Below are 288,358 nucleotides of genomic sequence, written 5' to 3'. Positions count from 1 at the left end.
ACTGTTTGCTACACTGGGGGAAGCTAAACTAGCAGCTGTGTGACTAAAGTCCAATTTGCACACTAATATACACAGACAGTAGTTTACTAATCTTCTGTTAAAGCAAACACACAGCTCTACTAATGACACATATAATAGCAGCACAACTACACTGTTGCTGTGCTGCTGTCAGTGTGTGTACTTTAGCTTAATAGCAGAACCATCAGTGCAAGTTTTCAAGTGGGTTATGTATATTTAAGGTGTTTTTCTAGGCTCCAGTAGAGAAACCCCCCAGGAGCTGAGGCTTATTTGCTCAGATGACGCTACACTAACATGGCCTGGTAGTGCACACACACACACACACACACACGCTAGCAAGCTAACAGCAGCTACACTAGCTTACTCGGGTTTTGTTGTTGTGAGCAAACATCTGCTTCCATTTTCACAGACCAGTCCACATTAGGAGAAGGGAGTGAAACGACGGGCTTTACACGTCAGAGCCGAAGTGTGGCTGCTAAGCACAGAGCTCAGCGTGCGTCTTAAGGAGAAACTGGGGCAACAACTAGTTCAGGGCAGCTAACTTGTTAACTAGCGGCGTGTGTGCGTGTGCTGGCCGGCCCGGGCTCCGTGTCACAGCCCAGCTTCGTGTTAGGTTTCGACCACGTCGTGGTGAGTCAAGATCCGGGGCTCTCCAAACTTAGTTAGTGTCGGCGAGCTAGCATGCTAAGCTAAGTGCAACTTTTGCCCTGACAACAGGTTGCAGTGTGCGTCGACTCAACCCAAAGTTACACAAACTTCGACCCGGCCCCGGGCCTTCGTGTGTGGGGTCGGAACAGACCCGTGTGGTGGTTTCCTGACAGTTTGGAGACTGTTCAGCCATCGCGTCGTCCTCCCGGGGTGAACTCTCTAATCTGTGCGCTCAGCTACCTCCTGCTACTTAACGTTAGCATGCTAGCTGTGGTGCTAACAGCGGCTGCATGAGGGCTGACTGTAGTAGTGGAGGCTCCGGGCTGACCCGACCCAGGTTACGGCCCCGGCTCCGACACACGGAGCCCCCCGGCGTGTGGTCCGGGCTGGCCCGCCCCGGAGAGCGTGTTACCTGTCGGACCCGTCGTATCGTGTCTGCGAAGTCATCTTTCGTTCCGGGCTGAGCCACCGAGGCCTGTCCCTGAACCAGCTCCGCCATCATCATCATCCGCCTCGGCAGCTGAGAGCCACTCAAAAAAAAAAAAAAAAAAAAAGGGTTGCACACGTGCCAAGCCAAAGCTCCGTGTGGTATCGCGAGATGACCGAGAAGCACATGTTGGCAAAAGACCATGGTGCATGTTGGTCGAAAGCATGTTGGCTTATATCCCCCATTTATACCACTGAGTCACCTCAAAAGGCCTTATTGTGATAATGTTTTGAAAACAACAAAGTGTGTTACAACTACATGTCATCAAAGCATCAAAATACTGTTTAAAAGTGCGAGTAAAATGCAAAAAAACAAGATGAAGCAGATCAATCCTTGATGGATGCTTCGCTGGGGTATTTGCAGTGTCAGCAGCAAAGGTGATAGTGTATACCTGTTTACTCAGATAAATTAAAGCTCGAATATCTAGAGAATCTTACAACTAATTGGCTTCACACTTGAGATGTATTTTAAGGTGAACAAAGAAGTGCAGTGTCTAAATTGGTGTGATGTGAACACGCAGTACAGTTAATTTTGATGACCTTAAACCGTTGCCAAGCGCTCTGTAGCCGCAGCGGCTCGGAATCATCAACATATACAACGTTGTTGCTCACGCCAACAGCACTTTCAAAACACCTGATTCTCCAGTTCAGGGGTTCGGCATCGAGCACCAACATAATGCTGTCGACGCCGAAGTTCTAGTTTTATCTTCCTCCTCAGGGAGGTCAGATACATGTGTTTACAGCAGGAAGAGATGTCTGCACTGTCCCATCTTACTCCCCCATGTGCCCTTGTACTTTATCGCTGGTTTTATATTGACCTGTACAATCAGTATTTGTTAAACAGGAAAATAGTATTAACATATTACCCATATCTTCCAGTGCTTTCTTCAGAGCCACATTGATGTTTTAATCTGACATTTGCTCTATATAATTCATACATCTCAATCTGTCTTCTTGGAATCAAACAAAATTTAAATTTGACACAATAAAATGAAAATGGAGGAATGTCGGTTTTCTCCCCTGCTGCACATGTGGAAACATCTATTGTTGCACATCTGGGAAATGGCAGAGGAAAGAAAATTGCTTCAAATTTTCAAACTGTTTATGCAAAACAGTTCCTGCCCCATAAATCGCATCCAAACCTCATTGAACAAAGTGGAGCAGGAAGGGCAAAAAAAATGCATGTGGGGTCCAGCAAAGTTAGACAGAGCTCACAGACTACGATCGTAGCCTTACGTTTTTGAGGGTCTAATGAAGCTTTTCCTCAGAACACATGCATTTGTAAGACATTTTAATTCAATAATTTAATTGTGATATGAGAAGTTTAAATCTGTCAAATATCCCTTTAGGTTAAAAACTACGATTTAAGGAAATTAGAGTTATGTTAGCATAGGGCGTTGGGTTAGCTTCAACAAGCTCGTGCAAAACAGAAGTGATCCACCTTGAGACAAGCAGACTGTTGTTCAGAGTCGTACTCACGTCCGCTCAGATATCAACTTCCCTTCCTCGTCCGCCCCTGGGCATGTTATCACCTCCAGAAAAGACGCAGATACATTAAGTGGGAGCTGAGGGCTGTTCCCTGAGCAGCACCTCTAAATGAAGACCCCCAGTTTAGCATGACTTTAAGTGTGATCCCCGGCCCCGCCGACATATTGCTACCATGTGCCGTCCAATGTATTCAAAGCTGGAGGTGGCTGGGGAGTGATTTGAGAGCTCTGGTATCAAAGGGTGAGTCAGGTGGTGGTCGTCATATACACCCAGATAATGCATATATAAGAACACACACACATATATAGACATTTATTATGAATTCAGTCCCCATCTGGTCAAACAGCCAAGAAAGTAAAGGTAGTTAAATCAGGTGCGGGTCTCTGGAGGCCTGCCAATCAAGCAGTGGGAACCAAGTCAAAACCAAGTGTGTGTGTTTGTGTGTGTGTGTGCGTGTGGAGCAGTGGTTACCGTTGCAGGCTGATCAAGTGTCACACACACACACATACACACACACACAGCTTCCTCTCTGGCATTGTCTTGCAGAGAATAGACTCTTGTTCCCATGGTTCACTCTGATAAGACAGAAGGGCCACTCGTCAGCTGAGTGAGTGCATGTCAAGCAAAGCTTCGGCTCTCTCAAGAATACAAAGTTCAAGAAATCATCCACTTGTGCTGATAAGTTGATCCGTTGTCCTATTTGGAACATTTTTTGAAATGTATTTTTACTTCATTGCACTGCAAATGCTTCTGCGGTCAGATAAGAGGATTTCATGTCCAGCTGGAACATTTAGAAAAAGGAACATCAATATTGGCACACTTCCTCTTTAACTACTGTGCTTTTACCTCCTCCTTTCTCCTCTCTCCTCCTCAATCTCAAAAGAACAAGCCATATGAAACGGTAATTGCTTTATAATTGCCACGGTTCTGCTATGGGCGTAAATTTCTAAAGGCAGGATACAAGAAACGGATAGTGTTTCATCCAGAGACCTCTGAGGTATCCCTGCACAGCTTTCACTCAGGAACACATTGTTCATAAAGAGCGGAGCATGTGAATAAAAGCAAGAGGCTTGAACATATTATCATGCCTGGAAAAACACAATGAACAAAATATGGGTCAAAATATATTTAGCCTCTTTTTAAATCGTTCCTATATTTTAACATTGTTTTTAACCTTTTGTGATTGTCATGTATTTACTGTTTTAATCTTTTAATCAGTTGTGTCTGGTTGAAGTTTAAGCATATTGTATAATTATAATGGAATGGAATAATGGTCGAATGTCATCACCAAAAGGAAATTTACCTGACCACCTGCTGCTAGAGCTGCAGAAAGCTTCAAATAACTTTTATGCCATCATGTTCCCCAAGACCTGCAAACAAATATGAATGTGTTCCCATTGAAGCACTTTGCAATCCTCTAAAAAATGTAAGCTAAATCATGTTCACAACTACTAGTTGTTACACGTGTGGGTGGATTTGTTTTGTCAATATTCTGTTTCATAAAATTGCATTAGTCTGTTTTCCAACACATTGTTTGTGAATTGGTTCTGGACTAATTCAGCCTGGAAAAAAGATACAAAATAAAATGTATATTCACAAATTGTTCGCAATATATCTTCACCGGAATTTAATAACAGAAAGAAAGAAGAAAAATAACTGCCAACTTTTGTGTTGGTAAATAAGCAGGACAGGATGTGGCTGGATCGTGGAGAGAATAAGAGTAGCATAACAAACAAACCAAAAACATCTACGCCAGGTAAGATCCTGTCTTGAAAGAGAAGATTGACAGATGAAAAGGATAAACAGACCAGCTTTGTCCAATAATCACAGACACTCACGTCTACCTCCTTGTTTTTACCTCTCTCCCATTTTACTTTGCAGCCTCCTCCTCCTCATCCATGAGCCACTTTGCTTTGATTCAGCTCTGTATCTGTATTTTAAATGACTCAATTACACGGCATCCCGCGGTGAAAATTACGGATGTTTTCCACTATTTCTCTTCAATGGGACACGATGACCCCTCCCCAGCTCGAAGAACCCCCTCCCCATCCTTGTCTTTTTCTCCATCCGTCCTGGCCTCTCCCTCCACCTGTCCTATTTGCCTTCCTCTCCCACAGTCGGCCCTTTTTCTCGATAAACGTCGGCCGTGCTGTGTGTATCTTCGACTGAGAGGAAATAATAGCTAAATGGTCTTGTTTGTTAGCTCTCCGCACAGGGAGCTGACAAAAGAGTGTTTTTGCAGGTAATTTTTCCGCTGTCACCACACAACAAGCCGCTGAAAAAAATAGTTTCTAAAAGACGTGGCGCTGCTCAAACCCAAACGCCAGGCACGGCAGAAATAAAAGCACAACAGCAGGCAAGAGTTTAAAAGATGCACAAAATGGTTGTTTTTATTCATCCGAAGCAAAGCAGAGTTTTGATTCTCGCAGGGCCCACAGCTTATCGGGGTCTGAGGCGCTTTAAAAGTGGAATCTATCTTTCATGTACTCTGTCGGTGTTGAATCTACTTACAAAAAAAACCGTTCACCTACTGCTGTGTTCCTCATACTCACAGAGGTGCAGAGCGGCAGGTAATGCCCAAGCAACGAATGCGGCTAGACCGGCTTAAACGTGGCAGTACTTTCATGTTCACATGAGTCAAAACATGTTTTTCATCATTCCATGAATACAAAGGAGCAGAGGCAGGCTGTTCACATGGCGTGATTGATTCATTCTTATGATGTGACTTTCAGGATCCAGAACTAAACTCAGTAACATTGTCGTGTGAGGCATTAATGGTATAAGACATGTATCTGGTAAACTGACTGTACTATTTATATAGTGCTTTTCTAGGTTTTTTTTGCCTATTCACACAGTGCTTTTTTCTATCAATATTAAATTTGGGGTTCAGTATCATGCATCACTTAGGCATGTAGGCCGTAGGAGCCGGGCATTGAACCAACAACCTTCTGGATAGTGGACAGCCGACTGGTGTTCCACTCTACCTCATTTACCTGATATATAAATACCTTGTTGCCTCTAATTATTACTTGTGAATGAGGATTCTTCTTTTCATCATCAGCCCAAAAATAATTTTTTATATCTCCTGCTGTTTTCCTGCAAAAAAAAACTTTAAGTGTAGGTGATTCTTCTTTGAGTCTTGTTTTTCTTCTAAATTCTACAACTTTAACTCTGTGTGTTATTAAACACATTCATTTTTACTTTTCATTGTTGTCTCTACTCTTTTTTAAGGTTGCAGGGTGATGGATGGCCGTGAAGGTGAGGTGGTTAAAGAACATGGTAAACTAGGGGCTCACTGTTTGGTGCAGAGTCATATCATCTTGCTGCGTCTGCACATAGCGTATATTTGAAGTATCAAGTAAAAAAAATAAGAATTTGATTAAAAAACATCTAAGAAAAACTGTTCCTTTAAATGTAACTTCGCTACATATTTGCTTGGCTCAATGATGAAGGCCAGTTAAACACCCAAACACTCTGCTCACCCTGTGGTGTAATTCAGGCATCATCGGAAAACGTTACATTACCATCCATCATAACGCGCGCCATAACAACCAAATAACCAGCGCCATTAAACATTTAGTTCGTCCAAGGGATTCACTGAGAGTGGGACCGAAAAAAACTACCAGCGTACCCTGTTGAACCTGATAGGCCTGCCATCCATTCACCCCCTTGCAGAGCGACGGATCGAAGAACATAAAGAGTGTGTGCCAGCAAACAAACCCCAACAGTAGACCCCCGGGAGAGGAGGGGAAGGGGGAGGCACAGGTCCAAGTCCCCTTGCAAATGAGGGAGATAAATCTATTGATTTGAGATCAACATGCTGCATTACTGCTGCTGCACCAGGGGACCTGGGAAGTGGATGAGGAGGTTACAGTGAACGAGGGCCATTGGTTAACAGCAACTTTAATTCAAAAATAATTTTAAAACTCACTCAAGTTATATTTTTACTCGAGATTCAACATTGATTACAGATGCAGGACTTTGAGCAGGTCATACAGCTTTGGATTGGGTTGGAAAAGACATCCTGCACACTGAAAAACCACGTTCTGAAACCTTACTTTCTGTTTTCTTAGGTGGGCTTCTGTTGGGAAGCTGGTAAGTTTGTATGAAGGAGGAACAGTTCAGTGGCTCAATAGATCTCAACAGCTGGCAGCAAGCAGCAAACTGCATGGACTTGAATTACAACCAGTGACAAAATCGAAATTCACAGTCATTGCGTTTTTAGGCCGAATAATAAAAAGCTATTTCATTACCTTAGAGTCCATGCTATGTAGTGACTGCAATAAATTAAAATAAGTTTCCTTTCAGAAGAGTGTGTACAGAATACAAAAAAAATAAAATAAAAAATAAAAACCAAGAGGATAGCACCTGTAGCTGAGTCTCTCGGGTATGAGATGATGTAGAAATATATAAAACAGTTTATTGAATGTATTTGTTTTAAAATGCTGATTCAAATTCTGCATCCTTTGTTTTTTAGTAGCAACGAGGAAAATATGAAGAAATGTACTAACCTTTTGAAACTAAGTTTAGATGAGAAATTATACCACTTCATGCTTTTACTAAATATGAAGCTTGAACTAGGAATCAGCTAAACTGGCTCAGTGGCTCTGCTCACAGGTTTAAAAAAGCACTTTTCACTGCCTCTGAAACTCATGCACTGATTAACATATTATATCTCGTTTGTTTCATCTAGTCAAAAACTCAAAAGTATAAAAAGGGAAATTGTGTCAATATTTTTAAGTTAAATCATATATATGTATATAAAGTTGGATGACATGATGGAGCCCCACCTGTCTCCAATCTAAGCTAAGCTTAGATTAAACTAGCAAGCTTTTGACTGTGGTTTCACCAGGAAACACTCAAGTATTTCCCAAAATGTCTAACTTGGGAATGTCAAATGTCAAAGTGTTAGCGACCCACTCGCCAACATAGCTGTCGATTCAGCATCCAGATCAATTATAACAGAGTAATTTAACCCGGCATAGAAGAGGTTATTGATTCTTGTTAGCCCCACAGAGGCTGCAGACTTCAGTCCAGTCAGTGTTAGTGGGTGGCTGAGCTTCATTCTGCTGTAACAGGAGACAAGGAAGTCTTCACACACATTAACCCTTTTAGATGAGGAACATTGAGCAGCAGGCAAAATATTTCTATTTTTCCATCAATATTTCATCACCGACTCAGGCCAAACAAAGCCAGGGGCTTTGACCGTAATGGTCCCATCTGTCTATAGATCTTCAGGACGTCACCATATGGATGTCCTTTGACACCAGAAAATCGGCTTCGACATCAAGGAAAACACACACAGACAGGATCCACGGATGTTAGCTTGCCTGTAGGCAAACTGTATCCCGTTGTATTTTGATGGCTCCTCACAGATGGTCGTTTGATGCTGCAGCAGGAGATCACATTTCAAGAGAGTGGGTGAAGTGGACATGTCAGCTATTAGGGAAAAATCAGCGCTGTTTGGGGACATCACTGGACTTTTACACCCAATAAGTGATCTGAGACATGGTATTAATTAACAAAGGAATTCAATTAAATTCTGGATTGCTCAGCGTCCCTTTCACAACTCGATCCAACTTCTCCACCTTAAGGAAGGTTTCTTGACACAGCTTTCACCCTTGTATCTGGGAACAGAAAATAAGAGCCAGTTATTCTCTTATTACTTTTCATCCGCCTACATCTATTGACTATAAAATGTATAAATAATTATAAATAATATATTAATAGTAAGCCTGCACTATTGGCGTGATATCCAGGCCTGTGAATTACTAATTGTTTCTTAGCAGTAAGGGAGTGACCTCATCAGGTTTGCCAGGCCCATTAGCTTTCTGCACAAACCTCAGGGGACCCGTCCTTTAACCCTTACCTGCTAAAGACAGCAGAATTAAGTGAACTGTTCAGAAACAAGAAATGACAGTTTATTGAGCTGTCGCTGAGTGTTCTTAATACAAGCAGGAATACAGATGAATAAAATGCGATGGTGGATATAGTGGAATAAGAAAGTCACACAGAAATATCCAGTGATCTAAGGAGATGAGGTCAAATTTAAGTTAAAAGAGAAAAATGTTCATATCCACAGATTAAATAAAATCTCAGAATTTGGCACCTGGAGGCAGGTAAAGGAAAAGCAGGACATAGATCCCGTATGCGTCTGCCTGGGCTTGGGTTACACACAAACCACAGTGAAGGAACCACTTCGGCCTCTAATTGGTGGTAATTAACCCTCCGTGGTCATTGTTCCTGCTTCATTGTGTTTTAAGAGGGTGGGGGTCAGTGAACACGGGAGCAGGCTCCACACAGACAGGTAGATGAGGAGCACAGATTGAATGACCGGGAAATATTCTGATGGATAACAAGACAGAAAACATTCTCATGTGCTTTGTTCAGGTAATTGTCACCCACCTATCATAGCTGCCGGGTAAAATCCTCGGTATAAACTTTAATTCAATTATTGTATTAAGTGTGTTAAGTGAAATCACTGGGCTACAAGCACAAGGTCACTGGTTTGTGTATTCAGCTCCTGAAAGGTGAGACAAATACCACTATTGATCATTCTTAATAACACAGCACCTGTCCTTAAAAACCTTATGGGTGTTTTTTATCACAAACACATAGATTTTATATACTAAAGATAATTTATTTACACTAATAAGGACAAATTTGTGTCAGGTTGAAAATAATTGTACCTGCAAAAATGGGCCTTTTAAATTTAGACTTGAAAGCTTCTAACAGAGAGAAATTGATCACTAAAACTATTAGTGTGATTACCAAACATAGACAGAGCAGACACAAGCCAAAGTTGTCTAATAATAATACTAATAATACTACTTATACTACTTCTATACTACTACTGCTACTACTACTACTAATAATGATTAATAAAGCTATTATTTGCATGATTAAGCAAATATTTCTACCTTAAATCCAAACGTCTACATTTTCTTCTTCTACCAAACTTTGAATCGGCCTTTCCCATCACGACGGCCCTCTCAACGCCAGAGGCCTTCTGCACTTCAGCACAAAAGGTCATGGACCCTGGTCCTGAACAAAAGCCTCTTTTGTACGTCTGCTGTTGGGAGAGTGACAAGGACTTGAAGGTAAGTCAACCTGGACTCCCGAGGAGACATGGTCCACACAGGAGTGTCCATTAGGGCCCGGTCCTGTGACGCCGCCAACTTTCATGTCGTGCTATTGTTACAGCGCTCTCCCCTGAGAGGCAGACACAGAGTGGGTAATGAGGGGTAATTGGTCCGGGGTTAAGGATGATTAATTCCCTTGGTCAGGTGTCAGCCAGTTTTCATACCTGGCTGGCTGGGCAGACAGGTACAGGAGGGAGGGGAAGGAGCTGGGAATATGAGAGGCACAAGCTAGACGCACGCACTCTTCTTGAATCGAACTGAACCCGGAAGCAGAAACCTTTTTTTTTTTTAATCCCTAAAACAAATATACACATAGTACAACACTATCACATCAGGACAAATTTCCCAGGATCATATCTTTCTAGAAACAAAGTTGAAAGGTCACAGCGAACCTCCCCTTCCAATCGCCAAATCTAGATTGAGATTGATAGCTGTCCCCATGCCTCCTACCTCCCCTTCAGCTTGACTGACTAATCTGAATACCTCTCCATCCATCCCTTCATTCTACCCGGGCAATTTTGGACACTGATTATCTTGCAACCTGTGTGTGCACGACAGTAAATGCAGGGGCTGTCTGGTAATTGACCAGGCAAAGGCTGAGACGCCTGCCGTGTAATTGAGCGGGGGCTGACGGGCTCTCGCAAGACTGAAAGGGTCCGAGGATCCCTATTGCCCATTAGAGCTGGCGGGGGGTCTCCTGTGCCTGTGGACTGTACCGTGAGGCCCACACTGTGCCCAACACCTCAATGCAGGACTGACACCTTTTAGTGGTGTAGACTGAAACAGCTGCCGTCCTACAAACTGTGAGGCTGATATAATATAGATCTTTCCAAAATGTACAGAGGACAGACAACATCACTTAAAGACCTACCGACATACAAATCTCAAACACGGCCTCAGCTTCATATCCTGAACTCTGTAATCGTGAGTTAAACAGACTCCTCCATTTGTTTCGGGGGTCAAAAAGGTCTTTACAACATCACATGAAGGCCTCTTAAGTGTTCAGAAAAACAAGTTGTAGGATTCATCTATAAATATGTCACTTAATACTTAAGGCTCTTTCAATATAATAATTAATTAATGTGAATTTAAGGAATTTCAGTCAAATTGGGCAATTCACTTTCTTCCAGACATTCAAATAAAAGAATGGAGCTGGAGCCAGGAGTCTACTAGCTTAGCTTAGCATTAAGACTGGAAGCAGCTGGGTAAACTGTAAGGCAAACCTCCGTCAAGGCCCAATGGTCCCCTTGAATTCAAGATGCACAAAATTGCCCACACTCATACATTTTAGTCCTCTAAACCGGCCTGTTTATCCATCAAGTTTAAAAAATGATTTACTTAAGTACTCTTCACTGCTTCAAAAATAATTTCAGATCCCCAGGGACGTTATGTTATAGTATCAGGTCGTCTCTATCACACCCCGGTGGTTTTGGTTAGTATTTACGCCCCCAAATGGGATGATGCAGATTTTTTCAGGAAGATAACCACCTTATTACCAGATTTAAATACTCATCATCTAATATTTGGCGGTGATATGAACTGCGTGATGGACACAGCCATGGACCGGTCAAGTCCCAAATCTGCACCTTCATCCAAAATGTCCAGAGCTCTTTTAAGTCTTATGACGCACCTTGGCTGTATTGACCCATGGAGATTTTTGAATCCAAACAAAAAGGAATTCTCTTGTTTTTCACATGTTCATCAGTCTTATTCAAGAATAGACTATTTTTTCACTGATAGGCGTCTTCTTCCCTCAGTGAAATCTGTAGACTACTCTGCTATTGTAGAATCTGATCATGCACCCGTCATCCTTGATATTGGCTTTACACTTAATTGCCCACCAAGGCCAGCTTGGAGACTTAACACGGCATTACTTTCAGATGCAGATTTTTGTCAGTTCATGTCTAAAGCAATACATGATTTCATTTTAACCAATCAGAATGACTCCGTATCACCATCCATACTATGGGAAACATTAAAAGTCGTACTGAGGGGACAAATAATATCATTTTCGGCTTCATGTAATAAAAAAAGAAAACAAAGACAGGAGGAGCTCATTGATTCTATTCTTAAAATTGATCATCAGTACTCAACAACTCCAACGCCTGAACTATACAAAGAAAAATTAAATCTGAAAGCAAAATATGATTTATTATCTACTGGAAAGACTGAACATAACTTGTTAAGATCACGAGCATTCTTTTATGATCATGGGGAGAAGGCAGGACGCCTACTTGCTCACCAGTTAAAGGCTAAGTCGTCTGCCCAACTCATATCAACAATTAGGAAAACACCTCAAGAATTGACAATTGATCCCCAAGAAATTAATAATACCTTTAAAACATTTTATTCTGAGTTATATACCTCAGAATTCCCTCAGGACACTTCTTCTATGGTTAATTTTTTAGAAACCCTGAATACTCCAACAATTGCACAGGAACAAAGGGACAACCTGGAAAGACCTCTAAACCGACAGGAAGTAGATAACTCAATTAAGGACATGCAGAGCGGGAAGGCCCCTGGGCCGGACGGCTTCCCAGTCGAATTCTATAAAAAATTCTCCTTCAAACTGATCCCTTTGCTTCTCAATATGTTTAAGCACTCGTTTGAACAGACAGCTCTCCCAAAGAGCCTCACAGAGGCTCTCATCACAGTCTTGCTGAAGCCTGGTAAAGACCCGGTGGATTGCAGCTCTTATAGGCCTATTTCTTTACTGAACGTGGACGTTAAGATACTGTCTAAAATTCTGGCCTCTCGAATAAACACCATAATATCAGACATAATTTCAAATGATCAAACCGGTTTTGTGAGAGGCCGTCACTCATTCATTAACATTCGTAGACTCCTGAATGTGGTGCATTCTCCAGCGTCTGGGGGAGGACCAGAGGTGGTGGTCTCCCTAGACGCGGAGAAGGCATTCGACAGAGTAGAATGGGAATATCTTTTTGCTGTACTGGGTAAATTTGGGTTTGGGCCGAAATTTATGTCCTGGATTCGTCTATTATATTCATCTCCTAAAGCTGCAGTAGTCACTAATAAATTATGTTCACAGTATTTTCCTTTATCTAGGGGCACGCGTCAAGGCTGCCAACTTAGCCCATTACTGTTCATTTTAGCGATAGAGCCCCTGTCAATTAAACTTAGAACTACACCATCCATACATGGCATTAGAAGGATGGAGATGGAATATAAAGCTTCCTTGTATGCTGATGATCTCTTAATATTTTTAACGGACCCGCTATCCTGTAAATCCGAACTTTTGAAGATTCTGGTTGACTTTGGTGGTTTTTCAGGTTATAGAATTAACTATTCAAAAAGTCTGTGTTTCCCTATCAATGATAAGGCAAAGCAGATTCCAGACACAGACTTGCCATTTTGTATATCACATTCAGGTTTTAAGTATTTGGGAATAAATATCACCCCTTCTTTTTCTGAATTGTTTAAGGCCAACTTCACACCTATAATGGAGAAACTAAAATCTGACCTCCAGAGATGGAGTGCTATTTGCCTTTCTTTGGCTGGGAAAATCAACTGCGTCAAGATGAATGTGTTGCCTAGATTTTTATACTTGTTCCAGAGCATCCCAGTTTTCCTGCCAAAATCCTTCTTCCGTTCACTTGATGCCCTACTCTCAAGTTTCATATGGGGAGGTAAATCTTCAAGACTTCGTAAAACATTGCTTGAAAGACCGAGAAAAGGGGGTGGGCTTGCTCTCCCAAATTTCAGGGTTTATTATTGGGCAGCGAATCTGCAAAAAATAATGTACTGGTTTCAGGCCCCAGACACGGGTTGGTGCAGTGAGGAGGCAAAGCTCTGTAATCTGTCATCTCTTCCTGCACTGTTAACAACAAAACTTCCTCTCTCCCCATCACAGTTTTCCTCAAGCCCAGTAGTGCGCTCATCCCTAAGAATTTGGATACAATTCAGGCAAACATTTAAATTGTCTGGCCTTTCTATGCTAAGTCCCATATGTAATAACCACCTTTTTCCAGCTGCTGAACTTGATGTCACATTCATACAATGGAACACTATGGGTCTTACTACATGCAAGGACTTTTTCATAGATAATATTTTTCCTACTTTCACGGATTTGGCCAAAAAACACTCTATTTCTAAATCCAGTTTTTTCCGATATCTTCAGATACGCCACTTTATTCAAACGTACAACCCATCGTTCCCTCAATTACCGGAAAGTTCAAACTTAGATGTCATACTAAAGATTCCCTTAACTTTGAAGGGCCAAATCTCTAATTTATATAATTCAATTATGTCGTTTAGTAGTGTATCAACCGAAGACATCAAGACAAAATGGGAGGAAGAATTAGGAACAGCCATTTCAGACGAGACATGGGTTAGAGCTCTTAGCTGTGTAAATGGAACCTCTTCTTGTGTACGCCTCAATCTGATTCAATTTAAAGTTCTCCACCGTACTCACTATAGTAAGGCCAGGCTTGCAAAAATATACCCTGAACTAGATGATACGTGTGATCGCTGTAAAGCCACTAACGCAGACCTAGCTCATATGTTCTGGACGTGCTCCAAGTTGGAAGAGTTTTGGAAATCAATATTTGGGATTTTGAATGTTGCTTTTGGCCTACATCTACAACCTAGCCCTTTAATGGCTATATTTGGGGTAAGGGGTAACGACACTGCGACAGCCACTAACAAGAAAAATGTTATTGCCTTTGCCACTCTAATTGCTCGAAGGAGAATTCTCTTGGAATGGAAATCACAATTACCACCGAAGGCATCTGTGTGGCTTTCTGATATGATGATGTTTTCAAAAAAATTGAAAAAGTTAAATACTTTCTTAGAGGATCAACCGGAAAATTCAACAAAGTCTGGGACCCTTTACTGGTCTATTTTGACAAACTTGTCACTCTCCCCTCTCATTAGTATAGGGCGTTAACGTAAAGCGCAAACGCTTTCATCTTAGGAGAACTCCCCCCCCCCTCCTTTTTTTTTTTTTTTTTTTGTGGCACAGGGAATGTTAGGGTGGGATGGGGTTTATAAAAATATAAAAATGTAAATTGTTAAAATGCTACTGTTTCATTGTACATTGACACAAAAAGAAATTTAATTGAAATATTGCAACATGTGTGACAGTGTACATCTTGTCTAACAACCAATAAAAATACATGTAAAAAAAAAAAAAAAAATGATTTACTTAAAAATGTGTAAAAATGTAAAAAAAAGCCCAATCTTTCATCTTTGTGGTAACACTGACAAATGAAATTTGGAAAACATGGAACCTTGTTCAGCCGTACCACGTTTGTCTAGTTTTCAGGCAAGGTAATAATCGGTAACACAACACTGGGTCTTTTGTCTAAAAAAATACTTCTGCCTCTTCCCTCTGTTCTCAAAGCCGGGGGTCCCCATGCTGAGAGGTGAAATATACGTAGATGGCCAATTAGTTTTCTTTCCATCTGACTTGTGCCATTTGAGCTCATAAATGGCCTCATCACTTCCGCACGAGCGGCAATCATCGAGCCACCGTGTTCACTTTCACACTGAACCAGACTCCTGCTTCATCTGCATATTATAAATATGATACAGTGTCCTCGCTGCCCGGGGATCTTCAGGAGGGCAGCGACTGTGAGGCCCCAACACTTAAACAGGCAGGTATTCATAAATAAATAAAAAGGTTGTGAACCAAAGACATTACCTACTTTTTTCTGAAATGACTAAAGAAAAGAAATGAGCAAACACAATTCACTATTTTATTTCTACAACAATTCATTTGTAAATGTTTAACTTCAAGAACTGAGCTAGTGATACTAAGAACCAGACAAATTCAGGAAATAATCTACTAAATTCCTCAACCCACATTTTATTTTTTCACACTTTCCACCAAAGAAACCTGGTCAGAGCCCGACTGATAAAATTGGCTGATATGAGCCTTTGACGTATTGAAGTATGAAATTTTGTATTTTAGAGAATAAGCAATGCAGAGAAGATGTTTATTTATGTTTAATCTCCTAAATCAAATGTTCTATACTTTGTTCTATTTGTGTTTTTATTGAAGGTTATTTATAATAACGTTTATGGTTAAACTGGGAAATATCAAGTCTCAGTTATAATTTTTTGTGTCTATCATTATTTCATTTCATTTTAGGAATCATTGGAAATTTCTATTATATATATCAGCCAATATATCTGTATTTGGATTACTTTACCTAATATCAGTATCGGCATTGGCACCCCCAAAATATCAACATTGGTCGGGCTCTCCTGTTTGTGTCTGGTGTGCTAATGCTAATACAGCTAACAATAAAATTGAAGGTAAAAGTTGGACAATAGGGGCCTAAAGCTACAACTGGTTATGACACAGCGGAAAGCGAGGGCATAAAGAAAAATCCGGGCTTCAGCAGTTACTGCTTGGTGCTGGAGAAACCCTGCAAACGATGGTGCTCCCTTAACCTGCAGAGAGGATCAAGAAGAGAAAGAAAATATAAAACATGAGTGTAATTTATACAGAGACATCTTTACTCACAGGCTCATGCATTCCTGCTGTTTGGAGTTAATATTGAGGGGCAAAGGGCGCTAACCTGACAGCGTTAATCCGGATGAATCCAGAGGCGTCACATGGGTCGTAGTCACCTTGCACGTCCATGCTGGAGAGAAAAGTCAAGAGAGAGAGACAAGGGTTAACAATCATCAGATTTAAGGTTGGAGGAAACAAGTAGGACTGAGGTAAACGGTTACTCTGGCAACAACATAACTGAAATGTTTGGAGTAAACAGGAAAGTAAGAGACACGGAGCCTGATCTGCCTCTGGAATAACTGGATCATTGATAATCTGCTCTTTTGAAATGACGTCTCCCCATCGATTTTCCTTTGGATGCTCTTCTGAAGCATTGTTTGTCCTGAATAATGAATAATCAATAAAGGCAGAGTGAAAACACGCTCATGTACAAAAGCACACAAAAGGTGCACGCTACCCATTTCCAAACCATCCCATCATATCAGCTGTGAGCTAAGTGTCGAGATGATTTTGTAATCTGGCGTTTTTCTGTCTTCCAGCCTATCCAGAAGTAAATCTATAACTTGTGCCGCAGCCTGTTCCGTGTCGTGTTTAGCCGCTCGCCGCAGTCGTCTCTTCTTAGCGAGCGCGAGCGGCTCACAAAGAGTGTCCGTGTGCTGTGTAATTACAGCAGTTTCTACCTGCAGTGCTTAATACACTCCCTCCTCTCCTCCCAGCAACACCCAATGTACTGCTTGCACTATTTCTTCAAAAGCACTTAGCAAAGGAGGAAATTGCCAACGGCACCTGAACATGATTATGAGTGAGTGGCTTCAAAGAATAGAGCACTCTGAGCGTCTCTGTGTGTGTGTGAGTGTGGGGGTGAGCATGTGATATTTTGTGTATTTCTTTAAGAAACCCTGCAGTCTAATTGAGAGTGGAGCCAGCGGACAGTGAGCAGGGTGACATTTCTGTCTCAGACGGGTGCGGTGACGGGCTGTATTACCACTGTGTTAATGACGCCGTTTACTGTTGCCTGTGGAGCGACAACAGGATGCCGGCAGGGATTTTTGCCTATAGTGTGTGTGTTTGTGTGTGTGTGTGTGTGAGAGAGAGAGAGAGAGAGACAGACAGAAAGAGACGGCTGCTTCCAGGTGTATCTCTGTTAGGTAAATATTAATGTCTCGACCACTGTACAAGTTACGATCACCATAACGCTAATAAGAAATATAACATATAACACTATCCTGCTTATACCATAGGCTCTACCTATTATTACTATTCCTATTTGTGTTCTTACATATTTACTGATACACTGGTCATGTGGATATTAACTGTGAGTTTGCACCAATCAATCTTTAAAACAGATGATTTTTTTTATTAAATCTGAGCTTCAATTTGTGTTTTTTGTTCCCTTGTTCAATAGTGGACAATAGAGAACTGTCAGGAAAATAAATTACATCAGTCATTATTTTTAAATGCTTTGATTTCAGTATGATTCTTCATCTATCTACCCCAAATAAATTGTATGAAGCGCTTCTCAGAATTTCATCTCAATTCAACAAGTGAGCAACACAGTTGTTTCCTTGAATATTTAAATATGTATCATCCAAAAGAAAATTAATATTTCTTTATTGATAGGGCCCAAAAATCTTAGTCAGGCTCCGGGTATAGTTATCTTTTCCAACTTTAATTAAAAGTTGCTTTACTTCTCAAACATGGAGGAGAAATGGCTGAGTACTGTCTGCATGTGCGGGTTTTTATATAGAAAGGTGAAAGGTGAGAAACTAGATGGTCCTGTCAATCACAGCAGGGTCTTCTCCATCAGTGTGGTGCAAAGTTTGAGCTCCTTTATGGTAAGACCAACTGCGGCCATCTGTCCGTGGCCCAGAGGACTTTGTTATGTTGCAACACTACACCCCTGCCACACTCAAGTGTCGCCCGAGCCAAGACGTGTGTCTGGGAAAGGGCGAAGTTTTGCAATGAAAACAGGAGACGTCATCAGTGAGAGTTTCCAAGCAACTGAAAGATCGATGAGTCATAGTTTTTCTCGAGTGACTCAGCAGAGATTTACTGAAAACAAGAAACAGAATAAAAACAGAGAAAAATATATATACTGTAGATTGAAATGGCGAAGGCACAATCTCTTAATCTCACATCCTGAGAGGAACTCAATAGCTGACTGTGCGAGACACTTCTCTTCATTTCTCTCTTTCTGACCTGCTTAACTAGCATGAAACCCCACACACTTTTCTTCCAGAGGCCCGGTGGAATCACCTCTCTCCTCTGGCTGAAAACACCATTAGTTCTCTGACACTAGGGTACAACTGGAGTGTGTGTGACTGTGGCATATGGAGTTCTTTTTTTACATTGGTCAGTGCTGAGCCTGCCCAGAGGGCATGAGGGGTCAGCCTCCTGAACAAACCCACTGTTACAGCGGCTAAGAGGGCACGGGGGTGCAGCGGAGAGGGGCGGTTAGGGTCGGGGTGAGGTGGGCTGGTGGGGGGGGGGCTGCCCTGCAGGAACTGAGCCCGACAGTTCTCTGATGTCTTTGTGAGGCAGGGTGCGTTCAATACGTTGATGTGGAGGTCAGGAGGGACGTTGGGCCAACGACAGGCCGACTGGTGGACGTGTGGAATAGCTGCACTGTGGCCGAGAGCAGCCAAACACAGCTGCCGAGGAGGAACAAGCACACACTTTGATTCACTGACACATGGCTACTTCTCTCTTACACACACACACACACACACACACACACACACACACACACACACACACACACACACGCACACACACGCACACACACGCACACACACGCACACACACGCTACACCTTACCTGACCAACTCTTCGTTGTAAAGGGACTTGGGTGACTCTCGTCCCAGGATATAGACCTGACCCTTGAAGACGGACAGCTGCACTTTGCCCTCCACGTTCTCCTGGGACTTGGCTATGCAGTGTTGCACAAACTCGCCCTCTGGACTGAACCAGAAACCTGAGGCAGATGAGGACACAGGGACATACTACATGTCACAAAGAGCATATGAACAGTAAAGGTTTGAAAGACTTTTAGTTCATTTAAACACAAAGACAAAGCAAAACCCTGATTGCTGCAGCTGATTTGTTGCCTAATGTAAGAAAAATAGACATTAATCAGACAATGACACAATATGCAAATTCTCCATCAGATCAGGGTCTACAGGGCTCTGGGTTATTGCTCCTCACGAGATGTTTCTCTGTGGGCTTTGGTTTGATTTCGGTTCCAGGTGAACTTCACATCCCCCCTGTCTATTCTCCCGTCAGTCTCTGAGACAGATGGGCAGGGGATATGTGTGTATATGTTCAGAGGTCAGGCACGCCCCACTCAGCAGGGGTCCTCCTCTCATCACTGGTTGACCTCCACCTCATCGTCTGGCCACGTTCAAAGACACAATTCCTCCCTGCTTTTATTACCTCCGATTTAACAGTCAAAAACAGGCCCTGTTTTGGTTTAGAGTGAATTAGATTTAGTGTTTTCTTCATATTTATTCTGTTTATGTGTGAATTTCAGAGCTTCAGTTTCATTGTAAGATTTGAGATTTCACTATTATCAACTCATCATTTGGTAAAATTAATTTAAAAGAAAATGAAAAATCTATTTATCAAATAGTCAACAGCCAACTAAAATAATAAGTAATATAATATAACAATAAGTTGGGAAAATGTTACATATAACATATATAAGATAACATATTAATTTCACTTTCTTCTTGCTGCGTCAGTACAACACCAACTCAGCCTGCTGCAGCTTCTCTAATGAAAGTTAAATAACTTCAAACAAGGAAGATACATTGTTCAGCATTAATGCAAAACAGAAGCAGGGCAGGTGGACTGTTAACATAAGCCCCAACACCGGCCGCCTGTTGTCTATTTGCAGAATTATTAATGATTTAAACCTACAATGGGTTTAATCTCTGCCCTGCCTCTGAAGATAGCACCTTTGTGAGTTAGTGTGTAAGTGTGTGCGTATGTGTGTGTGTGTGTTTGCTTCCTGTCTCTGGAGGGTATAACTGAAGTGGCCTAGTAGTCGGCCTCTAATGGCGCTGATCCTATTATGTGGATGAAGGTGCAGGGGACTGGAGCCCGAGCATAAGGGAGGATTAAGACACCTGAGCCAAGAAAAGCTCATGCACACACATGCAAACATACGTAACATACAGGGACATATGTACACATGGTCACATTCACTCTTATGTAAGGTGGACAGGGACGTCTCTGGCAGAAATGATGACCAGGGACACCTTTGCAATATTGGAAAAACAGGATAAATGTGAAAAGTGAAAAGGAGAAAATATATTACACTTGCAAGTTTAAAATTATGCACAACCCTCCTTGTTGACGACATTTGTCAGCATTATATAATATGCTGGTCAGGTAATAATGCTATTTTGAGTGCTCTTACCTGTTCTACAAATAGCAATATGTCACTAAACACACAGAATAAAGGAAATAATCCAATGAAGATTATATATTTCAGTGATTTACCATTGTAGACGAGTTCAGAGAACTTGATACTCAGTCCCTGCTTGATCCGCCGGACCTCTTTGTCCATGGTAAAGGTCTCGATGTCTAAATGGGCCTGTAACAGGATGGTCCCTCCGGGGGTTTCATAAATCCCTGACAAACAAGGAAAGAGAATCAACAAAACAAATAAATATGTCCATGAAACACTACGTAGGTCGATAGATTAACAGACTAGTGTCTGATATTCAACAGTATCTCATTATTCTCATGATTTATGATATTTTTGAGATCTGAATGGTCGCAACTTTAATCTGAAAAGCTAAATAATAATATAAAAGAAATAATGACATCGCACATATATATAATTTCCTTCAATCATCACGAGCCATTCACAGGAACATAAAGTATACGAGCGAGCAACTCTATTAGCCATGAGCCATGTGACAGACAGGCCTTCACAGCGCTCAGTGTCCTGGGTAAATGACAGGGTAGGAGGACCCTGCCAGCCTGGCGCCTGGACCAGGGCTCTTCCTACCCTGTAATTTACCCCCTCTGGACAGGGAGGGAGGGGTGAGGGGAGAAAAGATGAGGTAGATGACAGGAAAAATGAAGCTGTCACTCAGATGTCAGCTAAAACAACAAAAAAAAAGATTGGAGGGGGGTGCACGGTAAAAAGGTGTTAGAGAGATCTGACAACATAAATAGGAGCTTTATCGATAATATTCATTTTGGTGAGTCACTGCCGTTTCAATTGAGAGTCACTTTCTCTGATTCAAGCAACTAAAACAGATTTTCGCACCAGATTCCCACATTTCCCCATTGGTCCTGATTTCAAAATCCTTTTTCTGAATCTTTAATCTCTTCAATGCTGGAACTCCATTCTGCATGCCCCCCCGATGCTGCAGCAGCCAGCCCTGATCCGAAAGTGGAGACGCACTCGCTATGTGCCGGTGGCCAAAAACGGAGCTTAGCAATGCTGCTAATTGTCCAAATCCTCAAAAGGCGGCCACCTGAGCCAAGCACGGCTTGTGGCTTTTTGATTCCAGGGCCGCGGAGGGCACGTAGGGACATTTCCGCTGGCTCCATCAGATAAATAAGTTAAAACTGCCCTCCAACACAACTTGGCTTAAGTGCTCCGAAAGAGAGCTGTAGCTTAGCGGCAAGGAGCAACAATGAAATGCTATCTGGGTAAGCTCCAACAGTGGCAGTTGAGTTAAGCTTAAAGAGACAACACCCCCCTGTGGTTTTTGAGGTTTTAATCTTTTATACGGTTGCTGCAGGTATGCTAACCATGCTGCAGGGCGGCAGGGGGCTCAGGTCAGGAATTAATTCACCCTGAGCTGAACCCCTCCAAGCCTCTGGGCGAGCTGTTAGTCCTGCATAAACAGGCAACACCTAAAGAAACACATGCAGATAAAGACATTATTTGATGAAAACCATTTGACTTGAATAAACAGGTCGATATATTAACAATTTCTCCGTTATTTTTTCCGTTGTCGTGCTGGATTATGACAGCACACGAAGGAGACTGTTCATCATAAAGAAATGCAGCCGTTTGCCACTGCGTGTGATCGGTGCTTCCTCCGCTAACACCGTCACCTGGGAGCGGGTCAGAGGTTTGACAGCAGCGTGACAGATGGGAAATGTTAGTCTGGCGCACAGGCTGTTGAATGTTTTGTATCACAGTGACAACGGTTTTGACAATCCATTTCAGTTCCCCCGCCGCCTCCCTGACCCCACACAAATAAATATGACCCAACACAAATAAGTATGACATGTCACCATTCAATCCCTCCCCATTATCTATTGTGCGAACGCCACTGCCATTCCAGAGGGGACCAACAAGTGCACTCGATGGCGGTTATTCAACCACTTGGACACCTTGTGCTCCACCTCCTCCTCCGGCTGCAGCGGAGGAAAAAGCTCTGATCTTTTGTTCAGCTAAGAGGGAGAGAAAAGTGGGCTTCCCATTTTCCAATTTCTACCTGCCAAGTTGCGCCACAGCCACAGTCTGTTGGCAAGTCAATTTGCCAATCATAGCCCATAGTGTCGTGGGGGAAGAGGAGCGTGCACGAGTGTGTGTGTGTGAGTGTGTGTGCATCACACAAGGCCACTTGTATATTTGCTGCGCTAACACATGTAGAAAGCCCAACAAAGGAGCCTATCGAGTCGCCTGTTGATACCAAAGATAAAGACAGGAAAACATCCGAGTTCAACTGCATGTGCACGTATGAGATCGACTGTGTGTTTGTGTTTATCCAGTGAGGCGAGCGAGCCACCATCTCGTTCACGGCGTGTGTTTTCTGTACACGTGTGTACAAGCACAAGTGAATGGAAGTAACTTCTGTAGGGGAAAACATTTTTCTTTGAGGATTGTGTGTGTGTGTGTGTGTGTGTGTGTGTGTGTGTGTGTGTGTGTGTGTGTGTGTGTGTGTGTGTGTGTGTGTGTGTGTGTGTGTGTGTGTGTGTGTGTGTGTGTGTGTGTGCTTGCTATCCAGCCCACTTTTATGGAAGCGGAATAGCAAGTGTGACACTTAAAGCACTCAAGTAAAATAACTGCAAATTGCATGAAAGCCCTGGACACTGAAAGGAAAAAGGTTTTTGAATAGATATAAAGTGTAAAAATTGCAAATACGTCCATCTCACTGCATTTACAGTGTCAGGCTAATTTGGCACTAATAGAATCAAAACATCATCACCAAGACAGATTAAAAATGAAATATAATGTTTTAATTCCTTACCTCTGGACTTCATTCCAATGAAACGGTTCTCGACAATGTCAATCCTGCCCACACCGTGTTTGCCTCTAAGACAGGGACAGACAGACAACTTTGAGTGGACACCTCAATAATATAATCTTTAATTAAGTTGACCCAATTGAGACAAAGAAAGAATGCACATCCCTGTTATAATATTTATTCTAATATTTCGTCTGAAAATGAAAATCATGACATTAGTTTGGAATAACTAGTGTGTGATGCATGTGTTGAAGAAGCAGCAGAACCTTAACTATGATTTTAATGCCAGTGTCTTTATTTAACAACCATTTTCCAGATTTTTTTATCCGAACAGTTGGAAGGCAGAGGTGGACATAGAGGGTTTTTTTTCGAAGACGAACACGGGAGGGGAAAATCATGATGGGACTTTATCCCAGACACACATGCTTGAGAGGTGGTGAACTTAACCACTGCTCTGCCTCCGGTGACACTTACCTATTATCAGAGGCTTCCTTATTGGACACCTTACATGGAAAGTTTGATCTTTTCAATAAAGCTTCATAGAATTTTGTGAAAAGCGAAAGTGAAATTCTCACCCGATGTCATTCAGGAGTGAGAAGATCTCCAGTGGTATGTCCTTGAAGGTGCCGTCAGTCAGATTGGTCACCTTGACAGGAACTCCTAAAGGGAAAACATGTTGATTATATCATATAGAAATCTCACATATAAATAACCTATCTCCAGGAGGGCATTCACCAGCGAGAGGAACCAATGAAAAGAGTGATCTTCCAGGATCATACTATTTAGCCCCTTTTCCATTGGTCAAAAAACCCACTAACATCTGGCTTTTGTCTGCAAAGTGAATGGATACAAGCAGCTTTCACTCACGGATCAGATGATTTGATGTATTTATCAGCTCTGACTGTGACCAGCAGCTATTGAAGAGTTTCACCGGGGTTTCGGCCGCTAAATACCCATGAATGTTTGCATACTTTTACTTTTTACATCTTGCAAATCTTTGTTTAAAAGTGGTAGGAGATTGAAAACAGTAAAAAAGCTGATGTATTTTCTCTCACTCTGCAATTACTCTGCAGACCAACTCAGACCTTTACTGCGCAAAATAGAGATCTTCATTTCCTCTCAAGACTTTGCCTCCACGAGTTGGATTTCCACAGTTTCATGATCACACCAAAATATTACTTCATCTTTTAAAATGAGTTGAAATGAAGCAACAATCCTCCTCTACATCCACTGTCGTAATACACAGAATCAGTTTTAATGTCTGAGGATCAACAACGGAAACAGCAATTCATGTTATACTTTTATATGAGTTGATAATAAACTAGATATAACCTTTACACACCCTAGTTAATCAACAGCTTTTTGAAAGCTGCTGTGACATGAATTTCAACACACTGAAAAACGACAGAGTTTATAAAACTCTGCTGACAAGTGCTCATTATCTGCGTCATTGAAATCAATAGTCGTCAGATGAAAGTGAGAGCCGTTACAAAAGGAGGTGGTGAGAGGGGCTAATAAATTCAAAGGCCCTGCTCATTTGAAGGCTGTGAAATCGTGGGCAGACCTTCACCTAATTCAATTACACACGCAGCTTTGTCGCCCCTGCGCTCTTCAGCAAGGAGATTTTTTTTTTGTGTGTGCGTTCACGCGCATGTGCAGGAGACACTTGTGGATTCATCGTCCTGTTTTAGACACACACACACACATTTGTACATCTATCTTAGTGAGGACACTGTTGCCATAATGCATTCCCTAGCCCCTTACCATCAAAACTAAATGCCTAACACTAACCTAGACCTAAAACCAAGTCTTAACCCTGAAACAGCCCATTAAGTAGGCCAAAATGTCCTATTTTCCCCAAATGTCCTCACTCTGTAGTTGTAGGCTCAAATTGTACACATACACGCACACGCACACGCACACACACACACACACACAAACACACATACAGATAGGACTGTGCATTGACCATTCATTGTGGATAGCCAAACTAAACTAAAACCAGCACACACACACACACACACACACCCACAGACACACACACACACACACTATATTCATTAAAGACACCCACGTTCGCTCCGCACACTTCCTCTCCGAAGCCACTTAAACCAAGTGCACATCAATCACTGTCATGGACCTGCTCATTCACGGCCTTCAATGAGTAACACGGGCCAAAGGTGGAGGCAGCAAACAAACACAGTGTCCATGAGAGTGTGTGTGTGTGTGTCCGTGTGTGTGCTGAGAATGAAATATAGCCATTTGTAATAATCTCTCCGTGCGTCCAGCGCTCGGTCCCATTACATACTTCAGCATGCTTGCAGTTGTCAGTCAACTGAGCCGCTTTGAAGGGAAGGGCAGCCCTATCAGCCGCTGGTTACAAACCCCCCCCCCCGATAGGACTGACACGTGAAGGACTTGACAAATTTTCTTGGACAGGGGCTTTGTCGACGGCCCTTTCTCATATCGCGGGAACGGAGGTGGCTCCCATGGAAGGAGAAGAAGTACCTCTCAGCGCAGGAGAGAGCCGTGTGGACGGTGCATTATTAGAATCCCTCCCCTCCCAGATACCTGATAATTAGATTAAAAGTTCACATAAATTACGGTAGAGTCTGAACGTGGGAGTGAAGGGGCTAGGGGCCTTTTCGTCCCTGCTCTCGCTCTTTTCCCTCGCTCTCTCCATCGTGCCGGTTCCATCATCCACTGAGGGCTCTTTTTTTTTTCTTCTGCCGTGATCCTTTTCTTCAGTTTCTCGCAGCCTAACAGTGCAGACAATAGAAGCGCAGACACAGTTGTAGGAAAAATTACTGCTTTACATTTTTCCTCTCTGTCTCTTTTTCCTCTGCACTCCTTTGGCATGAAAGGAGGGAGGGATGATTTTCTTTTTCTTCTTAGAGAGGGAGAGGAATGGGGAATGGAGTGCTTGACGGGGGAAAAGGTTCCTGTCGTTAAATATTCTTTTTTAATCAGTGAGAAAACTTTGGTGAGAAAGGCAGGGATGAAAAGGTGGGAGGGGGAATGAAATGAAACATTCTTGTGCTGATCTTGTGCTCAGAGGGAGGAGTAGGCTCGGGCCTTTGTGTGGACAACTAAAACATCTTTTGTCATAGGGTGCTCAATAAAGGCAAAGAATATGTGTGAAAATGGAGCGCAGGCCTGCAATGAACCCGCAAAACCAGACTGGGCTTTACTCCTGAGTCCCTGTTTCACAAAAGCATCTCGAGCTGCAGTGACGCCAACTTGTTTTATAGTTAAACATTTTCTTTGGGGAAACTGGTAAACTGAGCTTCAATGTTACAGCATTGAAAATGACATTTAAAAATAAAAAAAACCTTAGCTGCTTTGACTTTAATGATCTCAAACGTCACCAAACTTCCTACCTACTTTCTGAACTTCTGTTAAAATGACTATTCTAGCTCATAAAGCTGTCAGGTCAGTGAGATCAGAGGAGCTAGTGTCTCTCAGCCAATTGATGTTTGTGATCTTCAGCCGTCACCAGCAGTGACCAGAGATGAAGGGACATCTGTGCCTGTTGCCTCAGGCCGGGATGTTTCTTGCCATTTTCACTTTGCACAAACACATGACACTTTCCACTATTCAGCCCGACCCTTGTGGCAATATATCTAATGATTCTCTGGCCCCTCAGGGCGCAGTGTATTAGCTGGACTTAATGCTTCCGGCCCGTGTGCCTGCTTGTGTGTGTGTGTGTGTGTGTGTGTGTGTGTGTGCCCCCGGGCCAAACATGGCAGCCTTGCACTAAGTTATGCTGTGAGGCGTTAAGGATAAGTCTGGGTGGTCAGGAATGGTGATAAAGTGCAGCAGGGGCAACATAGCCCTGTGGCTACGACCATCAATGTTAAGTAACATGAAGATTCAGACGAGAGAGGACGGACTTTCAGAACTGATAACGTTCAATAAAAAACCATACAAACACACTACTTTTCCACTGCGTTCCTGGTTTAAAACAAAATATACCAAAACTGATTTTGATGGGTGACAGATATCAGAAACTTCATCTGGGATTTTTCACTCAAAATGTTATCAAGTTTCAATTTCTTTAAAAATAATCTACTTTTTAACTTCTTGTACAGGTGGACATCGCCTTTGGCTTTCCATCCGTCCAGAGGACCGAGAAGACAGAGGAGGAGGCTCCAGCGGCCTCTGAAGAAGCTGTGAGGAAGGAGCAGGTCCGACCTGAGGAGTCCGTCAGCTGTGTCACTGAAAACTTTCAAGCTTTCATGACGGCTCTGAGTCAGGAGGAGCTGGACGCTGAGGAGAGCCTGCAGGAAGCGGTGGAGCTGGTGTTCGAGAGGGCCGTGCAGAGAGCAGACTCTGCTGCAGTCTCCGCTGAGCTGTGCCAGCGCCTCTCAACAGTAAGTGATGCATCTGGGACTGGAAGCTACTTTCATCCTGTTTCTTACTTAGTTAGCAGGTTGTAACATTGTAACACTTTGATACAAAAGCTATACAAACCCCTTCTAATGCACAACACTGGTAAAAAATGACCTGTATTCATTTAATATTCCAGATATTGATTAATTATCTTGTTTTTGATTACCACAAATCTTTATTTTTATTTTTACTTTATTACCCTATGAACGAACGTAATGTTTGTAAATTAAAATAAGTTCATTGAGGAATACCTGAAATACTGAATGACGAATTTAATTTACTGCTGTATAAAGTGATTCTTTGAATAGAAGTAATCACTATGTTTTCCTTAGTATGCGAGTTGCATTAGTGTTAATATTTCCTTATGCTTTTCTCCTCTTCAGGTGGAAGTCCAATCCCTGTCCGACCGGTCAGCCAGCGTCTCCTTCAGACTCTGCTGGTCAAACACTGCCAGGCAGAGTTCAGGAAGAACTTTGCCAGGGTGGACATTTCCCAGAAGGGGGGGTCCTGCCTGGAGCCAGTCAGAGACGTGAGGGTTACTGATCGGCTGAGAGAAGAGCGGAACAACGCCAGACCCTCCTGTCACTCCATCAATACCATCAGGTTTATTGGGGAGCTTTTCAAATCAAAGGTTCTGGCTGAGAAAGCCATGCACAGCAGAACGGAGACGGGCCGTCTCTTGACAAGGACAGACCAACTGCAGCTTTGTTGGTCTGTCCATCTATTAATCCACCTTTCTTTCCATCTGTCCATCTATCTATCCATGATTTAAATATGACTTACTTTGAAATATATAAAATGAATAACTTCACTTGAATAATTAAGTCGAACGAATAACGTCAGTTCTGATCTTTAAAGAAATAAAGTTTTTCCATCTCCAGCAGTAATTCGCTTGAAGAGGTTGTACATCCTGACATTTGGACCAACAGGTGACACAAGTGCACAAACCTTTTCTGAACTCTATCTCCAGTCGATCGGGGGTGTTGGGTGAGTCTTGTGGGTTCCTGGTCATCAGGTACAGGTCGTCCGGAGCGTGACTCTGAAAGGGAAAACACACACACAAACACTCACTTACTCTATTTCACACACTTTACCCCACTTTATTCCACCAGGACCTTCTGAGACCTCATCAAAGAGCAGCGCGGCGAACAAGGAGGCTATTGTGCAAGGTGATAACGGACCGAGATAGAGACGCGGGGCGGAGGGAAGAAAAGAGAGGCTGGTGCGTGAAAAAGGAGACACCTGAAAATGCCATCAAAAGTCGAACGAAAAAAAAAGAAATCAATATTCCATTTTTCTCCTCTATTTGGTTTCATTTTCCCTGCGAGGCCCTTCACCGCAGGGGCCGGCAGGGGAAAGTGGTACGCAGCGAGACGGAGAGAGGGAAAAGGGCAAGAGAAAGAAATGACTCGCATCCTCAAGAATAGAGAACACTTGAGAAGTCAACACACACCTGATACTATGACACAACCGCTCGCTGCAACATTAAGTCGTCTCTGTAAAAATCTGTCCTTTCTATCTGTGTCGGAGGTTCTTTGATTTTCTGAGTGACTTTTCTCATCGGTTTTTATTTGGAATAATGATTGTTTGCTTAGCGACCATCGCACAACAAAGTCCTCACCTCAAATCCACTAACAGTCGTCCTGGGTGAGAGACGCTTGTTGTGACTTTTTTCAGCTGGTTCGGAGCCGGGAGCGATTTCATTAAGTCACGGCTGGGACCCCGAAAGAGTGCGGCCGCCCAGCGACGTGCCCCCTCCGACAATTACATGGCATTAGGACAAGGCGATGGCCAATGTCTCCTGAGCTGAAGCAAATTGCAGGGGGACTATGCAAAATAACTACTGGGTGCATTTAAATGGAAAGCTTTACCAGACACTAAATCATCATACAATAACTAATCGGCATCCGCTCGCCGCCTGTCAGGGAGGAGAAAACGAGCAGCGAAATCACTTTTCCGTCCTTTTAACTAAACACCGAAATTGACTGAGAAGGCGCCCGTCTTCCCTCTCCTTTATTTTCTGCCTCAAAGCCCTGAAAGATGCCAAATGAGAGTGAACAGGAGAGGGGTGAAATGACTCCCCTAAAAAGCCTTTTGATGCATACTCTTTGAGGGGGGAAAGACGGACTGAATTTTAAATACTGGAGGATGAGAAAGACTGTGTTTCCTGTGGTGTTGCATGCTGGTTGTAAACACACGGGTTGTCTTCTTTAACCTTCAAGTCAGTGACGGAGCCAGGATTTTCTGAATCAGGGGCCGTAGAGGGGCCACAATTTACACAGAGGGGCCGATTATATGTCACACGTCGTTGAATGTATTTTGAAAAATAGTTCCTTGATCGAGCACATTGTATGCTTCAAAAAAAGAGACTTAGAAAATAAAAATTCTTAACATATTGTCATGTTTTCTGTTAAAAAAACCCTACTGACAGGATAGAGGCACTTCAGGGGCCAATTAGATTACAGCTGCCCCCCCCCCCCCCGGCCCTGCTTCGCATTAAACTGTATTTTCAAGTGGTTGTTTTCTAACTTACAGGAAAAACTTCTAGAAATTTCTCTTATAGTAATTCCCTGAAATTACACTCAGTAGAGCACATTACTCGGCCAAGGCCCAATAATTGACCCCTTAAATTTAATCAAGCTGAACCAAATTTCCCACACTCATAGAAATCAGTCCCATAAAAATGCCAGATTTGTTTCATCAAGATCCATGAATTATTACCTCGGAAATATGTGAAAATCTAAACAAAAGGGTTTTAGAAAAGTGATAAAAAAACATCCGGATGGGGATCTAAACCAAAATGTAAATGCTTCTTCCCTGACCTGCATCAGCCTCGTCCAGTAAGTTTTGTATAAATCTTGCTTACAAACAAACAAACCAACCAGCAAACACAACGTGGCCTTTATATCGCTGATGTGGCTTCAACAAAGGACTCACTTCTTTCTTTTTTCTTTTTTAAATCTAAACAAATTCCTGCCTCTGACTGAGCAATGCTCAAAATGATCATGCATGTTCAAGATTTAAGTCTGGGACTGCAAAGGGAAGAAAAAGGGAAAGTAAGAGAATATACGCCTGTTTCCACTGAGCAACAGATCGATGCATTTCAATTCCCACCCCCTGCAGGTGGACCTGTCCAAAAGCTGTGGCCCTGAAAGAGAGGAAAAGGTAGAGATGGAGTGGGCGAGGGGGGGTGTGTGTGCAGGAGGTATTGGTGGGAAATGGGGCGTGAAGCGCACCATCATGTAGCACAGAGCAGCTCCTTTGGCAGTCTTTGCTTCTTCCATATTGTTGTGCTAAACGTGGCCCATACAGCAAGGACGGAGGCTGACGAATGAACTTAAAGCAAGTAAATTTCTATCTTTCCACATATTAGTTGCCTCATTGGTTTTCAATCGAAGCCAACGGGGCCAAAAAAAAAAAAAGAGGCAGAGGTGGCAGGAGGGAGAGGGGGAGGGGGAGGCCGGGACGGGAAGAAGGGAGAGTTGAGAGGGAGATAGAAGAGAGAAAACGAATGGTGAAAACATCTTTGGCGCAATGGGTTGGAAATGACACTTAAATCACCATGTTTCAAAGTCGGTTCCGCTCTTTAAAATGCAAAACAACGATACACACGTGACGCACACAGAGAGATATTTATATTCTTAACACCCGGGATGTTTTGGTTAATGTTAAAACCCCCTCAGCTTAAGTGAATGACAATAGGCATTTCATGGGGAGGCAAAGCCCGAGCGATGCCAAGGCGGACGCGGGGAGCAGCCGCTAAGTATCGCAGGTCAGACCAATCAGACCCGAGGGCAGCGCAGGCACATGACAAACGCTGACCTCTTCGCTTCAAAGCACACATTCTCATGCACACACACACACAAGCACACACACACCTACGAGACCACTTCCTTCCCCTACAGGCAGCCTGCTCATCCATCTCTGGAGCCAGCCATGCGACCAGCAGCAAACAAGTTTTCATTTCCTCTGGGTGAGCGCAGGCTTTGGCGTTACGCTCATCCACTCCTGGTCAACACGAGCGGCTCAGGGATCAAAAGAGGGGAGCGGGCGGGGGGGGAAGCTCGCTGATGGGGGCTATAATTAAGACAGAGGTGATGTTTTAATGACACAGGACGAGTGTCAAGCTGCCTCCGGGTGCAGGCCTCGACTGCTCATGTGTGGAGGTACGAGGAGAGAGGAGACAGTGAGGGACCCTTATAAACGGACATATTACTAACCCAATCTGATAGATAACAATATGATGAATAAAGCGCTTGTCAGGAAAAATATCACCTGTTACTACAAACCAGCAGAAGGTGAAGATATTTTTATAATGTTGAATTTTACAACACAACTCTGGCATGTATAGTGATATATAACGTTTTCTGGAAATTCAATCAAACAAAATGGACATGTGTGTATTTTTATATATGAATATATATGTGTATATATTTAATATCATCATTATTACATTCATCAAGGAGGTTGTTTTCACCTCTGTCCATTTCTTTATTTTTAAGCAAGATTACACAAAAACTACAGGGATGCAGTTTGGGTCAGTGAAGAGACTGAGTTACATTTAAGTGCAGATTCCAGATCAGGGAGCAGATCCAGTAATCTTTTTTCACTTTCTTTAACATCAACATTTAAGATTTTCACCAATTTCCCAGGGAATAAAATGAATCTTGATGAGAATCAGGTATATGAGACATATTAAGGGGACTGATTTACTGAGTGTGTGATATTTGGAGCAGCTTCATTGAATTTAAGGGGACTGATGGGCCTTGGCAGAGGTATGCATTCCTATGAGTTCTAGTTTTGTATTTTGGGATATTTGTATGCATTTCTGTACATTAGTGCGTATGTAGAAATATTTTTTCTACGAGACTTTAGAATTTCTCATTATATCTATGAATGAAAAATCTCTGTTAGTTGAGTGTTTGTGTCCTACCCTGATGCCAATAAATCTAAAAATAAAGTTAGATTTTTTCAACTTCCCAACTATAACCTCAGAACTGTCATCAGGTGCATGCTAGCACTATAAGATGTGAGTGTAAAGACATGACCACTGTTGCCCTGGGTGCATGTCTTCACACAGGTTAATGCCACCAGATAGCGGCGAGTAAATCAAAATGAGTCAGGGGGCCATTGTGCTGCAGGCCCTGTGGCTCTGGGGGTTATCAGGAAGGATACAGTGTTAATCATAGAGTAACCTGAACTCTGCTGACTCTTATCTGTCGGAGAACATATGAGCGACCATTTGGACATTTCCTAATCTGACTGTGTTGAGCAGAGAGGGGCCATTGTAGCACAGGTGGGGGAGTCGGGGGGGGCTTTGAATGGTCCAGGTCCGCCCCGAGCCTTGGGGGCTGTAACCGGAGGAGAGAGAGAGGCTGATACTGAGAGGAGATACTTAGAACAAGATGACCTCTCTCCGATGACCTTCCAGGTGGATCAAAATCTGACATGTTGGTTTAAGCGCGAGGGAGATAAATTCACTTTTGTTTTTCGGTTTATCGGCTCATTTTGTTCAATTCTTAAGTTCAATTTTTAAGTTAGTATTTCCTTTTTATTAGTCTTTAATCTAAAAAAACTTTACACTTAGATGTTGTTGTTGTTGTGATGTTTACTCTGACCCTCATCAATAAACCTTCTTGGAGGAAGTTGAATCTCCCAGAAGGCCAGAGGTTGCGACGACGGAGAATTACTTGATTATTGCAGCTCGTTCAAAGTTCAAAATCTCATTCTGTGCCCGGGCTAATGTATTCACCACTGCGACCATAAATATTTCATTGTATTTTACGCCATTGATTGATTCAATATTGTAGTAAATGGTCCGACACAAAACCCCCTGAATGAAAATCAGTTGCACAATACAGTCATCATACATCGCTATGCTATTGAGCCACTTGGTCCCATTCTTTTCAAAACATTTCTCCACAGGCCACTAAATAGGCAGCGGAGGGGTGGGAAAGGGCGAGAGAACAGAGAGTGAGAGAGATAGAGGTCTGTGAGTTACAGTGGCCCGGCCCCTGCATCTCCACCCCAGCAGCGCGGGACCCCTCGCCTCCCTGTGATACCCCTTCCATTGGGGACTCATCTGTCTGGCGCACTGTCTTTGTACTTTACTGTTACTGGTGACATTTTGGTGTCACGGTGTCACGATGAAATGGCTCCCCTCCCACGTCGCAGCCCGCGGCGGCACAACTAGTGGAACAATAGGGTCTCGCGGACTTGGGGCTGGAACCCAGGAGGCCCCAGCTGGGCGCAACGCCCTAACCCTTCCCCCTCCCTGGCTCCCATGAAATTGGGAATTAGTCGAAGCGTTGCTGACGACAAGTCAGTGTCTGTGTGTCCCGGGCTATTCCCAGGGCCCGGCGAGGACCCGGGGTAAGGAGAGACACAGAAACAGACACAGCGACCAAGGGATGCAAGCTCTGGGGGTCACTGGGGGCAACCTGTATGTACTGCTTTGACCCCTGACCACGGCAGAGATCAAACTCTGTCCCACCCATGGCACTGTGGGAGAGTGAGTCATCTGAAGTGGAGCTGGCATGGGTCAGCAGAAGGGACCGTCTGCGTACTGCTGTGTTATTTTTACAGTAACTCCCAAATAAATGTAATATTTTCTCTGTCTGCTGCTGTGGAAACGACAGCAAACAGCGTATGTGCGTGAGAGGAGACTATTCACTGTCATCGTTAGTTTACTGGACTGATTTAAAATCCACTTCTGTGTAGATCCATGAATTCTAATAATGTCTCAGATTCAGTCACATCTAGATGATACTGAACGTCCAGATGTTTGCGTGGAATCTCAAGATATTTGATCTAAAACTCTTCAGGTGAAGATTTTTCTTTTCACCTGTAGAAATGTTTCATGTCTCCATGTCTCCAGTAGGGTTTCAGTTTTAGATTATAAATAACATACTTTATCTAAAAATCTGCATAGAGTGGAATAAGTTTAATAGAATTCAAAGATTTTGATGACACGCCATTAGGAACTGATCTTACCTTGGGATCCTCGAGGATTCCAGACTCGTAGCTGTTTAGAAACACAGTTTTAAGAATTACCATCATTTTGATTCCTACTTGACTTAGACGTTGAAACAGAACTAAAGAGAAGGTGAAACACACCCACACAAACTTCCGACCCACCTTATGTGCATGAAGTTGGCGTCCATGCTCCAGGGTGCACAGGTAGTCACAGGCACTGGGATGCCATGTTTCTACAGAGCGACAGAGAAAGCAGCCGTTATGATTCATATTCCCTCACCTGCAGTCTCTCTGCACCTGAAGGCTGCACAAGAGGCTTTTTAAAACCAGAGCAGAACTTGTCTGTGGAAGGATGGGGGGGCAGCAAAGTATTTCAAGCAGCTGGTTTATGACATGCTGGGTAACTGAAATAGGTCTGCTTCCCCAGGCTGATTTTCTCTCTATCAAAGGGAAAGATGGTTCTTGTTCAAAGGAAACATGTCGATTGCTTGATGCATGACAAGTTCTGCACACTGCAGGAGACACAACTAAAACATCATGACCGCCCTCTAGTGGGCAAAACTGGAGTGAGTGAGGGGACCAGGTGGAGTAATAAAAGTCAGCGATCAGTCGATGAAATCATGAGTGTGACATTAAATCAGTAAATCATTAACAGATTGTCATACTTTATATTCAGCGTTATGTCCTGTAAATACAGCCAATTCACAGCTATATCATATTCTTTACTATAACAAACCAAATCAATACACATGGAGAAATGTTTTCCTGTTTTTCGGTTCTTTTGTTAACACATATGGAAAAGAGAAGAAAATAGTTTATTGATCCCGGGGAGAATTTATAATGTATGTTACAGTGGAACAAGAGATAAAGAAATAAATAATAATCTCTGAATGGAGCAAGAAAAAAAAAATCGGGAGAACATAAATTAAAATCGGATTAAAGCTCCTGCACATGCACACTACATAAACTAAAATATTAAAACAAGCTTTATACAATACAATACCCTATAGATCAATTGATGGCTGAGTAATCCCACATGTTTGATAGTCCTATCATTAATAAAAGTGATCTGTGGCTCATTGATTTACTGATGCTTGTTACCTTTGCGTATTCCATCAGGTCCTTTCTCCCGAGGAAGCGATTGTAGAACTCGGGGATCCTCCAAGGTGCGATGATCTGAGCAGAACCAGCAGACACGGAGTGAGTATGAGCGTCGACAGATGCAGCATTAAACAACATGGGGGGTCACCTCGGTAAACTCACCTTAACCTCGGGGTAGAGGGCGTAGCACGTGAGCTCAAAACGGATCTGGTCATTACCCTGAAAGACACAGAGGAGGGTACAAGATGAGGTCCAGGTCTCAGGAGTGAGGTACGTCAGGGTTAATGGTTTGAGATCAACACGGTCGAATATGTTTCCTATTAAATCTTTTGTTCTGTCACAGCTACGGATGCTCGTAAATTGTGTCTGGAGGTCTGAATTGCAGGCGGCATCGTGGTGCAGTGGTTAACACCAGCCAGAAGGGGTCTGGGTTAGAACCTGACAGCCAGCCGGGGTATCTCTGTGTGTACATGGCTTTTCACTGAGTACTTCCTCCCACAGCTCAAAGACATGTAGCTTAGTTTGATCGGAGACGCCCAAAGGGGTGAACGTGAGTGTGAATGGTAGTTTATCTCTATATGTTGGTTCTGCAATATGCTGGCGACCTGTCCAAGACGTGCCCCACCTCTTACTTAATGTAATCTGGGATTGACTCTAGCGCCTCTGTGACCTTTAAAGGATAAGCGGTATAGATGATGGATGGAAGGATGGAAGGGTCCGAATCGTAACTTTATGATCTGGTGTTTGTCTCCATCTACAGGCCCTCTGTGACCTTAAGGGGATAAGCAACATGGACGGATGGATGGACGGGTCTGTATTGTATCTTTATCCTCTGGTGTTTGTGCATTTAAACTGATGGCCAGAGAGTCACTTCATTCCTTATGTGCAAAGTGTAAACGATACATGGACAAATTGCAATAGGTTTTATATTCATGAACAGTTTTGGCCCTGGGGATCAACGGTTTCTTGGCTTAAATCCAGCTCTGGCAGATGAGTTTTGCAGTGGAATTTGCATGTTCTCCCAGAGTTTGTGTGTTTAATGTGATGTATTCTGTTGTATATTTAAATCCAGATGAAGGCAGCTTGTAAAATCAACAGCCAGAAGACCTGCTGCAGCCTGAGGGTATGATGATGCAACTATTTCAACACTGTTCAGTAACTGACAAAATCTTGGGACGTAAAATCCAGGAGAAATTTGTTGATTTTCCATGTTTAGTAATAAGATAAATGTGAATCAGAGAATGCAGGGCTGTTTATCAGCACAGGGAGAAACACAGATATAGGAACCCAGGCAGTTTTTCAATCTTTACTGACACATGCTATTCAGGCGACGAGCAGGCCTGCGTTTTCATTCAAACTGCAGTGACTCATTTCAATTAGCTGATGATTCATGTGCAGACACGTGCAGGCAAGAGGAATGATGACATCTGCTTCAGATTCACACAACAGCTCTATCTTTTCAGTGAGTAGAGATTGAGTGAGGGAGGAGAGAAACCGCTGCAGGGGCAGTAGATCTCTGATCCTGTGACACAGTTTGGTTAAACAAGGTTAATGTTCAACCCTGAAAACACATCCTGAGGTTCAGACTATGGACAGTGGCCTTGTTAACTCACTAAGAAATAGTCGGGGTGGGCTGGTGGTCATGGCCTGGCACCAGTTCCGCTACAGCAAACTGGATCTCAGTTGTGTGATAGCTTACCTTTCCCGTGGCGCCATGGGAGACATACTGGGCGCCCTCGCTGCGTGCGATTTCAACCTGGCGGCGGGCGATGCAGGGCCGAGCTATGGCTGTGCCCAGCAGGTAGCGGTCCTCGTACACAGCGTTGGCCTGAACTGCCGGCCAGATGAACTCCTCCACAAACTGTGCACGCAGGTCCTCAATGAAAACCTGCACAGGAACAGAAGTCAGGACCCGGAACCGAGCTTTTCGATTCATTGCATCTGTGGACCATTTACACGTGAAATCAATTTCCCCCTAGCGAGAGATAACTGACGATCAAAAGCATTAGTAAATGATATGAATGCATAAAAATGAAACAACCATTACATTATCCAGAGGATTGTTATTGTATTTGTGTCACGCACATTTTACAGTAACGACATAGAGAAGATTTCAGATGTTTGAGGTGAAGCTCCGCCTCCGATCGAGATTAGCTGATATGAAAGCTTATTTTATTTACACAACAGGATGCATGAAAGATGGTTGGGAGTAATTTAGAAATTGTCAAACCACAAACAAATGTAGTAAGGAAAAACGCTTTCAGCTATTGAGCTAAATTTGTCTATGTCTATTTGTGGTACCATTACCAGGGACAAGAGCAAACAGAACTGAAAAACATAAAGTAGGGGTAAGCACCAACCTACTGCCAGACAGTGAAGAATTAATTTAGAAAACCTTTTTTTTTCTTCTTTTTTATAGAACATGAAAAATATAAATAATGCCCTTACATCATATTCCAGTTTCTTAGATCCATGACTCTCTCATATTCGTCCACAGTAATATCTTTCGTCATATTTCATTCACCTTCTTTGCCCCGAGGATTTCTGCCTTTTTCCGCGCAGCCTCAAAATCTTCATTTTGCCCAATGTTGGCCTGGAAACACACAAAGGCAATCACACATCAAAGTGATGCGGTTAATCATTGGTTTAGATCGTGGTAGAGAATAAATCACCTCCACAGAACCACACAGACACGTGCCTGTCGAGTGTCAATTCCGACATTCCCCCATTTTGTCATTCAGATCACGTCGGTGGAGGAGATGCAACAACCTCTTCACAGCCGAAACCAGCCATGAACACCACTTACAGGCTGGAGGAGCTGCCTGGGCCCCAGAGCGGGACACAAAATACGGGAATGTTTCCATATCCCATAATAATACAAGATACTCATCTGGTAAACAAAACAGAGCTGCATCAGTTTGATACAGGGGGACATTATCATGGTCTGCATCAGCTTCTTTTATGTTAAATGTGAACTGAAGAGACAAACCAGATCCATTAAATCTGTTTACATACAGATATCCCAGGTATTTCCATCACATTATTACAAGTCAACAACATTATATGTTGTTTGTGTGTTTGTTGCAGATGACTCGGATATTATTCTTATCATAATAATAATGATTATTATTATTATTAAATGGTTGGGATTTCACTAAAAAATCCACAACATGTACAAGTATCACTTTAATTATCTTCATTATGACAACCACACTGACGGAGCTTCAGTATGACAGTTACACAACTGTTCCTGGTCTCTCTCCACTTGCCCCAACCGGTCGAGGCACATGGCCGCTCACACTGAGTCTGCGTCTGCTCAAGGTTTTGCTGAACTTACTCTATAAATTGCCTTGAGGTAATGTGTGCTGCGATTTTGTCATATACAAATAAAATTAATTTAATTGAACCTAAGCATTGCAGCAACTAGCATGAGTCATGTCTGTGGAATTATCCTTCTCTGCCTTGGGGTTGATGTAAATTTCTTTGACAGGTTCAAACAAGCACATAGTTTCATAACTGCATCACAAACAATAAATCACTTTCATGGAACAATGGCTGCTGCTCCTCTTCCTCCGCTCCCCTGCAGAGCCACAGCCCCAAAGCACCTCACGTGCCACAGCCGTGAACTATAGACCTTCACCCATCCCCCCCACAAACCCACTGAATGAAAAGTTAGCAAATCTGCCTGCTGGGCAGTTCTCAGCTGCCCCTGGCCGAAGAGTAAATCCACCTAGATTTGCACTGGCATTATTTCAGCCAAATCCTGTGGTTGAGAGTGAACCGGCACAGGAGATCTGATAGGGTTTTTGTGTTTTTAGGGAAGGGGTGGGGGGCCAAATTGCCAAATCAGCAGCCTGGAAACAGCGAATTGTAAAACTTCAAATGCCTGACACACGAGAGCAGCTGGTGGGCAACACCAACTTAAAGACACCTGTTGCACACAAACACACACAGACACACTTGTCGGGGGACCATACCAAGTAGGCGATGACATCGTAGCCCTCCTCCTTCAGCCAGACCAGAATGCAGGACGTGTCCAGTCCACCGCTGTAGGCCAGAACCACTGTGCCTTTAGACATGATGAGGGCTGTTGGGTCCGGCAGACGGAGGAACGGTCAGAGAGGCTGCAGAGAGGAGAGGGCACGGAGTTAAATGAGTTACTATAAAATAACTGGGGTGGGTGGTGGTGGTAGTGGTGGGGGGTGGGGAGTATCAATGTATAACCCGTGCTACTTGGAAGTTGTAACATCCTCCTGTAATGTAATACAATCACACGTGTCCAAGTTGGATCTAAGCCAACGGTTTAAAAATAAACACCTTCATTAATTTCTAATGCAGCTACAGCTCCAGGAAGGAGGCAGCAGCAGAGAATTCAACGCTAACTGTTGATCAAGAGAAAGTGAACGGACCAATTTCACTGTTTATATAATATTTAAGGGGTTTAACAAGGAGATGTGATGTGAACCATTGTCTGGCTATCCAGAGAAAACCTGATGACCTGGCCTGAGGATTGTTTAACCGATAAAGCACATAGCGGAGCTTCTGTCCTGGAAATTAGGTTTTCTCTCAGGAGGATGTACCAGTGTAATGCTTTACTGTGGTGGAACATCGGGCCGGGGAGCATAATGGACAACCAGGTTTGTATTTATTATATTACATCATATTTAATTACATTACATTACGTATCATTTAGATAACGCTTTTATCCAAAGCCACTAATCAGAGCATATACCCATGACGGTACAAGCAGACCAACATCCATCCATCCTTTTGAATATTACTGATAAATAGTTTTCAACACCTTTACCACCTAAAAAACTGAGTTTCACCCTTTTCACACCTTTATTTTGCTGTCAAATCTAAACAAAACGTAAACATAGGCCACATTTACATTAAAATAAAAAAAAAGGGAATAGATTCGGAGGTTATTAGATCTAACTTTTATGCTTCATTCTTCCAAATGACAGGATCAACTTGTATTTCAGCTAGAAATCACATCAGCATGGTTTGATAGGGATGATGATGATGATGAAATCCGCACATGTGATTTCATATCCTGAATCAGCAGCTGTAACAAACGGCACTATAGAAGATACACACGCAAAGACACACAAAGACACACACACACAAACACACACATACACTGCTGTTATTGCAAATCCCTGCTACTATTTAACCTCCGGCCAAAATCCATGTGTGTGACTGACCTGAGAAACCTCAACCTGGAGCAAACACGCAAAAACGCGCAGATGTGTTGCAGCCACTCACCAGAGGGGGGGGGGGGGTTCTGTCTGTTTTTTACCGCGGAGATGAGCGTGTCGTCCCCGGGAGAGGTGTCTGCAGCTCGGCGGATGAGGACCGGAGGAGAGCAGGGGCAGCGGAGGAGTATCGAACCCGCGGCGGTGAACCGGTTGGACTGGTTTGACTGGTTCAGCCCACGTGGCGTCATCCACCAACCCACACCGAGCTCAGGGTCGCACGCAGTCACACACTGTTGCGCGTTCACGTACATGCACGTCATCCACATGTGGAGAACGGTGCTGTTGTCATGGTGAGAGATGCTCTTAAGGAAACGTGTCTCACAAAGAGTCCGCCAACTTTATGGAAATGCACTGAGGCGTAGCAGGAAAATAAGGTGGCCCCTACTTTTGTCATGTGGCCTCAACTGGGCCCCCTGTTAGAAGACTGAGCTCCTTAAAGGGACAGTTCACCACAAAATCCACTCATCTACTTACCACTATGCCGATGGAGGGTGGTGAAAGTGTTTTAGTCCACAAAACACTTTAATATAATTATGTCACCATAGAAGTAAAGTGAGTCTAAAACCAAGAATTGTTTTCATTATCAATACATCTAATAAATTATTGATTTATTCTTTAGATTATAGAGTGGGGAAAGGTCCATCTTCCATTTTTAAAAGTTGCAAAATACACGGGAAGCTGGTTACAAGTTTTGAGCATTTTAGCTTAAAATTATTTTAAAAATCAAGAAATTAGCAAAGTTGTTAATACATTTTCTGTTTATCGACTTCTCAATTAATCCGCTCATTATTTCAGCGTTAGAGAACTGTTCGGTGTCCTGGTGATACAGACACTGAATAGTGGGTGTCAGTTAGGGCACAATAACAACTTTTTTATTTAGAAGTAAGACATTATAATGGGTTCTTACATAGTACATTTTTTTATTTTATGTTGAGGATATAAAGTAGTTTAGTATGTTGGGGATCATATTTTTTTAATCTTTCTCTAAACTCTGATGTTTTGTGAAATATTTTACACACTCAACCAAGCTTATATGAATTCACTGCAGCAGTTATAAATACTCTGATACTTTAGCTTGGGAGGAAATTGTATATCATGTCCTACTTCTTCATATTTCTTTTCAATGGCGTCAGTTTTTTCGGCTTTGTGGTGTCAGTGACCGCTGATACTTCCTCCGTCAGTGAAACACAACTCCAGTGTTTGCAGAGTCCAGCACTGTAATTCCATACAAGTATAAAACACACAATACGTATTTGAACTAGATTCTAACAATCACACGTCTCCCTTGATAATTGGTTGAGGTAATAAGTGAAAGGGAAATATTGTTTAATATCTTTGAGTACATTCTCAGTTTGAATGAATTTAAAGGGTCAGTTCTAAACTTTAAGAAGGCTGTTATCATTCCACCTGGAGCCATTTGTGGTTTCAGGTCCAATGCTGAGACAAGGACGGAGGAGCAAACATCTGAATATATTAACCTTTATTATTATCCTGATAAATAACTATATAAAATATGTATATATATATGAATTTAATACCTACTCTTATTTTCAGCTGTTACCGCTGTAAATAACACACATAAATCAATGCTTTATTATCATGAGAATCAAAAGACACAACAGTCTTCAGATGTGTACATGTGTCCTGAAGCTTATCAACGTGGCGGAAAATGATGCTGTGCTCCACTACAGAGGTGTTTACTGCAGCTGGCCACTAGAGGTCAGTATTTTCTCCATGTCTCTGACCTAAAAATCTAATCTGGGGCTCGAAGCTCTTTCCAGCACCAACTCAACACCCTTTATTCACATATTCTGAGGAGACTAAGTGAGTACTGTTTACGTGTTCTTTGTACTATGCTCCATGTTTGCACTCTACTGTGCGTATCCTTAGTGGAGTGTGCACATTTCATAGTCCACTGATGTCAGTAAATCTGTGAGAGCATAAAACCTCGACCGAGCCAGTAACTTTATATTTTTTAATTTTTATTTTTTCGCCATGAACTTCCAAAATAAAAAAAGATCAAAAATACAATATAAACTTCTGAAAATCATTACACTGAATATTTTTTATTTTCTTACACAGGGAAATAAACACGCAAGTTCAGGTGATAAGTGACTCTGCTTAATCCTCTTTGCTTTTCTAGGTCGCATTATATGATGTTTCACAAACGTTGAGCCTCCCCGACTACTATCCCCCGATCACATACAGTGCACTAGTAAGGCATTTGCCAAAGACGTACAGAACAAAGTGCCCAATAACAAGTCCTGGAGCTAACAACTGCATTGAAGTTTTCAATCAAGTACAGCTGCAATCCACCACTATACAATTTACACGCCCCCCCCCAGGTTCAGTCAGTTGAGACTGAAGATGTACAGATTGAAAGGGTATGGTTTATAAAAAGAGAGGGGAGATGAAATCTGGAGGGTAGATGCGAGTTGCTGTCAAATGAGTGCCCAAGATTTCTGAATCAATGTGGAGAGAAAATCTCAGGTATTCCGAGATCCAACGGCAGAAAAACATCAGCGTCCATGGCGGGGGGGGTGTCAAACTGCTGCACCATCTCCACTCTTATTCAGAAAATATGAAAATTAATCTATGATATGGAAAAAACACCCATAAAATACAATAAATTATTTTCATTCATCTACTGAACACAGAACAAATAAATCTCGTTTTCCACTTATCATCCTATTGTTGTTTTCTATAAAGTTTGGATTGGGATTCGTTTATAATCCAGTTTATTTAAAATAAAAAACATCTGGCATGAACATGTTCAACGAAAAAATAAAAATAGCAGTCGGGTGGAGAATAGAAAAAAAACTATGGGATGGTGTTGTGGATTTGGCCAAATAATAAAAACTAGAAAAAAAACCTATGTACCCTGATGGTGTGGGGGGGACCTGGAGGAGAGGGAGGGTCTCTGTGTCCCGGTCGTGGGGGGACCTTAGTGGTGCTGGGCCATCCTCGTATCTCATCCCTTCCTTTTGCCTACCACTCTTTCTTTTTCTCGTCCATGGACACGCCGCCAGGACCAAGCGCCACCACCAGCAGCAGGCCGCCGATGACAGAGGTGGTCTGGAAGAAGTCGTACTTGAGGAAGTCGTGCATGGGCTTGTAGGCGGGGATGGTCCAGAAAGCATTGAAGTAGACGTTGATAGCCAGGAGCCAAATGACGAGGGTCAGCGCCGCGAGTTTAGTTTTGAAGCCGATGGCCACCAGGATGATGAGGGCGGTTCCCACCATGTTCTGCAGGATCTGTAGAAAGAGGAAAGTCCAAAGTTAAACAGATGTTATGCTCTAATTTGACCAAGATGAACTAATGATAAATGAACATCACTACTGCCAGTCAAAAATCATGTTTTAGTATTGTTTAAGTGAGTCAATCTGACACCATAGTGACTGAATGCAATGCTTTTCAGCTACAGATGTGCTCTGAGTGAAGTCTTGCCATCGTAGAATGTAAGCTGTGTCCAGAGGAATGTGGTGCTGCACTGGCCTTGACTGAATGATAAGGAATCCATGTGGGTGAAAGGACTGCAGAATGGAGGCGACCACTGTGTCACCAGTACTCACAGAGAAGAAGTTGGAGTCAAAGTGCAGCAGAGTCATGAACATGAGCACCAGCAGAACTCGACCGCCCAGCTGCATGTACTGCTTCGGCGAGCTCTCTCCCATGGAGGGGACTCCGGCGAACATGCTCTTTCCTTCCGAACGAGACTCGGCCAGCAGCAGGAGCAGACCACCTCCGAGGGCAAGGTTTCTGTGGGAGGAGAGAGAGGTTATTTCTGAACAGTGCATGTCAGACCTGAAGTCAAACAAGCAGAAGAGGAGGCTGACTTCAATTGACAGATCAGCTGATCCTGTTTTTAGCCCTGACTCCTTGTTGGTTGGTTGGTTTGATTGTTTGTAAAAAAAACAAAACAGATTTCAACCAAACTTGGTGAAGGGATAGGACATGGGCCAAGACAGAGCCCATTAGATTTTGGGATGGCTCCAGACAAAGGATAGGATCCAGGTTTGTTTTTTTTACTCTTATGATTGCCAAATTTACCTTTTTTTTGTACAATGTCATTGATTTTGCAGGGAATAATTCATGGATCTTGATGGGGAAAAAAAATCTGAAATACTTAGGAGACTGATGTGTATGAGTAAAATAAATTTAGTGCAGCTTGATTGAATTTAAGGGGACTGTTCTTGGAGCAGGTATGTGCTCTACTGTGTGCTGTTCTATTTATTAACTGAAATGAGTGTGGTTCACAATAGTACTCTATTGTTTACAGGAAATATATAGTAAACAACCCACAGAACATGAACTACATGTCCACAGAATGCTCAAACAGAAAAGTCCAACATGGCACAAGAGATTTCTGTGATGACTCATCTGACTATTAAGGATTAAATAAACCACAGGTCTCATCCACATTGATTATAGTCATTTTAACCAACCGTTTCACGTATAGTGAAAAGCTTCTGCAGGTTTAAACAAGTTCCATTTAAGACTTTTCAAGACCATAATGAATGAAATTTAAGGGCTGGCTCAAGTATGGTTGATATGAAGAAATATCAGAGTTCCAGAATGAATTCCGTTTTCCCATAATTGAAGATAAGATGAAGTAGCCTGGTAGAGAATAACTCTTAATTCCCCACGTTATCCATCTACGTACCTCATAGTATGTTATAATTTAACATATTAAAAGTCAGATTATTCTTTTTTAAGACACTGTGAAAACCCTGTTCTACAAGCATATTAAAAGTTTCCATTTCTGCAGCACATTCTTTCAACCAGATTAAGCTACTTCTAATCTGTGATTTTAGGCAATGGAATTTAAAGCTTAACATCAGAAATCACCATTCAGTGTAAAAACAATATCAATCAATAACATTCTGCTTCAAACGTCAGCTAACTGCCTCCCACTTGTATGTGGACACATGATTCAGGCAGGAAAGATAAATAATTTGGAGATCAGAGTGGATGTTCGAGAGCCGAAGCAACATGATGCACAATATTTTGATAAAGACAGAATTTCTCTGTTATAATTTATTGAGGCAGTGAAGAACCATTTTTGAATCTGTGACAAAAACTAAGTGACACCTACCTCATCAAAAATTTGAGGTCCCATAAAATGCTGTAAGCGACAGTCTGGTGGAGAAAAAAGGAAAATGTTTCAGATTAGACACAATGACAAACTGTTGGGGGAGTATATTGAAAATGTAGTCATAGTGTCTTTATTCTCACCTGTAGCGCTATGATGCCAAATAATCCAAAGCAGGCATACTGTACAAAATTTCTACTGAGGATGAGGACACAGCCGCCTGTTGGGACACACAAGAGAGCAAAGATGGTTAAAGTTATGGCTAATGTTTGTAGTAGTCTCCCAATGAAAAATGCCTGCTTTTTGGCTGACGCCTTGTTCAGTGCACAAACTTCTGCTCTTAGAACTGATCTTCCTCAAAGTTCAACGCTACGTGAAGCAGTTCTGCAACAGATTCATGATCAAGTGCGCCTGACTGCATCCTTCAATACGTCACAACAGTCTCCTATGATTCATTATTCAGCAAGATGATTTGTATCCCTGAAGTAAAGTTCACTGTGCTTGACTTTACTGAGCAACTCTCTGCAAATGGCAGACGCGATGTGGCTGAAACACACCAGGTGCACGTTTAAAACTTTCATATGTTTAATAAAATAAATACTTTAAAATAGAAAAGTGGTAAGCATTTTTTTCAATTTTGCAGAAAGGATATTGCGCTAAAAACCCCTGTGTACACAAGGCACTGGCTGCTTCATGAGCCCCCCACGATAGAGTGGATAGATATAGTAAATTATAGGGATGAGCGAGTACAGCATTATCTGTATCTGTATCTGTTAACCATATGAATTATCCGTATCAGTATCCGTACTCGGAGTGGGCGGGGCCTAACCCGGAAGTGGGTGTGATTTAACCCGGAAGTGGGCTGGTTCAACATAACTTTCTTTTTTAACTTTGAAATTCTTTTATGATTTTTTTATTTTTATTTTTTTTAAATGTATTTCCACACCAGGTGTGTGTGTGTGTGTGTGTGTGTGTGTGTGTGTGTGTGTGAGAGTGAGATGCGAGGGACGTTCACTGTCTCCCAGAGAAATGAACACTCTGTGTTTTTAGTATATAAAGACGTGAATTATATTCGTTCACAAGTCATACAGACTGGTTTTGTTATTTTCACTTTACATTAACACTTAAAGTTTAGTGCAGTGTAATTGTTTGCCGTGATAATTAAATGCCAGTGTGATAATAAATGACAATTTCAAACCATACAAACTGTCATGTTGTACTGTATTTAATAGAGGTTTACTTTACTGTAAAGTAAGTGTAAATGTAAAGTGAAAATAACAAAACCAGTCATTATGACTTGTGAACAAATATAATTCACGTGTTTCTATACTAAAAACACAGAGTGTTAATTTCTCTGTGAGACAGTGAACGTCCCTCGCGTCTCACACACACACACACACACACACACACACACACACACACACACACACACACACACACACACACACACACACACACACACACACACACACACACACACACACACACACACACACACACACACACACACACACACACACACACACACACACACACACACACACACACACACACACACACACACACACACACACACACACACACAGTCCCAAAGCGCAGTGAACCTGAGTGATTGAGAGACAGAGAGCTGTTCTGTGAGTGAGTGAGCAGAGCCGTGTGTGACAGGAGGAGCGCTGTGATGCTGTGTGAGGATTTTCATTCAGTCCGAGCACAGATAATGACTCCGATTACTCGTATAATAATCGTACTTGGCAAAAGTGCTTTATCCGTACCGGATACTCGTTTCAGCCGAGTATCCGGCTCATCTCTAGTAAATTACATTTATGTCATGGAAAGGATTACTTTCTTCCTTCGTCTTCAGAAAACTGTGTTCATCCAATTATGGAGCAAATGGGTGAGATATGTAAAACCCCAAAGGCCAGACTTTGTGGAATTATTGAATGACCCTGTAATGTTGTCTTGATTTAGCGAGCCTCACCAACCTCTATCCCATTCTCTCTCAAGTCACCCTCTAACATGTTGTTTTATATTCGGCTTGTTTTTATTCATTTATTTTTTATTTTTTTCTCTACTGATCTGTGATTATTGTCTACATGTACGCACTGTACCTCTGCCAAAATGTACAAAGTTACCCAATTTTGAAAAAGGTTGACAGCAGAAGAAAGAAAATTGCCCTTGGGCTGATGTAAGTTTTTGTAGACAACTGTCAAAAAAATAAAGAATATAAAAAAAAAAAAAAAAAAAAAAACCTGTGTACATCTATAAAAAATTCTGTGAATATATATGTGCTTTGCTTTGCCGCTTCAGTCCCTCCTCACGACCCCCAGAAACATGAAAACATTGAGGCGACATGTCTTTGGTCCTGACTGAAAGACTCCCACGCACTCACTCACCCAGCTGTCCGAGGAGGTTAAGCAGCACAAAGCACGTAGCCAGGAAGTAGCCACAGCTCCAGGTAGACTCGATGTAGTCCCTCTGCTCATTCCACTGGAACCACATGCGGATGCCATCTTCCAGGAAGGTGCTGATGAGACACAGGCGTGCCAGGTGGGGAAGGTACTGTTTGGTTACCCGCAAGAACTGGACAACAGGAGAGAAAACAGGAGAGCGTAAGTGACTGGCGAGAAAAGAAAGAGATGATGTGGCGACTAAAGAAGAAAGAGACAACATCGCGCACAACAATACAACATTATAATGGGTCATTAAGCAGTAACCAGGGAGTCTGAAGCTATAAACAGACCTTTAGACATTTTTAAAACCCCTTGAAATTAAATGAAAGACCAAACATGCATTGGAAATACACACCAAAAGTGAAAACATACTTTTTTCCCCCAAAGTAATCACTTTCTCCCCGATACTCTCCACCAATGATTCTTCTTCTTCACCGAGACCCATTCAATCTTGAATTTAATACGTTTGCCTTCTTTAGAAAGTTTAAGGTTTTTAAAGGACCCACGGTCACCAGGAGCAAAACATCACAACAGAGTTTTATAAAAACATCCTTTTTAAAAAAAACAAATAGTCCAAGGTGGGGCAGCCTGCTACTAACTATCATAAACACTGTCAAGTATAGTAACAGTGATAAATCCACTTATCATTTGCTGAACAGTCTTATGCTGAAGCGAATGTCAGAATAACAGTAATTTAAATTACAATTGCTGACTTGCTTGAGTCTAAAGAGGATCTAGATCTCCTTGTGAGGTATAGGAAACAGTGCATGATGGTACCAGAAATGATGGTAGTTATGTGTGATGTGAACTGTGGAGTAAGTTTTTTTTATTGCTTTAATCAGTAGCTGCAATAAAATAGGTGCAAAATGCAGATTCAACTTTTTCCCCTCACATAACAGCCTTTAAAATATCCCTAATATTACACTATCTTCGAACTGATTATTTTAATAATTAAAAAGGGAATAGATCGTTTACCTTTCAAAGTTTAACACCGTACAATCACTTACTTGTGTTCCAGTTAGCCACACGTGACGCTAAGCCATACGATTTAGGCCACATATGGTTCTCCCTCTCTAAAGTGAATGTCGAAATATTAAACCAAGAAGCAATAAAGGCGTGGAGCTTAAGACTCATAAGATTATAAACTGATGCAACGGATTTCAAAAGAGTTAGAAGGTAAAACATGCCGGTAGACGTTGTGTTGTGGTCTATAGATCTTAAGTAGATAACAGGTCTCCATGTCACAGTCTCCCGAAAGGCCCCTTTGTTTTGATTTGGAGTTGAGAACATAAAATGAATAGTTAAAAACAACGAACTACCCTATGCTCTTCTGACAAACTGAATTCATGAGCAGATTTTCAGACAGTCCAGTGCCAAGAGTCGAGGAGCCGTGACCTGCCCCACTCCCCGCCTCCTCGGCAGTCCACATCAGCACAGCCAGACCGCGGCGGCCTATCAGCGTCTATCCCCTCCCACTACGACTGCTGAGCGAGATGTGAATGGAGGAAGAGGGGAACCAATCGGAACAAGCCCGAGGGTTGCAGGGTCTCAGCCACAGGCTGCAAATAGACTGTGGAGAAGGTGTAAGCAACATGTTAGCTCAGGGATCCATTAGTGAGGGATGTGCCCTTAAAATGGGCTTAGCAACATTTCTTACACAGCAAACAAACCAGTGTCCAGATGCCCTCATTTTTTTTTTTTTTTACAACACACCAAACAGAGAACTCGTGATAGGAGGGTATGAACCAATCAGGCGTAATCAAATTAAGGTAGTGGAGTATTTTCTGGCATGTGGGATGGGTTCGACCTCACACAGCTGGCACAAACATACACAAAACACACAGGGTTGATATTAGAAATAACAGATCTACTCCATGGATCTGGCTCGTCCTAAAAAAACATAAAGCTATGAATGCAGCACACACACACGACTGTGGCAACTTTACAAAAGGACAGAAGGTACATCACACACACACACACACACACACACACACACACACACACACACACACACACACACACACACACACACACACACACACACACACACACACACACACACACACACACACACACACTTTTACCTCCATGCTTCACATCAACATGTGTCACACAGGCTGACCTGAAATCAGAATTGAACCTCAATTTTTGTGGAGCAATAGATGACCTGTTGTCACGCCAGTACAGTAAAATAAAAAAGTAGCAATGGTAAAGCTAGCTAGCTGTAGCATGTGTCACACAGTGAAGAGATCCATAGTTTTTTGGGGGGGTGGGGGGTGATCTGGGTGTTGGAGCAGCTCTTGTCAAGGCCACACACAGATTGTCCAGTTTTGGGGAAAAGCCAAACTCAGGGGAGTGAAATCAATGCAACGCAGCTAGCAGCAAATACACAATATGGTTAAACCGTGTGGCTACAAGCTAACCAGCTGCTAGCTCCCGAGTGTAACTTGTCAACTGAAGCTAACAGTTGCACTTTGTGGAACAGTGATCGATGTGGAGACGTGTGACAGCACACTGACACACACCAGCAGTGCACACTCTCTAAACGCGAGGAAACGAGCCTCTGCTTTCACAAAAATGTCACAGGTTCGAGTCCCCCCGGCAGGGAAACTGCAGACGTGTACAAACTAACAGTAAAGCCGTCAGACCGCTAACAGGGGGAGAGTCACTTCCAAACTAGTTAGCGGCTAGCATGCTAACAGCGGCTAGCGGAGGGGGGACACTGGAAGTTACCTGATCCGCCACGTCTTCCGCGGTGCTCATGAGTTCCTCCTGCCCCATGTCTGCTGCGCCTGTAGCGGTTCTTCCTCTGGGTTAACACCGGGTGGCTGGATCTCTGGTGCTGGGGGGGGTGTTCTTCTCTTTCTCCGGCTCGGACCGTGTGCTCCTCGCCCCCTTTGCTCGCGTTATTTACTTGAAGATTTCCCGTTCGCCCTGGTCGCCAGAGAAAAGGCCGCCTCCGCCCCACAATGCCCCGCGAGTCGACGGAGCAGCCACACAGGGCCCCCCTCCGCTGCTGCAACCGCTGGATGCCACGTACACTGATGGTTGCGGGTTTGTTTTGGCTTTTTTAGAACGAGTGTGATCAAGAGTAGATTCACGCCACCGCCATTCATCTGTACCTGTGTAAACGATGACACTCCCCTGTTAGCCGTGGAGATTTTAAAGATGGCTACAGGTTATAGAAAGATGTGCAGTCTGTTATATCTCACATGGACCTCCTCATGTTAGTTAATTAAAGGAAATAAAATTGATTCGTTATAAAATAACATAATTTCACCAGTTATTACAAATTTAATAAAGTGCATTATAACATCAGAGACCTATTTTAGTCTTTTACCCTTTTTTTGTTCTTTTGCCAACATATACCCACCCATCTATCTCTCCCTCCTCTCTCTGTCTATCTATCCATCCCTCCCTCTATCTCCTTTTCCTGCCTAACCATCAATCATCTTTCTATCTATTCATCCATCCATTATGGACTGTCTGTGTATGGCTCAGGGAAATCCCACAACTTGTCTAGCTTATAAAAAGATGCTTGAATAACACAATTGAAGGAAATTGAACGTGTTAGATCACGTTCAAGTCACGACAGCATCAGTACCATTTGAAATCATAGACAGTTAACAAAATATAATTTATTTTAGTAAATTCACCTCTGTTAAAGAGATGAAGCACAATTACTGCATAAGATACTCCCTCGTGTAGGGTTTTGATATTGGAGAACCTATAACTCTTATGAGTGTTCATGACTGCAAAGGCCACAACGTGATTCACATGGGTTTGATTAAAGCATTCCACACTTTATCTTCACCCTGCACGACTTCAACTGCAGCCTGGACGGACACCATGAAATGCAATATTTGCTGGAGTTATTTGTCAGTGCACGGCTCATACTGGTGTTGTTGTTTGCGGAGTCAAGATGAAAGCCAGACGAGTCAGACATTTTGGCTGCTGGTGAAATGTTGGGAGGACGATGAACAAGGACTGGAGGTGTAAAAGTTGGCTTCAGCGTACAGATGCCTTGTAAACTATCAACACCAAAGACTCAGAGAAAGTCTTTAAACTTCGTGAAAATGTGCACTGCCTGTTTTCCAAGAGGGGACCCAATACTCTTGGGTCCCTATCATAACCTATCTGGTGTAGGTTATGTTATTTAAATGCACAGGTCAGGAATAACTGTGACCTGTTGCAGCACTGAGAATAAAATGTTTTGCACAAAATGTGATTATATCTGAAAATCTAGATACAGGAAACGGAAAAGGAAGTAGATGAAGCAACACTGACACAGTTGTCTCTCTTTAATCTGCATGTCAAGTGTGCACATATTCCTGCTTTTGTGCTGATATTGAGGAGACGATTGGTAAAAAAAAAAAAATACACAGACAACTTTTGCAAGTCCAAACAATTTGTATTTTATGTCAGGGTTGTTGCTTGGGAACCGAGGGATAGAACCTATCCAGTCCCACAGATCTGTAAACCTGCCTCACTGAAACTGAGTAAGATAACAATGTACAAATGCAAAGATCAGTCTGGCTCCGACACAGGAAAACTACGTCCAGCAGATTCTAGGTGCTAAAACCAGGTAAAAAATACTATGCACCTATGGTTTTACATTTTCACTTTGCATTCCGCACTTTCCCGTTTGTCTTTTGCCCGGATGTCCACTGATTATTTCTTAATTTCTTCTGTGAATCTCCACCCTGGACCTGAAAGACAAAAATATGACAGTATTCTGTCAGTGCTGCTTGTTGAAGAAAGTAGATCCCACCACACACACACATAAAAAATGCATGGTACACACTCTACACACAGACCTTTTTGCGTTTCTGCACCTCCTGCTTGTCCACCTCCATTCCCTCGTCTTCATCTGTTTGGAAGTCGTCTTCCTCCTTATTCCCTTCAGCCTCCATATTTTCTTCTTCTGTGTTTTTTAAGCTGAACAAAGATGCTGCAGAGAATAAATATGACACGGTGTTACAGAAAAGTAAAACAGCAACAAGTCCAATTTAAAACTCCAGACACCAAATTCTGTAACTAAGAACAACTTGATATCAAATTCAACGATATACTGCTGCTGATTATTACCATTTTTGTTGGATGGTGTGTGTTAAGAGTGTTTGTTAGAGATATCAACAGTGTGTGCCCGTGGGATACTGACTAGGATAGAGGTCACTCATGCTGTCCTCGGAGTCGCTGTGGTCCTCGTCACTGGACGACGGATCCATTGTGCCACGCCCCTGTTTTGGGGCCCTCCCCCGACCGGCATCCTCTCCTCCGTTGTCTCTGGGCTTCCTCTGTTTGAGTCTGGCTGGAACAAAATCTATCCCCTGCTTCACACACTCTTCATCTGGAGCAAGAGGGAGACGAGTCACGTCAGAAACCAAGAACCAACAGCTCATAATCTGCAGTGCTCTACAGGGATATGGACCCAAAAATGTTGTGTTTTTAATAACAGCACTATGGAATGTTTGTGTAAGTTTAGATAAATCAATGAGATCAATGTAAATTGATATACAAGACTGACTAGACCTGAAGCAACACCACAGTGTAAACCTGAAAAAGATGTAGCCATCCATTTGTGGGAAATCAAAACTGCACTGGAATATTGTCACTAGATAACTGCTTACATGATATGGAAAAATAATTGTTGTTAATGTCGGTCTTCAACAGGTGTTTAGAGATACCAATCCCCATTATAACTATGTAATCATATCTGAGGGTAAATTCACTCATTATCTACTCACCCCTGTGCCGATGGAGGGCTGGGTGAAGTGATTGAGTTCTATATATTGGATTTTTTGTGTTTTCTTATTATTTATAGATATTTATATTAAAATGTAAGGTTAAATTGGCCTCAATTACATGTCTTTGTCATGAGGGTTTGAGATTGACATCTCAGTAGTCCTTCCCAATTAAAAATATAAATATATCAGGTGATATCAGTGTCGGAACCTTCTATTAACTCCTCGATATTGGCATCGGCCCCCAAAACTCCACATTGGTCGGGCCCTCCTTGGTAATAAACTCTATTAAAAGAGTGTCGTGCAGAGTGGATCAGTGGTGCACTGACATTTGCCGAGGGCCTTTTTGAAGCGTTTCCCGTTGACATGTCTGAGGACGTGGTGCGGCTGCCGGTTGAGATGTCTGAGCGTCAGTTTACAGAAGAGCTGATTCCTGGAAAACACACAGGAAACGTCAGATTAGAAACTGCAGATCAGTTTGACATACAGACTCTGAACTACACCACTGCAGCGACAGCCGGGTGTTGGCAGATGTTGGTGTTTTCTCTTGCAGATGGATGGACAGAAGCGTTTCAGAGAATCCTTACGGCTGTTTTGAACTTGGCACGATGTGGGGCTCGTGCTGGCTGTAGTTGAACTCTGCTGTGGTGCTCAGCTTCTCATACTTCTTCCCCTGAGTGAACTTCTGCAGCTCTGCCAGGCTGCACGGAAACTCGTGGCCATTCAGTGTGCATTTGATCTGAAAACACACACACACACACACACACACACACACACACACACACACAGGTGACAGCTGTGCAACATCTGCTTTTAAGATACGATTAAGATACAATTAAGATACATTTATTTGTCCCAAACACATGCACAGACATGCACAAGCACACTCATGCAAGGAGGGAAATGTAACCTCTGCCTTTAACCCATCTGGTGCAGGACACACAGAGCAGTGGGCAGCCATGTACGGCGCCCGGGGAGCAGATGTTGGGGGAGTAAGGTGCCTTGCTCAGGGGCACTAGACAGGGTAGGGAGAATCCTCTTGGATTTTTGGACAGATCATTCCAGGTTCGTCTTTTTGTTGTTTCTCCGTGGAGTCGAACCAGGGACGAACCAGAGACCTTTTCTGCCCATAGTCTAAGTTTCTGCAGAAAAGGTCTCTGGTTCGTCTCTGGTTGCTGGGGTTAAACCTGCAGTTTAACAAGGCAGGTTCATCGTGTACAGGCTTTATCCAGCCTTGGTCAACTCATGCAGCCATCACAACACTTCACTGTGAATGAGTGGTGAGGTGAGTTAGCATCTCAGCTAGCATCACACTGACAGCGTGCTCCGTGTGCTGTGCTGTGATTGGCCGGCTCACCTTCTTGCTGTCTGTGAGCTGCAGGAACGGGTGGTTGAGGAGAAACGCTCCGAGGTCCGCAGGTAATTCCTCCATTTCCAAAACAAACTTCCAAAACAATGCGAGGTCGTAGTGTGTTGATCAGGCCTCAGTCTCCTCCTCTGACAGGAAGCGTCCCCACACGTGGGTCGACTGCGCAGACTCGCATGATATCCTGGCGCCGCCCACCGGTCGAAGGGAGGAACTGCAGCTTGGACCGAAGAGATGAAGGTTTCCACTCATTCTGTCATCACGGGTTTATTACCGCACCATCATAAATGAATGAATGGATAAATGAATGAATGAATAAAAAGAAAGAGATAACATCTTTATGTATAGGTGTTACATCGATGTTTTCATTAATTCACTTTCATTCGAGTTATTCATTCAGATTGTACTATGAGTATAATTGTAGTTTTTTAACCCGTGTATTTCTGTATTATAAATACGAACTAAATAAAAGCTATTGTCATTATACTTTTTTTTCCTGTTGATTTTTGTTTAGCAGTGCATTTCCCCCCCCATTAAGCTGCAGCAGCTACTTCATAATAATAATTTATTAGCACTGCATTTTCTGCTATGAGTTACAGAGGCTTGTTTTTTTGTAATCATATTCCGTTTTCTGCGTTGACCTTAACAGATGATACTGTCTAACAATATATTTACTTGTGTTTTCAGTAGAGGTATCATGTACAACACCTTCTTCTTCTTCTTCTTCTTCTTCTTCTTCTTCTTCTTCTTCTTCTTCTTCTTCTTCTTCTTCTTCTTCTTCTTCTTCTTCTTCTTCTTCTTCTTCTTCTTCTTCTTCGTCCTAATATATTTTTACTTGTTAGCTGCACGTGCAGTCAGCTGACCGACGACACATGACAGCTCAGACACAAAGATAACAAAAATGAAAGAGAGCTTACTCTGATCATATTTATCCGAAACCTTATATTGTAGCCAATGAAACTTGAAATTTACCATAACGAATCTCGATCAGAAACGGAAACTACAATTATAACAAATTCAAAACGTTTCGAGAACTTATCTGTTTTAGGAGTGAGGAGATTTTTATTCAAGTCCTTATCAGGATACCTAACATAGTGAGCCATCTGTCTCAGAGCTGTGAAAATCTCTGACGAGCCCTCCAAACCCCGCCCACTCTTCTCCCACAATCCATTGATAAACAACCTGAGCAGATCGCTGGTCAAAGCCACAGAATCTAAATATAAAGTAGTGAACAAGCTGATCTGGACGCTTCCCTCTGATCTCTGTGGATTTACTGAAACTACTTGAACGCTTGTTTTTTAACTTGTTGTCATCGCTGCTGAATCTTATTTGTGACTCGAGTCCTTGGCTAATAGCAGCTAGCTGTTAGCAGTGCTAGCTCCACAGTGGAAACAGGAACTGTCTCTGTGACAAAGTGAGGAGGAGATTACTGAGCCATGTCTGGACCGAACGGAGACCCGAGCATGTCTATGGAGGACGGCATCATTATCGATGAAGATGATTTCGGTGATGGAGGTAACGAGCTCCTGTTCCCTTTCTGATCTATGATGCTAACGTTATATAGCTGGAGAGTCCATATAATAATAATAATAATGACACATTGTGTATATATGAATCAACGATTTAACAATGCTCATTTTACACATGTTAAAAATAAAGAAAATACATAAAGGCATTTAACTTGAAATACACAGCATGATCACACGTAGAACAACAGTGTTCAGATCCACTGTGATATAAGAAAAAGATTGGGATCCTGTTTAGAAATGCGCTTATATACTTGTTCTATATACTAGTTTACAGCTTTGAAGAGAACTATACATTTTTTCAAATTCCACTTCTGTCAAATTAGACGTGTTGTTTATTCAAGGTGGAATATTTTTCCTCTTTTCAGTCGTTGATTCAAGAAATTAAAATAAACTGTTACTAATAAAGTATTATTAAATATAAAGATAGTAAGAAAACCTCTAATATTTACTTTTATTATAAAAACAAACCCACGTGTGTTTACTGAGTCTTTGTCTTTTACACAACAGAAAAGACTAATCCTCTCTTCTGCTTATCCACAGAGTACAATTCCATCAACTCCATGCTTGATCAGATCAACTCCTATCTCGACGGCATAGAGGAACGCAACGACGCGCTCAACGGCAAAATGCACGAGCTGCTGGAGTCAAACCGACAAGCCCGGCTGGAGTTCAGGGCCCAGCCAGGTGGCTCTGACAACCAGGAGGAGAATCAACCCTCAGACAGAAAGGAGGAGCTGAAGGAAGATGATGGAGGCTCGCAAATGAGCGACAAGAGCGAGTAGACAAGTGGGGACCAAAACATGCAGGGATAGAAATATTTATTGAAGACGTCTCCACTGACCCATGATCTGCGTGGTCCATACCTGTGAATATTCACCCTCATCTGCAGACGTGTGCTCGACTGTGCTATTTTGAATCTCCTCGATCTCTGAATGCAGTGCAGTTTATCTCCTTTGTTGAACAGTAGTGCTCCGGTGTGTTGCTCCCAAGCAGAGTGGAGTAAATTGACCTCCAGCAGCTTCTCATACATGTTGGACATTACAGTTACTTTACACTCTGGTTGCAGAAATGAGCTTTGTGAATTGTGAAATGAGTTTGCCATGTGAAAAGCTGCATCCGTCAGTTCAGAGTTGCTTATGTTCATGTGAGACATCAAGGAGAGAGAGCTCCCAGAAATATAACTATAAATAATATAAGAATAATATATAAATGATCTGAATTAATATTGTGGCATCATTACTAAATAAAACAAAGTTTAAACTACAGGCTCATGTTCAGATTCCAGAGATTTGACTACTGAACTCTGATGTCAAAACTGTTCAACAAATTAACTGTATGTTAAAAAGGTCATTTCAGATTTCCAGCAAGTCCTCATGACCCATCAGTGTTGTGTTTTTGCATAGATTAAAAATCTATGTATGTTATCTTCCCAAGAAAAAATATATGCAACATTCCATTTGTGTACTAGTGTTTAATGTTTGATCTTTATCGTGACTGTAGCTCTAAGCAGTGCTGTCCTGCTCATTTTCATGAAGTTCGTTGTTTCTGGTTAAAAACCGAGTCGACAAACTGGGAATTGTCAGACATTTTAATTTAAATTAAAAGGGACCCCCCCCCCCCCAAAAAAACAGAAAACAAACATCCAAAAATACATTAAACTTCCAGCAATTAGAAAACATCAACTGCTTGTTTGTTTGTTCAACTCAGTTTTGTCAGTAGCTGAATAAAAATACAATAAGAAACATACAGCTTTGTTTGAAATTATCTTTTGCACGCCCGTATCTCCGTTTCGGAGCCGAAGCCTCGTGTCTCGTTCTCGTAAGACAGAATGTCGTACAATACTGATCACGTGGCGACGGGAGTTGCTACGCCTCAGGCAGCCGTCTGTGGTTTAAAGCATTCTCCTGTAATGTGGAAGAGGAACTGTTTCCAGATCAACACACAAGTCATGAAGGAAAAAACACATCCTCGAATAAATATGTGCGTCTTGTACCTCATGACTGATGAAATCCTGAAACCAATGAAATATTTGTATCATCTGTAACTGGGGTACTTCTTTAGTACTCTTGTTCCTGGTGATTCACGTCTGAGCTGAAGATTCACAATAACACTTTGTACTCAATTAAATTCCTACAGACGTTGCATGGGTTGTTTTTTGCAGATAATACTGAGTTTGTTAACTTAAGTGTGATTCCAACTGTCCACTGCATTTCAACTAAAGCATCTTCAATGAAAGAAAGAAAACCAAAGAAATGGCAAAACTAGAGGCAACAAAACAACCACTTCATATATAGTGTCAGAAATGCTCATAGAAGCATTTTTGGCCTTGAAGCTATAAACTCTATAGCTAGTGAGCTATAACTAATGTAGTCACAGTCGACCATCGTTCATCGGAATGTGACAGCAAACGTCATCGATTCTACTTTTATCTTTAGGAATTCTGAGATAAAAGACAGATTGTGGGTTTTCTCAAGCTGCCATCTCCAACATTCAGCCAGTTGTGAAAAAGAAACCACCACTTTGCAGTCTTTGAAGCTTCGCGCAGCTTTAAGTCTCCACTGACAAGCTTTCAGAATTCAAAAAGAGCAACATGCTGACATCTTACTGTGAACGTGACAGCTCTTAATTTCAGTTCCCTTCCTGGTCATTAGCAGAGGCCTTTCATTTCTTGACACATTAATGGAGCCGTCAGCTTATTCAACTTTTCAAGTTAGTTTATAAATGGGGTTTTAGACATCTTCAAGGCATTCACTTCAACACTCAGCTCCTACAGATTGAGTTGGGATTCTTTTGACTTCTAAAGGGGAGCCTAATTGGAAAGCAACAAAAAAGGTTTGGTGATGACAAGGATACTAAAATCAGTGTCTTACTGTGAAAAGCCCAATGCTGCTGACAACTTTTTTGACCACAACATGAACCTGAACCTAAAATGTAAAATAAAAGAATAAAAAAAAGGCCCTGGACGAGGCTATAATCATATTAACGATTCAGCATTTCTCAACACTCAAAAGCACCAGTTTAACACTTTTTAATCAGAAGCTGTCACCTGCTCGAACGCTTAATTTGGTTACATTCTACATTTCAGCTCGCTACAAGCATGTGCTACATGGTTAGCAACGTGGAAAACGTCTCCGCTATTTTAATTTAACAATAATTCATGTAGGTAGCTAGACAATTTGCAAAAAAAGGATCCTTGGGGACAGCAGGGTGGGAAATTAACCTGTTGGTCACGCTCTCCCTTTTTTAAAAAAAAATAGAGCAACATTTAAAAAAGGCTGGACAGTGTTGACTTTGGGGGTCAAAGGATATTACAGGGATGACAAAATTCTGAAAGAAATGTTGCCGTTACATTTTTTTTAATATTTCATTGTAGATTGGACAAACTGAAAAGTGTCTGTTTAGAAAAGTATGCAAGAGTCTTAATTAAATCGTCATTTAGATTATTTGAAGTCAGTATGTCCCACTTTCATTCTACTTGTTAAGAGTAGAATTGTCAAAGTACACTGAAGCTAGTTTTTCTGTTAGTGTCAAAACAAGGCTGTGAGTTTACAGCTTGGCTTCTGAGTTGTACAGGAAATGTAATTAAGTTTTTCTGTGTGCGAGTATTGAGTTTTTTCAAGTTTAATGGGATGATGGTGATACATGAAAAGTCAGGCATCATCAAAGTTATTACAGTTTATCTTGAGGGGATCACTGGTGTGTGTATGTGATTTCAAGGAAATTCATCTCAAAGCCACAAATGTGAACCTAGTCGTTGGAAAAATGGCATTAATCCCAGTGTGATGATCTTCTGGGGACCATGAATCTCTGTATAGATTTGTGTGGTCGATACATAACAGGTAAATGCTGGCAGCAGAGGATAACCAAAATTAGGATTCATCCCAGGGACCATAAATGTCTCATAACAACATTTAATGACAGCCCTTCCCACCAATGTAGGGATCCTGATTGAAATACACTAATAGGACATGATACATTTGAAACACCACTGCCAATTTAACAACACAATAAAGGCATGTTTTTAAAACTATTTAAATTTCTCCGTAACCTGTGATGTTCACAAAGCTATGTTTTTCTGTAATTTAGTTTTTAAGACCACAATTTGTTGTTTTGCAGCTGTAGCAGAGAAGTGTCCATCAAACCCAAATTAAAAACAATAGACTTTTTTAGTTAGGGTATATACTAACTAATGTAACTTTTCCAGTGTGAACACATGTCATAAGCAAAGCCTGACTGAATATCCGTATGTTGTAAAGAATAATTATGTATGCTGGATATCTTAGTGGGGGATTTCCTTGTTTTAAAATGTCATTATTATTTCTAGCAACGTGAATGCAGTTTTAATTAATGTGTAACTACTGAACAGGTGTTTTGGGTCGAGTCTTTCAGACTCAATCATGATCTCATGCTGATTAATGTTATTTAATTTCCCACGGCTGTGACCACACTCAACACCGTGCTTTTCTACCTCACTATCAATGCTTTTGATACCAGCTGTTAATTTCCCACCCTAGCAGAGGGATTCACCATCAGCAATCTTCCTATTTATCTGTGTGCGTTTCATTTTCTAACATGGAGAGGGGCTGGTCTGTGCACGTCTTGGTCTCGCTGTTTGATGAAAGCACCTCTTCAAACCCTGACACATCCTGTGTTCAGGCTGCACCAGGTGTCCTGTCTTTCCACGCCGCACCTTCTTGTCTCAGCGTCTGTTTGCCCTCCCTGACCTGCGTTTGGCTGCAGTTTTTCCCTTCGCTGTGCCGTTCTTTTTCCCTGGAACAGCAGGAGCTTCCATCTCCAGCTGCTCCTCCTCCTTGACATCCTCAGCAACAGCTGCCTGCATGGAGTCCGGCTCCTCTCTGCTTTCAGCAGACAGCTCAGCAGGACTCTCCTGGAGCACAGACGCCTGGGCTGAGCTCTCTTCCTCTTGGCTGTGGAGGGGGAGGTCTTCGTCTGTGCTGCCAGCGCAGGTCGCTGAGGTGGTGATGGTGTCATTTGATGTTGGGTCGGGTTCCGGTTCATTCTCATTCTGCTGGTTTTCTGTCTCTGTCAGTGTAATTTTGGGCTGTGTGGAGTTTGTCACTGAACCAGTGTCATCTGAGAGAGAATTTTCTTCTGACAAGTCTGTGGTGTTTTCTTTTACAGGTCTGAGGCTGTCTGCAGCGAGGAGACGTTCTCTAACAGCTTCCTCCTTCTTACTGAGCAAAGATCTGGACCTCTGTGCAAAAGCAGATAAGACAATGCAGTTTGAGACGTGGGTTATACAAGCAGTCAGGCAAATCCATACTTCTCCCTGTTATTAGAGTAAACAAGGTTAATGAAGTCATCGATATAAACCAACCTTGAGGTTCTCAAAGTGCGTCAGTGATTTGCAGTGGGTGTGTAGGGCAGAAGATTCAAAGTGGTAGAACTTGTTGCAGAGTCTGCAAATGAAACCTGCCACTGGAACAAAGAAACTGGATCCTGCAGAATAATAATAATAATAATAATCAGTCAATAAAAACAAGGAATGTCCTGAATTATTCAGAGAAGAATCAAAAGTTAGTCGTAACTCACCATAGACTGTGTCGGGGTCATACTGCTCTTCGCTGGCCATGTTCTTTAGAGTCACCTCCTTAGGGGATGACCAGTCGTCCTGTACCAGTTCACCACAGACACAGTTAACGACTATCTTATGATAAATGCACCGCTTGTGATGTGACAGCAGTCATTTCAGAATACATTTCAAAGGGACATTGGACTCAAACTTTGAACTGGAAATTGGGGGGGGATAGCAATGTACAAAAAATGTTGGACAAATTACCTGCTTCTCAGAGGAATCTGGGTCTTCTTCATTCCTCTGCCTTTCCTCTTCCTCTTCAACTTCACTGTTCTGCTCCCCTTCCAGGGAAAAGCCTTCTGTGTCCATGGCAGTCAGCTTGGCCAAGCCCTCACAGCCGTCTTTTTCCTGGAGCTAAGAAACAAGGGTTAATACATCAATGAGTTGTAAAAATGAATGGTTCAATTCCTCTCCGTCTCTGGGGGGCAAATAAGATACCTTCTCCATTTTGTGTTTGTGCTCTTGGGACTGCAAGTGCTCCACAAAAATCTGAGCGTTCCCGAAGTGTTTCTTGCAGACCATGCAGGAGGAGATGGCGGTTCTACTGGCGAGCTGAGCAGAGATGGAGGGACAACAGATCAGTAAGAGAAGTAAGAAAAAGATGAGCTGTATTAACTTTCAATGACCTCAGGAATAGGATTGTGTAAATGATTACTTTGTGCTCCTCGGTGCGACGGTGGTCCGTGACGTCAGTGGTGAAGTGGGTGTGACAGGTGGCACACCAACGCTTCAAGTCGGCTTTTTTCTCTCTGCAAAGAACACAAACAAGTGTTATTTTAAACTGATAATAATTACTTTTGATTTATTTATCTTGTTAATAGTGAACTGACCCATCTTGGACTGCTCCCTGTAGAGACTCCTGCACCCGGGGCAGTAGTGTGACCAGACAGGCGTTGCTCATGTGTTGGATCTCCATCATCCTCTGCTGGTGGTTTACACTGTTCATATGACTCCTGAAGTTCTGTGAAAAAACACAAAAGAGAACAAATCAAGGCGAGAAGAGGGTAGAAAAACACAATTGTGTTGGGAGGAACTACATTCCACTACGGCCTATGCATGTCGCTTTGTGAGTCCAACCCACTTGCTGGCTGTGGCAGGTGATGCTGCAGAGGTAGCAGTAGAACTTGTTGGTGCTGTCCGCTACACCCTCCTCCCCTTCGTCCAGGTTGCCCGGTGAACACAGGGACTCGTCTTTTCCCTGTGACATCTCCTCTGAGGGTAAATTAACCTGCTGGTCATCTTCATTCAGCCCGCCAGATGGTGACGGGGCAGATAAACATGTCTTCACCTAAAAAGAGTTAAAAAAAAAAAAACAACACCGATGTAAAACCATCACCAGTGTAAAACATTAATCTCAGGCATGACTGAATACTCTAAATACTCCAAATTCTCCTAGCTGGCATAAATACTTTAAAGTTATTGTTCATTATCTGACCATACCAAATAAAAGGCGTCTCTCACCTCATCAGCTCTGCTCTCCACCATCTCAACAACATCTGATTCCCCCGTAGAGCATCCTTCTTCCAGAATGACGCAATCTGGCAAAAGATTTAGGACCAAGAAAAACATAGTTAGTGATCATCTCAAAGGATGTATACTTTACTGCATTAAAGTGAAATAAGTGATCTATCTGAAGTATCTGAGAACATCTTCTTTCAAGACCTTAGGTTTAGGTGTATGTTTTACCTTCATTCTGGTTCTCGGTGTTGCTGTTATTCTCTGAAGACAGAAGCTCTGCATCTGCATCTGCATCTGAAACGATCGTCTCTGGCCTGAGAGAAAGAGGAACGGTAATCAAGGAGAGGGCACCTCAGGTTTGCAAGATTTAATATGTCAGAACATGATTAGAGATTAAACACTGATGATGTGATTAGATGTTATAGATTATAAAAAAACGGTTTCATTACTCCTCTGTTCTAGGCTTTTTCGCAGCCGGTCCGTCAAGTTCCTCATCCAATATCTGTGTGGCACCATCGACTTCTCCCACCTCACCATCTGTTCCAGCAAAGTTCGAAAGAAAGAAAAGACACATTATTTACAAGGGATCAGAATTCTCAGGGTATCTGTAGTTTGTTGAGGCTTGGACACAAGTTTTAAGCTACACATATCTTGTGCTTTATACTTTAATATCTTTCAGCACCGACTTGATTGCAGCTCTACCTGTTTCAGACTTATCATGGGCATCACTGGTGCTGCTAGCTGCTGGTTCAGCTTCTGTGCTTCCTGCTGCAATCTGCTCGCCATCCTGCTTCCTGTCTGGCTGGCGAGCGATGATGTCCTACAAACAGAGACAAATACCAGGATTTAAGAAGGAGTTTGACTTATTGATTAAAGGTAGTTTCAACACCGCCCCCAAATGACATGGCTACACCTTCAGGTTTGAAATAATGATAGTAACGTTTAAGAAAGAAAAAGAAAAAGCACGAATAACTAGTTAATAACTAGTCATTAGTCATCTGATCTGATTATTTAGTCACAACTGTCCAAAACAATAGATATTAACTATTAAAGCATATTAGATGTGAAAATCTTAAAAAATACACACAAATAAGAAGCTTGAATAAAATAAATTTAGGGCAGTTTTGTTGGAGAAAATACATAAATGAAAAATCCACTAAATCTTTATCCATCAACTCATGTTATTATCCTACTGAACAGTGTTGCTGCAGGGTGATCTGTTCCCTTCTATAATGAAATTCTTTGAAGCTGAAAATAAAGAGTTGATGCTTTGAAGCACAAAGATAAACCCTTATTTGCTTCTGAATAGGAAACATTCAAATAACATTCAAATAAGCCAATATCACAAGAAGAACATTTCCACTTTCTCTGACTGTGCTGGTCTTTAGTTGGGCTAACATCCAACACGCAGTGATTATAAACATTATAATGGAGCTGTTGTAATTACTGTGGTGATGGATGAAGAGGAGGAGGAGGCTGTAGAAGGAGCTGCAGTTGTGATGGTGGCGGTGTTGCTGTTATTGTTGTAGTAGCGAGCGTGTGGATGAAATGATCGTGCAGCTGGGTAACCCATCATGGGCGACTTCATGGCCATGCCCATGGGAACCGGCCCCAGCAGAGACGACCTGGCCCCTGCAGCGAAGAACTGATGGAACTGCTGCCCACCCATCCCATAGCCACGCATGTTACCTGAACAAAGGGAAAGCATGACAGAAGTTTTACTGTTTTTATATCATCTATAAAAATGCTGCCTCAGATTATTCAGGGTTGGTAGCGTTTGCCCTTTTCCAGATAATGCTGTCTTTAAACTGTAATCCAGAATGTACCCTGCATCTGCTGCATCAGTAAGGCCCCCTGAAGCATGGGATTGGGGGCGAGGAGGTTTGTCTGGGTTGCCTGGCAGAGGTTGACCATCCTTTGAGGATTGGCTGTCTGGGAAGGCACGGTAAGGGCTCTGTGTAGCAAATCAAACAAAAGAAATGGATATTATTTCAACAAATATGAGATCACAGAAATCAGGAGCAAAACAGACACAGGGTTTTGGCAAGCTACAGTCCTGACATAGAAATACGAATAGGAAAAGAAAATGATGTTGAGGTGGACACTTGCAAATTAATGCTCTACTCCAAATGCCAGTTATCAGTGTGATCATTTCACAATAAGGGCATGGTCACAGCGATTTGCCTCGACACGGAAGCAAATGCTTTATTCGGCTCCTCGCTCGCACTGATTGGATGTGAACAGGAGGCGAGGTTTTGATTGTTTTATAGCACAAAATTGCTCAATAATCTTCACAAAACAAAAGCTGGAAAATAGTAGTCTGCAAGTCTCACAAGTGTTATCCTAAATAAAATTCAATATAAAAAATTGCTTAATCAAAACATTCACAAATCTTAGGATTGTTAAAATTTGACTGAAAGTAAATATAAAGGTGAAAGGCCAAAGTCAGGGGAAATGTTAAATAATAATCTGGAAATAGATCAAAATAAAACCAGTCACACCTGAGGTGCTGTGGGATAAAACCTGTACTGACTGCTGCTTTTACTCCTCCTCAGAATAAAAAAGAGGGTCCACACTGAGTTTACATTTACATTAAAAAGATCCAGAACCAAAAAATGACAGGTGACAAGACCCAAGCCCTGAAGGAACTTCATATCACACCTCAGGCTGTGTGATACGATGCCAGAAGATCGTATCAGAAGTGATGTGATCAAACTTTCTGGTCTGGGTTTACAAATATTTAAACAGAGTTTGATATTAACTGTTATCAGTTTTACCTTTGGGCAAGCAAGATAACAGAGCAGAGCAATAGGGCAACTTTGAATGTAAACACAACGCTGCTTGGTAACCTAATGAGTAGTTAACAACTCTAAAAAGCTGCTAGATTGGGACAGACAGAAGAAAAAGTGTGCAGGTTGTTTATTATTGGATGCTACTTATTACTAACTGATATGTCTTATATTGTTGTCTTACTGTATATATTGTTGTTTTGTGTCCAATTGTTGTTTAATTTTTTATGTACAGTGCACCAACCACACCAAGGCAATTTCCTGTATGGGCAAATATACTTGGCAAATAAAATAATTCTGATTCTGATCTTATTTCAAATATAAAAACTATATAACCAATATTAGACTGGGCTGAATGGACCAACGCAGAGTCAAACTGTAAAAACCTAAAATGCTTCACGCTGACAAACGTCCATTCACCCACAGAACAGCTCAGATCATCACGTATTGTTTCAGAGCTTCCAGCTAATCCATCACACACTCATCACCCGCGGAGGCCCCGACTGAATCCCCGGTCTCGAGTTAACGCGCTTACCGCTGGTTCTGGTGGTGGTGATGGGCGACATGATGGCCCGGAGGCGGCTGCGGAGGAGGAGGAGGCGGAGGCTGCTGCTGGAAAAGTTGCTGCAGCTGCCGCAGGTGCTGGTGGAACTGCTGCTGCTGCTGCTGCTGCTGCTGGTGGATGTGGGGGTTGAACATCACGGGCTTCTAGTGTCCACCGTTACCCGGCGGATGGTGACAGATCTGCGGCTGTGCACCGTGTCTACACACCGGAGGGAGAACAACACAACAGCAGCCCCGGATCGGAGGAGGCAAACAGGGGCTGAGGTGAAGACGAGTCCCGCTGCTGACAGGACAACTCTTTGTTACACACACATCACACTACAGAGCACCCCCCCCCCTCTGCTCCAGACAACAGGTCTCTCCCGTATTCCGTGATGACAACTGGCTAGTGTTAGCATGTGAGCTAACAACAATGCCTGCGTGCGTATTGTGTCCCTGTGCCCGCTGAGCTAGCTTCATGACGACACTAGCATGTCGGCCCCTTGCAGCAGAGCCCCCCCCCACTCCTCTCACACTAACCTGAGGTGGAAGGTGTGGGTGAGGAGCTGAGAAGATGTCACCTGCTGTGGAATGAACGGAGCTACATTAGCCCACCGCTACGAAACTGAACCCGACCTGTTAGCTTAGCATTGCTAGCACACGCAGACCTGGCTAACTGCGATACCTCGGCTGCTTTCTCCCGTTTCCCTCGGTGTCCTCGCAGCGGTCGGGACTCACCTGTGAGAACGTGGAGCGGCGGTGGGTCCCTGCGGTCGGTGAGCTGCTCTCAGACCCGGAGATCCTCTCATGAAGCTGGGATAACAACAACCTGCCTCTCAGCGGTGGCGTGGAGGGACTGCGAGATGGCGCCCTCTGGTGGTTCCGAGGAGCAAACGCGTCATCGCTGCATAACATATGAAGCTTTGGATCAATTATATTATATCTAATCACTCAAATATAAAACTATTATAGATTTAACTATAGTTTTATTTATACAACTTTACATTCAGGTCTGATGTATAATGTTAAAAACATGTTAACACATAACACAAATAATCTGGCATCTCAAATGCTAAAAAATACATTTGGTTACATAGAAAAGGTAAATAAAGGTATACACCGTTCTTTAAATTTTTTTCATCCTGAAAAATTAGCATCCCCTACAACTATAGCAAAGTTACAGGGAGATACACATTTTTGCAGGGGATCTTTTCAACCTGAAAAATATAGGGTACCCCCTAAATAGTGTTTCCCTCTATAATTATAACAAAGGTTAAATGGAGATACACTTTTATAAGGGGGGGGGGGGGTATCCCCCTATGACAATAGCAAAAGTTAGGGAGGGGATACAGTTCTCTTCAATCGGAAAACATTATTATAACCTGTAAAAATGTATTGTGGGGATACAATTTTTTCCAGGGGATACACATCATTTCATCCTGAATGTTTGTTATAGTTATAGAGGGGCGACATAACTGGAGCGAAAGTTAAAAGGAGATACACATTTATTCAGAAAAAAAATGTATAAATGTATCCCCCTAAAAAAAAAGACAGCTCTGGGGTCAGGGAAATAAAAATATTTATTTTGATTACTGGGCCATGTTATATAAAGTAAATACCATTTTGATTTTTGCTGCTATTTTTCATATTCATATACTGAAATCCAGACGCAGATATGTCGCTCCACCCCTGTTTGAATGCAGGCGCGCTCCCGCGAATCGGGGCACGATCCCAGTCGAGGAAACCGACTTCTGCTCGACACCGGCACCGCACCTGCAGCACAGTGACGGCAGCTTCGCCATCTGGCGGTGTGCGTGGGGAACTGCAAGGCTCTCTCCTGAGGAAAACACAGGAGATCACCCTCCTCCTCCTCCCTGCGGTGCTCAGTGGAGAAGAGCGTCCATGTCCGAGGTGATCTGACACAGCGAGGTGGAAGAAGAGGAGGAGAGGGCGCAGTCCATGAGGCAGAGGACCGAGGAGGAGAGAAACGAGACACAACCCCCCCCTAACCCCCGCTGACGAGAGGAAGGAGATCGCTCGCTTCGCCTCGGTGCAACCGCGAAGATGGGGAACCGGGGAATGGAGGATCTGATTCCTCTGGTGAATCGCATGCAGGATGCCTTCTCCGCCATCGGCCAGAATTCGAACCTTGACCTGCCGCAGATCGCCGTGGTGGGCGGGCAGAGCGCGGGGAAGAGCTCGGTGCTGGAGAACTTCGTGGGGAAGTGAGTGCAGCTTTTCTTTTTTTCCTCTCACCCCCTCCGGGCTGCAGATGCGTGACGGTGCATCACGCAAACGGCCCCTCACCATCATTTCCATCTACACTTTCCAACATCTCAGTCCCCCATCCCCCTTCCCATTCTCCTCCTCCTCCTCCTCATCTTCTTCCTCCTCTTCCTCAGCAAGGTTTTAAAACGCACATCCACATCTCACACACACCTCCTGTTATATCCCCCGGCTCTCTCCCTCTCTCTCACACACACATACAGCACCAAGGCAAGAAGATTATTTTGTAAGACCTCCACAAATCCCTGCTGCATGATGGCACCACAAAACATAGACCACCTCTTGTTATGGAGGCTTCACAGAAAGAGGAGGAGTTATTATTTCCTGTCAGTGTTAAAATAGCATCACAAAATCTCAGATATGTATGACAGAAGCAGGGAAATTTCCAGATGCTGACTTCCTGTAAAGCCCCCCCACTCACAGGCAGCCTACAGGATGTGGTGTTTGCAGTGTCGGGCCCTGCACACCCCTGCAAACACACACACATTTTGGATGCTGACAGGATGTGTTGTCATTTGTGTCGTCCACGGGCGAGTTAATCCTGCAGGCAGGCGTGCAAAAAAATGATGCGTGAGGACATGCAGTTTGTCAGAGCTGACGATGAAGAGGAGAAGGAGGAGGAGGAGGAGGAGGAGGAGGAGGAGGAGGAGGAGGAGGAGGAGGAGGAGGAGGAGGAGGAGGAGGAAGAGGAGGATGATGATGGCATAAAACAAGGGGAACAAATGTGATCCGTTATGCTGCAGTGTGACCTTGCTGAGAGCGAGGAAGAGACAGAGTCCACCTGAGCTTTGAGCCCTTCCAGCTCAGCTCGTCCATCTGTCTGCCAGCGCTTAGGCTGTAAGTGAAGCTTACCTCACACCGGCTGCAACATGGGTGTCACTGGCCGACTGCCCGTCAGCCCTGCCGTGCTTGTGTTTCACTCGATCAGATTTATTGGTTTTATTCCCCTTTTGACGCTCTGTGCACAGTGAGTGATTCAGCAGTATCTTCTGCTCCCAGCAAGGTCAGAGTGGGCTCATACTGCGGCCCCCCCTCCCCCCTATACTCTGAGTGATAACAGGGAAATCCACCACGACACAGTGCTCGTATACCACCGGATCTGTCAGTCCCAGCAGTGCAGCAACGGATTTGAGATGAAGTTGTTTGTTTTACTTTTGCTCGACACCTGCAGAGACGCACAGGTCAGCACATGGCCAGAGTGCTAATCCCCATCTTAACATGTAGTAGGAGAGGCCGTCCTACTGTTTACATCTCAGGCTGTAAGGCTAATCTACACATGATGCTAACGAGGGGAAGGAATATCAGTTCAGTGGTGAAAGATGGAGTGAAATTTCAAAGATATCCACCGATATGAACCTCTTACACACAAATCAGTGTTTATACTTGTGGATTTATGTTTAACATATTATTTATCTTCTTAATTCAATATTTGGTTATATTTGTGTGATCTTCGTATTTATAAATCTATAAAGATTATGGTTAAACTGTAAAATATCCAGCCTCCATGACATCATCATTTTACCTGTCAAAACTTGGCATCTACCTACATTACCCACAATGCAACTCAAAGGGCCACAAATAGCTTAAAATAACGAGTCGCAGTTTGAGCTTCTTATGCATTAACGTGCTATGTCTGACCATGATTTACAAATATATTGTAATACACAACAGCACTCAACTGGAATCGTAAAACAGCCTTGAATGTATTATTTTGTGCATTTCCCTATGAACTCCATATCAGCACACTCATAAGACATACACACTCGTATGAATCTTGAAAAGAACTGAAGTAATTCTTCCTTCTATTTGTAGCCATTGTATAATATTTAATGTCACACTTTGTCCTCTAATAGAAGAATCAATTGACATTTTACAAACATAATTTAAAAAAACTGGGTTTTGATTGAAACCTCGTTGTAATATCAGTTGTTGCTTGTTTTTACAGTAGTCGGTATTATCACAACAATCTTTTTTACACATATTGAGACCATCCACGCTGTTCTGCGCCCGCTCAGCTGTCGCCATAGCAACAGCTTCTGCCTAATTACATCGCCTGTACCCAAGAGACCGGCAGGTTTAGACAGAGGCAAAACGGAAACAATGCAAGGAAACGTTTATATTGAATGACAGCAGATCTGACCTGTGAAGCAGATTCACTGCATCTTGTCAGCAGGTGACTGTGAGGCCTGCAGCACCGGACAAATGCAGATGCTGGTCTTGTGTTAATGTGCACTCGTCCCCCTGCAGTGACTCAGGTCCCCCTCCTCTTCCTCCAGTGTACACCCCCCCTCCAACCCCCATCCCTGTGGCCCACTGTGGTTTGTGTTATTGTGCCTAAATCAACACACACCTACAATAGGCTGTGTGTTTACATGTAGCCACCATAGATGCTTCTTATTTCTCCACCCCGAGACTTTATCATCGCTGCCTCTCAGAAAAGTTATTTTGCGTAGTTTTGTGTCACTCTGGTAAACTTTTTGTCATCATTACGCCGCCTGCTGCTATATCCTTTTTGCTATTAATAGCTTGGTTTTTGGCAGGAATATGGGGCCGGTTATATCTCCCCCACAGCTCTCGTCCTGGCATTTGTTCTCCCTCCGTTCTGGCTTGGCCGCTCTATAGATCAATACAAATGTACAGGAGACATTTTAATGGCAGTGATACATTTACATCAATTATTTCAGGAGCCATGTACAGATGCATCTCAGAGATATAGAATATTGTGTCAATTTGTTTTTGTTATTTAATTCAAAAAGTGAAACCTTTTATTCTAGATTAGGGATGGGACAAAATACTGAAAAATATTGATACTTTTCTCCTGAATCATGAGATGTGCTGCCACTAAATATCTATATTTAGTTGTAGTTGTGACTTTTGCCAGTTTATTGTTATTTTGCATTGAAATTTTGACTCATGTGGACATTGACGTGAAGTTACAGTGTGTTTGTTAAAGTCTTACGAGGCAAATCTAGATGCTGTTTCTCCTCATAGTTAAACATGACACCTTTCCTCTTGGGTGGATTTGATTTTGACAAGGACGGCCAGCTCCTTTAGTGATGGACAAGCTGCTGAGATATTCCATGAAGGCATTAGAGAACATTTTAGGACACCAATCAAATTGATATATTTCCCTTCACCGTCTGTCTTTCGCTGATATCTTGCTAACCTAATGTGTCCTTCGCGCACAGAGTCTACTTCGCTCCAATCTGTTTGCAGTTCATCACTTCAGTTCAACTCAGGGGCGGCTTTATGTCTGTAAAATGTACAAAGTAAATGCAGCAAAGTTAAACTAAAATGACAGAAACCCATCAAATGGGATCACTTGAGAATAAGAGTACCCCCTTCTCTTGTCTTAGACTATGAAAAGCGTATTTGTGGACAGTTCCATTTTCTTTTCCTCTTGAATGAGTTGCAAACATCTACACGTTCACAAAACAGTTACAACAGTTATTCAAAGAGCCTTTGATGTTGTCTTCAAATTCAGCCGAAACCATGCAAAGATGTTCAGTTAACAACATCACAGAAAAGCAGCAAATCCTCAGAGACAAAAAGCTGAATGCGGTGAATGTTTTTCCTTTTTACGTTACACCTGCAGATCATTTTTTGCTGACCAATATATCAAATTATGAACTGATTGTACGTATTGTACCTGTACTGATCATCATCAAGCACCTCTCATATTAGCCCTGTGTCTCCCAGACCAGCCTAGGAATTGAGACTAAAGAAGACATTAAGAATCTGAGCACTACGCCCGGTTCCTCATCTGTGTCTGTCATCCAGTCACTGTTTTAACTCCCATGAGTCTCATTAGCGCGTAGTGAGTCTTTAACTGGTCTGAGCGCATCACATGCAAAGCCAGCTGCGGAAAAACCTGTCAACCGTTCATGTGGAGGTGGGATGCTTCACCAGTACGTTGAATTTATTTTGCTCAGCATTTACAGAAACGTTGCTGATGCTTTCAGCTGCATGTTCTTTTCAGAAAGTAGTTTCAGCACCACGGACAGCTCCTCCCCACAAACAACCAAATCAGCACCACGTCTGCTCGACTGCTCCGGAAACACTAAACACTAAACACACGGTATCACTGCCAGTGAATATAATAATATAATGACGATAATAATATAACACTCAGATGATCACAGAAGATTAACCTCAGTTTCCAGGCATTGTAGTGGATTATAGAAACAATAGCAGAACTGGTCAGTTTTAGGGAAGTAACTAAAAGCATTTTGAGGGCGTGTGACGTGACCTTTCCAGCCGATACATAAAAAAAGGAGATGTGAGTACAAAGGTCACATGTGGTGCGTTCATGACGTTTTCCTGGGGTGTTGCTACGAGGTGCACGGCTCAGCCGGCTGAAGCACTTTGTTACCGGTGGAGGCTGCTGGCACGAGCACAACCCCACGAACATAATACTACAACGCAGATGTTTCTCCCTCAACCACCACTGGCACCATCGCTATTCCAACCCCCACACAGATTAAGTTTATGATATATCGCTGGTTTCATGTGTTACATAACACTGAAGAGGCCAGAAGCGCTCGGATGAGTCGCAGCAGCAGCTTCACTCATGTGAAAGACAAGGACGTGTACTGAGACTCCTTTATTCTCTTCATATAAAACAGGGGGGAGGCCGGGAAACACAAAGACGGCTCGTGCTTTAATGATTTATAAAGGATCACATGTTAAGGAAATGTCACAGTAAGATAAAACGGCCACAACATATATGATAATACTGTATAGAAAGTATATTTTTCAGGTTGTGTAGGGAAAATGGCTCTGATGTGATATGTTGGACAGATTACCACAAAACCTTGGAGGATGTGGTGTCATGGAGCAGCCCATTCAATTTTGATGCGCATCCAAGATTTTCTTTTTCGCTTTCTTAAACATTGTTTTTTTTTCTTTGATTTGTCAGGGAATAATTTATGGATCCTGATGAAACGAGAAAGTCAAGAATCATTTTTATAGGTGTCTGTAATTTGGTGCCGATCAAAATACAAATCTGGATCTAGTCAATTAAAATGTTTCATAATGGGACTATTGGGCCTTGGTGGAGGTTTATCTAGTTTTGAAATATATATGAGCTCATGTGGTGATGCTGTTTTTTACTGATCCCATAGTTTTCCAGCGTTAACTCCAACGAGGATTTCTTGAAAGTTTACATTGATGGCATTGTTCAGTTGGAACTACCCATTGATTATATTCATATATATATATATAGCCAAGAGAAAATGTGAGAATTCTTGTTATCATTTATCTTGGCTTTAGTTTGAAAGGATTTATGTTTATTACACTACATTTCTTGGGTCTTTCTAAGAAAAATAAATAAATAAACATGTTGGTAAACAAATGAACACAAAGTTCATTTGTTTCAGTCTCAGAATGTTTTTTGGGCAGTCTTTTGTGCCTGTCTTTCCAATGATTCACACCCAGGCCCCCTGTTTATTTTCATTGTTCTGCTGCTGAGTGACACAGTAAGAGTGACAGACAGAGGATAGAGAGAGGACATGATTTGTTCTGATACTGCTACAGGGGATTACAACTAATCTGTGTTTGGACCGCTGCGCACCAACAACACATTCTCCCATTGGCTCCCGTCTAATCTGAAATCAAGTATCCAGCAATTCCATTGGCTCCTTCTAACTATGCAGTTGACAGTAATGTTTGTGGAAGCGAGAAAGAGAGAGAGGGAGAGAAAGAGAGAGAGAGAGAGAAAGAGGGAGAGTGCACTATTATTAAACAGCGTTCTCATCCTACTTGGAGCCAGGCGATGCTGGGAGGAGCGTTGCCTGTTTGTGCTGCTTCACTTCTGTCAGGGTTGTTGTTGCTGCAGCATTAGAGCAGGTTTAAGGCTCAGTGTCTGTCTGCCACTGGCTCTATGAAGTCTAGAGTGAATAATAACAGTGTGTGTGTAGTGCACTCATCCTTGAAGCAATGAGTCATTATTCTGCCACAGCTGGTGCTCACTGGACTTGAATGAATCAATGGCTGAATGTTTATCCTGACAAAATAATTGTATTTGCACAAGATGATCAAATTTATTAGATTTTTTTAACTGTGACTCTGCCACAGTGATGCACAGTGCATCTGTGACCTCCCTGACACACACACATACACACACACACACACACACACACACACACACACACACACACACACACACACACACACACACACACACACACACACACACACACACACACACACACACACACACACACACACACACACACACACACACACACACACACACAAATATTTATATTTGTATGTACCAACCTTGTTTGTTCCTTTTTAAAGAATCTCTGCTGTACAGGGATTGTGCCAGTGCTATACAAGTGTGAATGATTTCCCACCTCACTGTGGGGAATGAAAACACACAAGTTGGGGGACTGTCCCTCTCTTAGCAGCAATAGATAAAGGACGAGTGAACAGAGAGAGATAGTCGCACTACTGTCACATAACTCTCTTGGTGTATAGACAGCAGGGAAGTCTTTATTGTGTTTGTTTGTGTGTGTTTCCGCGCCTTCTCTTTGTGGTGGCGGTTTGAGGGGAGGACGAGGAGTGAGAGGAAGACCTGCAGTTAGGGCCATCTGTCTCCACATAAACATGTCCAAGTGGGAGAAAGGGACACACACACACAGACAGACACACACACAAACAGACAGGGCGACCAGCAGATGGGCAGACAATGCAAAAGGCCAACGCATAGCAGGTATTCCTCTGTCGTACAAGCCGGCAGTATGATACAATTACCATTATACAAACACTTGCTGCTGTATCCACAGAAGATACATGTGATGTATCATATGTGTTGTAATATCAGGTCTAGGTTGTCGACACTCACACAAGGTATTTAAGTAACATACAATGCAGGCTTGAGCAGGTTTAAGAAAGATCTGTAGAAACCTGCAGTTTTATGTAATTATAACCCTCACTTCCATCTGTCAGAAACACTTTAATGGTGTTAATAAACTTGTGTTATATAGATTAAATGGCCTCTTATTGCAAATTTTCGCTAATGATATAGAAAATAACAGAGATTAAGTTGTTTTTAACCTAGGATATGAGTAAATATAAACTTGAAATTTCAATTATGACAAGTGGGGATTCACCCATCTGAATTTTTCCAGTTCCCTATTTCTCTCTAATTTAAAATCTTAAAAGTTAATTTAGATCATTTTCATGTCCTTTAACTGAAAAAAACTAAAACAGTGACTTGATTGAATGCAAGAAATGGAAAACCATTCAAATACAGCTGCATCTTCACATGATCAAAACTTGCAACTACTTAACCGTACTTTAACGATTACCCACAGATGTTTTATGATTATTTGCATTATTTAAAGCTTGTTTACAGCTAAAAAAATGGAAAATAATGTAAAAATTTAGGCTAAAACTTGTTTGCTAATGAGTTTGGTCAGGAAACATTTAAGGTTACAGCTTTTGAAAATACAGTCTTCCGTTAAAGCTTTTGAAAGCCTGAATAATCGATACTGGTATCGTAAAGGAAGCAAATAGGTGAACTAAGTTGAAATTATTTAACAACTAATTGCTGAATTAGCTTTTCGTTGTGAGGTCACGATTGTGCCCTGATTAACTCTCAGCTCATGACTCATGTATCCAAACTGCCTTAGGTCTTCGACTATTTCTTATTCATGCCGCTCACTTGATTACTGTCGACTTCTCTCATCACATACTGAATCTGCTTGTTAAAAGGACTTAAGATCATATATTATAACGGAAAACAGGATATTTATGAAAGCATTTTACAGTTCTTCATCATCCTCCTGTTATCAAAACTCTGTCAGGAAATACATATTTAAATTGTAGCTGTTTACGTTGATTTTTATGACGATTTTTTAAAGTAAGACAAGAGCTGACACTTACTGAGCGCTGCAGAATGTGTCCCCAACAGTGTTATTGTTGCTGTCAACACAACACACACAGACACACAAATGTCACTGGACAGGAAGAGTCGTGTCGGCTGCTGAGGAACGTGCTGTGCCAGTGGCGAGCTGACGCTGATGTTGCATAAGCAGCTGAGCAGCCCCGAAGAAAATCAGTGTCTCGCACAGAGGGAAGCGCAAAACACATGTTGGCAGGGAGTCATCTGTACACACACACACACGCTCTGCAAAACCCACACTTCACACCTCAGACACACCAGCACAAGATTTTACCTGGTAGCAGATGTTTAACACATTCATTTGTACGGACATACGCTTACACACAAGTCCACCACAGCAATGAGAATATAAGAAACTAAAAAGAATATTCAAAATTACAAGATTCTAAGTGCTTAAATTCAGTATTATTTTTGCTAACCAAAAAAACCACTGGTAAACATCAGAAAATAAGGAGAAACTGCAGAGGAATCTGGTGTAAATGGCTCACAGCTCATGAACTTATTTCCTTGTGTTGTGTCAGTGTTACTGAGCTGTGAAATTATTCGCTGCAGTGTTGCTGCTGGTTTTTCCATCTCACTGCTGCTGCTGAAGAAATGTTAATTCTCTGTGTAATGATAAACATTAGAACAGACAAACGTCGGTTGTAAACCTCCAAAACTAATGTCAGGGTTCATTTATCAATGTTGTTTCTTGTTCAACCAAACTACAACACTAATGTAGAGCTGCAATGATTATTTAATTTCTCATAAAGACGTAATAGAAGTATTCATGAAAGCAGCCCTTCTGATGACAGGGCCCCATTTCAACATGTAGTGATATATAACTTGAAAAATAGTTTGTGGATTTGTTAGTGTCTAGATTAATAGTCAGAAGGAAAGACATTTGAAATATATGGTCTGTAGATATTTTTAACCATTTTCCCGTTGTACTGGTTTTATTCACAAAGATGATTCCTGTGGTAAATGATATGAACATTGAGCCTGATGTCACCACAGCTTTTGTGTGAGGATTCATTGTTATTCAGCTGTGCACACACAAAACACACTCCCACACACACACACACAACACACACACAACACACACATATTCCTGAGGGGATAACAATAATGACTTTTTAACAAAGCGTCAGGATGATGATTCATAATCACTGACTATTTATCTTTTTGTCTCCTGGATGATTAATATTATTAAAGTTTCTCTTTTAATTTAGGGTTTATTCTGGTTTATGTTTTGTCATTGATGTATATTTCTTTTTTTTGTTTTGTCTACCCACATTTGTACTGTCGCTGATCATTGTCCTTGCCGTCTTTCTGTTGCGTTACAGGGATTTCCTTCCCCGTGGTTCTGGCATTGTGACCCGTCGTCCTTTGGTTCTGCAGCTGATGACCGCTCCCACAGGTAAAAACCCCATTACCCAGAAGCACTGACATTCAAAACTGATCTTACTGCAGAGCCTTAAAGATGTTTCTTCCCTCGTATACAATATTTCATCACTTCTCTGGCTCCTGACATTTAATACTATCACCCATAGATACATTTAGGGAGGATTAGAAGCCTTTACTTTAGCCTGATACTTTGTAAACCTTAATATCGTTTTAACGGAAAGGTAAAAATAACACAAATTATTTTGACTACGCTTTTCAAGAGCCATGTTTTGCTCTAGTCTGTACATACAGAGGGTTGAAGCCAGCCTCTAGTGGCCGTTAGTTGAATTGCATTTTAAGCTTCTTCAGGATCTACTCAGGGTTCCACATCTTTTTGCCCTGCTGTGTTTATTGTATTGCCTTTAGACCGAACTCTTCATCTACTCTAACTCAGACAGAGACACAAGTTAAGAAATTGACACCTATTTCAGCTCCCACATGAATAAACCTCCAGAATCTTCCTCCACTCTCACTGCTTCAGTCCCTCAACATCTTTTCCACTCAAGTCAACGTGGAGATGATAACAGCATCCTCGTGTTGCCATGGTTACAAGTCATGAGGCTGTTTTAGGATTTGGAGCTTTTTCTCACGTGTCTTCATGGTGTGAATCTGAGATATATGTGGATTCATTTTATATTGCATTATTCCTCAAACATGCAAAGAAAATTTAGTTTCTTTCTTTCTTTAGAATAATTTTACTTATTCCGACTCAGGCATGAATATGATTAAACTAATTCTGTTTTATTATCTCACACAAAGTTTTCGATGAAATTTTAGAAGCTTATAAGATGAATGTTGCTGTGTGTATTTGCATAAAAAAGACTACATTTTGTATACCCTTGTTTCCACTAATGTTTTTCCCTTCCCTGTCTTTAGAGTACGCAGAGTTTCTCCACTGTAAGGGCAAAAAGTTTGTAGATTTCGATGAGGTCCGACAGGAGATTGAGGCTGAGACTGATCGTATCACCGGGGCCAACAAGGGCATCTCCCCTGTGCCCATCAACCTGCGGGTCTACTCCCCTCATGGTGAGGCTCTATTTCCACACAGATACCAGCTTGATGTGAATTGCCTGCTGTTTTGTGGTTGTATCTGACTTACACAATAGAGGAAAATGTAGATTTCTTTGTCTCATATCAGCAGATAATGCACATTCAAACTTCTCATTTGGAGACAATGCATGTGGAAAGGCTCCTCTACTTCATCTAGTTTTCTTCTTGTGCTTCTTTCCCACAGTGCTCAACCTGACGCTGGTGGACCTGCCAGGGATGACCAAGGTGCCCGTGGGCGACCAACCTGCAGACATCGAGGCCCAGATCAGAGAGATGCTGATGCAGTTTGTCACCAAGGAGAACTGCCTGATGCTGGCCGTCTCCCCGGCCAACTCCGATCTGGCAAACTCTGACGCTTTAAAGATTGCCAAAGAGGTCGACCCTCAGGGTGAGTTAGTCTATACTTCTACTTCTATATTCCTACTCTGAATTACACAGGGCAATGTACAGTTTCCCCCACTGCAGGTATGTGATTACTTATCTCTTTTTAGATCAATGATCCAGAAGATATGATCACATTTTAAACCAGAAGGCAGAGACCACATCCCTCCGCCAAACAGTCTCCATATGAAATTTAGTAGATCTTGACTTTTATTTGGATTTAGAACAAATTGCAAACACTCTAAACATGCATGAATTTTGTTTTTTCAAGATCTATGAGTTTTTAGTCGTTCTCAATCAACAAAAATGTGGCAAAAAGCCCAATGGTAAATAAAGAGAATATATAATCCTGGATTCGTTCCCTGATCTGGATCCTCAGCCAAATTGAATGGGTTTCATGATAAACCATCCAGCGGTTTCTGCGTTACCATTTTAACTAAGAGACAGACAGAGTTGTCATTTCAGTTTGCAGGTTCGGTTTGTGCAATTGATAAATCATCTTGGTGTGTGTGTGTGTACATGTAGGTATGAGGACCATTGGTGTGATCACCAAGCTGGACCTGATGGACGAGGGGACGGATGCTAAAGACATCCTGGAGAATAAACTGCTTCCACTCAGAAGGGGTGAGCACAAGCATTAACACACACACACAAACTAACACACACACACACACACACACACACACACACACACACACACACACACACACACACACACACACACACACACACAAACACAGTTCGTCTTTTCAACTTCAGGGCCTGCAGTGACACACTGTTTCCCTCTTGTGGTAACAAGGCAGTCAACCTCAGAGCGGTTCAATTCTCCGACCGCTGAGAGGAGGTGAGGGAGGGTTTAATAAAACAGAACGGAGTGAGAAATCAAAACAGAGGCAGAGAGGAAGAGGAGAAGGGGGCAAGGAGAAAAACACCAGTGTCGGAAAAGAGCTTACATGCATGTACGTTGCGGGTTGCCCTTTACTGCAATGTGCTGATGTGGTGCTTTCTTTTCCATTTGCTCCTGGTTAAGACCCAAACATGTGCTTTTAAATATTTTCCATGTCCTCTGGGTTTTTTTCGATGTTGTTTTTCCACCCTCGTCTTCTTCTTCTTGTTCTTCTTTGCTGCTTCTCTCTCTGCCATGGATGTTCGCGTTTACAAGGCTGCTGGCTCACAGTTGCATTAGTTATAGAGCATGAAACGGCCTGTAACTGAGTGATGCATGAGGAAACTTAACTGGAGGTGAAATGGGATCCGTGTGACCTGAACTCTGCTCGGTTTTTCCTTTTCCTCCCTCTTTCTTTCTCTCTTTCTGTCTTAAATACTTGGACACACATATTGGGATTTATTCATGTAACTCCTTCTTCTTTCCTGCATTCCTCTCCTCCGTCCATCCTTCATCTCTGATCTTTCCTTCAGTCTCTTTAAAATGTGGTTTTGCACAGTTTAACAATATTAAGCACTGTTTTCTCAGTGGTCAACTGCTGGATGCCGTTTCCATTCTGGGTTTGGCTTGTCAAACTTAAACAATAGTCAAGCACAAGCCAAGTTTGCTCTAATACAAGACCATAATATCTGACATTCAAATAACCATTCGGGCCACGAACATTGAGAAATTCCAGGAAGTGATGGGCGAAGTTGGATCTGGTTTTCTGCGAGTCTCACAATAGTTCAGACTGTTTTGTAAATGGCTCTCGTCTGTTCCGTCCAGGATACGTCGGCGTGGTGAACAGGAGCCAGAAGGACATAGATGGGAGGAAGGACATTAATGCTGCTATGGCCGCCGAGAGGAAGTTCTTTCTCTCCCACGCTTCATACAGACACCTGTCAGACCGCATGGGCACCGCCTTCCTCCAGAAACTCCTCAATCAGGTTTGTAAAAGAGCAAACCAAGACTTGGAGAGGGTCTGCAGTTCATCCATTCAGAGCTCTGCAACACTCTGTCTCATTCTGACCCCTTCTGTCCAACTCTGACCTTTGACCTGCACAGCAACTGACCAACCACATCCGCGACACCCTGCCGGGGCTGCGAGCCAAGCTACAGAGTCAGCTCCTCTCCATAGAGAAGGAGGTGGAGGAGTACAAGAACTTCCGACCCGACGACCCCTCTCGCAAGACCAAGGCTCTGCTCCAGTGAGTACATTCAGGTACATGGACTTTAAGATAGATGCAGATTGATGGATTTATTGATGTCTGTGTCTCTGCCTCCCTGCAGGATGGTGCAGCAGTTCTCTGTGGATTTCGAGAAGTGCATAGAGGGCTCTGGCGACCAGATTGACACGGCGGAGCTGTCGGGGGGTGCGAGGATCAATCGCATCTTCCATGAGCGCTTCCCGTTTGAACTGGTCAAGGTGTGTGCATGCCAGATGTTGGTGTGTTTGTGATTATAGCATCAAACAACTAATTAAATCCCAACATACCAGGAGAAAGAGCACTTTGACAAACACCATTGTGATAAAAACTACCTGAAATGTATTTGACTTTTTTAGTTTGGTTCATGTTCCATCTGCTAACATGGAGGAGACTGGGTTTATGACTTATACTACAGCCAGCCACCAGGTGGCGATCGGGACACTTTGGCTTCACTTTAATTCACTTAAGTGCTGTTTTATTAGCCTCAGGAAATTTTGTTGAACATTTTCCAAAAGAATATTAAAAAATGTAAATGTGGTAATGCATAAAACCGGCAGTGACCACTGATAAATAGAAAGAAAATAAAGAAAGGAATAAAGGTCTTTCTTAGTTTATGACAGGTATTTTTCTCAGCCTCTTTACATCATTAAGTTGCTTCCTCCTCTCTGTCCTCTCTCAGTCTGAGAAGGAGAGAAATCCTCCCTCTGGACTCCGATGCTCTCTCTAAACATTCCTCTGCTCCCTCCCCTACCTCTCCCAGCGCAAGGTCTTCCCTCACCCCATCTTTTTCTCTCATTCCTTTAAGACGTGCATCCTTAATTCATCCCTCACGTCCACCTTCCACATTATCTTAACCTCTCATCCCTTCAATCCACCTTCTCCGACCTCTGTCTCCATAAGCTTTTTACCTCACCCTGACCCTGTTTACATATTTGCTTTCTCTCTCCTTTCATTTTCTCTCAGTCGGCCGTTACCCTTCCCGTCCTTCCTCCCCCTCCTCTCATGTGTCCCTCCACTTTGTCCTCCCTCACCCTCCCTCAGAGGATATAAAAACTTACCGTCTGTGACTCAAGACTGCAGAAAAAGACGCCCTGTCAGTTTCCCACCGTGGAGACGGAGCAGGTTGCTTCCTAACCAGAAGCTTGGCTCGTTACACAGAAAACCCCCAGTGTCTGCCAGATGCATTAGAAGTCCGTTTATCATGATGTTTTATGTGATTGTAGTCCGTGCTTCAAATAAAATATATAAAAAAGATTGGTGCATTGCCATAAAGGAGTGATATACCTTTAAATTCAAAACAGAACGTACAGGAATACAGCAGATCAGATTATATATCCTACTTTGTGTTCGGCTGAATGCATGAAAGATCTGTTTGGGGAAAAGCCTGATTAACGTTTTCAAAACAAAAGCTGCAGAGACTTTTTTACAACCCGGGGGGAATGTTCCAACCCAGTGGTTCCCAAGTTTTCTCATGATATGTCTGCGGGAGTCTGACCAGGAGATCTCTTCTCCCCCTCCCTGTTTTTCTCTGAATAGTTTTTATAAGTAGAAGATGTCAAATTATGCAGCAATTTGGAAGAAAAAATAATATTTTTATACAGCTTTTATGCAGACTTTCTTTTGCGAACGACCTTCACATATTTACGACAACAATTTTAGTTTTTGAACACAATGACATGTATTGTGTGTTGATTGGTAAAATGTAGAGATGTTGATAGGCAGATTATTCCTCTAATAACCTAATAACCCCAACAGACAGAGGAAATAAATCTTCATTTACAGAAATCAATAATTAAAGGGAGGAACTTTATGAGCTGACATGCTAAAACACTCAAAAGAGATTTAAACTGATCAATGAAGATGTGAGAGCAGGACTCTCGGTACTAACTCTCCTCCTTCGTCTATGTGTTTCTCTTTACCAGATGGAGTTCAACGAGAAGGAGCTGAGGAAGGAGATCAGCTACGCCATCAAGAACATTCACGGCATCAGGCACGTCTTCCCTCCATCTCCCCTCTCCATCCTCCCTAGCCTTATTCCTTCTTCACCTCCCTCCGTCTCTCCATCTGTCTTATCACTGAGACCTTCAGACTCCAGTGCTCTGTTTGAATAACTAATTGCAACGATGAACTTAGACAGAGGATGTTTAGGATTAGATAAGTGACTTCTGGACGGTTAGTTTTCTGGCCTCCTATTGGATAATTCACCACCTGGTCTACAGTAACACACTAACCCTTAACAACTCAACAAAGATATTTTGCTTTCATATTAAGTAGATAAATTGCAATTGATGTGTGTTGCGTTCCATTGCTCCATCCCCTTTCCCTCTGTCTGTCTGAAGTTGTGTTCATTCATGTTTTGGGGCAAAAGCTCAGAAATGGAGGGTAATTCTTAACAATTAACATTCTTCTCTTTACCCAACCTCCCTCCCTCCTTTCTTTCTCTCTATCGTCGTCTTCTTTTTATATTTTTCTTTGGCCCTGTGGCTGGTTGTCTACCTGCCGGGCAGAACTGGCCTCTTCACCCCGGACATGGCCTTTGAGACCATTGTGAAAAGGCAGATTGGGAAGATTAAAGAGCCGTGCACCAAATGTGTGGACATGGTCATTTCTGAGCTAGTCAATACGGTTAGGCAGTGTACCAAGAAGGTAAACAAATCAAAGAAGACGGTGGATTATTGTCACCCCTCATCTGCAAAGCCCCCCTCTGCTGTTCACTCCCTGTTACTGTAACCACCCGGCCTCTCTCCAGCCCTCGCTGTTGTTGGACAGCGGGGGGGACGCCTGGAGCGGGGGGGTGGGCTGCAGTGTTGCCCCACCTGCCTGCCAACTGAACTGCTCGGACAAGTTTGGCTGGACAGGCTGGCCGTGGTAGAAAGCTGTGCTGGATGAATCACGTGTGGACGCTGAGCTGGCATCAGAATATGGTTGCCAAATAAGAGTCAGTGAGTTTGATCAAGAATGAATTATTTCCAAAAGCATGCCAGACAGTCAGTTCTTCCAGAAAGCAATCAATCCAAGTATTTATAGTTCAAGTGGGCGGGCAATAGGTCAAGTTGACAGTAATCACTTTCTACTGGATCAGGAGAATACCTCTGATGCGCTGCTAGACTTTATATTTTGAATTTGATCCAAGTATTCAAAGTATTTCCCCCCGACATTCAAATGAATATTCAAATTTTCAATAAAAAGTGACAGCCCTTTGCCTGAAGTATACAAATGAGGGGCATTTGACAACACAGTGATGCCGAAGTATCGGCCTGATACTGAGTTTTCTGAGGAGGACAGGAACCGATACCACAGACTTTTGAGCTTTTTTCAATATAATAATATATAAGACCTCACTCTGTCAACCTCTGCTTATAAATGTTAGAAACTCATGCGTCACTCACTTGGACTACCAGGCAGCCATACTGGATGACCTCAGCGTTCAGACTTTCTTGTGTGTGAGACGGCAGATGTGCACCTGCAGCAGACAGGATGACTCAGCTCTAAGGGCCTCAGGGGCCACACTCTCAGCAGCAGAGGGCTCGGGGTGTGGCCAAGAGACGGAGCAGCGCTCCTCATCCAGATTGATCCACTGTGACCAAACAATTTTTAACAGCAGTTAGACTGCAACAATCTGGAGGCCCCGGGACAGTAAATGTTATGACTGGGGTCCCGCTGGAAGTCAGAAGAGAGGGAGGGACTGGTGAGGAGGTCAAAGGTCACCACCAGGAGGGATCAGGGCATCCTGGCTGAGCGCGGGGTTGCATAGCTGCGGTCTTGCCGTGTGTGGCTTGGAGTGTTTTGGGCTGGTGGAGATGTGCAGGCTGGGAGCTTTCTCTACCTCTTTATCTTCCTCTCATCTTTCCTCTCTTCTGTTTGCTCTGCACTGATGGAGAGATACTCCAGCCCCGCCCTGTCTCAGAACGGCTTCAGGGGAAACCAAATGTCTCACTTGCATTTTCCTTCTTCTGTGCTGTTTCTCCCCCCAAACCCCCCTCACACCTCTCCTTGTCTTTTAACCTTCAATCTGTTGTTTCTTCTGTTCCATTTCCATTCTTTGTGTTGTCCTCTTCCTTTGCCATCCTTTTGGTTTTATTTGTCTCACCCCGACACTTTCCTTTGTCTGTCTCATCTCCTCCTACAAGTCTTCCTCTCCTCTTTCTCAAATTTTTAACCCACCTCTTCTTTCTTTTTGATTTCACTCCTCCCTCACTCCGCCTGCCTATCCCTACAGGACGGGGCTGTTCACCCCTGACCTGGCCTTTGAGGCCATAGTGAAAAAGCAGATCCAAAAGCTGAAGGGGCCCACACTGAAGTGTGTAGATATGGTCGTGAGCGAACTCACCTTCACCATTCAAAAGTGTAGTAACAAGGTAAAACAACAGATAAAGCCAAGACACATTCACTCAATGTCAGTTAATCTCACATGAAGGGGCAGACTGATAGCTGGAGATTTTTTTATTTTATGAGAAGTGATATCTGGACATTTATGATTTAAACAAGAGAACCAGGCCTCAACTGCTTCATTGCAGTATTTGTTTTGTTAAAGAAATGCGTAATTGACTTAATTGACTTAAAACCAACTTAATTGATTTAGTTGGTTTTAGATAGATGTCTTAAATATAACTTTTCTTTTTAAATCTTTTCCTACAGTTCAGAAAATGACCCTTCTGATTAGTTATGTACAGTTGACGTTATTTACAGTAAATAGGGTACTATGCTACATGCTACATCCAAACTATTTATCCTCTAAAGTAGTAGTGACAACACATTGCTTTCTTGTAGTATCAGATTTAATCTAACCATCCATAACCAATATTAGCTAAGGTCTGTCCCCTGTAGATTTCTAAATATTATTAGTATTTTAAAAATAAATAACTTTCAATTATTCACAAGAATACATCCCGACTTCTAGACCAGGTCAAGAGAATATGATGTTGCTAAAATATTTTTTTTATATCTGTACAAGTAATGAAATAAGTTGGATATTTCAGTGCCTGGTTGATCAACCAACAAACATTGTGGTTAAATAGCATTACCCTGCCCATGATCAATATATGAGATTATTCATATCGTTATGTAAACTGATATAACAAATACACAAAACGTCCTCCAGCAGATATCGGTCTGTCCTTACTTACTTTATTAATGTAAACACACAACCTGTTTTTGGATCATAGTTTATTTCTCTTCTGTCAGTTATTGACCTTATATTTATTTACAATGTAACAACTGCATGCAAGACATGATGTCTAAACATCTTTTGATTTAATTTGGTTAAAATCTTATTTTCTTTTCTGTCTTTGTCTTTGTGGTTTAATAGTGGAGAGACTGATTGCGTAGATCCACTCACAGACTAATTGAGAAACTTTCAGCATTTCTTTCATTCCTCCTTTTATGTTTCTATTGTCCTCTCAATCCTCTCGTCCTCTAACCTCTCGTCCTCTAACCTCTCGTCCTCTAACCCTTTCAACCGGCTGCCTCCTCCCAAAGCAAACGACCAAAAGCAAGCGCGACCTCCTTTGGATTTCTCTTTCCTGTCACTCCTTTATCTTGGATTCACTTTCAGAGACATATGGTTTTTAAAGATACTGTATAACAATATACAGTGACTTGGAAAATCCTTAAAGGAGTCAGTTTGAAGTTGTCCCCAACCCCCATCCCTCCCTTCCCCCCCTGTACTCCCAGCTCCTTGGCATTGCATGTCAGTCTGAATCAATGTGCGCATTTCTGCCTGCTGCCTTTTCCTTTATAGAAAATATTCCTCTCAACTGCCTATGTTGTGTTTCTGTGTCAGTTTTAAAGACACTGAACACTTTTGACAGCCTCCTTCAGCCTTCAAGTTGCAATGCACCTTTCCAGAGGCACAAGTTGTGTTGCTTTGATAGTAAATATATCCACTTTTCATGTTTCGTATAAGGTTTTACTTTCATGACGTGAACTCATAAAGCGTGAAAAGCATGAAGTGCTCTCCATCAAATCAGTTAACAGTGTTTCTATTGGCTCCAGCACAATGGTAACATTGTAATTTACAGCTGCCAGATACGAGTCTTTCCTCTCTGTTTACCAAGTTGAGTTACTTGACAAAACAAATTGGGAGTTGTTTTTACATTGTGTGCCTGAGCTTTCCTGATGTGATCCAGATGTTAATACTGAACGTGTTAAAGGCTTTTTTATACTTCATCAAACTTTGCGTATGAACATCGCCAACTGGCAGTATGGCGTTGATCTCAGTTTCTAACAGAGGAAGTGGAGTATTTTAGGTATCTGATAGTGTGGTATTGCTGCTTTCAATTAAGACATTAACCATCAATTTAAAATATTTATATTTCAGCAGAAATGCAGTTGAATGCATAATACTGACAGCTTTTTAACTCAAGTATTTTTTTTTAAATACCTGCCCCGAATTTCACAAATTTTACACAAAAGCAAGCTTCTTGTTTCTACCTCTCAGTTCCTCCTCCACCATTGGCTGTTATAGACCTTCTGTACAGCTGCCATTTTGACATGAACCAGCAGGTGATCACAGGTGAGACAGTAACACCTGTGATCACCTGCTTCTCTGTCAAAACGGCTGCTGTGAAAGAAGGTCTGTTGTCATTTTCATTCGCTCTGATGTAGCTGGTAGCGTCAGAGACCTGCTCCCACGATCTCTTAAGTCCTTAATTTGTTGTATATTTATTAAGATCCAACTCTAAATCTCCACAAATGAATGTGGTTATCAAGTGATATGTTCCTTTGCTTTGGGAGCACGGCTTCTGTGTTTTTTTTGTTTTGTGAAAGTGAAAAATAAAAGGAACGCTACCGTCCAAACACTTTGTCTAGTGAGGATCGTAATTGCACATAGTTCCACACAAGGGGAAATGAAAAGCTTCAGTCAGTTTCAAACACTCGTCTCCACTTTGACAAGAGTTTGAATGCCAGCAATTGGACTGAAATTCACGTGTGACCACTTATTAAAAATCATTGATTCCTTATGTGTGTCCTCTGGGTCAGATCAGGATGCAGTGAATCAACTTGGGGAAACAGAAGTTGTATTGATATCCACTCGCTCCCAAAACCATCCGACAGACATGAAAGATGCATTGTAACTTGCAAGAGAACGGCGTGTTTTTCCCGTCTTGTATTGTGATTTTGATTTTTCTTCCTTCCCCACACTTCTTCCAAATGTGTTTGTCACATTGGAGGCCCACCAATGTCTGCGTTTGTGGGTTTGCAATGAGCTCATGGAAAAAGACCCACAGAGTGCTGGGAAAAGGAAGCCCTTTTTTTTGCCAGAAACATTGCTTATTCTTTTTTTGTGTGTATGAGTATCACAGATTTTGCACTCCTCTAAAATCCAGTCCAACACAAATTCACACACTGGATATGCAGAGAGTAAAGCTTAATCTGGGATACACGCCACAACAAAACATGTTTAATTGTGTTCCTGTAATGTACTTTGTTCTATTGGTGGAACTGAGTTGTGGTTCGGCAAGATGAGTAGTTTTGTGGTTTACTTTGTGACAGTTATTTGTGACGGTGTTTGCGTTCCCATGTATTTTGGGGAGAGTTTGCTACCTACCTACTAATCTCTGTGGTCACAGCTGGCTCAGTATCCCCAACTACGAGAGGAGATGGAGAGAATTGTCACGCAGCACATCAGGGACCGGGAAAACCGCACTAAGACCCAGGTAACGCACAGAAACTACAAACACAGTAAGGAAAGCTAGTGGTTTGGTGGTGGTGCAGAGGGGGATTCTATTATTATTGAAATATGATGACCTAACACCTTATTTCACTGCTGCACCCTCCATATTCATGTATGTATATATTTGGTGGTCAATCGTAATGGATCACAATTATTCTTTACTGTTTGTGAATAATGGCGGTGAAGGCAACAGCTCCCATGATCTCAAGCTATTTCTTAGTTAATTTTTTGATTGAGAGACCTCTAGTGGCCAAATTTGCATAGTGTACATTTAAAGAAGTAAATATCCCACCCTGGGATATCTGAGATGTCACGTTATTCCACAAGCAAACAACGTATGCCGCCCGAATTGTTCTAGCAAATTATATAGTTGCATGAAAACACTTTACACAATAGCATCAAAACATCTGCGAAATCCTGTGGTTTGTTCTTGTAGTTTGCTGTTGCTGCGAAACAACAGATTTCAGCATTGGCTTTAGAACGATACTAAAGCTACACTGTATTTAAAATAGCATTTCTTGGCAAGTCATGAATTTCCTGGGGAGTAGCGTTGAAATATTTTCAATAAATGAGAAACATATGAGCCCTTTATGATAACCTCTCACGGTCTCTCTCTGTTCAGGTGCTGCTGTTGATAGACATCGAGTTGTCCTACATGAACACCAACCATGAGGACTTTATTGGATTTGCCAAGTGAGTTATACTGCAGAATTTTAATACAAGCCAAATGTAAAACTTAATTGTTGACATGTGCTGGCAAAGGTCAAACCGCTGCATGTGTTCTGTTTTGTACAGCGCTCAACCGAGGATCAACCAAATGAACAAGAAGAAGGCGGCCGGGAACCAGGTATGTAAATCACAAACGTGCAGACGTGTTGGCTGTCGTTTCCAAAGGTTAAAGAACAGACGTGTGTCATTCTCTTCAGGCTACTTTAATCTGCAGGAACACCATTCTTCTCTGAATTCACCCCAAGTGTTTCATCTGTTGGACCGACACATGACATTTGAGCTTCATGCAGTCTTTTCGCCCGGAGGCTTTGCTCTGGTAGCACTTAGCTCTCTGTTTTGTCCATGTGAAACGCAGCACAGCTATACAGTATTGTGTTACCCCGGGCAACAGTCCACATCCTACACAATGCAGCTTGTTGCAAACGCTAATGGACAACAGTTGTTGGATCTGGAAACAAATTGTTCTCTCGGTGGAAGTCGTGGTGCGCGAACTGGTGTGTGTTGCAAAATATCACCCGTGATACTTCTCATGTTTTTAAAGCCTTGACAACGACGATCGTAATGTTAATATCAAAAGATGGGAAAGCTTTCAGAAGCAAGAACGTCTGCCAAGTTTGCACAATCCTCAAAATCCGAATAATTGACAGAGGTTTGACATTTTAAGTCAAATCTGGTTCCATGCTGTATCTAAATATAATTTACTTTCCACATAAAATTCCCTGAAATCTGTTGAAAGAGACAACGAAAAACGTGATGTTAAACGTAACCGAACAGTATATTCATTGAATACAGTGGATATGTAACAATGACAAAAAGTAGTTTTGATTCTGTTTCCTCTTCTTCCTCCTTTTCCCTTTCTTATCTTGTTGCCTTTTGTATCTTTCTAGTGATATCTCTTTTGTGTTTCTTCTCTTTTTCCTTCTCTCTGTGGCTTTTTCTCCTTCAGGAGGAAAGCATGGTGAGTAGTGTGTGTGTGTGTTTGTGGAGTGAGGGTGTGTGAATGTGTGTGTGCGTGCGTGGGATTTCTGTGCACGTCTGCAGGTCGACAATAATGCACATGTGCTCATGTTTTGCTGCTCTGCATACAACGGGCCTGCATGTGTTTGTATCTGTTTTTTATGTGTATTGGGTTCTAGTTGAGATTCTTCATTCTCCAGAAAAATAAGAAAGATAATTAAAGAATCATGATATAATTGTGCAAAACATTTTTTTTAACATAATTAGAGAGCTGTTGTACGGACATGTAAAACTGAACATATTATAAGAAGACTATTTTTGAACAAGTTGAAAGATTTTATGGACTGGTAGGTAGATCATTAGTTAATGGGAGCTTTAAACATAAGCCCTTGTAAGCGATTGACTTAGAGTCTGCAAGGACAGAAAACTTTCTCAAATGAGGAGAAAGGCAACATGAATAGTTTTATATTGAGGGTAATTTCTTTTTCTTGCAATAATTAAGTTATGAAAAGACCGCCCAGAAAAAAAATCTGTATGATCTGTATGAGGATGATTTGTTTAAGATGCAACCTGATCGTCGCTATCAAAAAATGAGTTGTAACATAGATTTCCTTTCAGCAGTAAATGGGAATTCGTTTTTGGAGTAGTAAACAACAGCACTGCTGAGATTGACTTATTTTCACAATACGATTAATATGGGATTTAAGTTAGAGCTCAGAGTCGATGTATTTTGTGTGTTGAAGTCTTTGCAGTGGCAGTAACACGTGTGATTAGCTGATTGCAGATTCATGTGCAGTTGTGCATGTGTGTATGAAATGAGCTTCACCCGCCAGTGTTGGGCAGGTGGCTGTGGTGGGGATGCTTGGCTGCTTCCCTTTCCTCCTTTTTTTCAGCTGTGTCCTACCTGCAGACAGACACAACACACAAAACACACACACCACACACACAATCGTTTCACTATCCCCGTCGGGGTAACTCATTGACATATTGACATCCTCCAGAACCTCACCCTAGCCATAACCATCACATCTGTGCCTACCCTGGACCTAAAGCTGAATCTTAATCCTCAAAAAGAAGTCTCTCCCCTTGGGTACCTCAGTTTTTGTCCCCATGAGTTCATGTATTATGGTTGTAGTCCCCATCAGGATATAAAGACATCCTCTGGTCTTTTTGGGGATATAAGTTGCGACAAAGAGAGACAAACCTTTACGTTTACTTTTGTCCCCAGTTGGACAAGTTGTTCCTAATAAAGTGGTCCTCAGTCCTCAGTCTGTTCCTGAGGATGGCCTATGACAGACCCACACTTAAAGGACAAATGTTCTGTAAAATGTTGTCTTGCACAGTTCGACCTCCAGTGAGAAAAGGTTCAGATGAAAGGAGAAAAGATTATATCCTTCATCCCTCTCTCCGCCTCCTGCCAGTTCATTCTAAAAAGGAGTAGTGGAAGACTAGAGAAGATACGGACCTGCAGCACAGACACGTCACCTCCATACTTATCAGTTGTCATAATAACCACCCAGATTGGGGTCAAAGGTCAGGGGCACATTGTAAACACAGAGGGGATCTTCACTTCCTGTTTATAGATGGTTGTAGCTTAAGGCCCCACAGCTTCTGTTCTCCACTGAGCCAACTCATACTGAGAACCATGTTATTTAAAACAGCCATTTATGGACTTATCATTACATATGATAACAGAAAGGTTATCTTTTAGATCATTCAAATGCACAATGCGCAGCCAAGTTCTGTTCAAAGCCACAAAACTTTGTCTCTCATTTATCTCTTAACTTTCCAAGCACACAGTTTTTTATATCTACTGTGGGTCTGAAGATAGTTTTTCACATGTTGTTCAAACTGTAAATATCTCAGACATTTAAAGATTTGACTTAAAAAATCAGCTTGACTTAAAACAGTGCCTCACATTGTATCTTAGATTTTTGCGTTCGTCTCAGTATGACAGTGAAAATATTCCATAAATAAATGCATCATATCAACACATACTGTCTGTGAATCTAAAGTCTGATATAGCTTCTCCCTCTGTGCCATAGAGTTCATCTCAAATACTCCTCTATAACAGTAAATATAGTCTTTTGGTGGCGTAAGTTCTGAGTAGAGTCTCAGTTTTTCAAATGAAGTATTCTGAGTCTGCAGCATCTGGATCTTCAGCCTCCTCACTCAAGCATAATCATTTCACCCCTTTATTCAAAAAGCCCCAAACAATAGAGCAGAAAGCAGTCAGGCTCATATATATGTATATATCCCCACATAGTTTTAAAACAGTTTGACACTTGAGGTTGCAGCAGTATACGTCCTCGACCCTCACCCTGCTTGCTGACCCCTTGCTGCCCCATCCTCCCAGCAGCCAGCTACATACAATGTGCTGGCACTTGACCAACCTTGTGTATTTGGCCTTTATTCAATGCTTCGCGTTGGCGTAGCTTTGTAACGTTTTCTCCACATTCTCATTCAGCCCGAGAGAGGAGTTAGCGATCGGTTCAAGGTAAATAAATCGATCACCCTGTCCTGTTTGTCTCTATAGTTCCTGTATGGTGGAGAGAATGAAATGCGAGAGAGAGAAAAAAAGAGTGGGAGGACTGTGTTTAGTCACCTTGGTGAGCGCCACCCTACTGTTTGTTGTGGCAGTTGCTCCTTATCTCCACTAGAGGCAGTGTCATTTAATTTTACTGTGCTGCCGCATATATTTTAGCGTAGGTACGTATTAGTGATCCATAAAGAACCTGACAGATTTGACTTTTCCCTGCCGGATGTCATTCATAATGGTTTCCTTCGCTCTGTGTTGTGTGTCTCTCTCTCAGGTGATCAGGAAGGGCTGGCTGACCATCAACAACATCGGCATCATGAAGGGAGGAGCCAAGGAGTACTGGTTCGTCCTCACCGCCGAGTCTCTGTCCTGGTATAAGGACGATGAGGTGAGATGCCGTGAAAACACACATATAACATATTTTCCAACAAATGACAAAACCGGGAGACATTTTTCAGTTGGATCTGTTTCTTTCCCACTTTCTGGTAAACAAAAACAAAAAGGAAAAGAATTCCAACTCATACCAATGGCAAATATGACTGTTGGTCAACTTTTTCCTCTGCACGTTGAGATGATTTGACCTGACGTGCTCTGTTACTGGGCCGACTGGTCCAAGCAGTGTCCCATAATGTGTTGCAGATCTAGTAGGAGGTAGCAACAGTCTCATTGTCTTCAGGCCTCGGACACAGATGTGTGTGTGTGTGAGTGTGTGTGAGTTTGTGTATGTGTGTCATTGAGAAGGCCCTTTCCAAAGAGTCAAGACCCCCCAACATGTCAGACACCGAAGCTGGCATACACATGTGCATACCAGAGCCCCCTGCCCTGTTTCCAATCACACACTTTCACACACGTATACACACACGTACACACACACGTACACACACTTACACACACACAGTCACACACACAAGCTGCTTCTAATAAACTTATTTCATTTCAAAGAAGGGGCACGGAGCAAGAGTCGGACTGGATTTTAGGGGAGGAGACAGGAGTGTCTTTTGTTAACTGGTTAGCAGCAGGAGTAACCAGGACCATGTGAAGGGAGAGAAAGTGGGGAGAAGAAAGGGAAGGAGGTTGAGGAGGAGGAAGAATAAAAAGGGGCTAATCTGGATTTTTATAATCTCACTTACATTTGTCCTCCTCACTTTCCTCATTGCTCCCTTACAAAAGTTCATCCCAAAACCCGAGGAAAACTCAAATTAATTTTCCTCTCCCTCGTCCATCTGTCCATTCTCAGCCTTTTCTTCATCACCCTCTTTTTCTCCTTCGTAAGCTCCCTCCATCTCTCCCTCCCCTGCTTGTACTGTATATTTATTTGAACATGGAAAAATGAGGGCGCAGGGAGACCCAAAACCAACACACAGTGGATGGTGTTAAAGCTCAGAGCCAAGGCTGAAGGGTACTCTGTGAAAAAGAAAAGAAACGGGAAAACAAGAAAGAAATAAAGAAACTTTCCATTATGTTTCCTATCCAAGCTGAACTTTTTATGTATCCGAGTCACAGACACACTCCCAGCAGAGGTTACAGTACTCGTGAGAGCTTATGATAATACATGCACCTGGAAAGATACTCGCCAAAATACACACATTTGATAAAAAGCCGAAACAGATTTATGCTCAGGTTAACGGCACAAAAACAGTTGTAAAAAAAGTTTGACTGCTGAGAAAAAACTGTTGTTGTGCAACTTTTTGTGCAGTTTCGTACAAACACGTCATGTTTCTTTTTTCTAACTTGCAAAATAGCGCAACGCCATGTGCCATCTCACGGGCTGCCGCTCGTCATGGGGAAAACCCTTGCAGTATAGTCTGGCAACTCGCGTGCACAAACACACACAAACACACACACACACACACACACTAAAACACTAACCAAAACATCCTGGCACCACTAGTTGGGTTGAAAGATATTATTAGTGTCTGGGGTGTGTGCGTGTGTATGTGTGTGTGTGTGTTTCCATAGACCTTCTGGTCTGTATTACCACAGGACATGCCGATACTTTGAATCAGGCTAAAAGCTTCCCCACAGCAGGGAGGTAGAAAGAACGAGAGGGATGTACAGTAAATGGATAAAAAGAAAAATGCACTTTAAAAAAATGATTGTAAAGGTATTCATTCTCAGCACATATATTCTTATAATCGGATTTATATGGATGCATGAAGACTGTGTGGCACACAGATATGACTTTTCTGTTCTTTAGTGGCTCGAGGACGTATTTTCTTTGGGTGCCCTTTTGGCCCTGTGCACGTGTGTGTGTGCATTTGTGTGAGTGTGTGTGTGTGCATTTGTGTAAGTGTGTGTGTGTGTCTGCCTGCCTGGGTTTCCCTGCTCCTGCTGTAAAGCTGCCAGAAAGCCAGACTCGCCTGGTGATCCCAGCTGTAAACATCCTGGGGGGAGACTGCTGCTTTAAGCAAACTCCCCAGTAACATGCCTGTGTGTGTCTGTGTGTGTGTGTCTGTGTGTATGCTCCCCTTTTCGCAGCGTGTCTCTATGTGCATGCACTTTCGTGTGGGTTTGTGTGCGTGTTCCTGGAGCGGCAACTGCATTTAAAAAAAGCTTGTGTGCCTGGTGGCAGGGCTCTAAATGGAACCAGGTTGGTTTGTGGTTTACACTCCTGCAGCGAAGCCCTGTGATGCGACACCGTGTGAATGTTTCTACCCTCTACTTTGCTCTTGTGTATTCGGGACACATAAGCAGCTCCGAGCAGCGTAACCAGTTGGTCGGCTTTATCAAAGATGTGCAGTCTCGAAGACAAACTGTGGCCTCGGCGAAGACATGGAAGAGAAATAGCGTCTCGGAAAAAACGAGACAGGGGGTCGAGATAAAGTCGTGAAGTTTCTCATGACGTCACCTACCAACACTGAAGCCACAAACCATTTTTTTGTCTTTTTGTTTTTTGGACGACTAGCAAACAGACAATGACAGAGTGGCTTCTCTTTCAACATTTTTGTATGGTGGCTTCCTGCCTCTCTGCACATTACATGGTCATTTGAGGTAAAACGGCCGAAAATGGATGCAGGGAAGGCCGAGACGTAATTGCACATGTTGGTCAGGAGCGCAGTGTGATGCTGGAGGTTGACTGCGTGTTTGAGTTATATTTTTGTGTAACTGTTCATTTTTTTTTTTACTGTGGTTGAACTTTTTTTAGTCTCAGTTGGCTCTTTTGGGTTTTGCAAAAAAAAAGAAAATATGTGAAGGTCGCCATGAAACCGCCTCTTAAATTTATATGATTCATAGATTATGTTGTTCAATATAGAATTTCTCACTTTCTGTAATTTAAACAACTGTTTAATCCCCAAACCTGTTTGAATGAACAATAAAGAAACAGTAGATAGAAAATAGATAACCAGGCATCTTTTATTTCAACTTTTTTTTGTTACACTCATATCTTCATCAGATTTCACTCTTAATTCAAGTTATACACAGAAATCTACAAAGCGAGATAAACCGTAACCTCATGTCTCTTTATGGCTGACAGAATTTATGTGTCCGTCTTTCATAAATCCACGGCAGACCAGGGCCAGGCCTCTGTGGTGGGGCCTTCGGGTGCTTTATTTAGGCCTGGGCCTGTCCAGATGGATGAGGGCTGGTGCTGCGTGATCCCACAGCCCGATGCCGGATGCCCTGTAGGAGCGCCATCTCTCTTTTTCTTTTCGTGCCTTCCCGATGAGTCGTCCCGTGCTTCCCCAGCCAGCCTAACCAATGTGCAGACTACTGTACAACCACTACTTCCTGAACAGGTAGTCTGAACACTGGGCAGGCGGGCTGGGCGGCTGAAGGATGCTGTGGAGACGGTTTTTTATACCCATGCACACACACACACACAGCTGTACTCACTGCGACTCCAGCAACAGTCTGACCGTGGCAAAGTGCTGAGCGGGCCGATTGAGCCGGCTGGAGGAGAAACAGCATTGTGAGGGATGGATGAGGGGGGCTGGCAGGGAGGTAGAGGAGGTAGAGGGGGAGGAGGAGGTGGAGGTGGAGAGGTTAGACAGAGGTGATAGCCACTGATTGGCAGATTCAACAACATTCCCTCCTGTTTCCTGCTGTGAGAGTCTGAATTCCACACCAAGGCTTTGGAGGGAAAACACAAGATGCGGGAAAAGCTAAAACATCAATGACAAACCACGGTGTAGAGGAAGAAATCCATTAAAAACATCTTATAATTTACTCATTTTAATGGGATTATTGGCCAAAAACGTCAATTTAAATAACTTGACCAAAACCTCTCCATGTGTTTTTAATGAAAAATGCGTTAAAGCACACAAAGATACGGAGATGTTTACACACATGGTCATACCCCATTAAGCTCAAATTTACACAAACCTAAACTCTGTCTGCCCAGGCTGAAAATAAATAAATAAATAAGAACCAGGATACTCTCCAAGATCCTGAACACAAACCTGAGGCGTGAAGTCATTAGAGGTTTTCAACAACAGTAAATCAGAGTTCTTGGTCCCTGGTCAGTAATCTATCAGTGAATAGTTGCGGTCAGCTGAGTCTCAGCCAACTCTGACCCAACACCTCCCACTAAAGCACCGTAACCTTTCCCCTCCTCGACCAAGACCATTCAGAAAAATGGAATACCTGTGACCGGGGCGATCTCCTTTCACCTCTTCACATCTCGACCGTCTTGAATGACGTCTCTTCTTCTTGGCGGATTCTTGATTTGTCTCCTTATCGGCTAATTGGCTCCAGGTCATCTCCCCTCAGCCTTTTTGTTTGGAGCCCATTAGATTCAAATTCTACTTTTGGATTTGTCTTCTGAAGCTTCCGAGAGCAAAAAAAAACAGGAAGAACGCTCCGGTAGAGAGCAAGGTGAACCGGCTGGAGGCTCAACGTGGCAAAGGACTGGTCACCAAGTTTCTCCTTCGAGAGACGGAAGGAGAAAAAGAAGGAGAGAGAGAGGAGATATGGAGGGATTAGGAGGAGGAGTTTGCCGGCCCCCCATTTTTCCTCTCCTCTCCTCTTCTTCTTCCTCTCTCCCCTCCCTCTGTCTGGCTTTTTTTTCTCCCCCACCTCTCTCTCTCTCTCTCTCTCTCTCTCTCTCTCTCTCTCTCTCTCTCTCTCCTTCTTTTCTTTCTCCTCTGACTTCTTGGAGAGAAAGTGGAAGGTCAAAGGTGAACAGGAAGTGAGACGCATTCATTTGGCATGTGTGTTGTAAAGTATGGAAAAGGGATCACGGGATTGGCTGCTAAGGCCGAGAGGTTTTTAGTGGAAGCGTATGTGGGCCGATGGGAGGATGTCTGTCGTCTGTGCGCTCACGTGGAGGCAGAGAAGTGTTTGGTGAAGCGTCTGCATGCTCTTCCCTTTCCCGCCAGACTATGTGTGCATCTCTACTTATGGTACATGTGAGTGCATATGTGGTTTTTGAGTGATGGATCTGTGTGCAGGGCCTGGATGAGAGCAGAGGCTCCACGGTCTTTGTAGCCAGGGCAGGAATGTCGGCGTTTTCTTGGCAAGCGGGAGGAAGCCTTGTAATAACTCCAGATGTGCAGCCCTGTGGTCTCCATCTCTCTCTTGCTCCCTCTGTTTTTACTTCTAAAGCTGATTTCCTCTCCCTGTCCGACTTGAATAAAGAGCCCTTTATGCAGCTCTGCAGCCTTCCCAACACACACACACACACACACACACACACACGGAGGGGGAGGAGGTGGGGCTGATTGGAGGGGTGACATACTACTGGTAAATCAGAACCAGAGCAAAAGAGGTTTGTGTGTGTGTGTGTGTGTGTGTGTGTGTGTGTGTGTGTGTGTGTGTGTGTGTGTGTGTGTGTGTGTGTGTGTGTGTGTGTGTGTGTGTGTGTGTGTGTGTGTGTGTGTGTGTGTGTGTGTGTGTGTGTGTGTGTTCGTACGAGGGGGGAAAAGTCTGTGTGATTCAAAGTTAAGAAATGCTGTAGTCAAAGTTTCATTCACCTTTGCTTCACACACACACACACACACACACACACACACGTTTAGGTTTCATTCCTCTGGCAGTCAGGAGTAATCAGTGCTAGTGTTTCCAGGTGTATGTGTGTGTGTGTGTGTGTGTGCAAAGGTGGCCATGGCTGTGTGTTTGTTTTAGCTATAGTTTCTGAGCTCCAACCTGAGCTCCAAATCAAAGCAGGCGCGGTCTCAGGAGAGACCAGTCAGCAGTCCGGGCAGAGATGGAGGGATGTGGAGGGAAAGTGAGAATGGAGATGAAAGAGGGAAGGAGAGTTAAAAAATTTGGGGGCAAAAAGAGTGAGTTGTAAGAGCAAAAAAAAAAAAAAAAAGTAGTTAAATGTATCTGAGAAACAAGCCAGAAAGACGATAATGACATAAATCAGTCCTCACTCACAGGATTATTGATGCAGTTTAGTTTCGGGTTCAGGGATTGGAAGGAGTCAATTTTAATGGGTGGGTGGGGGAAGCGCTGCGGTCGCACCAACATTGTTTCCACTGTTTGGATGACCAGGCAGCTTCCTTTCAAACTATTACTCAGTAAAGCCAGAAATACTGAGAAAGTATGCACACACACATACATACACACAAACACACACGCACATTCATTTTAATCTGCGATCCCGTGTTTCTCATCATGAAATGTCTCTGGTTGATTCTGGTCATGGAAAACCTCTAGTTTCTGACGTTTATTTGTATTTAGATATTGCATTATAGAGAACAACCCTCAGTTTACGTGAGTGTAATTGTATCTTTTGTGTGTTTGCATCGGTGTGGCACGGCTACGCTTGTGAACACCACAGTGTAGATTCCTTTGAGAGTGTGTTTAACACACAAAATGTGATCCCCTGTATTTCATGCGCCTGCTGGTGAAATCTCACAACTGAGATATTACTGCAGATCACTGTTATTCCCATTATTTGGATAATGGGAATGTGAACCACAGAATAGCTTCTTTCTCCTGTGTAACGTCATGTCATTGTTATTTCTCTGCTGAAATAAGAAAACAAGAAACTGTCCAGCACATTTCAGCTATTGTCCAGAAAGACAGTGCTGTGGTCTGAGGATTGAGATTCTCATTTTGGAGAAATGTGCTTATTCGCTTTCTGGCAGAGAGTTAGATGAGAACATTTACATTATTCTCATATTTGTGTGGTAAATATCAGGCTACAGCCTGTTTGCTTATGTTGGCATAAAGACTGGGGGGGGGGGCTCTCTGGTATCAAACTCACTAGACTATTGCAGATTCTGAAATTCACTAATTCTCTTTCTGTAGTCAGTGCTGCACTATTTCCTTTATCAAATGCATACATTTCACAAAATGTCAAATATTTATTTTTGAAATATTCTAAAGCAGAGGTTCCCTAATCTTTTAAGGCCCGGACCTTCCAAAATAAGAGCACCAGAGACATAGGACCTTCATAATGCTGGTGCACATGTCGCAGTGTTTGTGTTGCTGTAAATTGATAGATTTGCAATAATTATCGTAGGGGTCTGATAACATATCTTCTTATTTGCAACAATTTATTTATATTCTCTTTTTTTTAATGAAAACTAAAAACACTGGGTCACAAATGTACCCACAAAAACATAAGTGACTGACTCTGGTTGTAAAAGAAAACATTAGGAAAAACAGGGTTTCAAGGACGGAGAAGCGAGAGCTGAGTGCAGCCTGTCAGAAGGAGACGAGGAGGGACACATGCTTATTTGTGGACAATACGAAGTTTATTCTGCCTGAGTGATGAGATAAATGAGTTATGTGTGTGTTCTTTTTTTAATCAAATTTAGCATTTCCCCCTGATTGTTTCCTGCATATCCAAGAACATAATGTCAATAAAAAGACCATTAGAAAAACAAAGTCCCGGATCAGACCCAAACAGACATGAGGGGAAAACCACATGGATGTGCACGTCTTTATGTAGTGTGTTTGTGTTTGTGTGTGTGTGTGTGTGTGTGTGTGTGTGTGTGTGTGTGTGTGTGTGTGTGTAGGTGTACTAGTGGTGGGGAAAAAAATAGATTCTATTCAGTATCGCGATATTTTGCGCCCGCGATTATATCGATACTGTAGCACAAAGTATTGCAATATTTAAAAAAAACATTTTGGGTCATGACCTTGCAGGTCTCAATTTGATTGAAGCTCTAGGTTACTCTTATCTATATGATTGAGCTCAGTGTTCATGTGAGAGGTCTCCTATTCAGAAAATAATTACAAAGGTCCTGTGTCCTGAATGTTCAAGGACAAAGTTTTTGCACTACCCTTTCTTAGTTTTTGCACTTCCGTTAATGTGTAGAAGACAATGTTGTTCACAGAATTAAATGTGACATTTGAAGTGAGTTGAGCAGTCTTATTTTCCTCATTTTTAGTAATGCCTTTGAATAATATGGGGGAAATGAATCGCAATAAATCGCAATAAATACTTGCAGTATCGCAATATATCGCAGATTCGCAATACTATTGAATCGTGGCCCAAATATCGCAATACTATTGAATCGTCACATTTTTGCCAATTCCCACCCCTAGTGTGTAGTCTTCAAGCTCCTCTGAAGGAGTGACAGACATTATAAACCTTAATGAATGTGTTTAGTAAGATCTGATGTGCATTCTTGTAGTTTGTGGTTGTTTTATAGAATTCAATCTTGTATTGCATATAACTATAGTTATGGCAACTTTTTAGTTCTTGTTTTTAGTCACTGAATGTTCCCTGATTTCATGAATGAGATATAACTGAATCTTTATTCGCAACACAAGTAAGACTGTTGTTCTTATAAATATAAAGTTTAACAAGACTTAGTTTACTCTCAGTGTAATGTAGAAATAAAACAACCTCTCCACCCTTGGAACTGCCCTGTTGGCACAATCATGTCATAAAAATCAGTTCAAACACACCCTGTGTGTAATATGTGTACATGTGTGAGTTAAAAGGGCAGAGGTTTATATTCTGGCAGCTCATTTTATTATTAAAAAGTGTGGAGTTAATTTAGTCCAAATTAGCTAATTTAGCCTAAATTAACTTCTAGAGTCATAACTCAGTGAGCTCTCACTGTGTTTGGATTAGCATGAGAAAAACACTTATTTGTCAGGAATACAGGTTGTGATTAGGAGTTAGAAATGGATATTTTCAGTCTAAATAAAGATTAATAAAGATTATCCTTGTTTTATTAAATTGGGATTCTTCCCACAAACAAAATGTGAGGACTCGTATAACACACATTTACTTCAGGATAACCTGAACCAAATAGTTGCACATGTGTGAACGTTTGCCCTCTATCAGACAGGAGTCACTAGACGTGTGGGGATTTTCACATGTGTTTATGTGGTTACCGGGGTCTCCCCTCCCTCCCTCCTCCCTACTCCTCCTCCCCCTCCTCTCGCTCTTTGGTGGTCACCGATGATTGATCACATGTCCCGGGCCACCCCATCCCCCCCTACCCCCCCCAAGGTTGTTATACTGACCCTCCGCAGAAGTAAAGCAAGACCAGATCATTAACTGCTTAGCAATTAGCCGCTAAACAGGAAGGCATCAGTGACCCGCCCGCCTGTGTGTGAGCGCAGACACCACGTCTCCTTTCGCCTGAAGACGTTTATTTTCATTTAGCGCTCGTTCCCACAGGAGGAGGCGAGGGGAGCACAAAGGCCGTCACTTTTTAAGGAGAAGCAGGGGGGGGGGGGGGCAGAAGAGCAACTTTCCAACAAATAAAAATGAAAAATAGAAAAAGTGAGAATGCATGTTTTTTTTTCTTGTGAAAGCGGACACTTCAGATTAGATTGGTTATCTGGTAACACTTTTGAGGATAAAGGGCGCGAAGACACTTCCTGATGCTTCATGCTGCCCGAGGTGATTTGTTATTAGCGTTATTGCACAACTCGATGAGTCACTAGCAGCTGTGTGTTTTCACGCGATGCTGCAGAATAGATATATCTGTTCCCAACGGTAAAGCACTCCGCTGCTGAATTGTTTGCCGTAGACGAGTCAATTGTTGAGTCCAAATGGCATAAAGTCAAATGAAGTTCCCTCACATGCTCTTTCATAAGTCTTTTTTTAGACCTGAACAGAGATTTTCTGCAGTTTGCCTTTAGAATAGAAAGAACGCAGCAGGAGATAGTCTGGGACGTGTTTGCAACCGCAGGCAAATGTCTGGAGTGCTCAGGTGAGGGGGGGCACCTGGGTAGAGCGTGCAGGAGGCAGGAAATAGAAATAGAAATTGTGCTGCTGGAATCTTTTTTTTTACAACACATTGACGATGGCGGCACTAAAAACTCTCAAATCTCACCGTCATTCCACAACTTTGTCTTTGTGTATCACATGCATAGCTCCTCTCTTTCATCTTGACATATTTGGATTCTTACAGAATAATGTGGAAAAAACATGAACAATGTCGTTTTTCTCGCTGTTCACTTTTCCTGCTGTTTTCTCACATGGGCTCACTGGGAGATTTAACTGGGGGGCTGGCGGGAGAAGTTCCAGAAAATGTCTGGAGCAACTGACTCTGACATTTGTGTTCTCACATTCAGCCTCTCCGCAAAATTTCGGGATAATGTCAGCTCCTCAGTGAATGTCTGAAAGCAGCTTTAATGACGTCTTAGTCACTGAAGAAAACAGATTCTTCCTGAGTCTGTGGGTTTCTTGACGATATGTAGATCCGGTGATGTAAATCTATTCTAGCAAAACTCATGTTAAGAATTATCTTTTTCATTATGCAACAAACAAGTTTGACAAAAGCTCCTTATGATACAACTGAACTGCACTGAACTATTATCGTTTTATATTGAGTGCAGATGCTCCACAAGCTTTTCCACCAGTGCTCCAAACCCAAACCAGTCTCATTCTTCTTCCGTCTTTCCACATCCCCGTCATGTAACAGAACTGCTCTCTGTGTTTCATTTTTTCGTTTTTTTTTCTAAAAGTCAGAACTCAATAGGGGGAATGTAAGAAGAATGGAGGGAAAGAAAAACTGAAGGGAGGTGAGGAGGAGGGTTGTGAAAATTGCCGTTGGCTGCCACCCAGGGCCCAGTCTTTGTGGTAATGAAGGGTTAGAAGCAGCGTTATTGCTCCCAGATGCCGTGCGGGTTCTCCGCAGCCCTTTGATGCACGGCCCAAGTCACCAGACTCTCGTCAACATACACTCTGCCACACACACATACACACACACGAGGACATGCAGCCTCTTAAAACAACATGGATGCCATTAACGACTATCTTCTTGGTTTTGCCCACCGAAACGACTCGGATTTGTTTTAAAGTGTTAATTGGATACGGTTTATGTAAGGTCCATGTGTGTGTAAGTCTGGTGTTTAGTATTCCCGTGTGTGCATTTGTGTGTGTGTGTGTGAGGCCATATTTCATCCACATTTTGAATTTGTGTTTGAGTCCACGAGACGTTTCTTTGGACGGCGTGCAGAGTGCTAAAGTGCCTTTATGAATTCAGAAGTGAACTTCCTCTGGCTTCTCATAATTAGCCTGCGATTACTCACTAGCAAAACAAAACCATGGAAAGTACTTTGCACACACACCGGGCTCCAAACGCTGCAAGGTTAACGACCTAGTGCACGGCCTCATCTGCTGCATTAGTGTGTGAGAGAGAAGAAAGGTTGCATGTGTCCAGGTTCTGACAAAATGGAGGGTGAAAGAATGTGTTAACTTATTGGCAAAAACATCATGTAGAATTACTGTGGTAATGTTGCTTGCTAAAATCGAAACATTTAGCAAACAACTGCTAAAGGTTTCAAACCATAGACTTTATATAAAGATGGACGACATGACGGCTGCCCTCTAGTGGCTGTCTGCAGTATAGGTCATAAACCCCGCCTCCTCCATGTTAGTAAATGGGACATGAGCCAAACTACAAAGTCAAAGTTGTCAAATATTTTTTTCTCAAAGATGGATCCGGTCATTTTAGGTAGTCCTTATCACACTGATGTTTGTTCAAATGCAAATTCTTCCTGTACATTTGTTTTTAATTAGTTATTTGATGCTATACAATGGGATTAAACATCATGATTGACAGCTGAGACTGAGACCCCCAGCACTACTGCACAGATTCTGGCTCCGAAATGCGCAAGATGTTTCACACCCGGCATCGCAGGTCAGAGGGTGGTGGTAGGTCAGCCAGGTTTTAAACATCTACCCCTGTGAATGGATTTCCATCCCATTACAGGGTTCATAGTTCTTGATGGTGTTGGACTGGTCTCCATTATGAGACATTTATTATATACGACATGAACTGAATTCTCACATTTTCACCTTTGTCGACAAAAGCTATTGTGAATTTTGTAATGTTTGTGTGCATAATAAGAAAACACAATAAATGAGAAACATCAAATTCAGCCCTGGTGCAAACAGATTTCACAGCTCTTCCCTAAACAGACGTGTCTTTTGCTGCTTCCTAAAGGAATCCACAGAATCAGCAGACCTGAAGGGTGCGGGCAAAACATTCCTCAGCCCCCAAAGCTCGGATCAACACGGGTCTTTAAGTAGGTGCGTGGGACAGGCCGTAAATTTAGCTTATTTGACCAAGAGAGAGAGAGAGTGAGGGCGAAGTGTATCGGACGTATACGGTCCGGAAATGTATTGTGTGTAGTGCTTTAAATACAAACTTTTAACTGGATCCTTCATGTTACACAGAGACGGTAAAGAGATATGAGAGCAGGGGTAACGTGAGAGCATCTCTCTGACCCATGTCTTGGGACAAAAGTGGTTGACTGTCATTTTACCCTCTGTGCAAGGCAGAATGAAATTACACTTCTCAGGGGACCGAGGTGCAAAAATAACCCGAAGAGCTGTTCAGTCCGTTCGGGATAAGATAACAGTGAAGGACAAAAAAAGTCTACGCGCCATATAAATCTCTGGAAGCGTTACTAACTTCATTTATTTATAATTATTCCTAAATACATTAGTCATCTCCACCAGTGATGTTTTGTTTTATCACTCCTGTCTTCTTGGTTGAACCTGAGTCTATAGATTATACACGTACACTCTGCATATGCGCAAATGATCGTGCACACAGAGTTTTGTGTTGTGCTTCAGCTGTTTCCATGGTGATTAACATAAACAGAACAGAAGTCTCCTGACAAACCTTATTGTGGTTTAGCTTTGTTTGTATCTTTCCTCTTCCCAGACGTTGGGTCTCGCTCAAATCAAATGCAGCCGACTTCAATCAAATTCATTGTGTGCACTTTCCCATACATCTCGTACAAGCTCGTCATCCATGTGTATCTTTGCGTCCGTTTGATTTTATTTTCTCATGTGTGCCTGTGTGTGTGTATGTGTCTGTGTGTCGGTGTGTGTGTGTCGGTGTGTGCACTCAGTGTCTGAGATCTGTTCTCTGGCCTGCTCAGGCTGACTGGCTTTTATGTGAGCATATGGGAAAGTGCTCAATCCCCAAATTCCCCAAACACGTAAAAAAAACGCACACATGCAAGATGGGCTGATTGACAGCGAGGAAAAGCCTCACAATCCGTCTGAAGTGTGTGTCAGACGTCTGCGCCTGATGTGGAAATAATACTCATCCGTCGCTTTCTTATCTGTTGTTTTTCTTTCTGGTTTTTGTCTGAGCACCGAACACAATTATTTTTTTTTGTATCCATTCTCACACGCAACTCGGGCCTTTGTGTAGTAGCACACCCTTGATGTACAGCCTTAGCACATTAAGCTAGTTCTGTCATATCTTTCTGCCACTTTCTTTAGGAGTTCAGTGTCTCGGTACTTTCCCCACATTATGCACACACTCACACTCACGAGTCCCCCCCCCCCCCCCCCCCCCCATCTCTCCTGACTGGATTTACTGGCCAGAGGAGAGGAAAATGTATGAATCAGTCCAAGGTTGCTCACTCCCAGGGAGAGGGAAAGCCAGAGAGCGAGGGGAACAAGGGGAAAGAGGAGAGGGGGAATGGAGGAAGGCGACTATTGAGAAATATGGAGGAGACATGGAAGCAGAATACGTCGCCCTCACGGCCGCTGTGAAGGTTGATGTCAGCAGTCTGGCCAACTGCTTGTTTGGTTTTTCAGTAGTTTTTTTTTTTTCCGGTGTATCAAACACCTGGGTGCAGCAGCACTGCCAAATGTGTCCGTGTGTGTGTGTGTGAGAGAGAGTGAGCGAGCATGAGAGAGAGAGAGAGAGAGAGAGTTTTTACATGCATTTAGGGGATATGGCCATTTGGCTGCACGGGTCATAAATCCTTTGATGGAGTTTGGTCTCACACACACACACACACACACACACACACACATGCTTCCCTCTCACTCTTTGACACACACGCTGGGTTGGGCAGGGCAGGCCCATGGTTAGCCATCCAGATGGTTTTAAGGTTAGTTAGAGACTGCGCTCCAAGGTGCACCCGAGGCAGTGTGTGTGTGTGTGTGTGTGTGTGAGCTGTGTTTGTGGAAACTCACTCACCCTGTGCTATTTTTGGCTGCTCAGTTTTTGTGAATTCTAATTTCACCGTCGATAATAAAACGTTCACACACACATTGACCCTCATCAAAGAACCAACAATAGCCTTTGAGGACTATAATTGCAACGTGTGTGTGTGTGTCTGTGTGTGAGAGTGCCTGCATGCAGATGACTAACTTTGAGGTTCCTCAATTCATAAATAGTTGGATGTCTGGAGATCATATGTTGTTTGCAGATTTACTAGTACAAGAGTTTTCTACACTGGAAGGCTCGCTCTCTCTCTCTCTCTCTCTCTCTCTCGCTCTCGCTCTCCGTTCGTGTGTGTTTCTCATTTGTAGCTCGCCCTCTTTTTTTCACATCTCTAATCAAAACCACAGACTCTGTACAGGACGACTTTCCCATTGGTCTCTCCTGCCTTTTTCTTCTCCTTTTTTTTTTTGTCTCCTGTAAAATCTAATTGTGAGTGTTTACTCCTGGTTTTCTTTCATCTTCCCTTCTTTTGGTCTTTTTCCATTCTAGTTTCTGTCATTGATTATCATTGTTCCAGCAGACTCTTGGTATCACATACAAAGCATCAAGTGGTAAATTGATCAAACCACATTGATCTCAACGCAGAGTCTTTTTCAGTGGCTATTTAATCTATTTTAGTCTCATTCACACAACGTCAGGGCAAGAGCTGTAAATCTCCAAGTCCATTTTTACTTTAGAGTCAAATTCTCCCAGATGAGGTAACTCTCTCTCTCTCTCTCCCCCCCTCTCACTCCCCTTCGTGCACTATGTAAGGATTGTGTTTCTCTTTCGCCCCCTGCAGGAGAAAGAGAAGAAGTACATGCTGCAGGTGGACAACCTACGGCTGCGCGATGTGGAGAAAAGCTTCATGTCCAGCAAGCAAATCTTTGCTCTCTTCAACACGGAGCAGAGGTGCTGCTATGCACGAGCACACGCACACAACGATATGAAGATACACAACAGATACATGTTACTGATTGATCACGTTCCTTCATGACGTATGTTTGGAAGGGAAACAAGCAAAATATGAATTAAGCTCGTTACGAATAGAAAGCAACTTGTACAATTAACTTTTTCTCTGTTCCACTCGAACATTTTCTGATTCAAGATTGAAAATCCTTATTGTCACAATGGTTTTAGAGCTATGACTGTGAAAAACTTGTGTAGCTGTTGTCTATGTTAAATAGCACAATAAAGTGATTAAGACGTAAACATTCAGAACAATAACTATAAGATACATTTACAGTAATATAATAAAATGTGGAATTAAAAAAGAATAAAAATGGAACAAGTCAAAGCCCTGAAGCAAAAATTGAATGAGGTAATTTTACTAATAAATAAGGAAGCAGAGATGCTAATTCAGTATGTCAGTGTTATTTGTTTGTTATTTTTTACAGCTGGTAATAAAAACTAATTTAGTGTCTATATAGCTGTTAAGAAATGAAGTGCAGAAAAAAAAAGTCAGATATTTGCCTTTGAAATATAAATATTACATCTTTTAGCTAATATAAATAAAGTACATGTTCCTCATAAGTGAAATACTTACTAGGTTTTTTTCATTGCTGTTACAAGGATGTGCGGCTGTTGAAAAACAACAGTGTTCCTAAAATACGTTTTCTCCACAGGAACGTTTATAAGGATTACCGTCAGCTGGAGCTGGCCTGTGAGAGTCAGGAGGATATCGACGCTTGGAAGGCCTCGTTCCTTCGAGCCGGAGTTTATCCTGAACGGGTCACGGTAAAGATTCACTCTATGTAGAACAGTATCATAGTTTAAATTGTTCTACAAACTACATGAACAGTAAAACACATTCTTAACCCTCACTTTGTCAAAACCATGCAGACAAACGTGATTTTTACATGTTGATGTGCGTCTATTTTAATGTTGTCATGTATCTCATGTGTTTCTATATTTGTCCTTTTCGATGTCTTTTATCTTCCATCACTGTTTGACCGTGTAGGACAAGGAAGGAAAGGTATGTTTGTGTCTTTTCATCATCACGCTGTCTTTTCCACAACATTTTATTGGACGAAAAAAACATGAATATAAAATAACTGAAGAAGAGAATGATGTTTGTGGACAATTCCCGTCTTTCCTTCAATGCTCTCCGACTTTGTCTCTGCAGAGTGACGGCGGCGAAGACAGCGGCACCGACAGCTTCGTGCACAGCATGGATCCTCAGCTGGAGCGGCAGGTGGAGACCATTCGGAACCTGGTGGACTCCTACATGGCCATCGTCAGCAAGACCGTCCGCGACCTGATGCCCAAGACCATCATGCACCTCATGATTAACAATGTCAGTCCCCGGTGTGGTACTCAGGAGTGTTAATGTTGTCTTCGGCTGTAAATGTTCCAGAGATCACAGAACATTTTCTCTTCTCTCTCTCTCTCTCTCTCTCTCTCTCTCTCTCTCTCTCTCTCTCTCTCTCTCTCTCTCTCTCTCTCTCTCTCTCCGTCCAGACGAAGGAGTACATCAACGCCGACCTGCTGGCCCAGCTGTACTCGTGCGGCGACCAGAACTCGCTGATGGAGGAGTCTCAGGAACAGGCCACGCACCGCGACGAGATGCTGCGGATGTACCACGCCCTGCGGGAGGCGCTCGGCATCATCGGCGACATCAGCACGTCAACCGTGACCACCGCCATGCCGCCGCCCGTGGATGATTCCTGGCTGCAGGTGCAACGGGCCAACTCCGGAGGAAGGTAAGACATAAGACAGATCTGTTTTTGTCAGGCGAAACAGGATCTTTTTTGGATGTATTGTTTTCTTTTAATCATAATTCAGTGGTTTATGTGATGTCGTTTCTTCCATGATTATTCTGATGTTCTGTGATTGTTATCCTCCAGGTCTCCGGCCACCAGTCCACTTCCGAACCGCAGAGCTCCGCCGGGACCCCCCGGCCGCCCCGTCTCTCGTGGGCCTCCGCCCGGGCCTCCTCCTGCCGGGGGACCCCCTGTCCCGTCTCGGCCCGGAGCTTCTCCGGACCCCTACAGTGGGCCGCCACCCTCCGTGCCCTCCAGGCCTAACCGCGGACCCCCAAATGTGCCCAGGTGAGTGAACACATGAGACGTGTTGTAAACCCTTCTTCACACCAACATGGAGAACGATTTATTTTCATGAGGATTTTAACAACCATCAAAGAGCTTTAACTATGAGGAGCTATCCAACCTGGAGTGTGGATGCTCTCTGTTACTAAGGGGGATGTGAAGACACCTGAAGCCACATGAAGGAGGTAAATGAAAGTGGAGAACTGTGGTCGAGGTACAGGATGATAGATGGTTAGAGATCCCTTACTAGAAGAATAGACATGTGATTATCGTGATTTATTTTTCTCTTGGTTTCACCTTGACTCGATTTCTCTCCTCCACCACTTTGAACATCCCACACGCTGTCAAGCATCACCAGTTCAAACTCCTCTGATCACCACTAACACACACCTCACCTCTGCTCTCATCTAGATGATCATGATTTTTAAGCTTCAAAGCTGGAATTAGGGGGATGGAAAACGTTTGGGTTTTTCTTTCTCTTCTCCATAAACTGTATCTGCACCTGTCAACTTCTCCTTGTGCTGGACCGTGTCTGTGAGCTAACTTCTGTTTTCGAACATTCACGGTCCGAGCAGCAGCTTGCCTCGTTTACTGCAGGAGACGCTAACGTTGCAGAGTGAAGCTCTCACCGACACAAATTCCTCCTCGAAATCCGACTCTCCAAAACTTCTCCATCTAAATCATTTCGCAGTGTCTGTCGGAGAGCTGAGCTCACGTCACATTGGTCATTTCCTGCACTGTAACCGTTTGCACTCCTTCTCTCTTCTCTTCATCCCTCTCTCCCTCACCACACCTCTGTCCCCGCACATGACTATGGTTCCTTCTACAGAATCACTATCACTGACCAGTGAGGGGATGACGTTTCTGGTACGTTGGGTACTGTCCGCCATTATCATCACCGCCATCACGAATCCTTCTTTCTCATCCTCTCTCATGTTTTCACTGCATGCCATCTCCTCTCTCTCTCACTTTGCATTTCTCTTCTCAGAGCGCTGCTTGGCAAACACCCCCCCGCCCAGGGGGTGTGTTTGAGCTTGCATCAGTGTGTGAGCTGATTTTGGTCGTAGCCTTTTTCTTTTTTTGCTGTTGATGCTAACTTGATTCTAAAAGGTGGCATCAGTGTGTCGGGAGAAAGAAGAGGTTTCCTATTTGCAGCAGCAGCAGGGGGTTGAACAGGATTCGTGTCAAAAGACCACAACTTAAAGACTGTTGTTGGTTTTGTGTCCGTGTTGTACGTGATGTTAAATTTGTCACCACATCCCACTCATCCCTAACTTTGTGCAGTGAGGCCTTGACAGAACACAGACATATATATATATATACACATATATACATGGATACAGCCTTAGCGGCGCTGTGGCCATGGGAACCGAGCCTGATATCTCATGTAGTGATATGTGTTATCTCATGATGTAGGTGGTTGTCTGTGATGATGTCCTATTTCTGTGTATGTGCATGAATTTTAACAATGGGGGGGAGATCCAGAGTAAATTTTCCAGCGTTGACAAATACTAATCCAACCTCATCCCTCTGTATCTCTCCCTGTGTGTGTGTGTCTGTGTGTGTGTGTGTGTGTGTGTGTGTGTGGCAGTCGGAGACCCCCGCCTTCTCCAACCCACTAGCCCTCCGAGCTCCTCCCTCCCCGCTCTGCCCGCCCCTCCTCTGGGTTGAGATTCCACGGACAACAGCGCCACCTTCTTGTCGTTTTTCCGCCTCACTTGACCTCGGCCAGCTCCCTTCTCCTGCATCTACTCCTCCCTTACAACAAACTGTCTCTCTCTCTCTCTCTCTTTCTCTCTCTCTATCTCTCTCTCTCTCTCTCTCTCTCTCTCTCTCTCTCTCTCTCTCTCTCTCTCTCTCTTCTCTCTCTCTCTCTCCCTCTGTTCCACACAGAGATGCAGAATACTTGAAAACACAGCTGCATGACCGAAACCCCAACTCCCTCAGTTTAGATGAACTATGTAGAGAATATGAAATACCTGATAAGACAAAGTGTGTGCCCGTATGCATGCACACCTGCTTACATAAATACACACAAATATATATATATATATATACAAGCAAACACACAACATATTCCTCCTCCTTTTAAACCTGACGGAGGAGACTTTACAAGTCGAGCATGAAACTCTGCCTGAGTATTACACTCCAGCATTTTAAATGGGGATTCTGGCTGCTGACTTCTTTCTCTCTTTTTAACATTTGTTTTATTTTTTTAAGTTTTATTTTATGATTTATCATCTTTTTTTAAATAAAGGAATACTTCAAACTTAAACGTTTCTTTCACAAGAGAAGAGAAAGATTTTTTTTCTTATTTGCCTCTTGAAAATAAAGTTGACATTTTAAGATTTAACCTTTGAAATCATCCGGACATTTCCACTTTATTCTCAAAATGTAAAAGGAAAAAAATATATGTATCACATCACAAAGCTTAAGTGAAGAATTCCTTGCACTTGTAGTTCCAGTTGTATTCAGGCTTTGATCTGTAAAAGTGCTCCCCCTAAAGATCACAGGCGAGGACACACTTTTCAGAAAACGAAACCATAGTGAGGAATAGAAGACAGAGAGGAGAGGTCCTGTTCATAAATTCAGTATTTATCTTTTTTTTTTGTATTGAGTTTATTCTGAGCTGCAGATAAACACAGTGACTCCTCACCTTAATATTTCGGGAGTTTCATCTTTTTCCATCCTGTTTTTTCTCTGTTTCTACTCTTTCCACCGAAACAGCCGGCCAAACAAGAGCGGGCCTTCTCGCCCCCCCGAGAGCCCCCTGCCGCCTCCTGCCTCTTAGAGGAAGCCCCCTGTCCTCTCGTTCACCTCCTCTCCTCTAAAACTCCCATCACCTGACTGCCCACCCACCCACCCACCCACTCACTCACTCACTCACCCACTCACTCACTCGATGGATCGAGGAGGGCGTAATGGAAATCAAGGATGAGCTGCAGACTCCTCACCCTCAGATATCTGCACAGATAGGGTGCTTCTGCTCTTCATCCTTGCTTTCCCTCATCCTCCTCCTCTTCCTGTCCTTGCTGTAGGACAGGAGGAGCAACCATGTGAGGGACTCTCTGGGCATTTTTGACTCCAGAAAGCCTCAAACATCCGTAGATTTACCCACGTTTTCTCCAGTAGTTGAATCATTTCGAGTGCAAATGAGCGTGCATGTGTGTGACAACCACCTCTGAAAACACTGTTGTCTGTGCTTCCACAGAAACTATGCAACAAACAAACTGGTTTCCCAATTTATTTATTTTTTTACTTCCTGGTGCCACTTTTCCCTCTTTCCTCCTTCAATCTTTACACAAACTTTGCGTTACCTTATGGAGGCTGGATCTAAATAAAAAGTGCAATATATAAAAAGGCTATATAGGACGTGTTCGTGCAGACAGCTGCATGTCACCATTCAAACAAAAGCAAGAGAAAATGTCTAACTGGGAGGAAGGGGATCTGTGGCCTGGGTTTGCAGCCTGAGCTCCTTTTTTTGTTTGTTTCTTTTCTCAGAGGGAAATCTGGTTTCTGTGTGTTTTTAAGTCAACTGCATCGAATCATTCAGGATGATAACCTTCCATTTCTTTTCTGCTTCTCTTTTTTGTTCTTTCCTTTCCTTCCCTCTCTCAGTGGTCACGGGGGTGAGTGAGAACAAACAAACAGCCACAGTCTATGCATAAAACTATCGAGCGCTCCTTCTGTTTCGCCCTGTGAGTCGAACCCATCTTTGCAACACCCTGCACCCCCCCTCTCTTCTACCACTGAACTCAGTGTGATGTGTTGTATTTTTGACTCGTGACAGAAACCGACCCACCAGCCACGACTAAGCCCCCCCCCCACCCCTGCCTCTGTACCTCCATTGATGTAAAATAAAACGTGTGCATCCCGGTCCTCCACGACTGCAAAGCAAAAAGAAGCATATTCTACCAATGGTTTAACAGTGAATAGTTTATTATGGACATATCTTATCAACGTGTTATTCTGTATATGTGTGGTGCATCTTATGGGACATGTAATTCTACTGTCTAGAGAGTTTAGTCTGCAGTGTATGTACTTGCTGAGTATTTAAATTATTATGAATAAATGAGTATCTGTATAAGGAAATAATATTTAAAAAACTTACAAAAAATGTATAATACAGTGATGTATATTGACGTGTGCAGGCAGGTTTGATACTGTAGCTCGTAGCAGAGAGGGGGGTTGGTTTGTTTTTCTCGTCTTTCTCTCTCTGTATGTGTGTATGTTTGCGTGTGAGTGTGTGTGTGTGTGTAGAAGAGCAGGGAGACGCAGCATGAGTGTGTGTGTGAATTCCTGCAGCAGCTCCAGCTCCTGTGTCTTGTTCAAACTGATGATGTTACTCAGCAGGACGGCTGCGCTTTAATGTCAACACATTAAAAACCTCAGTGTACTGAAACTCTTCCTCTCTGTCCGTCTTTTTTCTTCCCCTTCAGGATGCCTGACATCAGCATCTGTTCCTGAGAGAGTGTTTGTTATTTATCAGCTTTGAGGAGACATCATGGGATCAAGGTTTTACATTAAAAACAAATTAAATGTTTTTTAATTCAGTTAAATACATATTTACACATATTTCCAGCAACCTGGCATGAGAGTACAAGTGAGATTTGGCACATTTATAAGTCCTGTGACGACACAGATGATGGAAGTTACTAGATTAAATATGTGGGGTTTGTATAATCAGACAAAAAAACATTTTATAAACTGAAGACAAATTTATGAAATTATCAGACATCAAATCAATTAAAATGCTAGTTTTGGTCCTTACTATATGCAAGCATCATACTAATTATCTAATGGAAATTAATAAAAAAAATCACGATCAGCCAAAGTATGCTGCATGTTTATGAAAGACGTTTTAGGTGTAAATAGAAATAGTAAATAATACAATTGATGTTGACTGAATTCCATTAAGCAGTTTCAAAGATTATCAATAAATTCATTATAAAAATGATGAATCATTCAGAAACTGTTTCAGTTGCTCAATCAGTTTTATTCAGGAGAAGGGGAGAAATTATTACTCAAGGAAAGAAAAAAAAAATCAGAAAGCTTCTGTGTGAAGCCGCCCTCAGACCAATCAGTTCTCTGAACAACAATCCTTCATTTCCATCCAACACTCGCTTCAATTTGACTTTAAAAGTGATTAGTTCAGATTCTAACTTACTTCAAATAAATAGATTTTCTTTTCCTAGTCAATCTTTGTATTAAATCACAGCCGGTCAGTAACCACCAACACCCTGGCTCTGTACGTAGACACAGCCCACGCTGCCGACAAACCCCCTCTCACACTCACACACACACCAGGCATAATGAATATACAATATGTTACACAGTTACAGTATGTACACTGCCTCTTTTACGGTAAAGACAATAAATGCTTCCTCATTCCTATTTGTTTCAATCACACGGAACATATTTAACAGTGAATCAGAAAGAGTGGGAAGTAACTTTATCTGTAGTAATTTCACCTTTTCATTTACAAGTCCCAGAAACACCACTAAAAAGGATTTTTTTTGTATATTTATATAAATATTAACCATCTTGGTCTCAACGATCCTAGAATCAAAAACAAAAAAATAATTCATTTTGTGGCACTTTTCAAGAGAAAAACAAAAAGTGACAGAATGCTAAGAAGCGAGGGTTTTTAAAATCGAGAGTAAAGAAGTAAATCTAGTCAGAAACCAACTGTCAAAGGGATGTGGTTCGGGTAGAGGAGTCATATACGGCCCCTATTCACCGTAAACTGTCATTACATTACATTTTTTGATCACAATCTGCACTGATCATTTCTGTCCTGTTATTTTTAGTTATCAATATCGAGTGTGAAATTTCATATGGTCACAAATTGTTCTCTACCTCAATATAAACTCATGTCAAAATTAAGAGTCCTATACTCTGATCTACATTTTTGAACTTGGGCCTATTATCTCTCTCCTAAAGCTGAATGCTCATCGTGTCCTCAGGTGAAAGAAACATCAGTTCAGATGTTGGAATCCTCTGTGATTTCTCATTTATTTAACACCACAAGGAGATTTACTCGATTATCGATAGACAATGTGATGATATCTTAATATGAATTTGACTTCTCTCCTTGAGAAAAATGAAAAGTTGCTCATGTTCTCAAATTCAGTTTGGTCCCAAAGGTCTGGGAATAACGTCATGACGATCATCATGTTCAATTCGTGTTTACACACCTTGGTCTCTCGCATGCGCGCGCTTTCACTTAAATTAAGTTGCTTCGGCTGGAACCCTCAGCGCCCAGAGCGACGCATCATAGGATTCCTCGTTCGCTCCGCCGAGGCTCAGTGGTAGAAACTGAGATGACGGAGAAGCTTTGTACAGTTTTAGTGCAATCGTACTTATATAATCTTATACAGCTCTACTCACACAGAACAGACGCTGACACACACACACACACACACAAACACACGCACACACACAGTCCAGTTGTAAAGGATGTGCATTAATTCATCTTTGATGTGTAGAGATAAACGTAACAGAAAAGAACAGGCTCCTAGTAATCATGGTTAGTTTGTTTAGAAACTTAAAGACCCCGTGAAACAGAAGATGAGGAATAAAGATGAAGAATAAATTAGTTATGAGCTTTGAGTGATTGAAGTGTGGATTGAGATCGTGATCAGAGAATATTCAAAAGCGGATGTATGACTGCAAATATAGATTGTAACTCTATACTTTCTGTAACTTCTTCAAATTCTGTACCTCAACATCTTGAGAAGTAGAACGTGGCGCTCTGTTGTGTATCTGAAAGTCGTGTTTCGAATGTGTTGTTTTCAGCAACAATGGAGAAAATAATGCCACAATAACAGAATGTTTTTTCTTTCTTCATGGGGTCTTTTGGTTTCACCTCATCCTCTCGCTGAGTCAAAAATAATAACGATGACTTCTTGGTTTAACATCAACGCTACACAAACATATATCAACACATTGCACTGTATCAAGGTACGACTTGTTTTTCAGTGTTTGAAGGAAAATGACAATGAAAGAGGAGAAAAAAGGGAGTTGTAGGGACAGCATCATTCTGCAACACCTGCCTCTGTCTTCCTGAACCAGATCGTGTTAAGACTCATCTATGCTCTGTACAGACACAGATGAAACGGAGCAGTCCTGCCAGATATCGTAGGGGGCAGTGTAGCCAATAGTTCAAGTGAAACGACCATAAGACTGGAGGACGTCTTTGAGGAGTAAGTCTGCCAGTTGTATTAAACTACAGGCATCTACGTGCTGCCCTCTAGTGGATGTATTACGTAACTACCATGTCAACATTGGGGGGCATGTTGAAATCAATGCATCCGTCAGCATGAATGAGCCTTAACTTGTGTGCTTTCGATTTAGAAACTGCGCCTACACTTAAAAAAGCTTTTATGCGCACTAAGTTCCATTGTTGACTTCACTTAAATCTCACTCTACCACCACCTCTGATATCGTCTTGCTGCACCCTTGTCCTCCTCTCTCTCTTCATGTCACACAAACATACAGGGAATATTCAGTTTGTTACATTCAAACAGAATGCTCTTTTTTGGCATTTGTACAGTGAATTGTGTAAAACTGAGATTTGTAGCAAAGTTGCACACACAGGCTGCTAATTCACAACAGCTCTTTAATTACTGTTTCAGCAGGGGCACAGAGTACACCGCCCCTTTATTGCACTTATGTGTAAAGATGGGGGACGAGTGAGGGGATGGGGAATAAAAATTGCGGTACTGGGAATAATCAGATTATGTTCAAGAATACAGATGATCTTCTCTCTGGGAAGAGCATCAGGAACCAAAAACAAAAACATAAAAAGAGCAAATAGAAAATACTTTCTCTTTAACCATGCACACAATCGTGCCAACACGCGGAACAAAGAGGGGGTGTTGTAATGTAACTGGGTCAGAGACATTCTTCTATCTGTGATCTCTTCTGTAAGGTGTCCAAGTGTTTGTGAATATGATCTATTAGATATAAACATGGTAAACGGTGGTGTTCAATATTCCCCATACTTCAAGATGTCCATTAGCGCACACACACATTCACGCCTTTCTCAGACCCACACCTCACACCACCAGGATCTTGACTTCATCCTGTTCGTCGGGCCGGTAGAAGAAGGGGATGCAGGGGTTCTCCCCGAGGAAGGGGGGGGATCTTAGAGCCCCCTGGGGGTTCTGGATCTCCTGGAGTAGCTGCATGATCTGTTGCGCAGTGCCGTCCTCGTTGGGTCCCAGGGGCTTGGAGTCGGTCTGGGCTGCTCTGGTCGAAAGTGCCTGGGCTTCCAGGCCTGTGGTGGACTCTGAGAGAGGAATGACCTCAATGGCTTCTGTAGAGGGAACAAAGAAAACTAAATATCTCCAAGTGAAAAAGGGGTGCCATGTTGAAGACACGGACGAAGATGCCAAGACATTTTGCGGTGATAAGAGCTGACGACAGTGTCGGGGGCTGTAAATATCATCACTACACGACTTCCTGCCTCTGCCTGCTGCACCTCCACCTCTCGCCGGAATATCCGAGGATTTGTTGCTGTAGTGAACGTGTCTGTGCAGAAAACCCCCGCTGTGTTGAGAATGTGTGAAAGGCAAACTGCGGGTAAACTCAGTAGCCAATTCTCTGGATTTAACCTGAAGGCCATGTCTGAAACGGCTTTAGCAAGAATCCTTCTCTTTGACAGAAAAATGGAGAAAACTTAGAAAAGACATCTCAGCTCTTTGGCTGCATGTGGCTTGAGATGACACATTTAACCTCCCGACTCTTTCCTCTACACACACATCAATGGCAAGCCGTTTATGTATTGATTTAGGATTGAATATCTGCAGCATGACAGAACATTATCCTGGCTGTGCCTACCTGCTCCACTGACAGCATCAATCTCCATGTCTGTGTGCCCATGGTGCTCTGGATGAGTGTGATCCTCCCCAACAGGAAGCAGGTCGGGGTTCACTGTGCTTGTGCCAGCTACCGCTTCGGCGTAGCGGGTGTACCAGTCATTCCGTTCAGCCACCAACCTCATCACCAGATCCTGCAGCTCCGCCAGCTTTGCCTGATGCACAGCAGAGACACAACGGTCTTTTACTCTTTGAATGTTAGTAAGAGAGACAACTGAGCAATAAAATGCTTCAACACCAACAATCGAATGGGACGACATTGTACTGCGTTGATGATTATATTAAATGAAAGGTCACGATAACCGACCTTCATCTCTTCCTTGTCCTGGGCCAACATGCTGATGTAATGCTCCTTCTCCTGGTGTTTCTGCTTCATGATGGCTCGCTGATTCTGGTACAGGGCTATGTACTCCCCTGAAGAGACAAACAGAGCACGTCATTGCACCACCAACTGTTATGGTGATGTAGAATTTTTGTCCCTTTCTGACCCTCTGTGCTGTTGTTCATACTCACCTATGGTGTCGGTCTCTCCAGACAACTGGATGCAGCGATGCTCCAGCTCCTCCACCCGCTCCTTCAGGTCCACCTTCTCTTGCATGAGGGTCGTGAAACGGTGCTGAAGCTTCTCCATGGCAACCTGCAGGGCCTGATGAACTTCAACTGGAACTCCTCCTTCTAAGCCGAGGACAGCACAGAGTACACATTATAATAATATACTGTACTTACATAACCAGAAGGACTTGCACAATGTAGTCTTCCTCACCTGAATGCTCGTGACTGTGTTCACAGTGACCATGTTGGCTATGTGTGTGATCGTGCTCATGATTATGGTCATGATCAGTTTCGTGGCTGTGGTGTTGGTGTTCAAGGCTGAGGGCCACAGCGGCCTGGTGCCGGGCTGCCATGTGGAGCCGGTGCTCCTCCTCCAGTAGCCTCCTGGCCTCGTCCCTCTCTCCCTCCAAGTGAACCAGAGCTCCACGGATGAACTCCTCCTGCAGGGGGACAGGAAGTGGTGATGAGGAAAAAAAACGTTTGTCTCGTTTAAATAAATTTCCAATCATCCTTTGAGGGTCACTGGAGGAAGTTAGAGGCAATCAAAGCCGACATTGGGCGAGAGGCCGGGAAAACAAACAGAGACAGATATCTTTGGACTGTGGGAGGGAGCCGGAGTACCAGGAGAAAATCCACTCAGACACAGGACCCCCGGCCGGGACCAATAAATCCTTTAAGTATACTTGCATAAATATTCATCACCCTCCTTACCATTTCTTTCTGGCTTTCGAAGTCTTCTGGGATAACTATGGAGGAGGACCTCTTTGGACTCTCCTGCATGGACTGGCTTTCCACTCCATCACCTTAATGACATAATGACAAATTAAAGCTGTGAAGACTTTTATAGACAGCTGGATATATATTGTTTCCCATTTCTTAAACATGTGATTCCAACCTGTAAAACGAATTGGTCAGATTTAAAATGTGAGATTGCAGCAATTATAACTGTAGATAGCACAGGTTAAAAACGGCTTTCCCTGCCTATAAGTGTATTTAAATCGAATGAAAGCTGTAAAACGAGGGTTACCTCATTTAGGGAGTATGTGGTGCCATCACTATCACTACATACAGACTAATAAATCTGTTGAGGTCAAAAACACTCTTGTTCCTCTTCAGATCGTATTCATATTTCACCTTAGATAATTCTTACCTTGGTCTCTCGGTGATGTTGCAAGAGCTGAGCTGTGGAGAAGTTCCTTCACGTCAGACTTCAGCTGCTCATTGTCTCTGACCAACTGCTCCAGATGGTCCTGTAGGGGGAGACAGTGAGTCATTGAAACAATGAAGAACAAACTGTTCGTAAAAATGATAAAGAATGAACAGTGACAGAAACAGGGGTTTTAAAGCACATTCAAATATAAATTGATTTACGTTTGGAGAAAAACCTCTTATTCCTGAATCACACACCTGCGTTTCTTTGAGCTGACAGTGACTGATCTCCAGCTGCACACGGCCCTGGCTCTCATCGTGCTGCAGCCGGTCCATAAGCTGGCACTGCTGCAGATACTGTAGGTGGACCTGTTCTCTCTCGGAGGCCAGGGTCTGGTAGCCGGCACAGTACTGCTGCAGGTGAGCCACCACCTGGTCCCTCTGCTCCATCAGACCCTGAGTCTCTTGATTTTTCAATTCAAGCTGGAGGTGGCGGAATGGAGATGGAGATTAGAGCAAGAGGACAGAGATACTGACTGTGTGGTCAAGGCACTAATTTAATCTCTATGGACGTGGCAGAGAACATGTATAGAAAAGACAACTAAAAACATACAAGGAAGCAAAGTGAATTCAGCTGAAGTGCAAACTCGGACAAATGCAATTGAAAGTGGCGTGTGACCATACCTCCTCCTTGACATTGTGCAGTCCCTCTTGCAGTTCACCCATCCTGCGAGCCAGCTCCTTTTTCACGTGTTGCTCTGACTGGATGGCAGTGGTCAGCTCCATGTTCTCATTAGTCTGTACAAACAAAGACATTTTGGCTTGAAGGCAGAAGTGTCATACCCTTTGAGGTAACGCTTGCCATGAAGTTATGTAACACTTTGTTACAGAGTCCCAGATAAAACCTTTTCTATACAATAATTGAATACTAATTCTAAAGAGTCATTAGAAAAGTACAGATGGACAGCAAGATTTGCAGCCTCACCAGTTTGACGAAACCGTTCTGAAGCTCAGCCAGCTGGTCCTTCAGTGTCCGGTTCTGGGTGAGGGCGCGGCTAATAGTGGCCTTGTCTGACTGAACATCCTCCAACATGCGGCGACGGTCCTCTCCCTCCTGGGTTCGGCTCTCCACCTGCTGCTCCATCTCCCCCAGACGCGTCTCCTGCTCAGAACACATGCGGCTCAGCTGCGTGTTGTCTCTCAGCTGGGGAGAAATGTTACAAAGGGTAAAGTTAGATTTGTTTAAAACTGTTACAATACAGTATGTGGATCTCATGACATTTGACATTTGTTTATAGATCTAGATGTTTAGGAATGAAGAAAACAAGGAGGTGCATACCTGAGCCTGATACTGTTCAGCCAGGGCTTCTTTCTCTTGTTGTAGTCTGTCGAGGCTCTCTTGCAGAGCCACCTCACTCTCTGACGGTCCCGAGGACGGAGGCTCTTCATTACCCTGAGCCTCTCTCTCTTGCGACAGTAACGCTGGAGGAAAAGAAGGATGAAAGTTTTCAAAATTAGTAATATTGCTACATTGAAACACACTTCACTATGGTAGCTGTGCCACCTGCAAGATGCCAGCGTTTAGTCCGTTATAGCTTTCAATATAGTGCTAAATGACACATTATCATACAAAAACTGAATGTCTGAAAAATAAGTATAATCTAGCATTGTGGTGGGACAAAGACTGGAGCACACTGATTGATTTACTGCATTAAAGAAACCATTCACTTAAAATGGACTAATGATTCAGAGCGCTCTAGTCAGTCTCCTTCATCTAAAGAGCTCATTAATCAGGTGCAGGTTTCTCAAAGATCAGCGGAGAACCAATTCTATTAATCCTCGCTGTCGAATGGAGAGTAACGTGGACACAGGCGCAGTAGGTGAGGGCAGTGTGCAACTATTACCTGCAGCATTTGTTAGCTCTGTGATGCTGGCCTCCAACTCTTGGACTCGGTTGATGTTTCTGTCCCTCTCCTCTGCAACCAATGAAACCTGCATAGACACATTAATAAGTCTTTTGTTTGCAACAACATTAAAGGACATAGCACTCTCTTTATTTTTAAACTACAGCCAACAAGTTAGTGAGTAACCTGTGTTAGGAGCTGTTCTGTTTTGTCCTTCCATAAAAGGCCCTCTTCTTGGATCTGCTCTGCATAACAATCCCTCTCTGTCTTCAGCTGACCAATCGACTCCATCAGCTACAAAACATAAAAGACATAAAAGAGGAAAATGGGTAAACAAAACAAGACTTTCTGGTTCTGAAGGAAAAACAGGCAATGGTTCAGAAACGGTTTTCATAGTAGTTGTGGTTGGTTTATTTTCAAATGATAAAAAAAAAAATTTAAAACCTTTGTAACCTTAATGTAGCAAGTCATTATAATTGTCAAGTCATTATGTGTTATTATATGCAAATACTAACGTGAAAATTATGACTGTGGCTGAGGTTCAAGTTATCTATACACCAACTAGGCAAGTAGAATGACAAAGTGGAGAAGTATGTGGATAAATGTAACTGAGCACTAATACGTGTTAAAGCCTTCAACAGAAAAGCGTGTCATTAACTTTGATTGAGTGATGTCATGATTGTCTGACAGCATTGTGGTTTTGTTGCTTTGCTTTTTTTGCTTTGTGTGCTGCAGAAGATGAGAAAAGATCAACCTTTTAAGCTGCACTGGATGCAAACAAATACTCAAGAGCAGGCCCAAGCCAGTCAAATCACATTTACGCAAATACAGTTCCTGCCTGACATAAAATGTCAAACTGTGCCTGGATAGAGGAGGCAGATGGTGAACCTGGGGAATGCTCATCTGGTTGCAGTTGAGTTCCCTGAAGCTTTGCAATGACAGTTAGCATGTTAGCACGAAGCCTGGATATGTTGTGTGTCCAGGAGAAATGGCTTACACGTTCATGCCACACCAAGCGTCAGGCGAGCATAACATTGAGTGTTAAAGCAACGTGTGTGTATGAGGGCTCAGTAAGAGAAAAGTCCTTGCACACAGACCTGGTGATTTTGAGACTCCAGCTGCTGTTTCTCTTCCACCAGTAACTGCGCCTGCTGGTTGGCACTGCTGGGATCCGACTGATTGGAGTACTAATGAAAAATGAAAAGGACAAACACCGGAATTGAATGCGGGTTTATACATACATTTTTTTTGTTTTTAGTTTAACTAAAGGGGAAAAGATTTAATGTGGGTCTGGTGTAACACACCTGTTGCAGCATGAGGTCACCAATCTCGAGCCTCTTGCGAAGATCTTCCACCTCCAGCCTCATTGCTCCATTGTCTTGCGACGTCAGTTTCAGCCTCTCAGACAGCTCGGAGCTCTGCTGCTTCGACTCCTCACTCACATTGCTGCAAAAACAAAGTATATTAGATACTCATAAGACCTGGGACACTTGGCTCATGCCCCCTGTTGCTCTGTGTATAATTTGATGGATTTTAATTGGCCAAACATCAAAATCTTATAGGAACATGTCTCCTTAAGTATTGTAGGATAAACAGACTTACTTTACTCTAAACACCTCAAGTCTCAGGTTGTCTCTCTCCTTTTCAAGTTCTTTATTGTGCTGGGGACAATAACAAAAACATTTATTAAAAATAACAGACACTTGGACAGGAGGACAAAAACATCTCAGAAAATATTTTTCACTGAAACAAAGGACGTGGGACGGGCTTCTGTGTGAGGCTGACTATCTGTATAACATTCATGTAGCTGATTGTGTTAGTTTGTTAAGCTCATTTCACAGTGAATTGTGTTTACAGGGAGTCTACTGACTACAAACCTTTTCAAACTGTTTCTGTTGTGCTGAGACAGAAGAGAGGGTTCGCTCCAGCTCTGAAACTCTCTGCTTTGTTGCCTGCAGACGGCTGTTCAACTCCTCTGCCTCCCCTACACACACAGACAACAAACTTTGAATTACCCGCTGAGGGGGTCAATGTCTTGCTCAGATGAAAAATTTCCATTCGAGTGAATGCACCTCTTCTTATAAAACACACAAACCTGTTTTCTGCCGTGCAGCGTGCTGTGTGTATTGTAGTGCTGTTTGTAGCTCTGATTTCTCTGATACCAGTATTCCAATAGTTTGGATGTGAACCTAATGAAAATAAATACAAACACAGAGCACAGTTCTCTGAGTCAGCAAATGTCAACTGAAGTCCCTCATTAAATCCCAACATAAAATTAACTGCATTTTCTCAACATAGAAGAGGAAGGGTTGGAATGGGGAGGTTTCATTTTTTCTCCCTTACCTGCAATTGCTCGCGCATGGCTCCCTGCTCTTTGGAACATCTCTGCTCAAATTCTTTTCGCTCCTGTGAAAGAAAAAAAAAAGGTTGAATGACTGGGAAGGAGGTGAAAATTCAGTATAGACCGGACAGGAATGAAGACAGTAATGAGCAGACAGTCAAGCAGACAGAGATGGGAAAAAGTACTGGTTACCTTTTGTAGCTGATCTGTGAGCTCCTGAGATTGCTTTGCCTGCCAGATCAACAGGATATCAATTTAAGTAGGGTTACATCAACATGTCATTCACAGTGAAACACAGTGAAACACAGTTCTATAAAACATGAGTACAATTCTGGCACCAAAGACCTCAGACAGGACAGAGATGAAGGATTAAAATAATGAACTTGGTTTGTAGATCATTTGCTTTTATAATTATTTATATATGTATATTAGTTTATTGCTGTTAGTATGTTTATTAAACCATTTTTAATCTTGTTATTACCGATCTGCTCCTAAGGCTTTACTTTATGCTTAGGTTCTAAATGAGTTTATGTCAACCTAAGAGAAAGATAAATAAATAACATGAAAAACATACATGACTTCATCCAGTGAGGTTACTCAAGGTGATGAGCAGAATGCATACAGTACATGCAGTGGCATTAAATAGTGAAAGGGTTAAGTATGGTGTTACTCCGATCACAGAGGCGTGCAGGAAAATACACACAGTCACACACACACACAGCTGCTGCTTACCAGCTGGTCTAGCTGGATATTGAGCTGAGAGTTTGTTAGGTTGCTGGACTCCAGGGCAGCTGCCAGCTCCTGGTTCCGACTCTATCACGTGCACACATGCATCCGGGAAAGAAAAAAATAAACAATACAAAAAAAACACGAGAGAGGGATAAAGTGCAGTGGCCGGAGTCAAATAAATAACATATGGAAGGTGGGAAATTCAAATGTGAATCATTAACATGGAGGTAAACAATAATACTTTTACAAGTGGTGCAAAAATGTTTTTTTAATAATAAGTCGTGAAAGATAACTTAAATATATGATGGTGGTTAAAGCAGTTAAAATAGTGGAGCCTTAATAACGACCTATTTATGTAAATCTGGACATGATCCAAATGACCTCAGTTTGTCAGATAAAGTCTCTCTCACTATGCCTGTGGTCAGTGAAATAACATTACATAGTGCAAAGGGGCAAGTTTCTGTCTCCCTTCTATAGCCAGCCCCAGGAAGACCACTTAACCAGTTACTGTGTATACTGGTTAAGTGTATGACTTGACTGACTTCTATTGCAGGTCTCTAATCTCAGAGTAAGTCTTTAGTTCATTGAAAATTTGAGTTAGATGTCCATCTCACCTCCATTTCTCTCTCAGTGAGAACGGGTGCACCATCTCCATTCTGATACGCAGCAGATGACTGAAATGACACAGAGCCTCACCTTAATGACATTCCAATACAGAGAAATCAGCATGGTTTTTTTTTCAAGTTAGGTTTATATATAGACCCTAAAGGCATCATCAAGTCCATAACAGTTAGTTTTCATTTATAAATCTGTAAACATTCATGTTAAAATGATATTTGTATCTAAATGAAAAGTTATCTTCACATTCTTAAAGGTTAAACATAGCGGATGCATCGCAGACGTGAAATACATTTAGTAAACACTGGTTTCATCTGCTTTTCACCACCATGTGGGGCAAAAATACTTCAACATATTTCTTGAAAGTAACTGTAAATTCTGTTTGCTTAACATATAAATGTATGACCTGCTATTATATCAACCAAATTGCATGACTTTTAGACAGTAAAAGGTCATAACAGTTTCAGAAACCTGACCAAAAACACACTTCCTGTTTTGCTGCTGACTTCACTAATCCGAAGATCAGAGGAAATATTAAATGTGGCTTGGTGCTTCAGTTGGTGCCGTCGGCGTGCTTGAGGCCATTCAGACCAGCTGGCAAATTTGAAAATTTCTCCTGAGAATTGATGTAACACACTCTTGTTACAAATGTTACACTGTTAAAAACCCATAACACCATATGACAAAGAAATGTGTGAGTGAATTTATGAGACAGATCATACCTCAGAGACCAGGCCGTTCAGTTGCTGTGAGAGCTGCCGCAGGCTCTCTGTGGAAGACAGTGGTCTGCAGGACAACACACACACATTATTATAATTGCATATAAGGTGCAATACTTAATTTACAATAACTAAAAATATTGTTTAATGTTTGGTAGAAGAAAAGTCAGTATTTACAGCCTATAAATACAGTTAAAACTAGGCAAAAACACAACATAAAACTAAAAACTTGGACCACATGTATAATTATGTCCCTGTATTATGTGGTGTGAGTTTTTCCATGAAAAGATGCAAGGGTCTGAGTGGCAGTGAGAAGTCAGGTACCCCACCTATTTTCCTCTGTTAAACTCTCATTGCCATTGGTATCTGGATAGTCCTGCAGAGAGAGAGGTAGAGATTGAAAGGAGGAATAGAATTAAAGAGAAAGAAAAACAGATAAAAGTGACATTGATCAAATTTATGTAAGAATAATCTATGTGATAAGCAAAAAAGAAACTGTGTGATAAGCACAAAAAAGCACCAGAGAAAAACAAAAGCACGGATGGGATGATCCCATCATCACGCTCTTATATTAGAATCAATTCAGCAAATTTGATGAGACTTATTAGAGTCATCTTGTTAAGGCTCATAATGTGACAGTTGTAAGACGGAAGAAAAATAGAGACAGAGACAAAATGACTTGATGTGAGAGACACACCTGCAGGGCAGCGTTGTGAGTGACAAACTCAGGGTTATTAGTAGTGTTAGGCACAGCAGCGTTAGACTCAGGTGAGCCAAGGCCAGGCTTGCCCCCTGGGTCCTCCAGCAGCTGGGGAACTGAAGACCCCATGGGCTCCACGTCAGCAAAGGTCTGAGGTGACACATAAAACAGAAAAATGCACACACTGGTTTCATGCCGGGAAAAAGAGCAGTCATGATTAAAAAGCAAGAGCAAGACAATAATGATGTACAAGACAATACGTGCACAGAGGGAATTACGTTTATTACTGTACTGACTTGGTTTAAGATTTAAGATTGTGTAAGATTTAGGTGAAAGGGATCTATTGGCAGAAATGGAATATAAAATAATCCTAGTTATGTTTACGCTAGCGTGTTTCATTGTTTTCTTTACCCTAGAATGGGTCCTTAATATTTAAATACTTTATATTCCAATCGGTTTTTTTTTACAGTCGTCCAAACTGGACAAACTAGACCTTTTACTTTTTATGGTTTCCACAGGTTCTCCTTCATGTTTGGAAGGAGAGGGTGAGGTGAGGGGTGTTCAGCTGCAACATGCAACCTTAACAAGAAATTCCATACACTGAATGTTTAATGGTGCCAGTTTGATTAGGTCAGTTGTGTAATTTACTTAATTAAATGATTGCATGATAGTGTACCAGCTGAGAGGACATTAACAAACAAGTAAATGGAGGTTAAGTGTTGGTATCTATTTAGTTAACTATAGCTAACAGAGAGTTGTACCTACCACTGCTACCTATTGAGCTCTATGAAAAACTTAGACTATAACAAATGTTCCTATGTTACTTTGACTTTTGTACAAAAAGTAATGGGTGCATACAAATAAGGAAAAGATAACCAGCAGCAAACACAAAAGCAGCGATGAAAATGGTTAAAATTAAAAGACAGTACACACATTTCTGGTTTTCCCAGATGCATGCCTGCATAATGCACCCAGATGCAGATAACACAGCACAACACAATACTGAGACTCTTGCCAGCCACTGTGCATTTCATTCCCATCTTCAATGCACTTCTATATAGAAATATGAACTCCAAGTGATCACCAACAATACTTCAATAACACATCCTCCATATTTCTTAACCTTTATTGCACTCTTGACAAGTATTTAAAAAGCACAGCACCAATGCAAGAACTCAAATTCGCCAGCATGCTCTCAGTTTAATGTGATATACTAGAACAAGTGCATTTGACGTAAAAGGAAGGTAAGAATGGGGAAGCGAGATGCAATATTAAATACCATGTGAGGAGAAGGTATTTACAGCAGAGGGATACAGAGGAAGATGAACCAGGCAGGATGGAAACAAAGAAGGAAGGGAGAGAGAGACAGTCTCACCTGACTGTTGCCATAAAGAGGTAGGGCTACTCCATTGCTTTGATTAAATACTTTGAGAATACTGTCAAACTACAGGAAAGAAAAAACAAAGGTAGAGAGTAAAAAATTGGCGAAAGGAGAGGACGATTTAGAGTGATAGTTATTTAAGACACAGAAAGACACAAACAAGCTGCTGCTACAAGAAATCTTAGAAAGAGGAGGTCCAGAAGAGAAAAGGAAGTGTCATGAGGAGAAACTGAGGCTGCTCCCAAGAAGTCAATATTTATCAGCTGCGTTTTATTGCAGTTCAATTCCAAAGAAAATTACAGATGTAAACTCTTAAATCACAATAAGAGCTCTGGGACGGTGCATTGTTTTCCCAAATGTTGTCTTTGTGGAGAACTATTCTCCGACTACAAATCTCTTGCTTCTCTTAAATCAGCTCCACAAACTAACTAGGCCCAGATTTCAGTTAGGATTAGAAAACGACAGACTAACTGAAATGGTCTGTGGAAAACTGACCTACGTGCCCATCGCTGTGTTTGAAAGAGCTGGAGTCACATGCCCCACTGTGTGTCCTCACTCAGCCAGTGGTTTTCAAAACAACCACTGGCCATGTTACTTCCTGTTACTTTTGACAAATTAAAAACAACTGAGTGATCACTGCTTCCAAAATGTTACTTTTAATTATTTAACCATTATCAAACATTAAATGTTTATTTTTATGAGTTAATGATTATAACTAAAATATATATATTCTTCAGGTCACCTATGCTGCACAAGACTAAATTACCTCACAAAATCAAAACAAATTTCCCACATTCTTCCTTTGCATTATAACCTGACAATGGCAACTGTTATGGTCAAAGGGTAAACAATCGGCTTCTTGCCCAGTGTTCTAGTCTTTCTGGATTAAACATTATTTTCACTCCATTACCTGGTGAGCAAACACAGAAGATGTTAATACTGCTGTGTTGTTGCCACTGTGTGCCATCAATTGCCTGGAGGGAAACATTTGGCAACTTGACAGTATTCAACCATATCAGTTCACAACCGGCAACCTTTTATATCAATGGCCATTAGGAGACCATCATAAATCATTTGAATTAAAGAAAACAAATAATAAAGCACTCTATGATCAACTCTTCTGGATTTGTTTATCTATCAGACTAAAGTCACTGACTAGTGAAGCAATACAGTTTGTAAGTGCAAGACATAACACGCACTAATCCTTTGATTGCCTTTTGTAAACAGACAACAAAAGACTGAGTTTAACATGTTCACACTGGGTTTGACAAACCAGAGATAACCAGGACAGAGACAGACTGTCAAGCACAAAGAGAGGTTGTTATTTGAGCCAGAAGGTCAGATTGACAAGAAGACGATAAAGAAAAGACTTACGTTGATTGGGGAGTTTCTATCTGTTGTAGGTGCATCATACTGGTTCAGTCCCTTCCCCTTCCTCTTCTTCTTGGCCCCTGGTCCGCCGCCGCCCCCTCCTCCTCCTCCACCACCCTTCTCTCCTCCTCCATTGGCAGGGGAGCTCTTCTGCTGAAACTCCTTCAGCTGAGCAGGACATGAGAGGGGTAAACAATGAATGTGAGCATGAATGCATGAGTACTTCTTGACCGACAGAGAGAAGGATCCCCTGCTTCCTGATTTACAAAAAGCCATATGTTTTACTTCAATTATTCATCTCTAGGTCTTGTTCCAAACGTTAAGCCTTACAGACATACAGTTTAATCTCTAATCACTGTAGAGTCTTGTCAAGCTAAATGAATGGGGATATCTCTGACAATACACCAGCTACACCACAGATCCGGTTTCATTTGTTGACTGGAATGCATAACCACAGCCAGCAAGTTATTGAATGTCACTCTGACTTGTTTGCTCACTGGTTTAACGTTCTAAACCAAACAAGATGGGGTTGGTATCTTTGTGGCAAAGTAAGATCGTCTATTTGCAGTTTGCACATGTGACATCTGAAACATACTTTCTCATGCCTGAGTGGGTTTGTCCCCTGTGCCTTGACCATGAGGCCTGTGTGTGTAACAGCTGTCTTTGGGTACCACAAGGAACCAAAGGGGGGATGTGTAAAGCGCTTTACATTGAATTGCAGCAAAATGTCACGTTTAACCACCACGACCACTCAGTCAGGACGATTGTAGGCCAGACTGCTGACGAGACATTTCCCCCGAAGCTATCATTCCACAGTAGATAAGGCCATCTTTGAGACTAGCCTCACAGCAAACCTAGCCAAAGCTCACAACGGGACAGGGAAGAGGGGTGTCAGCTGTCAAAACAGTCCCCGTCATCCTATCCGGCTAGCTGTGCTACATTGCTAACACCAGTGTTTGCTTAAACAATAATGTCTGGTAGCCGCTTACTTTGATAACTGAGCCCCTTCTGTGAAACAACACAGAAAGCTACACGTCTTCTGAGTATATACACTCACACAGCACCAACTGATCAGTTAGCCAAGTTGCTAACCAGCCTTAGTTAGCATGCCAGGGTTTGCTAATAACTACATTCCACGTCAGATACAAAGCTACCAACAGGCAAAGCGAGTAAAATGAATTAGTCGCTGTATAGACTATCAGCGCGGGATTCTGCAAATGTCTCCGAGAACTAAAAATAGTCCACATAATCTGGGAAAGTTCATGCTACAAGCACAGGCCCGGGAGAAGCACCGGTCTCTCCTGCGCATTGCACGCCCGGGGGGAGTGAGGCTGGGAGCGAGAAGCGACCGAGCAGAGGTCGGGCGACGTGTAATGACAACACCCCTGCACCGGGAGTAGATCGGTGACAAAACGGAACGAAAAACCACCAGCACCGCGAACCGGCGAACCACAGCGGAACCATAAGCATTGAACCGGTCCAGTTGCAAATGACTTTTACCTTTTTCTTGGCTGCAGCGAGTTTGATTTGCCTGCTCTGGTCGGCCATCCTGCTGCTGTGCTCCACCGACCCAACCACGTCATCAGTCCGGTGCCTGCTGGTGCCTCCGCCGGTGGGGGGCGCAGGAGAGGGAGGAGATCAAAGCAAATAGATCTATAGTAAATCTAAATAATGTCTTCAGCCAATATAATCAAGAGCGAGCAAGCAGGAAGAATTTAGTCTTTGTAAGATTTTCGAATCATTATATATTTTAGGGCCCGAGCACTGACAGGCACTGACCCTTGGCCCCAGGCCCTATTGAAATTGTAAGGATTATTCTTATTATTCAGTCAAATGAATTGGCTTTTTGAGGGCTTTAACGTGCTCAAATTCTTACCAAAATTTGCAGAAAATTAGAAAGTGGTGACCATGGTGAAAATGTATTTTTCATCTGTTTTCTGTTATTTATTTATTTTTCATTTATTTTTAAATTTAATTTAAAAAATATATATATTTAACTCCTGCGCAGAAGCGAACTGCGCACATCCTGCGCGGAAAACCACTGCGCATCTCCTGCGCAGAAGTCAACTGCGCACTCATTTAATTTTTTTTAATTTACATAGTGTCAGATATTGTGCAATAAATAGATGGTTGAAGTCCTGCCAATTTTAGGGGTTCAGTATCTTGCCAAGGACACTACGGCATGCAGATGGGGAAGAGTGGGGATTGAACCCATTTTATTTTCTACTTTACTACATATATTTGACAGCCTTACTTAAAAGTTACTTTTATATTTTTGGATTTAAGATACTGGATGATTTTATATGCTTTAAAAAAAACAATTGTTAGAGAATAACCCAGTAGTTTCCAACCTTGGCTTCTGACGCCTTACAAGAATCACAGTGTGGGACACATTTAATTTAATATAATTCTGAAAATTCATGCAAAACATTCTAGTTTATATTCGGTGATCAATTAAATTACATATTGTTCCCATCAACTAGCACAAGGAGTAAGAGTATTCATTACTCATTAATCAAATCAAACCTCTGGCCTCCTGAACTTTTACTTTGAAGGTGAGCTGTCTCTCTGTCCCCCTCTGGATGTCCTCGTTCAAGTTTAGTTCTATTTTAATTTTGCTTTCATGTGTGCAGTGCAGAGCTAGTAAAGAATGAAACGATCTGTTCTTAGTTATGTTCTATCAGACAAGCACAATATTATGTTATGAAAAATAATATAATACAATATAATACATATGTTTGTGTATATATATATATATATATATATATATATATATATATATATATATTCTTTATTTTAGTTTAAATAATTTAGTTTTATATTATTTTATTTTTTGTTGCTTGTGTGGATTTTCAAATATTTCTGAGCATGGCTAGAAGGGAGACCTGTAACAATAATTGCCAGCGACTGTTGTCTGTAATTGCTGTGCACATGATAAATAAAGTCTTGAATCTTGAATTTGTTCTTAATATATATATATTTCTGCATTTGATCACTTCCTGAAACTTTCATTCAGCAATGCCATAGCTCCTCCTACACTGGGTGAGAAAAACTGAAAGAGAAAATCAAACAGTGCGACCAACTTGTATATTCAGCTTAGCTGTGGAACAAGAAACCTATTTGAGCAAGAAAGACTCCAGAGTTTGAGAGAGAATGAGGCCTCTGGATCCCAAATGCATTAGTGTCCAATACATTTGTATCAACAGAACAGAATACAAATATTATCTACATTATAAGTGTTAAGTCTGATATCCTATCCTGTCCCTCTCAAACTGTGAAAATCAAGTCAGACCAAACAAAGGCATAAGTGAAAATTTCAGCCATTAAATAATAACATAACAATAACATCAACAGATATGATTGTGTTGAAGCTGTTCAGTCCTCCCTGAAGGATGACATCTTCAGCTAAATGATTTATATATCCAAACTGTTACTAAAATTTCTGACTCATATAAGCTATGCAGGAGAGGAAAACTTGTCCTCAACTACAGACCAAGCTGAAATGGGTGTACCCTCTTTCTCCTTTATAGCTCATAAGAAACCTTATATATCTGTAAGCCAGGGACTCAGTAATGGTTCAGTGACGCCCAAGACAGAGAAAGAGACAAATAGAGAATAAATGTAGCCTGTGTCTGGCAAAAAAAAAAGTATTATATTATTTTACAAATTTTCTTTTTGAGGGTCAAAAAATTAATCTGAACCATTTCAGGTATTTTCAAGAAAGGACAATTCCATAAACAACAGAACACAATGGTTTCACATATTTAGTTTCTTCCCTGTCATTTCTTGAAATGTATTGAAACAAAAAAAAGACGTATTTAGTGTGTCAACATTTTTTCAATAGACAATAAAACAGGCAGCTGCCATAATATCCGGGATTTTTTAATTGAAAAATTGTGAAACAAGCTGATTCGTGGATTTATCTCACCGAGATCTCCTTATTAAAGAATGATCATTGTCTTCCTCATATTTTCGGATACCACATAAGTAACCAGATTTGGTTCAACAGCATATGTGTGTCAGTTGGAAATAGACACATTATGTTACATTATAATCAAGACATGCACCATTGTCAAGAAAAGCAAGAAAGAAGAAAGTTATTTCATATACCTTTAATATTTAATAAATGCTTGTTTAATACATTTATTTACAGTGACACATTTTAGCAATGTAAGTCTGCACATTTTAAAGGGATCATATAGACTGTGTGGTGTGGTGCTGGTAACCGTTTGTCTAACCTTGACCTATTTTGACTTTTTGAGATAGGAGACCATATGACAGAACGCAGTGGACTGTAGGTGTTTGATGTGTTATGTAACCTGTAACCTGCTTATGTGCAAAATGTGCCAAAATATTTTAGCTTATGGGAAATCTGTATGTGATCGTAATTGTCACTGATGCAACGTCGAGTCAATCCAGTTCAACTGATGCAACAACATTTTTGCTTTTAGGTCATTTAGTCACACATATTACACAGGGTTAATGCTTCTCTTACTAATAGCAGTGAGTCATCACTAGTACTCCTGAAACTAACACAGGTGGAAACAACAGCAGAGTGAGACTGACTGTCTGCCTCTTACAGGTGGGGGGGTCATTGTTTTAGAAAGAGGAAAGAAAGAAGCAGTAACTTCTGATGTATGAAGTGTGGACATGCAGCCATGCCCTGGTCGGATGAATGGCGTGTCGTTGCACCAGCAGACTTCCTGGAGCTGGCCGACAGACAGCCAATCAGCGTCGGCGGCGGTGGTGCAAAAGCGGTGACGTCGACGCGACCTGCCGGGCACCCAATCAGCGGCGGCCAGCGTACCGGCAGGCACCAATACGCGCCTTCCAACGAACAGCCGCTCGGCCAATCGCGTGGCTCCACGACGGGGAAGAAGTGACTGCTTATAAATTGGGAGAGAGCCTCTCGTCGAAAATCACTTCACAGAGAAAAGAGTACAGAACACACAGAGAGGAGAAGACACGCTTTGCAACGAGAGAACACACGTAGAGGCCGAGGACTCGCTGATAATACTCCGGTTCAAAGTACGTATACCTTTGTTGTGAATATGACTAAGCGGAAATGTAATAATTCATAATTTCTACAAAGCAAACCCCATCAGGGCAGCTAAGCTAACATTGGAGGAGAGCGGTGTGTTTAACCGAAGGGTTTTGTGTATTTTCTAAATTCGGATGTACAGTTACTGTGACTGCAATGTGCCGTTCATCACAATAACACACTTTAAACAATACTCGACCGTAATATTTACTCTCGCATGCCGGCTAGACAGTGTGACGTGGTTAGCTAGCTACCGGCGAGTGGAGGACAAAAACGTGCTAACGATGAATAAAAGCAGTTAGTGCTCCATTCAGCTAACTCATTTTCTTCCAAGGGTTATTGTGTGACGTTTTGTGGGGATTCATCAGCCGAGGTCCCGGCCATTAAAGGTCTGAAGCCCAATGAATGACACGGAACATTAGCATAAGCCTTCGGCGGGCGTGAATTTGGGAGGCAGACAGCCCACGTCACGTTAGCGTGGCCACGTTTTTACATTGTTCTGCTTCTCTTCAGGTTTTCTCTGGAGATCCGAGCTTACGAAGAAGCGGACATGAAGCTGCTTTTGGCCGTATTGCTGGTCGCCGGCACTGCGTTTGCCGATGACGACGACAGGAAGGAACAAGTGGGGACCGTGGTTGGAATCGACCTGGGCACGACCTACTCATGGTGAGCAAAAGACTGATCATGGCATGATTGTTGTCTCCTTATAGAAATTAATGTTATAGTAGATGTTGGAAATTAAATTACTCTAATCTATAAAATGTTTTCCTTCAGTGTTGGAGTGTTCAAGAATGGCCGTGTGGAGATCATTGCCAACGACCAGGGTAACCGCATCACCCCATCATACGTGGCCTTCACCAGTGAGGGCGAGCGCCTTATCGGTGATGCCGCTAAGAACCAGCTGACCTCCAACCCTGAGAACACGGTTTTCGATGCCAAGAGACTGATTGGACGCATTTGGGGGGACGCCCATGTGCAGCAGGACATCAAGTACTTTCCCTTCAAGGTCAGTCTTTGCTCATAATAGTTGTGGTGGTGGGGTCAAAAGATCATCAGGTAGTGGTTAAGTGACGTACTTGGATATTAATCTTGATTGTTTCTCTCTTTAGGTCACTGAGAAGAAGAGCAAGCCCCATATCCAGGTTGACATTGGTGGTGGCGTAATGAAGTCATTTGCTCCTGAGGAGATCTCTGCCATGGTGCTGACTAAGATGAAGGAGACTGCTGAAGCTTACCTGGGCAAGAAGGTATGAACATTTTCCAAGAAAATGCATCAAAGAATGTTCAAGTCCAAGATAAACAGTGAATATTTTAGTCTAATTTTCTCCTATTTTTCGTCCTCAGGTCACACACGCTGTTGTCACTGTCCCTGCTTACTTCAATGATGCCCAGCGTCAGGCTACTAAGGATGCTGGAACCATCGCTGGTCTGATCGTTATGAGAATCATCAATGAGCCGTAAGTGTCAAATGAAAATGATTTAATGACCTGATTTTTATGGGGTGAATGTGTTTTCCCCTCTTTCCTATATTAAAAGACAACCATTACTGTTTCTTTTAGAACTGCCGCTGCCATTGCTTATGGTCTGGACAAGAGGGATGGCGAGAAGAACATTCTTGTGTTTGATCTGGGTGGTGGCACCTTTGATGTCTCCCTCCTGACCATCGACAATGGCGTATTTGAAGTGGTGGCCACCAATGGTGACACTCACCTGGGAGGTGAAGACTTCGACCAGCGTGTCATGGAGCACTTCATCAAGCTGTACAAGAAGAAAACTGGCAAAGATGTGCGCAAAGACCACCGTGCTGTGCAGAAGCTGCGTCGTGAGGTTGAAAAGGCAAAGAGGGGGCTGTCCGCTCAGCACCAGGCCCGCATTGAGATCGAGTCCTTCTTTGAGGGAGAAGACTTTTCTGAGACACTGACCCGTGCCAAGTTCGAAGAGCTGAACATGGTAAGTCACAGTGTAACAGTTCAATTATATAAACACAAAGACTACCACAGCTTAAAACTGTTAATATTTTTAGTAAGCTTATTAACCATGTCTTGTATTCTTCCAGGACCTGTTCCGTTCCACCATGAAGCCTGTACAGAAGGTGCTGGACGATTCTGACCTGAAGAAACCTGACATTGATGAGATTGTCCTGGTTGGAGGCTCCACCCGTATCCCCAAAATTCAGCAGCTGGTGAAGGAGTTCTTCAATGGCAAGGAGCCATCTAGAGGCATCAACCCTGATGAGGCTGTGGCATATGGAGCTGCTGTGCAGGCTGGAGTGCTCTCTGGAGAGGAGGACACTGGTAAGTCATTACCCTCATAATAGTATCTCGCAAACTGAGCCAGGCTTTCAATTTTTATCCAGTTTATTAAACGTTGTCCTCTCTTGCAGGTGATGTGGTTCTTCTGGATGTGTGCCCTCTGACTCTTGGTATTGAGACAGTTGGAGGAGTCATGACCAAACTGATCCCCAGGAACACTGTGGTGCCCACCAAGAAATCTCAGATCTTCTCTACAGCCTCTGATAACCAGCCCACTGTCACCATTAAGGTCTATGAAGGTAAGAATTGGACATTACACTGTAAACTCTTCCACGATAGGTTTTTATTTTCCTTGTATTCACAAAGAAAAATTAAACACTACCCGAGCTTGATTATTGTTGACTCTCTCTTCAGGTGAGCGTCCTCTTACAAAAGACAACCATCTGCTGGGAACCTTCGACCTGACAGGAATCCCTCCTGCCCCTCGTGGCGTACCACAGATTGAAGTCACTTTTGAAATCGATGTCAATGGCATTCTGCGAGTCGGAGCTGAAGACAAGGGCACAGGCAACAAGAACAAGATCACAATCACCAACGACCAGAACCGCCTGACACCTGAGGACATTGAGCGCATGGTGAATGACGCCGAGCGCTTTGCAGATGAGGACAAGCAGCTGAAAGAGAGGATCGACTCCCGCAACGAGCTGGAGAGCTACGCCTACTCCCTGAAGAACCAGATCGGCGACAAGGAGAAGCTTGGAGGCAAGCTGTCTGATGAAGACAAGGAAATCATCGAGAAGGCAGTAGAGGAGAAGATTGAGTGGATGGAGTCGCACCAAGAGGCTGAGCTGGAAGACTTCCAGGCCAAGAAGAAGGAGCTGGAAGAAGTGGTGCAGCCCATTATCAGCAAGCTTTATGGCAGTGCGGGCGGCCCCCCACCTGAGGGCGCTGAGAGCGAGCCGGAGGAGAAGGATGAGTTGTAGGCAGGTTTGGAAGTCATCTAAGTCATCTCTTCTGTCGCCCCTTGCCTCTCTGGTAGTGGCATCTTGATGTACATATTGGACTGATGGGACTCAAATAGTGAGTGGAAAGGTTGGGAAGGGGTGGCGATAACAAACAACCATACTGAATCTAAAGAAAGACTTTAAAAAGGGTTTCAGTGTGCGAGAGGTGTTCTCTTCGCTGAGAGGCGGAGATATTCATCAGCCCAATATGAGGCTTGCTGCTGCTGTTCTCAGGCAGTCCGACTAGGGTTCTCTTGTGGGGAGGGGCTTAGCGGGGTGGGTGGGCAGGTATTTGTGGGTCCCTTGAGTAGAGTGTCTGTGGGATCAAGGGCTCGTTATGTTCACAGGCAATTATGAAAAGTTATTTATTGAATCTGGTCATTGTTCTTCGGGAAATACATTGAAATAAATGTTTGATATATAAAAAGTTGTCTAATGAATTCATTTACAATTTGAGGGTACAACACTTAGCATGAATACTGGCAGACATTGATCACTGGCTCAAATGAATAAAAATCCAGCTTTATACCACAGGACCCTAGTCAGTATTTGCTAAACAATATTCAGATTAATATTTAAATAAGGTTAAGAAACATCTTGACCATTTGTAAGGTTTTCAATAGTCAGTCAAAACACTTTATTACAATTTGAGTGAATTAATATATCATGTCAATACAGTCACAATACAGTCATTATGTATGACACCTGCTGTGTCCATCCCTCCAAATACAAAGGCCAGATGTTTTGTCTCTGAGGCAGCAGGGCTGTCGACCTGCTCTTCTTCATGCACCTTCCAGGGCAACAAACACATGGAGTGGTCCAAACGATTTGGTGGCATATCTCCTTGGAAATTCATTAGGGACCATCTACTTTTTTCTGCAAGCAGACAGTTTTATATCACTACGTGTGCAAATAATCTTTTACATTTTATTTGAGAACTACACTGTTTCACTTGTATATGAAAGATCAGATATAAGCAGGTGTAAAATATAAACTGAAGAAAAAATATCTGTTAACGGCAGGCTACCTGTGTTGAATCTGTGCATGGAGTTGCTGGCACCATCCTTATTCATTCCTCCAAAGATGTAGATGTTCTTCTCCAGCACCACTGCCGAGTGGGCTGCCACTCCAGGTGGGATATCTCCTTTGGTCTGCACTTTCTCCCACTTCATACTCCCTTAAAAAAAAAGTTTTGACAGCATTTCCCCCCTGCACTGTGATCATCATCTGAGATAACTGCAAGGCAGCTTAAAACTTAAATCCTCTGAAAATAATTGACGGAGGAGTTCAGGCTTACCTGTGTCGAGAGAGTACATGTCATTGTGCAATTTTTCTCCAGCCAGGCCTCCGTGAATGTAGATCTTCGAACCCACTGCTACAATGATGTGGCCGTGTCTGGCTGGTGGGTGTCTGCCTTGTGTTTCTGGTTGGGACCAGGTTAAAGAAACTAGAACAGATTCACATTAAAGTAAATTATTTAAGTTATTTTTTCTGGTATGAAAAGAAAAGTTTCTTCTATAAAAAATTCCTGATTGATTTATGTCTTGTCCGAATCTTGTTTTAATTAAAAATGATTAAAAACTACTTATACCAAATGTGGCAGAATCTTTTTGCCAAAACACAAAACGTTCAGTTTGTCTTTTCTTTTTCCCTCAAAGATCTCAATTTCTTTTAAATTTTCTTAAATTCAACACAAACCTGAATCGAAGACATGAAGTTTTTGGTCGGACACAGGGGAAGCTCCTGCTTCACCTCCAGAGAAGACATACAATGTGTCCCCGAGGCAGGCTGAGTTGGTGTGGTATGTCCTTGGACTAGGGGGCGTCCCGTTTACTGACACGTCTTTCCAGTGAGCGCTACTGTCTGGACAAGAATAGAAATTACAGAATGGATTGGTCTCGATTTACAGAAAGCAATGGCCCCACATGGTAGAAGCAACTTGTTTGACGATTCCACAGAAAAAGTATTTTCTACAGCACAGTTATAAACCAAACAGACTTATGTATCACTGTCATACTGCAAAGTCTGCAGGTTTTCACTGCAACAAAACGCGACAACAGATGATTTCATATCATCAGCAATTCCCATGAAAATAGCCTAGATTATTTGTGAAATCTATCTGATCATAAACATATAACCAGGTAAACACAAGTTGGGATTTACCTGTGAGCTGTAAGTTCTGGATACAACTGCGATTGCCACTCGGCTGTGCTCCCCCAAACACCCACAGGCTCTGTGGGCAGCTCTCTGGCACAAAGCTGCAGTGTTCATATCGTGCCTCCAAACCCTCCCACTCCGGAATGTCCCATTCGTGATTATCTGGTGAGAGTCAGACACAACAAAATTATAAAGAAATTGCATCTGATGGTACAAGCAAATTCAGCAAAGAAACACTACAAATGGACCTGCTCTCCTTACACCTCCTCTAAATTACATTCATGAAAGAATATACAGTGTCAATTTGTTGTTTTAATACTAATGTTAATGTGGAGCAAGTTAGCATAAGCATGAATGAAAGTTACCTGCCGTCAATCTAATGGAACTTAATTTAAAAACTGTATTTATCTATAACACCACATGGACACATTTTCATACATTACCTAGATTTATGAAATGTGAATGTGAGAAACTTCCACTGGGGTTGGCTCCCCCAACAATCAGGATTCTTCCTCTGTCTCCGTCCCCAGATGAAGTAAATGTGCAGGTGTGACCCACACCGACACCTGGAGCACCCCCCCTGGGTATCAAAGAATACCTGTGGACAACCACAACATTTGAGCAAAAGCAATTTTACATTCAATAGGATCACAAGTTGCACCAATTAATCTGGATTCACGTACCACATGCCTTGTTTGGGTTTATCCAGTGGCTCGAGCACTGGAAGAAGCTCCATAGCTGTCAAAGACATGTGAATGAATTATTTCTCTTCTATTTTCAATGATCAATGCATCTTGTGTTTGAAATGAAGGTTAATATAACGCCATTGAGCATTTCACACAGCATCAAGCTACTTCAAGCTAACACTAGCATGGCAGGAGCTTCCTCCACACTAACCTGCGATTCCGGGTTCACAGCGTAGAGACTAATTATCCGTTATTTAACAGAAATCGATATCACTGAGCTCAGATCTCTATTCAATGGCTGTGGTTGTAATAAACAACAACACGTGAAACAGTAAACTTCTCTCGTCTCCCAGACACAACACAGCTCTACGTAAAAAAGCTACGGCAAGTGGTGAGTCGACTACGTCCGTAAACGTAGTTGCCATGGTTCCCTTGCGCAGCACGCTCATCCTAATCGCCCGCCATTTAACGTGACAATGAGCGGCCACAAAAACTCTGTTATAATATTTAAAAAAAATTAAATTTGAATATATCGCGTGGTTATAATATCTAATTCAGTTCTTTAAGACACTCGAGCAAAGTCTTCACTTCCTGTTTGGCCTGAAAACGCCCTCCTCTTCTTCTTCTTCTTCTTCTTCTTCTTCTTCTTCATTTTCTTCTTCTTCACTGATATAATAAGGTAGCTAAAGCGACAGCAGCGCCACCCTGTTGTATTTTTGCACTGATGATTGGCGTCACAGAGTTTGTTCATTAGAAAAACTAAACTTTGTAAAAAGGACGTTTAGGAAAAATCATTATTGTTTTGAAGACCCTCTCAGGAGACCATTCACCTTCAGCTGGAGCAGAAGTGGCCTCTGCGGCTTGGTGAGTTGTGTGACCTGTCATCACCAGGTATCAGGCATGTGGACCAAGATGGCAGCCACAGGTAGATTGAGAAATGTGTTGTCTTGCATTAAGCGTGAAAAATGCTTCACCGCAATTTCAGTGGGTATAAGTTAATGCAATATACACAGGATACCTTTCAGATATCAATCCTTTAATTTCAGTCTATAGTGAACATCCTCTGCTGCGTCATTGTGTGGCTGAACCTGCTGCAACAAGTTCAGAAAAACTCTCATTACTGTGGAGAAGAGTGGATATTGTTATGCTTGTCCTCCACACATCTCAAGTTTCAAGTTTTATTCAAGTTTCAAGTTCTATTTTTGTCATGTACAAGTGTACACAGGGTCAACGGTACAATGACATGAACACCATGTCATTGTACCGTTGACCCCAAAAAGAAACTGCTCAGCTCAGCAGTACAATAGTTATATTCAAATTAAAGCAAGGTAGAGAGAGCTTACTATAAAAAAAGTCAAATACAAAACTATATACATTCAAAGGTGCAGTGTGACATCCTTTGAAAATTGACTAACTGTATGGAGTGTGTGTGTGAATATGTATTGCACATGTGTAAACTGATATTTCTTAGGTTGATGATACATGTTAAATTAAATACTTTTTTTCCCTGTGTTGTGCTTCCATTAGGGAGACAGTTTGTGCAAGTTGTAACATACTATTAATTTGCCATGCATTTCACTGTCATGAGGTTGCACTTCAAAGTGTGGCCAATAGGTAGCGCCATTGTATCTTTTGTGAAAATGTCAAATTGTATGTACCTAATTTTCCTGTTTGGGAGTTTTTAAAAATATTTTGTGTCTTAATTCATATATATTGCGTGAGCAAAGGACAGAGCTTTTGTCACAAGGATAATGTTACATTTATTCTCTGAAAAACAGCACAAATGTATTTGAATTGCTTTAACTAATGATTCTTTCAGCCAGTGCACTAAAGGGCCTTAAAAGGAAAAGGTAAGCGAGGACAGAGAGATAGAAAAAGAGCAGTGATGTGCCCAGAATCAGATTCATTTAAGAATGAGGGACGATAAAGATTTATCGTCACAGTCAGCAGTGTTGCAGACACAGTACAATTAGAAGTCAAGCTATCAGATTTTTAATTAATCTGTAGACATTGTCCTAACTGCTTTTCATTTCTAACATGGGAGGACATGTAATTTCTAAACGGCTGAAAAAAAGGTCCTCTTCTTCTTGGAACATATAGAATGCGGAAAAAGCCAATTTGTCTGTCTGAGATTGTAGCGGTTTCAAAACAATTTGTACTAGTACTTCTTGTACCAACTGAAGCACATTGTATCAAGGGCTGTGTTCATGTCAAAAACAACAACATCCTGTATAAAAAGTGGAGTGCACTAAATGTAGTCCAATAAAGAGTCCAGTATTTAAATGTAATGCTGCAGAAATACAAATTTTACATTAAGTTTTCCAGACTTACTGTAAAATTGAGAAATACCAGGTATCTCAAAATTTTACCTCAATACAGTAACTGAGTAAAACTTCACACATACACTGCTATGCTGAATTGTCAGTAGCTGATACTGACACGTCAAATAAACCAAGAGGAGACTGCAACAAGCCATTAACCCAAAAGAAATGTTAGGCCGGTTATATTCCAGACTTACTAGACATAGTCACTACGTTTACATGATGGCATAAACCCGATTTCGGCTGAAGCCCGGTTTCTCTATCCATGGGGGGTTAACTGCTCTATCTCAGAGTACATGGCACTGAGAAATCCGACTCTTGTCCGAAAGCATTTCATACCCCGCTACAGCATCACTGTGGAGCTGTCTGCAGGCCTGAGCCCTTCTGGAGCTTCATAATAATGTGTCATCCTGAAATGGATAACGGTTTCACAGGGTTGCTTTGAGGGAGTGTCCTATTTTAGCAGCCCAGGGTAGTTTGTCTCGAATAACAACAGTTAATAAATAAGAAGTCAGTGTCTTTTTGTAAAAGTGATCAGTTTGCAACTAAGGACTTATATTAATAATTTAGCCAATATAATATCATAAAATGGTACAAAAGAATCCTGTCAACATGTCCTAAAAAATTTTTTTTTGTCCAACAACTCTCCAGAACTCCCAAATCTTTAATTTACAATGACGTAAAGCAAAAGAAACTTTTAATTTGAGAAGATTCATGCAGTGAAGATTCTTCATGATAAATTAATTATTGACTTTGACATTTAACATGTTATTTCAGCCTTTTTATTATTTATTGCAAAGTCGGCTTCTTCTGAAACTTTTATTAGCCTTTATTTTTCCTTTTCCATAACAATACACCCTGATCCTTGAGGTGTATTTCATAGAATACAATGTGCCACTCACTGTATTGATTTAGACGCTGTGCCCTCCATTCACTTTGCTCATTTGTCCCCTCTGGTAATCTGGACATCTCTCCACATATCCCTCTCTCTTCTCTCTCCACAGTGATGGAGATCACCTCCAGCCAGAACTATAGTCATGCCCTAATCTTCCGACACAAATTTAAAATTCATCTGTTTGAAGAGCACGTTCCCTCTCGCCTACATATCTCCTCCATCTTAATTAAGTCTCCCTTGCCTCTCCCCTGCCTTTCCAGTTTCACCCATATTGCACCTTCCTCACACAACGCTCTGCCTTTGCACTGACTGTAACTTGCAATTCCTTATCATGCCTCAACCTTTGGGGGACACAGGAATATTTTTGCTTTCTATCGTCGAAGCTTTGTGGTTTTGAACCACAACTGGTTGTTTAAGATAGTGACCGAGGGGCCCAAAAAATTCTGCTGACTGCTTCTCTCACATAACAACCATAGATTGTATATAAAGATGGACAAAGCAAGGGCTCTGCAAAATTAATACCAAAGGGTCTGGATAGCCTCCTAAATCCTCTGGATTGCCACCTGGTGGAAGGGTGCAGTATAGATCATAAACTCCACCTCATCTAGGTTAGTAGATGGGCCAAACAAAAAAGCCTATGGTCAAAATACCCGCTATTTGATTTGTAAAATATGTAGAGCTGTAATGATTAGTTGATTTATTGATCAGTCAATCGTCAAATGCATCAACTACTTTGATAACTTTGATTGTTTGGGTCATTTTTTCAAGCAAAAATACCAAATACTTGATAGTTCCGGGTCCCTAAATGTGGGACAATGCAACCTGTTCTTGTTCTACTTTATAGTAAAATTTGGGGATTTTGCACCGTTGGTCAAAAATATAAATGCTATAGTTGAAGACAGTCAACAATTCTGACCAAGCCGTGCCACCTTAGAGTTATCTGCCCAGTTTCCCCTTCAGGGAAGCTGTGTATGAGTTTCAGGGAAATCCTTTGTTTTCCCTTCACTTGTAACTGATAAGGACTAAATGAATCAGGGGATTTTCTGTGGAAAGATAGAATGAGAGGAAAAAGGCCTGTGATTATCACTTTTCAAAATCCTGAGGAAGGGACAAGAGGCAGGAGAGAGAGATAACTGGAAATATACTTTTTGTCAGCCCAGAATAGTATCATTGAGCGCATGCTATTGTCTGCATGCTGCCTGCACAATACTGGCTGATTTGAATTGGACACTATGTGTTGTAGGTGGAAGGCTGCTATTCAATTACCAGCCTTTCCCCCCCACTTTAATCTCCCTTTTTAAATACAGCTTGATTTGGGAGCCTTCTTAGTGTGCGGCAGTTTAGTAATCAGGATTAATATAGAAAGTTCATCTCTGGGTTAGTGGTACACGGCCACCGGGCGACATGTCAAAACAATGTGCTGTAGCGATTGCCATTGTGTCACATTTAACCCAGAGGTGTGTTAAGTCATGCTGGAAAGTAATCTAGATTACTGACAGGCAACCACAACACTGGCTTACTCCCATTGTTTGTACTGATGATTCAATCTGGGTTTAAAAACATGTTTATTTTGTCTTTTTTCATCCTTGTTTGCTCTTCAAGCAGATCTGGAATGCGTTTGTTTGTGTTAATTTAACACTCGCAGGGTATTACTTCTTAAGTCTCTGTATATATGTTGAATTTACTGCAAATCCATTTGGGCACTGCCAAGTGAAGTCGTAAATTCGTACGGTTAATGTCGCAAATGTAGTCTTTGCCACCCCACCTCAAATGCAAAAGCATTTTTTAACCAGTAGCTTGTTAGCAACAAGCCACAGACTGTATATAAAGATGGATGATACTTCCTCTCCCTATCCAGAAAAGAAGCCAAATTATCCCGGATATGAATGCTGTTATCTTGAGGATTTCAGAGCCAGAGTATGCGCAGTAGCGATCGGGGTAGGCGCGGTAGCGCGTTCCTGCCAATGCACGCACTCGAACAATTGTGAGTCACTCTCAGCTGTCAATGAAGATGTTTCACCCCTTTCTATAGTATCAAACAAATGAGTAAAATCAAACTCTGAAAAATAACATTGTGATAGATCTTGTAGTTTGGCCCATCTGCTAACATGGAGGAGGTTGGTTTTATGACCTATATTGCAGCCAGCCATCTGGAGGTGATCAAGTTATCACAATTTAGGGAGCAGTCTTGCCATCCATCTTTTTTTACAGTCCAGGCAACCAGCAATTTAATGAGTTTAATCAAATATTTAGCTTAACCATGTACTACATGATTTTAGTAGTACTGTTGCAGATTAATTTAATTATGTTTTTTTCTACTCAGTGGATAAAGGACTTAACTAAATTGACTAATTTTGCTATTGTTGTATGTTCTTAACATGGTACATTTGATCCAAATTTAGGGCAGATAATTATCAAATTCTGGCCAGAGGATACACCAAAGCGTGTGAATGAGAAAGCTGTGGAGCAACGGTGTCAATGATACGAAATGTTGAAAAGAACTTAATTGTGGACTTTGTTGCCCGCTGTGTACATGAACGTTCACTCTGTTCATAGTTCTTTTGTGCAGATTGAAATGAGGGGAATTCCAGCAGTTATTGTGATCCAGGCTTGACCGGTGGAGCCGAAAGGATTCTTGAAAAACAAAATAGTTGAACCCTTTAATTGCCAGCCGTGGTAACAGGTCACATCCTGCCACTGGTTGAAGAGAAAGTCGGGGAGGGAAAAAGTTTAACATAAATTCATTGGCATTCCCCAAATATATATGTTTTTATATTTTTTTAAATCTCTTTATGCTGCCTATCTTTGTTTTTAACTGAATGCAAATACATGCACACACACCCCAGCAGACACACACACACATGTACACAGGCATCATGTTTCGTTCCTTCTCTTCTTTGTAGCCCCTGGAACCATCTCTGCAGCAGCTCTCTCCAAGATGACCTGCCTCAAAGTTTACCTGCGGAAGACCCCTGCCAACTCCCCGCAGACATCGTCCTTCCTCCTCAGTACCCACGGTGAGGTAATATCCTTATAGACCTTAGTTTTCAGACTCAATCCACTTAGACTTAAGTTTAAACTCTTAATGTCTGATCATTTAAATTGACTTTCCCTTGCATCGATAATAGCATCAACTAAAAGACTTCGCTGTGGGCCCATCCATCTTTATTTCTTTGTCTTTTTTTATTTATCATGGTCACAGTACAGGAATGCGTGTATAAAGCATTGTGTCATGCAGGTCTGACAGACACTCGATCCTGCGGCGTGTCAAGCATGAGGAGGATATTACTCGCAGCAGGTCCTTTGGTCTGGTAATGACACTGCCTCTCCATATCTCGTGACACCCTGAATCATTTATGTGGAGTGTTAGGGAGTCAGGAGGGTTGGGGGGCACGTGCCCTTGTTACTGTTTTAAAACCACAACCAAAGATATCTCTACGTTTCTTTCATGTTGGTTATTGCCTCTACAGAGGAGGTTATGTTTTCATCGCCGATTGTTTGTTGGTGAGCAGCAGTATGACACAAAAACTACTGAATAGATGACCACTAAACTAGGTGGAAGAATTTGGTATGGATCAGGGAAGAACTTAAATTTCGGTGCAGATCCAGATGAGGGGGGCAGAGCCAGGATTTCTTTGTACTTTCTTTTTCACTTTGATATTATCACAAATTTCCCAGGGTTTTTATGGGTCGTGTGGTGCAGCTTGATTGAATTTAAGGGGGCTGTTGGACTTTGGTGGAGATATGCTCCCTACTGAGTGACATTCCAGTCTTTTGTGTGGGATAGTCCCCAATTTTAATAACTTTTTTTATAGGGCAAAATCACACCATGCTGAACATTATCTGAAGGCACTTTACCTTATTTTAAGACCTCACAATATTGTAGAGAAATCCAACATGAGCACAATTTAAATCTGCCTTTACAGCTGTTCTTGCCTTTTTGAATAAGTGGTCCCTGTTGTATGCGCCTAGCTCTGTGCTTTAGCTTTAATTTCTCTTTCACAGCTTCCAAACATTGTTTTTCCTGCAGATAATTAAAGTGTCATCATACATGCATGCCATACATTCTGACTATCACTTTGTGGAAATAAAAAAGCCTTTAGGCGGAGGCACCCAGGATGCCTCGGGACCTTTTTAGCTTAATTTGCTACACCCAGGTCCGACCCACATGGCCTCAAGTCAAAAATGTGCTTTGACATCCTTTCCACGCATATTGGCACTAGAGTCATACAGCATGCCTGACCTCTGCTGTCTTCAAATGTTATATTTAGTTCTTGGAGACTAGTCAAAATAAGAGATCACAAGCTTTCCTCCGTGGAGCATTCAGAATGATTTGTGGCATTTCTCTGAGGTCCCATTTCCAACGCGTCTCGCTCAGCCTGTCTGACATGAGGCGTGCCAGCTGAAACTGTAAAGTTAATGGCGAGATGATTGGATTTCGAATAATATGTGACGTTGCTGTGCATGACCCTCCCATTTGAGCACGCAACGAGTTCATTCTGACAGTGTGCCCTTTCAGAACTGGGTCAAACTTTGCCACAAGCCTGACTTCTTCCAGAAAGCGTCTATTGTTAAGCAGAGTGTGTCCGTGGTCTCCCTGAGGGAAAGAGTTTTCTATTGCCGAAGAATGAGTTACAGCAGCCAACCTGGTCACGGCCAAATGCTGTGACTTCCATTTAAAGCTTATCTAAAGTGAAGTCTTCCGTTGTACAAATCAAACCTAAAGTGTTTTCCAAGACACAATTTCTGTGGGTAAAGAATTTATTTGTAATTTTTAATTACACTTCACATGTTGCAGCCTAAGACTTCACTTGCACCGTTTGCCTTTTTGACCCATTCATCTTTTTAGATTGTTAAAGAGAATGAATTAAACAAAGACTAAAGACTTTTTGTCAACATATTAGCTTGGACTGATAGGATAGGATAGGAACGAGGGAATAGAGAATAATTTTGAAAGAATAAAGACAACTATACTTTTAATTTATATTAATTAGAGATACACCTTATTCCGTAAATGACTTTGCTTCTTGACTAATGTAGTATTTATGAGGAAAAAGAATGATTTCCTTAACAAAACTTGGTCTTAGTGAATTGATTTGCCTTATTAGTTTGAGTGACATGGTAAAAGTTCTGTAAAATTTGCAGTGAGGTACAGAGATGCTCTGTGGATCAGTAGCTCCAGACTTAACATCTATCAGAATGTGTTTCAGGATTTGATGTTATTCCAATTTAATGGGGGAAAACTGAAAAACCTAAAATGACAGGTTGGCAGTTCTAGTTCTTGAGTAGAAGCAAAAAAAGCAAGTGGCGAGTGTGGTTTATCCAATTAAGGGTTCGTGAGATGGAAGTTTGTGCTTTTTTATTTCCTCCAGAGTTTTTCAGAGAGGGATTGTTCTTTCAACAGTCACGAGAAAACAGATTTGAAGGCTGATTTTTCTTTACCCGCACCTCTCTGACAAAAATAATGTGTCTTGCCAATTTATTTTTCGATATTGCCGTATTTACAAACTCTCAAATGATTCTGCTTGTTGAGTTAGCCATACATAAACATCACTGCTTCAAGTACTGCACGTACAAGCATATTCCTTGGAAAATACACACACACACACACGTATATGTGCATTTAGTATTATTTGTATTTTCGTTCATTTTTTCCCCCCATGCGCTGAAGATTTATCTTCTTCCGTTCCTGAGAATGTGTAAGTCAGGCGATGATTGTGTGTTTTTAAAAGTTACATGTCATCATGAGGGCTTTTTAAAAATATGTATTCTTCCACATACTGAATTCCCTCAGAATTGTCTCTGAAGCCATCAAATAACACTCTACAGTCCTGTCGGTATTGGTATCTGACACAGAAGTTTGTCACCCTGTGGATTTAATGTACACAATAAATTTGATATATACTCCCCTGATCCGATAATACAGCAAGAGCTCTTTCCCACTGGTTTTGGCAGCCAACACAGAAGAAGACGAGGTTTGGCAAGTTGCATAACAAGCCGGTAAAATAAATTGAGCGAGGAATCGAGAGGACACCTTGTGTGTCTCTCATCAAGTCTGCTCTTTGTTCTCTCCGTTTGGATCAAATAGGATGAACTGGTGCCCGCCCCAGATGAAAACTTTAAATCCTTCTCACAGCAGTTTCCCAACTTATTGAAGATGGCCCCCGTTCTCACATGAAATAACACAGGTTTCTTTTTCTTGCTCCTTTTCTTGCCGTTAATGGCTTATTTTAGCTGATGTGTTGTCATCAGCTTTGAATCGAGAGTTAAACCTCTGAGGTACAAGGCAGCATTGGGCACAACGTCTAGAGTGACAGTGCAGGGCCGCTGTGGCAATGACAAAGTAGGGCAACATTTAAAGCGTGGCAAAAATAATTTCATATTCCTATGTCTTAATGTGGAAAACAGATATTCAAATTTGTGCTTGATATATAAACGATCCGGGATGTACAATATCTGCTGTGTGCTGATTTTGCTTGTGCTGGTTTGTGTTGTTTTCTGTGTGTGAAGTTTCCCCTCACATTAGTCACTACCTTGGTCACAGGATGTCAAATGTAACTATACAAAATCCATGATAGATTGGTCCTGACTTGGCTGTACCCGTGCCCTGTTACTGGACAGGCAACAGCACTTTGTGGCCTAATTGAACTGGCACATGAACAAGGACAGGCTCAGCAGGGGCGAGGTCACACAAAGAGTAAACTCACTGTCAGTATCAGTGTTAGTGTCTCACATCTTTTTTTAATTGTGTGTGACTCTGAGCTTTTTATCTCTTTCACAAAAATTCCCTTTTTTCACATCATACCTATAAAACGTTATTTACTGTATCCTGCCAGCCTTGTATAACATCTGTCTTTTTTTTAAATACCCAATTTCATTACACAAATGCCTCATAGTTTATCAGGTGGAGGTGGAGGTATGTTCGGCGAGACGGGGTTTAATGGCAGTTGAATTCAGTGTTGCTGAAATTAAGTCTGAAGTACACACAGAGCGCTGCTGGGGGAAACGCGATCAAAGACTAAATGGAGTAGAAAAATAGGTCTTGCATACAAAGAAGTGATGAAACAAAAAGATGACTCACCTGTTCAACCCCGGGAAATAGCTGAATAACAACAATGAGGATATGCAATGAAGCAGTTACCTGGGGTGAAAGTTTTAGGCCAGTAACATGTTGTCAGGGCATTGGAATGCATTCAATGAGGATGTTTTATGTTTGTGCCATCCTGTCTGTAATTGGGATAAGATATAACCTTGAGACTTTCTACATTCTTAAGAAGATAATAGAAATCATGGCATAACTTTTAGCAACACAGATAGTGATGGCATTTACCGGTGTCTTAGGATACCTGTGGTAAAATGCCCTTTTGTTAGATCTACCATTTCTGTCTCTATGTCCATAATTACCTCAGTAATTTGCTGTCCAGCATCATCCAAAGTCTCCTTCCCATTTGGTTTAATGCTGAGTTGTTCCTATTTTACCTTTTTCCCCTTAGTTTTTTGGTTTGACTGTTCACCTGCAAGTTGGACCGAGAAACTTCTCTGTCGACATATCTGTGTTGCATTTAACTCGGCCATCTTTCATCAATATTCAATCAAGTTTTTTGCCTCGGCAAAGCAGCAAGCATGAGACGTCATTGTTGTTTTAAGGAATAAACATTTTGTGTGCAAATCTGCCAATTTAAAAAAGAAAGTATTCACAGTATTGTCCCACAGTGGAGACCAGTTATATCTGTAAATTGATAGCTTGGGTCACTGACTGCTTGTATATAATAAGTAAGATACACAAGCACTCAATAAAAGTTTTAGTTTTGAATTCCCATGTAGCAAGCGAAAGGTGTTAACTTTCTTTACAACTTTGAGTATGTTAAACCCAAACGCTAGAAAATTAAGTCTCTTTGTTCTTTGTCGTCAGAGCAATAAATATTTTCTTTATGCCAATAGTCGAGTTCAGCCTTTTTATTCTTTCCTGTCTAGTTTTCTGTCATTCGGTGCAACCTGTGCTGCCTCTCCAAAGTGCTGAATACTTTTATTGTTGCGGGAACTCATTATTTTTTACTGCAGCTATAAAAAATCTCATTCTAGACCTTTTATTATTCTACATTACTTTAATTATAGGTTCTCACTCTCCTTCTCTCTGTAAAGGTTGAAAGGTTGGCATCTCCCTAACACTGAAGGCTTGTTCCTTCACCTGGACTATTGTGGCATTTTCAAGTGTCTCCTGCTTGATTCACGGCATGCACACCAGCTCCAGGGCATCGCTGCTGCCCCGGGTGCATCCAGTGCATTTCTAAAACAGTGTATTAAGGGTGTTGCAGTGAGAGGGAAGTGCCAATTTGCTTAGGGTCTTCAAGTAGCAGCTACAAATCTAAGTCAAGTCAATAATATTCACAAAATTAATTTGCCTCCGAAATGAAGATTTGTTGAACTGCAGTAACATTTGACAGTGTTTTGAAGTTCCCGTGACAGTTGAAATCTAAAACTTGATGCAGATGTCCCTGATTAGAGTAGATCTTGTAGTGGCCCATAAGTCCTAGTAATTTATTTAGAGGTACAGCTTTTCAGATTAAGAGTTTCTGGAACTTCAGCATCGGAAAACTGTCTCACTGTATTTCTTTAGAGTCGGGCAGACATTGTCTGGATTAAGCTTGATTTTCTCCCTGAATGGAAGGAGCTGCCCCTGACTAGTTTTAGAATTGGATGGAATTCTTGCCAGATTATACACACTACTATATTGTATGCATGGTCCAAGTTATGCTGCCTGACATCTTGTTTCCATGCGCATGTTCAGTGTGAGCGCCATGCTGTAGCCGCCTATTTGATCCATAGAGCGTGAGCATAAAGGTTTGAGGTTCTTTACCTGCACATAGGCTGATTGAATTCACTTTAATTGTAAATGTATCACATCTCTATATTCCATATCATCCTCACAAAGCTTGATTTGATTTTAACTTTTCTTTTCCTTTGTAATAGACAATGTATTTACATCTAGAAATACATGTCACCCTTACATTGGCCTTCAATGTCCAGAGGATCACATTGAACCTTTCGTGATCCTCTGACTTTTCCTGCAGCGTCATCTTGAATTTGACACTTTGTCTGAAAGTTGTCAAACACCTCACTGAAAAAAAAGATTTTCATGACAGCTGATGTTAATCTTACCTGGAGGATGGAGCCTTGAGACGCCGGTGATCCCTTGACTTTTCTTCCAGTGCCACTCAAAAACATTTCTGGTTTTGTGCGAAGGATGCATTTGTCACGATATTCGGTGCAGACATTACCATCTCCCTCAGGATAAATTGTAATAAATGTTCCATAACTTATTCTATTTTCTCCAATCATCTGTTCATAATTTCAATTTGTTCAATACTTTGGTTTTGTGATCAAATACCACCACCAAGCTGTCAGCCTCAGCTCTACTGAGGGTTTAGTAGGAGCACGCTATATATAGATATAAGATAAACCCAGCAAACATTATAGATGCTATAATTCTTCAGCATGTTAGTGTTATTGTGAGTGTTAGAATGTTGAGGTTAGCATTTAGCCCATAGCGCTGCTGGGCCAAGTATAGCATAGCAATTAAGCAGAAGAACATCTGTTCCCAGCCGTAGTGTGAGGTAGTGCATTAGTGTTTTCATCTTTGTATGCTCTGACCCACAGTGCTGTCTCGTGTGCCAGGCCCTATTAGTCCACCTCCACTCACAGACTAACCTCAGCATCCAATATGTCCAGTCCGTTTAATTCTATGTTCATTAACTTATGACATAAATAACAAGAGAAATTCAGTTAAAAAATCGTTGCCCACCTCTGAGCTGTTATTACCCTAATCAGTTGTGAGTGACAGAACGCCTGGGCTCTGCATGCACACACATGCAACGTATTTGTACTGTTTACTCCTCCCTGGATGGGTGGGGTGGGGGGGTTGGTCAAACGACTGTGACTGGCTGCGTGGCTATTCAGTCAATCAAACTTGATCAATGGTTTGTCATGTATGGGCGACTCTGTTTTGATTTATCAATGACCTTGAATATCATTTTTAAATGACATCGATATAATTTTTTATACCTGTCTATATATTTATATCTCTCTCTCAAAATATGTACACTTACAATTATACCCTGCAATATAACGCTTACCCTGCAGTCATCCTGTGTCACTGCACTTTGTCCGACTACTTTCTCTACCCATAATATTCTGTCTGTAGTGAGAAGATGAATATTATGTATATTTATGTACATATCTCTCCTTTCATATTTCATTTTATTGCCCTATTTTATTTTGTACTTTCACTTACGCTTTTGTCTTTTTGACAATCGACTGCTGCAAAAAGTGAATTCCCCCAGCATCAATAATGTTTATCTTATTTCATCATTCGGTACTTTACTGCCTCATTATTTTGGAGCAGAGTAACTTTGTAAAAATGCACAGCTATCTCCAAAATTCAAAACTAAAAAAGGTAACACCTACCTTCATGACACTCTCAGTCTCCCACCACCAGGAGTGTAATTTACATGGATTACAAATGTCTGTTTTTACCGATCTCTCTCCTGCACAAAAATGTAATAAAAAGCACAGTGTGTTAGATCTTTGTTGTCCAGCAGCCTTTGAATGAAAGTAGTCAAATGTTTACTTCTGTAAATGTCCACTTTATACTGCAGCTTTCCTGAAAGTCTTTTGTCCATCTGTGTTTACCATTTTCCTTCGGGTTTTGCTTATACTTGCCGTGTGATATAAATTGATTCTGGTACTCGTGAGACTGCTTTAGAACCACCTTTGTGTCAGGCAGATTCAGACGCACCAGGAAGATATTTCAAACAGTGTTTTCACTTTGTTCTTCGACCTCAGCCAGCAGCACAAAAACCATGCCAAGTTCACTGTGGGAACGACAAACATCCCTTTTACCCAAGCTCTGAAGTGCCAGCAGTGTTATCACACAACGAGGCTCCCACATTTTAGCTTTAGACGGTGCTCTTATGAGCAGGATTAATTAAAAAATGCACAAAGCCAATGTTAACAGTGGCCATGTCAACATGGCTAACACGTCTCCTAGAGCTGTGAGGAGAGTTACAGGAAAGGGATAGAGGGAGAGGAGGAAATAGTGACAGATGATAGACTGTGCACACACACACACACACACACTCACACACTAAATCAATAACAAGAAAAGTAAGTAAACTAAAAACTAACTAAAGAAAATACATATTCAAACTTGTCTTGACCGACTTCTTGAGAGATAACACAATATGACAGTGAAACAGATCTTTGCAGGCACAACATGCTGCACACACAAATGCAAGTGGCCCCTGAGGGCCTGCCAGTTCAAATTTGAAGGGTTCCAGGGAACAAAAACAAGAGTCCAGCAAGTCAATGTGAAAGAAATTGAGGAACTAAACCAAGCAAAGCATCTCCTGGCTGTGGCTTCACCAATAGTTATGGTCTTTGAAAGAGAGAAAACAAGTGTATTTCCCGAAAATTCCAACCTGCAATCGGATTAGATCTTTTTGCAAACCTGTGATAACCTGGTGGTGACCTTCCTTTTCTCTTGTTTTGAACAGGTCAGCTGAAGCTGTCAATCGTCCAGGAGCAGGAAGTCCTTGTTGTAAGTGGTGAGTCACGTTAAGGGCTGTTAGTGTAGATATATTTTTGGGGTATTTTTCTTTATTGACTGGATAACTTGCGTGTGGAAGGAAAAAGGAGAGGCTAAGACACAGTGGATGTCTGCTTATGGCTGGTAACATATTAAAAATAATATCAAACTTTTTGTGTCAAACCATGACAGGTGATCAAAGATGAGAAAATACATAGTATAGAAGGGAGCTGGGTACATGAATCCAACAAAAGTGGTTGTTTCTGTCAGTTCTGTGTTAATGGCTTTTTACTCAGATGTGCTTCCTAGTATTTCCCCTTATCCACTCTTTTCTATTTCATTACACAATTATGTAATGAAAAATCCAATTATTCCCCTTCAGTTAAATGCAGTGCTGGGGAATTGCATATTAAACCTTGCTCTTAAGACAATGCAACTAAGTATAACACCACCACTAAGTACTTTTATGACTATGAGTTTGATCAACTTATTTATAAACACAAGCCTGAGATAAATACATGTATAAACAGTGTCTTGCTGGGACTGCGGCTGCTGTCCCGTCTGATAAAAATCAGCATAGAAAACCACCAACCAATGTATTATTAATGCTTCAGCTATGTTTTATTTGTCCATAGAAAATAATGCTTCTCTTTTATAGCCTTTGAGATGCTCTCGTTGTGTATTGTGTGTTGTTGTGTTTTGCATTTGTCATCAAGTGTAAACTTCTGAGTCAGAGTTAAACAGAGAGGGCAGGAAGCTACGGTCAAACACAGTCACAAAGGGTTGCAACCTCAAAACCTCAGTGTGTAGATGGGTGGATCTTAATCAAAGTTATTTATGTGGATAGATTTGCATTGTACTTGTGCTCTGTATGTATTTATCTGGACAAGCACGCACCATGCGTGAAAGTGTATTGTTGTGGTTTTCAAAATAATGTGGAAAGGGAATGGTCACTACTAAGATGCAATGTTTTACTTAGGGCTCGGCAATAAAACAATATCAATAATTAACACAATAGAATTGTCATCTATAGTAATTTAACACAGTTTTAAGACCTATATGCATTGAGCAAGCACAGAGAGGAGGTATAACACATAAATATAATCTTTTGCAGTTTGAGATTAAGATTAAGATACATTTATTTGTCCCAAACACATGCACAGACATGCACAAGCACACTCATGCAAGGAGGGAAATTTAACCTCTGCTTTTAACCCATCTGGTGCAGGACACACAGAGCAGTGGGCAGCCATGTACGGCGCCCGGGGAGCAGATGTTGGGGGAGTAAGGTGCCTTGCTCAGGGGCACTAGACAGGGTAGGGAGAATCCTCTTGGATTTTTGGACAGATCAATCCAGGTTCGTCTTTGTGTGTTGTTATACACGTGGCAGCTACAGATGGTATTCGAGTTTACGCAAAGAAATTGACTTGTGATTTGATATTGTATTAATTGCATCTTGCATTATTGACCGGTTAGATTTTTATGTAGATTATATTTAAGTGTCTTTAAGAGGTTTATTAAGCTCTGCAGGCAGATAGCTGCTGAAGACCTGTCACATATTCTTATTATCCCGAAGCTAACGGCAGTAGGACGGAACCTCATTCAACACTGTGCTGTGGTACAGGATAGAACAACTCACAATAAAATGACTGCTGACAGTGATGAAGGCAGAAAAAAATTACACCCAATTTGAGCAGGTGTTCCTGTCAAGTTTGCAGATTTCCCTTCAGATTTCACAGCCAATGGAATGAATTTAAAATGGTTTTCACAGCTTGTTATTTCAGCAAACATAACAAAATATGGCCAAGTTAATAGAGGTCAAGTAAGCCATATTAAACATGGCAGCCACTTTTTCCCCAATCAGATCAGCTTACTCACTGCATACGGCAAAAAGTGCACATGCACACATGCGCTACACACGTACACCTGATCATGTTTTTTTAGCTGCAGAAAAATATTTTACATCTTAATCTTTGTGGATTCAATGTTGGTTCTCTATTTTGACCTTTTGACCCAGAATCTTAAAATTTGATGTGCATATCGTATAAAATTAATGAGACTAAAAAGTCAACAGCCCATAATATGATCTCATGTAATGAGCTGTTTCATAATTTATCCAGTTCTATTTTTATGTGTCCACAGTTCGGGAGGCGAGGGGCATGCTGGAAGAGTGCAAGGAGACATGTGACTCTTATGTTAAGGTATGTGCAGAGAGAACAAGCTCATGTGGACAGTGCTGGAAACTGGATTTCCTGTAAATTTGTCTTTTTTTCTGTGTTCTCCAGGTTGGCATGTCCCCAGACAGTGATCCTACAGACAGACAGAAGACTCAGATGGTTCCTCACTGTAGAAACCCAATCTTCTTACAAACCTTTTACTTGTGAGGATTTAGAAAGTTTCTATAGCCATTGTCGCAGTTTCTATAGCCATTAATTATAACTCAATTTATTTATCTGCACGCCACCAGGTAAATAAAAACATGCTCTCTTTTTGCTTTAGATATACAGAGCTTCTAACTCATAATCTTTTATTCTTGAACGTAAAATGAGTTGGCCTTTTACATATGAACAATGCAGCAGGAGATTGTCTGGGTCGGACATGTTCACATCAACAGGAACAGGGAGCAGAATCTAACATGCTGCGGAGAGCACAGTCTTTTTGTTTTCAGCACATAGACACTGGCATTGACCCTTGTCAACAAAGCTATCAAATATCATCTTTCCAAATTGACATATTCGTCTGCCTCTTCTAACTGTAATGTATTCTTACAGTTTTTGCCCGTTGTGTGCTGGAAACATCATCAACACGCCCACTCGCCTGCTGGGAATTTACCCACTCGCTCGCTAGTGGGAGATGTTATGGAAAATGTCTGCAGAAACTGACTCGGACATTTGCGTTCTCACATGGGGAAAATATGCAATCATGTGTATGGCTCAAACGAAAGCAGACAAGTCGGCACTGTGAATGAAAGTATGCCTTATATTTGGCCTAAAGACAAAGTTAAAGAGGAGCTGACTTCTTCTCTTCCCTTTGTTTACAGTGTTGTCAGTGAGAAGGACCTCCATAAGCGACTGCTCTTCACAATGTGGAACTCTGACTCCACAACAAGGTACCTGCTCCTGATCGTGTGACTGAATGTGCTTTAAATTGTTTGTTTCCAGGAAGCAACGACACATTAGCGAGCGTAGTCACGAAGCTTCACTACTAGGTCAACAAAATATAGTTTTACAATTGATGCTGCTGCATATTGCTGTGCGCTTGTCTCTGTGCATGTGTGTTTCTTTTCTATGCCTCGTTCTGAATCTGGCAGAGCGAATGTGTTACTCTCGCCTCTCTGCCTCATCAGACTTGTGCTGAAACAGGGTCATTGCTGGGGATGGAGGACATATGGTCGAATGAGTCACAAATTTTGTGTGCAATGTTACGTTGAGGGAACTGAGGAAAAGTATCACTATGTGCTGCAAATGCTAAATAACATGACTTATATATTTAAAAGCTCTTTTCCATGAATGGAGAAGAATCTCTTTGCATTGACTTTCTTCAAAGTTTAGAGTAAAGATAAATACCACATACATCATGGATTTGAAACTATGTATGCATCCGCACTATATAGAGTGAAGTGCTTGGTTCAGCTTAGATCATAGAATGATTATAAAGATAAAGACCTTTTTGGGACAGTTTCTGGGACACAGATTAAGAGCCATTTGCTCATCTTTGGTCCGCAATTAAGCCTCATTCACACCAAGTGGTTGCTGCTATTAATTGGGAAAAGCCAGTAGCGAAATAATAAAGCCATATTTTACCATGTTTGTCAGATACAGTAGTTGCCTGTCTTCTTTAATCTGTAATAGATTTAAATTAAATCCCGGACACCATGGTGGAGACTCAGAATCTAGGTTATGGTACACGCTTATGTATTTAACAGACATGCATGTACTCCAAATCCACACAAGAACCCTGTGTTGAATTGAAAATTATATATATCCTCATTGTACTTGTAAACTCTGAAACTCTTCTACCTCTGTGAGCTAAGGGAATGTCGGGGAAAGGAAAGCAGGAATTCTTATGTGATGAACGCATTTATAGGAGCAGAGGCCCCCGAACGTCAGTGTTCAGACAGAACAGGCAGGTCTGTTGTAAGAGCTAATTTAATGGTTTGGTGGAGACGCAGGTACTGCAAGGAGTTTTGCTCTGTAGACAAGGTTTTTAATGTTAATGGGCTGTGCGTCGTGGCCCACGCAGTACAAGATGTTAAAATGTCTTATCAGCATGAAGCATTCCAGTGCAGAAACGGCTCAAGTAGCACAAGTAAGAATGTGGAAAAAAATACACCTTGTGGGGGATTCATTGTGCAGTAGCTCGTACAAGACTGTGTTTCTCACCTGCAAACATGGTCAAATGCGTCAAGTGGGAAACACAATCAACCCGTGGTCTCTGCAGGAGTAAACTTTACAGAAGCAATTTCTCTGAAATGTCATTAAAAGGTGATTATTCGACTGGACGAGTGCTGTGGGGAAGCTGTGGAGAGCAAATCCTCTTTAAGCATCACAGAACAAACCAGAGTACGGCTGTAGCCAAACCCAGCTGATCCTTCCATGAATGTGAGCGCTCCTGTAATGTATGGACACAATGACACAACGTGCTGCAAAGAAAAGATCTGCACTAGTGTTCACAAATCAAATCAGGAGGCTCTTTATAAATTTTCCACACCCAAAAACTATTGCTTCTGCAAATGCACATTGGTGAAATGAAAGGCCGGATCATAAGGAGCAGTGTTAAATCACACCCCAGTATTGTACATCTTGCATATGTGCACGTTGATGCTGCATTTCGGCTTCCACTTCTCATAACTGTTTATCTGCAGCTGTGGCCCACTCGAGGCTTCACAGAGCTCGATCAGTGTTTCACCGAGTAACTTTGAGGAAGAAACAAGAGATATGTTCACTATCATTTGTAATGGAAACCTTCGGATTTAATATCTATTTCCTCCCTCCGTGTTCGTTTGTTTGTTGGTTGGTTTGTTTTTGTTTAATTTTGGTGCAGACCCAGATAAAATCCGGATCTAGCAGTTTTAAATGTGTTTGGCCTTGGCTATTTTAGGGTTGGTATTTCATTCATTCATTTTGCACCGATTGTTTCACTATTTGTTCTTGGGCTTAGTGGAGTGCAGCACTGAAGTATGTTTAGACTAAAAAAAGGAAAAGTTCTGTATATTAGGATTGGGATGTAGAGTAACTCTTTGTCGACAGGATCTTGGTATTCTAATGGCATACATGCATTTCATGCCCCCCCAAAACCCCGCCTAGAGCTGAATCTGGATTCTCAGGGAGTTCTGTTAGAATAGGCGAGTATGATCTCAGCAGGGTCTCCTCGACGTTCTGTAAATGCAGCAGAGCTTTTTCGGTCACTGGCTCATCTGACCGAGGGGATGGCAAGACACATTTCAGGTGCTCATTTTCGCTGGGGGCCAGTTTGGCCTCAGCGTGGCATCTGCAGCTGCATTAGTCCAGCACAGCTGGGAGGTTGTCGAGAGCTGTTTTTCTCATGTACGCATAATTGAACATAACCCGACTCACTTCACCACCACCACACACTTGCCCATAAAGCTCATAATGAATTAGATCAATGTCTCTTTTGTTGTGTTATTCATGACAAATGTTCCCCAAGTAGAGTGTTTTTTGTGCATTTTGTTCTTTGTTATGGTTTTTTGGTATTTTGCTTCTAACAGCACCCATGGGATCAATATGGACTTTTCTTATCCGCTATAAAGACGTAGTTTAATCTGAGAACAGATTACATGTGACCAAACCTAAAGATGAAAAACACTATTTTGCACAACATCCCATTGATTAGTTTGACTTTGTGCTTAGGTCTATTTGAGTAAATTAATTTGGGTCACTTGGGACATTTGAAATGTCAGACGTGAATTAGATGACACATCAGCTTTATTCAGGGATTTTCATTTATTTATACTCTCTCTGTCTGTCTGTCTGTCTGTCTGTCTCTCTGTGTATCCAAAGGATGAGTGCACTGCTGGGCTGCCTGAGCTTCGGTGTCCGCTCCCTCATGGACAGAGACGAGGTTAGTTTGAACACGGATATAACAGATATGAGGATGATCGGCGAACCGTGTCCTCAGCGCCATCTTTCTAACGTTACGGCTTCTCCTGCGTCTGTCCGTGACTCTGACAGTTTACTTCAGTGTGAATGAATTCCAGTGACCTCAATAGCTGAGAAGAAACACTTTAGGGTTACCAGTGTTACCGCACAGGAACACTGCCGCCAGATACTGGAGCGAAACACACTTTGAGTCATTCTCTCCTCTGAAATGTCATTGGTCACATACACATGAACAACACGACTTTTAGATTTAAGTCGTACAAAGTGTCTTTCATTTATTTAAATAAAATGACAGTCGGTAGCATTAAACGTTCCCTGAAATGTAATAGAGCTGCACCAAAATGAGTCAAAGACATCAGTCCTCTAAACATGTCAGATTTTTTTTTCCTCTAAGATCCATCAGTTATTCCCTGGGAAATCTGTCGAAATCTTAAAGTGATTAAAAAAAGTTGTCCTGGATCTGCCCCTTTGTACAGATCCGTGCCAAAATGTAATGGGTTCTTTCTTGGCCCATGTCCCATCTTTCCACCAAGTTTCCTGGAGAACTGCTCATTGGTTTTTGCACAATCCTGCTGATGACAAGCAGACAGACAGGCTGGGGTGAAAACATAACTTCCTTGGGGGAGGCAATAAAGTAAAAGTTTGATGAAATGACAGTGTTATTACAAAAATGCCCTTTTCTACAGAACTTTGCGGTGTATTACATGTCGTAAATCTGATCAAGCAGCGCATCATGAAAGCCCAAAGCTGATTCCTTTTGTCAGTCTCAGTTTGCTGTGTCCAAAAGTGTTCACATCACACTTTGAGTGTTACTGCTGCTTTAGCCTTTGTTCTTACTGGCTGAACGCTGTCTACTCTCGCTGACACCGACACTGGAACTAGTTGAAAAGTGAGAGTAAACTCTTGGCAGGATGAAGCGTTTGATATTCCCACTCTCTGTACTTACCAGGGGACACACACACACACACACACTTGCTTATTTGCTTTTTAGGGAGCCTATTGTTACATCTGGCCAAGGACTGCAGATGGAAACTAACCTTCTGGCTAAATCTGGCATATTTACAGAAATGTCTATTAATATGCACTGTCCCTGTCAAAATAAACAAACAAACAAACAAACACACACACACACACACACACACACACACACACACACACACACCTACAGACACACAGGTATAGAAGAACACTTAGCTCTCAGTCGTTCTCCCCAAACTGTCCCAGGTGACGGCAGCTCGAGATGAGGAGCTCAGCGTTGTGCTGTGGCTCAGTTAGATGAAACAGGTTCTCCTGGGTTGTAAAGTAAATTCTGCTTTTCTTAGCTCTTTGTCTTCACTCTTTAATTATTGAACCTTAATTCATCTATTTTCATCTTTCCTTTCCTCCCCGTTTGCTTTGAGTAGTTTATTTTTCCTGCACTGTGTCACATACTCTCATTTTAAAAATGAAGCACACATTTTCGTGGTAAGTGCAGTAACCACTGCAAATTGTATTTAATGCTTCAGTACTTCTGTTCTTTTGAGACAAAGTAAATGAATAGTTTGCAGTATGTGCAGTATGAGGAGGTTAATGTTAATGCTTAATCAAATCATGGCAAATATACCTGATTCTGTCTTATATTAAAGGTAGGATTGTTTTTATCAAATTAATTGACATCCTCTTCCTGATGTCCTGATCATCAATAAAGTTATTGAGAAGGATAAAAGCCAGTGTCTGTGGCCCTTGCAGGACTGTAATAAACACTATGCGTCTGTCGCTGACCGACTTGTGTGCACCATGCCCGTGCCCCCACTGCCTGGCTGAAGCAGAGACGGTAGCCAGTAGTTAGGGAGCAAGTCACTGCAGTGCACGTTCTCTCTCTCTCTTCTCTCGTTTTGCGGGTGTAGCTTTGAGAAGAGGGCTGACGGGAGGGGATTGCCTGCATCGGTTGCAGATTTTTTGTAGTGTAGTGTAGCCTGATATCGCTTGTTTTTCCAAGGTCACCAACCCTGGCTTTAAGCAGAGAACCCATCTGATGTGGTTATGGCACTAATATGAAATCCTCACAGAAAATGGAGCATCAAACTTTTACCCTTTTTATTTGTGGGTCCTTTCAGTTTGTGTACTTGCAGGATCAGCTGTTTGAATGAGAGACTTGAACGTCAGCGATAATAAGTTTGTCTTTCACGTATGAAGAATTCAGCAGGAGGTTGTCTGGGTCAGATGCGTTCACAACAGGAACATTAATGGAACCTTCATGTGAGGGGTGGAGCCTGCAGGAGGAAGGACATGACCGGTATATGTTGCACTGCTGAAATCACAGTATTTATTTTAACAGCACATTGACACTGGCGTCAATGTAGCCAAAAGCTTTTGAAACTTGTCTTTCAAAGTTGACATCTTCGTCTGCGTCTTCTACATTTACGGCTTCTTTTTTTCCATCCTGAGATATTTGTATTCTTCGTAACGCCATATACACCCTCGCTCGCTGTCATTTTTTTGGCTCTTTTCTCACTTTAGAGAGCTTAGAGACTTTCCGGACATTTCTCTTTACTTTAGGGGGCTGGCAGGAAAAGTTGGTTAAATGTCTGGAGCAACTGACTCGGACAATTGCATTCTCACACGGAAACCCCTCTCTGTCTGGAATATGTCCCAACTTCAGTGCATGTCTGAAAGCAGCTTTTCATGTAGATTTCTTTGTCTCTCCGGCTTCAAAGGAAGCACAGAGCCACATTTCATAACAGTTTGAGTGACACAGAAAATGGTGTCTGCTTTCGGTTAATGATTGTGGTTGTTTTGTTTCTCAGTTTGAGAAGTCAACATAAAAACCTAATTTGCCGTTGAGAAAGTAAAGCTGGAAAAACATGAAGCCAGCTGCAGATTTACAAATCCCCTTGTTTTCTCTTTAACTCAGTTCTTTTTAACATCCACATCAAGCGAGGCAAACAAACAAGGGAATTAAATGATATTTTGGTCAGGCTTATTGCTTCCTTTGTCGAACATTTATACCAATTCATATTTAATTAACTTGATACGCTAATGAGGGAGATTTAGCTTTGAATCACAGGGAGTTACGTTTCTACATCCATTCTTCTCCTCTGTTGGTCTTTTTTATTCATCCCTTACAAACCCATACATTCCTGGCTCTTGATCTTCAGGGGAGCTTTGGGAGACTCAACTTTTTTTCTACCTCGCTCCCTCGTCTGTCACATCTTGTTGTTTGTTTGCACCCGTGTGTCACTTTGCGATTTTTACCTCTTCCTCATCCACTGCTCTCTCCCTTCTCTCGTCTGTCTCCTGCCCGACTAACAGCTCTGTTGGCCCCATTCTTTCCCCCCTTTGTCACATGTGCAGGGTAATATTGAACGATGGTGTAAATCCCTCCCTGACTTTCAGGACATATGCCCTCCCCTTCCCTTCCCCCTTCTTCTATACAAGTCCCCTGCCCGTCCTCCCCCCTTGTCCCACTGCCTGCAGTTATCTGTCCACTCAGATAAGATGCTTTTAAAATGGAGATTATTGTTACTGTCCATGGCATCACGTTATTCAGTGTAAAAGAGGAGGCTGGCCGTGTGTGTGCCCGTGCGTGCATGTGTGTGCTGTGGTATATGTGTAGCACAGAGTAAAATGATGGCAGAGCTTATGATGGTGATTTCATGTTCTTGTTTGCAAGACTGTGTCCACATCATCAGGATTACACATCAGACTCCCTCTGTCACGGCTTTATGTAACACACGTACTGTAGTCTGACACACACACATGCAGAGACACACACCATCTGGCCCACAAGGCAGAAGTGCAGAAGCGGGGGCATCAGCTGCTGGAATAAGCCAAAGCATTGAATGTGGTGTGTGTGTGTGTCTGTGTTCAGTGCTAACAGCCCTGGAGGAGCAAGCATTTTGTGTGCATGTGCGTATGTGTGTGTTTCTGTACAAGTTTATGCACTCGCATAGAAGATTCATTTTAAATGAAGCACTCATTAGGTTGAATCCCCAAGCTTCAACTCGGCACTCGTGAATAGTTACACACACATGCACACTCACAAGTACACGTGCACACTTACATATACATATATAGACGGTCTTTGTGTGTGTGTGTGCTGTAGGAAGTTCAAGGATGGTACTACCTGCTGGGGGAAGAGCTGGGGAGGAAGAAGCATCTTAAAGTGCCCATACAACACAGCTGCCACACCACCGGTAAGTTAACTTGATAATTATTAATAATTCCATCAATGAGGCCGGAACACTGATGTTTAGGACTGAGCATCAAACATTGGTTCTTTTGATGAACTGACTGAAATTTGATTAACTAGCATCAGATTGTGTGAAGCACTGAAAGTTGGAATTTTATTTCTAATATCCATATTTTATTCAATTTTTGGGTGTAATACAAAGAGTGTTTAACAAAGGTATGCGAAAAATATACTGTTTTGGCATTCTGGCAACATTTGATATTGATTCCACAAACTTTTCAAATTGTACCAAGCGCTGTTGGAGCTCTGGAAAACAGGATGACGATAAAAGCTAGTGTAGAAAAATATGTCAGAAAAGGAAATAAAGATAAAAGCTACAACGACTGTTTGAGGGTCAAATGAAGCTTGAATACAATGACAACTCAACTTGGGTACTGTTACTACAAGCTGTATACATTTTCTCACATGTCTGTGTGCGCCCGGGGGTGTCAGGCTCTCTGCTCTTAAGTCTTTATCAGCCTTTGGGTCGGGAGGTGGGGGCGACCGGGGGAAGTGAGGGATTAAGAGAGGAAAAGAAAGAAGGATTGGGAGAGCGAATGAGGGAAAGACTGAGAGCAGGAGGGAGGGAGGAGGCTGGATGAAAGTGAAGCGTCACAGTTGCCAGAGCGAGAGAGGGAGAGAGAGAGAGTCGGAGCTCTCCTATACCGTTCGCTGCTAGACAAACGGTATCGCACACCCACCCATCTCACACACCCACACACACACCCATACTCTCATTCAGACACATTTGTTTGGAAATCTATTTTTCTCCTCTCCGCACTCGGAGGGCTTATTCTCCTTCTACTTATGTTTGCACTCACTCGTAGTTTCACATTGGGGGTGGTGTGTGCGTGTGTGGTTGTGTATGTGTGTGTTGGAGTTATGCTACTCAGTGCCAGCGTTAAGGGCAGCCTAGACTAGGTGAGTACTATGTTTGTGTTATTATTCCTGACTCTATATCAAATGCACACATGGATATTTTGGAAGTTACACATTGCAAATTAGCAGCATGGACCGTTTTTTATTTTTGGTGTGCTTTAGCTCTTTTATTTTGGTGTGCTTTAGCTCTTTTATTTTGGTGTGCTTTAGCTCTTATTTTTGGTGTGCTTTAGCTCTTTTATTAGATTTTTTTTTCTGATGCACTCTCTTCTTCCACTTATTTTTCTTAACTCCTCTCATTGCTTGTTTCCTTCATCGGTGCATTTCTCTTTTGTGTGTTTATATTGTTGCTGACATTACTTTCAAACCGCCCTTTGTTACTCTCTGCATGCGCCGCTAATCTGTCAATTCTCATCTAATTTTCTCTCGCTGAGCTAAATTGGTCACAATTGCTTTCTATGGAACACCACTTAAGGAGCTTAGCTTACCCAGTCGGTGGATTGCTTACAGTATGACCCCACCTATTGTGCACGGAACACAAACATTGCACATCAGGACCTACACATATATTCCCTCATGCACTTTTTCACTCTTAGTACCGTTGCCTTTCCTTTTTCCTTATTTGTGTCGTTCTTGATTACAAGAATAGCGTTTATCATCAGTCACTACGTTACCCATCCCAATTTACACTGCATGGCTGAACTAGGCTAATCTACCTCATGCAACTTTAAAATTAGTTTTATGCGTCTGTGGATGGAACTGGGACAAGGGTATCAGATTGAGCAAGACTCAGCCAGCAGGAAACCATTACAAGGCCTGCGTGAGGGCATCCTTATACTCAGGGGTAACACAGGAAAATAATTATTTTAGCTTGTGGGATGAGAAGCCGCAGGGCGTTTTAGCTATAATATTAGCAATGATATTCAGAAGGTGCGGGAAAGCAACTTTCTAAGTTAATTTCAGAGGATGTAAAGACGATAAAAGAATGAAACCCTGCGTGCTTAGCAGTATTAATGGATGCCGAATATTTAAATCTATCCTCGTGGCAATACTGCCCCACTACTGTCTCCTCTGATCCATGTGTGTGGGTTTGTGTGTGTGAGAGAGGGGGGTGCATACTCATGCATGCACTTGCGTGTAGCCGGCTGACAGAATGTAGGCCAGGGACCGCTGCACCATGACAGGCGCTAACACGGAAATTAACAAAATCTCATTCATTAGAGTATCACTGTGTGTGTGTCCATCCCCTCTTTATCTCTCTCTCTTTATTTGATAGTCAATTTTATTTATGTTTCTCTCTTTGCCTTCCATTGTGAATATCCCTGAGCTTTTTCTCCATCTCTTCCATTTCATGCGCTTCCCCTCCCTCACCTGTAGTTTCATTCATGTTCCACTTTGGGTTTGCTCAGACATCACAGTTTATTAGTCACTCTGACATCTCTCTCCCTTGTCTGTTTGTCCTCAGTCCAACTATTATATATCCAGGTATTGTGGCAGGATGCAACAACACATTTGCTAAACAAACAGTTCAATTTAGGGTTATCCTGGGAGCTTGGCAGGCTCATCAGGTTCTTGTAATGCTTTGGATTCAAGGCCAATTTCACACCTCTGTTCCAAGCCATAGCAGCGATCTTTAACATCCCTCAGTTTGAGTGTAATGAAGCTGAGAACCATAAATCTCTTTATCAATATGTTAGCCATGTGTTATGGTTTCTCCATAAATGACTAAACATCTCAATAGTGAATTTCCAAAAATATTCGTACCGAAAAGAAAATAATGCTTTTTTTATCCCCCACTAAGAAATGGGGAGAAATGGATAAAGAAATCTATCTGTCATCGCTTTGCTTCTGCAGCAGAGCTGGAACACCAGTTGGAATGATTTCATTGAACTTCACGGTTTACAGGTTGTGAAGTCGTGGCCTTTTGTATTTTGGGTTGTGAACTCAGGTAACTGTGAAAGCATCAAGTTATCTGCTCTTTCATGCATATTCCATCTCCTAATAACTCTTGTTTGAGTAAGTTGAACATAGTTTTATAAATAGTACCTTAATTTATCTAACCTTCCAGCTGCCTGTGAGCAGTGTTTGTTATATTTGTGGTCATGCTCAGGAGGAGCTGTGGTTGGATGTGTGCGTTGGTAATTCTGTTGGTTTATTTGTTTGTTCCTTTCTGTGCAGCGCCCTGCGGAATTATGGTATGGGCTGTTTGGGTTGGCAATATTTTGTGTAGCAATATTTTTGTAATCTGAAGACTTACCCTGAAGTCACATACGGGTGAGACGGATAGATAAATGTATTGAAATTAACACCAAAATAGAAACCAATGTATTTTGTAGATGCAAATTGTTTAAAGATTTAATTTTCTTCAAAATATTCACTGTCAACTTCATGCTGAGAAGGTATTACCTTGATTTTATGCACACAAACACTGAGGGATATGGTTGGGTTTAGTGTAAAACAAAAAAAATTATAAATACTGTTGGAGTGACATGAATCATTTTGTTTTTGGTTTGCCTCAGATTTGTTATTGATTAAAATGAAATGAACTCCAGCTACAACTTCTAGCATAACTTAGAGTCATCATCTCATGAATGAATTAAGTCCAAATTGAGTCAGAGTTAAAAATAAAGTACTCCATGTTCAATTTCCAGTTTCCGTTGAAGCATTATCAAACTGCTACAGTTCCTACCACGTGTTTATATAATCATTTAGCAGTAGGGGAATAAATACAAAGCATGTGTTTTGCCTGTGTTGCATTTAAGAGAGGATTTCCATTTAATACAGTTCTGACTCACAGCTGTTTGGACATGACAGCCGCACTGTCACAATCCTACAATGTGCAAATATCATCCGATGGAAAATATAAAAGGCTTGATCCTGAATGGATCCATGTTAATGTGCACAGACTCTGACCAGAGGTGCACTATTTCATTCAGTGTGTCTCACTAATCTCTGAGAGAGAGCTGTGCCAGTTCAAAGTCAGGGCAGTGCCAAGCCGAAATCCCTGGAGGCATAATTATGTCGGACGAGGAAGTCGGCGGCACATCTACACATGATGCAGCATCGTCCTGACCTACTGGAAGGGAAGGAAACATGGTAGTCATGCAGCACTCATTATGCAGAAATCTCTTCTGCTACACTAACAAGTTTTACTTGTGTTGTCAAGTCTGATACAGCTCATTCCTCTACTGTATTGTTAAAATTAAAAAACATCAACCTGTGAGCTACTGTGAAGCTTTGGAAGTAAAAATGTACTGATATATGGACTAATGCAATTATTCTATTTTCGACTTTGACATAGCAGAATGACAGAACAATTTTAAAGGAAAATATACTTTTTCTAGAGATTGCTGGAAGTCGTTCTTCTTTTTACTCTCTAGTGCCATTGTGACTCAGACCGACTGACTTTGCTCCCGCCTCTACAACAAAAATCTGAGGAGCGCTGACAGCTAATTACACTGTAGGGCAATAAAAAGGCTGGCGTCTTAACTTTGCTAAACATGCGTTGAAAGGCAGGAACAGAAAGGCGGTGCATGAGTGGCAGCCAAACAACATTTCTGTTAAAAGGGGTGACAGGAAAATGAGTGCAGATTTGCAGGACACAATTTTGCCTGATGTCGTGATGAAGACCTTATGCTGTAGAAATACAGCTCTTTATTGGTTCTGACTACATTCGAAGGTGGTGCTTGTTAAATTTCGAGGGAGAGGACAATACTAATAATATTTTATACTATATAAAACTACTTTCTGTGACTGTGTAGTGTTTTTTCTTTTTTTCCAATTTCGTCAAATGCTGTAATAGAAAAAAATCTGCTCGGATAAACAGTTCATTGTAGTAAATTAAGTACAGAACAATGGAGAAAACAGAAGCGCTCTCGCTGCCCAAATACAGCAAAACAAATTTCATTGGTCTAGATGGTCATTAGGATGGCGCGGTACTTTTCGGAGATTAAGTTAGTCCACCCATCTGTGCGTATTTGTTCACAGGCATATGTAGATTTGTTTTTTTCAGTTTATTACTAATGAAAGAAAAATACAGAGCATTGGATAAGCTCTCCTCGCGCTACCTTTTTTTCGTGGTTTGCACGTGAAGACCACTGACCCACGGTGACATGTACGTGTGTGTGTTTCTAACCATGTTCTAATACATTTCCCTCCAACAAGCTTCCAATGTGGGTCAGGTGCTCTCCATATGCGTGAAAGCGAAAAGTAGCTGAACAGCCAATGAGCTCGTTCTTAAAAAGTATGTCATCTGCTTCATACACACACTTGTTTCACTATTCATAATGGATGAATGGGGAGCCAGACCCACTGTACACACACACACACACACACACACACACACACACACAAATAAACACTGTCAGGCCTTTCCAGATGGCAAGCTGTGCCTTTAAATCAGCAGATTAAATTTTACGCAATGCCATCAACTTTGTGTGCGTGCGTGTGTGTGAGGCTCGGCCGTTGACACGGAGGAGGGGGTGTTTTCTATATTGTCAAGTTGTTCTGGTTAACACTGGTCGTGTGTGATTATGGGAGACAATGTGTTGATGGGCGTACAGTACGTCTGACATGACATACATCTGATGCTTTCGCTGAGGGGGTATTATTGACCCTGGTGTCGTGTCCACTTGATCTGAAGTGAAGCATTTGACCCAGTAGTTTACACTCCGCTGCTCTGTTGCACTTTCTGCTCTTCTGACATTGTCAGCTATTATTGTTTAATATAAACAAAGTCAATCATGGTTTTTGGTTTTGTGAAAAACTGAAATTAGAAAAAAGAAAGGAAAAACACATTTGTTCTCCAAATTGTCTATTGCTTGAACGATGTAATCCACTTGAACAAGGTTAGTTGAAATAAATTTCAAAATAAACTTCACCCACATTATGGAATTCACCCTCCATTGAACTTAGACAGACCGATTCTGTCACTGACACGGTGTGATGTCTCTCAACCTAACAGGTTTTCACAAAACTAATAGGATGGACCGAGACGTGTCAGTCAAGCACACTCACGCCCACATGCTCCTCAGAGGGTGTCTCTTCAGGAAAGATAAGTGTTGGTCGGACCATTGGTGTCATAAGACGTTTTAATGAGTATTTAAGTAGCTTTCATCCTCTGCACAAGATTTCTCTTAATGAAGAATTAAACTAGATGAGCGACAGCAGAGCTAAAACAAGGAGCTTTGCTGGGGAAATTAAAAACTTAAAACTTGAGGTGAGTCTGACATTTTTCTAACAGATCCTTTTGTAATGAAATGTATGGTAAATATAACGTGAGCTGCACAGAAAATTTGAGGTTCGCATTCAATTTCTTCTTAGCAGAGACAGGAAATGGTAAATAAAGTGTGAGGATTGACTGCAGGAACACTTTGTCCTCTGGAAAGTTTAAGGTTGATATGGGGGGGGGGGGGGAGGCAAAAACACTAGTCCGTCTCAGACAACCACAGATGATGTTGGCACCTCTACCTCTCGACCTCTGAACCTCTTAAGTATGAATCTCTCAAGACTGCAAGCTTTCATATAGCACATTGTTCAGTGGGTGGACACTTCCATGTGTTAGGGTCACAGCCAATGAACCTCGACATGTACCGCCTTCCGAAAGTGGGCGTTGGTAAGTGGGCAGGACTGGTCGGAGTTTTACTGCCAATATGGGGTGCACTCATGTTGATAACAAGCATATTCCCATCCTGCTCTGCAGATATTTATAGCACGTGTCGCAGTACATACTGACAAGTCTGTGCGAATGACACATAATTCTCACAGAGCATGCATGTAGGAATATAATATAAATCAATTTTCTTTCATATTTCTTGTCTTGAAGGCACTTTTAAATAGTTAAAATGGAAGTTTTCTTAAAAAAATATTTCAGGTTTTGCTTTTGCAACGATGATCCAACAGGAGCTTATTTCATGCCTCTAATTGTCAGTGTCACTATAAACATGCTGTGTGTGTAAAACACTGTTTACTTAAGACACTTATTCCTGCACATTACTGCATGTGCAGGAATATTTATGATCTTGTTGGTGTCAGGGACAATCTACAAAACATTGACACTGCAGACATAATCCATTCTGGCTATTTGCTATAGACAGAAACAGGAACTGAAATGTGTCACTAAACAGTATTCAACATTTATCTGTCCGTTACTTAACAGTAATTGTCTTGTTCTATGTGTAATCAAGCTGTAAATGACTCAGTTTTTTAATGGCTGCAAAGGTCAGACACAAACATCTCTCATGCTCAATATTTACTATTGTGTCATGTTTGAAATGCTCTCAGCTTTAGGTGCAGATAACTCAAGCATCTCAAAATTCAATCCTCTCAGGGATCAAACTGCGTGTGGTGAAGATGTATTGTAAATTATCTGTGCATCCATTTTGATGTTTGTATTACAGTATTTATGTATGTTATACTTTTGCTATCTTCTTTGCATGACGTTAAAGGGGTGGAAAAAATTAATATAGGAACCCCCTATAATATATAAAATAACTGTAGTACCATCTTAAATGCTTCTTTTTCATTATTTTTGATAATGTCCAAGCACTGTTAGGTCATCTAAGATATGTGTTGTTGTTCAAAGCATTTTCCTATTATTTTTGTCCACCTCCTGCAAACCTCTCTGGAATAACTGTAGCCTTTTAGAACATTGTTTCGATCACTTCCTCTAAACATGAGCAAAATACTTACACATCTACACTTCTGCCAGTTTGTTGTGGAACCATTGTGCTTCCATGGGATCACAAACAATCCAGCATAGTTGGTTTCATGGAATCCAATCATTTTTCCTCCACTGTCCAATGAAAACCATCTGTTAGTTACCGCCTCCAGGGAAGTTGTGTTTTCCTCTGCTTTAGTTTTTCTATTTGTTACATAACTAACTGATTTCCATGAAATTATTTTGGAGTGGTGGGGCATGACCCAAAGGAAAACCCCACTTGAATTTTGGCGCAGATCTGAATCTACAGTTTTCATCTGCTTTTGTTTGTCTGTTTGTTTGTTTGTTAATTAGCATGATTACACAAAAACTGCTCAACTGATTTCTATAAAAGATTGTGGAGGAGTGGGGCATGACCCAAGGAAGAGCCTGTTAAATAATGTAGCAGATCCCGTCAATTTGCTTTGCCATGGCGAAATAGAGCATTAGCCCTGGTGGAGGTAAACGCTTGTATGCATGTGACCCTTCAGTCAGTGGGTGACACTCTTGCTACTTGCTCTGTAATCATATAGTGTACAGATCAGCATCCCCAGTGCCTCTCAGTCAGCTCAGCTGTTTAAAGCATGACCTTTGTCCCAGATATGGAAAATTGGCAGCTTAAGTTTTAATAAACATGTCAACAAATGTGGACAAGTGGCTCACTGACAGTTTTATCGCAACCGTTGGCCGGCGGGGTTTAGTGGATTATCCGGTATTAGATGTGACATATATTATGTCTGATAAACTGAAATATGATGGAGGAGGAAAATCACTCTTCATTGTGTGCGTGTTGGTCAGAAAGTCAATGTGAAACTAAGATTTCAAATGTATAGGATTGCAGTACAGGATGTGTTTACAACAGCAGGCAGTGTTTCAGTCACTCAATCACAGTTGGGGCCAAAATTCTAGCTGTAACACTGTGCACAATAATGACCGACCTCATCAGACAGAACATATAAAAGAACTGAACTGAATCCAGAGGTTTTAGGCTGCAGCACACACTCCACATCGTTCCCCTCATCTAAAGGATCAATTTGTCCATTGACCAACAAAAGCGCCCTCAGGAAAAAAGACTGAATCCACTCTTTCAGAGTGCTGATGAGCTTCAGATTTACTGTTGTGTTCACCAAACAAAAAGAGCTGCAAGGCTGGAGAGTTTGCAAAAGGAGCCGCGACTCGAGTGTGAAGGTGTTCATCGATATATCGGTAGAGCAAAACTCTTTAAATACAGTCAAAGGAACCTTCATAAGCTCCCTGCAGTACCAAGGAATCATGAAATTACATTAATCAAACTAAAAGATACTGAAAACTTAAATTGATAATCAAAATCAAATTTTATATATTTTTTATATATTTTTTTGCTGCTATAAGATGTGAACTTAACTGTGGCTATTTCTGTTAATTTGTATCATGAGAAAGATGTTCGTTGTTGGCCCCATCACTTCTACAGCACATTTTGATATTTATTGCCAGTTCATTACAATCACTTTCTCTATAGACTGTTATTTCTTGGCGTTAGCAGTTTAAACAATCCTCTCCTGGTACTTGAGGTGATCTGAAGAGACTCAGTAAATTGAACAGGAGGAAGTCTTCTCCCTCCTTGGTTTGGCCACTCACTCCATCAAGTGTTTATTTGTTTGTTGGTGACAGGAGGTGAAAAGGGGCAGTGAGTGGAGCAATGTTTGATTTGGGCAGAGTCAAGGACTATTTGTGTTGTGGCAGATCTGAGACTGGTTGATTGAGACAAGCACCATTACATGTATTTTCTTTCCTCTTGCCTTTTGCACATCTTAATTATCTGCCCCCCCTCCCCCACCTGATTCCACTGTCTGCCTTTCTTTAAGTTCCTCTCTTTCTTATTCCCTTTTTCTGACTACATTGCATTTTTTTTTTTACCAATTCCGGGTTTTTCTTGTGTATACTTTTCCCACTGTCCGGTATGTCCCTCTGCTATTGTTCCTCTTTCTTTCCCCCCATTTTTATGTCAGTCATCCTGGATGTTACTCGTTGCCAGCTGCTCCCCTCATATGCCCCATGTTACCGATGTCTTAGCCAGACAAAAGGCTGCTCTCCTGGGCTTGAAGCCAGCCAGGTTAGCCCCTCTCTTTAGCTGGACCCCTGGAGGCTTCAGATTCTGGAGTGACAGAATCTTTTTTCTTAAAGCCCCAGGGTTACCATGGAAACCGAAACTATGGGATTGGACCTTTTCCTCTGGGATTAAACTCTGGGGTTAAACTTTAGGGCCACAGTGGAAAGTAGAAACTGTCTCCAAAATCTAGGGAAGTTAAGATAATATCTACTTGAGGACTACGTATACATTTTAAACTCTTTTGTTTCTCTTTGCTTGTTTTGCCTGGACTGTACTGAATGATGCAAAATATTCACATTAGAATATGATTTTGAATGCTAAAAGTTTAAGCTCTTACAATGTTTCCCATTAACTTTCTAGACTGAAGTGAACTGACACAGTTTCATATTATATCAGTACTCTCATAATAACATAAGAGATCTCTAACTTGGTGTGTGCAGCACTATATGCCGCGTGCTCGCTCATGATGTTGTGCTATCGTTGAGTGACGTAGGAGACATCCTGTGTTAACGTAACATTTCTATTCATAGGAAATCAAATAATATTAGACATTTATAATTATTAAATTGGTACAGTTCATCTATGATCTAAAACTTGTTTAAGTTTCTTTTAATTTGATGTGTAGGTGAACTTTTTTTCTTGACAGTTATTTGTTGAGGTTCACGGTCTCAAATCAAGATTATAAATAATAACCATTTGGTTAAGTTCAGGATTCAAATGAATTGTCACTGTCAACTTTTTCCCCATGAAGATCAGAATTACTACAGCTGCTGGTTGTTTTTGGCCATTGGCAAAGTTACCAATGCTGTTGTTTGTCTTGCTGGGACAAAATGCATGTTCTGCTGCCAAGCTTTGTGTAGTCCTGTGTACTTTTATTGTGACATGTCGTTACAAGAATAACTTTATTTCTAAGACATCTGGAACCTTCAGTTAGCTTCAGTCAGCACTAAAACAATAGTGTTGCAACACTTTCATTTTAAACTGTATATATTAAACTATCATTCAGTTCTATAATGTGTTTTTAACATCCAACCTAACTCTAAAGCTACTTGAGCAAACATTTCAAGGTATTTTTGTGTATATAATTTTTTGTTATTCCAATTTTTTGCAAGGCTCATAGAAGGTCACTGATCCACTTACACCCTTTCACTTGTGTTGGGGCTGTTCAGACTCGGTTGGCAGAGTTTGGAAAATAACGTTTCACAGTCTGGGGTCAAATCATTTCCATGCTTTGGTCATGGAGGTATGGGTTAGAGATGGGGGATAGAGAAAGTGGAAGGATAATAACAGCAGGAGGATGGTGCTTGTGTTTGGACAGGGAATTCTTTGGGTTGTTCTGTGGGAAGTTGTGCAGACAGAGGAAATGTAGAAAGTAAAAAATAAGACATACTGTATAAAGGCAGAGCTGTCAACCAGTTTAAAAACAGAAGGGAATGCAGTAAGACGGAGACGGGGAGATCTACATTGTAGCCCTAAGCTGAATGCTGCCTTTATGAGCAATAGTTAAAAGGACACTGAGGCGTGAGTCCCTGTAACCATAGCAACTTCCCAGGAGCCCTGTGACGGACAGATAATAGAGTGAGAGAGGAGTTCCTTTTCTCTTCTTCAGCCCTCCCTCCCTCCCTCCGTCTCACTTGTTCTCACTTCCACTCCTCTCTTGGGCAGTTTGTTGGATCCTCGCATCTTACGGGTTTTCCTTGACTCTGCTGGCCTGTTTTTTTGCCTTTTTATGTGCTCCCTTAAGTTTGAACACCAGCCCAGGGAAGGCTGCTCCGCTCAGCTGTTGCCATAATTGCTTGTTGTTATCTTTCTGAATCACTTTTTATGGACTCCCAGAACAATTTGGGGATTTTCGTTTTGTGCATCAAGAAAGCCGTTTTGCGTTGGCCCAGGGAGAAATGTGCTCCAAAGGCACTGTCTCAGCCCGTGATTCCTTTGTCTACATTTCAGACGCTGTGCTGTCAAACCATGGTGCTGCCCCCGAGACCAATCGGCCTGAGAATATGCAATGCTTAACAGTAAGTACAATCGAATATTTTTAACTTTCTGTGTGTCCGTGCAAAGTTTAATCATGTAGAAGTTTGCCTTTTCTGCTCTGTCTGTCTGTCTGTCTGTCTGTGTGTGTGTGTGTGTGTGTGTGTGTGTGTGTGTGTGTGTGTGTGTGTGTGTGTGTGTGTGTGTGTGTGTGTGTGTGTGTGTGTGTGTGTGTGTGTGTGTGTGTGTGTGTGTGTGTGTGTGTGTGTGTGTGTGTGTGTGTGTGTGTGTGTGTGTGTGTGTGTGTGGGGTGCATGTCAACTTGAGTAATTGAAATATTGGGGAAGATTAATTGTGTATATGGACATTAATCTAATAATACTATTGCTGTACGGTGTTTTGGTGAGCATATCTTTCCACTTGCGCTTCTATGTGTTATAATTCATTACGTTTGATCGTGTGCATAATGAGTAAATAGGCCCATATACGATAATACGAAGTAGTTTTGCCGTGACATTGCTCCATGTCCAACCAACTCATCATGCATAAACATGCCTTCAGTGAAACATTTACTGCACGAATTCCATGTTACACATTTTCAGCAACTATAGCAACTAATTGAGTCATGTGTCTGTGCTCGGAGCAGTGAATGGAGCAAGATGTCATTTCTTGAAAGACAATATATGTCAAAAGGCTCACTTGCATGAGAGTCACATGTGGAGCAGAATAATGGTTTGTCATGAGAAAGGGGAAAAGTTAAATGTGCAGTCGGCTGTGAAGCCAGTTTTCCTTATCTATTTGTGGAAATCAGGAATCCTTCCTGTTCTCTCCTTCTTCTTCTCCCTTTAATCCTTTACATCTTGCGGTTTTAGTTTTGTTGTAATATTTCAAGTTGGACGTAGCTTTAAAGTCCATTTTCTCAGTTTCCACATTGCTGACTGTACAGCGTCCGTGCATTAATTAACAATGAATGTGGAAGACCACTTAAACTGTTAAAAGAGACACAGGAGGATGACTGATGATACTTTCACACATTTTACAGCTGTATGAGGAAGTAATGATTATTTAAGCAGAATACTTAAGAGTTCACGCTAATACTGCCAATTCTATTGGGAACTGTCTAGATAAAAACATTAAAGAAAACGGCTGCAACCTACAGTACATGCACTTGTTGGATAAGCTAGCAAGCAGGCTATATAGCTAGCTGGCTAGCGAGCTAGATGCAACCATTTCTTTTAGATGCAGGTGTTTTCCCTCTCCGGCGAATTTCACACTGTCTGTCTCTTGGCTTTTAAGCTACAGTAATAAAGCAGGATAATTTACATCTCGGCTTTTAGTCAAAGACAATGCACTGCAGCTCAAGGAGCGGCCTTCCCCTCTAATAGACATCAAAAGCCTTTTGCCTTCTCTGTAACAAAATAATAGGAGCCTTAAATTTGAATGTTTTGCCGGACAAGAGGCAAGTTATATTTATTTTTTTTACTTAAACTGGAATAACAAAACTTTTACACAAACAAGATATCATCCCTTCTTTCTGACTTTACTTAAACATGTAAAATAAGTGGCTCTACCACAGCTGTTATTAATGTGATACTGAAAAACAGGATTCTTGCGTTATATAATAACAATAATAAAAAGAATGATGGCACACAGAACTTCTAAATGTCTCCATATTATCAGATTTCCTTGTCTGTCTAGGGTCAATACATACATTATGTGACAGTTTCAAAGTTTTGAACCAATCTCTTTTAAGGAATATTGTTATTGTTAGTTAGTTTAATGACCTTTAAGCTTTGACACAATTCTTCTCCCAGTTGTTGTATTACTTAAATGTTTTAGGTTCCCTGTTGTATCAATCACGTTGTTTTTATGAGATACTTTAAAACCAGCCATGTTTTTGGCTGTGTCAGGACTGCAAACCTCTCTCAGTTAAGTGATGGTATCCACTGACATAACTTTGCCTTGATGTTTGCCGCTATAGTCTCTCGTCTGCACTTCCAATAAATCCCATTCAAATTTACATGTGGTCTTGACATGACGGCAAGGTAGACAACTCCCTTCTCCTGGTAATCGACTCACCGTGTTCCCATCTTGCTCTACCAGCTGCCCGATCACTCACCTCCCTGATGTCCCCGAGGATCTTGGACTCTGTGACCATGCACGCTCCCCTGGCTGGCCTCAACACACAATGTTCTTGTTTGAGCTCTAGAGAGAAACATGAGAGAGGAGAGTGGGAGTTTTTTTTTACTTAAAACCACAAATATATCTTCCGGATATCAAACCTTCAAATAAAACCCTGCAAATGTGTGAAACATGGGACCTTTAAAGGCACTCAAAGACACTTTACCCAGATAAACCATTAGCAACAAGAAATTAGGGACAAAAACAGATGTGGGAGAGAGATGGTACTAAAAGTAAGTACGCAAAAAGGAACAAATACATTAATAAATAGTTAATGGCGGCGTCTTTCAACCATTCCTCTTGAGTCACATCAAAGATAATCTTATCTCGTTGCTTATAAATGCTGCATCTTTTTTCATGTTTTTGTTGACACCACAGCTGTGGATGAAGATTTATAACTCATATTTCTTAGTGGATCCCGAGTTGGCACATTTTCCAAGTAACTGTCATGGAAAATTGACTCTGGCTTCTGTTCCCACACGATGCCAACACAGTTAATGCTTCAGCAAAATCACTTTTACAGGTTCAGATGTATGTGTGACAGGAGGCTATGTTTAGATAGGGGCTGTCATTATTGAAAATCGGGGCGGGGGAATTCAGCTGGCACTCATGAGGCATATATTATCTCCCTGTTATGGATATTTTTTTTCTATTTGATCCATCACATGTCCGTAAACCCAGGGTATGAAGCAGGTTACATATATCATGAAAAGTGTATACAAAGACTCAAAGAGATGGGTATCAGACAGCTTTGAAGCCAAATGTACAGTTTTGTCTGCAGCATTTTGTCAGAAAACAGACAGCGCTTCAGTGTAAACAGGAGCCTAATAAAACAAACTGACAGATCCTAAGTAAAGACTCCGTGGAAACCACAACCACACATAGCTGTGTCTGCCATAAGAGAAATGCCCCAGTCTGCTCCAAATACGCTCGCCACAAACGAGAAAGAATTCACATTCACACTCAGAAGTTTAGCCCAGAACATTCAGCTTTCAATCATAAAAACTGCTCCGCAGAACAGGTAATCTCAATCATCGGATTAAATGGACAAGCAAAAAAGGAAGACAACTTAGATTTGGTGCGTTATCAATAATACAGAGGATTTGAGCCATTACTCTTGGTGAGTTTTTGAGAGATACTCGCATTAGAAAAACATTTCTCTGAGGTATTAATGTGTTCAGACCCCAGCAGGCGTTCAACAGCAAAATCCATCAGTTACGTAGCCTGTGTACTTGAAGTGTTGATAAGTCTTTCGGCGTCCAATTTGCCGTTGTTTTTTCTAGCCGTGCTGCTGTGTGCAGTGAAAAGAAATGAATGTCCTGCAGGGTCGAGTAGCACAGGAACAAATTCACCACAGTCAATCTTTGCCTGAACAAGATTCCAAGGTTTAATCATCAACATACTTTGCAGGGCAACTGAATTCAGCAATACTTCACATTACAAGTGTGAACGGAGCTTATAATTATTCAAATGTATTTTAAGTAACACTGTATGTTCCATTACAGTGGACATGGTCACTGACTTGTTTTTCATACACTCGAGGTTCCATGAATGTTACTCAATTAAGAATTGTCTCTCAAAAAAGGAATTGGTTTGTTTGAAATCAGTGAACTGTGAGGGATTCAACAAAAAGAGGGCACTTTACTGTGGTTAGACCCAATTGTCCCATTACATTCTATCTAGCTGCACACAATTGCACAAACTCATGGATTTCAGTTCACTTTCTATGCCTTCATCCGTGGATTATTACCTGGGATAATGGTGAAAATGTCAAAGCAGTCCGTATCATTTCTTCCTTCATGTCCAGACCTTCCACCAACTTTTGTGGAACTCTGTTTTGTAGTTTTTGTGCAAGCCTGATGACAAGCCCACAAACCAAGCAACAAGTGGGAAAACAGGACTTGTTAAAGAAAGGTGATCATAATGACTTCGACAACGGATTCAGCAGATCCGTGTCTCATCGCAACATATCCGTGTTTCTTGAGAAAGTTGAATCACTCCAGGATGTGAACTCTGTGGAGATGCAGTGGTCTCACGGAGCGACAGTAATAAGCCTGACTGGACAGGATTACACAGAGGTGCTCGATTTACTCTCCCCTTTCACACAGTCTTCCTCTCTTTACACGTAACACACATCGAACAGACACAGAAACACAAGTCAGGGGTAATTTATCACGTAAAAGTTGTGTTAGTCCTCTGACACAACACATTTGTGTATTTAATGAGCTGCACTCGGCTCAGGTTTATCTTCAGCTAAATGTTTAGTTCCTGCAAAACAGATTTATAACATACTGTTTCCTCTGTGAGGCTTTTGAAGTCATACGGAGGGTGAAGAGATGAAGAGCAGCAGCGACATGGCAAAAAGTTCTACATGTGTATCTTTGAATGCTCCTTTCCTCTCTCCATCCTACTTCCTCCCTCCCCTTTAATTCTTGTTCTCCCTCTTCCTCTTTATCTCCGGGTGAATCAGAGTAACAGATGATTGTGTGGTTTGTGTGGGACCGTCTCAAGGGAGAGTTGAGGGAGGGGGGGGGGGGGAAGCACATTCACAGACTAAATTAAGGGAGAATGGAAAACCTTTCAGACTTTCTTCTCTTTTCTGTACTCATTTTCTGTTGCCTTGTCCTTGCTCCCTTCCAGACCGCTGCGTATGTCCTCCTTCACCATTGTGGCCTCCCCCTCCTCCTCCTCCTGCTGCTTTTCCCTCTCTTTTTTCTCTCTCTGTCACCCCATGGCCATCACCCATGCGGCACAAAGAGCCCTGTGGTATCATTAACTGCCCACTCTTTACCTACTCAAACATTTCAGTGTTTGATGATGGCCTTACACATGAATAATTTCGGTGATTTACACTGGGCTCATTTAAGGCTTTGGACACTTCAGATGTCGGTGAAGATAATACTTCATATTCACAAAGGAATGTCCCTCAGAAAGACCACAAGGCTATTTCAAGAAGATTTTCCTCCATTCGCTGCCACACTTTTACAACTTTCTTCTGCATTTTTACTTAAAATCATTGTTCTTTTGAACTACGATAATTACCCCAAGTTTGGGATAAATTATGCTTTAAAAGTGTCACACCGAATGAGCTCTGTTATTTTGCTGTGTGTGACTCACTGCGAGCTCAATGTCTTTTCAATATATTAAAAAGATCTGGCGTTACCATGGTTTGCTTTTAAAGATAAGAGGCAGGGGATTGTTGGCATTTGGGATAAACACTAGCCACAGTCACGGGGGTGAGATTTTGAGATGGGAAAATATTGTACTCTGTTTATTAATCTCTGTGATATTTGGAGAATTTGTCAGTGAAAACTCCAGTGTTATTCCTTTTGGATAGCACTATAGTACATCTAAAGCCCTTTTATACACATGTATAGATGTATAGGTTCAATGTACTTGTCAAAATTTAGATAATAAAGGTTATCACAGATATTTTGACCAAAAAAAATGACAAAATGAATGAATACAGAAATGGCCCTTCTCATCGCAAGCTGTATTTATTTCTTCATTTATTTATGTACTAAACTATTCATTTCTGCATTTATTCATTTAAATTTTCTTATTCATCTACATATATTGTCCTTAACAAGAATCAGCTGAAACATCTCCAAAATGACTGTTTCCCCTTATCATGACAATGCTAGTCTGAACTCAGTGTTGGGGAGTAACGGAATACATGTAACGGCGTTACGTATTTAGAATACAAATTATGAGTAACTGTATTCCGTTACAGTTACAAAATAAATAGATGGTATTCAGAATACAGTTACATTGTTGAAATCAGTGGATTACATGATGGTACTTCTCGAGTTTATTCACTCTCTCGTAAATCCACCGGCGGCAAAGCCCCCAGGAAGCAAAAAAGTAAAATTAAAACTCAGAAGGGGAATACAAACTATGGGATGCATACTTTATCATTTATATCATATAAAATGTCATCAATATCGTTTAAAATCATTTTTCAGTGTGTTTCCTAGAGCGATACGCTCGCGTCAAGCGCAAAAAATAGACTCGACGCCGAAGCGATCGCCGCATCGGCGGAGAGAGAGAACAACGCCGCAATCATACACTTAAAAAATGCAATACAAACCGGAAGTATTCCAAGTATTCAGAATACGTAACTCAGATTAGTTAATGTAATGGAATACGTTACAGATTACATTTTTGGGCATGTATTCTGTATTCTGTAACGGAATACGTTTTGAAAGTATCCTTCCCAACACTGTCTGAACTACAGATGATGAATCTGACATGGGCCACCACAGCAGTTCATCTGCTCAGAGGCAAAGGAAAAAAACCTGCTTGTGTCATTGGCAAGGAGCACAGAGTTCATGAATATTAACAATAGTCGCGCCCTGGGTTACATGTCCCCCTGCATCACTTTGCTTGTCAGCTAGCATTAGCTCCTAAACCATCTCTGAGAAAATGGTTCTGACACTAGTGTCTGACGGGAAAGATGGGAAGGAAGGGAGAGGCAAACTAAAAAGAGGACAGTGAGGTTGGATTTTCTGGCCGGTGTCTCAGACTAAATGAAGACTGGTTAGTTTTATTGCAGGGATGTTCTCTTTTGTGAGTATTTTAGGCCCAGGGCCCTAGCTGTCCCTAACGCTGTTCTGTCTAGATGCAGGACATGTGCGTGCCGATCCTTATAACCTCTGCTAATCTTCTTTTCATTGGAGAGTTCAAGCCAGATACAAGAGTGCATATGTCCAGACCCTGGAACCGAACAGTGCATTCAAAGTACTGTCAGTGTGTTTGTTTCTGACTGAGTGAATAAAAGGCTAAAGACATTTGTCCTACTCAGGTTGAGATTTCTTAGCTCTATGGCTTTAGAGATGGCATTATAGGTGTTTTGGTCGTCAGCCCATTGCTCACTTTGGTGCGGATTCTTTGCCGGATTGCCATCAGGACATTTTTTACAGATGTTCATCCTTTTCACACGAGAATGCAGTACATCTACCACTCAATAATAGATGCAGCCTTTAAAGTAAGTATAGACTGTGAGCTGTATATAACTCCGTCCCACTATCCAGAAATAATGCCTAAATTTCCCGGTTATGAACTCTGTCAAGTTGTGGGAATTCAGAGCCAGAATCTGCACAGTCGGGATGGTGGAGTGTAGAGACGTCCCGACAGTAAACACCCTCAATCTCAGCCATCAATCATGACGTTTACCCCGATTCTATAGCATCAAATAACTAATAAAAACCAAACTTACTTGGAAAATGAACACTTGGACAAACAAAGTACTACTTTAAATGAGGAATTTGGAACTTCTATCGCAGCCAGCCACCAGGGGGCGATTGAGATGCTTTGGCTTCACTTTTATTGAGCAGTCATCTTCTCCTTTATGTACAATCTATATAGACATTCATGTCCCCCTGGTTAATCGATAATAATCAAATAACTGCAAAACAAACCATAGTATGTTCCAATTCTAATTCTTGTTAAACTAGGATGACAAACATTGTCAATATATCTTCCTTGTCTTTATAAGCATGATGACTCTTAGCATCGCTGTGCCTCCAGGATCTTTAGAGAGCTGCTGTCACATTCTGCTTTTATTTTACTTTTATATTTTGCATCCACATTTTGGTTTTAACTCCTTATTTTGATGAATTTATTTACCCACTCTTCACTTTTTATACTTTCTTTTATTATTTCTGTGTATAGTTTGTCATTCACTTGTGAAGTGTGTTGATGTTCACTAATTATGCATTTCAAAGATGAATTGATTTTACTAATACTCTAATTAATCTTAACTAATCTGTGGAAGCTTAGCCTTTGTCTGTTGCTGTACCCTCGTTATGAATCTATGTCCTTGTCTTCCAACGTTTGTATTTTAAGTCCAACTTGAGCTGTGACCCTGAACTTGGCCTTAGACCCAACTTGTGTGTTCATTGGCTTGAAAGACGCCTCCTCCTTTGATAGCTCTTTATTCCGGTCAGAAAGAGAGAGGGAGGCCGACAGGGAGATGCAGCGAGATCCCACATAACTAACCAACTGACTGGCCTCGTCTGGCTCCTAGACGAGCTTTACAAACTCTTCTTTCACTCCTCTCCCTAAGACATGCTTTCTTCTTTCCCTTTCTTCTCCCCCTCTAATCCGTCCTTCTGCCTATTTAGAGGTGAACAGCGCAGCGTGAAAGGGAGAGAAAGTGTTTTTTGTGTGCTTGACGGGTAACCCTCACCCTTTTGAAAAGGCAAACAGGGAAAAGCTGCCATTACTACTTGCATGAAGGGATCTTAAGACAACGGCCTTTTCTGCCACTTTATTCGCATTGTAGAGCCTAGTGCAGCGTCGCTCCTCGTTCACCTCTCTCGTCCTCTGTCACTTCTCTGTCCATGTGTCATTCCATGAGCCAGGCACCGAAACAGTAAAAAAAAGGAGAGGAGGCCAGCTGGGCATCAATGGGAGTTGCTAGGGGTTAGACTGGCCACTGTTTGAGCCATAATTTAACAAGCTTTTTCCTGCACTGCCGCTGAGGTGTTGTTGTTATTTTTAAGCAGATTACCTCCCCTTTCCCAGGCGTACACATATTGAAAACAAAAATAATGTTTGGACAAGTGGAAGAGGAGGAGGAGGAGGGGGGACTGTCGGGAGTTCACAGACCTGTGAATTTCCGTACCGTGTGGTTAGAGCGCTGAGGGGGAGCAGCGGAAAGGAAAAGCGGAGGAAATATGGAAGTCGAAAACATAACAAACAAGCCTAATGTCTGGACGGAGACTGTGGAGTGTGGGAGCTGAGGTGGGAAGAGGTCTGATGAGGTGGTAATTTAGATTTGTGGTGTGTGAGTTTACGTATGTGCTCTCAACAATACTGCTACCATAATCTGGTAAATGTGGTAATATAAAGTTATTATACATTGTCCTAATCGCTGTGAGAAATCAGAAAAAATATTAAGTTAAAATCCACTTTCAATGGTTTTCTCACTCCTGTTTGCTCGACCATTCCTAATAAAAACTCCTGTCTCGCTCACTCTAATTCATACACGTCACACTTGTGCCACCTATATTTGTCACTACAGTGTATATTTGCCAAAGACTGAGAGCTAAAGCACCTCTCACAACCTCATAGTGTGGACTCAGGAAGTAAACTGGCCTTATCGGGAGCAGGCACACAAAGTTGTCCTGGCTGTGCGGTAGCGAGGTATGCACAAGTGCATGTGTATGTGTGTAGAGGGGATGGGGGGGTGGCGGAGGTGGGAGGCACTTCCTCCTATTCTTCTGCAGTTGAAGAGTTCCCATGAGTGCCCCAGCCAGGAGCTACAGTGTGGCCCGAGCAGGCTGAGCCAGCGCCAGTCTCGCCTACATGACGCCGCCGCCGCCACCGCCGCACACTCTCACACAGCTGATCCCAGGCGCTACTGCAAGCGTTCAGGCCGCAGATTAAGAAGCTGGACGCTGTCTTGCAGGACAGGGCCAATGCAAGAAGAGGGGAGAAGAATGAAAACCTAAAGGATGGAATCATTGAACTTCACTTTCAAAAGAAATCACGAGGGAGACGTGAAGCTCTGGTTAAAATTATGGGTACAGATGTAGAAACCTGCACACGGGAATATGCATTAATGACTGGAGTTGTTGCAAACAAACCTTGAATGGACAAGAGTGCAGCTGGAGTTCAGTTCGCAGAGTGCTGCCACCAGGAAAATAAATCTAGACTCATTTGAGGAAAGCTGATGCGGAGCGACAGCCAGTTTGGCTGAAAAACGTCTCCAAGGACCATTTTTGTTATACTCGACAGATTCCTGTTTTCCAGCAGAGTGGGAAACAATATTGCTATCAGCAACCATCTATTGCTGGACTGCACTGCCACTCCAGCCGCTCTTTTGGCTGCCGTCACTGCTGAGATGATCCATAACACCCTGAAGTGCTCCCAGCCGATGGAACACAGCCCTAGGAGAACACACTCGCCCGCACAGAGGAGGCTGTGGAGATACTCGGGCTGCAGAGGGGGCGGCCAGGTGGAAAGTCACCGTCGCAGTGTGTGCGTGCTAGCTGCGGACTTAAACCCTGGAGAAGGAGGGAGAGGAGGAGGAGGTGGAGGTGTCCTGCACACCATCCACGGGCTGTGCCACCTGTGCATCGGATGTAGGCTGCCACAGGTGTGTGTTTTTCAGAGAGAGGAAGATAGAAAAAGGGAAAACGCGCGTCAAGTGCAGGGTATCAATCACTGATGGGAGAGAGAGAGACTTGAAGAATGAATTACAGCTTTGAAAGTTACTATCTCTGCGGTCTGCTTTCATAATTAATTTGCTAGAAGATAAAATGTATTCCATAATTTATAAAAGGTGAAAGCAGAAAGAGCTGCACATAAAAAATTTAAATGGTAACATCTCTGTTTGCGTACTGTCACAACCAAATATTTTGCCATTGCTGAGTGGGAGAGAAATGCACTTTCAGCTGCGTGTCCAACACGTCCAGGAAAGGAACAACAGCCTGTAAGCGAAACGAAGGAGATTTGGAGGATATGGTTCCTGAGAGGTGAAGAGCTGCTCTCTCTCTCTGTCTGTGTCCTTACATTATTTATCCTCATTGAGAGAGAAGGGGGCTGATGGAGGGACAGCGGATGAGACTAGACAAATATTTGCTGTGGCGTGAAGCGATGCCACATCCTGCTTGTCTGAAATGCACATTTAAAGAATAGGAAACCAAACTTGACATTGAGGTGAAACAGTGTATTAACACTATAAGAGAATGAAAAAAATCAACGAAGACTGCAGCAGTGAATCAGAGAGAATATTTGTAACACTGGGCTAACGTGACCAAAATGTAGCATGACACTTCACTTCTATGTGTGTGACTTCGGTGTTGGGCGTGCTGTCTTAGTCACTCAACATACTGACCCAGATAACATTGTCTCACCACACACAGTACAGTTGATCCGCTGTGTGCACTTGGTAGATGTTATTTAGTTGTATGCGCACCTGTTGGCAGTGAATGTTATCTCTGCTGCTCTGTTGGAAGGCAGACAAGACGTGTACTGAAATCCTCCGGAGGAGACCGGCAGGATTTATTTCTTTGCTCCCGGCTTCATGCGGTCGTGTCTGAGAGGATGGTGGTGCACTGAGGCATGAATGTAAAAAAGGGGAAAGCTTGGTCACACGCACATGAACTCATACACACACACACAGGTTTCCCCCCTTGGGTTGCAAGAAAGTTCATATTTTTTAAGTTTTAGTGTATTTTCTTTTTTCACATGCCCTTTGATTGAATCATCGTTTTATCAAGAAGACCCACCTCATTTTATTCATCCTGAGAACTGTTCCCATTCATTTATCTTCAGAAATGTGTCTTCAGGATGTAATTAAAAAAACGTAAAGAACATTCATACAAATTTTTTCCATTATTCTATTGTTCTCTTTTCTGTTTTAGCTTGAGAATAATCGCTCCGTTTTATTGTTGAAGTAGGAAACCGGCGGCTGGTGCTGCTTCTCTCTGGCAGACCAGAGGGAGCTCGAGTGGTTGGACTTCACAAAGCTCACAAATTGAATTAATGCTGTACAAGCTCTGGAGTTTGGAGGAATCAAGCAATATTTGAAAGTTCAGAGAGTTCCTCTTGAAAAGGAAAACCATCTCTGAAACCTACTCTGTTAAAAATTATGGATATATAGATCTCTCTCTCTCAGCATAGTTAATTTTCATCTTTTTTCAATTTTCTTCAATTGCAAGATGATCCTACAAAACGTTCTGTGACTGGTCGCCTTAATTCCACTGAAAGGTTTTTTTAATACCATCTGTTCCACTATTTGTCTTTTTCATCTGCTCTCTCACCATCACCCTCTCTCACCACTGTTTAATCCATCTTTTTTTGTTTCCCCGTTTCTCGTTTTTCATCTCGTCTTTCACTCTCATTTTCTGTATGTCATAATTATTTCCCTCTCTCTGGTTTTGTCACACATCCAGACTCAAGGATGATTAGTTTAAAACCGGTCTCGTCTTAATACGACAATATCAAAGCAGAGCACGGCCACAGGTTTAGCAAGTATAATACTGTCTGTACTTATTTTTGCTACAGTTATGAATTAAGGGAAAGAGTTGTGTGTGCCTGTGTGCCTGTGTGCCTGTGCCTGTGTGCCTGTGTGCCTGTGTGCCTGTGTGCCTGTGTGCCTGTGTGCCTGTGCCTGTGCCTGTGCCTGTGCCTGTGCCTGTGCCTGTGCCTGTGCGTGCGTTCAGCCTCAGAGGAACAAGGTCAAAGCTCTTATCATAATAGTAGCAAGCATCACAGATCATGGTTGCGATCATATGATTTAGCTGAGGTCCTGTCGGCACACGCTCGACAAATCACGAGTTAACCTCAGCTGTCAGTCGTTTTTCTATCAAATGGTCAAAACCAAACTCTTGAACATACATCAGTGTCATAAAAACTGTTTGGCTCATATCCCAATCATTAATATGGAGGAGACTGGATTAATGACCTATATTGCAACCACCCACCAGGTGACGATCAAGATGCTTTGCCTTCACTTTGTGGGGAGCTGCCACGTCGTCCATCTTTGTGTTCAGTCGCTGGTCTGTCTGTTTACTTGCTGCAACTCAGCAAAAATCACAGACACTGATTTAATCTAAAGAGCAGATTAAGTTACCGTCACATGTCGTACATGGAGATTAAAACAGATGACCGCAGCAATTTCTCTTTGTACGACAGGTATTAAACCCAGTTTTCTTTCTCTGTAGCGTGACCATTATATTTCAACAGTGTCAGTTTGGATGTAGATGGAAATAGAAACAAAAAAGAGCACATAAAGAGTGTAGAAATGTGGTTTAAAAAAGAAAATGTGGCCTCAAACAGTGACATGGGGCACACAAAATCAGTGGACTATAAGAGACCGCAATCGTCCCCGACATTTTAGGGTCATCATGAGCTTCAGGCCCCTGAATAATCCCTATTATTTCTCTGTGTGCTGCATCTTGCTCATGGGTAGACTTTGGAATTTAGCAGGATATACTCGTAGTTTTCCTGTGCCAGAAAAAGATGGCAGGGATTTGTGTGTGTTCAGGGCCGTGGTTGTCAGCAGATAAGGTTGGAAAGTGAGATGTTTTGGATGGAACCTTGTTGACTTTGGCTCAGACTTTCGAGCACAGGTACTGAATGACGATGTGGGGGGGTCAAAGAGAGAGAAACACAATGGGAAAGAGAGATCAGCATTATCTGTGTGTGTGCTCTGTGTGTCGATCTGGTAGATTTGAGCAGACAAACACTCCGTCTTTCTGCCGTGATGTTGAGATTTTGCAAATTGATGCATTGCTGATTGGATTAGATGAATTCATTCCAGCAAAATCTGTCCAAACCTGTTATTTTTGAAAATAAAGAATTGGATTAAAACACTAGAAATACATTCTGACATTAGGCAAAGACGCAATACATGAAAATCTTTAATCTTTACTGACAATGGATTCTAAACAAATTTTTAATAACGACTCGTACAATACTTGATATGAAATTCATTAAGAGAATGTTTAAGTATTAACAGTTACTTGCTGTGGGCCAGTGTGTGGAATCTCTTAATCTCAGTGGGATTAACCTGGAAAAATATATAAGTGTATTTCAAGAGGCAGCTGTATGTTGTATAACTCATATTTGCATACAAGTGAGTAGGTTTTATATCCCTCTATAACAATAACTGTTGTCTATGATCGTAAAAATGTGTCTATATTGTTTAAATTAATGTTTTGTGTGAGAGACTTTCTGTTTCTAAGAGATATAAGTAATCTGCTTGCGGCAGAGTCTGCATATGAAATTCTTCCCACACTACAGAACACAGAATACCTTTCTTCCATCTATCGGAGTTGTTTTTCACATTAATTCAGCTAACTGATTTCACGGGGATTGTCTTATGAAAGCATTAACAGGAAGTAGACGCCGGAATCAAAATCTACTTCATCATCCCGTAGGAAGGGAGTTCATCATCTCTTTTTGCCAGCATGTTACTTTTGGTTTCCCAGGTAGTGGGAGAGAGAATGAGATTGTATCTATGTTTAATAAAATAACTGTGCGTGTGTGTTTGTTCTGCAGGTGATCATCCTTCGAGGAAAGGATGGATATGGCTTCACCATCTGCTCAGATTCCCCAGTGAGGGTCCAGGCCGTTGATCCAGGCGAGTTTGCATGCACATGTCCGCCTCCTGGGATCTTTCTTTCCAGAGAGAAGCTTCTTTGAGGTCTTTCATGTCGTAGGACCGAAATACCTTTTTAAAGACGAAACAGGCTTACTTTAACTTTTTATTAGCGCTTCTCGTTGCAAATTCTTGTTCTAGCACCAAAATCCTACATTTCTTAATTTAAAGTAGCCAAAACAAAATTGCTTTGCCAAACATGGTAATGTTGTTGGCTATGATAAATTTTCATTCGCAAGGCTTCTTACAAGTGATTTTTTTCTTTGAATGTTGATGACATGAACCAATTATTGATTTTCTTTCCCCCACTATTCCAATTTAAAGTTACCAGACTGTGTAAACAATATGGTAATAGTTTATTTTACAGTGAAAGCTGCTCTTGTTTTACATTTATTGAGCAAAGTTTGTAAACTGATGCATGCCACTTCGTACATCATGAAAGTTTCATTCACCACCTGTGGGTCATGTATTTATTTATTTTTATATAACTCCTGGTTTTAGCTTTGGGCATTATCATTAGGTCTGACTCAGTCAGCAGGGTGTAGCAGTTAATAAGGAGCCCGGCTGTGAAGCTCCCATGTTCACAGTGGTTCACCCTGAAGCCATGTGTTTGAAGGAGATGCTGAATCTTGAGTTGATCACATGGTTTCAGTCCTTGTTCAGAGATTCAAAACTGTTTCATGTCCATATCAGGTGCATCTTAGCTTAAATTATTACCTTATTGTTTCATGTGTACAGTAATTAGCAATTCTGTACCTAGAAGTATAATAAATAAAGTAAATTATAGCCATGGATAGGATGAAAGGTACTTAAAGGATGTAAAAGTAACAAAGGTTTTTTTCTGTCTCTTCACTCGGGCAGGGGGTCCAGCAGATCAGGCAGGTCTGCAACATTTGGACACGCTCCTGCAGCTGAATGGGCAGCCAGTGGAGCAGTGGAAGTGTGTGGACTTAGCCCATGCGATCAGGTAATAGCCAAACCCAATACAACAGAGGATTATGGGACAATTAGCACCTAATTGTTTGAACGAATGAAAGGCTTATCCAGGACTCAGGACCAGCGATCAGTAATGATTATCTAACCGACTGAGAGACATTATATGTTGGATGTAGAAAGATCGTTCATTTTACAGTGAGTTCAGGTTAGCAGACATCAACATTATCTAAGTTATTAAATTGTTGCATTGTTATTCTTTCAGAGTTGCTTCACAAAATATATACATGTCATATCCACTCCTCCAGATTTTGTTCAACATTCTCTTTCTTTCTCTGTGCAGAAACAGCACCAATGAAATCAAAGTGGTGGTGTGGCGCACCGGTCCCTCAGCCAAACCTAATTTTGAGGGCCTCATCCACCGGCCCTCCTACAAGCCCTCCACCTCAAACTATGACACCCCCTCGCCCCCCACCCGCAGGCGTGCGCCGGATAAAACCCCGCCCGCCGTGCCGCCTCTCCCCGCTCACCACCGTGCCACAGCCGCCCGCAGGCTGCTGGTCAACGGCTCCGAAGCCGGAAACAGCAGCGGCCTAGGCATGGGGACCCTCGCGTGGGGGGCCCAGGGGGGGTCCGCCGAGGAGCTGGACGGGAAGCCGCGGCACCTCCACCACCCGCACACTGCCACGCTGAAGGGTACCAGGGTCAAGGCCTCCAACGGGGACAACTACATCATCCTGGCGCCCATCAACCCCGGAAGCCAGGTACCGCAGGCTGGTGGTGGACTGCACCTTCATCATCTTCTTCGTCCTCCTCATCCTCACCATGGTCATATGATGGCTCATCCTAGATATGTCTCCTTACCTTACATCCCTGGTGCCGGTAGATAGAAGGACTGTGTTTACAGCGTGTCTGGGCCATCTGGGTTGCTGCTGTCTCACCGATCTGTGCTTCACAACGTGTCGTGAACATAACACATAGAGATCAGTCCTGCAGCTACAGGAAGCAGTAGGAGACAATAACATATAAAGTGCAGCTGTTGATAATAAATTGTGTCTATATCATGTGAAGCTTTTGGCAGTTAAACACATTTTATATTAGGAAAACAATGCTATGTATCTGACATCATTTATCTTATAGATAACTTATTGCTGAATCCGCTGTGCCATCTACGTCAGTATTTCCAAAAGAAATAGTTCTGCCATTTAAGAAGAAAACTAAAAATATTACTTTAACAATTTCACATTCCAAGACTGGTCCATTACAAGTATAACATGTATGTACATGCACAGTATGACATGTACATAGTGTTTTATATAACGTGTACTTATGGATGCATCTATAGTGACATCATGTATATGAGTTAAAAGTTTTCACCATAAAAACAAAATAAAGCAAACTCATTAAATCAAAAAAGACTGAACTGAATTCCTCAGCTAACAACCTCACAATGATAAAATACTAACCTATTAACTCAACCTCCTCATGGTGAAAAACATGTTTTAAAGGGTCCAGGATGTGTTTGAGTCCCTGCAGCACAAACCTCTGTCTTTTAGGGATAATACGGTAATCTAGGTTCAGTTTTCAGGCTCTAAAAAGTGTTTCCAAGCTTCCAAAACATTTCTAACCAACTAAACCCTTTGGCTTTTACATTGTTTCATTTACATCTCTCTTCCTCTCTGCTTGTTTCCTACTGAGCTTGTGACTTGAAGCTGCGTGTGTGTGTCTGTGTGTGTGTTGCGTGTCTGTGCGTCATGCAGTGTCCATCTTCATCAGTAAATGCTTGTCAGGTTCTGGTTTAGCAACAGAACATCTTTGTGCATTGCAAAAGACATGAGATCAGACTGATTTCAGAAGGAAGAGATGACACTAAGTCAAGGAAATGACAATACACTGTAAAAACAAAAAAGGGTCCGGTGGTTTGGAAATATTTGGGGAAGCCTCTGGAAAAAGAGTGAACAAAAAATACCCCTTCAAACAGCCACCACTTCTGTCACACAAAATATAAAGGGGCAAGAATTTGGCAAAACTTTGTGGTGGTCATCGGCCGGCTGCAAAAACAGAAAGCCCCTGCGGAAATAGGTCACGTTGGGGACATATCCCAAACGACACAATACAAACCCGTACAGCGCTCACACGGCAGTGTGTTTATCCTAATCTGGAGGAATAAAATCCTCCTAATGATACGTTTTTAACATTTTGCGGCTCTCAACTCCCAAGTTCGCGTCCTGTATTAAAGTGAACAACATGTGACGTGATGGCAGCTTTCTCTCCTCGCTGCCTCAGTTGACTGTAATTGGTCATGACAGGGAGAAACCATCACTGCTTCACTGAGTCCTGCACGACTCGAACGGCCTCAGCTGAGTCCTGGAAAACCAGATTCAATGTCATGCGAGAGGCTGTTGATGATATTGTCCAGCTTGATGCCAAAACATAAACTCATGGCCCGGCAGCAGTGGAAGTTAAAGTACATGACACACATACTACAGAATAACAACCAAACTTTAGGACTTTCGAGAAAAACACGTAAAATGACACTTCTCTTTTGTTATAATAAGAAAATGTGTCTCATTAAACCCTTTACTTATCCAGATGTTTTATAAATTACGTGATGGTCACATCATAAAAATTAAAGAACATGATAAAGAGAAATTCCCCATAGACACTGTATCTTACCGCATTGCTTTAGATGGTCATATCTTAGATGTCAGTTAGATAAATGTATTATTAATTATAATGTAATTTCACATTACTCTTTCAGATCTTGAGGCCTGTTTACCAAGACGACCAGGGGACATTAGGTAAGACGTGCATGTTATTTTCACACTCCTGCAGTGTTTTGTTATTATTTCTATTGTCGGGTATTTGGGCCGAGAGCCACAGTTTAAATTGGCTTTACTCTGCTATTGTTTTGGACCTAGCCCAGTGTTAAATTAGGTTTTCTTATTCCAAGTTTCCGGTTACTGATGTGATATAATTCACTTGAACATCTACAACTTAAATAACCTCAACTTAAACTGACTGCATAAATAAAGTGAATGCAACACTTTGAACATCTTTTTTTCTCAAAGCTTATCATTATAACAGATTAAAATATAATTTATGTGTCCACCTCTTTGAATCCATATAAGCTGGAGCTGGCAAAGTTACATCCAAAAACACTGAGGCAGGAAATAAATATTTCAGGTCCTGACATCTAAAAGATTAATTCCACTCAGTCCATTTTAATTGAATTTCTAGCAGTTTTGAATAGTTGATTCCTGACCTCTTGCACTTCTGGACAAACTCTGACCCAGATTTAATGGCCTGTATCTTGCTTAGTCAGATCTCCCATTCTATATTTACTAACACAACATAAATATATTCAGAAATGGCAGTAGTTGGTATGAGATCTGTATCTATTTGCACAACTGCTTCACCTTCCTTTTCTTTGTCAGCAGCCAGGTTATACCCAACACGTCAGGGCTCTGGTCCACAACCGCAAACCCAGGCCGGTGGTGGACACGCTGGTTTCTCTGGAGGTCCGAGTGGAGGTGTTGGAGGAGGAGGAGGCGGTGGTGGTGGGGGTGGATTCTCAAGCCGCACCGGCTTCCTAAGACGGTCCAACAACTCCAAGACGACAAAGACGTCATCCACCTCCACGAATGCAGGCGGATCCAACTACCAGCAGAACGCCAACTTTGCAAACTACCAGAACTGCACTATTGTCCGCTCACATACTCCACATGGAAACTATGGATACGTGAAAGTGGCACCCAAGATCCTTATCTTCCCCATTTTTGTTCAGGTAGGACAATTCGTGTTCATACCTGTGTTTTTTATAATAGTGGGGTTTTTTTTGTGAACTTTTATTAGAACAAGTACCTTGACAGTGAGTCTCTGTCAAGGTACACAGCATGTCATACAATATTACAAGTGAAGATAAAATAAAAATAAAACACAAATGGCAGAAGAGTTATCCCAATGGGTTTACATAGTTTCACATTCAGTCCAGCTTGTCCAGTCAAATGTCAAAAGAATGTTCATTTAAACAGATACATTATCACAGGTGTCCACTTTGCAAAGTAAATGTCCATCCGGAGTCGTAGGCTTGCAGTTAAACCTTCCATGCAATTCACAGCCTGGAGCCTCTGGGCCCACTGGTCCACGGTAGGTGGGTGGGGCTTGAGCCAGTTTACTGTGATCATTTTGTGGGCAATTAGCATCATAACTCTGATCATATACAATTCATTTTTCCTTAGCCCCCTCGAAGGTGTAGTTCCCAAAATCAGCTGTTGTGGGTCAATAGAGCTGTCTAAGTTCAAGATCTCACGTATCTCCCTCATCACCGCCTCCCAGAACTTCTGCAATTTAGATGTTAGTGGTTTTATTGTAAAATATAATGCATCAAAATTTGTCCCAGAGGTTAGTTATTAAATAATCATCACATTGTAGTCAACATGTATGTTTTTACACCATGATTTGACTTCTATTCTTCTGCAGACTAAACAGACAATATATCACGTGTTAACTAGTGGGCTTTATAGGTTATAATAAACATATCTTGTTGACTTTGGACAGAGCCCAACTAGCTGTTTCCCCATTTTCCATTAAGATAACAGGTCGCCGGCTGTAGCTTCATGTTAAATGAACAGATATAATCTTTTCATCTAATCCTCAGTAGATAAAGCAAATACGTGTATCTCCTAAAATGGCTAACTTTTGTTTATCAGGTAGACTGAAACAAAAGGAGGGAGAACTGAAAAGCAATGGCTGAACTTAAACATGCGTGGTCATAATTAAGTATAAGCATGTGAGACCTCATGTTGTCCTGAAAAGGTTTTCTCTGTGGTCAAATAGGAAAATCCACATATAATGGTGCAGAAGATGGAGGTTTTTCTGTAGATATGATTGTTCTCTCGAACGCAGAGGTCAAAAGAAAGTAGACATGTGACATTTAGCATCTGTTAAATATACGGTTGATGTTCAGAGCATCTTGTATTTTGTCCCTTTATTTATGGGGGAATTTCTACCTTAAGGCTGCAGCACTTGTTTGTCTGCTGAGATGGAGACACAGAGGTTGAACCTCAGAGTTTAATGTTTAACCGAATAACAAGGAAGTTTCTTGACTTGAATTTTATAAACATTAACGAGAAAGAAAAGGGACTGAATAAATCCATTTAAACGGCTTATTTTGGCCTACAATGATTTGTCATATTCTGTTTAGCTAGGACTGTTTATACAAAGGTTCACCTGTCTGCAGAAAAAAACGTTTATTACTCGACTAATATATATTCAATTTTTATTCTGATGTATATTCGAACAGAAAGACTTCATATTCCTGTGAGTTAATACTAATATGTATTGTGTAGTATGATAATCAGTAAGATGAAATGGGGGACTTACCCAAGTTAGGCAACAGATGGAACTTATTTAAAATCATGTTTCATTGCAAAACATTTTTTTATAATTTAGCTGTTCGCTGTGAGACATGATTGTTGTGATGTGATGTTTTCTCCCACATGTCACATACTGTTGGTATCTTGGGGTCTTCGAAGCATTGACACGTTGACTGCAGGGGTACTTCCTGTTAATTCACACCAAAACATGCAAACCTGACCCTCACCACAAACACACAACACACCCACACACAACCACACACACACACACTGTGAATCTGCCCCTTTTCTCAAACTCTGGACTTGAGAGGAAGTCCCCTTCTCCCCCATACTTTCTATTCATTTTATTTATTATACTCAGACTTCACGTACTGCTGCACAGCTCGCCGTCCATCTTCAGAGAAACTTTATCACTTGTGTTTCTTAAAGCAGAAGGAAAAAAGACTCGCTCTTAGTAGTGTAGTAGAGCATTTAGATTTTGGAGCTGAAATGGATTTGGTACCACAACTTTCTTTCACTAAGAGCAATATTTCCCTCTTTAATTTGATCTTGGGAAATGCTTAAGAGACAAAACCCAAATATATAATTTACAACTGAATGATGTCAACAACCTTTACGTCCTAACCTGTCTCTGTCGCTCTTCTCCGTGCAGCCTCTTGACCTGTGCAGCCGAACGCTCATCCTATCTGAGGAGATGATACTTCACGAGAGCAAGCACCACTCTCTTAAGGTAAGTGCTACCAGTACTAGTACAGCCTGTGTGTACATCTCCGTCTATACATGTGAGGTCAATGCATGCAACAGAAGTTAAAGGTTGAGTGTGTAGAATTTAGTGATATTTAGTGGTGAAGTCGCATGTGACAGCTGAATGCCCTTCTCCTCACCCTCCCCTTCCAAACATGACAGAGAACCTGTGGTAGCTTTCAGTTGTCATACAGTAAAAAAGATGGCGACCTCCATAGAGAGGACCCACTCCTGGTGTAAATATAAAGTATTTAAATATAGGGTTATTTTATATTAAATTTCTGCCAATATATCCCTTTCAGCTAAATGTTACACACTGGACCTTTTTAAGTGTACATTTGGTCTGTCCTGTGAAAAGAGCTCCGTCCATTTACTTCAGTTTACTTTTCCACACGGCAAGTTTGGTTGTTGTTGACAGGGAAACGCCCAAAACCGTGTAACTCCATGATCAAAAACTAATCTGAAGAAAAAAAAATAAGGCTGAAAAATGGCACCACTGAGGTTGAAATGTGAGCCTGGTGATGAAAAAGGAAATGTGATTTTCTTTGTGCTTCTTTCGAAGAGTTTATAAATTTGATTGATACAGAAAGATTGAGGCCCTACCCCCCCCTCTCCTCTCCTCACCTCACTTGTCATGATAAATGTAGCCTAACAGGCTAGTGGCAAACATTTTGTTAGTTTGTCACTACTGGTTGTGTGGTTTGTTTCTTTTGGCCAAACTGGATGAGATGGTCCGTTGCCCCAGTGTGCATCAGTACTCAACATGTGTTTGTGTTTTAGTTTTATCTTAGTATACAGAAGGGGGGGGGGGGGGGGGCAGAGGGTACAGAGCAACATCCTTAGAGGAGATATCTGAACATCTGAACCTCTCTGATGAATTCGTAACGACTCTGAACCATCAGGTCCACATCAGTCGAGTGGAATGAATAATTGACGGAGGAGCAGAGTGTGAAACATCTGACAATCACAGAAATTCTGTTTCATGCCTCAAAAGAAAACGGCAACTCCTCACAGCAACTCATATTTTACTTATACGAACATTACCGGTCAAAAGTTTTGGAACATCCTGGTTTCTAGCGTTGAAATGTGAGCGATTAAACTTTAAATCGTAAGGTAAAAATACATCATGTGGATTTCATAGAAAACACATCGAGGATTCATTTTTCAGGGATTTAGAAAAGTTATAACTTCCAGATTTCCAACAGGCAGCTTTCAAAGACCTCAGTCTGTACAACGGCAGTAAGTACAAACTTCTAAATTATTATTAGACCCATACTCAACTGCAGGAAGTCGTACTGGAGATTGCCAACGGTAACAAAGGTTTGGATCCTCACATAGAAACCTAATGGCTGAAACATTAGAAGAACAGAACCAGACAATGACTTCAGACAATTCAATGTGCAAATTCAATAAAAGAAAAACCTGTTCGGCAGAAGAGTCGATCGACATCATTATTTTTTAGCAACTTGCAAGAACTTTAAACACGACAACGCAAATTAATCAACTCGACTGGAATCGTATTTGAAATGTTAAGGCTTTTGGAACCAGTGTTTGGATCGCAGGAATCTTATTGTGCTGTCGTTTTAAGGAAAAACACGCAAAGCGAATGTGTGTGTGTATTTTCGAAAAGCGAAAAGAGAGTCGTTGCGTTAAATCAAGATCTCGCCACAACTCTTTAATTCGCCCTGTCAGATAACAACTGTGCAGTGAAATGCATTGACTGCTGGCATGGAAGGTGTAGTCCTGGCCTGTCTCTGGGGTCAGTCATAAAACAAATATTTAACAGCCAGTGTTTGTCGGGAGGGAGTTTCTCTCCACTCTGCCTCTTTATACAGGCTTGTTTTTAATGATCTGTGTGTGTGTGTTGTTCAAGCTTTTACTCTTTACTCACTGGGGTTGTGTAAGTCTACCCCGCAGGCGAACGCACAAACTCTAGTGTTCACACAAACGGGCAGCTCTTTCTTTGTGATGCATGAACACAATATGAGCAGAAACATGGCACAGAATGGATTCTGGCTTAAGTGACATTTGGACAAATTGATTTTTAGGAGGACAAATATTAGTAAGGCTTCAAAGTGACAACGGACAAAACAGATTTGAGTAGGTTTAATGATGAAAAGAATTTAAGACAGAATAATACATTTTCTGAAAGACAGAATTTAGGAAATTTGATAGAAAATATAAAAAGGTGATCATTTAGATCTTATTGGTGTGGAGTATCAATGTATTTTCCATCCTTAGTTTCTAGTTATCAAAAAAAATGAAGGCGATTAAACCACTTAAATCTGATAAATCCTCCTAATTTTACTGTGTCGTATATAATGTGCTGATGGTTAATTAATGAAGGTAGTTATAATCTTTACAGCAAAGGTTAACACAGGATATCGGCTGCTTGATACATAAATTAATTGACTCATCAGTTGTAAAATAAGACTACGTTGTCTTATATATTTGCTGTAACTAGATGACAAAATGTTATTTTATTTATCATTAAATAACTGTTGGCTGGACGCATAACAAACTTTGTATTTATTTAAGAATGGGACCAAAGTTGTTCTTGGAATACTCACAAGTTGAAGATTGGTTGACATAAAAGCTGCATTTGTTCATTTTTTTACTTCTCTGGTCAGTGTGTATTTGTTTATGCATGTGAGTAGATGTTTACCTCTTATATGCTGTGTCCTTCTTCTTTATTTTGACTTACATCCCCTTCCACCCACACAACCACATACGCTACACACAGACACACTTTCTAACCAGATACTGGCTACATCTGAGATGCCGTCTCTTCTATCTCACCCTTCAGACGAAGCCACCAAAGCAAAAGCGTTGTCTTGAACTGTCGCCCGTCCGCATGAATCACACTGCGTGCTGCTTATGTTGCATGAAAGCACGGCCTCACACAAACGACCACTCGGTCCACATCTAGACTTCTTTTTCATTTTATAATCTACTTCTTTGTCTATTCATTTTTCGCAAGCCTTAAAGCCAGTCATGCAAAACTCTAGAGTCAGTCTTTAAAGTAGCAACCACTTATATAATTAAAAAGCGATCGAAAGTCCTCTACAAGCAACATGACACAATAATTAATCTTGTAAAAATTATATTTTTCTGCAGACATTGATCCACATTACAGACATGCATGCACAAAATCTGCCTTGCAAAAACGGCTAAAGTGATGTGAAAATGTTCATTACTTCCACAGAGAATTTTTATTAAAAGAGCATATTAAAAGCCCAGATAATCAAGTTCATTCGTTTTTTTATTGAGTGGAAATAAAGTGATTTGTGTTATAAAACGCTCTTTTGCAGCTGTACAAAAACACATAAAACTGAAGTGTATTATACTTTACAAGCGTTACCGTTTAGACTTTGAAGCCATGTCCTGTCTTAACTATGTAAGCGTGAAGTGCATTTCCTGTGTTATAGGTTATGAGTTGGTTACAGCTCAAACAGCGGTGAGACCTTTGGGGTGTTAGTTGGTCTGTGTGAATTTCACTGGTTTGCAGATGTGTTTGTGAGATGTGATTAATTTAAGGTGAGAGAATCAGTGACTCCAGGATGAAACCTTCTCCTCCGTCCCTTGTTGCTTCCTTTTCAACCTCACTCCTCCTTTTACTTCACATCCTCTTTTACAAACTCTTTTTCATCCTCCTCCACCACCCGGCCTCTCTGATGTTTTTTTTCTTCTTCTCTCTGTGAAGGTGACAGTGTTCGTCTACAATGACCTGATGCTGGTGACGAGAGAAGATGAACCAGGCAGATGTAACGTACTTCAGAGCCCCCTGTACCTCAGACAGCTGCGGCTCCAGGACGGTAAGCGTAAGCGCAGTACACCAGTCACCAAAACTGAATTCCTAAATACAGAATAATAGTTGTAGCTGCTGCGAAATATTCTGAAATGTCAGAGATAATGAGAACAAAGTAGAGTTAAAAATGTTAAATTCATTTGATTACCTCTGAAAGTCCAAAAACAAAAACACTAGCCAAAAGTGCAATCTGTAAACACATCTCCAAAGTCACCATATTAAACCATGTTTGACCTTTCACAGTTAAACACACGATAATAAGGAACAAATGCAACATTTAAACACTCTAATAGCCCAACTAGAAATAAACATACAGGACTATTATCGCAGTGAACGTTTCAGCTCAGCTCAACCAGAGGATATTTAGGAAAACGCTGCCCAAGTTCCTGTTGCTTTGTCTTTTTATTTCACCTTGGTGTAAACAATGGTCTCCTCTGCGATGTGGAGAGAATGGTTTGGCCGTCGGGGGCCAGAGCACAGAGCGCCGTCAGCTCAAATAAATAGGCCTCACTGTAAATATCTGTGTTTGGAGTGGTGGGTGGAGGAGTGGGTGAAGCTGGGAGTCATGCTTAGGGCAGAGCAAAGGGAGAGGTACTTTGAGAAAGTGGTGGGCAATAACCAAGTACATTTAATCAAGTACACATTTGAGGCAATGTACTTAACACTTGTACAGGCACTTATGCAAATGTCTACTCCTACTCTATTGTACTCTTTATTTCACTACTTTTGTCTGACAGCTTTAGTTACTTTTCAGATGAGAAGTTTTTAGGTACTAGCATAGTCTCACGTAGCCGCGTAGTCATTATCCACAGGTGTCAGCAAAAACACGTGATAGAACAAAATGGCAACCCACCATGACATCACCCATTAGTTTGTGAACTGATATTTTGAAGCATCAAGTTTGGCATTTCTTTCCAGCGCCATCTTGCTTTTTTTTAAGTAAGTAGCCATATTTTTGAAGTGCACATTCATCACCGTTGTTATATTGTGCTAAAGGTAATAAGCACAAAATGTTGTTAGATTATTGTGTCATGTTTAATATTTTTAGATATTAATTTAAATATTGATGAGGTAGCGTGTCTGCTGAGTCAGTATAATGACAGTGTGGTTACCTCCTGCTTATTTGCTTGATTAGAATCAACAAAAAAGCCAAACTGTGTAATAGCGCGGGATATTAATTGCAGATACACAATAGGAATAGAAAACCACACATGCAAGCCGAGGTTAACACAGTGAGGGAACAGTTAATAAAAACATCCAATCAGCACATTAACATTAGCACATTAATCCTGATGCAGGGTGATACACTCTCCCTCCCACAGACATCGCTGCTCTCCCCTGCAGGGAACGCTTCTGACCTCCGCCCTTCATCCAAACCGGCAGAGATCTCCAGGGTGGGGATTCAGTAGGGTTCGCGTGTCTGTGTGTTCCATGAGAGGACACACACACACACGCACACAAACGCACACACATATCCACCCTGCTGCCTGTCATTGTTATTTCGCTTCGGCAACGTCACTCAGGAAAGAGGCGCCAGGGGATTGTGTTTGTTTCAGCAAGGGCGTGTTTGACAACTGTGTGTAGAGTGTGTGTGTGTGTGTGTGTGTGTGTGCGGGCCTGTGCCTGTGCGTGTAATGACACAGTGCGAGTTCAATTCAGGGGCTTTCCTGTGTTCCTGTCACCCAGATACTCGGCTGATGAGCGTGGGAAGTGAGCGCGATATTAAAAAGTGATCATGACCACACACACGCACATACACACACACAACTAAATGACCATTGTACCAAGCAAACTAATTCCACTTTCATTAAATTGACAAGAGAGCAATGTACATCTACACTGCCAGAAGCAGTTTTTAAGAGCATTCCCCTTTTGAGGTATTTGTTCTTCATTGGATAAAATGTGAGTAACTAAACCATTGAAAAACTGTCAATGATATGAAGTGATTCACTAATTTTTTAGATGGTGACTGTAGAATAACCAACATATTTCTTTTTAAGAGCGTTCAGGAGGTTATGATCATTTCATTGGCCTATAAAAACATAACCATTCTTTGATTTAAGATGAAATGTAGGCATTATAAAATACTGTATATCAAATGCAAGGTTTTTCATCTGACTTTATCAATAAGCTTCACTCACAGGCTTTATGATGGCACTCTGAAAATCTGAAAAATATCAAACACTGACCTCTGCTGTTAGTTATGAAAAAAAACACTTTTTTTTTTTAAACTGGCAAAACCATCACTCCACCCTTTGCCCTTTGGTCTCTTTAAATACATTAGATATTATTGAATAAACTAGCTGTAATTCTTTGTGAAGCACATTTTACAAGCACAAAATATTAGCGGCCCTAATTTGATCTGCTTAATTTCCGCTGCTATCGAAGGCTTAGTAAACATTTCAGGTTTGTGCTCTAACGGGAAGTTTCCAGGCTCAAAGTCCTCTGGTCCAGAGGATGAGCTCTGTTGTGAGGCTGAGCCTATAGAGAATCTGGACTTAGTAACTGAATGAAGGACGACTTCAGACGGTTTAAATATCCCCTCTAGACATATTTTAAATCATGACGTGCTCTGCTCTTGACAATAAAAAAAAAAATTACATTCTTAACTAATATTCAAGGATTTTCTACTTAACTACGTTATTGAAAACCCCAGAATCTATGAATCTACAGAAAGTGCCTCCTAATTAATCCAACATAAGTGACAAACGTGCTCATACATATCGCTTTCTCTAGATGATGCTCACATGCTAAAGTCCGAAATCACGCTGACATCATTCGTCCTCTCTTGACTGGAAGTAACAAGATCTCATCCTAATTATGTCCATCCTCTCACAGGGACAACCTCATTGACAAATGATACATTCAGTGAGTGTCACAGTAATAATGCTCCGAGAACTATATTCACTGAAGAATGGATAGATGGATAGATAGATAGATGCTCCTATTTGCCTTTACAATGGGGGCAAGGAAGCATTGAATCTCACACCTCAGGGCCAATTTGTTCAACATTGGACAAAATTGATAACGTCGGCGTGTGTGTGTGTGTGTGCGTGCGTGCGTGCGTGCGTGCGTGTGTGCGCGTGTGTGCATGTGTGTGTGTTGGATAGGAGGGATCATTCGATTAAAACCATATATCTTGACTCCAGATGCACAGGCCTGTCTCACAGAGTGCTTCCTCTGTGACTTATGCTTTGGTGGACGTCTATAACCCTGACCTACTGTATCAATAAGATTATTTTTACCCAAAACTGTAAATCAATATGCTCCAAATGTCCTGCTAGCATTAGTATTAATCTCTTTGTTCCTTTGTGTTACAGATTATGCTGAAGAGCTGAGATTCTACCTTATTCACATGACAGAGGTAAGAGAAGAGACTGTGTGTGTGTGTGTTTGTGTGTGAAAGAGAAAGAGGGTAAAGGAGGCTATAATGTGAACAATTTTGTCCTGTGTGCCGGAGGGGCCATTGACTCTGGTCGAAATCACATTACAGGGAAGACACAAGGATTAGCAGAAAGCTGTAATGAAAATGTCTTTTCTCTGTGTGCCTGTCAGACTCGACTCCATCAAAGACCCATGCAACATCCCCTCTGTTATATATATTAAGAGATTATAGAAGTATAGTTTGTTCCATCAAGAGAGTGGTTCCTTTTTTATTATGTCTGTGTATTTCATAAATTCAGATTCAAGATAATCCTTATTTCAAACTACAATGACACTCAGCTTATTCCTCTGCCAAGGCTTAACAGTCCCCTTCAATTCTGCACCAAATCCATCATGTTTGTTTGTACACAGTTCCAAAGCTATTGAAGATACATATAAACTGTTGATTCCAAACTGAATCTTCATGAATCCATCTCCACGTGGTGGTAAGGGTGCAGCCATATTTGTTACCGTACCACGACTGAAAAAAGCCAACACCCTTATGAACTCACATTTAAATGAGCTAGATTCACCTTTTTATTTGGATCCTCACTAAATTGCACACACTCAGATATCAGTCCCCTAGTTATGTGTTGATTTCTTTCACCAAGATCCGAGTATTATCCCTCGGAAAATTAGGAAGAACTTTTCGATGATGAAGAAGGTTTTTATTGAGTATTTATTCATTATATGCCACAATTTAATGGGTTATTTCAGGGCTCATGTCCCACCTTTCCACCAAGTGCTTCTGACAAACAAACACAGAAAAGGATGAAGACATAAACTACTTGGCAAAGATGATAAGGCCATGAAATAACTCAATAATGTGGGATTGAAGCGTTTAAAATATGATGCACCTATTTTACATTGCGATTGGTTTTGTTTTCACAACCGTAGTTACGTAATTTATGACAAGTCATCGTTCTTTCTTCTACCCTCTTTAATAAAGTACCTCTCTATCTATGAATTAAGGATGAATAGGAGAGAATTATTCATATTGCATTGCGGTTGTAACCAATTATTCAACAACTGAAATGGCATTTTGAGAGCTCTCGTTCTCAATTGTTTCAGCAGCATAAAAAATAAATGATCACAGCAGAAGTTCTAGTCGTGTGAAAACTGGTCTTAGCCAAAGTTTAAAGCTTCATATACTTTACAGCAAAAAGAAAAAGACTTAAGCATGATATATAACCCGGGGTTGTTTGAGATGTAAAATCCAAAGTGTTTCTCTTTCACAATAGTTTTACTTAGTGAAGTGCCGCTCTACATAATTAGTTTTCAAATCTCTCCTGATGTCAGTGGGGTTCTGCATCACTGTCTGTCCTCTCTTGTCATTACAGTGTTTAGACAGTAATTCGCAGAAAAAGCATAAAAGCAATCTGCTGTGTAGACGGTATCTGACAGACTCTCTCATGGGATTTGATAGTTTTGGAGCCTGTTTTTTTTTTTGTTATTGTCTTGGCAGCTCGGCTGTAGTTAATGAGCATGTTTGCAGGTGGTGGTAGACAGACCGTCTCTCCTCTTCACTTCAGCATCCTCTCTTCCCCTTCCACTGCTTCTCTTCAGATCCATTTCATAACATTGTTTAAAAAAACAGGAAGTGTGAGGGAATAAAACTGCAGGGTCCTCTTGCACACATCTCTCTGTGTTGTATGGTACAATTGTGGCAGCTGTCGCACACTCTCTGGAGCCACCTCACAGAACATTATCTTTGTGTAAGAAATCTCTGTATCTGTATCTGATATCATCATCACCTGCAGTCATATTTCTCAAGATGTACAACATATAATCTGTCACGGTGTAAAAAGTGGGTTGAATACTGCTCAATTTGCTCAATAGCTTTTGTAGAGTCGTGGCTGTTGTGCTAACAAGGCTGTGTAGCTGGCACGGTGGTGCATGTTGGGACTTAATATCCCTTTATCAGATCCAAAATCTCCCAGCAATCTGGATCCTTTTCAAAGAATTTTTGGCCATCCTCACACATTACTGTACAGGCCACTATATATCATGTACATAGTGTATATTAAACTATATCCTTACACCATTAGGAGAATAGTGTCTAATTCCAGACATACTCCCTTCTCTCTTCGCAGTGCCCGAGGTCAGGTTATAGATAAAGGGCCAACAAACAGTACATTGTTGTATCTACGCTCTGGGACTTACATATATATAACTCAGATGCCCCAGACAGAGAGGCACCAACTCTCTTGCGTAATAGACCAGTGGCAAGACATAAGGACACAACGTGATTTATATGCATACTTTAGGATTAGCTGTCCCAATAGAAGGTGGCTCCAGAAGGCGGAACTCCAAAGCTTTGACTTGTATCAAAAATAATATTCATAACTACAGATGAGAAAATGAGATGAGCAACCCAAGCTGTATCTGACACATTAAGATAATAAATGTAGCCTACTTACTTTTGCACCATATTTATCACATGCTTATCCTGCCCAGATTACTCCACCAAGGCCCAACAGTTATTTTAGATTGAATCAAGCTGCACCAAATTGCACACACTCTAAGATATCAGCTCCCTAAATATGCCTGATTTTAAAGATTAAGATCCTTGTATTTTTCCCTGAAAAATTTGTGAAAATGTCAAAAAAATGCCCTGTTTGGCAATGCTAAAGAAATTATACAATTCAAGTTAATCTACCCTGAAGGCAATTTGGTTTAGTGCAATTAAAAGAAACCACAAGATATATACATGCTGACAAACATCCACTAAAACAATAATAATACTTTAAAACATCATTAAAGAGCAGTTTAGTTGCGTCGACCTAACAGCGCAATTCCTTTGAAAATACAAAATGTATTTAAATAATAAATAAAGAATATAAATAAAATAGTTAACATGGCAGAAAGGAATTTAAGAGTATCTGTATCTGGCCCATTTCTTCCACGAAAAATTATGAGAAGTCTTTTCTGCAGTTGTTTTATTTTTTTATAATCCTGCTGACAAACAAACAAATGGCCAGATGCAAAAACATAGCTGTCAAGGGGGAGGTAAAAACTCTTTTAATGCACAATCTGTTTTGTGATGAAGACTGAAAAAATGTGAATCTGTCCTTTAAGTAAACCCTGGTTTTGAACTGGGTGTAAATAATAATGAAATTACATTTTTGTTTTATGCTGCTTTCACATCACATTGGGAAACGTAGTCTCTTTATGCTCAGGTGCCACAGACAGCATCCACTCTCCAACTCTGCAGCAGCATCAGTCATACTAGGGCTTTCTGGTGTGAAGCCGGTGAGGCTCCTGTTCTCATTGCTGCACTAGCGACTCCCTGTGGTCTGCTTGAGCATCTCTGCAAAGAGGTGTCGCACTGAGAGGGGGGGAGTTTGTGTTTAGCCCTTGTTTGTGCCACCCCCCCCCCCACCCCCCCCTAGTCGACTATGCGCATCAATAGAAAAGAGCATGACTGTGAACTTTGTGGCTCTCAAATCAATTTATATAGAGTGTCTTGTGGATCTATGGAACTTGGACTGAACAAACCAGTCTTTCTGATTTTCTCTTATGGAAATGAGTACGAATGCTTTTTAACACTCCAAACCTAAAGTGAAGACGTCTTAGAAGTGTTTCTAAAGTATAGGCTTAACAGGCCGGATCGCTGATGCTCTCATTTCCCTTTTTTTCTTTAATGCATCCAGCCACTGTGACTCGTCTTTCGGTTGCAAACGTCTGCACGAACAGTTCATCTTTTCTTCGAGAAACTATATAAGCCCTGACCCCTCCTGCTGCACATACATATCGTCACAGCAGTTCCTTTGCTTTGAAATGTGCTGCATAACCTAATTAGCAGCTTGTGAATCTTTATAAGGGGCCTTTTTTCCCCCAGAAATTCCAGATAGAATGAGAAGGCTCTGATTTCTGTCCCACAGGCTGGGAAAAAAAAGCTCTACTGCTTTTCTATCCAATTAGGCAACATATAAAAATAGAAAGCCATACGTAGGCAGGATGAAAGAGAGCAGAGAGGGACTTTCAAGGAATTAGAAGATTTTGGATTTTTGCAACACATTAAAAAGGTCTGCAGGGATATTCTTATCACATTACTTCTGTTTCTAATGCTGTTTCTAACTGTCTTTTATCACATTATTCAAATGTCATTGATGCAGAAATATATTTAACTTAACATACTGCACCACAAAAGCAGGAGGGACCTTGCACGTTTCCTTAAATTATTCTCCCAGAGAGAGAGAGAGAGACGGACAGACAGTTAGACCGGCCCTAACTTTTTCAATGGGTTTCAGGGTTAAGACTTGGTTTTAGGGTTAGAGTTAGGTTTAGGTTAGGGTTAGGGTTAGGGTTATAGTTTGGTTTAGGTTAGGGTTAGGGTAAGGGGCTAGGGAATGTATGTTTATCAATGAGTGTCCTCACTAAGATACTTAGTACCAGCGTGTATGTTGTTGTTGGCCAAAAGTTGAATTTCTAAGGTCCTGGTTTAGGTATGTGAACTCAGGTATGATTGTTCCTAGTTAAGGTTAGGTGTAAGGTTTTTGTTCAGGATATACACAATAAATGGAAGTCAATGCAAAGTACTGTAAGGATAGCTGTGTGTTTAACTCCAGCTAACATTTACTTCTATTACCACTGTTTTCCTTGTCCGACCGTTCCTTCATCCATCTTGTCAGATACCCCCCCCCTACACACGCCTGCACATACTCTAAGCGAGAAGTCATCTTTTATCGTTGATACACCTGTCAGCAGTCCATTTCATACCTCAAGGAGCCACAGTGAAACATCACATCTTTACTGTTGCTCTTCCCTCACATATGTGCTCTCACTCTCTTCTCCTCTCCAGCAGCTGCTAAACCGCTGTAGTACTACTTTATCCTTGAGTGACGACAGTCTTTACGGAGAGGTTGACCTTCTCGGCCCGCTGGTGGGGCGCACTGGCGTGTGAAGTGGAGGAGAGTGCGAGGTGGATGGAGGGAGGGAAGAAAGAGGGGAGGAAAGGAGATAGGAAAAAAACATCTAAAGAAACTGGGAGAGGACATTTATACACTTATAGCCGGATTATTGAGCCCCGCTGATCAGAGGAAGATAATGATGTGTTTGAAGAGTTTGGATGACCCTGACCTTCGGTGTGTGTTTGTGTGTGTGTTTGTTTGTTTACTTTCACTCAAATGAGATATGTGTCTAATGTGATAGACTCTAATTGAATTGCTCTTTCTGGCTTCTCTGTGCAAAGGTCACACACACGCACACATGCACACGCACACACGCACACACGCACACATCCACACACGCACACATCCACATGCACTAACTGAGTAAGAGATTTAGGACAAGGTCTCATGTTTTTAGTGAAATTGCTGCTGCCCTCAAGACATTTATTTCCCTCTCTGTCAATATTCCTGAACAGGTCCCTATCAAAAAACACCATTTAAATCATACATAATGTGATCTATAGGGCAGGGTGGTATGACTTAAAATCAATATCACGATTATCCAAGAAACTCAACCAAGTCCAGTTGACCTGTTCTTTTGCATTCGGATATACCATGACCTGGATGGCTGAGAATCTTCACAGACAGAATATCAGGATTATTTCAAACTTGATGCGACAGGTAACCTGGCCCCTGCTGCAAAATGAACGTTCCAGAAACCCGACAGTATAGAATGTTCACATTGGGCAAAGGGTTAAATGAATTAACCTACATGAACAAGATTAGATTGTCAGCTAGAGATTATAAATGTCGGTTTCGATACATTTTGGTTAATTTCCCAGCCCTAATGTGATCGATGTATAATATCATTTGAGTTAATATCGAGTTTATATAATGATCGTATGTATAATGTCAGATCTGACCTTTGTTGTGTGGGATTCCCCTGATTTCTTTCCTGAAGCATTTCAGATGTTTTTCAGAATTTCTCCATATCCTGTCCGATAAAGGCAGAAAATGTAGGACATGCCTTAAAGGAAGTAAAGGACAGCATTTATACAGTGCTGCTATAAATAACTTGTCGTGCGGTGGTTTAGCAAATACAAAAACAGACAAATAACCCACAGCTGCACACATAAAGCATTCATAAACTCCACAGTAACATATTACCACACTTGTCATGTAACAGACCTCCCAGCTACACCTCTACAGGCAAGCACTATATCTCCTACATAGTGAAATACAATGATGAAATGATATAGTCTCTCCAAATTATGTCTCAAATATGTTCTATTTCTTGATTTATTCCAAGGACCTAGGATCAGTCTTCTGCCTGCCCTCCTCATTTCATCTTGTCCTGTCCTTCTCCTCCATATAGCTGGAGGTCATGCTATTTTAGCACTTGCTCAAAACAGAAGTGATATAACCCAGATTTACACGCGGAAAGGGAAAGTGGCGGTGTTGGTGGTGGATGGGGGTGCAATTGTGTCTCTGGAAAGTCATGTGTGTGTAAGTGTGTCAGTGACGCAGGGAGAGAGGAAGCAAGAAATCACTGTGTAAATGAAAAACACTGAGACAAAGGAGGGACACTGTACGAGATAAGTGGTCCAGCGGAGTGCATCAGGGTCACAGCCAGAGTCGTCATGGGGAACTTGTCTGCCCGGGTCGGGCCTAAGAAAAGGTTTGTCAGGAAGGGGAGCTCATTGCAGCAGCACCTACTGCCTGACAGTGGAGATGTAAGTGTTCCTGATTGAGGGGTCGGTGTGGGGTACATTCAAACGTGTGTGTTGTTGTGGCTCAGTTGCATAAAGTAGGCAGATCTGAAGTCACGGTGGCTTCGCTGTAAGTGCCGTAGTTTGATTTAAATGAAACAGCAAGGATGGAAATGTGTAATTCCTTAATCAGAAAATTACTGAGCGGTTGTTTAACGCTGTGCTGAGTTAGCTTGTCACGGTCTCAAGTGAGTTAGACTAGAATTAGAATTGTTTGCACAGAGTCAGAAAAGACCGAACTTAATTGTTTTCAGTTGAATACATTTAGAGGTTGCAGTAAAAAATACTTGGACTACTTAAAACATCTCAGGATAGTCTGCACAGAGTACATTTATTTTACATTTCAAAGTTGTACTAATTTGCAGATATTGGTTTTGAAACATTGAAGTTTGTGTACACTTGAAGTAGCACATAGAGGATGGGATGTTTGAGAAGAAGTAACAGGCACCAACCTGTACTGTACAGGGATGTTGCTGAACTAAGTGAAATCCCAGTGTGGTTGAGTGGTCCTGGTTTATGATGTGCAGGATGACCTTCATGTAACATTTAACATAAAGCTGCAGCTTTGATTTGATTATCTCAAGTGAACACTCACTGTTGATGTTCTCCTCGGGACTAAGCAGAAGTCTTTAACATCTATAGGGATGTGCATCTGTAAGTGGTTGTTTGTGTGTCTATCTATACAGTGTGTATGTGGCTATCTCTGTGCTTTCAAGCACATCATTAACTGCATGACAGACTGGCTGCCGCTTGCATGCTGAAGTAAGGGTGTGAATGATTTGCACCCAGGGGCTCCAGTCAGCAGAATACCTCCTTCAAGGTAGCCATCCATAACACGGGCAGGGCAGGACCCGTCTCTCTGGGGTCTGATTGAGCCGAGACGTGCCCTGTTCCCTCCAGATGAGCCCCGAGTTAAAGTGTGCTTTGCTTTGCCTGATTTAATCTGCCAGCCCAGACTGGCAGCGCTGTCTCTTTACTGGCTTAACATCTAAATATAATCGCCTCCATCTTAGAGATAAGATTGCATTGAGATCTACGACCACCAACAACTCACCCAGCAGCCTCGATGATGAGCATATTCTCTTGAGCTGCATTACCCTCCCTGTTCCATCAGGTGCAGGACAAATGGCTGTCGGTACATTAATTATTCACTGACCTTTAGGGGAATGTGTGCAGAAGAAAGTCACAAATTAATGATGTGTTTACATTTTTTATAGCTATGTACATTACAGTGCCTTCATGCTTGTGCAATAAACACAATTATGTGAGAGCTGATTCAAAAGAGTATGTAGATTCCAACACCTGCTAGGGGTTGGGCTGATAGAAAACGATTAAGGGAACAAAGGTTAGTCCAATGTTAAGATATTTGCTTTGTTTTCCCAGTAATGTAATAAGTTATTATGATTATACCTGGTAATGGTAGCAGTATCAAATTACTATTGAATTTCACGTCCTGTCTCCGTGACCTCTGAGAGCATTACATTGATATTTATTCATTTCCTGAAGATTTATTCTAACCTTAACCATAACTGCTACTTGCGTAACCTTAACATTATAAACTGAAACTTAATCTAATCATACAACATTTAAACATTTACAAAAGTATAGCTTTTTGTCCAACACACACAAAAACCACTCTGACTGCTGGGTTTGTGTGTAGGTGCACCGCTGATACAGAAATGGAGCAGAGGAGATTATAGAATGAACACATCAGTCTCTTAACCCCTCAGCCAGAGAGAGAGAGAAAGAGAGCGAGAGGGCTGCACTCCCCCTGCTCATAGAGAGAGTAACCCAAATAATAATCATAGATAATGATAATCATAGATAACTCTTAGGATTTAAGAGTTATTGGACTATTTGCGTCACGTGTCTTATTAACATGATCAGTCAACTTTATTGTAAACTCCAGTATATTGCGACATCCCTCGATTAGGAAACCATTTCTAAGAACGATTACCTGACTCACTGACCGGGTCATTGAATTATCGTGTAGACATGTGACGTTACCGACGTTTAAAAATAGGACAATCTACTTTTCAGAAACACTGTCTGAATTCAGAAAGCTTCCTCTTTGTCGTGTCATGTGCTGATCATCCTCCCCGGTGGCTCTGCAGGCCAAAGACTCCTGTTTACACGTTCTTTTCATTGCAGCTCTTTCTAGGCTAACCACAGAAGAGCTGCGAGCTGGAAACAAGACAAACAAACTGGAAATAGATAAAAGAGTGTGGGAAAGCCACAGAGTCGAGAGGAGGTTGCATTCCATGTTTATATTGTTCGGTGAAGTACATGGGATGGATTTGTTTTTGTCTTATGAGCTGTATGCATTTTTTTCAGATTCTCAGGTATTATACAGCTGTTGTTGTATTTTGGTGTGGATAAGATTAGATAAGATTCCACTATTGGGAAATTAAGAAAAAGAGAACATGTGGAAATATAAAATAGAATTTGTGCCTTGGTGGATCTAGGCGCTCTTCTGAGTGCCATTCTAGTTTTAGAAGTTTCAATCTGGACCAAAATGGTGGAGAAGCTGCGAGCCAAAGCATTTGCATGGATATAAAGTGAGAGGGAGGAAAAAAGGACGTTTAAAACCTTTAAATAACAGAAAATGTGAAAATGACTTTCACATCTAATGACACATACTGTAGAGTTAAATGGCTTCTTATGCTCCCCTCTGGTTCAAATGTCACTCAGTTAGAAGATAAACCATAAAGCCATAAACCCGTTGTTAGTCATTTTGTTCAAAGACGTAAGAGCAATGGCGAGCTCCTGATTATGCAGGACTATGAGATAATAAGAAAGTGACGTCCTGGTAGTTTGATCCGTAACTAACTCAATTGTGAGGGAGTGTCGAGTCACGATAGCATGTTCAGCAGCCGTGTACGGGACTAACAGGGTGTGATGCTGAGTTCTGTTACTGTGTATAGGGACTCATTATAAGCAACTGATCTCTGAGGAGCATGCTATAAATCATGTGAATACTTATATGTAAGAGGTACTTATACATAACAGGCACTTTATATTTATATTTTACCGTTCATTTAAATGATAACATTGTTATCATCATCCTGCAAAACCAAGGTGGCATTATGTCTTCTTTTCTTTTTGGCCTATAGAGATTAACCTTGCCACAGTCTGTGTGGGGATGGTAATAGATATGTGTCGTCATTATTTCTTCGCTGTCCTGTGTTTTACTCACTGGCTCTTTCTATCTATACTTTTAAAAGTGAGCCATATCTGCCTCAAGTGTTTACTCTCAAAACAGAAAACGTGTGTACACGAACAAACTTCCAGACTGAAGTTTATCCAAAGAGCTGAGCTACATTTCCGTCAGGAAATGTGTGCAAACCGTGCAGAGATAATCAAAGCTGGAGATGGGGTGAGGGTGGGGGTGCAGGATCAGACCAGCAGGGAGGGATTTATAGCTTATGGCAGAACTCTTGTGGAGATGATCTTATTTGAGAGCAAAAACTTCTTCCAAGCAATGTATGTTGACCTAAAAAACATACATTGTTTTATACCTGGATTCAGATTTGATTGAGGTCCAAAAAAAAGGCTTGTAGGATATGGCCCAAGGCAGACCTAGGAGGCCCTATATCTAACAAAACTGATACCCAAACCACATCATTGCATCCTTTCAGCGATTCTTGTTAGTATCAAATTAGAAAGAAAGTGCATACTGTGCATACACAAGTTTTAGTGACAACCCCCAAACGTCTTATACACATCATACAAATGCACTTAAACCTTTAGTCTTCACTCAAACCTCTAAAATTACAAAGCTTTTGGCAGAACGATAGTGGCATGGGGCCTCATTAGGGGCTTTACATCTATGGTGTCGTTACAGTTCCCTGTATATAGCTGATCATATAATTTAAGGGGGTTCTCACAAAGTTTTTGTTGCTGTGGATTAACACCAGCTTGTTTTCGGGGCCTCTCTCAGCTCGAGGCCCCAGGCAATTACTTCGCCCACCTTGTTGCAACATCCCTCTGCTTAAAGTGGGGGAAACGCCAATAAGCGAACTTTCCCAAAATAATGAACTTTTGTAATACAAATGTGATCTTTTCCACATGCAAGCAAAACAAATATAATAATCAGGTTAGTATTACCAGGCAGTGTGAAAAAATTATACCTGAATGTGGCATACTTATGCTGTCATTGAAATCATGCTAACCTGTGCAGCGGCAGCTTAGGTGAGCTGTGTTGTCAGCGGTCGAGTCTGAAAAGTCATCTGCCAGATGGCTCAGGGAGGAGGGCTTCAACCAGGGAGCACTTTAATCAATCTGATTAAGGGGAAATGCTGCCTGTATTTTTAGCCACTCCATGTCAGGCTAGTGGCCATTCATTGAATTTTGTTCCATTAGGACTCCTGTTTATCTCTTGGACGGCTGCATTTATAAACAAGGGAGTTAGAGTAAAGGACCCATTTGCTATTTTAGCTAATACGGATATTAAGGTGATCATTTTAGGAAAAAGATGAATAGTAACTCCATTATTCCAATAATAAAGGCTCCATTCATGACCTGACTCAGTTTGCGCAAACTTACAAATTCCAGTGTTAGTGGGACACTGCCCAGAAGCTGTTTACTGGCAAGAAGCAACATGAACTTAACGAAGAAATCTCTCAAGATTTACCACCGAGGAGTCGCGGAGATTCCTCTCAAACTCAGAGCAGCCCAGACGATGAATATTATTTGGGTCCAGACTCAGATACATTTTATATTATTTTTGTTGTCTTTCGACCCAAAATGAAAGATGCATCACAAGACTGAAGTGCACTTGAAAGCGGGAGACAGCTGTCCTGTGGAATAGATTGCAGTGCCAATGTTATAGAGCGCTCCAGCTGGCTCCAGATGATTCCTGTGTAAAACATGTGGTCTGTGGCCGGCTGTCAACAGTTGACTCATTTCCTGGCACGATTTATTATTTTAACTGATGTAATGCAATGATGTGCGGGTCACTGTCGGGGGGTAACAATCCCAGATACTAATGCAGAGTTCAAAGTCGGAGCGCACAAGTCCAGTATCGGGCTGAGAAGAGAAATTGAAATTGAAGGCCGACACAAATAAATCCTCATTAGTATTCCCCCGGCGGAGCATGGTCCGTTTGCTGTATATGCCGTGTTAGTCCCAATAAGAAATTGACCTCTGTGTTATTCTGCGTCTGTCATCTGTTACTTCCCCCCTCGTCTCTCTTTACTCACTCAGGACAAAATGTGCATGACGTCAGTAAGTAGTGTACAGTATGTGTACCTCATATTTACACACCGAGACTATGTAAACACTCACACTTCCTCCCTTTGACGGATCAGGGATGTAAACCCTCTGAGACCCGCGGCTCACGATGACTCACGTAACGGACGAAGAGAGTACAGGCCGGCTGCTCTCAAGTGAGAAGTTCAGTCCAGATCATAGAGGCTTGCTAGTTGTGTGAGTGTGTCTGTTTATGTGTGTGTTGCAGGTGCATGCTTTCCCCTGGGACTCTAAAGTGAGCTCTGTAGCAGATGTGTTTTTCTCTGAGTTGGGGCAGCAGGGAGTTGTGTGGGAAAACGTGGCCATATGAGGCAATGTTTGCTGGAAAGCCTGCGTTGCTTTTCGCAGTATTATTTATTCCAAAGGATTATTACAGAAGAAAGACAGAGGAACAGGGCATCACATATCAGTCATGTGCAAATGTCCATGTATGTGTGTTAATGAACTGCGTTTATAACGTGCTTTTCTAGCCCTAACGACCACTTACAGCGCTTTACAGTACGGTTCCCATTCAGCCGTTCAAACACACAGGGCTTCTATATATCCAGCCCTTTGCCTTATCAGCTATGCATCTCATTTACACGCTGCCACGAGCAATTTGGCCGTCAGCGTTTTTGCTCAAGGACACTTTGGTAATGTGGACCGGACAAGCCCGTAATCGAACCTCCTTCCCCTCGGATAAGTGGACGAACAGTTCAACCTCCTGAGCAGTAGCCGCGTGTCTGTGTTTTTCCGTTGGGTCGCGTGTGCAATCAACAGGTCGTATTAGCTGTACATGATTGAAGGTTAGTTGGCTCGGGGGGTGCGACCATGTGGAGATCGCGCACACCTTCATTTTAGACGTGCACAAGCAATGTCCTTTTGCTGTCACCAGGCAACCAGGAATCAACTTCTGTTACCTGATCTTCAGAATATAATGTCATCCCTAATGTGACAACACAGAAAAAGGAGCTTGTTGTTTACATTGAAGTTATTGTGTATGTGTGTGTGTTTGTGTGTAGATGTGTTCCACGTATTATGGCCTGTGCGTCATCCTTATAAACTCAGATTCAGTCCAAATGATGGATATCAAAGAACATCCGCATCGATTTCTGTCCACTCTGAAAAAGCCTCTATTTCATCATCTCATGGTGCAATTGAAAACAGTCAGGCTCAATTTCATTAATGCTTTGGCTACCGAACCTTCTTCTCTTTCTGCTTCCTCTCTTTGTGTTTCTTTCTTTTTTTACTTGTGTATTTGTATTCTGCACGTGTTGGCAGATTATTGTGTTGTACTTCATAATGCTGCACATCTCTGCTTTGTACGCAGGGCATTTCATTCTGTGTCGAAGCAAAGCAGACTTTATGTTGTCATTACTGACTTGGACTTTAAATGCCTTTTTACCCTGCATTAGCATCACTAACAATGACAAGGCTTTAACCACCAAACACTCTCCACAACAGCAGCGTTCCCATCTTCACCAGGACATTGAGTGACATTAATAGTGACATGTATTCAAAGAGACAGCAGCACAGCAGGCCATGCAAAAGCCCATGCAGCCAGGAATCAGGCAAATAAGCCAGCATCATGAATCACCACTGACCAGGGCAGCAAGTGTCAAGAAAAGCCCAGAAGGCTTCAGTCAATCTCCGTCGACTTTCACAAAATGGAAAAATTCTATTTATATCCTGACTTGTGCCCAAAAATGTCAGTGCACAAATGTTTCTCCCCCCGACACCGCCAGAGGCAGAACAACGGTAGGTAGGTGGACATGATCGAATTGGAAATGGAGGAGATGGAGAAAAAAAAAAAACATACTTGAGAACAACACATGACGTAATAATGACATAATGGAGACATTTCTTCAACTGAACAAACGTTATATTAAGATGGTGGAAGGTGGAGATAAGCTGATGGTGTTTGAGTTCACAAATTATGGAATAGCCAAGTTTATTTGTACAAGACATTTCATATGACTCAATGTCCTTCAAGATAAAAAGTAAACGACAAATACATGACATGACTTAACATATCTTATATATATGTAATCAAAGTAGGATCAAAATAAGATGAAAACATAATATTTAGAATGGTGGTAAAAATAGAATCGTAATTTAAAGGGAAATTTACAAAGATAATTATTCAGCATAAATGAAATAGAGGCAGTGTAGGCTGATTTAGAGTTTAATCTCTGTGTTGTGACGAGACCTTTATCTGATGACCTCAGGGGTCTGTCCTGTGTGTATTCAGTGAGCAAGTCAGTAATACAGGAAGGAAGTGAACAGTGATTTATAGAACAGACACATTTAATTTGTTGTGATGCCATAGATCTGCATATTAGAAAATGTTTACCCGGATTTGATCATTGATGAATGGACATTTATTATCAAGTCGGCTCGAGTCAAACAGCTGAGATATTGCCCATCAATAACAGATTATTTATTTAAGATCAAGTGTAAACACTTGAATGACATAAGCTTCTCTGTTTTTTTATTGAATTTTTAAAAATCAGAACAATTTCCTCTAGCTACAACTCATAAACAAATGTACTCATCCCATTAACCTTCCTCCTTAAACTATTAAAGAGGTCTGCTCGGAAGCTGTTTCCAAATTAGCGTTTGAAGCACAAATCAACATGAGATTAATCTGTTGTAGCAAAGATGTTTTTTCTTCGATGCTCTGTCTTGTATCACAGGCACATTGGTGGAGTCGTAACCAAACACAAATGAGAACATTAATCGATCAAAGATTTAATCTGCCCATTACTGAGGTCAAACACAGATACCAGGATGTCCTGCAGAGTCAGCCCTGGGGTATTTATACTCTTTTCAATGAGAAGCCATTTGACCAATTCTAATTTAACCACCGGCTGTCAGATATTTCTTCCCATGTATTTCCCAGCAGGGGCGTATTGATTTGTTCTCTTTCAGCAGTACCATCTTGCCATTAGTCACACACTGTAATTGTTTCGCCAGCGTATCAAATTCTGCGTGGTGGAGACCGGCTATTATCTAATTTCACTAATGCTAGCGTTTTGATGCCCACGGGGCTGCGCCACTGTACGGCCTTTGGTGTCATGAAAACAAAGTTCAGATGGCAGCTGTTTGTGCACATTAACACCAGTGCTGGTTGTAGGGCCGCTGTCTGTTATTAGATACCATCATTTATTTCAATCCGCTGGACACACGCAGATGTGCTATCACGCTTGTTCCCACACAGAAAGGTGGAAGACCTCTGATGCGCGTGGTGGATTACGCTCTTTTGTTTGTCATTATCTTCTCTGATGGCACTCATTGCTCTCTCTGACTCACTCACTCACTCACACACACATATACACACACATACTCACACGAACACACTCACACACACACAGGTATGCACTGTCCACTTCTCAGACCCTCATTAATGAGTGGCTGTGAAACAAGAGAAAAACTATTGTTTAGCATTTTCCTCATTTCACACGTGCGCACTTTCTATTATGATCCTCTCGTTTGTTCTCTTGTGCTCTTCCCGTCTTGAACCCTTTAACTATCCAAGGATCAGGAAGCACTTCTTGATTTCTCTGACAGCAGATGCCTAATTGGCCGTTTTTCTTTTCCTCCACCCCTCTTGCTCCTCACCCACTCTCTCGCTCTCTCTCTCTCTGTCCATCTCTGTCCATCTCCCCCACTCTCTCTCTCTCTCTCTCTCTCTCTCTCTCTCCCTCTTCCTGTACGTCTCTAGAAGTGTGACTGCCTGCTGAGCCTGGAAGCCTTTTCAGCAGACCAGAAGCGCCGTGTGTGTCAGTGCCTGAAGGACAACATTGACAAGCAGCTCCAGCTTCAAAGGAGGGAGCCCTCCATTCCGCATCACTTTGACCAGGTACGGCCACATGGTCACACTCTCACACACGCATATACGGGCACTTCCAATGACCCAGGCCGCATGTATACAACTCACTCCCAAGCACACAAGCTGATTCAGTAACGTCTGCACTTTCCTGGAAGCTCACACTGCCATCCTTATGATTTTCCACTTAGGTCAGACATTTCTGTGGAGAGTTTAATCCTGCTGCCTTTTTTATCAGCTTGCATTTGGATAGCTGTCCTTCTTTAGTGCAGTGAAGAGCTATTTAAATCCTGCTGGAGGAGATATTTTCCGGCAAAAGCAGGTTTAACCAACTCGATTTCATGTTGACGAATGACACTGTGGTAAATTGTGTTTGTTGAGATCATTTGAAAGGATAACCACACTAGATGGGATGAAACACTGAGCACCAGGTGTTTTCTTTGTTTACCCGTGGTGTGGTGATACATGGAAGGACAATTGTTTAGTTTCTGTATTGACGTTATTTGTATATATGTCCAGTTTGCAGCTTGTAGTTTAAATACTGATCAGGTTTTCTTTGTGGCTGAAACTTTTCTTGAATATAAATATACATTAAATTCATAGTTTTGATATATTTGGATAGATGTTGGACATATTTTTAACACTATTTACTTCCTATAAGTGACATATCAGCTTTAAGTTGATTTGGCTAACTTGTTAGCAAACAGTTGCATATTTACAGCATTTATCTTGGGACATATTTGTGTACATGATAATTATAAGCCCAGTAAGCTACTCACTCTCCTTTTAGCTTTGTATTTAGTTCTTACCTTAGACTGTTTAAAAATGGACGCAGACTCCGTTTCCGGAAAGTGAAGCCAATGCGGAAGTGCATTCTGAAATCTGTATTTTCTCAAATGACCAGGTGGGTTTCCAGTCATAAAGCACAGTTTGCATTGGAGCTTTGAGTCTGTGTGATTGACAGTTAGAACCTTCTGATGGGCGCAGGTGAATGTACTATGTCATCAAGCTCTCTTTCAGAATCACCCCGACCCCCTTTCAAATATGGTATTTTAAGAGAACGAGATAGTTTGACATAATGCAGAGGCTTAAACAGGAGTCTACAGCAGGGTGGGGTGAACACACATTCTCATTTGATCCCTCCAATATACAAATATTAATTCAAACATATTCGATTTCATCTTACAATTCCCCTTTGTTTACCTGTTGCTCTCGGAAGCACTGAAATGAGTTTGATTAAATCCAATAATACACAGAATATGACATTTGAAGCTTCAATGAATTGCTTCTGAAAGAATCGAAACCAAATGTAATCACCGCTGGATGAAGTCATTACACCTTTACAGCTCAGAGTAGCAGGTGGTGCGGGGTGCTGTTTAAGATGAGCTGTAACTGATATTCAAGTGCTCACTGTGCTTTGACCGCACTGATTAGGAGGCTGACTGCGGCAAGGGAGCGGTGTAGATCACCATGGCCCATTTTGATAAATTCAAGCGCTACCTGAGGAAATCTAATTAGGGCCCGAGCACCGAAATGTGGGAGGCCGTATTGAAATTGAAAGGATTATTATTATTATTATTCAGGCAAAAGAAGGGGCTTCTTTGGGGCTTCAACATGCTCAAAAATAGTCTTAAGTTTGCAGTAAATTAGAAAGTGGTGAAAATGTACGTATTCTGGAGTATTTGGAAATGGGCGTGGCAAAATGGCTCAACAGCGCCCCTAAACCGATCTTCACCAAAATCCCAGTCAGTAGTGTTAGATTCCTTCGATGTCTTAGATGCAAAGGTGAAAGCTTTTATGATCTAATTTCCTTGATACAATTACCTTTTCTTTCTTCTTTCATTCATGAAGCATTTTATTAATCAACACTTTATGTTTTCAGGTTGTTCATCCATTATTGTGAACCCGATATCTCAAAAATGCCTCAAGGGAATGTCCTTATATTGGCTGCTAAAGTTCAGTTGGACTCAAAGATAAACTGATTCGATTTTGGTGATCAAAAGGTTAAAGATCCAGTTGGTCTTGTGAATCTCTCAAGAACGCCTTAGTAGTATTTCTTCAAATTTGGTCATTATGACACTTTTACCGAGTGAACTTGTTGCCTTAAATGTCTCGAGAGAATCTTTTCATATGGATTGACTGATTCGATTTGGGGAGTCAATGGTCAAGGTCATGGTGGGCTCATAAAAAATGTTTTGATGCATACTGTGACCTCATATGAATCTGGGAAAAAAATGAATGTAGGCTGAAACTGGACTGGTGGAGGCATACAACCACAGAGCGGTAAATCTTAGTTTTCTGTACCTCTTTAATTTTTGATGAGCACAAGACAACCCATTTACTTCCTCAATTTCAAAGATGTTCAACCCAATTTGCTTGAGATTGGCTGAGAGGTGATTAAAAAGAATAAATAGCTTGGTGTGTCGATGGCACACCTGTTGTACATTAGGGCTTCATTTCATCAGCACATGAAAGAGGCCGAGAGAGAGAGAGGAAGAAAAGCCGACAGTCTTTCATCCCTTCCCCTCTCTCTCTGATTGTGTGTGTATTTCTTTGTGTATCCGTGTGTGTGTGTGTGTGTATTTTTACCCACATGGTTCATCTGAAAAGATTTGGGGTGACCCCTTGATTACCCAGAAGTGAAAATGAACTAGACCTTGAATTGAATATCCTCAAATATTTAAATTTTCTCAAGAATTCAACAGTTCAAACATTCAGACTTGGGTTTGGAACATGACAGATAATTTCCCCAAGAATAATGTTTGTACCTGTTGCTTTTATCGGCTGTTTTCTCCCATGATCCTGGGTCAATGATGTGCACCCAGCCGACTGAATGACCACATCACATGCACTGAAATGCTCAATACGTTCAATAACAAAGCAGCTGGCCGGGCAGGTTAAGTAATATTGGATCACGTTAAGTCAACACCATTTACACAAACATCGCCGACCAAATCCAACTCCATTGATTAATTAGATCACGGTAAAGACACTGTTATATTCCCTTATAGGTTTTTTTATTAGTAGCTAATTAAACTTCCTAAAGCTTCAGCTTTTAAAGGTAAACAAACCTTTTGTTGTGCAAACCTGGGTGATGCCTCTTATCGACTCGCTTACATCTTGAATTAACTTGCGCCTTGGGAATACAAACACAAGTGGACAACCACTCGTTGCCGTTTGCACCTGTGTCCATTTGTCTTCAAATTGTCCAGCTGACAATGTGTTACATTCCCTCAATACCTTATGTCATGTTGATAGGTGTTGTCCAGATTTCTTTGGACTAAATCTTCCTTAATGGATATGAGGTGTTAAGCTTCAATTCCATTTTTGGAGCGTTGCCATGCTGTCAATAATTCAACCACCACTTCCCGCATTCATTTGTCTTTTAAGGTCCTTGTCAGGGACACATCAGGACACATTAGCATATAACATACAAAGGATTTGTGCGTCCCAGACCACCTTGGCAAGTGAGTGAGATCAGATCAAAACGTGTCTTGGCTGAAATTCCTCTTGAGTGCTCAGCTCCAAGTTCATCAGTTTACCACTTTCATTTCCACAGGTGTCGCATGACAACATCTGATCTGGTCTCACATCCCCGCTCTACATGTAAATAAATGTGTACATAATTTCTGTGTGTGAAGCCAAAAAATGTAGCTTTTAGCCAGTCCGACTATACAGATAGGTCCTTTGTGTCGATGTTAGGAGAGGTCGAGCAAATCATTATGCTGTCAGCAATGAAATACGATTTTTACCCTTTTGAATTTTATTTTTTTATTGAAAATCAATATGCATTAATATTGTGGGGGCTGCCACAAAACAGAAATACTTTGGATTTATTGTTAATCTGTTGCGGGCCAGAGGACATCAGCTGAATATGGTGCAGCTCCTTCCATGTGGCCCAGGATGCATTTTTGCACACACGACAAAAAGAATGTGTCCACATGCATCCCAGATCCTTCTGAATGTGACCACCTCCGTATGTGGATCTCATCAATGCTATGGAGCCGCAGAGGGGTTCAGAAAGGGGCCAGCTTTAGCACCGTCAGTTATTCAATAAGTGCGGTAATAAATGCCACCAGGCGTTCCAGCATCCAGATGAAACGTTTGAACTGTCTTCAGAATCTAAATCACACATTTCCCTTTAGAGAGGAAAACACGTTAGTATTCCTGCGAGAGCTGATGACACATTTTTACTGAAATCCTACATGCATGTCTTCCATTTGTATACCTTCTTAATTGTAGTCATTAGAGGCTTTTATGCTTATCTCTTTATCAAATGCAAATCCAATTGTTGCCCTGAAGGCAAAGGAATTCGTGCTTAATCATAACATTTTTACATCTAGACAATTTGGTTCACTTTTGATTGCGTTTCAGCCGAATACCTTAGAGGCAAATAGTTTGTATTCAGTCAAATCCAAATGTTTTTAATTACATGCAAATCATGATCAAGAATGAAGAGGAAGCGATTTAAAAGGAATGCCATTGTGGGATCCTTTCTGTTGTATGTGACCCTTTGGGTAATTTCATGTTGGCAGAAAAAGGGAGGACACGTTCTTGTAGATCTACAGACATGTGAGCCAGTTTCTTCCATTAGATAACATAAAAATAAGTTTAGAACCTAAATCCCTCTCAAGATGATGACAATCAGCTGCAACGTCCCATTTAATATAAACTTTTATATTTAGAATTTGCAAATTGTCCTCTTATCTCTAAAATAAATTCCTTTACTTTAACAACTCCTTTTCTGCCTGTTTGTTACTGCTGAGTCAACACTAGAACTGACTGTGTAAACCTAATGCGGTGCATCAGCGATGGACAGTGTTTATTCCTGTCAGTGAGTAAAATCTGCAGCAAAAGAGCTTTAGAAAATTGCTCGTGGAATCACACATATCCTTTGCGTCAGAAACTGCATTTGTCCTCTCATGCACAAAGCTGAGTAAATCCACACTTGGCTGAAGCCGGCACTTTATACTCAAAAGCTATGTTCAAGTGTGCCGTGAGAGCAGAATACACACACACACACATTGTAGGGATCACATCTGTTCATTCTACTCTGTTAGTTAATTTCATTCATGTTTTCGGAGCCAATGTGGTTACGCCGCCACAGTGTTGATGTCAGCAGTAGCCTGGCTTCCTCCGATCCCCAAACCACTTTGTTCGCTTCCGTTTGGAAAAATCTGGACGTGAACCCTTTCCACTGGGAGATTATATAATTCTCCGGTCCCTCCAAGAGCGGAGCACGATTAGGTTTTGCCAGTTTCAGCCTTTTTGTGGAGCTTGGTTTAAAGACAGCAGATGGTAAACAGACGACTCGGGGAAAATATTTATGGTGACTCATCTTGAATAAACGAGGCCTCTGTCGCTGTCCCGAGACTCTGACAGAAATAACTTTGAATAGGTTAAAGTGAAGCTACAGAATGACAACGTGGTCTATGACTTAGTTATGGGGATGAGCTTGTCACATAATTGAGAGAAAATTTGCTGATCATCAGCTGATGTTACACTTTTTGGTGATTTAACAGCATATGATCCTCGACGATCTGCAAATACACAGAAGCCAGTGTTTGTTTGTTGGGGCTGGAGAAAAACATCCAAAACATATTTATTTTGCATTACTTTTATCTTTGGTTGTTTCAGAAATATTTTACCCCAATTTTAATAATTCAGATGAATGTATTATAATGTTTAAGAGTGTATCTCCTGTTCAGAAAGGCAGATCATCTGTTTGTGAACAATCTGGACCACTTAAATTGCTGAATGAGTCAGCTTTTCCCAAATTACCATAAACTACCACAACTACAAACCGTGGCATCGATTCCACGCAGTTTGTGATCACTCCATTTATTTTACATCACACAATGCCGAACTGTGGCATCGCAATTTTTTAGTGGTTTCTTGCTTGGCAAATTAATTGGAAAGGAAGCACATTGTGACTGTACCTTCAGCTGTGTAGGCCTTCAAAATAAAAGCAGGAAAGTTGTAAAAACATATTCTGGTAGCAACCGCACTATTAGGACCTATGATCCTTAATTAGGACTCCAACAATATTTGTTTCCATATTTCCGTTCACCAACAACCACTTAGCCTCGTGGTCCGGTGTTCAATAGCTATTAAAGCTCTCCTTCCTTGCAAAGCTTCCTGCACATTCTTGTCTGGACAGCATTACCCACTAAGCTGCTGGAAAAAGAAATTTGTTCAGCTTCAATCACACACACGCGCACACAAACACACGCACGCACAAAGCCTCAAATGGCTATTTATGCAGGACTGACCATTTTGAAAACAACAGCCGCATTTTATCATGGACAGTTACCAGTTGATGAGCAATGCTGGCACTCCCTCTATGAGGCAGAAGAACTGTGGCCAGTCAAATCGCATTAATTACTCTCATGAGAGAATAGGCTCACACGAGCAGTGAGAACAAGATGGCTGCTGCTAATGGACAAAGTGTATCTGTTGAGGTTTTGGTCGTGGCTCCCTCTCTCCTCTTACTGCGGCTGCCTCATTTCACATTTATGAGAATCTGTACGAACTGGTTATAATACAGCATTTATGTTGGAGAGAGCAGTGACGCAGTGTGACAAGGGCCCTCTCTCACTCCCCCTCTGTCCCACTCTGTCGCTCGACGTGTCAAACTGTTTATTCATGAAGAAATGAAGGAAAGAATGAAAGCTCTGTCCTCTCCTCTGTCTTCCCCACTCGTCCATGTCCTCCCACTGCGGGTTGCTCTCCATCCATGATACATGAAGCTCTGGCCAGAAAGGAAGTGTCAGAGAATATGCATCTATGGAGCAGCGGGTCTCACTACTGCGTCACGCTGCATTTAAAGCAGCAGCACAAAATGACGTGAAGTTGATTTCTCAGCTTCAATTAAGAATAAATTAGAAAACAAAATATTTTTTTCCATTTACTAAGATTTTCATTGGAGGATGGCTTTACAGCATCCTCTTGTCAGGATCCTCTTTTACAAGTGGTCGCCCGGGGTTGGACAGCATGTTGAGACAGTGGCAGATGTAGTTGTTGGGATCCGAGCCTGGGGTTGGCAGGAGACGGAAGGACGACACTGAGTGACTGAACAATGTGAGGAGAAAGCTAACGGGCTGGAAGCTGGGGGATTTTTTGACATTTTATTTACCCTGGATGTCCAATGACGATATGAGAGAGAGAGGGGCTGCTCCACACCTCAAGATTCAAGATTCAAGATTTTTTTATTGTCAAATGAACAGAGAATATCAAAAATTTAAAATAGAAAATAAAATATATACATCTAAATATATATCTTTACAGATGAATGTTCAGTTTGTGCAGTAGTGCAAATATTCAAATAGGCTTATTATGGTGCTAGTGCAAATATGCAAATATTCCAGGGTGCTGGTTTGGTGGAGTTATTGCAGTTCAGAGGAGTTTAAAAGTCTTATGGCCTGGGGGATGAAACTATCTCTTAGCCTGATGGTGCGGGCCCGGATGCTGCGGTACCGTGGGGGTCTTTAATGATCCGGTTGCTCTTCCTCCTGCACCGCTGGGTGTAGAGGACCTCCATGGATGGCAGCTCCGTCCTGGTGATGTTTTGAGCAGACTTCACCACCCTTCAGTTGAGGATTATAGACATTATGAATGAGAGTATTTACACTGTTAACGATACAAACAACTGAGTGAAACTGTTCCGTGTGTCCACCGGACTCAGCATCGCCAAAGTGAAGGATGTAATTGTAAAGTATAATTCCGGCGACATCTGTACAAGCATGTGATGAACATTTCTCTTGGCCTCGTTTCTCATCTCTGGAACAGACACACACTTTCCCCTTCATTGTCTCTAATTAGACACGGATGAATTCCATTTGTCACGTCTTTGCTCGTCCCTTCTCCTCTCACGTTCGTGCGTGCACATGCACACACACGGCCACACACACACAAACACATACAGCCCACTCACTTACCATTTTTGGTATGCGTTACCTTTTGAGGTGTGATATTTAGATTTTGAAGTGGTTCTCATGGAGCCAACGTGTGGAACCATGCTGAAACATTTAAAACAGTCCCAAGACAGGGGAGTTATGATGAAAATGTGTTTTTGTTTCTAAATGGGTTTAATGGCTGCAGAGAAGTTGGCTGGTGAGACATCGTCTTTTGAGAAGCTTGCATTTAATTGCAGACTGGAGTTTTTAACCAGCTCAACTGTGGGTAGGTGGGTGGTGCCATTTTTTCCTGGTTTATGAAAAAACTTTATTGTCATTTGATAGAACATTTGACCAGGAGAGCTGTCCACTGAGTGACACGTGCATGCACATATCATGAGTTTTAATACTTGTGTAATCTCCTCATTCTACTTCAATATGGGGGGGAGGCTATACAGTCCTATGGTTTGATGATTTCAGAAAAATTCATTCAATGGTTGCAAAGCTCACAACTCATCAGAGCCCACATCTTCTCTCCCCTAAACTCTTCTCCCACCCTCCTCTAATACCTCCTTTAGTTTAGTATAAAGGTTTCTTATTTAAAAAGTAGAGGAGTTTATTTGTCTGTTTTTTCCCCTTGGTGAGTCATGAGCGACGTCAGGGAAGTGCCAGAAACCATCACATCTGAAAACTCACTGTCATTGTTGCATCTTGCACGATAGGATGAAAGCAGTCACTGCTGCACGTCATCCCCCAGATGTCAAAACCAATAAGAACACAAATGTTTGTTGCTATTTAGGCCTAATTGCTGGAAGCTCCATGCAGGAAAGGGGCTACGTTCAAGCGGGTGTCATGTTTCCATTGCTGATCGGAGCTGGAGCTGTTTAAAATCCAGAGTTCCCTGAGAATGAATGTTGATTGTATCCATTCCCTTTGCAGACAAATCCAGAAGTAAGTGGATTTGAGTGGGTTTTTGACCGTTGGAAACAGACTTGACTTTCTCTTCTTTACCTTTTTTATCGAAGATTTGAGTTCATTTGAATTCATTTTTGCAGCCTTATATTCAGACTTTCACCTTCTCTCTCTCTCTCTCTCTCTCTCTCTCTCTCTCTCTCTCTCTCTCTCTCTCTCTCTCTCTCTCTCTCTCTCTCTCTCTTCCCTTATCATCGTCTTTGTTTCTTTCCACTATGTACTCTCTCTGTCAGTCACACACACACACACACACACACACACACACACACACACAGATGTGCACCGACTCACACAGCTCTGGGATGTTATTCATTGTGGCCTGTACTGTACAATTCATTCCCTCGTTTCTCCTTAAACATTAATGATTTCCCTTTGATGGAGTGGTGTTTGGCTTTATTTTAGCTCACCTTTAACTATTCATAACTGTGTTATATAACGGCGATTATGCATCGGCGCAGCAGCGAGTATAAATAAGAGCCTCGTGGACTCAGTCCTAAGGAGGCACAGTAGAGCATGAAATCCATTCACTCTCCATTTTATATAGGCACATTCTTTACTCAGAAAAGTGATGTTTGCTCCGCTGAGCATGCAGCTGAGCCGGCAATCGTTTAATTTGTACATTTATCATTACTACATGATCATTGCGTAATCGATGATAGCAGTGAGACGGAGAAGTGGAAAACATTCTGCTACCAATTGACAGGAGGGAGCAGAACAAGAGCAAAGTGCGAGAAAACGTATGAAACAAGCGGATAGTGGAAAATCTAGTTTACCGTTAGTTGATATTCTACTTTTTAAATGTAAATTATTACTTTATTGCTTTTCGGGGAAATGTTAACCCAAGAATACCTTCAGCTGGAGGCGCTGAGGGAGACAGTGGTGTGCGCGAGGGGCAATCGACAATGTTTAAAATAGCTATTTTAACAAGCCCATTATATATTAGCACATGACATGATTAGATAAGGCCTCATGAATAGCTTACATAGCTCCCTTCAGGTCTGATGCAGACACATGCTCATTGTAACAGACGGGGTTGTGTGAGTGTGCGTGTGTGTGTGTCCGTGTGTAATTCATTAGGTGTGAATGAACCCTTTACATCCTGCTCTTTGATAGGTTTTGATTCAGTACTTTGGTTTACGACAGAGCAACTTCTAAAAATAGCACGCAGAGGGAGAAAGAGAGGGAGAGAGAGGGAGACTGAAGGACATTGACGGCTTTGGTCTCCTGAGAGTTAGTTGTGTCTGATCTTCTCATAACCGTCGCTCCCTCCACGTTTTTAACACATTTGACATTTGTGCAATTCCCCCTTTCACCCTCACACCTCTGTCTCTCCCCGATTCCAGTCGATCTTTATTTTTTATCCCCCCCCCGTCCTTCATCAAATCCCGTTTTTACACCCCCCACCCCCACCCCCCCGCCCCTGCTCTCTCTCACTCCTTCTCTCCCCCTCTCACTGTCTATCGCACACACGTAGGCACGCACGTTATTATCAAGCTTGGGGAGCAAACTGGGATTGCAGCAGCAACAACAGGCAAGAAAACAGAGCAAGGAGGAGAAAACACATCCTGAAAATCGAACAGAGGGGGGAGGACGAGAAAAATAATCACATTTGGTCACATTGGATTAGCAGCTTGTATCTGTTCACGCTTCACACGTGCTCTTTAAATGTGTGTGTGTGTATGAGTGGAGAAACTGTGCCACTCTTTGTTGCGCTCTGGGACGCACACACACACACACACACACACACACACACACACCAGCAATAACACACTTCACATACTCGAGAAAACACACTTCTCGTCCAGATGCCTGTGTCTAAGGTAATGTAGACTATCTTTCTCTACTGCTGTGATGAAGGTCAAACTGGAAGCTCTTTCTGGAGACTTCTTCTGATGCCCCTGTGGTGGAGACTAGGATTATTCTGTTTTTATGCTTTTTTAAACATGATCTAAATGTGTAACTGTGTCCGGATTTGCCGGTGTACAGGTTGTGTGTCTGAGTTGGTGTGCGTGTTTGTGTGGGTGCATGCCACAGTCGCAACCGTCCTGCAAAATGCTGCCGGAGGTGAAGTCACAACTATTTATACGTTACTCACATTTATGTAACTGGGGATTTTCAATTTAACATTTGAAGTATTTTCTTTGATATTGTCGGGGGAGGTTTAGGGATTTGTGGCTTACGCTTTAGTCAAGATTTTATAGTTTGGTGTTTATTCGATAGTTGTCCTCCTCATTAACACTTTCTTTTTAAAGGAAAAGCACGCATTGAGACAGGGGTGGTGGAGAAATCGTACAAATAGCGCATGTGTGATTCATTCTTTGGTTCCCGAGGCAGGGGATTTTACTACCATCCTTTACTGCCTTGTGCTTACTGCATCTATACATAGAGTTGATTCACATTTATTATTAGAGGCTCTACAACTCTTGGCTGTTGAGGGCGCATCAGTGTGTCTCCTTCAAGTTCATGTTTTTTAAGTAACTAGCATTGAAGTGTTGTCTGCTGCTCGGGGAACCATTGCGTTTGTGTAAGACATTTTACCTCTTGAGGGATATTGTCGGTGATGTGTAGTCGTTGACCCGGGGAGCCGCGCAGAGAGAGACAGCAGGTGTGTGTGTCTTCTCCCTCTCAACGTCAAATGTTGCCCGCTCAAGAGTTGCAAAATCCTTTCTCCTAAGTAGCACCGAGAGGCTCTTGAGGGAACAGAGAGCGAACGTGTGTGAATGAGTGGAAGAGGCAGAGCGTACAACAGGTCCACTTGTAAATATATGACAAAACACGATTTATGATTCTGTGTTAGACTTCTCGTAAATTTCGAAGCTTGTATCACATGTAGCAACCTTTATTTTTCTGTTAAAGTTGTATCCAGCACTAAGTGTTGAAACCATAGACTGTAGATAAAGATGGACGGCATGACGGCTTCTAAAAAAGTGAAGCCAAAGCATCTTAATCGCCGCTGTCTGCAATAAATGTCATAAATCCTTACTCCTCTATGTTGGTAGAAGGGAGATCTACAAACTAAAAAGACAAACTACATGTCAAAGAAATTTTAAGGTAGATTTTTATCACTCATGTTGGTTTCAATTTTTTTATTTGATACATAAAATTAGGTGAAACATCATGATTGACAGCTGAGACTGAAGCATGATTGGTTGATGCTTAATGCGACTTTCATATTTGGGATGTTTTGGCTTCATTTCTGGATAGTGGGAGGGGTGGAGACATGTCATCCATCTTTATATACAATCTATGGTTTAACTTCAGTTCTTCAGACCAAAATGAGCCTTTGTGTTTGAAGATGACTCTGAATACTTGGTCAGTTTTGTCTTATCTACTTATATTTATTTATTCATCTATTTTCTTCCAACTGTATTTTTTGTTGTACATTTCCTTTACTCAAGTTTTGGTCAAAGAAACACAATTACAGTGTATTTTCTTGACCCTTTGCTCTGCTCAAGCAGCAGAACTACGAAAGGAGCAGCCATGTGATCCCAAGCATTGATGCAGCAGATTTCACTCAGTCTCCTGTGTTGGTTCGATGTTTTATTGGTTGTTTACGATTTGACAACCTCAGAAAAACGTAATTGCCTTCGTGGAACAACAATCAAGCACATGCTGCTGCAGGCAGAAGTCGCCACTGTAGCCAGGCTTCAGATGCAAAGTGGGCTAACAATTCTCAGCTCACTTGCAGGGTTCACCGAGTCGTCCCTGGACACTGCGTGGTTGTGGCAATGTTTGATTAGAAATGCTGCACTGATCTCATCCACTTCAAGGATATTGTGGCAGGATGTGACTCAGAGCAGCTACAGTGCAAACATTACTATATAATACCTATAGTGAGCTCGACAGTAACAATAAGAACTAATGAAATTATCGCTGCGGGTCAATCACAGCCGGGGAATAAACAAAGGTTTTTTTGACTTCCTTTTGTGTAGCATTATATACACAAAGGGCTTTGTATAGGTTTACAGATCAGATCGTTAGGGTTTGATTTAAATCTGAGCCACACAACATTGACCTTTTTAAAAATCCGCCAAAGTTCCTGTTTCATATATTATTAACCCATGGCTGTGTGGCTGTATTGTGTGACAGACACATGTAGGTGTGTTCTAACTCCATGTTCTCGGTGTGCGTGTGTGTTTACAATGGATATGTGTCCATTGTGTGCCTTGTGCATCCTGTGGGACCTGGCTGCAGTGCTTAATGTTCTCGCGGGGGGGGGGGGGGGGGGGTCGTCGTGAAAGGCACAGATGAATATGTGTACACACACATGTCGGATGATATTTGCAGACGAACATCTGCAATCACATGGGAACATTGTGCAGATCAGTATGTTCGCTGGACGCACACATATGCTTCTCTCCGAGCTCTCGCTGCTCATTTGTCTCTTGTCATTATCTCTATCTCCTCCCTCTCTCTCTCTCTCTCTCTCTCTCTCTCTCTCTCTCTCTCTCTCTCTCTCTCTCTCTCTCTCTCTCTCTCTCCCTTCTGCCCTCTCCCTCTTTCCTCCTCACTTGTTTGTGCAACTTGGGAGTCCACCTTCTTAGCCTCATGGGCATTTGCTCTCTTCCCCTCTCTTTCTCTCCTCCTCCCTCGCTACGTCTCGGCACTCTTCAGTTGACCTAGCCCATACTGACAGAATCACACACAGACACACACACACCAGCCCAACACACACCAGTTTGACAGAGGAAGTAGGCCACTTTAATGGGGATGTGTGGTGTGTCTGCATCTGCCTTTGCTGGATTGTAACCTGGAACTGCTTCCTCTTGCCAGGTAGGGGTTGTTTTACACCTTAAGTGAATTTCTAATCTATAGAGGACTTAATGTTTTGTGAGTAATCAACAGAGAGCGTTAAAGCAACATGTTTTTTTTTATGCTGCTTTACTTTGGGTTCAGAGGAGAAGGGGTATTTATGTTTTCAGCCAGTTTGAGATGTTGATATTGTTGTGCTGCTGGGAGACAGGGAGGGGTCTGGTCCTACGGAGAGGGGATAGAAAGACAACGGAGAGATTAAAAGGAATGATAGGAAAAAGCAATAAAGGCTTATTTGTCACTGGGTCTCTTTGTGACAGATGCTGGTACGAGGGGTTGGTATCGTTCTTTATTTTCATTCATTTAACTTTTTCCACGTTTTCCTCTGTGTTAGCTTGCTTTCCACTTTGTTTTCTCTCTCGACTGTGACTCCATCCAGTTATTCGTCCTGTAATGTGATTGCTCTTGTAATCTCTCAAAGAAACAAGGGCTGCGTACAGTACATTGGTTGATGAACAGATTGTTTACATTCCGCTCTGCGCATTTGTTTTGTCCGTTTTCTGCTCAGGCTGCGTGCCAGCGGCGTTATTTAGCGATCCACATGTCAGGGGAGTCGTATAGTGGGGAGGAACAGGGAGACTGAGAGGGGGGGGAGAAAAGAACACCAGGGAGATGGCCATTAAGAAGACATACTCTAGTCTAAACCATGTAAGAGCCAAGCACAGGGACCAGAGGGGAAAAAACACAACAGGGCGCACACTGGGGAAAATTGCTTCTGGTTTTTGCCTCATCAAGGGAATAGGGAGGTTTCCTCTTCTTAAAAGGAGGGAATTAGATGCTGGGCTGTGGAGTCAGTGTTGGTGCCCGTTGACACACAAATAATGAGAGTGCAAATGGTCGCTTGTACCTGAATGAATCCTTTACAGAAGTTTAAACATTTACAAGAAAAAAGGTAGAAAACTCTTCCTCTTCTCCTCCTTCTATTCTCTCAAGCCTGAACAAATGAGATGTTTATTTATAACCAGTGTCCTACAGATCAGAATCCCTTGTTCTCACACTCGCATGCACACGCAACGACCAAAGACAAAAAACAAACAAAAGATAGATGCATCTTCTCTCGTGCACGCGCACACACGCACATGCACCCAATAACCCCTCCACCACTACCACACACACAGAAACCTCCCTCTCCGCGACTTCTATGAAGGCCTTCTCCAGCCTTTCTCAGTGGTCACATTGTCTTCAGCTGCCCGGCGTCACGAGGCAAGTTACGTCAATGACATTTTCTCTCTTTACCCTCGGCGTCTATCAATAATGCCTTTGCATCTTTGGATGTGACCCCTCCTCTCTCTCCTCTTCTCCCTCCCTCCGTCCCTCCGTCCCTCGCCTTCTCTCTCTAGCTTGTTTTTGCCTTGGTTTGTTTGAGCTAATGAATCGTGCATTTTGATTCTTCCAATAGTCCCGGAGTCTTATGGGAGTCGCAGCATGGTGTGGCACTCTCAAAATGAGTTTGGTTGAAATGTGGAGGCCGTGGCCTGAACACCAACATAGATACTTACTGGACGGTTCCTTCGCCAGCTCCCAGTTTAAAGCTGAAATATAAATGAGCTGATAAAATGTAGTCAGGGTCTTCAAAGTCTTCCTGAGAAATACTGAACCTCCAAAACTCTGATAAGCAGTATTATTATGTACAACTGATTCCTTACACTTTAATAATGGTGAGTGAAAAACTTGAATTCTACTAGAACATAAAACCTTTATATCGCTCTCCTCAGTTCTCTTTTCAAACCATTGTTTCCATGATGGGGTTAAAAGATGCACCTTTCTGCTCCCAGTGTTCACCTGACACCTCGTCTTATTCTTTTCTTAGATTTACGGACCCGCTCTCTCATTCGGCCTCATAACAATGGCGGGGTCCGACAGATAAATGACTATTACCGTGTCATCCCTCTTCTCTCAGTGAAATTGAGGGCAACAGAGGCTGGTACGTAGCGGTGCATATGATGAGGCCATTCAGAGATTGATCGTCTATATGGTGCAGCCCCTTAACAAGATATTGGTATTACACAAAGCAATAAAGGCCCTTAAATCATCAAACCGCACATTGTTCTGGACAATACGTGTCAAACTGTGGCTAATATATATTAAGATGAACCAGACACTCTAATAGCACTGTAATAATATTATGACATATCAGGGTCATCATCATATCAAGTTATACACGTTGGCTGTAGACAAAACATGTTTGAGTTTTTTTGTAATTTATGACCTGTGATTGCAGGAATGCAGGAAATAAACTGTTAGTGAGTCTTTGTAACAGCCTGTCCCACTGGTTGTCGTAAATTATTTAAGTTAGTGGATAATAATGTGGTTTAAAACTGCTCTCGAAAACAAATTAGCTGTGTGAGTGAGAACACTCACATCTCTAAGCAAAGGAACAGTTTTACACAGAAATATGCAAGAAACCCTGGTTATTGATTTAAGTTTAATGCCTTCTATTTATTTATTTTACCTAGGTTGTTAATTATATTTCAGACCAAGGACTTGTTGTATTCTGTTTAGCTTCGGTATCATTCATCCTCTTTATTTTTTAGATATTGAGTCTTATTTTCTTATTCCCTCTTTTTAATAATTTGAGCTCCTATTTTAATGAAATTTGTTTGTCTGCCTGATAAATACAGTGTTGCCTCAGTATTGGTTGACATTACAGGCAAATATTGTACTTTCTCTCCACGGACGATTATATCTGACGACAGAATAAGTGTTGCTCTAAATACAAAACATATGATGAGCTCATACTAATGCTGTTCACACATGCGTGTCAATAATAATGATTCAGTGATGTTTTTCCATTCCCTCAGTCATCCTGTTTATCATTTAAGGAGCGCCCCTGAAGTAAAAACCCACTCAGAACAGGGAGAACATACCAACTCCACAGAGAGAGGCCTGGACTAAAAACAACACTTAATCGTGATATGGCTGCATAATGAACACTTAAGAGATTTAGAGGGCATCTTTCTTGATGATGCACTTTAAGTTAAGGGTGATTTAGTGTGTAGGACACTTTTTAAATGTTAACTTGCTGATTTTTATTTGTTTAAAAAATGGTCACTGGCAGATTTTATTGCAAAATCTACTATTAATTTCATCACACAATTTAGAGAAAGAAAATCTAGATTCCTGGTTCTCATTAAAACACCTGGAGCAGTGTTTTTTATTTGGAAGCTGTTGAGAGATCAGGTCGTCTGCTTCGGGTAGGAAATTATCTCTTGCAAATTGAGTGAAATAGGGGAAAACATACAGACAAAAGCAGATACAAATCAAGCCACTTTTTTTAGAATATATGTCGTGAGTATTTTTTCAACCCAAAGTTGTTATTTTATTGTACATCTCAGGAGCTGAGAATAAAAAGGACAACAAGTGCGAAAGTGCCCAAGTTTGATAAACTTTGTTTCTGTCTCTTTGCTCTGACCATGTTTTCCCATGGGGCCATGTTAACAGGAAGTAGTGCTGAGACTTATCTGACCTCACATGTTCTTTTAGGAAATCAATGGGATAAGTCTGTGCGCAAAGGAGACTGAATAACAAGGTTAATACAGACTGATTGGGTACATCACTTGGACATCCTGCCAGCCATCTTATAGCCCCAACACGGAGTACTGGGAAGGAAAGAGAGGCAAAGAGGAAGACAAGAAAATCCTTGGTCCAACTAAATATACCAAATTAAACAGGAATATTAATTGAGTTGAGCTGGATTTAATGGGGTTGAGGGTAGATTTTGCAAGTGGGCTGGTGGTGGACACAATAAACCATTAATATTAAACTATAGAGTGAAGGAGAGGGAGGCTTTGATGCTCTTTAATGTAATGTCTTACTTATTATCAACTAGGACACAGGAAATTAAATGGAGGTAAAGGTGGAAAGGGAAGAAGGGAGATAAAGATGAAAGATGGCACCTCGAAATTGAGAAGCGAGGGAGGGGTTTGGGGAAACGGCGATGACAGGGTTCATAGGGTGCATCTTCAGCTTTTGGAGAACACGCAGCACAGCTGCTCCCCTGGGATGGGTCTCTCATTTCCATGGAAACCGTGGGACAGAGTTCACATGGTTGTCTCTGGGTGACGCGTGTGTGTGTGTGTGTGTGTGTGCGTGTGAGGGTGTGTGCGCGCGTGTGTTCTCTGTACTTTTGCCTTTCATTTCAGAGACTTCAACCTTGAGCCATTTAGACTTTCAGAATATCATTAGTTTTTGCAAAGTGAGGTCATTATTTCTCTGTATTCATTTTTCTAGGGGTTTATTTTAGAAATGGCACTATGGAGGTTTCCAATTTTCTCACCTGATCCCCTCATTGTTTCGGTTGCACTCAGTTGGCAACACCCTGCATGAGTCACCAGTTATTTAGCAGGTGTCACGAGGAGGTGTAGCTTCCTTTATTAACTGTTAAACAGGGGTGGGGGGTTATTATTATTTATTATTTCGTTATTATTGCGTGTGCAAGATAATACCTTAATAACTTTGACTCTACATTACTCATTATATCAGGGGTGGCTGCTTGTAAACAGATTCACACCCTTTAAGGTTTAATTGTATTGAAATGCTAATGGTGACATACTTTATAATAATGAACAAATTCACTGAATGCAGGAAATAAGGTCAAGGGTGGCTTCCCTCCATGCCCCAGTTTGGCTTTAAAAATCCTCCTACTTCGGGACCCCAGAGTCCATCGTGCATGAATGTTTTTGTTTCTGAGCCACTTGGCCTTTTTTCACAGATTTTCCTTGTGTTGGACATTTTAGTGATTTTTATCTCCTGTGGGACAGCAGCACAGCTGGAATTCGACCGAAATATAGGAAATGTGATAATCCTTGGCATTTGCTTATTTGTGGCCTCCGGCTCCTTGAACAGCTTGATATTTATGAAAGAGGGCGTCCGAAATGTTCCTTTTGATCTCCAGCAAGACATGTAATAACTGACCAGCGCGTGATGTATGAATAAAAGCCTTTAGCAGCCTACATCAGAGGGATTTATCATGCTGTGAGCATTTGAGTGTGGAGAGATCTACGTGGCAAAGCAGGATGGTCAATGACATGCATGTCGTTTATCTCTCGGAACAGCGGCATGCTCTTTTTTCTATTTTTAGACATTATGCTGGTATTACACGTGAGCAATGGTGTACAATTGAGTTCCTCTGTTTTCGGCACATTGCACATTAAGAATTTTATACAATGTGTAAAATGAGCTAATCTGAAATTGACTGGACTAACTCATGGAAAAAAATGTAAGTCGCCCGTATGGTTGCCTCCGGGCCAAGAACGTAAGGCGCAGGCTTGATTTCAAACTTGATGAAGCATCTTCTCTTTGAGCTAAATCCTAGTTCGCCGTTTTTTTCCTCGACCATTAAAACTAGCCAAACACTTCCACTTCCAAGACTGTATTTGTTCATTCATATCCTCACGACTCGGAAAAGTTCATCATTAGCTAGTTAGGTCATGGTCGAGACCCTAATGGTGTTAATGGTCCATCTACATTAAAAACAAAACACAGACATTTCCAATATTTACTCTCACGTCCTCTCCCCTTATCCCTCCTGCTTTATGTCCCTCTCTCTGCCCTCTTTCACTTACTCATTATCTATCACCCACTCCCCTCCTCCCTTCTGCTTGTCTTATCCCCATTGTGTCCTCCATCTATTTACTCTCTTGCCTCCTCCTGCTCTCTCTGCCTTTTAGTGCTGGTTTTGTTTCCTCGCTTAATTCAGGCATTGCCAGGGATGTTATTCTGTTGAATGAATACTGAGTTCATGTGTGTTCTACATGCATAAACAGCAAATCCAAGAGCAAGGGGAAAAAAGTGTGCTGTGCAAGGTCTTGTCGCCCATTAGCTTGTACTTTTGGTTCGTCTTTTGAAGCAGGATCATTGAAGAGAGAAGGTTTACGGGTCTAGGCAAACATTCTAATTGTCCTTTCTTGACAAAGCTTTGAGGATTAGTGCATTTATTCATACGCTTTTATTTATTTTCATCTTTAATCGAGATGTGAAAACTGGCATCAAAGAAGAATAGGGTTAATGTGAAGCTGCTGGTGTGTGTGTACGTGTGTGTTTGTGCGTTTGTCCACTGTAGGAAGTGTAAGAGTGTATGTGACAGGACAGGTGGCTCCATTGTGTCTCAAGCCATATCTTCAACAGTCAGGGGTTTATGAATGTAAGAGACAGGGGCAAGTGAGGTCGAGGACATCTGCGTCCCAACTCAGGGGTCTCCCTCGAATGCCCCTTAGAGCGTGTCGTCCAAAAGAGGTGATCTCCTTGGAATGTGTAGACAAAACCGAACTGAACGATATGGAGGATTTCTGTGATTGGCGTCACAACGTTGACCCGCCCTTGCCGGTGTCGTCTAGCAACGGAGCTGTAGTTCCAACAAGACCAGAAAATTTTAATGTCCCTTGTTTTTTTCAACATGCGTATTGTTAGCTGTTCGGTTGATGGATAGATAGAGCAATTCATGTTTATTCCAATATGTTTTCAAAATGTCCAAACTATGACATACCTGAATTCCTGTCTCCGTTTTCTGATTTGGACCAACATGCCCAAAGAAAGAACAAGAAACAGATGCAACAGAATGAAGACAGAGGCTTTACTTATAAAGTTTTATAACCGTCCACTTCACTCTAAAAATACACCTCACATAATCAGTAGAAGCCTTGATGTCTTGGTTATAACACCACTTTGGAGCATTTAGATAAGATCACAGCGAGGTTAAGAGGTAGTTAGGAGGGAAAAGGAGAAGTCTGGAATCACCTTGGGGGGGAGTTTATATTTATAGTCACTGTTCTCGTGACTTTGCTGCAGCCGCACTGGGAAATAGTAAGTGAAACAGACACCCCTAAACAAACAGACAAGGAAAAGGTCTGTTAAACATCGGGTTGGGATACTCGGAGAGATGTGTTGCTAGAATAAAGAGAAGTCGGCGAGCAGGGGAGAGGATCCCGACCACTTTCATGACTGACTGCTCTTGGGGTAGGGGAATGTTCAAGGTTGAAAAAACAATTGTCTTCCGACCACATCTGCAGCTTATCTGCGGCTCGGACGCCATAGTTGTCTGGTGCAACTTCTGCATTTTGATCTTACCGTCCTTTATACCCTCACAAAACCCAAAAATATTCAAATTCAGTAACAGGTTCATTTATAATCCATTAACTGATTGTTTTATAGCATACCATATAGCAAGTATTTTGCATGGTAATATTCTAACCACTAAGTCATTAACAAAGAATTTTTCATCAATAGCTTTCTAATAAGTTATTTTTACCGTAGTTGTTGTATATGAAATGCATATGAAAACTTGCTGAGTTTGGGCCTTATTAGGATGTACCACAAGATTTACCTTTCTCCGTTAATACCAATAATACATATGGTTTGTTCATATGTTACAAAACTACAGTTATTTTAATTGTACTAACTACTACTCAGTAATTGTACTTACTTTACCTACTAATAGAATATCCCTGTAATTTTAAATGAAGTCTTCCTGACTCATACCTCATTCTATGGTGAGGTCTTGCTCATAACTAATTCACAAGTAGTTTGGCACTTATTAACACAGAGGTTCCCTTTTCTAAAGTTGCTTCTTCTTCACATGTAGTAAATCTACTACAGACCACAATTATTGCTAATAACAAATCTACTTGAAGGGAGCTGGGTTATATTTTTCTGTTCCAACAGTTTCATTTTCTAGTGTATAGATTCAAATAGGCCTACTTGATCCAAAGAGCTGTGGATAATGAAAACACAATTTTTTTTAAGGTAAACCTTAAAATGTGGACAGTTTTGTCAGAAGAATTATATAATCTTATTCTATTTTTTGTGATATGAATATTGAATTGACTCTGTGATGGTGCACGACAAGGCACAGTATTGGTTTTCCATGGAGAATTGATAGGTGATGGTAGAGTAGCACTTTATCGCTGTTCAATTTGTTTGTTAAATATTCAATCTTTTTATAAACAGAGTATTTCTGAAGTATGCCTAGAACTGCCCCCCTAAAGCAGATTTCAGGGTTGAGATGCTTTATCCATCCATATAAATAATAGATAAATAAACATTAAATAAATACACACAAAACCATTATAAACAGAATTGACTCTTGGAGAACACGCAGGGCATTATTTGTTTCGACGGGTCAACGTCATGTATTGATTTTGTTTTTTAAATGTCAGATGTGCAGATAGTTTCAGTAAGTGATAGTGAACACACACACAAGCCGCAGCCTTCAAGCTCTCCACGGCTCACATTACAAAAATATGAGGTCATATCGTTGCTGGAGTCGCAGTGACCCCAATTTCAGACCTCCACGTCCCATTCCTGTATCCAGAAATACGATGAACAGATTGTGCATATATGCAGCTGAGGCAAATGATACCTCACATCACTCCGTATGCAAACTGCTTTGATTTTCTGCCACCACATTATCACAGAGAACTTTACTTTGTTATTGAATTCAGAATCTTTATCTGAGTTTATCCTGAATCAAAATCCCCCCAAAAGCTCCTCCCTGAGTTTATGAATACAGGTCAAAAGTTGAAAAGGCAGGGAGGGAGCAGGGCAGCGGTATCTGGGGAAACCGATTTGAGCTTCAGAGGCAAACAAACAGCTTGTGAAATATCATGAGAGCTGTCTGAGAGGAGGCAGCATTATCTCCAATTAGAGCGAGGATGTCTTGTGACTGCAGCTCGTCATCATGGGTTAACTTGACCAGCACAATGAAACCCTTCACTAGACTCGCTGCGGTCTGAGAGAAGGTACGATTCATTTTGTTGACTGAGCAGACGACTCGTGACTTAACAAGTCAGGAGTGTGTTGTTCAACAGGATATTTGTAGCATCATAGTTTATTTTCGTTTGCTCTCTACATTCATGTGTATCCATTAACACACATTAGCCTAACTAAATATAGAGTCACCTTAATGCTTTACAGGGTGTGAGACATTTTGAGTTGGAGGAGGTAAAAGATGGAAAGTAATGGAACAATATGAGCGTCACTTTCTCCCCTCTCATATTTTATTCCTTAATCCTTTAGGTTCGTACCAAATCTTCTTCGTCCTCTTTGAGTTACTTTTAATTCAACATTGACTTTACTGAGTGGACCTATGAGATGGCAGCTTTATCATCTGAACACAATCTTCTTGAACCAGTGCATCATCTCTGTTTAAAGTATTGATTAATGCCTTCAGGTGTCTGGATTTCTTCCTGGTTTCTGCTGTGAGCTGTTTACTGGAGCGCAGAGTAGCTCTGAGTGGCTGCAGCATTTTGTTGAGCACACGTTAATAAGTTACAGTGCTCTTTTGTCAAAATATACCGGTGCCAAAATTAACAGGTTTTATAGTATGGCAATTTATAAACATAGATATACAGTTGAAATATCCTCTGGAAATCTAGTGTCCTCCCTACATTTTCAAACACATATGGCTTTTATTAAAAAAGTTGTATGCATAGCTTTAACTTCTGATGATCCTATCGAATTGGAAATTCTGTGGGATTGAGTGACGCTGGCCCACTCAGAGTGCATTGGTAATGGTCCTCCTACTGAGGGCTCCATTATGGGGCATTGTAGAGCATGTGTGCAGTCATTTTGGGTGAAAAACAAAGTTGAAATAATAGCAACATGTCAGAGAGGAGGTAGATACATATTACTGGTGCTAACACAGTTTTTTAATCCGCAGTCCCTGGGGGTTCAGTTGCAGCTTAGTTAGACTGAATCAGCGCAGCAAGCTCTGGTGTAGTACAGTAGCAGCATGGGTGAGAGAAACAGCAGTGTATCACAATAGGAACTCACTTGCACGGATATTACAATCTGCTCTCTAGCAAATCAGCCTTTTGTCAGTCTGATGGAATTAGAATTAAGAGGAGCCAAAATTAGCATCGGACACGCAAGATGTATCATCAGTTCTTATGCTGTCATTCAACTAGTTTAACAGTGTTCTCAATGTGCTCTGTGTTTGTTGATATTCCTGATCGGGAAGAAAGGAAAGTTTCAAGGGCCTCAGGAAAAAGGGAAAGGGATTTATCGATATATGGAGTTTCTGACCATGGTGTCATTGTGGTCCTGTACATAGCAAATCATAGAATTTAAGGGAGTTCTCATAAAAAAGGTTGTTGTGGACGAATGGGATCAGCTCTTCTCAGTGGCCCTCTTATCAACTCAGGCTCCCAGGCATGTTGCCTCCTTGCCTACCCTGTTGCAGTGCCCCTGTGGGGGGTCTCAGGACCCTCCTGTTAAAGCTTGCATGTTAGAACTATGACCTGTTCAGTAGGGTTCAGTAAGTCGTCCTTGTTTTGGGCAGATACAGAATCAAATCACAGACTTCTGTGGCCATTCCACTTAGTCCCAGAAGACAACCAGATGTCATAAATGGATTTGTTCCTGGGAGCAAATCTCCATCATGCTGCATTGAATTTGTCTGATTTGTGTGTACAGACCTTGTAACAGACAGATGTGACTAACTCTCCTTCCTTCTTTTCATTCTCTGTCCCCTTCTGCAGATGTTGGAGCCTAAGGTGGATGACCCTTCATGTGAACTGGACGGAGTAGGAGGAGATCGAGGAGGTGTGTGCCTCCACCTGCCCACCCGCAGCTCAGAGGGCGACGAGAGCAGTCTCTATCCTTCGAGCCCCTCGGAGCCGCGGACCCTGGGGAGCCCTCACCCCTCCGAGCAGCTCACCCCTCTGGATGAGGTCTACATGCCCCTTGGGGGTCTGTCGGGATCCGAGGAGCGACATAAGGTGCCTCCCACACCACCACCTTCCACCGAGGGGGAGGATTGCAAGAGCATAGAGGGAAATGAGATGGAGTTCTGGAGACTGATGAAGAATGGGGGGCACATGAAAGAGGAAGAGGAGGAGGAGGAAGATGGGGCCAGCAGAAGGAGTGTTGTAAGTGAGGGGGAAGAGAAACATTATAGAAGGGAGGAGGAGGGAGAGATGAATGAGGAGGAGGTCAACATCAACCTGTTGGTGTCCAACACCGATGAGGACAACGCCTCGGAGCCTCCCGACACCAACGCTCCCCCCTCCTCCTCCTCATCTTCATTTGTCATCCCCGAGCTGCGCCTGGATCGCTCCTTCAGCGCCGATGCCCTCTCCTCACCCAACACCGACGAAGAAGAGTACGACGAAGAGGATGAGGAGGATGAGGAGTCTGAAGAGGAGGACGACGAAGACGACAGCGACGACGCCTACCTGCAGAGGAGCGACAGCAAGCGGCGTAGCATGGTGGAGGGGGCCACCTGTGAGAAACACGGAGGAGGGGGGCTCAGCGTGCAGAACTCCCTCCGCAGGCGCACCCACAGCGAGGGGAGCCTCCTGCAAGATCCCCGCGGGGCCTGCTTCACCTCCGACAACGCCATCAACTGCCTAGAGGCCGGGGGAGGGCACCACAAGGGCGGCTGGACGCTGCCATCGCCCAAAACCCTGAAGAAAGAGCTGACCAAGAATGGAGGCTCCATGCATCAGCTGTGCATGCTGTTCTCTGGGAGGAAGGTAAGCAGCTTCACACTTAATATTACAGTTTGTACTGAAACACAGTGGAATACATGTAATACAAATTCAGCACTGTAGAAAAGTTCAGCTGTTGCAATGGTTATAGCACATTTTCTGTACTTTTAATAGAGTCTAAGAACTTTAAAGCCCCTTAAATAAAACACAAACACACATTAATGTATGGTCATTCAGTTAATTTCAGTTTTTCTTTACACTTACATACAGATACTTTGTTAAATGTCACGTATAGCTCTATATCTACACTCGTCTGTGCTAACTATTGCATAAGTAGTGCGTTAATGATTTAACAGCTCAGCCCTTAGTTTCAGTTCAGTTGTTTCTGTAAAAAAGAGCGGCATCAAGTGGTAGAATAGAGCAAGTGCACACAAATCAAGACACAATCTGAGTGTTCACCAATATAAATCTAACAAGACGGTTCTTTCTAACGTAACCAACAATAGAACCATACACACACAGTGAATGTGCGGTCGACATACCAGTACAATCTTGTGTGTGGATATAGTCGAATATTTTGTAGAGCACAAGCCATATAGACGACTTGCACAACAGAATTGTTTTGCAAGTAGCAATAGCAAGTCACATTCAAATCACTGTATGCAGTTAAATAATGTTAAAATATTAACTGCATATAAAGTGGCACTCAGCCTCATTTGCATTTATATAAGCTCCCTGCTGAACGGAAAGCTGACGTACGTTCTAAATAATACTATGTTACAACTATTCCCCTGTAGAAACTTTACATTATAAATAATACTATGCTTCCACTATTCCCCTGTAAAAACTTTACATCATAAATAATACTATGCTTCCACTATGCCCTTAAGAAACTGTACATGCATTCAACGTTTAGTTGGTCACATCATGGAATGAGGTGCACACATTCTCCTTCACTCTAACACAATGAACAACTCACGGCAAAAACACGACATAATATGAAAATATAGACAATAACAGCATTCAACTCGTAATATAAAGAATTTATGCCTGGTTTCACCCAAACTGCAAAACACATTTACATAGAGAGAACAGTGGCATTATACAAAAAGCCACTTATTAAATAATTCATGAAAACAGACTGTATTTCATTTTAGTTTCACGCACTCTCATACCATTATGTGGAATACATTAGCATCCGTAGCAGGGTTTATAATCGCGTACCCCCAACATTTTTTTACCATTTATCGTTTTCATTTGCTTCCCTTTGTGGGTATGGAATATTCTATGGTGGGAAAATAGAATACTGTTTTCAGGAAATAAGTGTCATCTTTTGGGAGAAACTCTAGTGAACATATCGATAAGTCCCAAGTAAAAGAGATGTGCTTTAAATCACAAATGTTTACTACTGGACGATAGAGGGATCTGTGCAGAGTGTGCCATTGGTTTTAGTGCAGGCAGCAGTTGTTGCCTTCGTCCAACAGAGGGAAGCATGCGTCACGTCATGTAAGAGCAGCAGCTGGAAAGAAGTGTGCGTCATTTCTTCTCACTTCACTTTGGCCGAGATGAAGTGATGAAACTGAGAACCCTCTGTGGGGCTTGTTTTCCTGTTAAACATGACATATTATTCTTTATAATTTCTCTAGATTTATTGCACTTGAACTGGAATGCAGACAAATCGTCATCTCTGCAGCAATTTTCTTTTCCCGACTGCGCTATTTATAGTAGTTTGACCTGAACACCTGCACAACTAAAGACTACTTTTTTAGAAAAGAAGGGGAGAACAGGCCAATGGGAAGAAAAGTGAAGGAGAAAAGAAGACACGGCGATATCAAAGCTCCAGAGGCAACCCACAGACTTAACGACAGACACATGACAGAGGTAAACAAGTGCTTTATCAGTGTAGAATATCAGAGGCACTTCCCCTCTTTATCTTCCTCTGCCTTCTCAAGTCTGTCAGCACACTCGGAAGCCTTAAATGGCAGTGTGTGTGTGAGCGGTGCAGGGGAGGAATGCGGCAGACAGGGACGGAGCCTATTGGTCTTGGCAGATTCGAGGGTAATTTTACTACCTATTGGCGTCATGGACACTGTTCCTTTGAGACTTGAGTTTCCATTATTTAAAATGATCTGTCATCTCCCCCTCATTCATAAATCTTGTGACATCTCTAGATAGAGAGAGAAAGTGTGTGTGTGTGTGTGTGTGTGTGTGTGTGTGTGTGTGTGTGTGTGTGTGTGTGTGTGTGTGTGTGTGTGTGTGTGTGTGTGTGTGTGTGTGTGTGTGTGTGTGTGTGTGTGTGTGTGTGTGTGTGTGTGTGTGTGTGTGTGTGTGCACCCTCTGACCAAGATAACTTCATGGTACTTCTTAAGTCTGGCTACACAGATCCATGAGTCTTTATGAACATAGACTAAACTGCTTTTATTTCATAAGACCATCAAATGTTCTCACAGCTTGTTGCATCGCTCCTTCTCCGCACTGCAGTGACGTAGTCGGCAGAAATCTGGTTATTTTCAGCTCTTACATATCAGACGTGTGCAAATTAATTACAGTTATTATTTAAACGTTTGGAAACCACAGGCCACATTCCAGTTAGTAATAACACTTCAAATAGCTCTTAATTCGCCATTTATTATCCTGTTGAAATACAATTTAGTATCAACAATATGAAGTGAGCCTCAGCTTCCCTGCTTGTTTGGCAGTCACATGTCAGGTGCAGAGACAATGCAGAGGAAGACTGACTGAATGCAGTTTTAAGATGTTAGTGATACTTGTTTGCATGTCTGTTCATTACGACCATTTTAAAAACTTGGGATCTGAGAATATGAAAACCAATGCGCACACACACACACAGTCTGACATTTCTCTCTTCTCTTGCCAGCTATTGTTTACTTGCCCTTTAACAAACCCCAGCACTGGTCTGGCGTTTATTTCCGTTCTGCATCTTTTCCTCTCACTTGATGTCTTTAGTGGCCTGTTATCAATGCCTGGAGAATCAGGGAGAAGCAGAGAGATCAAGAGTCAAGAGTTTTTTGTTTTTTTGCTCCTTTCCTTGACAGCCACTTTAAAGAAGTTGTTTTTTTCCTGCTTCTAATGGGTGACAAATCGAGTTCAAACCTCTGAAGTCATTGGTAAACAGAAATACATTTTAAAACATGTCTATTTTGTTCAAGACCATACGGTATCTGTCATCAGGATTTAAATTGCATGTGTGAAAACAATACATTGACTACAAGAAAAGCTTTGAATATAGGTCAAATTCGTGCCTCACATGGAATTTGAGCCTACGGGACAGGAAAACCCATTTGTTTATGCATCAACTTTTATTTTTCATCCGTCATCATCTTTCTTTTAGTCAGATTGGATAAGGGAGGGCATGGTCCATAGCCTACAGTGAGCTGCAGGTACCATAATACCACAATTAAACAACTAAAACAGAAATGTAAAAGAATGCTTGAATGCCACAGTGAACCTCTAGAGACAGAACAATCCCATTGAGCTGAGAGGCACGCCAAAAGAATAATCAATTGTGTTTTCTTCCAATCAGACATCTCTCCTGTTGTGTTTTTCATCTCACATCTTATTCCAGACACACTGTCTAAAGTTTTAGTTTCAGTTTGAGAACAGGCGTCGCTGCAACAGATCCAACAGGCTAAACATTTTGTTTACGGGCTCTGAATGTTTGTTTGAAATCAGGATAAATATCGTCCGTCTTTCCAGGAGTTTAGGAGGAAACATTTTCACATGTTTACTGATGGTGGTGCGATGGCTTACATTCCTGCATTGTGTCGAGGATACACAGGGGTGCAGAGTTCAAAATACAAATAGGTCCACATGCATTCAAAGTGGAAAACAGCTGTTGTGTTCCGCGTGCACAGGAACACACACACAGAAAGATAGAGTTGGCATGTAGGAAGGACACAGACAGCATGGTTCATAATGGTTGTGTAATGGTTCTGCTGTGTTTCCAGTCAGGAGACCAGTGTTAGGACCATCTTGTGATTCTCTCTCGTCACAAGAGGATTGTGAAGGTGAAGGACTTTGTACGTGTGGCCGACACTTAGAAACATCTGCTTCTATCCTTCGTGGTTTTTGCATCATTCACAATCTCTCCTTTTTAACAATACAATCTGAATTTAAAAGTATAAAAAAAATTTCATGTTTTTATTAATTTAACAATAAAAAGAAGAAGGGGATGAAAACTCTTGTTTAGCTTGAACAAAATTCAACACTCGAGCAGGTACTATTTCCATTTAACGTCGGTACACTGCACACATAATTAGCCCATCTGTTATTTCTGTCTGAAATAAACCTTTGCACTGCTGCACAGCTAAATTAATGTTCTAAAGTAATATTGCTGCTTCAGCTCTAATATAAGAGTGAAGCAGGGGAAAATGGAAATTAATTATTTAAGCTTCAGCAACAACATATTATGCTTTATTTGTTTGACTAAAGAAACCAGGCTGAGCCCTAAAGAGTAATCTGGGACTGGGCAAACAGTACACAGGGCTTTATCTGACCTTTGTCCCGTGAGCTAAATCCAAAATATTGAATCAATTCACAAACAGAGAAGAACAATGAACGAGAAGGTCTACCTATGCAAACAGAAAGGGTACAAAAACATCCTTTAAATTGCTGTTATCATATTTTTTGGCCTAAAACGTACTATAGCAGATCAAAAAGAAAGGCTTAGCTGTATAATAAGGGGCAAGTTTATTTATGTTTACTTGTTTTACCAAACAGTCGAGAATAGCATACCTGCACAGGAGCATGTGCGCCCAAGCTTAGAGCAACTTTTTTTGAGTATTGTGCCATCAGAATATAGTATTACTTAAATTGCCCAGACCTCCACTAACATGTCCTCTCTGCACAGTGATAAGCAGGATAAACACTAACAGAAACCTAAACATGTTATTTTAGTGCAAACGCATTAGTAAACTTCTTGTACTGTGAAGTCATCTCCAAGAACCTCAACTATACACGTCTACCAGGTTCCCAGTCTTCCAAGTCAAAGCTATTAGCGCTGACCTACCCTCATTCCCCCAGGCCCTGATGTTCATGTTCCCTGTAGTTTACCTAATCTTAGCTCAAAGGTTGTGGTAGCCGAGGGGCAAAGCGCTTGTTGATATCGAGGCTGGGACTTGTACCTCGCGGGGGTCAGCGCGCATGACCACAGCTAATAATAGTTTGTTTTTTTACTGAACAAACTTTTCGTGGAAGCGATTTAAAAATACTTGGTATCGATGATTGTTAGTGTCCTCGCTTCAAGTGTTTTTTTGTTTTTCTTTGTCCAAATATCAAACAAAATAGGGGACATAGCACATGGCGAGGTGAACATAAAAAACAGCATTTACTCTGTGACAACCCTGTGACACACTGAATGAGTCGTATTGTAGGTAAACACCAGGGAGTTTCTTCTGTTTGACTGTACAGTATGTCGGTGGTGGAAGGGACAAAAGGTCCCCTGGGCCCAGATCCACATGGGACGCAGCCAGTGAAATGCTAAATAAGTAACATGTAATATTTACTGAGAAAGAGCAAGCCTCCGGAAGAGTCACTACGATATCTATTGACAAACACGTGAAAGAACTGAACATGAGGTTTTTCTGCGTGTGCTGCTACAAATAACAACAAAATATATGGAAGTCAGTATGTGATTGCTACAAAAGGTAAAATCAACTAAACGTGTTACATAAGACAGTGCAGACAGGATCTTTTTAATTTAGGAAGGAATTCTTGTCACTTGTGAAATGGGAGACATCTGCTTGTGTTGTCTGAAATAGATCTTTGCTTTTGATTAGGTTTCTTAAAAAGGAAGAGGAATGCAGAGTGTCTTTGTGCATGAGGGGGAAAAAACCTTAACAAACTCGAATCTTTATGTAATAAGCTTAAAGTTACTCATGTTAGTGCTCTCGGGCATAACTAAGATTTTAGTTTTAATGCGATAAAACGTCAAAGAACCACAATGGTCCTCTCACATTCTCTTTCCATTATTCCACCCAGCTCGCTCCACTCGAGCTCTTTACAACCAGCTTGGCTTCAACAGTCTTAACACATTAAAAGAAGTTATGGCTCTTTTAAACAGAGCACATGCACAAACATGCAGGTGAACCATCTCTGAGCAATTTGAGCTGAGTTAAGCATTTACTCTACTTCCTGAATTTTATAATGTGAGGGAGAATAATTTAGATTTGCTATGGTACACCTGGCAGATGCACCTCTCAAAATTACTTAGTTAGTTAGTTGTGTTAGTTAAGTTGTTTTTTTTGTACATGTTCATACTAGTGATGGATTTATAGACACCAAACTATTTCAGTGATGATCCATTGGTCAAACAACATGGCTAAAGCTAACACCAAGAACTGGTTAGAAACTCCTTAGTTTTGAAACCTCCCGCCCACATAGTGAAGACATGATATAATGATGCTTTCTAAATTATTTTGTGTCATTATCAAGAGGTCAAAGCTACATTTCAGCATCGTCACCAGCTGGTGATCCATGTACAAGACATGGTAAAACATGAGGGTAGAGACTTTTATTATAAAGCCCAGATTTCCAAAAACTTCAGCCCCTGAACACCAAAATAACTGTGCGACTTTTATTGTTATTTAATTGTTTCATGAAAATCTTTTTGTGACACCATATTTCTCTCACAACCCCCCAGGTGGTCCTGACCCCTAGTTTAGGAAACCACTGTATCATATTAAAGTATCATATAGAATCAATAATGTTGATTTGTTGCTATAAAATGAGCCTGTTTGGATGCTTAGAATAGATGAACATATTTGGAGGAACCAACACACATGTTAGATTTATGCGTCACTTTTACAGGAGAAAAGGTTATGAAGAAGAGGACCAGCTGATGAGACTGGTTTCTGAGTTTTGGCTGCAGTTTCTCGGCCAAACCAAACCAATTGAAGACCAGGACGGATCAGCTTAGCCTGAAATTGGATATTCTGTCGCAGCATCCAGAGCTGAGCCCCCCCCCCCCCACAGAGCGGATGTTCCAGTCCTGAACAGGGATTTTTCTTACACAACATTTTAAATTAGAAAAAATAACCGAAAACCCAAAAGATATAGTTAGTTTATGATATTCTCTTTGGGCTAAGGAGTATTGCTAATTTATTACTGCAGGTAGTATAGTCACATGTTAAAGTTTGCATATAGAAAACACACTGCTCAGTTCATTCCTTACATTCTTGCTCTTCTTCATGTTTTCCTTTTGGAGCTCATTGCACACGACTAGACAGGTCACTGCTGCTATGTGACCTGTCTAGTCTGGGGGGGGAGTGGCGGCAATGGTCAACTGTGTTTGGCCTCTTGTTTACTAAATATTCCAAACTGAAACATGTTCATTGGATATTCTGGTTCTGCAGATAATACCAGTCCCACTGACGGGAATGGGAAACGTCATTGCCACTTGAGCAACTGTGATAACAAATATTCCTGTTCTGGGAAAGGCCATTGCTTTCTGTTAATCCGTACAGAGATGTTTTATTATAATTAATTGCCAACTGAAATAACTTATTACACCAATTCTTTTTCTCTTCCCTGCCAAAAATCCAGAAGAAGTTAAAAGTACGAACATGTGTTTTTTCACTGTCATTTTCATAATAAATATGTGAAGATATAGATAAATGAAGGTTGCTGTGTATTATGGAATTCATTTCTGTTTTGTTATATTGCCGTAGTAACACTTTAAACTAAGAATAACATAGACGTATGGAAAGAGACGTCCAATAAAAACAAATTAAAGCTTTTTATTGTGTGTCTCAGGGAAATTTAACCATAGTTTAACCAAGGGGTGTAAAACGTAAAGTGCTCCTGTGGGTTAAGAGCTATTTCTGCAGGATTACTTAAGATCATTTCCAAAATATAAGTGTATAAACTTTCTGGCATGTTCCCCCTGAAATGAAATCTCTTCATCATTTCAAACCTGGTAACTCACTGTGACCTCACGAGGGTTCAAAGCTTCCCACGCTGATCCTTCTGTCAGAGAAGCTCCCACATCCCTGAAACAAAACTCACCCTGTAATTGTGTGTTTCCTTTTCGCTATCACTCTCTTTTTCTGCCATTAAAACACTCAGTAGGCTCCAGAGGGACTTTAACACGTTCACCACATAGACTAGAGCTAATCCCAAGCTAATGAAGCTAGCACTCATCCAACTTGTTTATTTGCAAACAGTTGTTGGCAGTTTGTGATTTATCTGAGGACGGGTTGTTTTGACCTACTTGAACTTGTTATGCTGTGAACTTTGTGTGAAGGACTGTGTGTGTGTGTGTGTGTGTGATCTTTCTGTTTCCAGTAAATCTGGATATTGCTGTAATACAACAGGAATCAGGGGTGTTCCTTTTAAACTATAAGAAATAATTAGTTCCTGCTGGATTCCCACGGTCAAACAGTGAATGTGCACACACGGAGGTTTCTGGTTATTTGTAACGATATCCACAGCGTAACAGATTGCTTTCCTGCAGGACACTTTCTGAAGCTGTTTTCAGACAAATACTGAACTTTCTGTATCTCAGCTCAAATGGCTCGGTCGATTTCTCTGAAGAATGTCTGAGTGAGCTGATGTGAGAAATCAGGAAAATGTCACAGCGAGCAAGTGGACTTGTTGATGAAAACCCCCCCAAAAGAATACATATAGTGATTTAACAAAAGGTGTCATACACGATGTGGAAGATACCAACAAAGATGATAGAAAGTTGCATTTGGAGATAAGGACCAACGCCGAATTCAATGTGCTGTAAACAAAAAGTGATTTCCGATGTGGAAGTTAAATGCCATGTCCTGCCTCCTACGTGCTCCGCTCGGGCGCCACACAATGTTGTGGGTATTTTCCTGTTGTGAAAACATCGGACTCGGACAATCCCCTGCTGCGTTTCATCATACGTGAAAGGAAAAATGGCTGGACCCAATTTTCCATAGTTCACGACTTGGCTACAGCTGAACTTATCTGACCCCATGAGTGACGGAGGGGGACGTTGCAGCCTGAGCCTGGAAATTGTGAGATGGGACATTGTTCCAATTACCATCAACTAATAACATTAACATGACTAATACAATAACGCACATGAGGCACATCATTGGTAACCAGCCTAGGGGAATACACAGCCGTTACAACAGCAATCTACATTTGACGATGTTGTACTTTCGTAGGACTTGACGGCCTGATGTCACGGCTCTTAGTGGCCAGACCTATTTCAGTGGACTCGTGCTCTCTGCCCAGCTCGGTGCCCATATGCAGTGTATGCAGTTGGGTAAATGAAGTGACAGGACTTTGGATGCGCTCACCATAACAACAAGGCCCTCTCCTGACATGCACCTAATCCAAGACAGGATCCAGAAGGCTCCCTGTTGCACAGTCACGTCTTGTGTGTGTTTGAAATGAGACGTTTACAGCGCTCGTTGCCATAGCAGTGTTGTGTCTGAGTCGGGGGGGGGGGGGGGGGGGGGGGTGTGTTACATAAATGCAGATGGATAGTTTCTAATATAATACACACACACACTTGCACAAACACAAAGCCATCTTTCATAGTCTCTGACTCACACATGTTTAGAGATACTAACCTTAAACTAGATGTTACTTGCTCTATATGCCAGTTCTATCAAATGAGCACGAGAATCTGGACACTTGTGACTAACGATATTGCAAATATTTCTTCCACCACAAGTATATTTCTGCAAAGGTTGAAATTTGTAGTCATGCTGAAAAACATTTACATCTTTAGTGGTAAAGATCGACCTTTAAACACGAACACGCACCAAGAAGTGTTCTCCATTGAATCTTGATTAGATAACTATCCAATTTAATTTTCCAGTTTCCAGCTTCGACCAAATTAGCAAAGATTAGTGAGTGTTCACTTTCTTACATATTACGAGATTACTAGATTGTGTCACTCAGTAATTCCAATATTAGAATAAAATGTGTATTATTTGATATTGCAATAAATGTACAAGAGAACTTTCTTTACAATAATTACAAATACCGGTGTTAACGATTGTTCTTCTCACTCTCTCACTTTTAAAGACAGAATATGTTTTACAGACTCATTCTGTGTAAATCCCGCTATGTTCTGTCTGCAATAAAAATTGTACATACAGTGAGATAACAAGAACTCAGTGTTCTTTGTCAGTGTGCCAGCTGTGCGGCCCACATCAGTACGCAAAAAACCTGGCTAGGTTTGAATTTAGACGCACACACAACCGCACAGCAGCCGCACACACATGCAGGAGCAGGACAAACAGAATCACTCAAACTCTCCAGGAGGCAGGAGTCGGTGGTGGGATGATGGGAGAACACACTCTGTTCTCGCGGGATGGGAACAGGGTCAAGGTAACGATCAGCCCTGGAGGCAGAGAAAGAGAAATCAAAGTTTTAGAAGAAGGCATGTGCTACAAATCAAACTAGATAAATAAGCTTGAATAACCTTTTTGTTGAAGTTTGCCGTGGCCACCTTATTGCTGATGGCGACTTCCTGCTGTGATTACACCGCATTTAATCATAGAGTGATATCACACTGTTCGCCTTTAGTTTGGCAGCCGGACGGTTTTCATTTCACCCTGCTATTCATTCACTTCCAACAGTAAGAGAAGCTGTTTAACAGGACAGAACCGTTTTCTATTATTGTGTTATCCTCAAAACTACATTTCTGACATTTATGTTTTATTTAGAAGATTTTGCTCAATAACCAACTCATACAATATGTATTTTCTGTGCTTTTGACCCAAATTGTTAATGGTACTCTTCAAAACATAAAAGTTGCAGTACCTAATTTTTTTAATACATTTTTACAATAGCTAAAATCAAAACTACTGATGCGTAAAATGTGGCTTTTTGGTGCTTATTCATCAGTTGACATTTGGTATTTCCATTAACAAAGAAATGAATGACGCTATGACAACAACATTTTTATTTTTTAATTAAGACATTGAGGCTACACATACACTGCTACATTTTAGTTTGAATACTTCCTGATTATCAGTCAAAACTTGACCACCAGCAGTGAAGCAAAACATTGTAAACAGTTTCTCATTCCTTGTATTTTCTCTAACTAGTCCGATGTAGTTACAAGTGTGTTATTAAGGACGCAGATTATATCTGATAAGAAGCTAAGATCTTTGTGTGGACGGAGTTTTAAAATGAAAGCATATTAGTACGGGTGCAGCCTGAGGCTAATGCTTTTGCAGTATATAACAAATTAAATTAGCCCTGTAAATTTGACCCTAGCTTAATGTAGAATTTGCAGGGAACAGATGCTTTAATCTGATCTGTCACTCCACAAATAGAGGCCAGCAGAGTCAGGCTGCCATGCATTGTTTACTTCCACTGTGAGGCGAAGCACGACCTTTACAGGAGCGGGTGCGTGACCCACATAATTCTCCAGCTACCGTGGTCGTAATCTCATTTGCTGTACGTCTCCCTTCCCTCCTGAAAGCCATCCGTCTCCCCCTGACACTCAGCTACTGCGGATAGAAAACAAGTGCGTCATGCCTGTATCCGATCAATTTTACAATAAACACACTTTACAACATTATTAAATGACAGTTAAACAATCTGATGTCATTTATTGTAAGACGATAAAGTAAATACTGTATCAACACTGGCACTACAGCTACAGTTACCAACCGAGGAACCAAAGCAACAAAACAAATCAGGCTTTGAAAAGACCATAAAAGGTCCGAATGATGACCTATTGGTTTACCCCCTTTTTTTAAACACATCTGCGTCATAAGAGGGGGTCTCAGATGTGTTCATGCACCTGGATTTCATGAATTAATATTAGAAATAATAACCACATTAATTTTGACAGTGTAACTGACCAAGGAAGCATGAGTCACTGGTTTGAAAGTGGAAAATCCATCGCCAGCACTAATAGAGTCTGGCTGCAACAGTTTGCAACCTATGGTTCAATCGTCAGCTGTCATTAGGTTATTGAAGCTCAATCACGCAGTTCATGTAGGCACTAAAGAATAATATATATGCACACTTTGCCCCATTGTGGCTGCAGCAAATTGGGAGTAATGGGCCCATTGATGCTCCTGGTGATAAATCTGTGCATAACCACCCCCTCTGGAAAGAACCGTGAGGCAGCAGCCATTAAAAGTTCAAGCAGACAGGTCATCGGCTTGTCAGGGAAAGTCAATAACGTTCTAATGGATAGCACCAGTTTCAGGACTGGGCAGAACATGGCCGTGTTTTCAGAGCAGTTCCCAGATGTGACGTCTTAGCAGCATTGTTCATGAACATCTTGTGACATTGCAAGAACTTTTGCAGGAAGCAGCCATCTCCTGAGCAGGGCTGAGTAACAAGAGGCAGACGAGAGTCAAACACACACACAGACACACAGACACACACACATACGTGGGAACAGTGCACCGCTTCTATTGTGCAGTGTTTGAGTCAGAATCCTGTGTGAAGGTCATTGAGTTTATATGGAGATATTACTGAATGTTGTGATTTTACCATTGTACTGTGTGTGTGTGTGTGTGTGTGTGTGTGTGTGTGTGTGTGTGTGTGTGTGTGTGTGTGTGTGTGTGTGTGTGTGTGTGTGTGTGTGTGTGTGTGTGTGTGTGTGTGTGTGTGTGTGTGTGTGTGTGTGTGTGTGTGTGTGAGTGTCTGCCATCCAATTACACAAGCTCACAGAATCAAACACGCACACTCACAATAACTCTCCTTTGTCCTTGACAGTTGTTGAAGTTTATTTCCCTCCCAAATCTCTTTTCATTTGTGGAGGAAGTTGGACAAATGTTTCCTGTGACATAAATTGAAACAATGAAGAAAGAAATAATATGACATTAAAGCAGTTATGTAATTACACATCACGGAAAAATATCAGGGATATTTTCTTAATGTTCTTAGGAAAAAAAAAGAACGAACTCTGAGGTAAACCATCAGACCTGATTAAAAAGTACGCGTTATCATCTTTATGAATAAACCACATAAACCCTTTTTATAGCTTCATGAGAACTTCACTTGACACCAGCTTCATATATGGATTATATTGCCTGATATTGATTACAGCTCCCCCACTGAGCTCAGCTATTACTTTTGCGATCTCTCCCCCAAGTTTCTTTGATGAATCATCAGTTTGTGCCTTTATTGAATATTTTTTCTCTATATTTTATTGTGTTTTCTGCCTCTTACAAAGGCCCCATTGTTCCTCCAATGCCCCTCTGAGGTAGAGCCCAGTCCTTTTTTTTTGTCTCCTTTTTTACTTTATTTTCTCTCACCTCTCTGGCCGAGATCTGTGAGAAAGTGCAGACACTTATCAGGGGAAATAAATAAATGGTCGAACTGTGTTCAGTTGTTGGCCTGCTTTACTAACGTGTGTCCTGCAGGAGGGATGTTTTTCACATTTAACTTGTTAAAAGGATAGTATTGTATATTCACAAGTATTACAATCAGGCATGTAGGACCACATAGGACCATGTGTTCCTTGACTTTGAGCCCACCTTCCCTCTGGGCTTGTATTTATCAAGGCTCTGACAGTCGGAGGGAAAACTGGGACTAAAAATACCTCAGAGTTCAGTTTGGGAGGTAACTTAACTTTTGTCCTGAAGCAAAAGTTCAAAACACTCATTCAATTCAATTGAATTAATTGGATCACCATCATGCAACTTTTTAGCCAGGATGCCTATAAATTGTTTAATCCATCCGATGCTTTTGCTCCATCACTGGTCTGTTCTCATGTTTTCAATCATCTATGCTCTTTAAGGGCAGATTAACGATATAGTAATATATGAATACATAGCACTCTGCTTGTTTCTCTGCAGAAAGATGTTCTCTCTCACTACCTAGCAAATCTGCAGGTATGATAGCAAGCTTCCCATGTGCAATTGCACCTGGCTATTAAAGAGAATGGGATGACTCAGTCTGATTGGTTTATTTAGTGTTACATCCAAAACATACCTTTTAATTAATAGATTAAGAACCTTTTTTTCTGCTGTTACACTATAACATGTTGATTTGGAAGCATACAGGCACTGGTGATACTGCAGCTGTATTTTCTTGCTACTGAATGAAGTGTACATGACATATAATCATTAAGAGGTTGTTTCTGCTAAACAGACATCATTTTCGAGATGAATAAAATCATGAAACACAAAAAAAATAATTTCTTCACTTGTTTAGTTGTTTCATTAAAGCGTCTGCTCAGTTGGCTGCTGCAGATTGTTGTTACCACGTGACTCGAACTCTGTTAAAACACTGAGATAATGGACTGTGACTGTGATTCACATGTTGACGTGTGCCCAACTAACCTGCTGTTGTCTGCTGCCTGTTCACTGTTGAGGATAAAGCATCAAATCACGATGCTATTCTGAGAAAGGAGGGAAAGTCTGGACTGAAAGAGACGTAACTGAGTATTTATTAAATTCAAGAAATAGAAAATTACAATGTCCTAACAGATTTAATGATTCATGGCTCCCGTACCAACATGTGACTTTTGATAACAATACAATCTGACCCATGTTTTCGAATAGAACACCACATTAAATCCAAATAAAAAACTAATCATGCAGTCTGGGTTGCTACGTCACATGGAGACATAATGGGAATAATTTTCTCCTATTTTTGCACTTTGTTCTTTTCACATCCCCCATGGCTGTATGGCTGCTGTCCAACATTTTCCTTTTGTTTCTTCAGTGGAAAGTTACAATAAATACAATTAAAAGAGCCTAAACTAACACACGTTAATCTCTGTCTTCACGCAGACAGTTTAATGGACAAAATGTTCAATGAACTAATCTTCAAATCCCATTTCACCCTATTTAACTACATTCATCTTGTGTGATTAGTGTTTCAATCAACATTACATCTGGTAAAAAAGTAAAAATAACCACTTGCAATTAGTAATCAAGTTCAAATATATATTGAAAGTAAATAAGAAGAAGTTATTGTTGACTTAGCAACATCGAGATAATAATACTTTTTATGTTTCTGTCACTGTAAAGTGTTAACCCTCAAACAGCTCTAAAAAACAATGAAAACCAGCTAAAATGTCCCAATATGTCCTCACTCCATTGGGTTTATCTTACAAATGGTCCTCACAAAAAAATAAGTACCACACACACACATTTAGTAGAGCCACACAATGGCAGGAAGCTGGGGTCCAACAGTAGCGCCAATCTAATGCTGTACTTTATGGGAATGGGAGATTGTTCAGACTCCCGCTCGTCCGCTTGTTTTTCAAATAAAAGAAGAAGCCGAGCTATGAAAAGGAAGGAAGCAGCCAGAGGGACGTCTGATGGAGGGAAGCAGCAGGGCTTTGAACTGGTGAGAAGTTTAAACATACACAGACCAAGACTCATTTCTTCACCTCTGAGGTGAAGAAATTTAGGCTGCTGGAAGGATTTGGAATCTGGGTTGGCCGGGTCAAGAATGTTTCTCGGCCGTGTTTAGAATATTGTTCCTACAATGGGTTTGTTGGTGCAGAGCACAAGTGAAGAATGTACAGTTTGTTGAGACAGAGAGACAGACATTTTTGTTCCGTCCAAGGAATCTGACCCTGATCTCCAAACACACACATGCACTCGAACACAACATGACTAACACCTCAACCACACACACACCATTCTGCCTTTACTTGAGCTCAACTGACATGTCACCAGGCTGTGTTTTTGTGTGTGTCTACAAATGTTTCAATGAACTTGTTGGAAACATGCTTGCCCATATCATTACCCTCACAAGTGCAGGCATGTATCACTGCAACAAAGACACGTGTGCAGCACAGTCGTCATCAGGTTAAACCTTTATCTGTGAATCTGCGCAGCCCTCCTGCGACCGCCAACAGCATGCATCCCGTGCCTCAGGGGGCCATATAGTCATGTGGTCTTTGGCAAATCCTGTGTTTTCTTACTGTATCCAGTGAGGCATGTGAGCAGTCTATGCTCATAAGCATGCACACGGACAAGAACACACACAGACCAGGGTTAATTTTAGAAAAGATTCAGATTTCTCTGCTCCACTGGCCATTTCAAGGCAGTCTGGGAGTGTGTGAACTGTGTGCTGAAGTCATGTGTGCAGGCTTTTGACCGTGGAGCCAGAAAGAAAGGGAAAATAGAAAACACTGAGAAACTTGAGAATAGAGGCCTCCACGCCGGCGACAGCCAGTGGTTGCAGGCCTTGTGGTTAAGGGGTTGTCCGTTTAAAGATCGCCTTTAGGGAATTTCTTCATATTTGCTTCAAATATTCAGTTGGATTCAAGGATGAACTTTATTCCATTTTGGAGGTCAAAGGTGAAAAGTTATCGTCACTGGGACATCTCAGGAAAACCTCCCAGGAATTTCTTTAAATTTGGTACAGAAGTTCACTTGCACTCAAAGATAGAATTAGAATTTCTAGGTCAAAGGTCAAGGGCACAGTGTCGTTTTATTTAGGGAATTTCTTCAGATTTTGACCAGTTGTCAAATGGACTCGAAGGTTAATTAATTAGATTGCAGTGGTCAAAGGTCACAATGACCTCAAGAATCTGGGGGGGGGAATATATATAACTGCTCTGGTTGGTGGATAAAACTGCAGGTGGTAATTCTAGTTTTATTTTAACACAGAAAAATACTCAATTGTACAGACGCAAATAATCCTGTGCAATTTGATGCCAATTTAAAACACCCCTGTACACACAGAGTACAAATAATGTATTTTAAACAAGCTCTTATTACTGTAGCAGTCTGTCCTAGGTGAATTTGTGTGGGTGTTGATGAATTTGAACAGTATGCCTTCACTTCTATGAAGAAGGCAGACACACTTCCCTGTGTGTGTGTGTATCCATGTGGCACTCATCCAGCTGGAACCTGGCAGTCTAGTGTGAATGAGCGTCCAGTCCTTACATGCAGACAGCTAGTTGAACAAAGGCTGACCTGACAAGCGTACGATCCCCCCCGATTGTTCGCCAGTGGCTTCACAATAAAATTTGTTCTCCTGAATAATCCTCTCCTCGGGGGCTACAAGAGGCTGAATGTCTTCGGAGAGGGAAAAGGCTTGACCTGTTTTACAACTGGTTTTTACATCTTGTTTAGGGGAAAGCTTGAGTGATGGCTCCACAGACTTTCGTAGTCCCTCTGGAATAAGGGATTATGACGTTTTTTGATATCCCTGATGATCCTCAATGACTTATACCCTACTCAAGCAAAAAATATGTTTGTTGCTACTTTTCAAGTGACAAATATCATATTTTATTGTAAATAGTCATTTATTCTGCAGAATGAGGTGAACAACTGAAATGCCTCTGCCTTTTGGTTTTCATATCCACAACACGGGTGATTTCCTCTCAAACATTTCTTTTATGTGGAAAAACCTCCGGCATAAATAGTCGCCACCAAATATCATTGTATTGTCTTTGGTTAGAAATGTCACATACCTGAGGAACCAACTTATAAATTTATACCAAGTCTTTTCATGCTAAAAAGAAAAACAACCCCCCTTCACACACACACACACACACACACACACACACACACACACATGCTCCCACACATACACATTATAATATGACAGGTCTTTATACCGATCATCAAGCAGCTATAAATATATTTGTTCCTTTTCTTAGCTTGTGCTCATTTTTAGACAGCTCCTACATAATGTACACTCACTCACCTTCCACAGGCAACTGTTACTTCAGTGCATGTTTTCTCTGGGGTGAGGAGTGTGGACTTATTAAGAGATGCAGCAGAGAGATGCTCCATTGCTATGAAGGATTGTGGGGACAAGACACTCAGGGTTATTTTATTATCTCTTTTTAATCATGTAGAACGAACCTTTTAATTTTTCAGACAAGGATGCTTCAATCAACGGTATCAAAGGCTGCAGGCCACGAGGTCAAGGAGGAGTAACAAACTGTACTCGCCCACATCAGCATCGGGCGAGGTCTAATTCACAAACCTGTGATGAAAGGAATTTATAATAACCTTGTCAAAAACATAATTTATAACTTCAGTTCTGCTGAGAGAGGGGTGGCTGCCCTACTCTGTTTGAGGGATGGTGGAGCATGATCTTAAAATATTTAGGGACACGACCAGGTAAAATATCAAATTTTATGATATAATATTCTTATAGTTGCAGTAAAATTTGAAGGGCTCAGGGCTTCATTGAGGAGGTAGATTTTGTTATTCTGTATCATAATGATTCGAGGATGGATCAATTCCCAACCCAGAGAAAAAGTAATGAAAGAGTTAATGTTTCATATCTTGTGGAGCAGTTTCATCTAATGGCTTCACATCCCTTTGTGCTTTTTCTGTGGTCTTTCCATTAGTCAGTCGCTTAAAAAGCTCAATACGTGTGATTTATCGACCAGGATCAATAACAGTACAAAAGCACCATGGGATGTTACTGTGGGCAGCTGGTACATGTTATGGGGCTCGATACACATGGATGGAAACGTTGTCCTGTGAGACTAAACATTATCGTTTAAACACAATAATAGTCCAATAACCTCAATGTGCATGGACACACTCTTAATGTATGCAGGCACAAATGGATGAGCAGAGGCATTCACACACAAACGCATTAGTATGCATCCATGTAATGCTTTTTTAGCTCAATGCAACACAAATTCAGAAAACACCCAATAGACACAATTCATGAAAACCTCCTTAGCAACACAGCTGCAACATGTAGAAGAAACGATTACAATACTGAAGTGAAGAGGTCAAGTAGCTTATTAAAGCCCTAAAACTCTTCTTTATTCCTCAAAATGACATATTCAAAAGATTTGTCATTAAAAAGTTCCCCCTCATGGAATTTAAATAGCTTGAATATAACTGTAACACTTCCTTCCTCATTAAGAGGGAAATACTCGGTCATGGGTATTTCACTCTAGATATGTTTCCCATCATATAAAAAGGCACCACGGAGGCAAACCTGATTTTCATCAGTGTGGGACTTTTAAATGAGTACACCATGGATTTATTTCATCACTAGAGAGATATGCAGTTAGGAAAAAAACTGGCAAATACTGTATATTCGCTATAAAATATTTGAAATGATTAGCACACCTTAAAATCAGTCTGACGTGTTAGTTTCAGCCATTTTCTTATTCACACATCACAGTAATATGAAACTGAATAACAATGACAGACGACACATGGTGTAAGTTTCAACAGCAGCTATGTGTGAATGACTTATTCTGGGCTGTTAATAATCCTTATATATCTTTCTTGGGTGGGGACGTAAAGTTAACTAACAAGTGCTCTTAAGGCCGGCGCATGCTTCTGCGTTTTCACGGGAACGGAGACGCAAGAGCCCTTCCGGGCCCCTCACGGCCCTTCCTACGTCCTTACGTGCGTCGGCCAATTTTTCTAACTAGACGGCAAAACCCCGCAAGCGTCACCCGGCCGCGAGGGCTGTGATTGTTCTGCTGACTACATCATTTCCGGAGTCGCATTTCCGGTTCATGCCCGGAAACCACGGAAGATTTAGAAGAACGAATATGGACCAGATAGAAGAGCACTTGGCAGAAGAGATCCGACACTATGTCCACTAGTATAACCCGTCACTAACCGGCGGATTTTTCCGCTAGAAAAAGGCTCTGCGGAGCCGCCGTGGCGATGTAAATAAATCGCTCTTCTTCGTGCAACACACGAAGAAGAGCCGACTTCGACAAAAAACATTACTGCGCCTAGTGTTCTGGCGGGGAATTGCATGGCAACACGCGCAACGGTTGGAGAACCATGAATGACAACGAGTCCTGCGTTACAGCTGCGTGCCTGCGGGCCCCTGACGACGCAGAAGCATGCGCCGGCCTTTACTTGTCAATGCCTCTTTAAACAAAGCTCTCCAGGATGCTTTCACTTCAAGTGACCATGCATGGCAGTTGTGGTGCTTTGATAAGTCCATCTCCTGTGCAGGTATTGAATCTGCAGCTTGTTTCCTGGGGGATCCACGCGTTGACCAGAAGCAGCCATCTTGGAGATATGCAGCTCAGTGGATGTGTCGCCCCAGACTGTTGTTAAATGGTTGTTGTGTTTCATTTCTAAAGAATTAGTCTTTCCCACATCCTCAGTAATACACTCGCAGTTTGGAAACCGATCGATGGGATGAGCGGTTGTTGTTGAAAAAATCCAATTACAGACAGTTTTTTATGTTCTCTCCCACGTTAAATCATGTCTCCTTTGGAATTTATTGTAACCGACTGAATACAAGCAGCCGGAAAACACAAACTCTGCAGCCAAATGTAACAGGGTGAGCTTTTCATCACTAACCTCGAAACAACTCCTAGAGCGAGTGAAGGCAATAGGGCATTTAGTTCCCTAAAACACTGTCCTTCTTCAGAAGGCTGAAACTCATTTGTCCCTTAAAGACATACCCCCCTCCTCCTCAATGTGTTACCAGCTGTGGCCAGTATCCAGCTCAGGTTCAACTGTGGGTTCCTGTAATACAATGGCTCATTATTTAGAGCCTCACATACACACACACACACACACACACACACACACACACACACACACACACACACACACACACACACACATATACAATTGTGCTATCAGATTAGTGGAGATTGACCCCTTCTCCACCCTGAAGCTACTTCCCTTTTTCCCTTAACCAATCCAAATGGAGGGTTGGCAGAGAGTGTAACGTGAAACCGGGGTCTCGGCTCAACACTTCAAACCTTAGGGCACAGTAGGAGGCCAACAGAAACAACAGCCGTGGTCTTTCACGCTCTGTCTCCACTCTCGCAGATTTTCACTTACTTTGTGTCACCCGGACCCACACTCACAGTTTACAAACACGCTTTCATTCAGTGGGATTGAGGAACACACACACACACACTTAGTGTTGTGGGACATTCACTTTGGACGCCTGCAATGGATTAACCTTCTCGGCCGTGGAGTAGTCTCAGTCTGTGGCTGGGCGCACCAAGGACCAGTGTGCTAGGTTGTCATTGCCTGTCGGAGCTGGTGGAAGCTAGCCACCATGTCTGCGTGAGGCCACAAGGCCCTCTCTCTGTGCCGAGGCTGGATGATGCAGTGTGTGCTCTCCTTCCTCTCCCCCCAGCTCAGCTCCGGATCCCCCTGTAGCTGCGAGGTCGGCCCTGAAGGGACAAAGAAGAAGAAATCCAAGAACCTGTAAGTCCTCTAATATTTCTTTGTTTGTGTCATTTTCACTTTTATCATCTCGTTTTTTTACTTGCACGTCAAAGCTTTTAGATTGAAAATTTAAAATTCATTCACAGTTTTTTTTCCCATGAAAAATAAAGCACGGGAATGACAACTGCATGTGTTTTGGGTGAGAGGGATCAGTATTGACACCCTGCTTTAACATTCTTTATTTTGAGAGGGTGTCATCACTTGTGTCCAAACTAATGGGGAATGCTAATGAGTTCTTTAATAGTGGCCCATGGGGGGTTAATGGATATATCAGGACTTACAGTATTCTGACAATGTGTTGATATGGGGGTGATTAGATTTGGGGCTGGAAGGCGTTGGGACATGTCAACACTGGGACGGTTACATTTCAAACCTCTACTTTTGTCGTTATTACATTTTGAACAATAAAGTGGGATTGATGTTAAATTTGAGATTTTTCTGTCTAATGCAAACATTTTACATGCAAGTATTCCGTCTCTTATTATGGTCTGTGCAATGCAAGAGCACATCGCATGCTTCAGGTGGCAGCGAGAGTTAAAGCTAATCATTTTACGCGGTTCATAATCGACCTAATGACGTGGTAAATGATGTGTGTGCTCCTGAGGAGTGTGCGACCATGTGGGTCTCTCACATTCTCACTGGTGGGTGAAGTAAGGTGTGTGTGTGCGTTGAGAGTGTTTGTGTGTGTGTGTCGACGCCTCAGTGATTCATCAGCTGTTGAATGAACTTTATTCACGCTCCTGTTCATGGAGATGAAAGCACATTTCACACCGCAAGGACAATAAAAACCTGCTCCCAGTCCCTGGGCCTGATGGCTGCTCAATGGCTGCACGAGCTGTGTAAAATGTTCTGTAGTTCACCAGCAGATTAAGTGATTAAGATTCCACAGACCTTTTTTCTCCCAAGTACTCACCATCACATTTTATTTTCTTTAATAGAACAAACAACAATACGAGAGTGTTTTTTAGAGGGATAAACGATGTGTCCTTTATTTCTTCTGAATACAGTCTTGCATATAGAAGCCTATACATATTTTATTTTTGGTCTTTTTGCAGAAATGAGAGAAAAATATGACAATAATGGTTGATTTTCACCAAAACATAATTTGATGTAAATGAAGATAATTTGTGTTTCCTTATAGTAACACTAAACAGGATTAACAGAATTGATTCCTTATTTTTCAAGAGTAAATATGATTTTTGATTTGACTAAGGCCCGACAGTCCCCTCAAGAATCAACATTATAAGTTAAATGATACAAATTTTTCTTGGGATGTGCAACAAATTACCTACACTGATGAATATCAGTCATCCGATCATGGCTGATTAAGAAAAAAATCAAGATCATGTAGGAGAAATAAACAATATCACAATGTTAAAGAATTGGAATAATTCCTGGTTCTGGACCAACATTTACGGGATTCTGTCTTTGTTCATGGCCCAGCCCTCCACAAACCTTCCTGTAAATCTGTTTAGTAGTTTTTGTGTTATCCTGCAAACTAACAAACAAGAACACTTTAATGGTAATGGCCTGTAGTGTGTAAATGACAATTTCAGTCATACAACTCAACTTGACAGCATTTATTGACACGGGTCATAGTTAACTGTGATTGGCTTACTAGCGGTTCACAAACATAGATCATGACGTTAGCTCATCTAATACAACACATCACTGTGTCATGTAAAGGATTCTTTTAAAAAAAACTACTAGAAACAATAATTAAAAGTGTCTAGATTTGGAAAACAGTTTGTGCCAACCAAATTATTCTATCAAACTCATAAAAGTGTTATGATTTGAAGTCCAAATCATTATATCCTCATGTAGACACAATACCTATTGAATGGATTGTGTAAACATCCGGATGCTTTGCCAGGTGCGGTGCCCGTCGCCCTTCACTTGGTTCATCTGAACAAGCACAGTTATGACAGTGATGAAGGCTGAGTGGAAGAAAACGTGTTGTCTTCTCTAGATGAAATGAACTCCTGTCATTGATCCAACCTTCCTCTGTCACCATGAGCCAATATGATGATAACCCACTAACCTTTCAGCATGGTGGAAACTCTACATGTTTACCCACTTGGCTTCTGTATATTCTCAATATCATGAGCCTGTTGTCATTTCTAAAGCCCTTTCCATTATGCTGCATTGCAAACCTATTCAAGGAGCAATAATCTACTCCATCATATTAAGTCACACGAACAAACATACACTGGAGCACAATATCTTTCCGGTGTAACTCAGAGGAATACAAATGCAATATGTTGCTCCTATAGATTGAAATCTCCGGCCATGCTTTGTAACCAGGCTTGAAGGAAATTAAATTATTCCCTCCAGATGTCCGAGACTGATCTGTAATTTATAGAAAAGAGCAAATGTAGATGTATATCTGTTGGAATCATGATGAGGTGTAGCCATTTGTATTTAAAAAAGGCACCCTGACCTTAGACCCTGTGGACTCTGGGGCGTGGTCTCCAGACTTAGCACTAGATATGGGTTAGTCTATATAAAAAAGCACTTGCACTAGATATTAGATATTATAGATTATAGATGTATATAACAACATAGTTTTCTATTTTTTATATAAATATATGTAACTGTAAGACATATATGAAGAGAGAGAGTAGGCCCTTTTAGTTTGTCATCAGAATAAATCCTCTTTTAAACAACCTTCTTCTTGCCTTCATCATCATTAGGCCTGTCGCGATATGCAATAAATCAATTAATTGCGCGATAAATTAAATTGAGCGATAATTTTTTGCCGGCTGCAATAAATTCAGGGATTAAAGTTTTCCGTCGCTATGACGGATTTCCGTCAACTCCGCTCGCATAAGGCTAAAAATGAGATCGATGCAGATCCCATCCGGTGCAGGTGTGGGAGGATCTCCTCGCGAGCCCTCTCCCAAGCGCTGGCTGGCCCCCGCCGGGCGCATTTCCTCCGTGGTGCGCCGCGACGGCTCCGGGTCGGCTTGGAAAGGCTCGGGGCGGGAGGAACGGAGACCACGGCGAGAAAGGTTTCACAAAAGCGTTCGGGGGGACGAAGGCGGGCGGAAGCCTGCCTGCGACAGCCCCAGCCGCGGAGACATGGGGGTCTCCGAGCGGTCTGACACAGGGGTCTCCGCGGAGACACGGGGTCAGAGTCACGAGTCAGAGTGTGTCTGTGTTGTATTTATTTTTATTTATTTAAGTATAGTGTAAACTTTTGTTAACAGTTCATATATTATTCATAGTTTTAAGTTAAAAAGTTTTTGTATTTATTTATATTTATAATCTACTTTAAACAGTTCATATATTTGGCAATAAAAAGGTCTTTCTTAAATGTCTTCCAGATGTCCACTTCCAGTGTTCTTTAAAAATAAAAGTTTATTGATCTTCGAAAGGGTGTACTTGCATTATTATGCCATTATCATTATATAAGTTGAAAATGGTGTCAAAACGGCAATATTATCGCTTATCGCAATAATTTCTGGGGCAATTAATCGCACAGAAAAATGTGTTATCGTGACAGGCCTAGTCAACATAATCATCACCAGTGATTAATTTGTCACCAAGAATCAGGTTTCAACTAGGAAAACGTTAATAAACAACATCAATAACCATCAAACAAGGAGAAAATCTTTTGCACTTTTGCCCAAGACGTGAATTGGTGCTTCCATGTGAAAGAATATAACAAGTCTCTTCTTTGAAACTTCCTGTTGCTGCTGCTGCTGCGAAGCACTTGGCCACAGCACAGTGAATTCATTGTTTCATCCTCACTCATGCATCATTCACCACAACACACTCTGCTCCTTGACTTCCTCAGCATTCCTTTACTTATTTTAGCTTTTCTCCCGGCCCCTCATTCTTCTCCCCATCTCCCAGTTTGCACTTCTCGCTGCCTCTGCCCCTGTTTTCTGGATCCAGCACAGCTGTTTTCCTGGGATTGTCCACATTAACTGTGCCCCCCCCCCCTCCATTACCTCCTTTTGTTTTCACTCAGTCCAGGTGTTCTGCTTCCTCAAGCAATGAGACCCAGCACGACTTTACTCCCCCAAAATAGCAATAAAGCAATAAACTGATGCACCAGAGTCATATGTGAAGAAATGTGAGCTTTTCTATAAATATATCTACGGTACTGAAGATGATGAGAAAAACAAACCTTTTCCTGTCTGATTTTACAACCAAGATTAATACATCTTTGCACCAAATATTCACACGATTGTGTTTTCAATACTTCTTGTTGCAGTTCCCAGGGTTTTTTTTTTGTTGCCAAAGTTCATCTAATGGTCTTTTCTGTGGTGTCAAAGTGTGCCAAGGTGAATGTTCTTTATTAAGATGTTGTTATATACAGTTTAAAGACATGTAGAAGTTCCCTGATACTGGAATTCTTCAGTCTCCTAAATACAAAGACTCCGAACAAACAGCTGGAAGTTGCATGCAGGTTTAAATGACTGGAACTTCTGAGCAATCTGTCAAACTAATGACGCCTCTTGATGAGCGACAGAGGAAACAGAAGTCCAGATGTCTTTGACTGAGACTAAAGTCAATGCCGGAGGTTAACTGCTGTGGTTACCTGGGCGGTTTTGGGAGTTTTGATTTGTAGTTCAGCTTCAGATGTCAGCTGCTGATAGCTCAACCACAGGGCTGATCACATTTACTGCACATGATCAGGCAATATTATAATTAATTATCACTATTAGTGATAGTATTTCCCACTGATACAGCTCTGCATTCTCCAGGGTGATACAGACAGTTTCAGGGAAGAACTTGGTTCGATAGGATACTTCCCGTGGAGGCTGGTAGCTCGTAGCTTGTTGGAGTTGCTTCCTGCAGCAAATGGGATTTTGAAAATAGTAACAGGCAGGAAGTGGAAGGGAGGGGAAGGCAAAATGGTGTGAGACCAACAGCCAATGGCATCCCTAAAACCACAGTCTACGTCCAGTGAATCAGACAATGTTAGTACAGTGGCTGATGTCACCCTGAGCTGTGATGAGGAGTGGGCTACAGAGGGCTGCTGACCCAACTCTCTTATCTAATGCCACTACTCCATATTCTCTTAATGTTCAAACTGGAGGTTTTCAGGCCCAGCTGGTGCTCAAGTGGCATTATTTATGGATGTGTATCAAACTTTGCACAGCTCCCTCTGGAGTCGTTAAAGACTTTCTTTTTTTAAATGCGCAGTAATACTGTCACACAAAGAGTTTCCCTTTAGTTTAGTCCCCACGATAAATCAAGCATTTCTGGCTAAGGTTATGAATCAATGTTTAAAACATGTCAAAGCCATCATTTTTTTCTTCCTGATTTGGGATCAGGTCAGATTTTATTCTGACAAACTAAAAGCAAAAAAAGGTAAGACCCAGCAAGAAACTCTGCTTGTAGTAACGTCTTAAAATGAATCAGGTCAATGGGGTTTATTGAAAACAGGAATCCAGTCCAACTGAAGCCATCTTTTGAGACAAGATCATAAACAGGTCATCACTTTTTTTTTGCTGAAAAAGACAAATATCATCTCAACTTACTTCCCCATAAAACTAAAAAACTGCTCCTGCCCCAGTGGAAGGAATCTACCCTGTCCTAAAAACCGTGTGGTGATTGGGTGAGTCCCGGGTCCGCCTCCCCCCCCCAGACCCCTCAGGACTATATAACGCTTCACCAGAGCCTCTCAGGGGTTAGAGGAATGTGATTATTAAACAAACCCTTTGGGCCTCGAAGCACCGGGACTCTTGACACATGCTTACATGCTGTCAAACACAGGCTGGCACCCATGTTTCACGCCATGGTCGATTTCTCAGAAAAGTACCTGGAAAGGTAAGAGCGAGGCAATGGAGTGTGTGTATGTGTGTGTATGTGTGTGTGTGTGTGTGTGTGTGTTAGCTCTGCTTCTCATGATGAAGAATTAGAAACAGGGTGAGGAAAGCATGAGTGCATGGGGGCTGTTTGTCATCCCCCAGGAGTAGTTGCTCTGGAGCTGGAAGGAAACTATCTGACCTCTATGTGGATCTCATTTGACAGTCGCAGTGAGGGAACAGATTCCCCCGTGAGGCTGAAAGCGCTCCGACTATTTTAGAGGAAGAAGCTTTAATTTCTAACTCGAGGCTGCCCCTTTTTCTTAATATACGCAGCCTGGATTTCAGGAATAGCATTGCTCATGTGGTTTTTGCAGGAAGGACAGGTTTGTCAGAAATAGAGCTCTTTTTTCGGCCCTTGATTGAGGGAGACTGTGAATGTGACAGTGTTATATTTATGGACAAAATTGAGGTCAATTCCCTTTTTCATTGTTCTTCTAGGAATATCACAGCCACTCGCTTGTCATTTTTAGATCTGCAGAGAAAGGGTTGCCTCCCACTTCCTAATTGCGTTACGTCTCGTGGACACATCACATCTTGGGACTGTTTTTGTTTACAGAGAAAAAAAATCAAACACTCACAATTTGTCCCCACAGCCGTAATAGTGTTTACGCTATTTTTAGTGTTAGAGACACACTGACACAACCCTTGACCCATTATACTCGCACAGGAACAGATGCACAAACCCAGTGTTGTTTGTGTGTTTGTGTCCTGTAGTAACTTCGGAGGCAAACAGCTCTCTGTAAATAGAAAGTGGCAGAGGGAATTAAAACAAGCTTTAACATCGCTGCTCTCAGCGGCCGCATAGTTCAATTCCTGCTCTGGGCTCAATGCTGCAGCCCCAGATTTCACAGGTTTACAAAGGCTGAGCTCCTCCATTGTGGGATACAAATCCTCATGTAGAAAACAGAAACGTAGGGTGACACTCATCGTTCCATTCTGTACAAAAGGTTGGTTCGTCCTCTCTCTCTCTGAGAAACGTGACTTGCATGAAAATGTGTTTATTCATGAGACGTTCACTGGAAAGCTGACTTCATACAGTATATTAGTTACAGGTTAATCCTCTCGTCACATTACACAAGAGCTGCTTCATGACAATATACTGAAATGTTCTAGGCCAGTTGTATGGGAGAATTCAAATGTTGGAGTCAGTTGCTCAGGACATTGTCCAGAGCTTTTCCTGCGAGTAAAATGTTTACAAAATGTTTGATTGAGCCCATGTGAAAGTAAAGCAGGAAAATGTCCCGTGTGTTGATGATGTTTCTAAGAAAACTGAAGAAAAACAGAAGAATGTTAATACTTCAAATGTATAAGTCATAACCTGCCTACTGCATGTTCTACCCAGACCCCCCCGCCCCCTCACCTGAATGTTCCAGACATTTACCTGTTCATGTGAACGTGTCCCTGTGTATTGGGTCTACTTTGGACTCATGACTGGCTTGAGCTCCATGTCTATGAAGTTCATTCTGAGGCTGGAACATCTGTGTTTTGGCATCTGTGCAGCCTCCACTTGTTTTGGTTGATTTTTCTCTTATCTTGTACCCTTTGCCCACAATGATTATCGAGTTTAAATAAAGACTTGCATACAATCAAATGGGACAGTAGATCCATCTGCAGTATAGTCTGTCTGCAGCCTCCCCTCCTCATGTGCACCCAGAGCCTTTCCCTGAGAGTGCGGCCTACTTTTCAGAACACCAGGAATATCCAGCCGGGTGCTATTAGCGCGCCTAATGTGAACCAAGCAAAGAGGGAATAGAGAGAACGAAAACCTGCGGATAATTGCGGCGCAAAAGACCTCTCGCTCCTTCACTTAAGCACATGAAGCCTCCTCTCTTGTACAGACACAGGCAGACAGTCAGGTGTGTGTACGCGTTTCACCAGAAGCTGCAAATGTGGCTGTGCTGTGTATGCTCGGCTCGCAGGGCACTGGCACGTACATACACATTTGGTAATCTTATGCAGAGCATGTGTCAGTCTTTTAGCAGATTCTGTAAAGAACAGGGTTTATTCTGTGTGATAAATCAAATGAAGTGTGATGCAGAGCTAATCGCATTAGTGCAGGGGAGCTGTTAGCAGCTGGAGAGGAAAAGTGGCAACTTTAAATATAGAGGTAGTTAAAGTGAGACTGTGAGGAGAGCCATTAGCACATAAAGAGCAGAGGTGCAAAGAACAGTAACAGTATCGCTAGTAAGTGGTGCTTCTCTTAAAATAGACTCAAGCACAAGACTGGTTCCATGTGGTATTAAGATACTGAAATATATATATATATAATACATTTGCTGCTTTTCATGTCAAAAACAGCTGGTTTTGTTGGTGTAAGTGTTTCCTCTCTGCACCTGGGCGCAGTTTCCTCCTGCTGTAAATCTTGAGTTTCACCCTAAGTGTTTTTTACTCAACATGCTTTAAGTCATTCCCCTTCGTTTAGAGATCATAACTTGGAGTTCGGTAGCTGATGTTGCTAAATCTCTGTGTCTGGAGGACACAGACATGTCTGTAGTCCTCTGCATGACACAGCTGAAAGAAAGGAGAATGTGTCTTTGCCCAAAGTTGAGGGAGGAGTGATACGTGTCCCTCCCTCAAGTTAGAGATGATTGAGCTTAATTTATGTCCGTCTCCCTGAAACCTCCCTGCTGCAGCTCGACATGCAACCTTCACACAGAGACTACAGAGAAAAGTGCTGCTGCAGTCAGAGTTGCCAGCGGTTTAAACGTGGATGCTACATGAACTTGTTTTCAAGAATAATGCCAAAGCTCCGTTTGAGTTTCTAAAAATAAGCAGGAGAAATAAAAACCTGGCGTGATGTGAGCTCAAGCTGTTTCCAGTCCCGACTCAAACCCTGAGGCGTGAAAGAATAACCTGTGCTGCTGTGTGTGATCGCAGTATCCACTGACGCCCACACGGTGGCAGGATAGAAACACATTTTCCCCCTTGAAGTGCCCGTTGATGACATCATTCCCGCCGGGGCCTCGGCTTCTATAAAACCAGAATAAATATTATAGTGTCCTTTGTCAGGCCAACAGAAATATTTCCCAGCCCTTATAAAATAGAGACTCTTTTCTTCTTCACATGCGAGGGGCGAGGCAGACGCAGAGCCAACCGATGCACAGCTCCAGACCCTAATTGCCTTGAGTGAAGCCTAAAAATAGAACGATCTAATAAATCCAACTCTGGTGTTATGAGTTTATTTAACAGCAAGAGAGTTTTTATTTGGGTGATAATGTCCTTCAGGCTTCTGAGTGTGATGCTATTCTCAGGGATGTTTCTATGAAACCGAGGCCTAAACTCTTTTCCTGTTCAACACTGGCACTGATGTTATTTCAGTCAATGGATGAGTAATATCTCCACCAGTGCTTTGTAGTCCTTAGATTTCATCATGTCATTGTGTTGTCTTATTTTTCTTTTTTGACGTTATTATTTTGGTCCTCTATTTTCTTCAATCAAATCTAATATACTTTATTGTCCCATGGGGGAATTTGTCTTGGGCCAAAGTGCTACAGCAGCTGCAGAACAGTTCATTGTACAAGGACATATCATGTAAGACCCAAAATAATAAAGCTGAATAAATGTGACTATATGTGAAAACGACAATGTCTGAGTCATTTGCTCTGGACATTTTCCAGATCTCATCCTGCCAAACCCCTGATAAAATGTTTAGAAATGTCCGAGTCCATGTGAGAACACAGCAGGAAAAGACATTAACAGCGAATTTTCTTACATGTATAACTGAGAAAAAACTCAAAACAATACAGATATCTCAGGATGGGAAAGAGCTTCTACACAGAAAGAAGATGCAGATGAGGTTGTCAACTTGAAAAGACGATGAGACTTTGGCGTTGAGGTGTGATGTGCTGATCCAGTGCTTTCCAAAGCAGAATTTATAAGTCAGGTCCTACTTCCTGCCTTTTGCGGTATGCATCCACTCGCCTGAATGTTCACTTTCCTGTTCTCATGAACACGTCGGACCTGGACAACATCCTCCTGCGTTTCTCTCGAAAGGCAAACTGTGCAAAATGCCTGGACAGAATCTTTTGGACATTTTCCAGAGTCTGGAAACGGTTTGAAGAATCCTTTCCAACAAGGCCTCTTGCGTTTCTCTGAGTCTGCAGCAGTCAAACCCAAACACACCAAAATTAATCCACCTACAAAGTCACACTCATCCGGATCTTAAAGGAGCTATTCACCTTTTCCAAACACAAATGTGGACCCATGTGCCCGGGCATGTTTCTAAGTTTTCCTTTCGAAGCAGGCGTTCGGGGGGGAAAAACACACAAGTCACAGCTGACTGTGTTCTCTGTTCAGTGCGCCCGCCGCTCTGTGAGTGTGCGTGCGTGCTTGAGACCACATCACATTTACACCTCTCCCGCTCTCCCCTTCACCCACATATGCACATGCAGATCGCAGCCTGGGAGTTTCCCAACACCTGTGATTGACATGATAGCCCCGGTGAAGTGGACACAAGTTGGTACAGGTGCCGTACCAAAACCGAAACCCGTGTGGGTGTTCTTTCCTCTCCATCCGAGTGTCCTCATGCACAGTGTTTGTGCTAATCTCTCAGTGTGCTAATCAGTTGTCACACTCTCCCCATCTTCATGCTTTAATGATAAGTGACTATAAGTAGAAGGTCTGTTTTTCATTTAATTTGGGGAGTACATGCTCTCCTGGGGGCCGCGGGTTGCCAGTGGGACAGCTTGCAGCGATTAGGGCCAGTGAGCGCACGCCGCAGCGCTGCATTATTAGCGGGCCAGTCAATCCACAGTGGAAATCAAAAGCAGGGACTCAGGAAATGGGCGTTGAGTGAGGTCATATCCCAGTGAGGCAGCACGTGGTCCAGGTCGGGAAAAGCCAGGACAGGTACCATGGGATTATGGGAATGCGCAGTATCCTGTCGGGCTGAGGATTGGTTCACTGCCTTGTCTGAGATTGAAGGTGACGCATGTGCAGCAGGGGGTCTGTATGTGTGTGTGTGTGTGTGAGATGCTGGTGGAAAGGTGACACAGGTGAGGTGAGCGGTCAGGAGGATTTTGGGATGCTGGAGGGAAGCGTCAGAGGAGCGAGGAGAGGTCACGGCGCCCTGTTGCCTCGGCCCCTGGGTCAGCTCCCTCTCAGCAACCCCTCCAGGCACATAGAGAGCGGCGTGATGAAACAGAGGAGTGTGCGTTGAGTCTCTTCTCCTCCTTCCCTGCCACATTCGCTCAGTCCCTGCCGAGGAACCTGCCAGGGACGCATCTACGGGAAAGGACTGTTAGAGATCGGTGATTGACAGATTGAGAGCCGCTGGCACAAAGTGAAGGAGAAGGAAGCTCAATATCAGCGAATTCGGGGAAAAGCTCCTGATCTGCCATAGCGACACACCTGAAGACTAAAATGTACAAACACAAGAGTTTGTTTTGGCTTTTTTCTGAAGTTTGCGGCTTTGATTCTTTGTGGATTGGATTTATCGTGCGGAAGAGTTTGAATTGAGTGATTCCCACATCTTGGATTGTTTCAGTTGTGGACTTTGGACTTGGAGACTCAACTCTTTCTTTCCCCTTCCCTCTTTTTGTCTACCTTTATCCATCATTTCCTCTCTTCCCTGATTCCATTTTCTCCTTGTCCTGCCTCCACCTCCTCCCCACCCCTCTCCTGCACTCGTAAATCGTTCGCCCTGTCCCCATCTTTCCCAACTCCTCTTTTCCCTCTCCCTTCTCTTTCTTCTCTTCCATCCTTTCCTCCACTCAGGGCCAAAGACATGAAGAATCGACTGGCTTTCCTGCGGAGGAGGAATGAATCTCCAGGAAGCAACCCAGCCAGCAAGCTAGACAAGTCTATGAGGTCAGTCAAGTAAGTGGCCACTTCCTGACTGCATGTGCCCTGTGGGCGGGTGTGACACGGATTTTTCCGGTTCTTGCCACCATGACTGGTGGCGGACCTGGTGCTGCTGGGAGACAGACGTGTGGGCAGCAGCAGAGATGGGTGTGTGCTGGGAATGTGTGTTTTATTAACAAAGTGAATGGGAAGATGTGTGAGGTGTGGCGGAGGGAGGGAAAGGGAATTGTTTGGATGTTGTTCTTTTATTTCAAAATATCACATATATGAAGTAGTTTTCATGTTTCTATGCACTCTGATATATTGTATTAACTTAGATATTAAGTTAAAGAACATTGGGACCTAAAGAAAAACACAATAAATGTCCTCTTTTGAAGTAAATGTCGATATTATAGATTCTTAAATGAGAATTTGCCTTATTTTCAAAATAGGTTAATTCAAGAATCTGAGAGAAATACATTTTATTTATTAAAAAATCTTCTTCGACACATGAATGACAGTCAGTGAAACAAGATGCCAAAGTGTAGGAGCAAATGCAACTTTAGTTGATTTGTATAGGACTAGATGTCTTTGTGTCAAATCAGGCCTCAGATGTGGATTCCAGTGAGTGGAGGATGAGCGCCTGTTAAAGCAGGGCACAGAGGAGGAGGAGAGGCAGCAGGGGGCAGACGCACACCGGTGGGGGTGGGGCGGGGGGGAGGAGGTCTCTCAACCCAACCGCGCATCCCCATTGGCCGGCGGACGCCCCTCCCAGCCCGCCTGCCGAGTGGCATTCAGTGGGAATATAAAAGCCTACCCCCACCACAGAGCAGGACCAGACACACTCATGGCTCTCGGAGCTCAGACCAATCCCAGGGCGAGTGTGAGGCACAGAGCAGCACACACACACTAGGGCGGAGGGCAGCAGCGTGCAGGAATAAACAAACTCCCAGGATTCCACTCGACAACCCAGCATAGGCAAAGTTCTGCGGATGGGTCACACAATGAGAAACCTGGCTGAGATGGGCTTGTTAAAGAACCGCTCTGCTTTCATCTGCAGGCCCACCCCAGAGGAGGCACTGAAATGGGGGGACTCGCTCGACAAGCTGCTGGCACACAAATGTAAGTTACTTTTTTCCTTCCTCTTTTCCTATCCCCTCATCTTACTCTGCCATCTTCCTCCACACTTCACACACACACACACACACACACACACACACACACACACACACACACACACACACACACACACACACACACACACACACACACACAGAGGCTCCCAAAGTCCTCAACATGTTTGCCATATGGCTCAGTGCCTGCTGGAGGTGGTGGGGGGAGGGTGACAATCCCAGGCACTGTGCTTATGCTGATGTATGGAGCCCATGTGTTGCACAGAAGAAAGAAAAAAAAGTGAGGAGGGGGTTGAGGCAGTCAACGGGCATGTGTGCTGCTATTTTGGTTTTCCACAATTCATCTTCCTCAGCTCATGCCTCTCAGTCCGAGCCGACCAAAAGCCAGCGCTACATCTGTTCCTCATCCGGCTCTGCTGAAACCCCTCTATTCTCCCTCGTCCAATTTCCTCCCCTCCTCTCCACCTCTTACCTCACTCCCGCTTCCCCAGAATGAGGTAAGAGATGACCGCTCGGCGTTGGCTCAGCTTATCAGCGTGGGTGATTCATGGGAACGGAAAGGTGCAGACGGGAGCTGTGGGTGGACGCGGCTTCCTGCCTTTCTTTCCCCTGCATGCAGACGTCTTCCTCAAATCATTAACAGGACCGAAACTTAAAAACCCCCAAAGTTCCAGAATTAGACTTCCCCCCCTCCTCCTCCTCTTTACACCGAAACAGTCTCATCTTTGTTCATTTACAACTCATGCATAAGGAGATGCGTGCCTGTCGTGCTGTGGACGTATTGGGTCAGCGGTGTGATGTTGTTTAAAAGGAGGCCAAAGACTTGAAGATGTGGTGTTTTTTATGTCTCACTTTATTCCGACCACATGACTCGAGAGGCCGTCACGGAGCTATTCTGGGCGCTGAAACTCCGAGCAGAGTTTCAGCTGTGTGAGGTTGCCATGGCACTCCAAGTCAACTCCTCTTGTTTATTCTCCTCCTCTCCTCTGCTCTGTCTCAGATGGCCTGGCGGCGTTCCGAGCTTTCCTGCGCACCGAGTTCAGCGAGGAGAATCTGGAATTCTGGCTGGCGTGCGAGGAGTACAAGAAGATCAAGTCGCAGTCCAAGATGGCTTCGAAAGCCAAGAAGATCTTTGCAGAATACATCGCCATCCAGTCGTGTAAAGAGGTGAGCGAGTGGGGATCAAACTTGTTGCAGTTCTCTCAATGTTGTGTCTTGAAACATAAACTCATCGCTTGTTTTTCGTTCCTTTCCTCTGCAGGTAAATCTGGATTCGTACACCCGAGATCACACCAAGGACAACCTGCAGAATGTGACGCGCTCCTGCTTTGACCTCGCGCAGCGGCGGATATTCGGGCTGATGGAGAAGGACTCATATCCTCGCTTCATCCGCTCAGAACTCTACTTGGACTTAATCAACCAAAAAAAGTCCAGCTCCACTTCGACTTCGTCTTCGTCATAAGAGACCGGGAAAAAGAGAAGAAAGCGAGACGATGACGATGATGAGAGAAAAAAACGGGGCAGACTTGAAAAAAAAACACAGCGGGGCGGGTGGGATGTGAGGTTCTTTGTTTGCCTTTTCATTTTTTATTATTTCTCTGTGTGTGTGTGTCATCCTGTCCACTTTTATTTGAATTTTTTTGTGGTGTGACATGACGTGGCAAAGCTTTATGGCACTGCAAAGGAATGTAGTTTACACAGTTACCAGGTGGATGGATGAATGGATGGACTGATGAATGGATGTTAACCGGAGGAAAAAAAAAACAATATAGAAGCCCACACGCGAGGGCTGGAGCGAGAGCTGGATGCTCGTCTGATCACTGTTTGCTTTTTGTCATCGTGTGAGAGAAAAATGACATTTGTTTGTGTTCTTGTGGAGTTGTACTGGAGAAAAGGAGGGGTCACTCCAAAAAAAAGAGAAAACCCTGCAGACATAAAGACAGTCGGGTACTGTTCTGTCACTTCCTTTCCTTTCATTTTCTTTTTGAAATCCCCTCCTTTCCTCCTCCATGTCCTATGTGAAGCCACTTCTAAAGCTGTTGGTACGACGCAACATCCTTTTTCTTCACGTTTTCATTTCCATTGGGGCTTGAAAAATCTGTGACGGAGAGAGAAAACAAAAACAAACGACAAGACGATGTCTGAATGAAAACTAGTCATCTCTGTTAAACCCCACGATCTCTCCAAGCTTCTGTAAAGCGCTTTCACTTCATCCAGAAAGACTGTGACAACTCAGCGGAGACGGAGGGGGGGGGGGGGCAAGGACTCGACGTGTATAAATAACGGACGGTGTGAAGAAACACAGACGTGTCACTCTCACGTTCGAAGACATTTTCAAAATCACACTCTAAGCCAGAGATGGAAAATAAAAGAGAAGACGACGACTTGCTTCCTGTCTCCAAAGACTGTTTACAACAAGGAACGACGACTCAAGAAGAAAAAGGAACGACCGTTCGGTGCAGCCAAGCAACTTTTCCTTTACCATTGTAGCTCATGGTGGACAAACCGAGGAAGCGTTCTCAGGACATTGCCACGACAGGTTCCGGCTCTTGTTTTTTTCTACACACACTCGCTGTTGTTTTTTTGTTCATTTTTTAAAAATGTTTTAAGATTTCTAACCTGCACTCCCTAGTTCTGCTGAGCAACGCACGTGAGGCTGCTCGTGTCAAAGTGCGAGGAAAAAAAAGAAATATCTGCTTCATGTTGTACAAAGGTTCGCCTATTTATTTAGATTAACAGGCTGGATGCTTCAACACACACCCTCACCTCCTCAAAGCACTCGGCTGAAAGCTCTCACTCCTCTTAACCACCACACAGGTCCAATGCTGTCCTGAACTTTTAAGTGCAATATTTTTTTTGTTATTATTTTTGGTTTGTTCGTTTATTTGGATGATTTTGACGTTTGAACAGGGGGAAGACGAACGTCTTGAGCTCTGTATTAACTTTATTTGTTAAGAGAAGAAAAAAAGCTAAACTTTAGAGCTATAAGGTTGACTTACAACATAAACTTTCAAGAACCATTAAGTAGTTTAAAGAATTTTAAGCAAGTGATTCTAATTGTGTGTCGACCCCCCGGCAGCAGGCAGCCGGGGGACGTTATGGTTGTAAATATAATTCTTTAAGAAAACGATGTGATAACACATTAAAAACAAACAAAAAACACGAAATGGATGGGTCTCTGCTGGTGATGAACGTGGGACTCGGCTGTATCTATGTAAATATGAGAGACTCAGAACTATAAGATGATGTGTATTGTTAACAAAGTGATAAAAGATTCAACAATAGGTGAGCGAGAGCAGGTCCAGTCTGCTCCTGTCCCTGGTCATACACTGCTTGTAAGGAGTTTTCTGAAATGCATTTTTATCATTTTCACTGTTTACAATTCAAAATGCATCTCCCATGATAACAAGTGAAAAACAGTAGAGTACATTTGGTGTCATTGCTAATGATAAATAAACCAACCAACTGATGAAGTAAAGACACGCTTGCCTCTGAATCTTTCTTCTGCCATGTGTGTGTTTGTGTGTCTGAGATGTGCAGCAACAGACATGATGTGTGAAGTTGCTCAAAGGAATCATTCGCATGAGCTGAGCTGACTATGAAGCTGCGGCCACATGGTAAGGTTAGCTTAGCATAGCATATAGGAGTGAGGATACCTGAACCTTTGAACTCAAACCAGGACCTCATTTCAAAAATGTAGTTTGAATTCCAGACCATTTTAGAGGGAATAGACATGAGCTTGAAGTTATTTAAAGGAATAGCTCAACATTTTGGGAACTATGTCTCGTGTCTTAACTCCTAAATATGAAACTGCAGCCACATGGTGTGGTTAGCTTAGCAAATCACATGGAGTACGGCTACACAAACCTTTCAGAACTTAAGTTTGAAACCAGCCCAACGAGTCCTGATTGGCCGGGTTCGCATTCTGGTCGGTCTGTTTTTTTTTTACAGTTCACGTGTCTGTAATCGGTGAAAATACACAATTACCATTCGGGCTCATGTCTGGTTTGGACACAAAAAGCTGAAATCCTATCGGGTTGGCGTTAGGCTAGGTTATTTTTTGCCTCCTCTTGGACAAAACCTTTTTTTAAATACAGTCTATCGGCGAAGCTAATCTAGGCTCGGCCCAAAGTTTAAAAAGAATTCTACATGTTTATCAACATTTTTCATTTGTGAGATCTGTTCCTAACCTCCAGTCTAAAGTGTGACACTGTGTGGTTGTACAGTAAGGGCTTGTGCCAGACCAGGACTCGAGGTGATGACTGGACTTTGGCCCGGGCAAGAAATTTGAAGCATGATATAGCCCGCATGTTAATAAGTGAGCTGCACAGGGGACGATGGCTGATTGTTAACCTTTCCCCTCGTTCGAGCTGAACTTAATGACCGTTCGGCTCTGAAGCTTCACAAATAGTTTGCAGACATCTCATCTCAAGTAAATCAGCATCTTTCCCAGAAGGTTTTCCTTTGAGTAACCTGAGCTGTGAGAACCATCCACGATTAGGAAGTGTGCGTAGATTCAAATGTGGCGTTTATTTCACAGCGTTAATCATCACCCCTGTTGGTAATGACAACTGTAAAGTTTATTCCCATGAATTTGCAACACTCACAAGTTTAATGGGGCAAAGAACACAAAAT

The 288,358-nt window shown here is 41.9% G+C and overlaps 11 protein-coding genes across 21 annotated transcripts in view; 4 read left to right on the top strand and 7 right to left on the bottom strand.

Annotated features, from left to right (window-relative positions):
- fubp3 (far upstream element (FUSE) binding protein 3) overlaps positions 1–1,192 on the bottom strand; it is a 19,640-nt gene extending 18,448 nt beyond the window's left edge. For both annotated transcript variants that reach the window (XM_061092469.1, XM_061092543.1), the window contains exon 1: positions 1,079–1,192. In XM_061092469.1, the coding sequence (XP_060948452.1) occupies positions 1,079–1,174 (96 nt within the window). In that variant the 5' untranslated portion in view covers positions 1,175–1,192. The remainder of the gene's footprint in view (positions 1–1,078) is intronic.
- A 14,296-nt stretch (positions 1,193–15,488) lies between these two features.
- Positions 15,489–40,069, bottom strand: ass1 (argininosuccinate synthase 1). The gene is made up of 14 exons (XM_061075713.1): positions 39,932–40,069; positions 38,479–38,547; positions 37,654–37,842; positions 36,117–36,173; positions 35,955–36,029; positions 35,016–35,086; positions 34,872–34,902; positions 28,827–28,917; positions 24,062–24,146; positions 23,490–23,554; positions 20,770–20,901; positions 19,084–19,240; positions 16,331–16,396; positions 15,489–16,202 (listed from the first exon to the last, which is right to left on the bottom strand). The coding sequence occupies exons 1-14, from the start codon at positions 40,031–40,033 to the stop codon at positions 16,154–16,156; spliced, it is 1,239 nt and encodes a 412-aa protein (XP_060931696.1). The 5' UTR covers positions 40,034–40,069; the 3' UTR covers positions 15,489–16,153.
- A 3,107-nt stretch (positions 40,070–43,176) lies between these two features.
- Positions 43,177–51,763, bottom strand: surf4 (surfeit 4). The gene is made up of 6 exons (XM_061071234.1): positions 51,492–51,763; positions 48,702–48,888; positions 46,452–46,528; positions 46,312–46,355; positions 44,789–44,975; positions 43,177–44,470 (listed from the first exon to the last, which is right to left on the bottom strand). Exons 1-6 carry the CDS (start codon positions 51,537–51,539, stop codon positions 44,204–44,206), a joined length of 810 nt encoding a protein of 269 aa, XP_060927217.1. The 5' UTR covers positions 51,540–51,763; the 3' UTR covers positions 43,177–44,203.
- Positions 51,764–53,148: 1,385 nt separating this feature from the next.
- surf2 (surfeit 2) lies at positions 53,149–56,587 on the bottom strand. The gene is made up of 7 exons (XM_061072954.1): positions 56,544–56,587; positions 55,860–56,121; positions 55,090–55,241; positions 54,832–54,935; positions 53,920–54,108; positions 53,576–53,709; positions 53,149–53,467 (listed from the first exon to the last, which is right to left on the bottom strand). Exons 2-7 carry the CDS (start codon positions 55,932–55,934, stop codon positions 53,378–53,380), a joined length of 744 nt encoding a protein of 247 aa, XP_060928937.1. The 5' UTR covers positions 55,935–56,121; positions 56,544–56,587; the 3' UTR covers positions 53,149–53,377.
- Positions 56,588–57,041: 454 nt separating this feature from the next.
- bbln (bublin coiled coil protein) lies at positions 57,042–59,537 on the top strand. The gene is made up of 2 exons (XM_061081904.1): positions 57,042–57,383; positions 57,938–59,537. Exons 1-2 carry the CDS (start codon positions 57,305–57,307, stop codon positions 58,177–58,179), a joined length of 321 nt encoding a protein of 106 aa, XP_060937887.1. The 5' UTR covers positions 57,042–57,304; the 3' UTR covers positions 58,180–59,537.
- A 1,199-nt stretch (positions 59,538–60,736) lies between these two features.
- On the bottom strand, positions 60,737–68,630 carry ciz1a (cdkn1a interacting zinc finger protein 1a). Of its 3 annotated transcripts, none has more exons than XM_061081878.1 (16): positions 68,522–68,630; positions 67,776–68,087; positions 66,278–66,405; positions 65,899–66,140; positions 65,154–65,271; positions 64,901–64,988; positions 64,680–64,765; positions 64,455–64,531; positions 64,075–64,281; positions 63,824–63,954; positions 63,649–63,742; positions 63,432–63,545; positions 63,198–63,347; positions 62,951–63,029; positions 62,736–62,857; positions 60,737–62,612 (listed from the first exon to the last, which is right to left on the bottom strand). In XM_061081878.1, exons 2-16 carry the CDS (start codon positions 67,937–67,939, stop codon positions 62,097–62,099), a joined length of 2,316 nt encoding a protein of 771 aa, XP_060937861.1. In that variant the 5' UTR covers positions 67,940–68,087; positions 68,522–68,630; the 3' UTR covers positions 60,737–62,096. The 3 variants fall into 3 exon arrangements, with proteins under 3 accessions (XP_060937861.1, XP_060937874.1, XP_060937868.1); XM_061081891.1 differs by having other exon boundaries at positions 67,776–68,084; XM_061081885.1 differs by lacking the exon at positions 68,522–68,630 and having other exon boundaries at positions 67,776–68,222.
- A 1,217-nt stretch (positions 68,631–69,847) lies between these two features.
- Positions 69,848–113,894, top strand: dnm1a (dynamin 1a). Of its 2 annotated transcripts, XM_061071339.1 has the most exons (23): positions 69,848–70,008; positions 79,307–79,380; positions 80,283–80,432; positions 80,641–80,844; positions 81,363–81,461; positions 82,549–82,709; positions 82,828–82,970; positions 83,053–83,188; positions 84,893–84,960; positions 85,478–85,616; positions 90,542–90,628; positions 91,268–91,338; positions 91,441–91,492; positions 92,321–92,332; positions 94,799–94,828; positions 95,145–95,258; positions 109,994–110,103; positions 110,817–110,928; positions 111,152–111,166; positions 111,317–111,487; positions 111,652–111,893; positions 112,038–112,241; positions 113,830–113,894. In XM_061071339.1, the coding sequence occupies exons 1-23, from the start codon at positions 69,848–69,850 to the stop codon at positions 113,858–113,860; spliced, it is 2,586 nt and encodes an 861-aa protein (XP_060927322.1). In that variant the 3' UTR covers positions 113,861–113,894. The 2 variants fall into 2 exon arrangements, with proteins under 2 accessions (XP_060927322.1, XP_060927313.1); XM_061071330.1 differs by lacking the exons at positions 92,321–92,332; positions 94,799–94,828.
- Positions 113,895–117,213: 3,319 nt separating this feature from the next.
- On the bottom strand, positions 117,214–134,148 carry golga2 (golgin A2). Of its 2 annotated transcripts, XM_061085243.1 has the most exons (27): positions 134,085–134,148; positions 132,588–132,752; positions 129,830–129,982; positions 129,462–129,508; positions 129,136–129,199; positions 128,410–128,469; positions 127,799–127,879; positions 127,259–127,297; positions 127,069–127,131; positions 126,821–126,914; positions 126,603–126,709; positions 126,328–126,386; positions 126,030–126,171; positions 125,823–125,912; positions 124,912–125,019; positions 124,726–124,813; positions 124,161–124,303; positions 123,807–124,025; positions 123,506–123,619; positions 123,080–123,304; positions 122,823–122,922; positions 122,384–122,475; positions 121,884–122,112; positions 121,634–121,795; positions 121,428–121,534; positions 121,083–121,275; positions 117,214–120,558 (listed from the first exon to the last, which is right to left on the bottom strand). In XM_061085243.1, the coding sequence occupies exons 1-27, from the start codon at positions 134,130–134,132 to the stop codon at positions 120,299–120,301; spliced, it is 3,252 nt and encodes a 1,083-aa protein (XP_060941226.1). In that variant the 5' UTR covers positions 134,133–134,148; the 3' UTR covers positions 117,214–120,298. The 2 variants fall into 2 exon arrangements, with proteins under 2 accessions (XP_060941226.1, XP_060941302.1); XM_061085319.1 differs by lacking the exon at positions 129,830–129,982.
- A 3,349-nt stretch (positions 134,149–137,497) lies between these two features.
- On the top strand, positions 137,498–141,308 carry hspa5 (heat shock protein 5). Its single transcript, XM_061077531.1, has 9 exons — positions 137,498–137,612; positions 138,139–138,291; positions 138,400–138,631; positions 138,735–138,872; positions 138,970–139,082; positions 139,185–139,575; positions 139,682–139,919; positions 140,009–140,176; positions 140,292–141,308. Exons 2-9 carry the CDS (start codon positions 138,176–138,178, stop codon positions 140,858–140,860), a joined length of 1,965 nt encoding a protein of 654 aa, XP_060933514.1. The 5' UTR covers positions 137,498–137,612; positions 138,139–138,175; the 3' UTR covers positions 140,861–141,308.
- On the bottom strand, positions 141,205–144,352 carry rabepk (Rab9 effector protein with kelch motifs). 4 transcript variants are annotated; one of them, XM_061077563.1, is made up of 8 exons: positions 144,313–144,352; positions 143,722–143,776; positions 143,482–143,636; positions 143,045–143,200; positions 142,580–142,744; positions 142,179–142,328; positions 141,909–142,058; positions 141,205–141,757 (listed from the first exon to the last, which is right to left on the bottom strand). In XM_061077563.1, the coding sequence occupies exons 2-8, from the start codon at positions 143,772–143,774 to the stop codon at positions 141,546–141,548; spliced, it is 1,041 nt and encodes a 346-aa protein (XP_060933546.1). In that variant the 5' UTR covers positions 143,775–143,776; positions 144,313–144,352; the 3' UTR covers positions 141,205–141,545. The 4 variants fall into 4 exon arrangements, with proteins under 4 accessions (XP_060933546.1, XP_060933537.1, XP_060933554.1 ...); XM_061077554.1 differs by lacking the exon at positions 144,313–144,352 and adding an exon at positions 143,936–144,276; XM_061077571.1 differs by lacking the exon at positions 144,313–144,352 and adding an exon at positions 143,936–144,275 and having other exon boundaries at positions 143,722–143,758.
- Positions 144,353–144,549: 197 nt separating this feature from the next.
- rgs3a (regulator of G protein signaling 3a) lies at positions 144,550–287,205 on the top strand. 3 transcript variants are annotated; one of them, XM_061071894.1, is made up of 24 exons: positions 144,550–144,588; positions 149,844–149,957; positions 158,493–158,543; positions 160,667–160,725; positions 160,810–160,904; positions 161,565–161,633; positions 164,545–164,605; positions 168,728–168,818; positions 180,469–180,536; positions 194,689–194,770; positions 195,650–195,755; positions 196,065–196,485; positions 198,483–198,522; positions 199,159–199,508; positions 201,752–201,829; positions 205,547–205,658; positions 208,972–209,015; positions 224,689–224,826; positions 248,948–249,943; positions 270,893–270,963; positions 282,525–282,626; positions 283,651–283,712; positions 284,724–284,890; positions 284,985–287,205. In XM_061071894.1, exons 2-24 carry the CDS (start codon positions 149,879–149,881, stop codon positions 285,183–285,185), a joined length of 3,543 nt encoding a protein of 1,180 aa, XP_060927877.1. In that variant the 5' UTR covers positions 144,550–144,588; positions 149,844–149,878; the 3' UTR covers positions 285,186–287,205. The 3 variants fall into 3 exon arrangements, with proteins under 3 accessions (XP_060927877.1, XP_060927886.1, XP_060927892.1); XM_061071903.1 differs by lacking the exons at positions 144,550–144,588; positions 149,844–149,957; positions 158,493–158,543; positions 160,667–160,725 and adding exons at positions 172,767–172,797; positions 179,449–179,457 and having other exon boundaries at positions 160,816–160,904; positions 168,728–168,787; positions 199,162–199,179; ... (1 more) ...; positions 248,948–249,334; positions 249,395–249,943; XM_061071909.1 differs by lacking the exons at positions 144,550–144,588; positions 149,844–149,957; positions 158,493–158,543; ... (15 more) ...; positions 248,948–249,943; positions 270,893–270,963 and adding an exon at positions 276,651–276,768.
- The last annotated feature ends 1,153 nt before the right edge of the window (positions 287,206–288,358 follow it).

The sequence above is a fragment of the Limanda limanda genome, chromosome 1 (genome assembly GCF_963576545.1).
Source record: "Limanda limanda chromosome 1, fLimLim1.1, whole genome shotgun sequence".
NCBI classification, from domain to species: domain Eukaryota; kingdom Metazoa; phylum Chordata; class Actinopteri; order Pleuronectiformes; family Pleuronectidae; genus Limanda; species Limanda limanda.
Note: the sequence above shows the minus strand (reverse complement) of the source record. Positions and strands in the feature narration are given on the sequence as shown.

What these genes read in the sequence shown, in the direction of transcription:
- bbln (XM_061081904.1), top strand. Translation starts at nt 57,305, where the DNA reads ATGTCTGGACCGAACGGAGACCCGAGCATGTCTATGGAGGACGGCATC. An exon ending in AGATGATTTCGGTGATGGAG is followed by an intron (nt 57,384 to 57,937) that starts GTAACGAGCTCC and finishes GCTTATCCACAG; the next exon opens with AGTACAATTCCATCAACTCC.
- rabepk (XM_061077544.1), bottom strand. Translation starts at nt 143,789, where the DNA reads ATGTCTTTGACAGCTATGGAGCTTCTTCCAGTGCTCGAGCCACTGGAT. An exon ending in AAACCCAAACAAGGCATGTG is followed by an intron (nt 143,637 to 143,721) that starts GTACGTGAATCC and finishes GGTTGTCCACAG; the next exon opens with GTATTCTTTGATACCCAGGG. An exon ending in TTCACATTTCATAAATCTAG is followed by an intron (nt 143,201 to 143,481) that starts GTAATGTATGAA and finishes GACTCTCACCAG; the next exon opens with ATAATCACGAATGGGACATT.
- surf4 (XM_061071234.1), bottom strand. Translation starts at nt 51,539, where the DNA reads ATGGGGCAGGAGGAACTCATGAGCACCGCGGAAGACGTGGCGGATCAG. An exon ending in TAACCTCCTCGGACAGCTGG is followed by an intron (nt 46,529 to 48,701) that starts GTGAGTGAGTGC and finishes GTGTCCCAACAG; the next exon opens with GCGGCTGTGTCCTCATCCTC. An exon ending in TTGGCATCATAGCGCTACAG is followed by an intron (nt 46,356 to 46,451) that starts GTGAGAATAAAG and finishes TTTCTCCACCAG; the next exon opens with ACTGTCGCTTACAGCATTTT.
- surf2 (XM_061072954.1), bottom strand. Translation starts at nt 55,934, where the DNA reads ATGGAGGAATTACCTGCGGACCTCGGAGCGTTTCTCCTCAACCACCCG. An exon ending in AGCTCACAGACAGCAAGAAG is followed by an intron (nt 55,242 to 55,859) that starts GTGAGCCGGCCA and finishes GTGTGTTTTCAG; the next exon opens with ATCAAATGCACACTGAATGG. An exon ending in CATGAGTGACCTCTATCCTA is followed by an intron (nt 53,710 to 53,919) that starts GTCAGTATCCCA and finishes TATTCTCTGCAG; the next exon opens with CATCTTTGTTCAGCTTAAAA.
- dnm1a (XM_061071339.1), top strand. Translation starts at nt 69,848, where the DNA reads ATGGGGAACCGGGGAATGGAGGATCTGATTCCTCTGGTGAATCGCATG. An exon ending in CTGGAGAACTTCGTGGGGAA is followed by an intron (nt 70,009 to 79,306) that starts GTGAGTGCAGCT and finishes GTTGCGTTACAG; the next exon opens with GGATTTCCTTCCCCGTGGTT. An exon ending in CGGGCCAACTCCGGAGGAAG is followed by an intron (nt 111,894 to 112,037) that starts GTAAGACATAAG and finishes GTTATCCTCCAG; the next exon opens with GTCTCCGGCCACCAGTCCAC.
- ass1 (XM_061075713.1), bottom strand. Translation starts at nt 40,033, where the DNA reads ATGTCTAAAGGCACAGTGGTTCTGGCCTACAGCGGTGGACTGGACACG. An exon ending in AAATCCTCGGGGCAAAGAAG is followed by an intron (nt 37,843 to 38,478) that starts GTGAATGAAATA and finishes GTTCCTGTGCAG; the next exon opens with GTTTTCATTGAGGACCTGCG. An exon ending in CCCTCTACCCCGAGGTTAAG is followed by an intron (nt 36,030 to 36,116) that starts GTGAGTTTACCG and finishes GGTTCTGCTCAG; the next exon opens with ATCATCGCACCTTGGAGGAT.
- rgs3a (XM_061071894.1), top strand. Translation starts at nt 149,879, where the DNA reads ATGACCTGCCTCAAAGTTTACCTGCGGAAGACCCCTGCCAACTCCCCG. An exon ending in AGAATATGCAATGCTTAACA is followed by an intron (nt 180,537 to 194,688) that starts GTAAGTACAATC and finishes TTTGTTCTGCAG; the next exon opens with GTGATCATCCTTCGAGGAAA. An exon ending in GACTTAGCCCATGCGATCAG is followed by an intron (nt 195,756 to 196,064) that starts GTAATAGCCAAA and finishes TTCTCTGTGCAG; the next exon opens with AAACAGCACCAATGAAATCA.
- golga2 (XM_061085243.1), bottom strand. Translation starts at nt 134,132, where the DNA reads ATGGCCGACCAGAGCAGGCAAATCAAACTCGCTGCAGCCAAGAAAAAG. An exon ending in CTTGAGGTGTTTAGAGTAAA is followed by an intron (nt 126,172 to 126,327) that starts GTAAGTCTGTTT and finishes TTGTTTTTGCAG; the next exon opens with CAATGTGAGTGAGGAGTCGA. An exon ending in GTCAGCTCAAAGAAACGCAG is followed by an intron (nt 122,923 to 123,079) that starts GTGTGTGATTCA and finishes CTCCCCCTACAG; the next exon opens with GACCATCTGGAGCAGTTGGT.
- ciz1a (XM_061081878.1), bottom strand. Translation starts at nt 67,939, where the DNA reads ATGTTCAACCCCCACATCCACCAGCAGCAGCAGCAGCAGCAGCAGCAG. An exon ending in CACCGAGAACCAGAATGAAG is followed by an intron (nt 64,532 to 64,679) that starts GTAAAACATACA and finishes ATCTTTTGCCAG; the next exon opens with ATTGCGTCATTCTGGAAGAA. An exon ending in TCACCTGCCACAGCCAGCAA is followed by an intron (nt 63,955 to 64,074) that starts GTGGGTTGGACT and finishes GTTTTTTCACAG; the next exon opens with AACTTCAGGAGTCATATGAA.
- hspa5 (XM_061077531.1), top strand. Translation starts at nt 138,176, where the DNA reads ATGAAGCTGCTTTTGGCCGTATTGCTGGTCGCCGGCACTGCGTTTGCC. An exon ending in TCAAGTACTTTCCCTTCAAG is followed by an intron (nt 138,632 to 138,734) that starts GTCAGTCTTTGC and finishes TTCTCTCTTTAG; the next exon opens with GTCACTGAGAAGAAGAGCAA. An exon ending in CTCTGGAGAGGAGGACACTG is followed by an intron (nt 139,920 to 140,008) that starts GTAAGTCATTAC and finishes CCTCTCTTGCAG; the next exon opens with GTGATGTGGTTCTTCTGGAT.